This window comes from Xenopus laevis, chromosome 1L (assembly GCF_017654675.1).
Source record: "Xenopus laevis strain J_2021 chromosome 1L, Xenopus_laevis_v10.1, whole genome shotgun sequence".
In the NCBI taxonomy this organism is placed as follows: Eukaryota; Metazoa; Chordata; class Amphibia; order Anura; family Pipidae; genus Xenopus; species Xenopus laevis.
This window is the reverse complement of record NC_054371.1, coordinates 53,335,909-53,624,266: the sequence shown is the minus strand read 5'-3', so window position 1 is coordinate 53,624,266 and position 288,358 is coordinate 53,335,909. Positions and strand designations below refer to the sequence as shown.

At 38.0% G+C, this 288,358-nt stretch overlaps 4 protein-coding genes across 7 annotated transcripts; 2 read left to right on the top strand and 2 right to left on the bottom strand.

The window, feature by feature from the left end:
• Positions 1-61,342: 61,342 nt before the first annotated feature.
• Positions 61,343-107,555, top strand: anxa10.L (annexin A10 L homeolog). Its single transcript, XM_018268625.2, has 12 exons — positions 61,343-61,484; positions 73,066-73,147; positions 78,732-78,826; positions 80,824-80,937; positions 85,444-85,534; positions 87,821-87,900; positions 90,954-91,007; positions 92,252-92,345; positions 94,033-94,128; positions 96,045-96,103; positions 97,759-97,881; positions 107,339-107,555. Exons 1-12 carry the CDS (start codon positions 61,467-61,469, stop codon positions 107,405-107,407), a joined length of 975 nt encoding a protein of 324 aa, XP_018124114.2. The 5' UTR covers positions 61,343-61,466; the 3' UTR covers positions 107,408-107,555.
• A 9,829-nt stretch (positions 107,556-117,384) lies between these two features.
• On the top strand, positions 117,385-160,537 carry LOC108699095. 4 transcript variants are annotated; one of them, XM_041589248.1, is made up of 11 exons: positions 118,351-118,490; positions 120,731-120,817; positions 123,401-123,416; positions 125,349-125,582; positions 126,435-126,457; positions 128,391-128,533; positions 131,657-131,760; positions 133,030-133,137; positions 135,259-135,985; positions 136,216-136,392; positions 138,100-138,204. In XM_041589248.1, the coding sequence occupies exons 2-10, from the start codon at positions 120,771-120,773 to the stop codon at positions 136,362-136,364; spliced, it is 1,551 nt and encodes a 516-aa protein (XP_041445182.1). In that variant the 5' UTR covers positions 118,351-118,490; positions 120,731-120,770; the 3' UTR covers positions 136,365-136,392; positions 138,100-138,204. The 4 variants fall into 4 exon arrangements, with proteins under 4 accessions (XP_041445177.1, XP_018086453.1, XP_018086446.1 ...); XM_041589243.1 differs by lacking the exons at positions 123,401-123,416; positions 138,100-138,204 and adding an exon at positions 160,429-160,537 and having other exon boundaries at positions 117,385-118,490; XM_018230964.2 differs by lacking the exons at positions 123,401-123,416; positions 138,100-138,204 and adding an exon at positions 136,906-138,093 and having other exon boundaries at positions 117,385-118,490.
• LOC108719603 (probable ATP-dependent RNA helicase DDX60) lies at positions 139,953-206,674 on the bottom strand. Its single transcript, XM_041589235.1, is given in 40 exon segments — positions 139,953-141,732; positions 143,874-143,936; positions 144,966-145,117; positions 147,928-148,070; positions 150,001-150,148; positions 151,452-151,573; positions 153,567-153,708; positions 155,886-155,990; positions 157,576-157,776; positions 159,337-159,441; positions 160,379-160,531; positions 162,053-162,182; positions 162,653-162,805; positions 164,190-164,314; positions 165,221-165,349; positions 166,849-166,953; positions 167,822-167,931; positions 168,018-168,145; positions 169,612-169,727; positions 171,423-171,518; positions 172,716-172,835; positions 175,907-176,056; positions 177,254-177,409; positions 178,407-178,570; positions 181,179-181,431; positions 181,933-182,102; positions 183,192-183,307; positions 185,207-185,309; positions 186,744-186,834; positions 186,836-186,897; positions 190,571-190,712; positions 192,089-192,244; positions 192,763-192,912; positions 196,772-196,867; positions 197,007-197,345; positions 197,926-198,115; positions 199,760-199,850; positions 200,546-200,626; positions 202,404-202,507; positions 206,322-206,674. Coding segments are annotated over 39 exon segments (5,277 nt in total). The 5' UTR covers positions 202,498-202,507; positions 206,322-206,674; the 3' UTR covers positions 139,953-141,605.
• An 11,846-nt stretch (positions 206,675-218,520) lies between these two features.
• On the bottom strand, positions 218,521-287,649 carry LOC108719602 (probable ATP-dependent RNA helicase DDX60). Its single transcript, XM_041589231.1, has 38 exons — positions 287,556-287,649; positions 286,061-286,158; positions 285,511-285,601; positions 283,926-284,115; positions 283,082-283,417; positions 282,880-282,975; positions 278,905-279,057; positions 277,740-277,895; positions 275,731-275,881; positions 274,033-274,185; positions 272,442-272,544; positions 269,699-269,808; positions 267,509-267,678; positions 263,173-263,425; positions 261,198-261,355; positions 259,583-259,738; positions 258,333-258,482; positions 255,878-255,997; positions 252,625-252,720; positions 251,841-251,956; positions 249,113-249,240; positions 248,919-249,028; positions 248,559-248,663; positions 247,304-247,432; positions 246,319-246,443; positions 244,567-244,737; positions 244,322-244,451; positions 240,036-240,188; positions 235,813-235,917; positions 234,682-234,882; positions 232,626-232,730; positions 228,774-228,915; positions 228,195-228,316; positions 224,678-224,825; positions 223,839-223,981; positions 222,259-222,410; positions 221,727-221,789; positions 218,521-218,787 (listed from the first exon to the last, which is right to left on the bottom strand). Exons 2-38 carry the CDS (start codon positions 286,146-286,148, stop codon positions 218,685-218,687), a joined length of 5,181 nt encoding a protein of 1,726 aa, XP_041445165.1. The 5' UTR covers positions 286,149-286,158; positions 287,556-287,649; the 3' UTR covers positions 218,521-218,684.
• Positions 287,650-288,358: the final 709 nt, after the last annotated feature.

Below are 288,358 nucleotides of genomic sequence, written 5' to 3'. Positions count from 1 at the left end.
TGCAAGATGCGGTCAGAGATACCCAGGGCAATTGCACTTGAGGCCTCAGTATTTTTGAACCAAAAGTAGTTGTTGACTTCCACCTACATGAGTCCCTGAGATATTTAGTTGCATTTTGGTTATGCCATGTCTGGAGAATAAACAAAGCTACAAATAGCATTTTTCTGTCCTGTTCAGTCCTGAAATATTATGTTTTGTCCTGAAATATTGCCCTTCTTGTGAAACACAAACTGATCACTTTATTAACATTCAGGCAGAGAATCTGCTCCTAATAAAACACATGTATGAGTTTGTATGTGGTATAACTGTAAGCTCTACAGGGCAGTGACTAACAAAATCGACATTCTCTGTTCATTTCAAACATCTTTGTGTGAGTGACACCATGCTAGAATGCTGACTTTGATATCTGTATATGGCTTATGTATATGCATTATCCCTCTAGAATTTCAGAAACCATAAAAAAGTCAAACTGAAATGTGTCTCAGACTGTTGCTACAGGAATGGCATCTAATATGCAGAAACTGATTAACTAGAATTCTCTAAAATACAGGAATGCCATTTTCTCTTATTCCTTTTCTATGTAACATTTTAACATCAAGGGGCACATTTACTAAGGGTCGAATATCGAGGGTTAATAACCCTCTCCAATTCAACCCTCGTGGTAAAATCCTACGAATTCTAATATCGATCGTTCGATCGATGAAATCCTACGATTTAAATCCATCGATCGAAGGATTTTCCTTCGATCAAAAAAACCTTAGAAAAGTAATGGGGAAGGTCCCCACAGGCTAACATTGTACATTGGTAGGTTTAAACTACCAAAGTATGCAGTCAAAGTTTTTTTTAAAGAGACAGTACTTCGACTATCGAATGGTCTAATAGTTAAACGATTTTTAGTTCAAATCGTTCAAATCGAAATCGAAGTTGTAGTCAAAGGTCGTAGTAGCCTATTCGATGGTTGAAGTACCCAAAAAAAACGTAGAAATTCAAAGTTTTTTTTACATCGAATCCTTCACTCGAGCTTAGTAAATGTGCCCCCAAGTGTCATTTACAATAGCAAGATGCACAAGTGCTAAAGCGCTAAGGGGCACAAGTGCAGACTTCTTATTTAGGGCCAGATTTAAGGATTCTGTACCCCTAGGCCCCAGATCCTGCTCACCACATACCCCCCACCCACAGCCACCGATCACCTTCCTGCTTCTTGCAGATTCCCCAAGTTGTTGCTGCTTCTTCTCTTGTGGTGTAATTACTTCAACTAGGGACTGGCCAGGTAGGAGAATCAAGCTGCTTTCAAAATCTCCTGCCCAGTTCCCAGTGGAGATATGGCCAGCAAACAGCATAGCATCCCCAGATTTTTGCCATATTAAGCCTGGGGCTCTGTGGCTTACCGTTAGTGCTTATTTAAGTACTTGCGCCCCATAGTAAGTTGGGCTCTTCTTATGTTGGGCACGTTGGTGGACCTATGTTCTTCCCTCTTGGATCAAGGAGCAGGTCTCTGCATAGAGGCCTGCAGCTACTAACATACATCACCATTAAGGTGCAGATTTATCAGGGGTCGAAGTGAAAATTCGAATTTTCACTTTTTTTATGGCCAAAACTGTGAAATTCGAGTAGGGAATTGTTAAATTCGATTCAAGTTTTTTTAAAAATTCAAATTCGATTTTCAAGATTTATCATACCCTGGACCTTAAACCTGTAGAATAGCAGTTTTAGCCTATGGAAGACGTCCTGGCATCAATTTGGAGTTGTTTGCAGCCTTCCTGACATTCGAATTCGATTCAAATTTTCAGGTTGATCCTATTCATCGATCAAACGATTTTCCTTCAACCAGAAATTTGTTAGAAAGCCTATGGGGACCTTCCCCATAGGCTAACATTGAGGTTCGGTAGGTTTTACTTGGTGAAGTAGGGGGTCGAAGTTTTTTTTAAAGAGAGAGTACTTTGACTATCGAATGGTCGAATAGTCGAACGATTTTTAGTTCGAATCATTCCATTCGAAGTCGAAGTCGTAGTCGAAAGTCGAAGTAGCCAATTCGATGGTCGAAGTAGCCAAAAAAATCATTCGAAATTCGAAGTTTTTTTTATTCTATTCCTTCACTCGAACTAAGTAAATGTGCCCCTATATATCTATAAAAGTATAAGAAAATAATAGTAATGGCTACATAATAATCAACTACAATATAAAAGTATGGGACCTGTTATCCAGAAAGCTCTGGACCTGGGGTTTTCCGGACAACGGATCTTTTCTTTATTTTGATCTTCGTACCTTAAGTACTAGAAAATCATGTAAATATTAGGTAAACCAAAGAGGCTGGTTTTGCTTTCTATAAGGGTTAATTATATCTTAGTTTGGATCAAGTACAAGATAGTGTTTTATTATTACAGAGAAAAAAGAAATAATTTTTACAAAATCTGATTATTTGGATAAAATGGAGTCTATGGGAGACAGCCTTTCTGTAATTTGGAGTTTTACGGATAACGGGTTTCCTGATAACGAATCACATACCTGTAGTTCGTTTTTTTAATCACAATACAAATTCCCCTTTAAAGACTCGTTTGGGAGGACTACTGAATATTCCGAATGAACTTTACCTTTGGAAACTGTATTTAGTGCGCTAATTGAAGCATAAAAACTGCACTTCGTTATCTCATGCTTCTCGGGGAATTCCATTTAGTCTTTAATATTGTGGAAATTTCTGAGACGTTGAAAGTGCTGCACCTCAAGGTCACTAGGAATAGTTCTTTATTTGACTTGAAAGTGTTGCTTCTCTGTTCACAGATTTTAATTTGAACATTTGTTAACCTTGCGACCCCAACGGCTCCTGGGCTTGAAAGTGCTATACTGTATTCTGTGTATATAAACTTTCTTTGATAGCATACAAGCCTTGCTATGTACTATGTTTGTCTGCAGTGCAATGAAAGAAACCTCGTCTAACCCCAAGAGAGAGAAAATTGGATTTGACAATTTGTGGCTGAATGCTGAAAGTTAAATACACATAAAAAAAAAGAAAGTACAGGTTTGATTTATATTCTGAATTTACTTTAGCTTTAGGTATACAAGTGTAAAGCTACGGGTAAATGCTGTGCTGTACTCAGTTACCTTCCAACACTGTACTTTTACCTTTACTTCATTCAATCCAGCTGAGGGACGACTCCCAGCAACTCCCAGTACAGCAGACACCACATGGGATTCAGGACCTTGCTGTATTAGTGGAAGAAAGGGCTACATAGCTGACCTATCAGTTATAAAGGAATAGGGTGCCAGTGGTTCATAAATAGTAAGGTATTGTTAATTTCCTTGCAATACATACCAGTTTCTTTGGAGGATGAATAAAGATGATACAATACAGTTGATCAGCAAGTAGCTCACAGATGGCTTTTCTAACATTGCTTGCTCAGTTAAGTTTCATTAATATTTGCTCAAAAATCTCCAATCTTCAAATATAAGCTCCTACTAATGGAACTTCTGTGAGATGTACCTCTATGCCTAAGTCTGTAGACTTGAGTCTCTGCCAGGTGCCACCCAGTACTTACTTATCCTTTTAATCTCCTTGTTGGTACATCAGGCTGCTCACTAGCTACCCTAATCCTAACCCTCACTCCTAGATCAAGTTATAACAAAGTGTTTACTGAGGCCTACCTCCAACTAAGGCTATGAGTAAATCCAACAGGTAGGATCCAAAGAGACAGAGCACATGAAGCCTGACACCTTCTGGCCAACTATAAAACTGCCAGGCAAATACTTTGATCTCCACTGCAAAACAGAACCAGCTCTTAGCTGGCTTAACCTTTATTGTAACAATCTCGTTATTAGGAACCTTGTGTAATGAACGGTACCTTTCAATGCCCTATGGGTTCCAGGGTTCACCAACGCCCTTTTGGGGCCCCGGACTTTCTGTTGCGGAAGCCAAGGAAGTGTGTAGCAAGAACGTAAACGAGGTACCGGCAGGGATAAAGAGAAAGCGTAGTCGGAGTCAGGCGAAGAGTTCAAGGCATACATAAGCAAAGAAAATATCTATTTATATGTATTCAATTTCTATATTGTACCTATTTAAAACCACTGTGTTGTATCTGCTGTTCCAAAGCAGTCCTTTTATCATCATAAAATGGTAGATTTGTTCTCAAAAATTGTGGATATGAATAGCTTCCAATACAGCAGAAAGAGAAAAATTTTAATTATCTGAAAATTCTACTGTTATGACAAGGGCAATGCAAAGCCATATGCTATTTGCTAACATGTTTCCTATGCATGTGTTACATAGGAGCAGAAATCATTACAGAAGTAAACCTGACACGTAATGGCATACGGGTTTACATTGTGTCACAATGGCAGCAGTGAAACTGCTTCAGTAATTGCCAAGATTGTAATGTTTGCGCTTTCTTCTGAAATTTCTTATTTCCTTTATTCCAATTAAAAACAATGTTTGCCTTGCAATGAAAAATACAACTCAGTTTCATGGCTATGGCAAAAAAAAAATCATTCCTAGAAACATCTAAATGATTATATATATAAAGAGGTGACAATTGGGGGCCGATTCACCAAGGGTCGAATATCGAGGGTTAATTTACCCTTTAGTCGAAGGATTTTAGCGCAAATAGTTTGATCGAATGATCGAAGGATTATTATTTCGATCGAACAATAAAATCCTTCGAATTGAACGATTCGAAGGATTTTAATCCAACGATCTAAGGAATATCCTTCGATCAAAAAAACTTAGGAAAGACTATGGGGACCTTCCCCATAGGCTAACATTGAGTTCGGTAGCTTGTAGATGGCGAACTAGGGGGTCGAAGTTTTTTCTTAAAGTGACAGTACTTCGACTATCGAATGGTCGAATAGTCGAACGATTCCGATCCTTCGATTCGAAGTCGTAGTCGAAGGTCGAAGTAGCCCATTCGATGGTCGAAGTAGCCCAAATAACACTTCGAAATTCGACGTTTTTTTTACTTCGAATCCTTCACTCGAAGTTAGTGAATCGGCCCCTTAATATCCTTGTCTTACTAACTACTGGAATATTCAGTTCCTGTCTGTACTGTGCTATACATATGGCCTGTAGTGATGGATGAATTTATTTGCCAGCTGTGAATTTGTGGCGAATTTATGTGTTTTGTCACTGGCAAAGAAATTCGGGAATTTGCCGCGATAATTAAATGGACGCCCATTGATTGAATGCTTGTGTAATTGTCGCCAGAGTCAGAATTATCTCCAGCATCAAAATTCGTGTTTCGCAAATTTTTTGCCGTTTCACGAATTTCGTGGGAAATTTGCGAATTTTTCGGCGAAGCGAAACGGGACAAATTCACCCATCACTATGGAGAGTTACGTAAAGCGAAGGATGTTTGTGCTGCTATCTGAAACTAAACAAATTAAATTCCCGTAGTTAAGATGGCAGACTGTGTAGTATGAGGTTCTGAGCAGAGAAACTGATGACCTTCATGCTGCTATAAACCATTGTGAAGGCTTTGGCTTTATATTGGCCCTGACCATTCTGTCTCTGTGGAATGTATTTTAAGAAGAAACACAGATTTGTGCATTGTTATATGGTGACTGGTACACAGTAACAACCACTGTTGTATTTACTGTAATCATTTTAATCAGTGCCTCTAGTAAGGTTCACTTACATCCCTGCCTAGATACTGTATTAAGGGTCATTTATGACACAAGGAGGAGCAAGTGCGAGAGGTATAAGGTAGTGCAGATTAATGGAAGCTGGACTCAATTTAAAGTGATTCTTAAGGCTGATTGTAGTCTTATTTTTTGCACTTTGCACACTTGTAAGGTGTTGAAATGCAAATTGTTCACTTAATGGTTAATGTGTAATTGGGTTGGCCACCAGAGGGAGATAGAGAGTAATAGTAGTTTCATAAGAGTGAGGGAAAGACAGGAAAGTTATAAAAAGAGAGGCCCCCGCGAAAGAGCAAAGATGCATCATGGGAAGAAGGACAAGCAGGAAAGGACTGACACAGTAGTGTCATCTCCAGGGAGAAATACTGAATTGCACTAGTTCGAGGCCTAATCTGTGTCATAGCACACTATAGGAGTGTAAGATGAGACAGGGTAATTAGCATGGACAGCTATAGCCCCAACCAGGAATGAGTGGGAATAGCGAGGGCACAAAAGTATAGGTAGGGCCAGAAGGGAGAACCAGTGAAGGGTGTAAGACTCCCACTGGAACCACCTAGTGAAGGCATTGTCAAGGCAAGGCTTTGGAGCTAGGGGAGAAGGGACAACTGGACTCCCTGGTGAGACACTGCAGGCTGAGGTGTGACTGGGAAGGGACACTGGAGAACTAAGAAGTTCACCTGAAGGATGCATGATTTGTATATCCCCCTGATCAAGTTTAATTACCAAAGTACTGTGAGGGGAAGTAATGGGAGACCTGAGCCCTGTGAAAGTGTTCCGGCTTGTGACTGGCCTAAGTGTGTCATAGTTAATAAAACAAATTTGGTTCAACTGCAACTCCCCGCATCTCGTCTTTCTAGTGTAAGCTCCCTTCCTGATGAAAAGCTTACACATGGCATGGGGCAATGTAAATGAGCTCCATAGAAATCCATTTTCCAATGGGTTGCAGGGTAACATCAGAAGAAGCATTCCTTATCTCTTATTTGTGGGCGTTTCTTCCAAGGACTCAATTTAAATTGGAGCAGATAAGATACGAAAACAAGTGCAAAGTGCAACTTTATGGTTTTTTATGCATCACCTCCCATAATTCCAGTGTAATTGCGACTTCAAGGTGGTGGTACATCTGATCTGTGTGACTGATGTGTTAAAATATGCAAAACAACATCAATGCCATGTGATTGCACTGACATTTTGCATTTAAAGTTGAGATGACATCACTTTCAGTGCTTAGTGTAAAAATGACACGTGCACTCGATTTTGTAGGTAAAGTAAGCTCTGTCTATTGACACAGGCCGCTATGGAAACTCTCAGTAGCTCCAGGGTCTTCCTATGGCAATAGAGAACAGGAAGAGAGATGGAGAAGTGCAACAAAACTGGAGTGCAAGATAAGATAAGATTCTTTATTTGTCACATGCATAGTTATACAGGTACAACATGCAGTGAAATGCATCCTGATCCTCTTTCCTAGACTGTGCAAAATTTAACATACTTGTTAAATACTACAACTAAGTACAAAGGATTATCAAAAAAATGAGAATTCTAAGAACATTTTTAAAAAGTATAGCCGCAGAGCAGATGTAGTGCAAGATGAACCATGTTATTTTCATAAGTGACAGTGAGTGAAGATTGTATAAATATGTAAAATATAAAAAACAGCACAGCCGTGCAGTACAGTACACAAAATAACCATATTACACGAGGTGACGTGAAATAAATGTAAATGGACTGTACTATGAGAAAATAAAGAAAAGAAACAGTACACAGTATTAAATTGCATAGTATGTGAATTGCATAGTACTATATTGTGGTGACGTAGTGTGTCACATACTGTAGGTCAAGTAGGTGCAAGTAAGAAAAAGAAAGGTGGGGGATTATGGGTAAGGTGGCATGAACCATGTTATTTATAAGTGACAGTGAGTGAAGATTGTATAAAAAATATAGAAATATAAGAAACAGCATAGCAATATATGACAATATAAAAAAACAGCAATATAAAACGGTATTGTGGTGACGTAGTGTGTCAAGTAGATGAAATATGTGCAAGTGAGAAAAAGAAGAGGGAGGTATGGGAGATTATGGGTAAGGTGGCATGTCCTGGTTCAGCAGTCTAATGGCCTGGGATAGAAACTCCTTTTAAGTCTCCCAAGATACTGCAAAACCTTTTCCCTGATTTAAGTAGGTAAAACAGTTCATTATTGAGATGTGATGGGTCCTTAAGAATCCTAAGGGCTTTGGTCCTGCATCTCATGGTGTAAATGTTCAGCAAAAATGAAAAAGTTGACCTGCAGCAGCGTTCTACTGCATGTATCACTCTCTGAAGGGCTTTAAGGTCCGGGACACAGCTGTTTCCAAACCAGGATGTAATGTTCTGTGCATTTAATGAATATAAACACCGTAATAAATGTTGTAAATCAGCAATCCGGAAGGCAAAGAAAGGAAACGAAGAGTTAATTGCTATGGAGGTGAAAACTATATACTATATTAATAGTAAAAAGATGCAGGTTGAGAGTGTTGCTCCATTAAATAATGGTACCAGTATGGTTGTAACAGATACAGAAAAGGCAAATGTGTTAAATCAGTTCTTGTCTTCAGTGTATACAATAGAGGAGTCTGAGTTCCCAGGCTCACTTTATAGCTGCACTAATGGCTCAGCTCAATCGAGTCAGTGGCTGACTCAGGATATGATTCATAAAGCTTTAATAAAAATTTATGTAAACAAGACTCCAGGGCCCGATGGCATACACCCCCGGGTTCTAAGAGAGCTTAGTTCAGTTTTAGACCAGCCCCTATTTCTGATTTTCTCAGATTCACTTTCATCTGGTATGGTGCCTATGGATTGGAGAAAAGATGATGTTATTCCAATATTTAAAAAGGGATTACGATCTCAGCCTGGCAATTATAGGCCAGTAAGCTTGACATCTGTAGTGGGCAAATTATTTGAAGGCTTGTTAAGGGATCACATTCAAAAGTTTGTCCTAGTGAATGGCATTATGAGCAGCAATCAGCATGGTTTTATGAAGGATAGGTCATGTCAGACATATTTGATTGCTTTTTATGATGAGGTAAGTAAGATGCTGGACAGTGGGGGGGGCAGTAGATGTGATGTGATCTATTTGGATTTTGGCAAAGCGTTTGATACTGTGCCCCACAAACGACTGCTTTCTAAACTAAGGTCTGTTGGGCTTAATGAAGTCATTTGCACATGGATAGGAAACTGGCTACAGGATCGGGTACAGAGGGTGGTTGTTAATGGTACATTCTCTACTTGGAGTAAGGTTCTTAGTGGGGTCCCCCATGGCTCGGTATTAGGTCCAATTTTATTTAACTTGTTCATTAATGACTTAGGGGAGGGTGTTGTAAGTATTGTATCCGTGTTTGCAGATGACACAAAACTATCCAGCCCAATTAATTCCATCCAGGATGTGGCATCCTTGCAACACGATCTTGACAAACTGGCAATCTGGGCAGCTAAGTGGCAAATGAGATTCAATGTTGATAAATGTAAAGTCATGCACCTGGGATGTAAAAATATCCAAGCCACTTATACCCTTAATGGGACTGCACTAGGCAAATCCATTATGGAAAAGGAACTTGGAGTCCTTGTAGATGATAAACATGGCTGTAGCAGGCAATGCCAGTCAGCAGCATCAAGGGTAAATAAGGTCTTGAGCTGTATTAAAAGGGGCAGAGAGTCACGGGAGGAGGGGATCATTCTTCCACTGTATAGAGCACTTGTAAGGCCCCATCTAGAATATGCCGTTCAGTTTTGGTCTCCCTCACTCAAACAGGACATTATTGTATTAGAGAGGGTACAGAGAAGGGCAACTAAGCTGGTGAGGTGTGGAAAATCTTAGCTATGAGGAAAGACTGGCCAAATTGGGGATGTTCACGCTGGAGAAGAGGCGCTTAAGGGGTGATATGATAACTATGTATAAATATATAAGGGGATCATATAATAATCTCTCTAATGCTTTATTTACCAGTAGGTCTTTCCAGCTGACACAAGGTCACCCATTCCGATTAGAAGAAAAGAAGTTCCGCCTAAATATATGGAAGGGGTTTTTTACAGTGAGAGCTGTGAAGATGTGGAATTCTCTCCCTGAATCAGTTGTACTGGCTGATACATTAGATAGCTTTAAGAAGGGGTTGGATGGCTTTTTAGCAAGTGAGGGAATACAGGATTATGGGAGATAGCTCATAGAACAAGTTGATCCAGGGACTAGTCCGATTGCCATTTTGGAGTCAGGAAGGAATTTTTTCCCCCTCTGAGGCAAATTGGAGAGGCTTCAGATGGGTTTTTCTTTTTTGCCTTCCTCTGGATCAACTGGCAGTTAGGCTGATATAAAAAAAAAAAAAGGTTAAACTTGATTGGTTCAACCTTACCTACTATGTTACTATATACTTACTGGTACACTTTTAGAAAAAAAGAAAAGGCTGTGGCCATGGGATAAGTAGAGAGCATGGACAGTGTGGAAGAACACTGCAGAGTCAAAGGGAGTTTGGTGAAAAATATTGTTGCTGTCATTGGATGATGTAGATCTGAAAGTCTATGTAATGTAATTTATTATTATAAAAAGTTAGATTTTGGGTTTTCCCATACTCATTATTTACATTTATAGTGCAAATGTTACCTTTTCTACCCCAGGTCAAAATTTAGTTGCTACAAAGGGTGTTTTAATATAATTTGATGACAGCTCAAGAAATGGTTCAAGAAGGGAAACCGCTGGAATTTTATTTTACTGGCTTTAATAAAGCTAAGTTATTATATTTACTAAATTCTACATTCCAATGCCGGTATGTTTAAGCCTGCATAATCTGCAAGGAAGAAGAAATTGTTTCTAAAACATTTTGTTAGACAAAGAAATGTATTTTTCAAATAGAGATTCCGCAATCTTTTACAAGAATTCCATTTTGACATGCAGCAAATCCATTTAGCCATTTGTGTAAGGCATGAACATTTCAACCGCAGCTTCTATGTAAGGACTTATGTCATTTTACGGCCGTTTGCTCCAAGACTGTAATTTTCATAATGAACCATCGGCTGAGTGCGCGGGGCAGCTGATATGATACATTGTAACATGAATCCAGTTTCCACATTTGAATTTCAGGGATTTTTACACCTCACTTAACAGTTTCCATTTTGAATAGAAAGGCAAAAGCAAGTTGTTAATTGTCTTTTTTCTATTTTTTTTTTTAAAAAAAACATACATTTACACCTGACAGCATAATAAACAGCTTCAGGGACTTGTGCTAGATGCGCAATCATTTTTGCTTATGTTTATGTCTGTGATTTCTTTTAAAGGTCAGGTCTCAATTGCTCTTATCCTTTTTTACAGCTGCCTCCTAATATATCATATTGCTACTCTATTTTTAGAGATGGTTGTTTTCCAGCTATGTCAGCAATTCTTTTAATTCATTCGTTTTTATAATTGTATACCTATGCTTCAGATATCATAGCAGCAGAGGCAGCAGCATGTTCATCCTTCCATACCTTCTACTGGCAAATCGAGACTTGCAGAACAGGAACATTAACCCAGGCAAAGCAGTCACATTACGGCAGTGATTCCAAAATGTGGTGGTGGGGGGGGGTCGGGTGCACATGGCAGGGGCTCAACCTGAAGGCCAGTAAGGGTAAGAAGTAGGCAGTAGAGTCTACACCTGAAATGATCTTGGTCAGTTAGATTGAGATCTGGGGTAAACACGTATTTGCTGTCCTAGATATTCTTGGAACTATCTTGAAACGCAAAGTTTTGAGCACTTGTGTTTACCATAACAACCGCTAATTGGCAGCATGCAGAAAAGGGAAAAATGCCTCAGGCGGGAAGTGACGTCACAAAGAGACCACAGGAAGAGCCATGAGGGGAGTATACATGCCGGCAGGGTCCCTACATAGAAGCCAAAATAGCCTGTGAAATATCTATCTATCTATCTATCTATCTATCTATATATCTATATATATATATATATATATATATATATATATATATATATATATATATATATATCTGTGTGTGACTGGCCTTCAACCAAATGTGAGTGCAAACTTGTTTTTAAATATATTTTTTTAATAAATGGTGTTACACTATTCTGGATTTGTATTTCTCTATGGGAACATGAGAAGCTGACTTGCAAGGAGTGAGAGATCTACTAATACTACAGGCAATATACCATATTTCCACTTTGTAAGTAGGCAATTTGGCCAAACAGTGGTGGTAACAGATTGGAAAAATCATGCATGTCACCACTAAGAGTGAAGGGTTTGAAGTACACCTCAAGAAAAGAACTCGGACACTGGGTGCTGTTGTAATATCTAAATATATTGCACTATTTTTTGTTTTGTTTTTGTTGCCATAGGCGCTGATTTACAAACAGATTTTGGAAACTTTTTAAATACAGCTGAGAGACTGTGGAAAGATCGTCAAGAGAAAGTTAGTCTAAAAGACTGATTTTTTTCCTAAAGGTTTTTCATTTCTGTTTATTCTTGGAACTATGTCTACATATCCTGTGCTTCAGTAACGGAACTAGGTGGGGGCGGGCCCTGGTGCGGGCCATGCAACCGCCCCCCCCTCGTCCGTGCGCATTTTCTTTGTGGCTGCAGCTGACTCCAGCCGGCTGCAGCTTGCGCGATCTGCTGGGGGGTCTCTGCGGGGGTGTGGCCCTGGCCCAGTTGCACCCCCTGCTCCCCCAGTAGTTACGCCACTGCTGTGCTTCCAATGGAAGTCATGACAATAAATGGTGTTACACTATTCTGGATTTGTATTTAACTGACCAAGATCATTTCAGCTGTATCCCCCTACAGTAACTTGAACTGAAAAAAAAAAACATTGGTTTTTGGAGACTAGATACTCAAAATTTATCAAAATTCTAATTTGTGTACTTTAGAAGGTTTTTTCAACCACGAATAAACTCGCATTTTCAAAAAGCACCAATGTATAAAAAATTTATAAAAAAATCTATATCTATAAATAAGATCAATAAAAAATCTATAAATATATAAAACACAAACAAGTAAAAATGCGGAACAAATCCAAATATGAAATCCTTGTATTCTTAAGAAATTTTCATGCATTTACAAGGGAAAAAAACCCTTTGAAAACCCATAAAAGCTTAAAGCAAAGAAAGATTTTTGCAAAGGTCAAATCATATTGACTTCTACATGACCTCACCAGCTTTTAGATGGAGAAGTTTTATATTAGAGTTTTTCATGGTTCTTAAACGTAATAAATATAAAAGTTTTGATGGTTTAGAGAAATTACTTAAATATACAATTTTTTAGAATTAAAAAAATTGATTTGAGGAAATAAAAAAAACACAAACATTATAAACTATACCAAAGGAATAACGCCCCTGTTCTGATCATTGTATAGCCAATAAATGCGGTTACCCATACTCACTTGAATTGACACAGGCTGTATATACTGTCTCACTTTCTGCAGACAGCAACGAAAGTCCGTGTTGCTAATTTTATTCTTAAAGGGATTATATACCCAAATATACTGTAGAACTGAACGCAAGATGCAGTTCTTAGCAACTGCCCAATATAAATTAATTACAAATGTTCAATAACTGCTACTGCAAGCAGTATTTGCACAATTCTGTGATTCTTGTCCTTCAGGGTAGAACTACACAAGCGATTTTACATGCGATAGCATCTGTTCCAACGTGATGTGATAAATCGCAGGTGTCACGTCGGATGCGATCAATCTAAGGTAAGTAATAGGAATGGCATGCATCCAAGACACAACTGTCGGATGCGAAGGCTGCATGTTGCATCTTCATCCGACAGTCGTGTCTTATTGGGTTTTTTAATGTTTACAGGATTTTCTAGTAGACATAAGGTATGAAGTTCCAAATTAAGGAAAGATCTGTCATCCAGAAAACCCCAGGTCCCAAGCATTCTGGATAACAGATCCCATACCTGTATAAAGTTTACCATTCTCCAAATAGCATGAGTAGCCTGTTTTGCCTGAATGATGTCCCCTTGTTCCAGTTGATCAATTGACTGCACTTAACAGAGACTTTGCAAGGGGAGCAATCTATATTAGACTTTTCATATAATATTAGTTGTTTTTACTGGGGATGGACCTTAGTTAGATAATTTGGGGAGAAGTAAACTTCTGGCAGTGTCAGAAACCCTTGGATGCTATGTGTGGAGAAAGGGATTTTATTGCATCTAGTATATCTTGAGGGGTAAATAATTTATCTTTGTTATGAGAATATGACAGAGATGAGAGCTGAGTAATGTTTCTTCAAACACTATAAAGATGGATCCATTGTTTTCTAACATCTGCTGTATATTATAGTAAGCATGGTGTTTATATTTAAAATACTTAAAGCCTCTCTTTTCTGAGGGCATCAAAGTGACGACTCATAGAAATGCAATATGATTAGGAAACGAGACAAAATACTTCAGCCTGGAATCTTAAAATTCAGCGTGCGGATAAATAGTAAGTCCATGCTCTGCAGGCTATACATGTCCTAATAAATACTTTGTAAATTTTACCATTACCTTGCTACTGCATTTATTAATTGCAGATCTTTTCACCTATTTTGAGTTTTTCCAATTTTTGGCAACCATTGGACTGGGGTTTTTGTGAGGAGAACACATGGTGACATATCTTATATGGTAATCAGTACATGTATACTTACTTCATAGAAGCAGATGTACATGCCATTTTTGTTTGTTTATTTTCCTATTAAAAGTCTCAATTCTAGTAATAATGATGCATGGTTCACGCAAAAAGAAATTCAAAAGAGACTAGTACATGTAAACATGGTTTTATGTATAATAGATCTTGCCAGACTAATTGAATTGCCTTTTATGAGGAGATGAGCAGGGTCCTCGATTCTGGGATGGCAGTGGATGTGATTTACTTAGACTTTGCTAAAGCATTTGATACAGAACCACACAGAAGGTTACTGGTAGTGATGGGCGAATTTATTCACCAGTCGTGAATTCACAGCGAATGTGCCTGTTTCACCAACGGTGAATAAATTTGCAAATTTGCGTCGAAAAAATTTAGATGCCAGCAACGATAAACGGTGAAATGGATAAACGTTGAATTTTTCGTCAGTTTCGCGAATTTCACGGAATATACGTGAAATTCCGAAATGGAACAAATTCTCCCATCACTAGTTACTCGTTAAATTAAGGAGTGTTGGCCTGGAACATAGTATTTGTACCTGGATAGAGAACTGGCTAAAAGATAGATAATAAAGAGTGGTGATAAATGGAACAGCAGTGTAATTCTGTGGCTACTAAAGTAAATAAAGTACTTTTTTGCATAACAAAGGGCATTAACTCAAGGAATGAAAACATAATTTTGCCTCTTTATAAGTCCCTGGTAAGGCCTCACCTTGAGTATGCAGTGCAGTAAGAACTTAAGAAGATATAAATGAGCTGGAGAGAGTGCAGAGACGCGCAACTAAACTGGTTAGAGGGCTGGAAAACTTAAATTATGAGGGTAGACTGTCAAGATTGGGGTTGTTTTCTCTGGGAAAAAAGGTGCTTGCGAGGGGACATGATTACACTTTACAAGTACCTTAGAGGACATTATAGACAAATAGCAGGGGACCTTTTTACCCCTTTTTACACCGTACCAGAGGCCACCCCTTTAGACTAGAAGAAAAGCACTTTTATTTGATGCAAAGTAGGTGGTTCTTCACAGTGAGGACAGTGAGGTTGTGGAATGCACTCAGTGTAGGACTGGGGTGCCAGGGGCCCACCAGAAAACCATAGACTGGGGCCCACCATAAAACTTTAGACCATGGGCCCACTTTCCAAACTATTATTCCTCTCGTCATTTAACCTCTTTAGTCTCCTAGTTTATTTTTATATCTCCTTACTATACTCTAGTCTTTCAACATTAAGCCTATTTTTGGTTAGAAGCAAGAGGGCCCACTGACACCTGGGCCCACCGGGAGTTTTCCTGGTTTCCCGCTGGGCCAGTCCGACACTGAATGCACTGCCGGGTATACATATTGTATAGTTAATGTGAGAGCATGGAGGGGTTAGTGTGAGTGTGTGTATATCTATATATGAACTGGGTTTCATTTGGAGAGGTTGAACTTGAAGGACTTTGGTCTTTTTTCAACCCAACTTAACTTAATGTAACTAACATGAGAGTTTGCATGAAATGAGGTGCCTCAGAACATTATTGAGTCCTTTATTATTGTAGACTGAAGAGGAAAGAATTTGTGCAACTGAATGTTATATGGCAATGGTATCACCTAATATAATATGAGTGTGTGTGTTCTGGGCTTTTGTGTTCTTGCCCCAGGTATAAATGTCCATTGCAAAACAAGTTCCATATGTTCTTCACTTGGTGACTGCATTGTATGTACCCAGCATAATGGAATGGTTCGGTAAAGGCTCACGGCTACTGTATGAGAGGGACTCGTGAAGTACATACAGCCCACAATCATATGCTTTTTTTTTAATAGTTTAATGCTGTGTTAAATTATATAAACACGGTGAACAGAACTCAGTGATATATGTCCTACCTAAATATATTTATAGGGACCCACCAATAAAATTGCGTGATTTGCATATTATACTTGCAGAATAAACATTATAATTCATCTGACTCGGCTTATTTACTCTGTGGGTTAGTTATGGTTCGGCTGCTATTAAACATTCCACAGAAGATATATTGTGGACAACCGAATAACTGTCTCTTTCTCACACATTTAATGCCCGTGGCATATTCACTATGAAAAATTAATGAAGCGCTGAAAAAAGACAATTCACCAGTGAGTTTATTTTTCTTTTCATACATAGCATCATTTGTATAAAGGTAAAACAAACTTGCTTGCCCGCGAGACATGTATTAGTGACAATCTCGTTTTTTTACTTCATTGCCTTTCACTTTTCTTCATTTACTCACGTCTCACTCATTTATTTGAATAATTAATCCTTCATGCTCTGCATTTAAAGTGGTTTTAAATGTGTCCTCAGTGACTTCTAGCCATACACCAATACTGTAGATGTGTGTAACAGTCACATATAGAACTTGCTCCTTAGTCATTATATTATTAAAAAAGTCAGACCAACTCCGAATTGCAGATTGGACCTTATTTATCATAGAAAAAGATCGCTAAAATCAGTTTGGGCCAAAAATCAGATTTTACCGCTAAAAGTCTGATTTGCCACAAAAAGTTTGATTCTCTCACCAATATATGACTTTTGGCGCCAAAATTCTAAAAAAAATTTTTGGCTAAAACTCAGCGAGGGCCATGATATTGAAAGAAGACCTTTACCATTGACTTTACAGGACCCCGACAGCTTGGAGATGGCGGATTTTCGGATTCTGACTTTTTTCAGCCACGGGGTAAAATAAATTCCGAAAAGATTTTTTTTTTGTGATTTTTGTATTCGGAGTTTGACGAATAACCCCGTATGTCAAGGGGTTTGTTTTGACTTTGACTCCATGGGGGTTATATACTAAACTCCGAATGCAAAAATCCTGAAAAATTTCTGATTTTTTTTTTAGTATAAAATTGGAATAAAATGAATTTTTCATAATTTATTAAACCCCGAGGATGGAAAAGTCCGAATCAGAAAATCCGGCATCTCATACCTGTCGAGGTTGCATATAAGTCAATGGGAGAAGTCCCAATGATTTTTTGATGTGCGCTGGGTTTAGTGCAATACCTCAAAGATTTCAGAGTTTTTGGGAAAAAGCATACTAAATCTGAGTTTAGGGTGAAAAATCTGAAAAAAAAATCTTGAAATCTTGAGATTTTGTACCGCAAAGCAAATTTTTGGGAAAATCTAATAATAAATACACCGAAAACCCCCCGGAGTTTGTGACTGTAAATGTTGAGATAAATTCGGACTGATAAATATCCCCCTAACTCTTTCTCACACCCAATTATCCTTTGACTAAAAAATTACTTTAAACAGTCAAGCTTCTTGTATGAGTAAACATTCATTTAAAGGTCCTATTCACCTTTAAATTAATTGTCAGCATGCTGTAAAGAGTCAATATGTGAGACAATATACAATTGGTCTTCATTTTTTTATTAATTGTGTTTTTTTAATTATCTAGCTTTTTCTTCAACTGCTCTCCAATTTGGAATTTTAGCAGCTATCTGGTTGCTATACTTTACTATACTCTTCAGTATATTTATTCCAGTTTGAGAAATTATTTATGCTTAACACAAACACGTCTAAGTACATTGATAAGGGCTTCTCTGTAATCTAATGCAGGGCACACTGGCCCATTGTTATATCATTTAATGACTGATTACATTTGATTAGGTTGGGCTCTGTAAAGAAAACACCTTCCTCATAAAGGCTTATCCAACTGTCACGGTGACTAGAAGTTGATTTTAAAAAGTGATATATTACATTACATGCCAAGGTGCCCCTTTCTTTTGCTTTTGTAAACTGCACTGTTGTTTCTGTCAGGAATTAATCATTTCTTGTCAAAATATGCATAATGCATGATTTTCTTTGTAATCCAGTGCTCAGTATTGAATAATTTACCCTTTTGCATTTTATTTTCTCTGTATCCCTTCCAGGCTGCAAAACCAAAACTGGAGCTACGTGCATCTTGTGGGTTTATCTGGTTTTATTGTATTACAGAAGTTTTTCACACTATTTGAGCACAGTTCCCTAGAGTATCATTGGGGTTATGACATACCTCTGTGAGTACCCACCTACACCAGAAGCAGTCATGGGCGTCTGCAGAAAATTTTCCAAGGGGAGGGGGCAAGGAACAAAACATATAACATAAATTACTTGTACCCATATTTTGGTTTCCACACAAACCTAATGTGGTGTTTATACAAATGGCCTGTAGATGTCACTGTGCTCAAGACTTATACTGTGCATACTTTCTATACAGCTTGTGGTGTTAGAGTTGCTTACTGTTGTGTAATGGCTGCATGAGCCTGCTAATATACTCTACTCATCCTCGGCTACCAAAACATAACACCTAACAACCAACTTTTCTATAAATCTATAAAGTAGTAAGTGTTACACATGTATAGCTTTGCCATTCTATTAGTGACACAAACTCCTTGTTTACCAGGAGAGCACTTGGTATTTTCTACTTTCTTAGCACAATTACTAGCCAGAAGTTTGTAGAATGTTATTCCCTCTAGAGTTCTAGTTACAGCTGAATACATACAGTGAAGCCTCATTTGAATTTTTTTCCATATGTTATATAATTTTTTGTGGTCCCATCAATATATAATGCATTGCCATTTCTCTGACTTTACACCATTTTTCTGGTCCCCGGAAAATGTAAAATGGAGGTTCTACTGTGCATAATGTAGAGTAACAACAGCAGGAGAAGGTTCTGCACAACAAAATGTCACTAGTATAGAATCTATATTTATGCATTTCAGTCTAGGTGAAAGCTGCTTTGTTCCCAGAGTGGCAGAATAGACACCCAAAAAGAAACAACAAGGTGGAAACAAGACAGGAGCAGGAGAGGGGCAAAATATATATTATAATATTATAGTTATTTATATCTATATCAGATATGTTTTGTGATGAAAAGTCACGTGTTTCCCTCCCTGCTCCTAATTTACATATGCAAATTAGGATTTGGATTCAGTTCGGTCAGACACAAGGATTAGACCGAATCCGAATCCTGCTGAAAAGGGCCAAATCCTGGTCGAAGTGGAATTTTTAAAGAGACAGTACATGATAACTTTTGATATTCGAATTTTTAAATTTTTTACAAATTCAAATCGAATTTGGACTATTCCCTAGTCAAAGTACACAAAAATAGCTCGAAATTCAAATTTTTTCAATTCGAAAATTCACCTCAACCTTTGATAAATTTGCCCCTTACAGTTCATTCTACAAACAGACACACACGCACATACACTATAAGCTTAACACAACAGATTCACACTCCTCTGCCCTGGGGAAGAAGCTGCTTCATCAGCAAATTATTCTCTCCTCTGATTCTCTCATTCCTCACACAGTTTAGGAGCAGGAAGTGATGGTCTCTCTATTATGAAGTAGAAGTCCAGGTGCTCCCCTCCCTTGCCCATGGAAGCAGTGTCTGTAAATTGTTAAAGTGGCATCCACTTGTATTGGCCTAAAAAGGACCAAGTTATGGATGGTGTGTGAATGCTGCTGTTATGGAAGTTATTAAAATCATGCCCCTTTTCTAATTTTCATACTACCACAAAGGGTGCATTCCTATTAGGAGATACTGAACTATATTATTTGTTTATTTATTTTATTATTTTTATTCCTGTCTATTTACTCCTGTGCTTGGAGCATTGGCCCTTGAGCTGCCTTTCTACAGTAATTGGTTAGGTTTTATTTCATCTCTGCAACTGGTTGACTTATCAGCAACTGTTTTTTTAGGGTGGTAATTATTGCAAAAACATCTGTAATATTAGTAGCCCCAAATAATTCAGCTCAAGAAAGAAAGCAAAAAAAAAAGAAGAAAATATCTGCAGTAAGCAAAAGCCAATATCTGTACTGACATATTGTCCAAAAGCTTTTAAATAAATACACACGTACGAAGTATATTCAGGGTCTCAAGTGTGGCGACAGATAAAGTACAGCAACTCAACAGGTTATATAATGTAATATTAAGTAAGCTCTAGGGAAAAATGTAAATAATCTAATAATCTCCAAGTCTAGCAAAGGTTTCCAGCAGATATGGAACAAAAAGGCAACTGCAGGAGAAAAAGAGACATGGATCAAATACAGGTCAGGCTTTGGGCAGAAAATAATTCAGCAGCCATGTCTAAATAGGAAACAGAATGTGCTGCAACTGACTTATGCAGGCAATGAGACAAGGCTATGGAGAGGCAGACCTTTTGGGAAAACTATCACGATACTGACAGTCACGTTACTGACACAGGTATCCACAAATCATCATTACCAGAAGTAATTCCTTGCCAAAAGTGACTTCATTTTGTTTTCCTAAAGACATTTTAGAGGCAAATACCTAAATGCCTAGATAGCAGCAAATCTGGTTTTAAAGTTTATTGCACATCAACACCAATACTGTGTACTTAAATGCTCTATCGCCTGCCTCCTTTCTGTTATCCAGAGATATGGCTTCCGCCGATGAATACAAACATGGACTTAATTTGTTTTACCCTGGGCTCTGTGTACTTTGGACTGTTAAAAATTGAAATATTATGTACTTTTTGAATATCTATATATATTTGCTGGTACACCTTTTGCATTGATTGTGCCATTGTTTATTGAAGAATTCAATAAAAATGTTTGCAAAAAAATTGTGATTGCACTCAGGCTCTGCATCATATTATGTACAGCTATTAGTGATGAGCGAATAAATTTGCCAGGCGATTTTGCGGGGAATTTACGCCAAAGTGTATATTTTGGACGCACGTCGGAAAAAATGCTTGTGTCAAAACCGGCGCACATCAACATTATTCAGATGCCCATGGACTTAATGGCAGTGTCAAAATTGATGCGGGCGTCAGAATTAACACGCGTTAAAATTGCCGTGGGCGGCAAAATTCATGTTTCACAAATTTTTCCTGGGAAATTCACGAATTGTTCAGCAAAGCGAAATGGGACAAATTCGCCCATCACTAACAGCTATGCTTAAAGAGTCTTTACATCATATGCTTTTATAAAAATAGACTGAATTACACATGTGCACCGTTATAGTAAAACAAACTATACAGCACTAAAATGCATTGGACTTGCAGTAGCATTAAAACATATAAGCTCAGGAGAAAAGGTGAGGCTGAAAGCTAAGTCCTATGACAAGGGAGAGATTACATTTAAAAGGCAATTTATCATAAATAGCTCCACTCAAACCGTACTTGCTTTCAAGGTTAAAAATCACTTGTTTCCTTTCCAGGAGTGAGAATGCTGGGTCATGAAGTGGCATTGAACTTCCATACTTCTCCTGCTGCATACCAATAATGTAGCTGAAGGAACGCTGAGATTCTCTGAAACAAAATCCATAATTCTTTGTACTCAGAATTATGGATTTTGAAGAGGATTGTGCAGCTCTATATTTTCAGAGTAAAGACATCTATAATTAAATGGGTTTCATGATCTAATTTACCTTAATGCACACAGTAAAGAAACATGTAAAACCCACAGACTCTGCTGTCTGACTATGATTGTAGAAAACCCGCTCTATACTTTTATTCATTATTTATGTTCCTGGATCTCAAGAACAAAAGCAGCTAAAGAAGAACTTTTTAAAAATAGAAACATGGAAGGGTTATGTAGTGGAGATTAATCTGGTAGTACTGTATACGCAAACTGGTTGAGACTACAGTCCTACTGAGCTGAGATGGGGGGTAATACTTCCAATAATTTATTGTTAAACGTCCAAAATTCTGTCGAAAATAGGGTGTTTCTTTAATGATATGAGATTCTTTTTGTTGCAGCAAATCAGTTCACTCATTATTAGTGAGTAGTACAACTGGATTACCTACAGTGTATGTAGAAAAGTTGATAGTTGATAGACTGAAACGTGTGTTTTTGATCTTTTAATGCAGTTTAATAGTGAACATTTATATTAACATACAGGAAACTGAGGGTAGAATTGAAATGGTGCACACTGTATAACAATGTTAGAGCATACATTATTATTATTATTATTATTATAAGGTTTATTTGCAAAATGCCAACATATTCCACATATCTGTACAATAAAAGGTTGTATAAATTAAACATACAAATGACATAAAAATGCTCACTGATGCGGGAGGTAAAGAGGGCCCAGCTCAATAGAGCATATCTAAAAGATATACATATACAAGTATGGATTATCCAGAATGCTCAGGACCTAGGGTTTTCCGGATAAGGCATCTTTCAGTGATTTGGATCTCCAAAATTATGTAAACATTAAATAAACACAATAAGGTTGTTTTGACCCCCAAATAAGAATTAAGTATATCTCAATTGGGATAAAGTACAAAGTACTGATTTATTATTTCAAAGAAAAAGGAAATGTGCTTTAAAATGTTGAATAATTTGATTAAAATGTAATGTATGGGAGATGATCTTCCTGTAATTATGAGCTTTCTGAATAATAGGTTTGCAGATAATGGATCATTTACATGTACTTATGCTGGAAAATAACTCTGGGCTTATACTTACACTCACTAAGGGCAGAGACGCAATTCGGGGGGATTAGTCGCCCGGCAACAAATCTCCCTGAACTGCCTCCCCTGCCTTCCCGCCAGCTCGAATGAAAATCGCCGGTGTGATAGCACTCAGAAAATGAAGCGTTCTGAGTGCCATCCCACCAGCAATTCAGCAGTTCGGAAGATTAGTCGTCCCGAAAAAGAGGAGATTTGTTGCCAGACGACTAATCTCCCCGAATTGCAGCGTGTGTCTCTGCCGTTAACCTGTGTGTTAATTGGACCATGACACTAAGTCCAATTACTTAATATCTGTGGCCTCTCCCAAAAGTAAAAATACTTGCAGACAACAAAATATTAAGACACATGAGGTGCCAAGATCCCAGACCAGGCAGATGTACAGCAACGATAACTACATTATTAAGTCTCCTTTATACTGGGAGGCTAACATTTGAAATACAGTTTCTTAGTAACAAAGTTGAATTTACGTTTGCCTATTGTTGCCTATTAATGTGAAAAAATAAATAAACCCGGCTTTGGTGGAATTCAGGTGCTTTTGTGCTTTGCTATTTCTTTATTTGCCAGGTCCATAGTATTTCAGAATCTTTCCAGTGGACACAACACAACATTTCTAATCTGAAGTTCTCACAAATGATGTCACAAGCAATGAGATTGAAGGGAATGCCCATTGAAGGAAAGTTCGTTATCATGTGTTCATGATTGTATTTCACAGCTTCAAGACCTTTCTGTCTCAAGTTACTGGCTATCACAACAGGGGTTTTACTCTACTCTCTCTAGACCCTCTTCATCTCTTTCCTTGCTTTACTCAATCTTTACTTATATATTTCTTCATTCTGATTCAGCCCCACTTTCCTATTCTCCTTTTCCACTTTTATCATTTTTTCATAATTTTCTTTCCTTCTCTCCATATTCAGATTTGTTTACATTTTGTTCCCTCTCATTCCCCGCTGACTCTCCATCTCTCTTTCTCATTCATACCCATTATCTACATGTTTCCGTACTTTCCCTGTGTCTCAGTTACGTTTGGCATATTAATATTTTGTTCAGCAGCTCTCCAGTCTGGAATTTTAGCAGCGTTTTGCAATTAATATTTTGTTCAGCAGCTCTCCAGTCTAGAATTTCAGCAGCTATCTGATTGCTATGGTCCAACTTACCCTAGGAGAATATCATTAGAAGAAGGTCTGAATAGAGAGAGAAGCAATTGAAAAGTATTAACATTGATAAGCACTGATTATTGTAACTATTATTAACGTTATTTTAGAGCACCAACATATTCCGCAGCACTGTACAATAAATGGGTTAATACAAAGAACTTACAGAATTACATACAGAGTGACCAGTAACCAATACAAAATACAAAAGGTGAAGAGGGCCCGCCCAAAAGAGCTTACAAGGAAAAGGAAAAGAGGATGGGCAAGATCAGATATATGCAATGTGAGAGCTATAGCATAGGGTATTGCACCTAGTAGCACAGTGTAGTTATGCTAAACTGAATGAGGGTAAACTTCTCTAAATAGATGTGTTTTAATAAATCCCCCCATGGAGACCAACTAAAAAGTTACTAAAAATACGGGATCCTATAATATACTGAAAGTGAACTTAAAAGTAAACCACCCCTATAACTAATGTATTCTCGTTGTCTGCTGTTCCACCCTAAAGCAGAGGATGCCCGGGGTAATTACTGATTGATAACTCATATTCCTTAGCTGTCAGTAGACAGGGGAAAGCCATGAACTGATGCCAACCCCCAACCAATAGCTGCTAAGAAAATAGCTATAGATAATTGGAAAAATAAAGCATTACAACTCTCACAAAGGTCAGAATGTTCTGGAGTCTGTTTAATGATTATTGACTGACTGCGTGCTGTCGAAGATCTTACTAACCAAGTACAATTTGCCCATATTAATCTGCTTGCAATGCTGATTATTAATCTTATCAGACATAAATGCACAGCTGAACAAGGCTTATTAGCAAACAGCCCTTCACCATATGGACACCCAACATATTTTTTATCCCATGCACAGCAAAGCATTTCCCTAAAATTAGATCTACTAAAGGGGTTGTTCACCTTAAATTAACTTTTAGTATGATGTAGAGAGTGATATTCTGAGACAATTTGCAATTGGTTTTAATTTTTTGTTATTATTTGTGGTTTTTGTGTTATTTAGCTTTTTATTCAGCAGCTCTCCAGTTTACAGTTTCAGCAATCTGGTTGCTAGGGTCTAAAGAACCCTAGCAACCATGCACTGATTTAATTAATAGACTGGAATATGAATAGAAGAGGATTATGGAAAGCATTTATTTAAGGCTAATAAACTTTTTTCTTTTGCAAAATGTATCATTTTGCAAATAATGATTTGTTTGACTTGGTGTCTGTTTTAACTTTAAAAAAATAAATTAGTTTAGATGTCCTGCCTTATGGTTCCCAGGAGCAGCTGAATAAATCAGACCACTGGTTGAGCTCTCCAGTTTGCAATTTCAGCAATCTGGTTGCTAGGGTCTAAATTATCATAGCAACCATGCACTGATTTAATTAATAGCCTGTAATATGAATAGGAGAGGGCCTGAATAGAAAGTTGAGTAATAACATGTAGCAATAACAATAAGTGTGTAGCTTTAGAGGTCATTTGTTTTTATATGGGGCCAGTGACCCTCATTTGAAAGCTAGAAAGAGTCAGAAGCAGAAGGAAAATCATTCAAACAACTATAAAAAAATTAATAAAGACCATTTGAAATGTTGCTTAGATTGGCCTTTCTAAAACATACTAAAAGTTAACTTAAAGGTGAACCACCACTTTAATGTGCTGTTTGAGAATAGGAAATCGGCTAACTGGTCATGTGACTTCTTGGATAATGTAATAAATTTCAAACAGTTTGTTTCAAGTCTAAAGCTCCCCATAGACGTGACGATTCTTCTTGCTGAACGACCGTTTTTAGGGAAGCCCGACCAATCCTTCGAAATTATCGTGCGGTTAGTGGTATTCAAACGATCGTACATCTTACGATTTTTCGGCCGACATCTGTCGGGAAATTGATTGGCCAGGTCAAAAAATCTTTGTCGGTCCCAGTACAATCTATCTATGTTTGCAGGGCCAAGCAGGCAGCTCCCCTTTGTTTTCCTGGTAAATTGGTCTTTTAAGTTGATGGTAAATTCGTACGATCGTTCTGAGAAGATCGTCGGCTCACGATCAGGATCTGATCTTTTAAAAATCTCAACATCTACGGCCAGCTTAATTCTACAATTTGCTTTCAAACAGGTAACTAATTAATGCTACGTGGCTAGTGGTTGCTTTTGGTTACTGAACCTGCTGCAATTTGCCATTTTTAATTCGTTACCCAAAGCATTTATTTATGGCTAATAAACTTTTTTCTTTTGCAAAATGTATCATTTTGCAAATAATGATTTGTTTGACTCGGTGTCCATTTGTTTTAACTTTAAAAAAAATGTCCTGCCTTATGTTTCCCAGGAGCAGCTGAATAAGTCAGACCGCTGGTTGTCTAAACCGTAACAATACGGGAATACAGGAAAATTAAACTAATTCATATTGAAGTCCTACATTTTAGAAAAACAGTTCAAATATAAAGTAAACCTATTGGGAAGAAAATCCTAATTTCACCATCTGTAGTGTACGTCTGTCCCTGTGATTTAGGGAACTAGTTTCAATGCTACAGCTCCCTAACCCTATTCTACCCAATACTGCTAATTTGTGTTTAGTAAGATTTATTTATAGCACTATACAGAGACTATACTTCATTCATATCAGTCCCTGGGCCAGTGCAGTTTATAATTTAAGGTCCCTAAACACACACACACACACACACTATGGTTAGTTTTCATCAGGGGCCCAGTGCATGGAGTTCTGCGCTGATCATGTTCTTTATCTCCATATAATATACTTACTGTTTGGGAGACCAGATTCATGTATTCATCAATAGGCCATTTGCTTGTTAAAAAGTGTATGGTCCTCTACCAACATCTGTTCATTGCCATAAATATATATATATATATATATATATATATATATATATATATATATATATATATATATATATAATATATTTCCTGGCATACTAACCACAATTGTTGGGCATATTTGGCCCCAGACCCATGTTACAGATGTTCCCTGTGTGTAATGCCCTGTGCTATATTCCAAAGGCTTAAAGCCAATGCTCTGTTACCTACTATTCCATTTTTATTGAAAAAACAAAAAAGTAAAAAAAATCATCTACCAAGGGCACTAATTATTGCTCAATTTACAATAAACAATGTCTGGATCAGAAGCAAGTTTAGTACGCAAAGCAGAGAATTATGTGCAGTATTCTATAAATGAGCCTAAGTACAGTAAAGTAATTCTGTGTTAGCATTAGTTGGAATATGAATAGCTTACAAAATGTTCCTTAAAGAGTTTTAATAGCAATACAATAAAAATGTTACTGTTTCTTGTAGGGAGAGTAATGACAATCTTGTTATACATTTTCAAATGTCACTTTGTATGTTTTCCTATGTTTTTATGAATGGCATCAATGTGCTCCCAATTGAGCTTACATTTTAGTGTTTTGCACTTAGATTTTGAATATGCACATATCTAAATATGATAAAATCAGAAACCACAATAAACTATCAAAGTGTCGAGGCCCTTATTTTTCTTTTCAGTCCACAGAAAATCTCACTATGGTAGATCAAAATTAAGGGGCAATGTAATAAAAGTTTGCACCAGGTGCAATAACTGATAGCAACCAATCCTATGTTTGCTTTTGAAACTGATTAGCAGTAAGTGCTACCTGCTTACTGATTGCTATGAGCTGGTGCTTTGTGAGATCTGAGTACATTGTTTTTATGAATATGTCTTGGAAGGGCCTACAAATTACTGTAAAATTAATCTGATGATATATAATCATTAAAACATGCCTTTGCAGTTACTTTCATATTTTATTTGTATGCCAAATTTAAGGCAGGTTCTCGTTGGTACAGGTATAGAATCATTGAAATGCTATATGAAGAATTATAGGAAAACATATTGCATAGTCAGTTTCAAGAGAATAATGCTATATTTTTTGATGATGCCTGCTTCTCTATAATAACAAAACAGTATCTTGTACTTAAAGGTAACTAAACTGAATGGATCCATATTAGTGGCAAAATGATCCTGTTGAGTTTAATTAATGTTTAATTTTTTTAAAAGGCTTGGAAAAGATTTAAAAGGCTACAGAGTAGTGATGGGTAAATTTATTCGCCAGGTGCGAATTTTTTAGCGTTTACATCCCACAAATAAATTCACAAATTTGTTGTAATTGTTGCCAGCGTCAAAAAACATTGACGCCGGTGACAATTAAACGCATGGCATTGACTTTAATGCATGTCGGAATTGTTGCTGGCGCCGATTGTGGCGTCTGCAAATTGACGCTGGCACCAAAATTTGCGTTTCACGGAATTGTCTCTGTTTCGCGATTTTCACTGGAAATTTTTTGGCGTATTGCAACGGGACAAATTCTCCCATCACTACTACAAAGAGATCCCTTATCTGGAAAACCCCAGGTCCGGAGCATTCCAGATTGCCTGTATGTATTAGTATTAGTATGGTAGGTGGAAGGCAATAATTTAAAATAATATTTGGTTTCTAATAAACCAGAAAGTAAATCGATAGTTGATAGTGATAAGATTAGTAGAATTACATGTAAAGCCTAAGCAGAATCACTTCAGTAACAGTTGAATGGGGCTGGACAGAAATGGGATAAATTGGGGATGGCATCCTATGCTAATTCCATAGCCTTCAGTAAAACTCATTCTACAATATGGACCCCATCCCTAGTTGGCCATAGTCATGACCATTTTCCTTTAACCCTTTCTTATCTCCATGGTACTCGTAAATAATATAGTGAATAAAGTACCCCCTCTTGTAAAATATAAGGATATTATAAGTTACCGAGGAGTTTCATGACCATATAAAAACACGAGGCCGAAGGCCGAGTGTTTTTATACAGGTCATGGAACGTCGAGGTAACTTCTAATATCCTCATATTTTACAACTGGGGGTACTTTATTTATTATAATACACACATTTTAGTGTCATGTGACAGAAATGACATCACTACTCACCGTTTATAACTGATGACATCACTACTCACCGTTTATAAGGATATAATTTACAGGATATTCATGTCTTTTGTGTATTATATAATAATTATTGAAGACAATTCATACTGTATCTCCCTACAGAGAGAAGAAAACAAGTACATAAGAATACTTGGAAATACTTGCAGTCCCACTGATGTATGTAGAATATATGGCTAAAAATGACTAGTCTCTTTATTGTTGCATCCAGGTACCTATAGCTTTTTGTAGAATCTAACACCTATAACATTTATCTGCCTAGGAAACCCAGTCTGTGGACAAAAAAACTTGATTATCTTACCCCAAAGCTGCTAAAATCCGAATCCAAATATACTCCGTCACAAACCTGTTGAGGTCATGTACAGTAGAAGTCAATGCCAGATGTCCCGAAAGTTGTTTCTTGACATTTTGATCTGCGCTAGATAATCAGATAAAGTCTGGGTTTTTCCTCTGATAATCCGAAAAAGTAGGGTTTTCACAGCGACTATTCGATAAAGTCGAGTTTTCGAAGTGTCGATCATACGATCTGCATTGATGCTTAATTTTGTCGCAACATTTTTTCGCTCCAACTTTTTTGAGAAAAATTATTGATAAATAAGTTCAATTCATGGAAGGGAGTTTGGTCGACTGTTTTAATTTAAAAAATGAGATCAATTTGAGTTTTTTGTAAATAACCCCCTAAATGTCAGATCCAAAAATGGAGACTGTGGAGGAGAACATCTGTAATAATGAGCTCACCAGAGGGCAGTCTCCCAAAATATCAGGAATATAATATTTTCTACATTCTGCAGGCACTGAGTGTGGATAGAGACTACAGTTGTATATGAAAACAAAAGTGAATCATAGAAATCATATTTGTTTTACAGGTAGAAAATAACCCAGGCTCGGGATCTTAGTTATTCTTTATCCCCAATATCAGTGAGATGTAGATTTTTTCTCCTAGCTTCTAGTGTTCTAGAATAACCTTCCCTACAGTACATTGCTTTTGTATGAGCTTGATTGTGTCTCATTCTAGTGGGTTTTTGTGTCAATACTGAAACATGGAAGGAAAAGCATTAAATTACCATAAAATTATACAAATTTGAATAAGAAGAATGAACATATGCCTGCTTTTTGGCACAGTGACAGCTAAGTCTTAACAAATTCTGCATTGTATTCAGTGTAGCAATGAGATTATGGTTGTGCTTTTAAATTGCTGTTTTTAAAGCCTACGTTAAATAATATAATCATGTTCCCGTCCATCATTACTAATGTGAAGAAAAAAATAAAAATATGAAAATAAGATTACATGTAACCATAGAGTAAAATCTGTAGGGAATATGTGTTGGCAATAAAGGAAAGTCCACAGAATATACTACAAATCTGTAGTTGCACAGCTGGATTTTTTTTATATTTTTCACTATATAAAAATTACATATTTTTGAATTCTTTAGTGAGAAATAATTTAGTGACTGTATGTGTCTGCCATAATAATAATTATATATAGAAAGATTAATTTCCAGTGAGTATAAATAGCTTTAGCTATGTGCAATAGAGTTTTTAATAGAAAGTGCACTGAAACTATAATGAGCCACTACTACCAAAATTAGTAATACCTAAGGGCATAAAGAATTCATAGAGACTACTTCCGAGATTTTTTTTAAGACATTATTATCTTAAAGGGTAATGTAAAAAAGAGTTGCAAAAGTTGCATTACCACATTAGACAGATCCATACCTAGATGCATACCACGATAAAGAGACTAGTCACTTTTAGCCATATATTCTACATACATCAGTGGGACTGCAAGATATTTTCCAAATATTATTGTCTCCAGCACTATGTCCTTGTTTTCTTCTCTCTGTAGGGAGCAAACACCATATTAAATGCATATTTACTATGACTGGTACTTAGCACATCCTTAGACCATTATTAAACATGTTAAAACAAACTCAAAATAATAGGTATAGATAGGATATTGGTGAATCCTGGTTAATATGACTAAACCCAATGTGCCAATATTTGCATAATTGTAATAATTGTTTAATATTAAAGGGAATGTAGAGCAAACCACACAGTGAAAGCACCGGGATTTCACATTTTGACGCACTGTGTCCAGACACTATTTTTAGTGCTAAATCCTGCCTCTAGATGGTGATAGAGATGGTGATAGAGTGCATTTTTTTAATACATTGCTTCTGATGGACTTGGTCATTGCACTCTAACATCATCTAGAGCAGTGATCCCCAACCAGTAGCTCGTGAGCAACATACGAACCCCTTAGATGTTGCTCCCAGTGACCTCAAAGCAGGTGAATATTTTTGAATTCCAGGCTAGGAGGCAAGTTTTGGTTGTATAAAAACCAGGTGTACTGCCAAATAAAGCCTCCTATTGTCTGCCCGCATAGGGACCACTAAATAGCCAATTACAGCCCTTATTTGCATGCTTGTGTTGCTCCGCAACTCTTTTTATTTTTGAATGTGGCTCACGGGTAAAAAAGGTTGATCTAGAGGCGGGATTTAGCAGTAAAAAATTACATGGTGCAAAAAAAAAAAGTGAAATCCCGATGACTTCATCTGTATGATTGTTTAATTATAGCACTAGCAAACATGCCAGTTAGCCTTACTGCATCAGTGGCACTTGGCTTTATTTTCCCTAGGAGCATGTTTGCACATCAGTGCTTCAGTCTTAAAAAAACAATGACCCAGCAAAGAGCTTTAAGTATACCCTAAACTAGTGATTCCCAACCAGTAGCTCATGAGCAACATGTTGCTCCCCAACCCCTTGGATGTTGCTCTCAGTGGCCTCAAAGCAGGTGCTTATTTTTGAATTCAAGGCTTGGAGGCAAGTTTTGGCTGCATAAAAACCAGGTGTCCAACCAAACAGAGGCTCCTGTAAGCTGCCAGTCCACATAGGGGCTACTAATAGTCAATCACAACCCTTATTTGGCACTACCCAGGAACATTTTTCATGCTTGTGTTGCTCCCCAACTAATTTTACATCTGAATGTTGCTCACGGGTGGAAAAAGGTTGGGGACCCCTGTATTTTGAAAAAGAAGCAAAACAGAAGAGCAATGCGTATAGTGCTAAAGCAGATGGGTGTTTCTGAGGCAGCCTATTGGATGCTGCCCCTTGCTCCTACATGCTGAGTTGTTTTTTTAGCCTCTCTGCACTAGATTTTTATTTAAATATCAGAATTTCAACTCTATGTTATGAGGAACAGCATTTTGCCGCTCCTGGTAACCTGGTATTATCAACTTGCCTCATGGCAGCTGTGCCCCTGCATTCCTGGCTTTATTTCTTTTAAAGAACAGCCTTGTAATTAACAAGAATACTCCACTTTACTGTATAAACTCATAGTACAGTATCTGCTTGCTTGAAAGAGGAATAGTCAAACACTTACACTACAGGAAGAAATAGGTGAAGTTACTGCATTCAGTAAACTATCATTGAAGCATTGTGGGAGGAAGGTTGAACCATGGTCACCATAAGGAACGAAATTTGTGAAACACTACAATAACATAATAAACACTGTTTTTCCAACTACCAACCATTGTAGCAACCACCTGTACAACCTGATGGCCGTCCTAGATTCATTTCTGAAAGAAGCACCATCTTTATATATGAAAACCCTTCAAGCTGTAGCGTTTAAATCTTTCAATAATATGTTTTCAAGGATTTTCATTGTTATTGCAATTTATTGCTGCGCTTACTCACAGAAATGTTTTTTTTTCCTGTTTCATCAGTCACAGAATAGGTGATTTAGAAATCTATAAACAGTAAGGGGTCTAGGGTAGACTGAGACAATAAGCACATTTGTGTGTGGGGCGAATGTTTAGGTAGTATACACAGCACATTATATACAAATATTTCAGAAGGAATCCTGTTAATGCAAGCTGGAGTCAACACATTTAGTTTGTGGCCTCTGGCTTCCTACTGCCAAGAAGAATGTGATTATGCTTATGAACACTTCTACTGTTGGGAAGAAAAAAATACGGATGATGGATGAATTACTCCAGCTATGAGCTAAGGAAATCTCTCTGTGCTCGCATTCTGAAAAGTAGCAAATAAAATTTAACCACAAGATTTGGTCTAAAATAAAACATATGCTGCAGACCTATAAACGTTCGCCTAAGAAGTCCATGGCATGAGCATTTCTGAGACATTACAGAGGCGGTTATTGCCTTAAACGTTTGTTTTTAGGACTAACGCCAGGTTCCTAAAAATTATGGTTCGTGAATACGAGAATGTATTTCAAGATATGCATATTTATACAGAAAAACTGCCATCAGAGCTTAAGACACATTTGCTGATAGCAAGAAGCATGTCACCAGCACTTAATGTCCATGGCATGGAGTGGCTATATACTGTGTAACATTAAGTAAATAAGCAGGTCATGCGGTTATGATTATGCACTCAGAAAGGGACTAGGTTGTTTTTGTGCTTATAGGAATTTGGGTTATAGTCTGCTTTAGGTTTCATTAGATTTTCATCATTTCACAATGTACAGTAGATATGTACCAAATTAATGGATTTACTAATATTACAGCCCCCAACATGTAATAGGCATTTGGCTTTAATAGCCTAGTTGCTATACCCAAGCTATTTTTGTGCACATTCTGCAATATCTAGAGAACAACACGATCTACTGGAAACAGTGGCTATTGGAAATGAATGGATCTGAGTAGAAGACATTACAGAAGTCTAATGATACTGTTCCACCACTTAATTCTAAGCTGATGGCAGATTATATTGCAATGCGAAAATGTCTCTGTGTGGACAAATGTTCTTTGCACGAATTTAATATAACGTACCGAAAACTGTTTAGCGACCACTTCAGACAGAGAATTGGTAGAAGTGGAAGTGAATCTTATAGTTTGTGCGAGTGCGCAGTGTTTGTAATAAAGCTTCTTACTGAAAAAGGTGTTTGTTCCAAAAATGATGCCACCTTCAAGCTTACCTCAAAAGTGCACAATGTGCAATTGAGATTGGCTATAAAAAAGATTGACTAAAAGTCTAATGAAGAATATTACATTGTGAAATGGGAAATGCTATTCTTATTTGTGCAATTGTTTTTTTCTCTTTGCAGCTTTTGTTACATACATTGGTTGTGTATGTACCATTATACAGAGACTTAAAGTTTTGTTGAAAGTACCTCCTGGAAAATCCATTTAAATGAACAAAAAAACATATTGGAAGCACCTCTATTTTAAAGACACAGTACTTCTAGACTCTTCACTCTTTAGTGTGTAGCAAACTGGTCCCTTATACATTACATACGTTTTAGGGAATGTGGCAGAGAAAATGATGCAGATATTGAACTAGACGAAAGACTGTTTATCTATGTATTTATGTATATGCGGTTTTGGTTGCTAGGTTACCTTGATTTTGGAGAGCTTGTGCTTAAAGCATTAGCTTTTTTGTTTCTTTCTATTGTTTCAGGGCACATTTTCTATATATAGATACTGTATCACAAACTGGTGTTTTACCTTCAACAGAAAAACTGGCAATGCACGTATTTTATTCATGTGTTTTTTGGATGTATTGTTCAAGGGGTGGTTCACCTTTAAGTCAGCTTTTAATAAGTTACATGCTCTCGCGCCTGACCTGGTGCGACAGAGAGAGAAGAGACGAAGGGGAGAGAGGTAGGGGTGAGCGATGGAGAGGAGTGAGGGAACAGCAACAGAGGGGAGGGAGGGGTGAGTGATGGTGGTGAGAGGAGGGAACCGCGATGGAGGGGAAGGTGACAGGAGGGAGAGAAGAGCCATGGAGGGGTGGGTGACAGAGGGAAGGAAGGGGAGTAAGACTGAGGGATGCGAAAATGGCCTAGGGGAAGGCAGAAGACAATTTTAGAGGTAACTGCCCAGCTCCCCCCTATTATTCCACCCTAGGCAGCTGCTTCTTCTGCCTACCCCTAGTTCCGGCCCTGGAGGACTCTGTCTCAGCATACTGACATTTCCCACACTTGTATTTGCTACCGCCTATTATCCCCAGGATAAATCTCTAGGGATAGGGTTTGGGACAGAATGAATCTTCCCCACTGGGAGTCAAGGAAATTAGGCTACAGTAGGATAGAAGGAATGCATTCACTACTGGGGGGCTTATAAAAGAACAGAAAAATACACACTGTACATAAGGAGACAACTTATCATACTGCGTAAAACAATTAATGCCAGAAAAATTTTGTAAAAAGTTGTGTAAAATGAATGACAAATTTATCAAGTTGTGTGTTTTTTTTTATGCTGCCCAGGGGCTGTGTTTGACACTTTTATTTTACACCACTTTAGACCTTGCGTAGTGGGTAATCCATTAAAGTCAAAGGGAAAAATTCAATTAGCAAGTAAGTTCTATTGGAAAAAAATATGGGAAACAAATGATGAACGCTGGATTTTCCCATAGCATTTTGAAACAGCTGCTTCTGTTTACACCTTATTTTTACACAGAGGTATTCTATCCCTGAAAATCAATACACAGTATAAGAAATATGCTATTTTTTATAAGGCATGTCTGGTGATGTGTTTGGTCGTCCTTTTTTTCCACAGTTTGAAAATAGGCCCGAACATGTACTATTTTGAGTTATTAAATGCTCTTAGAACTTTTGTGAGTGTTTGTACATGATTTGATAACAGTTTTTTTATACCATTCTGTCTTACCAACAGACATTTATGGGCAGGTTTATCAAAGGTTGAATTTAGAATTTAAGTGAATTTTCTTTTACTCTAATAAATTCTAATATACGCACAATTCGAATGGGAGGTTATTTAAGAAAACATTTTCTATTCGACCCTTAATAAATCTGCCCCTTAATAAAGGCCAGGATTAGAGTATACATTTTTAGAGCTGCATTTTGTTCTGATTGTTGTGATGGGACAATCTCACCTGTTTCGCAAAACTGTGAAATTCACTTAAAAGTTTGGGTGACAGAATGTTTGTTTGGCGCGCAACAATTTTTTTCACCTGTTAGTGTATGGGTGTCATATTCATGGCAAAATTACTACTACTACTGATTTCCATTCTAGAAATAGTGCTCTGCAATTAATAACTATATAGAGGAAATTACCGGCTCAGTCCCCAAAGTAAATGTAAATAAATCAATTAATAAATGAATTAAATTAACTTAACGGCTCACCCAGCACAGAGCCAGACCCAGGTGTAAAAACCCTGGGTCTCTCGTTTGTAGGGTGTAGCTTCAACCAGTATACGGCATAAACAGTTCAGATCTCAGCAATCTTGTGTGTATAGAAACTCACCGAAGATGTTTGGTGGCCCGGGTGCAGCGCCCCGAACCCGTAGCTGGGGGAGTAACTCAATGTAGACAGCGAAGAAGGCATGCCTATGAATAAGTATCCTCGGATACGAAACGTGTAAGGTTCTATTGTTTTAGCTGTTTGAATAAAGGCTTTTAATTACAATTACTGGCCCTTGGAGTGCGTGCTTCTTCGCTGTCTAAATTAATAACTATAACCTATGTCTTTGAGAGGCTCATGTCTTAATGAATTGCCACTAATAATCTTAACAATGCAATATAAATGATCAAGATTTCATTGAAAAGTCATCTCATCAAAACACATTTAGCATCTGCAGATCAAGAACAACATGGGATTGAGGTGTCAGGCGTTGCTGGGGGACCTTTGGGTTTCTGGATCTGCACCTTAACCATTGGGCCAGATGAACACCCTTCATTGTCTATTACCTGGCCTTTGCAGCCTTAGCCCAGCAGCAACCTGATTGGTTTGCAGTCAGCCAATCAGGGCTGACTCTGCCCTGTTTAAGGCAAGCCCTCCAAACACTCCTTGCCTGAGCATTGAGTTCCCAAACTAGCAGTGTGGCATTGTCCCTAACTAAGGGTTCCAGCTCTAGCCTACTTTCCTTACCTCAAACCTTTCCTCTTTACCTTACCTTATTCTGTTCCTGCCATGTCTTTCCCTCCCGGTTCTGCTCCAATCCTAATTTTAACCTTGCCTTAACCTATATCTGCCTTGACCTTGACCTGACCTTGCCTGTTCCTGTTACCTGTCCTGTTCTGACTTGTACCTGTATACTGTCTTATATCTTGCTCTGCATCTTGCTCTGCCATTTCCTCCCTCACTGGCTATCCAGTCTCCTCTCTGGGTATCCCGTCCTTTGCTGCTTTCCAGATCCTTCTGCTCCAGTCCTTTTGCTAAAGTCCTTCAGCTCCCCTATCCCCAGTCTAATCTGATTCTATGCCCGCACCGTCCTGTTTTAATTCTATGTCTGCACCGTCCTGTCTCTCCCCATATGTTCCTGTTCTATACCTGCTCCATCCTGCTCCTACCCAGTCTGCTCCTGTCCTGACTCATTGCCCTCTTCATCCTGTCTAGTCTAGTCCAGTCCTGATCTTTGCCCTCTCCATCCTGTTCTGCTCTGCACCTGATCCAGTCTGACTCATCGCCCTCGTCACCCTGTTCCTGTCCTTTTCCTGTCTGTGTCCCGTGGGTTCAGATAGTTCTTGCCTAAAGGACTCGCCTTCTTCCTGCTGCCTCCACAGCACCCCCTACCTAATTCTTGACACCAGGATTATCAGACTTGGTCAATAATGCTCGCTCAGGTTTGTGTGCTTTGGATAAAATATTAGCACGTTACCTGCATTATATTTACCTGCTTGGCAGACCCCCAGCTCTTGCCCTAGTCCAGTACAGCAGACTAAGGGTGATGGCACGTGGTAAGATTGGTCACCTGCAGGTGACAAATCTCCCTAAAATTACTTGCCATAGTATAACATTAAGGGGCACATTTACTAAGGGTCGAATTTCGAAGTGGTAAAACTTCAAAATTTGAATTTTAGTCAAAGATATTTTTCAATCGAAAATGGCCGTTTTTGATCGAAGTAAAAATCGTTTCGATCGATCGATTAAAACGATTTTACAAAAACATACTTAGACTACTCAAAACTTAGCCAAAAACTCAGAAAGGTTATAGGAGGCCCCCCATAGGCTTAACAGCAATTTGGCAGGTTTAAGGTGGCAAAGTCGAGTTTTTTAAAGGAGAAGGAAAGCTACGGATGCATTTTATTGCCAATAGATTAGCTGCAATAGTGCAATCTAGAATGCTATATTTATTCTGTAGAATGTTTTACCATACCTGAGTAAAAAGCTCTAGAAACTCTCTGTTTGTTTAGGATAGGAGCTGCAGTATTAACATGGTGTGACATCACTTCCTGCCTGAGTCTCTCCCTGCTCTGGGCTCAGATTACAGTAGAGAAGGGGGGGGTGGGGAAGAGGAGCAAACTGAGCATGCTCTTGCCCAGGGCAATGAGGTTTAAGCTGAAGGCAGGAAGTCTGATACAGAAGCCCATGTGTACACAATAGAAGGAAAGAAATGCAGTGTTTCTTTTGACAGGGGACTCAGAGCAGCACTACTTTGGGGGTTTACTGGTATATTTAGATGGACCTTTCTGATAAGGCTTACTTAGTTTTAACCTTTCCTTCTCCTTTAAAGAGACAGTACTTCGATTTTCGAAGTCGAAGTTATTTCAATACGAATCGAATTTTTGCCTATTGGATGGTCGAAGTACCCAAAAATTACTTCGAAATTCAAAGTCTTTGAATTCGAAAATTCACTTCGACCCTTAGTAAATGGGCCCCTAAGAGTGTTGCAAGTAAAACCTATTACTCCCAGCAATGTGGTAAAACCATAATACTTTCTTGACAGATTGCCAGCTGGCAATTTATCTACACATAATACCTACTGACCATAATAATGTATTTTATATCTTTACCTCATTGATACTTGCATGAAAACTGTCCCCTTCTCTTTATGTAATCATTCGTCTGCTAAAACTACAAGAGCGCCTAAACTGTTGTGTGGTTTCTTCAATCGAATACCTTGGTTTCCTGCCGATCAGTTTTTTTTCCTCAACAAAAAAAGCTTGCCAGGTTTTATGTGCCAAGCTTTTTATTTATTTGCAAAACCCGCTCAAAAAAAAAAATCAACAGAAAGCCATTCGAATGAAAAAACCACACAAAAGTTTAGGAACTCTTGAATTTTGAAAACAAAATATAACTGGGCCTAATACTCAGATGTCTGTGCTTGTAAGTACTACAAGGTAGAATAATATAATAATATCATTAAGCTCCTGCATTTGGATGTGCTCAAACTTCTAATTTATGAAAAGAGCTAGAAAATACAAAGTAGAAATAGGTCAGAAGTCTGTCATTTATTGGATTTGCTTTGGTCAGCCTTATATACTGATATTTATACAAGTAAATTAAAAGAAACCTTCCATGATACATCTGTTCCCTTTGCTTCTTTCAAAGGTAAATAAAACATCAATAAAACATGAAAATAAGGAAGTTAGAAATCTGTCAAAAATCTGTTCAAGTAAAGTTGTGCAGTGCTTAGTGGCTAGTTAATTCCCACTGCTTTCTTGATATTCTGATATTCTTTATGTTCCTGTAAAATTAATATAGAAGTGAAAAATATTCATAGAATTAAAATTCTAACACTGCAGATTTGTTACCGAGTATGATAATATTAACAGAGCCGTAGCAAAAAGTGCACATAATTCAACTAAAACTTACATTAGCCTATTGCTGGTCACCAACTTGTGGGCACGGTCAACATATTTACGCACGTGAGAACCATTAACTGTTAGACCTAAGAATTAAAATGTGGGCGTTGTGATGTAGACAATACATTCAGCAAATTTGATTTAAATTGGAAATTTAAAAATAAAAACACAGTTTTTTAAAAAAATGAAGAACTACTTCTTAACTCAATGTGGAAATATAATAAACATCATTTTAAAATAATAGGCCCATGAGATAAAAAATGAAGCAAACCATTATTTTTTTTATTAGTATGGAGCTATTTTTACCTTATACTGGCAACTGATAGGTACGCAGTAGTCATAAAAATATTTACAAATTTGTTCTATAAATCCCCCACTTTTTTCCAACTAAAAATATTGATATATTCCTTTGTAAATGTATACTGCCTGTGTTATTCTGACCATCAAACACATATTTGAAAGAACTCTGACACCTTGCTGATTTTTGGAGCATGCAGTAATTTCCGTTCCCTTTATACTTCAATTCCTATTTTCTATTATTAAAGTGCATTGCTACATCCTTTGAAAAAAATGGTGAAGTATGATCGATGGATTGCAGTTTTCTTTAAAATAGCAGTGGGTATTTTCATAATTAATGGCTTGGATTGTCTTATAGCTTCTTGCATCTGCACTTTATAGAGATATTGAATGTATTGTAGGTATAGATTGCACAGGCACCAAGTTGGCTTTCAGGTTTTTTGGATGACTACAAAACTACAAATACATCAATTATACAAATGCAAATACAGTGTAATTTGTATACCCCTACTTGCATCTTATATGAAGTTTCTGCCCAACTTGGGGACCTTTTTCAGATAATATGCAAAAGTAAAAGCATTCATTCACTGAAGTGTGATGATCCTTTATTCGTACATGATTCACCTCCAATCATTGAACATCAGAAGTGCGGGCGCTCCGAACAATCATATATATATATATATATATATATATATATATATATCTCAAATCCTATATATATATCCTATATAATACATCAAAATTAGCCGGCACTCGCGTCAAAAAAATATAATTGCCTGGGTGCAGTCATAAAATGTAGAATAATCGAACAACAATGCCCGCACTCTCATGTCTTAAAAAGTGAAAAGGTGTCAAGGCCACTCAGCAGCGAGTTGTCTCCCGGCGGCGGAAGATCCAAGATAGCGGCGCCCATTCAGGCCACGTGGGCGCTGGGACACTGGCGCAACCACGTCGGCGCGGATGCCAACGCAGACGCAGGCATAATGATGCCGATGCAATGACGTCACTGGTTGGCGCCAAAATTCATAATAAAAGGGCGCCCTGGACGCTGCCCGCTGCCCAATTATAGGTATTCTTGCCTGCATTGTACCTGGTAGTTTCCTGTGACGATTTCCTGTTTTGATTCTTGATCTTGATCCCTGATTGTTCTGGACTTTGACCCTTCACTACCTGCCTGAAGAACTTTGCCTGTGACCTGACCCTTCTCTTGTTTAACCCTTCGGATACCTCGATCTTGAACTCTGTTTCCTGGCTTCCTCCTTGGTCCAGACTACTCCCTTTGGGAGCTGCTAGGCCCCCTGACAAAAGGTTGTTTATTGAAAAGAACTGACGTTTCAGCTAGCACTCTAGCCTTTATCAGAGTGTGTAAATATGAGTGTGTGTGTGATATCATTCAGTAAATATACCCGTATGCCCTATGGCATAGCAGTAGGACAATGGAAGAATCCAAGCATTTTGCCCCCATGGCTATGTGCAAGGGTTGAAAATTCTTCCTAGTTGTTTTTTGTCTCATTTATATTTTTTATTAATCAATTGGAATGCAAAACATTACATAGTCTAGTCATTTTAATTCTAGATAATGAAATAAAAACATTTATGGGAGGACTTTTAAAGCCCTGCAGTAATATCATCTGATCATCTGCTTGAACTTTGCTTATATACATAATATATACACATAATACAAAACTGAGAACAATTGTATTGAGGCTGGTAATGCACAAATACAATTAACTCTTACTTTAACTAATTAACTAATAACTTAATACTGGACATATAATAGTAATATGTATTGTCTCCCCGTTTTTTACATAAAAAAGAAAAATCTAGACAAAAAAAAGTTTATTTGCATAAATCCATTTGGTTTGTCAGATTCCTTGCTTTATAATTAATTGAACGATTATATTAAGCCCAAATAACCATTAAAGAACATTTCACAAAGAAAGTTCTCAGCCCAAATAGAAAGCTCATAAAGTATTTTAATGGCCTCTGTGGAATTCATTGTTATGTATAAATATAAAGATAGACTCATCTGTGGAAGGTTGATAAATTGATTTAAAAAAAACCTCAAACATTAGTTTGTACTTAAATAGCTATTGAAATGCTTGCAGTATCCTTGCTGTTAATTCTGGGTATAACCATGTAATTTTTACCTGTTTAATCACAGAATGGAACTGATATTGTTTTAGTTTAGTTTAGTGAACATAAGGTTTGGTGCACATCAAACTAGTTTATTGCAAGTTTATTATATTTGTTGCACTTATCACTAGGTAACACTTGCACAGACCCACACACATTACACCTATTACACTCCACATTTATCTTTTCTTTTTTCATCTCCCTCTAAATCTATACTCACACCTGTACTTATACTTATACTCACACACATACACACACAAGTGTGCACTTATATAAACAACTTTACTTTTCCTTCATCCTAGTCTCTTCACATTCACATTTTTTTTAAAAGGGCGTTGGTCTGGGCAGTCTCCCCTTTAAAAGCCGCATATGCAGGTGGCGGGGGAGGATCTAGTCCAGATTGAAACCAAGGTTTTAAATTTTGATCGCAGGTAAACAGGTTAGGGACCGCCGTATGGGGTTTACCTTGACGTGGTATGGCGGCTTACCAATTTTATGATCATAACTTTGTAACAAAAAACCCTGTTTTTCTTTTTTTAGACAGGGGATTATTGTATTTATATATTTTTTTATATGGCCTTAGGAGTGCACCCACAACCCCCCTCTTGTACCTGGAGTTTCTTGTTAACTGTATATTGTCTGGAAAAAAGGGAGATACTTTTCAGGGTATATTTAGAGACTACCTCCATGCAACACTTAAAGGGGTGGTTTACCTTTAAGTAAATTTTTAGTATGCAATAGAATGGTTTTCATTCGCCTGGTCTGAGGTAGTGAAGGCAAGTCTGGCGCAAGAGGTAAAATTCAGTAAAATGCGCAAGTTAGTGAATTAGCGTAGTTACGTCTCTTCGCCATAGCGCAACTTCGCCTGGCGTAAGGGTGAGAAGTAGCGCTAGAGTAGGTCCTCTTCACTAGCGAATTTACGCCAGCACCCATTAGTAAATCCGCAAAGTAACGAAATGACGTCACGCTGGTGAATTTGCGCTAGCGTTAGCCGCTTCGCTCTTTAGTCCCCATAGTATACTCAACTAAGATATAAATCTTACCACAACCTTAGTTGTTCTCTAGGGCAGATTCATCTATATCTGTGGAGGGAAACAGATGTAAGGTTAATAGCTAGGTATTCCTTTTACAAAAAACATTTGCTACTCCAGGCATCATTTAGACCATATGGGGCTAGACAATGTAACCGTTTTATCCACCTGGCTTCCTTTTGTAACAGTAGCTTAGTTATGTTACCACATCGTGACATTTTAATGACAGTTTCTAAGACCAACCACCTTAGTGAGTATCAGTAGGAGTTTGTTCTTTAAAGTTCCATATGTTACCTTTATGTTCCTTTATTCTACTTTTAACTGACCTCACAGTCTGCCCTACATATAGGGGCTGATTCACTAAGCTCGAGTGAAGGATTCGAATGAAAAATACTTCGAATTTCGAAGTATTTTTTGGGTACTTCGACCATCGAATTGGTTAAATTCGTTCGAATTCGAACGAAATCGAACGAATCGAACGAAAAATCGTTCGACTATTCGACCATTCGATAGTCGAAGTACTTCCCCTTTAAAAAAAACTTCGACCCCCTACTTCGGCAGCTAAAAGCTACCGAAGTCAATGTTAGCCTATGGGGAAGGTCCCCATAGGCTTGCCTGTGATTTTTTGATCGAAGGATTTTCCTTCGATCGTTGGATTAAAATCCTTCGAATCGTTCGATTCGAAGGATTTAATCGTTCGATCGAACGGAAAATCCTTCGATCGATCGATCGCAGGATTAGCGCTAAATCCTTCGACTTCGATATTCGAAGTCGAAGGATTTCAATCCGAGGGTCGAATTTCGAAGTATTTTTAACTTCGAAATTCGACCCTTAGTGAATCGGCCCCATACCTTTCCACAAGGGAATTTAAACATACCTGTATATATTACACATTTTGTGTCACAGGTAGAAAAATGCTTCAGTTTAATTGGATACCCCTTAGTTGGGTGGTTAACCGTGTCACCTTTAATCACACTGGAACAACATACACAATTTAAACAGGGAGCAGTGCCATGTTTTGGAGTGCCAAGGAACATCTGTGTACATGTTTTTGGTTTAAATTTACTTGGGCATAGTACTCCCCCGTTTGTAACTGAATATGGGTTTGTCAATGTACAGATGCCCATTATCATCTTGCATTATGGGCCAGTACCGTTTCATTACATTTTTCATTTCCCTACTAACAGTACAGTATTTACTTACAAATATCAGTTTTTTTGTTTCCTTCATACTCTTATGTCTGTTAATTAACAGATCTGTTCTGGGCATTGCTTTTACTTATGCCCAGGTATGCTGTAAATTCTGTAACTCATAGCCCTTTTCTCTAAATCTTTGTAGCAGGTCACCACTTGCCTTCCCAAATGTCATTTGATATTAGTCTATGTGCTCTCATAAACTGTCCCTTAGGGATCGCCCTGATTACTCTTGGGTTATGGAAGCTAGCAGCATTGAGTAGGTTATTCCTATGGGTGGACTTTCTATACAGGCTGGTTTCTACTTTTCCACCAACAATGTGAAGGGCTACATCCAAAAAGTTAATCTTACTATCCTCACTTCTCTTGTGTCAGCTTTTCCCCAAATCTTAACACTAATGAGAGAAAAGCTAATGCTGAACTGCCCTGCATTATTGCAAGTCCTCAATCCTGTTTAATTCTTCATCCCTTATTTGTTTATTTAATATGTAATCCTTTTTGCTTGAATATTATAATGCCCTGCATAGCGTATTGGTACTAAATAAATAAATGCTTATGATAATGGTTTTAATGCTTTTGATTTCCAAGATAAATTCTGTTCTGTATTTCTGAGTTCCACTAGTATACACATTCTATATGTATGTGTGAATTCATCTTATTTAAAAGTTAGCCACTGGGTGTCAATAAGTTTCCAGATACAGGAATATTCCTATTGGTTAGAAAAGTGAGCAAAAGATACACAGTGTACTATAGGTTTTGAATTGTGGTTTATAGATTTTATGAACCTTGTGCAATAGTTGAAACAAAAAATTCAGTTTATAGAAAATCATTTTATCCTGACTCATTCGGTTTTTTTAACAAAACTCGTTCATCAATTTACTAATTGCCCATGCATACACTGCAGTAGGATTATTGTAGCTTTCAATAAAGTTATCATTGTTTAATTCATGTGTACTCTCAACAAAAAGATCTCTTCCATTATTATGATTGGTCTAACCACACCATCAGAGTATACCCCAATTACTGGGGTACTGGCTAAAAGCCATTTAATTCATTCAGAGTTGCAACTCTATAACGCTAAAATCTCTCTAGACCTTAGGAAATGTATAAGTACAGCTGAAGTTAAAACACCTACAAAATATAGAAATACTTTTATAACATTCAAGACTTTTGTAATATTCAATAGAATTTAATATTCTGGCTATAAAGGTAAATATCGGGCCCTTGACATCAGTTTTAATTAGGGCCAGTGGTATACACTTTCACACTGCTTATATTAATCATATGTATAAAATGAAAAGGTCTGAAAAAGAAAGTTTTAGAAGAGAACACGGAGTAAAATACAAGTTCTATATTTTATGGCCTTCAGGCAGAAATAGTTTTAATGCATCATCCGAAGGGAAAATGAAAAATGATGACAGGAAGGAAGGTAATAAATGACTCTGTAGCTTAATTGTATCTGCTAAAAAGTCTTGGTTATATGATACCTTTAAAGTTATTGTAAAATAAAGTATATGTAAAATGTTGTAACACTTTAGGTCATTTTATACTGTAAAGAAACGTGTTTACTATCATCGGAGATTTCACAGCCACCCATAAGTAATTTACCGGTTTGCGACAACTGCACATGTGCCGAAATGGACAGAAAAGGCGGAAGAAGACACAAAGATCCAGAAGATGGCTGCAGCGAACTGTCTATGTAGGGTAGGGGGTAGGGTATATTTAGTTACGGGTTGGATTCTCCTTTAAGGGCTTATTTACAATCTATAGATGAAAATAAACAGCAAATACATTGTACATATTTGTGCTCATTTTTATTAGTGCAGTGTGTCATTTGTACTGATACTTACTGGTGCAAAAGCATACTTCTGATAGAGAGTAGTATTTATGCTGACATCAGTGGCGGAACTACCGGGGGAGCAGGGGGTGCGAGCGGGCCAGGGCCCGCACCCCCTCAGGGCCCCCCGGCACGCCACTGAAATCCCCACTAAAATTCGGCCGTACGGAGGGGGTGGGGCCCGGTTGCGCGTCACGCACCAGGGCCCGTCCCCCTCTAGGAACACTACTGGCTGACATTCTGGGAATTTAGATGGTTACGCCCTTTTTAGAAAGGACAGAAAGCTTTTTTCTATAACTCTTTATTTATTGCAGTTTTACAGTTACAAAGACAAAATCAAACATAAAGGAAAAAAAATCAACAAAAAATAGGAAATAGGAAAATAAAGCAAAATTAAAGCTTATTTAGATCACAATCTGATAATGAGTATTTCCATTCCCATGGCCTATTGGACAGGAAGTTATCCCATAATGACCAAATGGTTGTATGAAGGCCGAGTTTGTCATCAAGAAGGGCAGAAAGTGCATTGACTGGATAAAGTTAAGCCTATTTATGACTAAAAGAATGGATAGTTAGAGAGGGGAAAGCCAATGTAAGGCTATAACCCAATGGATGGCTGCAAGTATTTGGGAAACCAGTTTACATAAATTTGGCACTATCTTAGGCTAAGGTAGAGACAATAAAGCTGATTCGATAGTGGGCTCAATGGTCACCCCTGTAATCTGAGAGGTCATTTGATAAATATCAGTCCAAAGGGTTGAAACAATGGGACAGTGCCACCAGGAATGCATACAGTCTCCTCCAGCCAGAGAGCTTTTAAAAAGGCAGAGCTTTCTATTTATGTAAATCCAGATTTAAAACTGTGCAATAAAGGAATTATCAAGTAGGACACTGGGGGTGTGTATGGAAGCCCTATGAATAATGAATAAACATTTCAGTTGGATTTAAGATTACAAAGAAAATTTGTATTGTGGCACGCTACCAGCAGCCCAGTGTAAATGCAGAGAAGGAAGCCCAGCTACTATAAGCAATGGAGGTGGCTTCACAAACAGGTAAGATTATTATTATGGGTGACTTCAATTCTCCAGACATTGAGAGATGCTCTTTAGGGTGTGATTATAACTAATGTAATACCAAATTGATCTCTGGTGTTTGTGTCAGTGAGCATTTAGGGAGCAGTGATCATAACATGGTCTATTTTGAGATTAAGTTAAAAAGTCAACTGTATAAGGAAATACAAACATTGGCAGTATAAGAAAAGAAAAAGGAATTTCTTTTAATTGCTGCTTAACAGATACAGTGTATATGTCAGTCAATTCTCTAGTAAGCACGGGAAGATGTTGCTACTCACAACCGTTATGGTTTGATATTTGTTAACATTCAGGTTGGAAAGAACATGCATTTACATATCAAATTATCAATAAAGATGTTTATCACAGCAGTAACACTAAAGAAACAGAAGAGACATTTTACAAACATCAAAATAGTTACGTGGAGCTTTCAGATAAGAAGATTTGATATAGAGATCATTTGTTTACTGTGTGTTTTAGAGGGTGAGCATCGGCAATTTAAATGGTTGAAATAATAATTCTGAAATTACTAAAAATATAATTCAGGGCAAGTTTCTCTATTACTTTTTGAATCCCTTCAAGAGGATGTTTATGGCTAAATTAATTTTTTTCTGGATCAGATCAACTTCACATATTAGTTTAAAACATGAGCAGTAAGTTTTTCACATTCATGAAATTTAAACGATTGTTTAAGCAATTCCCATTAAAGTGGTTCACCTGTATCAGGATATATGTGTTAGTTGAAATGTTAATTTTTTTGACTCAATGACTGACTTTCAGACTAATCTAAAGTTAAGTAGAGAACAGAAGAGTGAGATTAAGTAATTAAAACAATTTTGTTGAAATAGATTTTTCCACGTAAAAATAATTGTATCTCTATATAATATATTCCTTTTAACCTTGGATGTTGATCTTTCCATCCTCCTAAATTAGTATATTTCCTGCTTCCAGAGAGCCATTCTATTATATACTGTATCTCAGGTTAGATGCTAACTTGAATTTTCTAAAATCGCACAATAAACGAGGTAAGCTCCCTTACTGCACACAATTTTGTGTGTGCGGCTTTGTACTATCTTCTACACTGCTGTGAGGATCCTGCTGGTCATACGGGAGGCTAGTACCCCTAGTGCAGTAAGTGATTTAGGGGGTTATTTATCAAAAGTCGAGTGATAGAAGAAACTCGAATGGTATCCTTTTTAAGAAACAACTCAAAATGTCTCAAATTCTAATGAATATTACCGACTTGAAAACTCTAATTTAAAAGGAACTCGATTAGAGTTTTTTGTCTGAAAAAAACTTGAATGCCAAGAAGGCTATTTGCATCTTCAAATGGGTCACTGGACCTCTGCCATTGACGTCTACATGAACTTGGCAGGTTTTAGGTGGCCATAACACCAGAGGCAGTTATTGTGGGGCCCCATTGTGCTAAGATAGCAGGGTCTCCAACTAGGAGGTCCCAGTTATTAGCCCACTAGACACCAGGGCCTCCATGGTGGTTGGCTTGTTAACAATGGGCCCCCTTACTGCAGTGCCCCATGTATACATGCCAGGCTTCAGCAATGCCTTAAAAAAACCCACTCTGTAGTCTGTAGCAAACAGATTATACCTGTTCAACTAGCAGTATGTCTTGCAACATGCCCCTCTCTCTGGCATCTCCATCTAGCAACAGTCCATGAAATAAGCAACAGGCTGGGTGACATTCTTTTGCTTCATTTTGTCTCAAACAAAGTCAGGAGGGGATCATGATCATGGTTACTCTTATACTGACTTTGAGATTAAATTAAGCACCATAAATTTTTGTGCTTGCAATAAGTCTGAGGGGCAAATTTACGTATGGTCGAATATCAAGGGTTAATTTTTCTTCGACCTAAAAATTGTTCCAAAGCCTATGGGGACCTTCCCCATAGGCTAACATTGACTTTGGTAGGTTTTAGGTGGCGAACTAGGGGGTCGAAGTTTTAAAGAGACAGTACTTTGACTATCAAATGGTCGAATAGTCAACCGATTTTTCGTTCGAATCGAAGTCATAGTCGAAGTAGCCAATTCAATGGTCGAAGTAGCCAAAAAAAACCATTCGAAAATCAAAGTTTTTTTTATTCTATTCCTTCACTCGAACTAAGTAAATGGGCCCCTAAGTGTTTTGCAAAACTTTTACCTGGAAAGATTTAGAATGTGATGTCTTCTTGAAGGTCTTTGTTCTTTAACAAAGATTTAACTGGCATCTGGTCTTCAAGTTCCAACCTAGATTCCCCATGACAATGGTAATGACATTTTGTTATTATTTTGTTGTTTAATTTACAATAAAATAAAACTCTTTTTATTTAAAGGAGAAGAAAAGGCATGTTGTACTTGGGGGTGCCATAAATTAGGATTGATTGTATGTACTTACCTGAAACCCTGGGCCAGTGCTCCGATCAGCAGAAAACTGCACTGGCCCAGGGTTATTTACAGCGAGTACCACAGAGCGATGGATTGTCCTCTGGCTTCTTCTTTCTTCTTGGAGCTGCGCATTCATAGTAGAGTGAAAAGTAGAACGTTAACGAAAAAGCCAGTGATTTCATTCTATGGTGCATGCATTTGGCCCGGGAAATTTGAAGAAAGGAGAAGCAGGAAGACAATTGCTCAATGGTGCTCATTGGAAGGTCTGTGCAGTTTTCGGCTGATAGGAGCACCAGCCTGGAGTGTCAGGTAAACAGATACAATCACTTGGGGTGCCTAACTTTTGGCACCCCCAAGTAAAATGTCTTTCCTTCTCCTTTAAACCAAAAACATGAACAGCCACAATTTAAGCTTTGAGTTAAGTTCAAACTGCTCTATTACTGGAAAGTTCAACATTTTAAACACAGGTATGTGTTTTCTTCTCCCAACTCACTATATGTAGGAAAATAGATGTGGCACTGTATGCCTGAAATCTAACTACAATATGAATAATCTGTATGTTATCAGTATAGCATTTGTATATGCAAGAAAGCAATGTTATGTATGCTAGTAAAGCAGAATTTAGTGGAGCACAGAGAAACACATTACAGCTGTTGGGGTGCCATTGAGGTGAAGGGAGCTCCTTTGTGACATCATGTTTTTCCAGGATGATCCCATAAATCCCATTCCATATATAGAAATATAAGATCAACAAGGCTCATAAATATAATTCATTTACCCTTAATATTTGGAGGAAACAGGAGCCGTACTATATATAAAATATATGAAGAATGCACTCTAGGGTATGTTTTAAATCAATGTTCTGTACATTAAAGGAGAAGGAAAGCAACGGAGGCATTTTATTGCCAATAGATTAGCTGCAATAGTGCAAGCTAGAATGCTATATTTATTCTGTAGAATGTTTTACCATACCTGAGTAAAAAGCTCTAGAAACTCTCTGTTTGTTTAGACTAGGAGCTGCAGTATTAACATGGTGTGACATCACTTCCTGCCTGATTGTCTCCCTGCTCTGGGCTCAGATTACAGTAGAGAAGGGAGGGGTGGGGGGAGAGGAGCAAACTGAGCATGCTCTTGCCCAGGGCAATGAGGTTTAAACTGAAGGCAGGAAGTCTGATACAGAAGCTCATGAGTACACAATAGAAGGAAAGAAATGCAGTATTTCTTTTGACAGGGGACTCAGAGCAACATTACTTGGGGGTTTTACTGGTATATTTAGATGGACCTTTCTGATAAGGCTTACTTAGTTTTAACATTTTCCTTCTCCTTTAATGATGTAACTGGGCAATAAATTACCGTGTTCCTTATGACTGATGCATTTCTCTTTTCATCCCCTTTATGGCAAAAAGGCACTGCAAATCACTCCATTGTAAGTTTGTTAAATGTATTTACTGTACATAGTTTATAACTGAAAATAGACATGAGTCAAGGCCACAGAGAAAGTAAAAGGCAGTAAAAGCCATGGAAAATGATGCATCTTCTGGAAAAAGTGTCTAGTCCACTATATTTAACCATCAGAAGTGCCACTTTACAAGTGCACTTTTCATTCTGATATAAATGCAGAAAGATCCTTAACGAACTGTAATCAAAAGATACAGTAAGTGGTTGTTACTGCAAGGCATTTGTAGACTAGTATGACAGGCAAGAAAAGATTAGGGCAGTTTATGTCAGTTCTATCTCAACAAAAAGTTTTATCCAGGCCATGAGATAATGTAGCACAGTTACGTAAACAGTCTGTTCTATACACTGATATCAAGTGATCATAATGCATTGCAAATTATGATGAATTACTTTCTCTTTCCTATTGTCAGGTTTATACTTTAACCAATAAGGTGCCTGTCATTGCAGGACATGTACCATTCCCATTCCTTATCCACTTTCTATTGTCTCTCATATATAAGATATTATTCTTTTCTTTTTCCAGAAGATGCATCATTTTCCATGGCTTTTACTGCCTTTTACTTTCTCTGTGGCCTTGACTCATGTCTATTTTCAGTTATAAACTATGTACAGTAAATACATTTAACAAACTTACAATGGAGTGATTTGCAGTGCCTTTTTGCCATAAAGGGGATGAAAAGAGAAATGCATCAGTCATAAGGAACACGGTAATTTATTGCCCAGTTACATCATTAAAGGAGAAGGAAAGGTTAAAACTAAGTAAGCCTTATCAGAAAGGTCCATCTAAATATACCAGTAAAACCCCCAAGTAATGTTGCTCTGAGTCCCCTGTCAAAAGAAATACTGCATTTCTTTCCTTCTATTGTGTACTCATGAGCTTCTGTATCAGACTTCCTGCCTTCAGTTTAAACCTCATTGCCCTGGGCAAGAGCATGCTCAGTTTGCTCCTCTCCCCCCACCCCTCCCTTCTCTACTGTAATCTGAGCCCAGAGCAGGGAGACAATCAGGCAGGAAGTGATATCCACATTCTTAAAGATACACTTACAGTTTATATCGATAAAATGTTATTCTTATCCAGATTAGCTAATTATTTTGTAATTGAAGGGTTGTGTACAGTGCCTATTTGTTTAAAAACCCTGCTGTGAATAAAATACAGGCAGATACTGAAGTGTTGCTGTTTCTCTCATTCTAGAAAAGTATTGTCTCTTCTGCCATTTGATTGAATCCATCCTCATTTGTCTGCCTATTACAATATATATATATATATATATATATATATATATATATATATATATATATATATATATATATATATATATATATATATATATATATATATATATATATCCATCCCTTTAGATCTGCACAGGTCTTAAAATTAAACAACTTACTTTATTGTAAAGCAAAAACTAAAGTTTCAGCCCAATGCCAGGCCTTTTTCAAAGTGAAAGCTGCGGTTAGATAGAAATCATTTGAAGAGGTCGCACTCACAGGTCTTACAGTGAAAAAATGTTTTTATTTTTATTTTTATAAATGGTGTCTAACATTTCAGCTGCAACAACAGCTTTTATTGATAAAAGCTGTTGATGCAGCTGAAACGTTAGACATCCTTTATAATAAACATTTTTTATTTTCACCTTAAGACCTGTGAGTGCGACCTCTTCTAACGATTTCTGTATAGATACAGTATATACATACAAAATTGACAAATGACCCAGGTGCTACCTCTGAAAAGCTGTAGTAATAAATGTCTGATGTAAGCAGGTACACACTGGGAGCCTTTGAAAGTAATGTAATTTATTAATTCATTCTAAAAGAACAGGCCAAGGTTTCGGTCTACATCTAAGATAAAGGTCAGGTAAGTAAAAATGCAATCACTTGGGGGAGCCTACATTTTGGCACCCCCAAGTAAAAATGACTTTCCTTCTCCTTCAAACTATATGTGGGTATATGTATTTTGCTTCCTTCGTTGATAGTAGACTGAGAATGAGAATGAAGCGAGACTCTTCTAAAGACTGCACTTAGCACTCTTACACTGATTGCAGACTGATGGCTTTCAATTAAACTGAATACATTTGCAGTCATTGCCCATTATTTATCCAAGGATTTGGTAAGGTTGCATGGTAATTTCAACAAAATACAAACATGTACAGTAAAATAAACCACAGGGGCACAGAGATCATTACAGCAGAACTAAACTGCTTCAGCCACAATTGATTCTCATTAAGGCAAAAGGAAATTAAAGTAAGTAAAAGTGTCCCCTTAATTTGAAATGGGCTTTCAAAACAATCAGATCTGTTACAGAGCTTTATTTAAAATAAACGAGTAGGAACAGCCAGGAAGTGATTCATTCAAAAGTTATTAAGTTTTTGATAAATATCTCAGTCGCTGCACCAGTTTTATCCCATTTCCTAAGAGGCAATTACTTCATGCACTGAAACTAAACAGGGCTACTTGCTTGGAATTAGGCTCAAGGCAAAAGCATTTTTTTAGGTTATAGTACCTCTAGAATGGCACGACTATCTTCTCATCATCATCATCATGATATGGCCTCTCACCATCTCCGACCTTAGCTAAAGCACCAATGCCCTTATTTTCTCATTCCCACCTAAGAACAATATATATTGCACCAATCAGTGAGCACTTCCTGTCTTCTAACCTTGTCAATTTGCCACAGAATTAAACTTACATGTCATCTATGCTGCAGTAACCAGTCACCAGTAGTGATGGGCAAATCTGCCGAAAAATTCACGAAATGACGAGAAATTCGTGAAATGCATTGAAGTCAATGGGCGTCAAAATTATTTTGATGAGCGTCAAATTCTATTCGTGCAAATATTTTGTACAAATGCATGGGGTCTGAATAATATTTATGTGCATGCCAATTTTGAGACAATTTTTTTTGATGCTGCTAATTTTTCCTGCTGTTTCGCCAAAACATTCTCGGGTGGCAAATCCATGCCTGGCGAAAAAATTCAGCCCATCACTAGTCACCAGTTCTTTCTATACACAAAAATCTATGTTAATCTAAAACCTAGTTCTACACTTTAATTTAGTGGGCCAGTCAGTATTCACCAGCATTTCACAACTGCTGTGTCACACTTATGTATGCAGGTACTGCTGTCAGCCTGCCAAAGGCTATCATTTAAAGTGAAATGAGAAGTCAAAAACTGATTGCAGACTGATGGCTTTTAATTAAATTAAATAAATTCACAGTGGAAATTATTTATCCAAGGATCTGCTAAGGGTGCATGGAAGTTACAACATAATACAAACATGTAAATAAACCACAGTGCACAGAGATCATTACAGCAGAACTAAATGTTTATTCGCCAGAATGAATTCTCATTAAGACAAATGGAAAGTGAAGAAAAGTGTCAGGTACAAATTTGCGTGCCTCCAGTTTGGGGTGGAAAGATTTGCATTCTACAGAAAATAGTTAGCAGACTCATATCTCATGGTTAGGGTTGCCACCTTTTAATAAAATTTCCACCGGCCGGTGAAAGGGGCGGGCTGTGGCGTCCAAGGGGGCGGAGCCATGGTGCCAGTAGCCAGTAAAAAGGTGAGGTTTTGACCAGACTGGGGGCAGGCCACGGGCTTTTGTTAGGTGTATTACAAATTTACCGGCTACATTGCCAGTAAATTTGTAATACCGGCCCTGGCCTTGGCAGGTGTTTTACCGGGTAGGCCGGACGGGTGGCAACCCTACTCATGGCTCATGGAAAGTCCCTAGGGCGACCACATGCATGGCCCATGCTTGCATGTCATTAGTAAAGAACAAGAAGGTATTCCAGTAAGTAAAAAGTGCATTGGGAGCTTTGTACATAATGTGTGCCCTGGTACCAGATGCTGCACTGTGCTACATGAGCTCTATACAGTCTTAACAAGCTGCATTGAATTGACCAGAATAAGTCCAGAACAGGGTGTAGTGTTACCAACCCCAAAAAACTTTGAACTTGTATTGCTGCAAAAGGTATCTCTACAGACTAAGGAGATTGAATACTTAATAGAATGTTTTTCCATTTCTTTTTTATTTCCTTGCAATTTTTCCAACATAAAACAATGTCACATTAAAAAAAACAATTTTGCTTTTCAGTGCTTTCAAATAAAAAGGTAAACTTTCATTGTACATAAAATTATACATTTTCAGTTTAGGATCTGCTATTTAGTAAAATGAAAGAATCAGTCAAGGATCTGAATTATTTTGGTAAGGCAATGTGTATATCAATATGCAGGTACACGTACATAGATACAATTAAGGGTGAAAGTTCAAATTTGAAATTTTTTGGTCAAACATTTACATTTTGCACAACAAATCCTCAAGAAAGAGAAAGAGCAAAGTAGTCCACTTGGGCCTCAAGAGAATAGCAAGAGGCCTCATAGACCAAGAAAAACTGCCCTGCAAAGCCAACAATTCACTAAAATGCTGATGAATCTACCATATTCAATAGCTAGAGGGCATGTATTGGGATATCCCCATTATTGAAGTTAGTGTATATGGTGGAATGTAGTAGAATAGTTTTCGCTAATGGATGGTGCCCTTAAGTGAGTAAGGAGAAATTATGTACTAGACATATAGGGATAGGAAGCTGGGAATAGAAAGGAGATATAATGGTGGTACTACTCTGGAGGGGGATCTAACCGAACAGGTACCCCAAGCCCTAAGTGCTTAGCAAAAGAGAATATAAATACTCTTCAAGAGAACTCAAGTATTGCTTTGGCAACATAGGCTAAGGGGTTAGTTAACAACGTTCATATTTTTTCCCCTGAATAATGGGTTTAAGAAAAACACTAATATTTATGATTTAATAAGTGAAAAAAGCTGTATTCAATTAAATATATTGTTTTTGAGTTTTTTTTTCCATTCATTTGAACTTGTAAAGTCACTTAAATGATGAACAAAACACAAATAGGAGGTATTTGAGTTTTTTGCCACAATTTTATTCATTCAAGTTTTTTTATACTCTGATTTATTTTAAATAGGCAAACATTAAAGTATTTTTTATTCAAAGTAGAAAAAAAACTCAAAAATTACACAAATTCAAGCGGCCTCTAAGACACTATATTAAATAGTATCAACACTAAGGGGCAGATTTATCACAGGTTGAGGTGAATTTTCAAATGAAAAATAATCAAATTTCGATTTTTTTTTGTGTAATTCGACTAGGGAATAGTCCAAATTCTATTTTAATTAGAAAAAAATTAGAAAATTCGAATATCGAAATTTATCATGTACTGTCTCTTTAAAAATTCAAATTCGACCATTCGCCATCTAAAACCTGCCGAATTGCTGTTTTAGCCTATGGGGGACCTCCTAAAACCTATCTGGAGTCAAATTGGTGGACTTTGAAAAATCTAAGTTTTTGCTGGGAAAAACTATGAATCAAATGCAATATCAGACCTATTCAATTGAAAACGGACCTATTCGACCAAAAAAACACTTTGACTTAATTTTGATTGATCGTTTTGAATTTGAATTTCAAAGTTTTTTCAATTAAAAATTCTGTTCTATACAGTAAGCACCCCATCATCATCATCAACATGTCCAACAATCAATTTGGCTTTTGCCCCCTTCCACAACTCCTGCTACAAAATTATCTCCAACCAAGATCATGATCATAATCATTTAGGATAACAGACAAAAAGCTGTCATTATTCTCAGCGATACTAAAAAAACGCACCTAGAGCACAATTTTTTTTTAATTACTAATCGGCCACACCTCAAAAATGGCACCATTCCCAGGAACACAGCTCATGAAATTACAGATAAAAACAGGGAAGGTCAGACAAGAGAAGAAAAGAAAAAAAAAAAAAAAAAACACTGGGACTCATTCATCTATTCTACAAATTTAACATGCTACAGAATCTATAGTAATGTGTCTTAACTCAACTGTGCAACTTCTTACATTGCTACTACAGGAAATGTCAATAAGAATTTCGGCTTTCTGTATTCTTCTGTATTTTCCTAATGTTTGACAGCTGGGCATTTATTTGTTTTACTTGTATTCTTAAATAAATATCTTCGGTAAGCTGCTGTTCTTTTGGTGCTGCTGGGAAGGGTGCAGGGTGCACCTACCTTATAGCTCTTATATTATTTTTGTATAATTTCATACATGTTAGTTTTGCTGGGAACAACATCTCATTCCAAGATTGGTTTACCCTGCTAGCCATGTGCCAGTTACCCCATTCATTCTATTTTCTATCATTTTAGACTACATAATAAACTCCTTTTTAATATATGCAAATGCTGTTATTACCAGGGGTAGTACAAACCAGTAAATGATTCCAGTAATTCACCACTGACCAGTAGATATTTGTTGATTAAGGTTTTGTGCTCGACAATACACCCACCATCTTAGCAATACAATGCAAGAGCTTGGCTTTTAGGAATATATTCCCTGATAACATACCAACTACACAGTACTTTTACTATATGTGTAGGGTCCTTCGTAGACCAGCAATACAGGGATATATGATTTGAGTAATTTCCAGAGATATAAAAATGCTAAATTACTGATTAATGACATAAAACATCATACAGGCCAGTGATAAAGGGCATTCAGCTTTGTGTCCCTTACTCAGATCTCAGATAGGAATACAGTAAGGCAGGACTTTCTTCACCTTTGTAAACATTACATCAGAGAGTTAAGCAATACAAAAATGCAATGCACTAGCTGAAATCAGCAACTCACCCCCACCACAAATCCCCCTGCACACCAGTGAATACCTTCTTCCATATTTGTTATTTCTTCATGCGGCGGGCGGGAGATCAGGAAGAATCAAGGCTCTGGCAGCAGTGAGCAGGTCTGGGCTGGCTGAGCCCACCAGGTTTTTTCCCGGCCCAGTGCGACCCTGGATGCCAATGAATAACTATGGGTTTTTTTACAGGATGTCCAGCCTCCTGTGAAAGACAGCTGAACACAGTATAGAATCTGGAAGGCAGAATTTTAAATTCCACAGTGTGAAGTTTGATACAGATGGAGAATAAACTCTAGACCAAAACTTGAATCTTTGTTTTATCTTAGCAAGCTTCTAATTGAGAAGATAAATCAGCGTGGGGCCTCAGTATCTCAATTTATCACTCCAACTGTTCTTTTATCATGCATCTGCCTTTTTCATGATGGACTATCATTTTGTGACCATCTCATAGATACCTTCAGCTTCACTGAACCCTGTAGATGATATTTATTTGGCCACTGACCACATTTTGTCTGTTGTCTTCACAGTCCATCCTCTGGAATTAGTCCTCTCTGTTTGCTTTCTGTTACAAAGAGGATTGTAGACCTAGGGTATCAAGTGAAGGCAGTAGAGATGGAGGTATAACTTAAAAATAAATGATTGCTTTGCAATTGGCAGTCTCAAAGTTCTTGTTCTGTGAAGGTAAGTTGTGACATGTGCAAGAAAAAATAGAGTGGGTAGCTATCACTGAGCTTGGACACCCACATCAAGTTGAGCTCTGAGATTGGCCTTTCCCTTTATGATTCAGAGATCTAAGGCAACACTGGCAATAAGCAGACAATACAAGTCAGCAATGTTCTTTACTTTTGCCTTCTCTTGTGGGCCTTTCTGTTTCTTCTTTGCTCATTGCTACTGTTACTCAACCCATTGTGGATAATATTTTGCTGGCTGCTTTCCCTGTCCTCAGCTGAAAAAGGTGGTAAGAGGGGTGGGGTGTCAAATTTGTGTGTAAAATGTATAATACAATCATATTCGCAACCATCTTTTATCCTGACTAATTGTATTTAGTAAAAAATAGGAAGTGTGAGAATCTATAACTATTGTGTATTATATTATGAGGCTGATTATCTGAACTGTGAAAGTATTGTTCAGTAAAACTATAATTATAATTAAAGATGATTAAATAAATGTGTATAAATCATATTTAATATGGCTCATAAAAACTGTAAAACTGTAAAAGTTCTTACTCAATTGCTTGGTGAGCGAAAGAGAACTCTCATGGGGAGTTCAAGAGCATTACAGTAGCCAAAGGGGAGAAATATAACACTAATAATCCAATTATTATTGATATGTTATGTTCTCCTAACAAAACAAAGAATAAAGTTCAAGGCAGCTTCAATTTTTTAATACCATCTAATTAATGATTAATTTCTGGTGCTCGGTATATTTTTTTACAGAAAAGGTTCAGGAAATATTTTCTGTTGCCTTTTTCCTTCAGCGAATATTATGTTATTCCTTTTGAATGTGTAAGTATATTGGCTGAATTTAAAAACACACATGGATTTCTGGTATTCAGGAACTAATTTAATATGAAAATTCTAGCTAATGTGTAAACCTTCAGTGTGAAGAGATTACAAGAGTCTGCAAGGTTGATGTATGAAACCCTGTTTTTTCTTTGCTAAAAAGTCCATAAATGCTTATATTTAGTGATGAGCAAATTTTTTCGCCAGCCATGGATTCTCAGTGAACTTCCACTTTTCTACATCTGCAAATTTTTCCCGAAAAAGTCACAGAGACAAAAATGTCGCCATAGGAAAAATGGTCATTTAATGCATTTGGACAAAAAAGTCACAGATACAAAAAAAAAGTTGCAACAAGAAAAAACAACCGTTGACTTTAATGCATTTGTAGTGAAAAAAATTGTCATGCACGTAAAAATTGTTGGACTTAAAAAAATTGCTATACACATAAAAAATAGTTGCGTGTAAAAAAAATTGACGCCGGTTTCACTATTTTTTTTGCAGATTCACTCATCACTACTTATGTTCACATTGCATGGGCTGTAGGTGGCTTTTTCATGGTAAGAGAATATTGAGTTAAGGATGTTGAGTCCAGCTCTATGGAGTGAATGGATTATTGTGGTCCTATGGACAGATACTCCAGTCTCTGCTGTGGAACTCTGCAACTCCTTCAGGGTTACCTTTGGTCTCTGTGCTGCCTCTCTCATTAATGCCCTCCTTGCCTGGTCTGTGAGTTTTGGTGGGCAGCCCTCTCTTGGCAGGTTTGTTAGCAGCAGTTAACTCTCTTACAGCCAAGACTGTAATTCCTACACTTCAAGGATTCAGCTTCTTCATAGGTCACATGCATGGCATTTTATGAAAGGGAGTGTTGACTGGTGGAGAGCTAACTGCCTCTTCACTTGGAGGCAGATTTATCAAGGGTCGAATTTCGAAGTAAAACATACTTCGATATTCGACCATCAAATTAAAATACTTCGAATATCGAATTCAAACTTTTTTCATTGAATTTGGGTATTCTGCGGTCGAATTAAAAACGTTCGATCGAACGATTAAATCCTTTGAATCAAATGATTCAAACTATTTTATCGTACGATCGAACAATTTTACTTTGACTTCAAAAAACTTAGAAAAATGCTGTTGAAGGTCTCTATAGGCTAACATAGCACTTCAGCAGATTTAATTTGGCGAAGTATTGAAGTCTAAGTTTTTTTTAATCAAATTCGAAGTAAATTCGAAGTCGTAGTATCCTATTCGATGGTCAAAGTTTCCAAAAAAATTACTTTGAATTTCGATTTTTTTTTTACTTAGAAAATTCCCTCGATTTCACTTCGACCCATGATAAATCCGCCCCTAAGTCAGTGGTACACTTATCAGAATGAGCAGGGGAGAGAATAATAAAGGGGCAGACACATTTGCATTGTAGTCAAAGTGATATATAAGTACATATATGCGGCACTGGGTGTGAATCATTTGTTCACAGCCACAGCATGTCACCACACCTGGAAATGTAGGTACAAGTTATGTATTTTTCTCTGAGTCAGTTAAAATCAAACGGCACACAGTTCTGCCCTTTAACCCATTTTAAGACCAGTCAGTTTAAAGAAATCATTCATCATTACTAATTAGTAATTATAATAGTCAAAAAATGGTTTGTTACTGTTCACCAGTGAAAATTGCGTAACTGCATAACCAACAAACGCTTATGTGTTGCCTACTGTATGTATATTCTGCAGCATTTCAGATGACTCTATAACAACCATTATCAGATAGGAATATTTAGTAATCCTATATACAAACAGGGGTTTCTTTATTTATAAGTGAGTGAAATTAGAGCATGTCACAGTCAAAGTGAAATGCCATCACTCACTATGGGATTTTGATCAAATGTTTTTTTTATTAAACTCTAACTTCCACCCATTGATAAATATGGCCTAAATGGAAGAATTTCACTATGATGAGGCTCTTTAATAAATGTTCCCTTAGATGTCAAGTTCAGTGGTGCTTTTGCTGATTTGATGAGAAAAATTGATGCTGAAAAACACTATATTACTTTTGTTTGGGTTATCATTTTGGGTTAATATCAAATCAAAAAAAAGCACTGATTATACCATGGATCTTTAAAAAAAAATGTAACCATAGAATTTTCTACCGAAAATGCCCAATCCTGTTGAGAAGAAGTATATAAAGAAACACTAAAATGGTTCCAAAATATTAATTATTAACTAAAGTCTTTTCACTGTATTCACATTATGATTGGCTGCTTCCATATCAGCAACTGGCCATGCACAGATTACGTTCTATTTGTCTTGCAAAATGAATTTACTTCTTTATACATGACTGATGGGTTAGCACACAAAGCTGGTACCAAGAAGTACATTTCTTTGTTTTAAACAAAGGGAATCTGATTAGGGTGGAGGATTCATTATCAGATTGGGTGGGGTTGGCACTCTTTCTTTGAAAGGCTCCACCAAGTGTTCTGGGATCGCATTTCTCATTGGCGTCCCCGTGTCACAGCGCTTGGCAAGCTACAAAACCAGCTTTATAATGTTCTGCCCTATCTATGTGAGTAGTTTTTTTTTAGTTATCATTATATTTTAGAAAGCTGTTTTTGGTATTTTTTAGTGATTAATAATTCAAAACACTTATATATTTAGGAAAGTACCTGCTTGAGGTTTTCTGAATACTTAACAGTAATTTCTTTAATATTAAAGGTCTGATTATGTTCTAGCAAATTGCTGCTGAGTTTTGCATACCGCTTCAAAAAGTTCATGATTGTTACCTCCGTGGATTATGTGTAAAGAACATGACTCCATCTTTGAGGGGATGTTAGGTTATTGTACAGTTATTAATAGCATTATCAATAATGGTTGCATATTTTAAAGGCCCTAGTATTAATGACTTTTACTAAAATACAAGGATCTAAACTATATGTTATTTACAATTTAGGCATTTGATATTGCTAACAAGTAAAGAGTTATGTTTATTTATTTGATCAAAAAGACTCTAATATGATTTGAAATATTAGTACACTAAGGGGGGTTATTTACTAAACTCTGAATACAAAAATCCCGAAAAATTTGTGATTTTCTTTTTATAAAATTGGACTTTTATATTAAGCCCTGAGGATGGAAAAATTCGAATCAGAAAATCCGGCATCTCAGACCTGTCGAGGTTGCATATACTGTAAGTCAATGGGAGAAATCCCAATAATTTTTTAATGTGCGCTGGGTTTCGTGCAATACCTCGAAGTTTTCAGAGTTTTCTGGCAAAAACCCGAGATCGTGAAAATCGAATGAAAAATCCAAAAAAATCAAAAGAATCAGATTTTTTCCCGCAAATCAAATTTGTGGGAAAATGAATAATAATAAATAAGCATAAAAAACCAGATTTTGTTCGGAGTTTGTAGCAGAAAATATTAACATAAATTCAGACTTTGATAATTAACCCCCTAAAGGTGTTTAATTATATAACCAATAAATAAATATCCATGCATGCTTTTCTATTTATATTTGCTAACAACAATGATTTTTAACCAAAAAATATAATGTGATAGAAAATCAAGTCTTATATTTCAAAGAAGCCATATGCAAAACTGAATGTATATGATAATCTGTAAGAGAAAAAAAAGAAATCAACTAGCTCCTCTATCAGGAATATATTTCTGATGTATACAAGTGCCTAGTATAATAATGCAGACGTGGCCAACTCCAGGCCTTTAATGCTCCAGGTTAACCAATGGCCTGCAAATTCAGGGTTGCCCCAGCACAATCTTCCATAAAAAAATGGGCTTTATTTGCTTTGTTTAAAAGACTAAGCAAGGGTGGGGCCTTATGCATTTCGGGCTCATCAGCTCTTGGTCATAGACATTGGATTTTGCAATCACTAACCTCTTTTATTAACCAGCAAAATCACTCCTTTAGAGAGCAATTCATGGGTTTATTCAGGTTGGTTTGAAACTAATTAAACTGTACATGTGTCCAGTTTAAGTTCCACTGCTACTCTGGGGTATATTGATCTGTATGACTGAAGGGGAGTGCTGGACACTTGAATATATATATACAGTATTTATTAATATGATCATGTGAATATGCCATAAAATACAAGGTAGTATATATCCTGTTCATGTACTTTACTATTTGCTTAATGTTACATAATACAATACACTATGTACTATCGTAAAGAGAAAATAAAGGACACACTTTTTTGTCCTTCTTTAAAAATAATACATTACATCCAATTGAACTGTTATATGCCATTCTTTTTGAAAATACCACTTTGATTTTATGGAATCGATAACTGTGCTCATTTCTAGAATGCTGGGGTAAGGAGTAGGAAATAAGAGGTATAAATAAACATGCTGTCTTAGGTTATTAAATTTCCCTCTAAAGGCTAACTTAAAGGTGAATTCCCCCTTAAAGGCAAAAGCCAAGTCCTTGCACAAATTCACATCCAAAGCACTTGCTAAAATGTACAACACTAACATAGTTGCCACAAGTAGGTGCCTTTTAGAACCTTTTAGAACCTCTGATTATTGGTATCCTGCCATAACGTGAGTTAGTATTTATAATATTTTAAATCATGGAATAGATGGTGAAATAAAAGGCTGCAGCCCTCTTGCCTTTACACGGGTCATATAAACACCAAGCTGACTTTAAAAATCCTTGTGTTTCGGGGCATAATACATTATAAAACAAATTGTTTTATGGTATTGGATACAGTTCTAGCCTCTACACCTTACTCTGTAAACAAAGGCCCTAGTGTATATGGCAATAGCTTATATGGCATACAAAATATTTGCTGTAGTAGTGGGAGACAATATTAAATCAAATCATAGGGATCATAAGAAATAGTAATAAAGTACTAACTAGAACATATATATGTAATAAGCTTTATATAAGAAAGAAATAAACAGCATCTAGTACATCAAAGCAAAACCTGCAGTGGGAGCACACAAGTCTGTCTTCTTAACTAGAACATCTTTTACTGTGCCTCTTAAAAGTAACCGTAGTAGTAATAGTTCACTTGTAAAGTAACATTACTATCTGAGACAATTGGTCTTTTGTTTAAAAATTTCAGATGGTATCAGTTGGGTCCAATTTATCCGATAGCCACCAGGTACTGGGATATGCATAGACGATGAATAAATATGTATAGAAAGATATAGAATGTAACAATAACATTTTAGCCTCGCAGAGTAATTGTTTCTAGCTGTCGGGGTCAGTGGAAACTGAAACTGAAAAGAAGCAGAAGAGAACAAACGAGCATTCGTCGGACATAAGGATATATTTGCACGTCTATGGCCAGCTTAAAGGGGAACTACTGTGAAAATTAAAATTTAATATAAGCTTCATCATACTGAAATGATTTTTTTGTAAATTTAATCAATTAAAAATTCTGAATTATTTCTGAAATATTCAACTTCACTATCCCTCTCTGAGCATCTCTTTCTCTTCATTCTGTCTTCATGCTGGAGTTGGAAGTCTGATTTTGAATGACAGTTAGATATAATGTATCTCCTTTTGCCTAGAAGATGTATTAGAGCTCACTCTATTAAAATCACCAGACATCATGTCTCTCTACATGCATTTATTTTGTTTGTTGTTATTTTGTTTGTACTTGAATCAGTTATTTGGGTCAGCTCTAATACATCTGCTAGGAAAAGATTATATATATATATATATATATATATATATATATATATATATATATATATATATATATATATATATATATATATATAAAATCTTACACCCCACATGAAGACAGAATGAAGAGAAACAGAAACTGAGAGAGGGATAGTGAAGATAAACGTAATTATTTCAGAAATGATACAGAATTTTTATTTGCTTATATTTAGACAGTTACCAATTTCAGTATGATAGTTTCCTTTTAAGTATGCCCAGGAGCAGTAAGCCATAGAAACCAACAAAATGTTTGTTTTAAACAGGTGACCAGCAAATGCTATATGCTTATTGGTTGCTATAGGTGATTAAACCAGTAGCAAACGTTGCCCCTTTTATTGCATTTCCCCGTAAAGGTTAACTTAAATGTGAACTCCTCTTTAAAGGAAAATACAAGTCCTTGCACAAATTCACATCCAAAGAGAATTTGGAAAACAGAGTTATCATCCCCAAAACACTATTGATGAGCAAATATTCCTATGTACTGCTACACAAAAATTCTTCCTTATAATCTCCCAAAGGGGTGATACACTTATTATTCTGTAAGCACCTTGTTTACTGAACACAGACATTAGCACTGGTCAACTCCTTGGCATCTTGTAGCTGTTATTGGCACTTGGTCTGGCTTATAATGCACCTTTCTTCAGCTCTGTATATCCTTTTAATACACAAGTGTCATGCATATTGGATAAAATATATTCTTATAAACAGTAATTTAGGGATGTCATCAGTTTTTTTTTTAACAGGTGTTCTTTTTATTGAATTTTCAAAAAAGGGGGGGGGATACAGAAAGGAAGGGAAGGGGGAACAGATACAAGAAAGCAAGAAAATAAAATAATAATACAGCAGCAGTCTTAACTTCACAGTCTGACAAAGCACAGCAATATAAGGACCACACAGTTATGGCAAAGTTAACATATGTGTCTCCATCCAGACACCCCATATCCTATCAAATTTGTCGGGTTGCCCTCTAGCCTCGTAGGTCAACTTTATTAGAGGCAGCATCTTATTAACATAAGCAAACCAGATCGCTTTCTTGGGAGGAGCAGGGGCCATCCAATGCAGTACAAGTACCTTTTTAGCATAAAATAGCAATGTCCTCACGAGAACCCTGGTATTATTGGCTGGTATTATATCGTCTAACAGACCCAGGAGGCAAATTTCCGGTGACTTTAGAGGGGGTAACTGCAGCGTATCAACAATATAGCCTACCACCTTAGCCCAGTATCTAGCTATTATAGGGCACGTCCAGATCATATGCCAGAGAGAGCCATCATTATCCCCACACCTTTTACACAATGGAAGGGGTATTTTCCCCATTCGATGAAGTCTATTCGGGGTCAAGTAAATCCGCATTAAGAATTTGTACTGAATAAGTCTGTCCCTGGTGCTTATTAGGAATTGGTAAAGCCTATCCGTTACTTCCTCCCAGTGCTCTTCAGTCAAACTGGGGATATCAGCCTGCCACTGACTGAAAAGGGAGAGGAACGGGGGGGACTTGGAGGATTGCAGACAGGCATAGAGCCTGGAAACCATTTTAACTGGGTCCTCCTTCCTCAGTTGAACCAGAAGGGGAGGATCCCCCAAGACCAATTCCCCAGACCCGAATTGTGCCCTAAACATATGCCTCAGCTGCAAATAACGGTACATAGGAAGGTCTGGAACGCCCATCTGATCCCTCAACGGAACCATATCCATGAACCTCCCATCACACACAATGTCCCCCAGGTATTTGACATTATGCTGGGCCCAGAACCACATGGCCTCTGATGGAAGGAAGTGCTGGAGGTGTGAATTCCTCCAGAGAGGCAGCCGTGGGGACAGGATAGGGGATGGCATTTTGAGTGTTCTCAGAGCAACCAACCAAGCCGCACGGGGGGCTACCATGCAAGGGGGCAGTGTAGGCAAGTCCCTCGGCTTCCTGAGGATGCAATTACGAAGGGCTTCTAGGGATCCCACTAGACGGGCCTGTAGAGGTACATTAGGATTACTCAAATCTTGCGTTAACCACCAGTTAATATAACTAAGTTGGCTAGCTATATAGTAGTCATGAAAACTAGGGAGATTCAATCCTCCATTCATAGACGTGGCCATCAGCTTGAGTGACGAAATTCTAGGAGCTTTGTTACACCAAAGAAAAGGGGTAATCAGAGCCTGTATGGCCTTACAGGTTTGTTTGGGTATAACCGTTGGGGAGTTATGAAATAGATATAAGTACTTGGGTAGATAGACCATCTTCACAATATTGATCCTGCCCCAGAGTGTTAAAGGGAGATTACCCCAAGCCTGTAATACCGTGGCCAGTTGATGATTAATGGGAGAAATGTTCAAGGGCACAAATTGTTTTGGATCCAGATGGATGGTGATCCCCAAATATTTAAATGAATCAACCCACTTAAGGCGGGAGTCAGCCGCTAGCTGGGGGTCTAAATCCGGGTCCAGTGGAAAGATCACAGACTTAGTCCAATTTATACGGAGGCCGGCATAGATTGTAAATCGGGCAAAGATGTTTAACACTTCCGTTAGAGAGGGACCAGGGTCCGCCAAATAAATTAATACATCGTCAGCATATAGTGAGATTCTTTCCTCTATTCGGCCATACTTAAGACCAGTGAGATTAGTGGAAATACGAAATTGAGTGGCCAGTGGCTCTATCGCCAAAGCAAATAGGAGGGGCGACAGGGGGCAGCCCTGTCGCGTCCCCCTGCCCAGAGGAAAGGACGGAGTGATAAAGCCATTCACTAAGACCTGAGCCGTGGGATGACTGTAAAGCAACTTGATCCACTCAATAAATTGTTTACCAAAACCAAAGGACTCCAACACTGCCCACAAGTATGGCCATTCAATAGAATCAAATGCCTTTTCGGAGTCTAAAGAAACTACCACCCTGGATCCCAGGTTGTCATGAGGGACCTGCAAATTATAATAAAGCCGTCTTAAATTAACATCTGTGGACCTCTTGGGCATAAAACCGGTCTGGTCAGGTTCAATTAACTGAGTAATAACCTGTTGCAATCTGACCGCCAGCACCTTTGCCAGGATTTTGGCATCTACATTTATTAAGGAGATGGGACGGTATGAACCGCATTGCTCCGGATCTTTCCCTTCCTTATGGATCAAAACAATAAGCGCATTAGCAAAGGAGGGCGGGAGTTTACTGGCTTGGTTGGCCTGATTCAGAATTTCACAGAGTGTGGCCGGTGTTTTCTCCCCCAAGGTACGGTACCACTCCAGGGGTAGCCCATCTGGACCCGGGGCCTTGGCAGGAGTCATAGAGGCTATAGCTTCACGGATTTCACCTGGTGTAATAGGACTGTCAAGTAAAGCTACATATGAAGGGTGTAAAGTAGGCAGGGGAATATCCAATAAAAAGTCTGTTAGCTGGGCCTCAGTGTAAGACACCTGGGAACAATAGAGATTGGTAAAGTACTCAGCAAATACGTCTGCTACTTCACGCGGATCCGTAATCGGATGCCCGGTAGCAGATATTACCCTATGAATGATTGTTTGCGGATTAGTAACTCTGGATAGATAGGCTAACAGTTTGCCTGACTTGTCACCTTGCTCAAACCCCCTCTGGGAGGCATATAGTAGCTTTTCCTGGGTAACAGCTGTCATTTTACATTGCAGTTTAGTGTGGGCCTGCATCAAGCCATTATGTAGGTCAGGGGAGGGGGCCTCAACATACGCCAATTCCGCCGCCTCCAACTCCCAAGATGCCTGCTGAACCTCCCGTTTGGCCTCAGTCCTCACTCTACTAATGGATTGAATCAGGGCACCCCTCGAGACCGCCTTAAACGCATCCCATAGCATAGAAGGGGAGGCTGAACCCTGATTTTCATCCCAATAAGTTTCTGCCGTCTCGCAAACTTTCTCCGCCACCTCTTTTTGTGTGAGCCACAAAGGGCTGAGCCTCCACCTTCTGGGATGTCATCAGTTTTTTAATAGCATCACATGACTAGTGAAGTTTGTGTACTACAGGTAAGGGACCTGATATCCAGAATAAGAGATCTGTCCATAATTTGGATCTCCATACCTTAAGTCTGCTAAAAACAATTAAAACATTAAACCCAATAATATTGTTTTGCCCTCAGTAAGGATTAATTATATTCAAGTTGGGCTCAAGTACAAGGTACTATTTAGTTAATACAGGGAAAAAGGAAATAATTTTTTAAATTTTGAATTAATTTAATTAAAATGCAGTCTATCTCTATAGGAGACGACCTATTCAAAGCTCTCTGGATAATGGGTTTCCAGATAATGGATCCTATAATGAATAATGTCCTCCAATGTAATGTACAGCAAAATTAGGGGGCAGATTTAACAGGGGTCGAATTTTGAGTTTATGGGAGTTTTTTTAAAACTCCCATAAACTCGAAATTCAAAAAAACTGACCAATCAAAATTTATTAAAAAAATCAAATTTTTTAAACTCGGGTGTATAGGATCTACCCGCAAACTTGAATCGAAGTCGATTTGAGGTTTTTTTTTTAGAAATTTGATTTGTAAAAGTCCACCAAACTACTCCAAATTGATTGTAGGAGGTCCCCCCATAAGCTAAAACACCGATTCAGCTTGTTTTAGATGGTGAATAGTCGAATTCGAATTCTTAAAGGGACAGTACATTATACATTTTGAAATTCGAATTTCGTTTTTTTTTTTAAAACCTCAAATCGAATTTGGACTATTCCCTAGTTGAATCATGCTAAAATAAACTCGAAATTTGAATTTGAAAATTCGACCCTTGATAAATATGCCCCTAGGAGTCATAGCCTTTATAAAAGCACTTGGCCTGCAGTCTTCTGGGGTTATGTAATAAAATACACTGTTTGTCCAGGAGCAGTAACCCATAGCAACCAATTAGCAGGTGGCATTTACTGGCCACCTGTTTAAATGCAAACATCTTATTTGTTGCTATGGGTTACAGCCCCTGTGCAAAATCATTGCCTTTTATTACATAACCCCATTGGACTTTTATATGACCATGGAACTCCTTGGTAGCTTAATTATATACAATATCCTTAAATTTACAATAGAGAGTACATTATTCCCCATATATCTGACAATCTTTGATATTACCTAGTAGTAAAGAGGTAAAGAGAATACTATATTTCACTGTATATTTGAAGCTTTTATATTGACTATATTCCATATAGCGGTCAATTCTGTAAGTGCTTTTATGCCCAAGTGGTGCAGTATGTTTTATTCTATAGCAAAAATCAAAGAGTACAGTGACACTATAAAGTAGCCACAATATAAACAGTACCAGTGTTCTTACAGGTTGTTTCATGTTATTTGTACAAAGAATATATTTTTTTAATACAACATTTCATACTGTCAAGCTATTTACAGTCGTTTGCATTTTATTCTCCTTTTTTTCTAGAATAAAAATGAAACATTATTTAGTTCAAACAAATGAAATCATCTTATTTAGAGTTTTGAACTATTTTAGGTCTGGAAAAGTGTGTTTTGAGGTGCAGTGTTTTACGATTTATTTTGAGTCTCTAGAACCCACTTCTATCTAATAGTACACGTGTCATCTGACCAGACAGGCTAAAAAATTGTGATTCTAGGAAATACTCAGAGAGCTGCTAATGCTGCTAGTATCCTACATTTCATGTTTATTATCATCACACTGCATCTGTTAGGCTCCAGTTTGCCTCTTGAAAATATTAAATATTTTCTTTAAATAGATGCACGTGGTGTTGAAATGACAGGCAAAATGCAGCCTTTGAGAAATTTCTCTCGATGGATTAATTCTGAAGTGCAAGTGAAATGTCCAATATTTTGCTAATACTGTCATCCATGAAATATAAATACAGGGAACCGTATATTTATTTATACATCAGTAAAGTTAAACTGAAATTAAGCCGAAGGGAAAATATTCAAGTCCTGCTGCAGTAACAAATCTGTTTTCACAGCTACAAACCGCTCTGCATCCAATCACAAAATCTTCTCCATGTTCCACCAAATATTTTAATCTGCTCTCAGACATACTGTGCATTTGGGTACAAAGTGCCTTACGTTGATCAACAAAGAGCTTCCCATTCTTGATTAATAGTTATCTTCTCCTCACACAGTGGCCTTTTAGCTCCACTGCATGTCCACAATTCTTTAGCTGAAGTAAACAAACATACTCAGTGTGAGGGCAGATACACACTGTCAGATTCGGGGAGATTAGTCACCTGGCGACAAATCTTCGGGCCCACTAATCTCCCCAAACTGCCTTCCCCTGCTAGAATGGCGGGTTGGCACTTCGTTTTCCGAAGTTGGCCGTGTGTCTCTGCCCTAAATTTCCAGACCCAAAATTGCAACACCCTGTTCTGACTATCTGGAACCTTCAGCAGAATTATAGAGCTTGGCACATGGCAGTTTTTGGGCATGACACTTTCCAACTCCATGAGGACATCATGAGAATAAAGAAGCACTCAAGCTAGTGTAGTCAATGAGGCATAGGGGCAGGCCGTGCAGTAGTCATAAGTAATAAAAGTTTTAGTCCAAGGATTAAGGGAAGATAGCAAGTGTTGCAACTAATAGGGATGAGTGAATCTGTCCCAAAAAATTGGCAGAACCGCGAAAAATTAGTGAAACGCATTGAAGTCATTGGGCGTTTTTACACACAACTTTTTTTTACGTGCGCAACAATTTTTCTTACTCAAAATGCATTAAAGTCAATGGGCATTTTTTTCTTATGGCGACTTTTTTGTCCTAATGCATTAAAGTCAATGAGGGGTTTTTCTCTGCAAATTTTCCCGCTGCCAATTTTCGCCGCAGTTAAGTGAAAAAATTCTCATATGGCCAAATTCGGAATTTCGCAGTGAATCCATGGCTGGCGAATAAATTCACTCATCACTAGCATCTAACTCAAGCATCATGGAATGTGGCAAAAGGCACAGATCCTGGCAAAAGACAATTAACAAAGCATCCAAGAATGGTAGAAAAAAGCTTCATGGATTCCTAGAACTAAACACTTGCATGGGCAATACCAAGCTTCAGAGAGTTGATGATGATCAAAGGACATGCTGGAAACAATGCATACAGAGGCACTAGTGCACCATGAAACCTGCATACCTGATCTGGAAAGGGGTGTTGGAAAACTGTGTTTGCCAATACCCCAGCCCAGGAGCACACTCTGGGAATCCAAAGGCCCAAGAAGAGGCTGTGTGAAAATGCTTGATAACAGGAGCAAATCTTTAGTGTCAACTCAGGATGTACCCTCAGGACCAACACTCTCCAGTCAATGAAATATTGAATGTTGCCTCCAGGTCTGCAAAAATCTATGTAGACTAAACTCTATTATAAATGTGCCCCAAAAAAATCTTTTCTTTCCAAATCCCCTTGTTTATTGAGGTATTTACAGAACATTTTTGTAGCCTGGAGTCTAACAGATAAATTAGTAGACGTTTCAGTCAGATGGTGATGTTGTGAGCAACACACATAATCAAATTCAAATCATATTATTTTTTATTACCTTTTATTTTACATTGATTCAGTGAAAGAAATGTCAGGTTGCAGATCCCTTTCCCCAAAGATAATTCCCAATCCCACCAGAAATGAGCAGAGGGAAGTTAAGTGCTTCCTGGATCATTTAACTCCATGTTGAGAGTAGGGAGACTCAAATAATCCAAAAAAGTGATTTGCATTCTAATACATCTGCTAGGAAAAATTAATATATATATCTTACACCCCACATGAAGACAGAATGAAGAGAAACAGAAACTGAGAGAGGGATAGTGAAGATAAACGTAATTATTTCAGAAATGATACAGAATTTTTATTTGCTTATATTTAGAAAGTATGATAGTTTCCTTTTAAGTATGCCCAAGAGCAGTAAGCCATAGAAACCAACAAAATGTTTGTTTTAAACAGGTGACCAGCAAATGCTATATGCTTATTGGTTGCTATAGGTGATTAAACCAGTAGCAAACTTTGCCCCTTTTATTACATTGAACATGAACGTGGAATGTGTGGGGAGAGGGACATGTTGACCAGTATCGCTTTAATCACACTAAATGTTTTTCTTTTGCCTACTGAACATTCTGTTGAATGTGGAGTGGGGTGGTAATGGTTTCGATCATATTATTTTTACTTATTTTATTTTAATTCAGTGGTAAAGATTTGCAACTGTTCCTCGGAGTTGATTTAGCAGCCCTGAGTTTTATTGTTCTATTTGTTTGTAGGGCTTTAGTTGCTAGTTAAAACACGTTTGGCAATGCCACTTTATTCTGGTCAGTTATAAACAGAAAACATATTCTAAAAATCTGTTAGAGCTATTTAAACTTTTAATGCTCATGGTTAGTTCTTTGATCTTGTAAACACTGGCATGGCATAGCAGACCAGAAACACTATGGTTTTATTTATGAAGGACACCTTCAAGGATGACAGATAATCTAAGATGAATCAAAGTATATAGGCAATAGTGAAATGGGCACATGCTTAAAATATTCATGATGTTTTCAACAGATTCAAGGAACAATAGTTCCAAATCCAAGCTGTGATCCTGTGATCGATGCCCAAATGATTGGAGGAGCTCTTCAAGGATTTGGTGTGTATCCTGTTATTTAATTCTTATATATAACTACTTAAATCATTTGTTTATTTTGATAAAATATTAATGGGAGAATGTAATAAAAGTCGATAAGGGAAAAAATATTCGAATGCGAAAAGTTATGCCTCTGTGCAAAAAAATTTGCCTTTGTGCAAATTTAATATAGCTTTTGTGAACCCAGAAACTGTTTAGCAAACACTTCCGACTGTGGAAGAAGGTTTGCAAATTTTATAGTTAGCGCCAGTGGGCAGTGAATGTAATAAAACTTCTTTCTGAAAAACTTACAGAAAGATTACAACACCTTCAAGAACTTCTTAAAAGTGGGCAATGCGTAATTAAAATTCACAATGTAATAACAGTTTAAGGAAGAGTATTACATTGCGAAATTAGACTTTTTATTCTCATTTGTGCTAATTGTTTTGCTCTTTCCGACTTTTATTACCCCAGTAAAGTACTGTGCTTTAAGCAATTTCGATGTGTATGTGTGACCATTGTGTGTGGCATTTGATGTGAATCAACTGCACTGACAATGTGGATGGCATCACTTTCTGCACTCAGCATTAAAATCATGTCTGCACACGATTCTTTTGGTGAAGTGTGCAGCGTCTATTGATGCAGGCCTTTTGTGGAAACTCTGGAGTTACAGCAGCCTTGGATTCAATAACATTTTATGTTGCTAACAGCTTGTGGCAATAACACTAATTAGTGCAACACAAAATAAATACCAAGCTATAGCTCTGAAAGATGAAAACATTGTAAACTGTTAAACATTTGTTCTAAATTAACAAATTCATTTAAACAGGAGCTCAGATATTAGTTAATTAAAACGTAACTGAATTAATTCATAAAAGTCATTAAATGTAACATATCCTAAGTAGAAAGGTTAAGGGGAGAAGCTCCCCTTTCTGAAAATAAAAATAAATTGCTATAATCTGTAAAATATAAAGCTGTAAATAAATTATGCACCAAATAAATAAATCAATTTGATAAATGAATGATCACCCCTCCAAAAATTAATTTGGTTTACATAACTTTATAGATGCAAATGTATTTCCTCTTGGTACACTAGACAAGAAGGTTTCAGGATGCCAAGTAGTTGGTTATATATTGTCATCAGCCAATGAGAATGGGCCCAGACACCGCAGCATTGTGTCTGCAGTATAATGGCCATCTACACAAAGGGACCAATTTATTAATGTTCATATATTTTTGGTTTCCCCGAATTGAACTTTTTAGTGCTAAAATGATGTATAAGAATAATTACTCTGAACCACAAAAAAAATATTAATTATTAAGGAGGTTATTTACTTAACTTTGAATCTATCTAATTTTAATTTAAAAAAAACTACGACCATCCCCGATTTGACCCTATTAATCAATAAAAAAACTTGAATTAATTGGATAGGGAAAAAACCTGATAAAATTGAGCGAAAACCCAAATCATCAAATTTTTTCTGACTTTTTTCCCGAATAGCTCGTTTTTTCGGGTTTTCGCCCGAAAACCCCAGATTTTTGGATTATCAGGCTAAACCCAGTGCAAACCATAATATCTTCAAATTGGGATAGGGACATCTCCCATTGAATTATACATTACCTTGACAGGTCTGAGATGGGGGATTTTCGGATTTTGGCTTTTTGCAGCATTGGGGTATCATAAATCCAGAAAAATTCTAGCTTTTTTCTTCCACTGAAAATTTTAGTTTTTGCCCTAAAAAGCCCAACCAGATAAATTTGAGTTTAGTAAATAACCCACTAGGTGTAGAAAAAATCTATTACAAAAGCTGTTGTTTACAAATGGTAAAATCTTTCTTTGCTTTGAGTTTTTAGAGGTTATCAGGGTTTTTTTTTTGATTTACAATCTCATGATAATTCTTACAAAAACAGGGCTTTCAGATTCTTATTTGGATTTGTTCTGCATTTTTATTAATTCATGCTTTTTATATTTGGATCTTTTAATAAATACGTAAAAATATGTTGGTTTTTAAAATGTGAGTTTAGTAGGTTTAGAGTTTGAAAAGCCTCTTATATTATACAAATACGAAATTTGATAAATAACCTCCCAAGCCACAAAACATGCAATAATGGAAAGCTGTTTTCCTTACACTTGTTTTGGATACAAGTGAATCGTTTTTATTTTAAATTTTAACCAATTTACACCTGGTGGAATAGTCAGAGAAGTGCATCCAGCCCCTGGCACCCACTCAGGCCCGGATTTGTGGAAAGGTCACCTAGGCCCGGGCCTAGGGCGGCAGGATTTTAGGGGGGCGGCATGCTGCCCAACCACACACACATTGGTTCAAAAACACTGGGGATGCGCTGGAGATACAATAATTTTTTAAATTTTCCATGCACCTGTAGGGACCCCTACTGGATAATCTGCCCTGCAGCTTTAAGGCCCCCACCTTTTTTCTTAGAGTGATCTGCCAGGAGAGAATGACACTCCCCTGCTACACTGCTATATAGTGTGTGTAGGGAGTGGCCACTTCCTCTTTGGCCTGTGGATGGTGATCCAGCTGGGTGTGCTCAGGGGAGCCTGGGCACAGCTAGGCCCAGAAAGGCCCATGTGCTTTGGAGAAGAAGTCGGGGACCAGGTAACCCCGTGAATGAGGAATAGTTACACTAGGGCAGACTTGTTATAGTCTCTCTAGGAGAGAAAGGCAGAGAGGTGAGAGAGAAAGAGCAGCTGAAGCTCCAACAAGGATTTGCAGTAAGGGAGTAGCTTCCCAGAGGCTTTATGTGTTGCCTCCAGTCAGGGACCTCAGTGAAGAGGGACTGTAGGGTAGAAGCTGCTTTCCTGACAACTTCCAGGAGGGAATGTGTGTAATACTGCAAATGCCTAATGGAGACCTTTCCTCTGTGAGAAATGCCTAATGCCTGCAGCTCTGTGTGAGAAATGTGCTATTGCCTCAGCTCCTGCGTGAGTACTAAACCTGTGGTCACTTGCCTCGTGCATAGTTAAATAAACCGTTTTCTGTTTTACTGCAAGAACCTCCTGGCGCCCATCTTTTGTTGTATGCACAGTAGCCTGGGGGGATGTAGTTGCACTACACCATAGAGGGAACACTTCCACATGGCGAAGGCCCTGACCCTGTTGTGTGAAGTCGCGTGTAACCCATGCTTCTACTGCTAGCTGGACAGTTTAACTATTTGTGTGCTATGCAGCCCAAATAGGTGTTACACACCAATCCCCATTGCTCCTGCTCCCCTGGAGGGGAAAGGGGCGACAAAAGGCAGTTGGCCTAGGGGCGCCCACTATGTAAATCTGGCCCTGCACCCACTAGCCTAAACTGAGATATAGGGTGTTCCAGAGAATGATTACTTGCCATCCTCCACCCTCTGAATATAGCACTGATAAGTGCAGCAAGGGCTGTACTCATAGAAAATCTCACAGAAACAGGGTGCCCAGGTTTTGCACTTTGCCTCTGGCTTAGTAAATGAGCCCCCTATATGACAATTCTAACACAGGATAACAAAAAGTAATGGTTTTTTTTGCTAAATATTTTTGCATCAAACATTCAAATGTATGTAAGGGTTTTCTTATCCTGTAAAATAAAGTTTTCACTTGCAAATACCTTTATTAATGTAGTTAAGCATATCTTTCACTAATGAGTTTCAAATTAGTTTTTTTTCCGTATTGTTTTGTTACTTGAGCTATGCTTACTTATAACTGCTCATTTAGGCACTTTTAACAATTATGCCACACAACACTCCATTTACCAAGGGTTTAATAAAGTTTAATTACCATGCACTGTATGCTGAAGGCAAAAATGATGCTCTTCAGAGAAACATTCTGTTTATAGTTTAAATGATGTGCCTGTGTTGCATATTAACCTGATTTGAATAAAAAAAAAATGAGTAGAATTTTGTTATAAATATACAGTAGAATTCTCATTAACAATTTATTGGTAGCAGAGCAGACAGGAGCCCTCATTATATTAAGGTTAAACATCATGATTTGTCTGGGACTTCAATGGGTAAACACACATGTGATGTGTACAATACTGATTAACGGCAGGTGGAATCTTATTCTGTTGGCCATGGCTTGGATAGTGCTCCTTAGTCAACTAAAGCAAAAGACCAGTTTTAGTTTACAGTAATATGGTCTATATGCCTAAACTGAAACATGTTTAAATATTTCCATATTTGATCCAGGTGAATGATATGCTACAGGCTATAAATGTACATTATGTTTTGGGTTTCTGTACCAGCCCAAGGAAACCACAGCCCTTTAGCAGTACAGATCTGTGTCTCCAAAGATGCCCCAGTAGCTCCCCATCTTATTTTCTGCTGATTCACTGCACATGCTCTGTGCTGCTGTCACTTACTAAGCTTAGGGACCCACTCACAATATACAGTACATATAGAATATAAATGTCACAATATAAGGCTGATTAGTAATTAATACAAATAATTACTAAATGGCAACTCAGAAACCAGTGCAATTAGCATCAGAATTTAATAATCAACCCTGTAGCATCAGCTTGTATTACAGGTCAACCTCGTTTTCTGCTTGATAATTTATAACGACCCCTAAGCTTAGCTTCTCAACAGCTGCTCAAAGTACACTGAGCATGTGAGTGTCACAGACACTTTTCAAGATGGTGACCCCCTGTGACAAGCTTTAAGTCCTGGATCATTGGTGTTACTGAGATGCTGAAACTTTAGGCTGGTACAACAAGTTCAGTATGTAAAATATGGCATTTTCAACCATATTAATTTGTAGGGTTTAGTTCTCCTTTAATACACAATAGGGTCAGAGAATCTGCATGTATAGCAGAGGAGAATTGTAACTAGTATCCTGCGGGTAGATTAAAGTGAAATCTGTTTCTTGTAAGTGGAGCATCTCAAAGAACATAAATAGAATACTGAATATCTAATTGTGATTTAAAAGGTCTTTATACATTTGTTCAAATATTCCCTATAAAATACAAAAATCACTGCACCTGCCAGTATTATTACAACTATAATGCAAAAAAGATGAAGGCAGCTAATATGATTGTCAAGTTCCCTTATTAATATATAGTCATTGGACTTAAAATGATAAGGACTCCCTTATGATGGAAAATCTGCTCATGAAATTCATATAAATATGTATATTCCTTTGATGTATGGCCTCCAACTTTCATGCTGCAATTGCAAAAGTATCTGCAGCTCCAAGCACTGTATGTTCTTTTAAATGCGTTGAGTATAGACCAAGAGAGCACATTTTCATTAGAATAACCTCATTCAAGGGCAGCGTGATCCAGAAACAGATAGATGTGGGTAACTATATGACTTAAAGCTATTTATCTCCATATTAAGGGGTTTTTGGGTATTTTTCTCATATTACCATTAATGCATTGCAGTGTCCTGAATGCAGACCATATATTCATAGCTGAACTACTTGCTGTCCATGTAGAATAAGGGATTTTGTAAAACTATTTTATTGAGGGAAAATTGTTGGATAATGAACATGTCTACAAGTTTAAATCTCATTTCACTTTTGTTTTATGTAATAAAAACTATTCCCCTCCAATATGCTCATCATCTGTGTAGGTTTGGTGACTGCTTCCAAAATATACTTAACCTTCTCTTGTTACAGAATGCGACAAGGATGTTCTGATTGATATTCTGACTCAACGCAGCAATGCACAAAGGATCATGATTGCAGAGGCCTATGGGAATTTGTATGGCGCGGTATGAAATTTCTAAAATGTGCTGCAGATTATCAATGATCATAGTCAATACGTGTGACATTGAGAGTCAGATTTATTAAGTGGTGCCATGTGGAGCATTAAGCAAAGCTGACTTTAAAAGACATATTATTTAAGAAATACATGTAGAGAAGTAAAGGGGTTGTACAAGTTTCTTCTTGCAAACTCCTTAGCACGTCCAAAACCAATCTCCCATCATTTGTCAGTACAAGTAGAAGTTACCAAAAAAAAACACCATGAACTTTACTCATATGTGTGCCTATGAATGCCTCAGATGGTGTCTGTACAGCGTATCATTTTATAATAAAATATTAATATATAAATAAATATAATAAAATATAAATAAAATGAAAAGAATCCCATGTCACGCTACATCATGTAGCCTACATGCAGGGGCATTGCAGGAGCACCTTGCCTCAGACGGCAGCTCACCAGAAGTTACCAGGGGTGACAAAAAGCTGCTCCTGGTAACTTAAAAAGCAGGATTTCTGTTTTTTATACCGGAAATTCGGCTTTTCTAGTGCATGAGCACAGTTTTGCTCTCTGCGCTATAAATGCGCCCTCCACCGGACCCCCGTCAGCTATTTTCAGTTAAGCGCGCCAGGGGGCGTCATCGTGAACACCGCCTCAGTCGGTGTTACCAGGGTCGGACTGGCCTGATCCTCTTCTGTGACGCGCCGCTCAGTGCGCAAGTGCAACAGGCGCCGCACAGCTCCATCTGCGCATGCATGCCGAGTGGCGCCGCTTGCGCATGTGCCTGGCGCCTGTTGCACTTGAGGATCGAGGGGGGCCCTGGTCCGACACTGGGTGTTACTGCCAGAAACGTGCCTGCGTATATGTGATCAAGTTTCATACAAAATTCGGTAAAAATATACAGCACTTACTACATAGATTTAGATACCAGTGTTGCTTTATATGCATACTCACACATTTGTTTCATTTACAACTAACATGGATGGAAATTTGCGCACACATTGACACTATTCATTAAAGGAATTGGAGCCCAAACACTCTCCTTGCACTTCGTAAGAGTTTCACCCAGTAAGCTCTGATAAATATTGTGCAAGTGCACCTACTGACTAATTACCACTACCCTAGACATCGAGGTCCCCACAGCAAGAAAACAGACAGATGAATATGCAAATGGGAAGCTAGAGAATGAGAGGGAGAGATAGATAATAGATAGATAGATAGATAGATAGATAGATAGATAGATAGATAGATAGATAGATAGATAGATAGATAGATAGATAGATAGATAGATAGATGTAGAGAGAGGGGGGGTGGATGGATGGATAGATAGATAGATAGATAGATAGATAGATAGATAGATAGATAGATAGATAGATAGATAGATAGATAGATAGATAGATAGATAGATAGAGATTTGCAGGCCAATCTACGAACATAGGATAAGTGTTAAAGTGCAGTTGGTAAAGGTCACCAATCAGAAATTCTAATTCAGTCTAATAAAATTTAGAGAATGAAAACTGATGCTTAAATGGTTGCTATTGACAACTGTACTTGTGCAAAAGTTTGCCCAGACAAAAAGAGCAATAAAGTGTGTTATACAGTTCTTGCCTAAAGTTCAGCTTATTATAAAGGTTGGGAAGAGATTTCAAACAGAATATTACAAGCACTGTATGTCCCAATAGGCTTGTCCATGTTTATACATTCGTACAGGGTTTATAGAACCTTATTTATCAAAGGGTGACTTCTACCTTTCACCCATTGATAAATACAATTCTAAAAATCCAGTAGAAATGAACAGAGCGTGGGTACGTTCTTATTTATTAAGCTCTAAACTTACATTTTAATAAATCTGCCTCTCAGTCAATCTGCAAGCTCTCACACTTCATCTATAATTAACATTGCAACACAATTAGCTAATTAAGAAAAAAATATAGCAAATTATGGTGATCTCTTTCAGACCTTCAATGCCTTCAAACAGACATTTTTTTCTGCTTTTTATCCAATAAGGATTTACTTGGAGTCCTAAAAGATAACCTTGATGGCCATTTCAAAGAAGTTATAACTGGCTTGATGTACCCTCCTCCATCCTATGACGCTCATGATCTTTGGCATGCTATGAAGGTAATTGTCATTCCACGTAGTGCAGAAACTATAACTAGCTAATTAGCTCATATGTCTTTGTCCTGCTCTAAAACTGGGACAAACCCCTAGTACAGCATTAATCAAAGGCCAAATACAAATAACCGAGCTGATGCATAGTAAGCATAAATTTATGATTTATAATCATACACATTAAAAGTTCTTTTAAATCCATGTATATATGTAACTTTTGTCTATTGTTTGAGTTTCTTGATTTCTGAATGATAAATTAAGTGATACTGCTGCTTGCATTACATGGTCTTCTTTAGCCATGCAGCTTTTAGACATGGGGAGGAGCATATAAACTATACTACGCAAGAGAATATGAGGTCCTACAAATGCTTGGGCTACATATATCTCTTTATAATTCTGGGCAGATTTTCCAGATGGTAGAATAACAAATCATAAGGTTAGTTGTCGGACACAAGATTGTGAAGTTCAAAATGGCAATTATATGTAAAGCTAACATTGAGGTCTGGGGTGTAACTACAGAGGAAGCAGACCCTGCGGCTGCAGGGGTGCCAGGAAATATAGAGGCCCTATGAGGCCCTAATTCATATACAATTTCAGTAAATATTGGTAAAAAAGTCAATCTCTAGACATTTTAGGGGCCTGAAAAATAATTTGCTGTTGGGCCCAGTAATTTCTAGTTACACCATTAATTGAGGTCCTTCATATGAAATTTAGATGTTATGCATTCAAATGGATTTGTGTCCACAGAGGCATTTTTGTGAAGGTTAAAGCATGCGCAGTGTTTCCATGTTCTCTAAAACAAAACAAGTCAGACCTATAATAAAACCACATGCGAATAGCTTCTTAATGGTTCTGATTTCATCAAAAACGAATGCAGAGAAAACCATTTCAAACCAAACAGAACCAAACTGAAAGCACAATCAACTGTTCTTACTTAAATAGTCAACACGAACTAACTCTAGCAGAAATTAGAGAAAAATAAAAATGGAAAAGCCACAGAAAAATAAAATAACAAGGCAAAGAATGTAATCCTGTGAATAATATAGCTATTCATTTTATTTTATGCACTGCATAAATCTGTCTCAGGGGGACCCTTGCACACAGCTTGGAATAGGGGTTTCTACACTGATTCACACACATAGGGAGTTAATGACTAAAACCCGTTTTGATCTAATTTTTTAATTAAAAAAACGCCCAACCACTATTTTACCTTTTTTATCAATAAAATAACTAGGAAAAGTTGCTAGACTCGTTAAAATCGAACAAAACCCCTAATCATACAATTTAATCAGACTTTTCTTCCGGATCGCTTGATTTTTTTCAGGTTATTGCCCGAAAAACACAGAATTTTTTGATTATTGGGCTACAGCCTAGTGCAGACCACGATGAAATATAGCTTAGGTGCTCCACCCCAGGTCTAAAAAGTGGCTAAAGAAGGATATTGTATGTAATGACTTGTTTACAAATTTCACTGAGATAAAGTAGTGCCTCATGTTCTTTTAAATACATGTATAAATGTAACTTATTTCTTTTGTTTGAGTTTCTTGATTTCTGAATGATAAATTAAGTGATACTGATGCTTGCATTACATGATCTTCTTTAGCCATGCAGCTTTTAGACATGGGGAGGAGCATATAAACTATACTACACAAGACAATATAAGGTCTTACAAATGCTTGGGCTACATATATCTCTTTATAATTCTCGGCAGGTTTTCCAGATGGTAGAATAATAAATCATAAGGTTAGTTGTCGGACACAAGATTGTGCAGTTCAAAATGGTAATTATATGTAAAGCTAACATTGAGGTTCTTCATATCAAATTTAGATGTTATGCATTCAATTGGATTTGTGTCTACAGAGGCATTTTTGTGAAGGTTAAAGCATGCGCAGTGTTTCCATGTTCTCTAGAACACAACAAATCGGACCTATAATAAAACCACATGTGAATTGCCTCTCAAAGGTTCTGATTTCATCCAGAATGAATGCAGAGAAAACCCACTTCAAACCAAAAATATCTGCTTGAACCAAATTGAAAGCCTCAATCAGCTGTTCTTACTTAAATAGTCAACACGAACTAATAGTGTTTACACTAGCAGAAATTAGAGAAAAATAAAACTGGAAAAGCCACAGAAAAATAAAAGGGCAAAGAATGGCTTCAAATGTAATCCTGTGAATAATATAGCTATTACTTTTATTTTATGTACTGCATATATCTATCTCAGGTGGACCCTTGCACACAGCTTGGAATAGGGGCTTCGGCACTGATTCCCAAACATAGGGGGTTATTGACTAAATTTTATAAATTTTTATAATAAAAAAAGATCCACCAAACACCCATCCACTGTTTTACCTTATTTATCAATACAATAGCTAGAAAAAATCGTATCGCGGAAAAGACTCGTTCAAATCGAGCAAAAACCCGAATCATACAATTTAATCAGACTTTTCTCCCGAAACGCTTGATTTTTAACAGGTTATTGCCAGAAAACGCAGAATTTGGCTAAACCCAGCACAGACCACAATACGGTACCTTCAAATTGGGATTGGGACATCTGCCATTGACTTATATTTTACCTTGATAGGTTGGAGAATCCAGATTTGGGCTTTTTTCAGCATCGGGGTATAATAAATCTCGAAAAATTTGCCCCAAAAAGCCAGACCAGACAAAATCAAGTTTTAGTAAATAACCCCTTATAGTTTCACGGATTCACAATAACTTGGATGTCAGTAGTTCTTAAAAGCCCGCAGATTAGTTTAATCACAGATGTTACACAATAAACAGCTTCCTAGATAGTAGAGAACAAGCAGAGTAGTACAGAAAGCAGCAATACCATACAGGTGCTCAAAGCAAAATCTCTCTGCCCTGAGACTCTGGAGCCTCAAGACCCCACACTAGTGATTCACAGCCAGGACAATCCAACTTTTATCATCTTTTATCAAAGATGTTGCTTCTGATTGCTTTAGAAGCAAAGCCTCCAAAGAGCCAGGTCGCGGCTTGGGATATACCTAATAAAAATACATGGAGTAAATCTACTTCACTACATTCCAAGTATAAAATAGCACTGACATTAATAAATGACAAAAGTAAAAATACAAAACCTCTGTATTTTACCCACCTTTAGTTTTACCTTTAGTTTTATAATAACACATGACATTTCAAGACAAAAACATAGAAAACGATAGTGTGGATTTCTGCAAGTTATATATATAGATTTGAAAGGTGATGACTTCCTTAAAAGGAGAACTATCTCGAAAATGGAAATTTAATATAAGCTTCAGCATACTGAAATAAAAACTTTCTGCATCATTATTTATCATAGCCATTGACAGTTAAATCCAATATATCCTATAAGGGGGCTTCCTTTCTTGGCAGATGTGTTAGAGCTCATTCAAATAAATGATTCCAGAAAAAAACAAAATCTAACATAATAACTGCCTTTTGCATCAATTCTGCATATAGAGAGACCGGATTTCTGGTGATTTTAATAGAGTGAGCTCTAATACATCTTCTAAGCTAAAGGAGCCCCCTATAAGATATATTCGATCTAACTGTCAATGATTATCTGACACCCAACCCCTGCGTGAAGAGAGAATGAAGAGAAGCAGATGCTGAGAGAGGGAAAGTGAAGATAAACTTGATTATTTCAGAAACAGTACAGAATTTAATTGATTGTATTAAGAAAGTTTCTTATTTCAGTATGCTGACGCTTATTTTACATTTTCATTTTCGTGATAGTTCCCCTTTAATGCTGGGATTACTCTTCACACAACTAACCCTTTGGATTTACTTTCTATTTTCCACTTTACTGATTTACACATTAATTATTTTAAGTCAATAATTTGTGGTGCAGTCAGTTTTCCTCTATATAAGTAATATGAAAAAGAGATGTAATTATAAGTGGAATATTTTAAAAATCTTGTAACTACATTCCTGGGATGAGCCTTCTTAATTATCTGAGTCAATGATCTCAGTTTCCCGACCAATTGAAGAGCAAATCAATTTATATATGCAGTATCTTTTTGGAATAAATTGCCTTAAAATGTCCTTTAATATATGTTTACTACAGTCTGAATTTATATATATATATATATATATATATATATATATATATATATATATATATATATATATATATATAAATGCAGACTGTAGTAAAACAATATTAAATGACATTTTAAGGCAAATTATTCAAAAAAAAAAAAAGATACTGCAGCATATTTAAGATGGGCAGCTGCTTCAGATGCAATACTCATCTGGCCCTAAACTATTTAGGTGATTTACCCTCTGCCAAAGCAAGCTGTAAGTAAAATTTAGAAATGTGGCTCTAGTAGGCATTTACTTTAGCTTCAGAAATTGTTAAAAGGACATATTATTCTCAGAGAATGTATAACTTGTATTAAACAGATTTAAAGGGTTATCACTGTTTCCCATTGTAAACTGTATGAACTATTACTTGTTAATACTGTAAGTAGATAAAATTATTTTACTATTTTTACTATTTATTCATTGCAGGGACCAGGAACAGACGAAAACTGCCTAATTGACATCTTAGCTTTGAGATCAAGCACTGAAATATTTCAAATTAAAGAAGCCTACGTACTACGTAACTAAGCTGTTATTACTACACAATTCCTTCTGTCCAATGTCTTTACTTCAATGGGTGATAATATACAGGTATGGGACCTGTTATCCAGAATGCTTGGGACCTGGGGGTTTCCAGATAATGGATCTTTCCTTAATTTGGATTTTCACGCCTTAAGTCTACTAGAAAATAATTTAAAAATGAAATAAACCCAATAGGTTGGTTTTTTGCTTCCAATAAGAATGAATTATATCTTAGTTGGGATCAAGTACAAGGTGCTGTTTTATTATTACAGAGAAAAGGGAAATCATTTTTAAAAATTTGGATTATTTGGATATAATGGAGTCTATGGAAACGCCTGAAAAATGGCCTCAGACAAAAAGAGAGTATTTATAAGATTCTTATGTTGTAGTATTATTCCCCAGAGAGGTTACATAAGGTCTTCCCAAATCACCCCCCTTTATGTTGGTGAAACGGTGAAATGATTGGGTCTCTACTACACATCTTTTAGGATTGCCCAGCATTGCAACCAATTTGGGCCGAAGTTAAAAGTATTACTGATCAAATGCTGGCACATCCTGTCCTCAGAGATATACCCACTTTTTTACTGGTTAAACCTATACAAGCTGTACACAAACAGAGCCAGGCACTGGTTAATCGGATCACAACAGCAACATGTATGACAATAGTATCCAATTGGAAACCCCTAAACATTCCTACTATACAAGAGATAATTAAAAGATTCAATGCCAATAGAGAATTTGAAGCAAATATAGCTTTTTTAGAGAACAAGGTACCACACCACTTAGATATATAGGGAATTTGGGAACTTAGGGGTTATGCTTCCTGATCTCCTGATGTATCCCTTCCTACCTGTACCTAGAACTCATCCTACACCAGACTTACTATCCATAGTGATACCAGAAATATCTCTCCGTACAGCCCCAATATTTCCTTTTTTTGTTTTTTACTATTGAGAACCATACAGAAATGCAGCCCAATAGATATTTCAGTTTATTTGTATGCCATTGTTTTCATAGGGGCAAATTCACTATGCGCTGAAGCGCCTAAAGCTAGCTTCAATTCGCTAGCGTTGGGCATTTTCGTTACTTCGCAAATTCACTAACGGACGCTGGTGTAACTTCGCTAGTGTAACTTCGCACCCTTACGCCTGGCGAATTTGCACAGCGGACGTAATTACTAAATTCACTAACGCGTGCATTGTTCTGAACGCTACCTTTTACGCTTGACTTCCTTCGCCACCTCAGACCAGGCGAAGCGCAATAGAGTAGATAGGGATTTCGTCTAAGTCCCAAAAAACGCTGGCGTTTTTTCTATATTATGGGTGATAGGCTGAAAAAGATCGAAATTTTTTTTGGGGCTCCCCTCCTTCCCCCCTACATTTCCTAACTCATGGCAACTTAACTATACAGTGGGCACATGTGTAGGGCAAAATAAAAATTTTATTTGATGTTTGAAGGTTTCCCAGGCATTTGTAGTGCTGCTACATATTCCTCCATTGAAATTTGGCGCCATAGGCAAATTAACCATCGCTAGCATAACTTCGCTTCACTTAGCGAATCAACGCTAGCGCAACTTCGCAAGCTTACGCTACCCCTGAGTGCAACTTCGGATTTTAGTGAATTTGCGAAGTGCTGGCGAAACTACGCCTGGCAAAGTGCGACGAAGTTACACCTGGTGCAACTACGAATCTTAGTGAATGCCCCACATAGGCTTGTTTTTTTATATAAAATTTTATAATATTTAGAAACAAATTGCTTTCTGTTATATTTGAGATACTGCGCAAGAACAGTATTTCCTTTCTTCACCTACTTTGTTACTATTCTTATTCTATTCCATATGTTGTATACCTCTATCTAATACTTGTAAAAATCCAATAAGACATAAAATTACCCAAGTGAGAGATAGCCTTTCCTTAATTCTGAGTTTTCTGGATAAAGGATCCCATACCTGTACTTCTATAGTCAAACACAATCGTAGGTTCTTCTTAAAATGTTATTATGAAAAATTGCCATGCAAGGTACACTCACATTTTTAATTTGACTTTGGGTAAAAGCTATTGAACGAAATGGTAAAATAGATTGTTCCTTCCATTCCCTAAATCAGTTGGGAAGAACAGCGGCCAACAATCCACTACAACACAAGGCTGTTGGCCGGTGGAAGCAGTAGCTGGAAACAATGTGTAGAACGTTTGGCATTTTTTTTTAAAATGTTAATAAATTATAGCCATTTACAAACATGCAAGTTAGAAACAAATTAATAAATAATATGCTGTTTTCCTTCTAGAATACAATAACAACCTTGATCAGGACATTTATTCAGAGACCTCGGGTCATTTCAGAGATGCCTTAATGAACCTGGTGCAGGTATAGTAAAGTGCTTTTCAAACATTAGCGCATGAAAGCAATGTCATTGTCCCCTGTGTATCCACTAATGAGAATAAAAGCATAACATAATGATTCATTGCTGTGATTCTCAAGGGCATAGCCAACACATATTGTTAATAACAATCATAGCTAAAAATAAACACCTATACATTAAGCATCATGGTTACTTGGTCTATAGGAAATGTCCTACAGTAAAAATGGAAATATTTATAATCACAAAGATCCTTATATTTTTCGTATGTACCATTTCCGGACCTCATTCCAGTGTTTGTACCAGTGTACTGTTATCTCAAGGAGACTCTTCTGTCTTTTTGCTTTGTTGATGCTAATCTCTGCCACTTGATGCTATTTCCTGCCTTGTTAAGGCACCACTACAGGTTTCCCCATAAATTCTATAACCTTTTACTTTAATGTGTGTTTCACCTACAAAAGCCACATTTGTTTTCAGATCGAGTCCTCCATAGTTTGGATGTAGATGCAAATGTACTGCTAAGCACCAGTTCCTGCTTGCAGCCAGCCATGATATCAATATGGTCTGATTTTGCTATTCTCATGGTCATAGCTGTGGGGGATTGCAGAAAACAGCAAAGCCAAAATACTTCAATGTCAGGGCAGACCAGGACAGATCAGGCATGTCAAGTTTGGAAGCACAATTTAATGCTTTCTTGCACACACTGTGACGTTCACCATAAAATACTGGGGCTCAACTTGTTCAAAAGCCTTGTCAAACCTAAATGTACTGCAGCACAAAAAAAGATGGAGGCATACAGATTCTCCATGGTGGGCCCCAAGAGCTACTCTGGTTTTACTTGCACTCAAGTAATAAAATGCGGAAGGCTCTGTTTGGGCCACCAAGAATAATGTATTTGGTCAGTGCTGCTCAGGTAACAAATGTGAATTGGCAGGAGCAGGTAAAACAGCAGTAGGTGAACAAACAGAATATAGCTCACAAAGAAACACACATGTGAAACTTAGAAGAAGTCAGAGACATCTATAACCAGGAAATGTATGATGTAATGGGCATATGCTTCACTTTTCTATCACACATTAACAGTGGCATAACTAGATGTTACTGGGCCCCACAGCAAATTAATTTTAGGGCCCCTCAAAATTCCAGAGGTTGTCCTGTTTACCAATATATATTGAAATTGCTCATTAATTAGTGCCTCATGGGGCCCCCTATAACTACTGCAACCAGAGGGTCTGCTTCATCTGTAGTTATGCCCCTGCACATTAACTATAAGGTATTGGCCATCTGAACTACTCTTTCTGGTTCACATATCAATCACTGGACTTTCCCTAAGAGGAGGGATGATCTGATAGTTGGCTGCTGTTGGTAAAGCCTGAGATAGGATGCATCTATATATTTAAGTGCACAATATATATAAGGGTCATTAGAAGAAGATAAAAGAAAATGTAAACCCAAACATGTACACTATGCAACTGGGCATCTTCTTTCTACTTTACTTTATCAAGCTACAGTATGTAGTTCATTAACCACAACCTGTTTAGCTCCACCTGAACCCAAATGCACAGTAGGATTGAATGTATCTCCCTTATCTCAACACAACAGGAATATAATCTGAATGTATTATAGTGTGGTTGGAGGTACAGGAGACCTGTCACGGAATGACAGCAATGCCAATATATTTGATAACCTCATTTCCACGATATGTTTGATGGCAAATCCATTCATAATGTCTGAATCAAAATGGATATAAAGCAGCAAAAACGTTTTTTATATATCATAGTAAATTGTTCAATTTCAGGGAACTGATGGTGTTTGCTTGCACAGTTACCCCCCAAAGTGGTGATTAAAGGGCTTGTAAAGTCTAAAATAGAATAAGGCTAGAAATGCACTAAATATAAACATGAACTTACTGCACCACAAGCCTAATCAAACAAATAATTTATGCTTTCAAAGTTGCCTACAGGGGGTCACCATCTTGTAACTTTGTTAAACATCTTTGCAAGACAAAGATTGTGCACATGCTTAGTGTGGTCTGGGCTGCTTAGGGATCGTCATAAACAAAGCTGCTTGAGTTCTGCATGGCTGGGAAGTAAGGCGGGGGCTCCCCCTGCTGTTCATAAGTATGCTTGTTTCCCTGCTCAGCAGTTAGGGACCATCTGACAATTCCTATCCACAGCAGTAAATGAAGGGAGAATTTCACCGCAAACAGTCAGGTTTCTTATAAAAACAATACACATTTTTTAATTAAAGTATGTATGCATGTATGTATATTTTTATTTGTATAGTATTCCTTGATGGCAAAGCACTGTACAGCAAAACAATAAATTAGTAGTAACAAACAAGGGGTCATTGGAATAAAAAGTAACAATAAGTGCAGTATTAGAAATACAATTCACATAAATATAAAAAATATAATTACAATACAGATTAAGTGCTCAGTGTCAAGGAAACAAACAGCTAGTGTATAGAGTATATTGGAGATAGGTTTCTTTTTCATTAAAGAAAGTAAAAATGGTATTTTATTTTTTTGCCTTTACATGCCCTTTAATGAAGTTTTGTCTAATTTTTATTGTTTGACCCCAAAGATGGTTTGATTAATGAAATTAAGAAAATGTGCCACTATTAATCCTTTATATACTGAGGCAATAAAAACACTGATACAGCCCAGTAAAAAACACAAGCTTATCAGAAAAGAAAGGGACAGAGCACTGTAATATAAGCAACATATAAACAAGAAAATTAAAAAAATAATCTGTTCCCTTTTACATATGATATGATATAACTGCATTTGGCAATACTAATGCATGCCCTATTTCAGAACAGTCCTCAATTTTTATAAACACAAATATACAGTAGCCATTAAATTAATGACTTTATTATAATCATTAATAACCATAAAAGCTTTTCCAAATGTGCTTTTCATACAAAAAAGTAGATAAAATTGAAGAAAAAGTATAATAATTATGTCCATAGTTAATCATGTTTTCTGCAAATTCTCATTCTCTTCATTTGTTATTATGTCTGAAAAATGAAATGTTAAGGCTTATTATTTCTCTTCCAGGGAGTGAGAGAAGAAGGCTATGCAGACCCTGCTCTGGCTGCTCAGGATGCAATGGTAAGCACTCTCCTACAGCAGATTTCAGTCCAATTGCATGGAAAAAGTGAAGGAAACTCTGCTGGGGAGAAATCATTGCAGAGACATGTACTGAAAACCAAGCAAACTTCAACTAATGAAAGGACATAAAACACGCAACATATTGAGATATCTAGTATTTAAAGAAATGAAAAACTGCATGGCATGGCATGTTGATTATACAGACATTCTGTATGATATGAATTTCCAATATATACATCTCCAATCAAGAATCTATTCCTTATTAATCTATCAAGAACTTCATTAAACTTGGTGGTGGGTCCGATCATGGTTCATTACCAATGGATGAAATCTGGATCAAACTATTCATTTTGCAAATTAAACTAAGTGGTATATATCCAATATAGTGTAATTTGCTTTTAATGTGGTCCGCAGTGCAGATAAATCAACCTTGCTCTTGTTTTGTAATGAGCAGCAATTGTAAATGAGTCAGGGTGTGTTAGCGGTTAGTTCAGTCTACAGCAGTGGTCCAAACCAGTGGCTCGTGAGCAACATGTTGCTTCCCATGGCCTCAAAGCAGTTGCTTATTTTTGAATTCCAGGCTTGGAGAAAAGTTTTGGTTGCATAAAAACTAGGTGAACTGCCAAACAGAGGCCCCTACATAGACTGCCAGTCTTAATGGAGGCTACTAAATGGTCAATCACAGCCCTTATTCGGTACCTCCAGGAACATTTTTCATGCTAGTGTTGCTCCCCAATTCCTTTTACATCTGATTGTTGCTCACAGGTAGTGATGAGCGAATTTCTCCCATTTCGCTTGTTTGAAAAATTTGTGAAACGACGAAAAATTTGCACAAGGCAAATTTATTCGCCCATCACTCCTCACAGATAAAAAAGGTTGGAGACCCCGGATCTACAATATGACTGTATACAGTACAGTAGCAAGATGTTTTGTACTACTATAAATACAGAGGAGAACATCAGCACCCCAGGCTATTTTAAACAGTGATAACAGCTTATTTTGATGCATATGGATGGTATAGTACAGACATTTATAAATATTTAGGCCAGACATAACTGACTATTTTCACTTTAGCAGGACTGTGTATACAAGTAGAGCATATGAGAGCATAAGCATACTTTAACATATTCCAAAAAAATGGAATTATAATTGTAAGGTAAGGGATTTAGACATTAAATCAAATAGAACAAATTGTGAAAATGGGCATTGCATGATAAAGATAATAGCACTGTTACATTTCCTAGGTTCTCTGGGAAGCTTGCCAAAGGAGAACGGGGGAGCACAAAAATATGCTGCAGATGATCTTGTGCAATAAAAGTCACCAACAATTGTGGTTGGGTAAGAATAAAATGTTTTTTGTGTGGACAGGCCAGGCACTGAAAACATACAAGTATTTTGTGGGTGGGAGTAAAAGACTTAATGGCTAGACCTTCCGTATCTCCCCTTAAAGGAAAACAATAATCCCCCTTAAACAAAGTAGGTCTATAAAAATATATTGCATAAAACAGCTCATATGTAAAACCCTGCTTCATGTAAAAAAAAAACCATTTACATAACAATATACTTTTTAGTAGTATGTTGCATTGGGTAATCATAAACAGAATTTTAAAAAATAAGTGCAGCCCCCTGGGATCATATGATTCACAGTGCACATAAACGTACCAAACAAACTATACTTGTTAGGTCACATGAGCCAATTAACAGAAAGAGTTATGTCTTTTGCTTCCACACTTCTTCCTGTTGCTCAAGTATTCATTTTTGGAGTATAGTTTTCCTTTAAGTTTGAATAATATATAGATGATACATGACTTAATGTGGTTACACTAGTGAGCCTTAGTCCGATTTGAAATAAAGGAGACTTGATTCCCTATCAATAGTTATACCTAATAAAGTGCTCTTAATTATTTTTATCTATTTGTATAAACACATGACATGACTGGGGGAATTTCTGGGGCACAAAAACAAGAAATATTTTAAGTCCTTAATATTAAGATATTGAGTTATTAAGATCATACATTTCCTAAATGCTGCCAAAGGCTATAATGTTCCATATTATGTTGCTGTGTCTGATCTTTATACCTTAATGTATAGAGACACCTTGTGGTAATCTTTATAAATGCATTTTTTAAACCTTACATTTTTATGCTTTTACATTTACACCATCATTTACTAAATTAAAAAAAAATCATTAAAACTAAAAAAGACACAAAGTAAAAAATAAAAGGGTATATATATTCCAGATCTGGAACATGTACTGTAGCTTGTGATTCATCCCGCTTTCATTTTATAAGTAGTATTTTTGTGTTATACCTGTATGGATTCTATTAGAGCCGAGCCAAGGAGTTTGACACACAGCTCCCACTATTTACTCCCACTCACCCCCTATCCATCATGGTATCACCACACCATTACCCCTGTCTGGAAAGGTTAGTGGTGGACACAGACCAGAAAAGACAAGGAGCTGGTTCAATGACGAGCTCCTCTAATAGCATGCTGCTGTGTATACTACAATATACACATTTTCTGTAATTGCACCTTCTCTGTGTTCTCCAAAATATTTGCACCCTAGGCCGTTGCCTATACTACCTACTCGGCGCTGAATCCTAGTGACACAAAACCAAGTTTTAGATGTAAAAGGATTTGGCAACATGAGTTTAAATCCTCAAAAACGAATTTCTTCTCTGCTTAGAACACCCATTTAAACTATTCTGTTTAAACTCAGCTCTAGACTAGACATTTGCTTTACATAATATTGTTATATACACCATATCACAGCTCTCTTGAATTACATTTTTGCATTAGATTGAAAAGTAGGTACCTTGATCGATAAATACAGCCCCCGGTATTCTTTTCCATATGCTAGAAACCCACAGCAAATCTATCTGCAACATAACTTTTTTATTTTGAAGATATAATACAGAATTAAACTGTATTGTGCTATTTAACATAATTCCAGTATTGCCAATGACACTCTTTATTTCTAATGGGGGTCTTACTCTAATATTCTGTGTTTCTTGTCTTGAAGTATTCCAGGAATTCCAAAATATTTCTGGACAGGACATTGCTGCAGCAATTAGTGAATGTTTTGATGGGTACTTCCAACAACTCCTTCTGGCAATTGGTAAGTGAGCATTTTGTGTTTACTTTTCTCTTGCGCAATGACACTCTATAAGCACTTCCAAATTAAAAATAAAAATGCTTTATTATTTGCAAATAGCAGCTATGCTGAAATTAAGTGATAATGCTGTTATATTAAGATTGCCGCATTTCTATGCCCAGATGAGATTTTCAGTTATGCTTTGCTCAGCGGGAGGGTTACACAACTTGTATGTACACTGCCTTCAAAAAATGTTAGCCTTCTTGTTCTCTTCATGTACTTTTCTCCAAAAGTAACCACAAAGATTGTCGGAAGAAAACCGATTGAGGCCTCATGTATAGTGGCTTCTCTTTTCCTGTAGTAAATATATGTAACTGCCACTTACTGAACTAGACTGCTCTCATACTGTGTATGTGTACTAGATTTGTAAAAAGACCGTCATTGCTTTGGAACAAAATGTAATTTACCCTCTGAATAACTGCCAATGGCCAATATATATTTTTAATTAGGATGATGGCACACAGTGTGCTTTCTCGGCAGGCAGAGAAGCACCCAAAAGCATCCCTGCCAGTTCCCATTTATCTAAATGGGAAACACTTGACAGCACCAGGACTGAAGCTTTAATGTCTTTACACTGGCAGAGAAAATACCATCAGCCTTATATTTTGAAAACATCCTATAGTCGTATAAAGCCATTGTGCACAGCAGCCGATTGTGTGATTGTTGCTGGTCTTCTTCATTTCTCCCTTTTATTATTTCAGTTGTTACCATGGAGAGAATTTCTTCCATTTTCATAGCTTCCTGTTTCAGTTTTCTGTTGAAAGATTCTATATATGTCTTGAACAATGGTGCTGGTCTAAATATTTTATATGGAAGGTGTACTAGAGATTTCTGTGCCATGCTCACTGACATGAATAGCTGGTAACACTATGTTGTTATAAAACTGCTTCTGCAGTTTTGAATTCCATGAATTATCTTATTTCCATAAGGTAAAGGTTTAAAGCTGCATAATAATAGGAAGCCAGGCAAATAGGCAAGATTGTGGTTGTGTTAATTACTGACTTCTTACTCCTGACCTCCTGAATTTGTCTACTACAGTTTTTGCAGCAGCAACAGATCTGAACTTTGAAATTCTAGTCCTAAAGTGACAGCCCCATTAGTCAAGTTTCCACTTAAATTTGCACATAACCACAGCTTTCGAGTAGGCATAATATATGGAAACTGGTGTTACCATTGTTCGCAACATTTTACGAAGTTATTAGATCTTTACTGCCTTGACTACCATAAACACGCACACGGATCTTGCCTTGACTATAGTCATCCACAGTACCAGCAGGTTTTTAATGTTTCCACTAGGTCTTGTATTTCATCTTTCAGATTCAGGGTTGTAACTACAGAGGATGCAGACCCTGTGGCTGTAAGGGGGCAGGAGGTATAGGGGGGCCCATGAGGAAAAAATAAAAAGCAATTTCAAAATAAACTTGGAAGCAGGAAAACCTCTGGATATGTTGGGGCTCTAAAATTATTTTGGTGTGGGACACAGTAACATCTACTTACACCACTGATCAAATGTATACATTGAAATAGCTAAACAGTAGCAGTTATTTATTTGCCTCTCTCTCTTTCTCTCTCTCCCATGAAGTACAGCACTTAAACGGTCTTTTGCAAACAAAAATAAGGTGTTGTTTTTTTCCAAATTTACTTACAAACCAGACGTATTTACTGATTATGACCATTCTAAAGGCAAAACAGCTCACAAGTTAGTGACTGAAACATGGGGTTTGTAAATGAAATGAAAAAAATTTATAGAGAGAGAGAGAGAGAGCGCTATGGCTATAGTTAACCATAGTCAAGGCCAGCACTGTGAGACCTAAGGTGTGGAAGGAATCGCAGGCTGCCATTTTGCATCTTTCTAAACATATCCTGTATTTTCGTTACAGTTTCTGCTGTGCGTGACAAACCGGCATATTTTGCATATAGACTTTACAATGCCATTCACGTAAGTACTGTTTGGTTGGCACACTGATTTTATTCAGCTTTTATTATCTGACCAACAGTAGATAGAGATTTGCAACACTTTGGTCCTCTATACTACCATTTGCATTGTAAAAATAGTGTGTTTCTGTGTTAAAATGCATTTAATGCTACTTTCTATATGTTTCCTATTTAAGAAAGGTATCTTGTAAATTGTTTTTCCCTGTATCCAATGTTTTTTTTTTAATTTTGTTCACAACTCTTATTTAAAATGTTCTTGCTTTTTAAAGGGAAACTATTGTGAAAATAAAATTTTATACAAGCTTCATCTAACTGAAATATTCTAAGTATAGTTAATTAAAGATTCTATCCCATTTCTGAAATAATCAAGTTAACCCTTACCATCCCCCTCAGCATCTCTTTCTCTTCTTCTGTTTTCATGCAGGAGTTGAGTGTCTGATTTTGATCACTCTTTTTTAAAATCCCCAGATAGCCTGTCTCTACATGCAGGATTTGTGCCACAGTCAGTTATTTTGTTAGGATTTGTTTGTGCTGGAATCAGTCATTTGAGTTAGATTTCATTCATCTGCTAGGGAAGGGATCCCCACTAAAATATGTATTAGAGCTAACTGATCTTGACATTTGACTCCTGCATGAGAAGAGAATGAAGAGACACCAATGCAGAGAGGAGGATAGTGAAAGGTTATTTGATTATTTCAGAAATGGTGCAGAATTTTAAATTGAATATATTTTGAAAGTTTACTATTTCAGTGTGATGAAGCGTATATAAAATGTTAATTTTTGTGATAGTCCCCTTGAATCAACTCCTAACATGCCTCAACTCTTTGTTAATGCAGTTTTACCTATGGTCTGGAGATGCCATTAACTATTATACATATTTGGAAGATTTCCTCCATTCTTTGATCTAAACCCAACAAATTAATTGATATAAACTTACTCAGAGTGGTCCCTTGAGCACATTTTACATATATTTTCTGTTTTCAGTAGTTTCTGAGCTTAGCAGTTTTAGACAGTCTTGATGGCTAGACAGGCATTCAGCTCAACGGCTCTCTTTGAAATCATAAGCAATTTTTGGATACAAATCTCCAAAAATATAAATTTTTAAGTGCAACCGTTTTCACAGAATTCCAGTGTAATTGCTATTGCATGGGGAGAACTGCCCATCACAAATGCACCCGATGGGCCAAAAGACATGCAAATCGACTGCAAGTTGCTAATAATGGGCATTAGTAATTCCATTGGCACAAGTCTGCTGTGCCTTTTTACACAACCCACTGTGGGAACCCTGGAATTACTTCCACAATCAGGATGAAGTTAGCTGCATGGTCTGCAGTAGCTATATTAAATAGGATAAACACAGGACAGTATGAACACAATGGGGCTTAATGAAACTTGTTGCATTTATTTTTAGCAAAACTGCATTTGCAATCGTATTTATAAATGGCCCTTATAGAGTCAGGGTGGAACCCTAACTGTATATGCACTTCCTGTGGTTATTTAACCCTAGAGTTGCTTATGATCTGACTTTCAAAGAGAACATTTGAGCGAAAAGCCTAGAATTAGCAGTTAGAAACTACTAAAGTCAATACTTTTCTATTGTATATTGTCTAATATGTACACAAAACTCAGATATTAAAAGTAGTTACTTCTTTCTAATAGGATTTTGGTTTTCACAATAAAACCATTATAAGGATACTTGTGTCAAGAAGTGAAATTGACCTGATGAACATAAGGCAGAAATATAAAGAAACATATGGAAAATCTCTCTTTCACGACATTAAGGTAATGCCCGTTATTTTAGATGTAAATAGAGAGTTTATGATATATTATATGTGCAACAAATAGGAAGTAAGCTGGCATTGTCACATGTGTACGTTAAAGTGCACCTTCACCCCCATATTGTTTCCTCCACTGGAGGTTCAAGGTAATAGATCCCACACTCCAGTTGGGGGAACAACAGTTTTTTTTAAAAATGGTGGTGTGGGTGGCCATATTGTGTGGTGCTCATGGTCATAATGAGCGATTCTCCCAGCATACTTGGTATGTGCCAGGAAACATCAAAGGAGCCTGGCACAAGCCTGGACCCACAAAGTAGTAAGGCAGGAGTCAGATTGTAAAAGGTTAAAATGTTTACATTTTATTCTCCAAGACCTGACATGTTTCGTGTCTACCAGGGACACTTAGTCAAAGGCTGAGGCTTGGTATGTGCATGTGCATCATGTCAAACGTTCTTTTAGCTCACACCTCTAGTTGGGGGAAAGAATATTGGGGTGACAGGTGGCCTCCTACCTACTTTATGCATACATATCCTAGGATTACCAGATAAAAATTCTGGGACACCTCTAATAAATGCATGCTGCAGGTTGCACTTATTGCATTTAAATGAAATTGCATTAAATTAAATCAATTAATTTTAGCTGGATTTTCCAATTCACTAACATATTCTGCTTCTGAGTGTGTTATGTGGACCCTTAATAGTACATTTTGTATTTTTTTTAACTATATCAAATTTATATATTGAAAGATATAATTTTTGGGCCCATGAGGGCCCCTTGCACCCTGAGTCTGAATAGCACAATCTTTGCAACCACTTTAGTTATGCTCTATGCGGGACAAAAAAGCATCTAAGTATCTCTGTGGTATCACTCTTGGGCTCAAAGCAGGGGATTAGGCAGTCGAGTCTTGAAGAATAAATGCTTAATTACCATTTTAAAAATTCCCAGAACTCCTTTCTGCAATCATACAGTCTTTGTCAATATGGCATGGACTTAGAGTACAAATAAAATGAAGAAGTGTTCTGTCCTCACAGTTAACTAGCCACAACAGCTTATTGGGCTATTAAGGTAAAACGATATTAAAAGTTTTTTTTCTGGCATGTGTGATATCACATTTATCATGTCTGTATTTTTTTATGTATGCAGTCAAATGCAAATGGCATTGTACCCTGAAATTTAAGACGTTTAAATAAAAGCATTCCCTAACCTTTCTTTCTAAAGCCCTACACAGTGTTTTATTGCCAATGCACAAAGCACCATATGTTCTATTTCAGGCATTTGCATGAAAATAGAGATTTATAGGTGTCTGTTTGCTTGTCATTGCATATTATAAAACAACTCAGTTGTAGCAAATTTAAGCCAGAAGGGGTAATAATCGTATACAGCCATTTTGCTGATTTGTAGCAGTACACATAATGCAAAATGTCAAATGCTATTAAAAACACCGATATCACTTTTTCCATCTGATTTAGTAAGCTTTCACTGCATATCAAGCAATCAGAATGTGTTCCGCGACTTCTTCTTCATAATAAATCATTTGAATGGATAATATAATCTGCGCAATATACAGAAGGCTACAAAAGCTAATTAAATTAGAGGTTTGCCAACCAAACTGTTCTGAAATGAATGTAGTTTTGAGCAAAGTAGAAACATTGATTCCGAATACAGTCCCATGCAAGTTTTTGCCCTCTTGGACTTTTTGTTCTTACAACCTGGAATTAAAATGGATTTCATTTGACATTTTACCAGTTAAATTACACAACAAATAAGGTGCAAACTATGATTGTATTGTGAAACAAAAGCTAATTAAAGAGCTTATAAAGCCTCAACAAACTTACAAACAAATGTTATTTGCTGATGATATATTGTTGACGGTGACGAAACTGCTTACATCCTTACCACACTTGTTTAATAACCTATTCCAATTCGGGCTTATATCTGGACTGAAGATAAATCCTATGAAATCTGAAGCCTTATCTCTGAATATTACCCAATCACAAAAAAAATTGATTCAACTCAATTTTGACCTACAATGGAGTGATAAGCAGTTAAACTATCTGGGGGTAAAAATAACTCCAACTTTTGAAGGTTTATACCGAGCCAATTATCCTCCACTTTGGACAGAAATTGAGAAGTCACTTAGGGCTTGGTCGAAGCTGCATATATCATGGCTTGGTAGGATAAATGCAATTAAGATGGTCCTGTTACCTAAAATATTGGGGGTTTTTTTGGGTCTTACCGATAGAAATTGCAAGGTCTCATCTCAACAAAATACAATCACAATTTATGAAATTTATTTGGGGGGGAAAAAAGTCGCGATTATCCCAAAAAACGGTTCTACTACCCAGAAACAAAGGCAGCCTAAATGTCCCCAACCTACTTTACTATTATCAGGCTGCTCAAAATATGCCACTAATTCACTTTTATAGACCCAGCCTCCCCTTATGGGCTCAAATTGAAGTAGCATGTCTGAAATCAATAAATCCTGCATTATTACTATGGATTCCTAAACAAGAAAGGCCTATTGCTTCCACTCCAGTGCTCAAAATGGCATTATCCATATGGGATCAAACCATACAAAAATCACCTTTGAAATCTCCTCATTGCCCAGCTATGCATCTGATTGGGAATCCTATTTTTAAACCAGGGCTATGAGATAGAGACTTTTGTTGGTGGAAATCACATAATATAATATATATGTTATCCAATTTCTTGGCTTGCAAGGCCTTAAGGACTGGTCTGTTATAGTTGCTCAAAATAATCCCCCAAAATCAGAATGTTTTCGATATATCCAAATACAACATTTTCTTACCAAAGTGATTAAAGGATGTACTAATATTCTGACCTCTTCTGTCTGGGAGCAAATGTGTGTTAAATTTCCTTGTAGTGTAGGAATAATATCCATTCTGTATAAAGAAATTTTAAATTCCTCGATTTCTTCCCTTCCAACTTACTCTAAACAATGGGAAAAAGAATAGGGCACTAGAATAAGTGAATCTACATGGCAACAAATTTGGACCAATACAAACTTCGAAAAGATCCTATGATGGTACTGCTTAATACAAATATTCCAATTCGAACAAGTATCATCGTAAACTCATACAATTTATCTTTACAGCAGCGAAACAGACTATTGCTGTCAGGGCTGCCATCAGAAATCACGGGGCCCCGTACAGCAAAATTTTCTGGGCCCCCGGTCCCCGCCCACCCCCAAGGCCCACCGCAGATCCCGCCCACACCACAGTAAAATGTCCACAAAGACACAACTGCTTAAAATGGTAAACCCCCCACTCACAAAAAAAAGCCATTGGTGGTCAGGGCCCCCTTATAATTTAAAAAACAAAAAAATTGGCGACAGGGGTCCCACATAAAAGTTTTTTAAAAAAACATTAGTGGTCAGGGCCCCCCATAAGTTAAAAAAAAACTACTGGCACCAGGGGCCCCATAAATGTTTTTTAAAAAAGCATTGGTGGTCAGCCCCCCCCCCGATTAAGTATAAAAAAAAACTATTGGCACCAGGGGCCCCATAAATGTTTTTTAAAAAAGCATTGGTGGTCAGGCCCCCCCTATAAGTTAAAAAAAAAACTATTGGCACCAGGGGCCCCATAAATGTTTTTTAAAAAAGCATTGGTGGTCAGGCCCCCCTATAAGTTAAAAAAAAAACTATTTGCACCAGGGGCCCCATAAATGTTTTATAAAAAAGCATTGGTGGTCAGGACCCCCCCATAAGTTAAAAAAAAAAACTATTGGCACCAGGGGCCCCGTAAATGTTTTTCTAAAAAAACATTGGTGGTCAGGGCCCCCCCATAAGTTAAAAAAAAACTATCAGTGCCAGAAAAAAAATCATTGTATAAGTGGGCATTGCACACACTGTATATAACAGGATCCAGGTTTCTACTGATACCAGCACTAGGCAAACTCTGTACACAGGGTCTGTGGTAGTTAAATATATCACACTACAAAGAGTCATAGTTAGGCAAATATTAAGCACAACATACACATAACTGCTTTGTCTCCCTCATGTTCTGTTTCTCTGCAAGCTCCAGGATGCTGCCACTCAACTCTCTCTGTGTCATAAAGAAAAGAGCCCAAAGAGGAACCGTGTGCTTACAGGGGCGGGACATAAGGAAGGGAGACGCTGTCATTGGCTGAAAAGCACTGGGGCAGGGCGAGATTGCAGAGTTAGGGATCGTCTGCAAATTTCATACTGCTGATGAAAACTTCAGTTGTGCATTGTGTCACAGCTTGAAATTGAGTTTACTGATAGTGGAACTTGCAGATAATCCCTAACTTTGCACTTCTCCTCCACATCCAATTTTCGGCGCGACTTCGGGTCTTCAGTACAGCCGGGCCCCCCTTTAGCCCCGGGCCCGGTACAGGTGTACCCCCTGTACCCCCCTGATAGCGGCCCTGATTGCTGTATCCTGGAAAAAGTACTCAATTCCCATAATTATGTTCCGGCTCAAAATGAACTGGATTATGACAAATGAGAGAATGTTGAGTATTACTGCAGATAAATATAATGTCTACACCAAAATCTGGATGCCTTGGATATTATATACCAGGTTATAATGAAAATATCTGGCAGGAGCTTTATGGTTTATTTTTATATGATTGAAAACCGTAACAAGGGATAAAGTTAGATAGTGTTGAAACCTACAAGATGGAACGTTGTGTGGTCATATGCACTGAACTAGAAAGAAATAGCCATGGATGGCACTGGGGAGGGTGTGGAATCCCTCTGGGTAGAGATTTCAACTGGGCAAAAGGTTGCAAAGTTATCATTGGTGTATGCTACAAACCACCTTGTATGAAACCCAACTACTTTTACAAATAGAAGCTTATGATAAAGAGCAGCTGTGCCCGAAACACATCAAGCCAGCAGCGTGTTTTAATATGGATTGAAAAAAGATCAGCAATTTTTAAACGTACAGTCCAGTGTCTGGTGTGCAGAATTTCACCGCTTTCCCCTTCATAGGTTTGCAAATATGCTGAATGACAACTTTCAGCTTGTTCAAGAACTTACTAGGAATAACTCCCTTTTGGATCTTGTAATAACTAATAATATCAAATTCATCTCTAGCATGTGTCTGGGTAAGCATTTAGGGAATAGTGATCATAACATGGTCTCCTTTGAGATTATGCTGCAGAGACAACTCTATAGGGGAGTAACTAAAAAACTAAATTTGCCAGTATAAGGGCATCTCTCCAACAAATTAACTAGGAAAGGCTTTTCACAGGGTTAAACAGAAAATGGGATGTATTTAAAATGCTGCTTAATAAATATACGTCAGTATATTCCCCTTGTAAGCAAGAAAAGTTGCCGCAAAACAAAACCTTTGTGGTTCAGTAGAAGTGTTGGCATTGAGGTGAGTAAGAAAAGATGTGCTTTTAAGGCATTCAAGTTAGCTGGGACAGCCGAAACGTTTACAAGGAACAGGTACAAGGAAGCCAATAAGCTATCAGACATGCTAAAATTGAGATGGAAAGGGTATTGCAGCAAGCAGTAACATTATTTTTTAAATATGTAATTATAATTTTTTTTAATTATTATATTAATTATTAAAATATTATTTAAATACGATAATAGTAAAAAAATTAAGCAGGAAGGTGTGGGGGTCAGTTGGTTGATGAGAACGGAGGAAAAGCAGAGATTCTGAACTGTTTATAATTCAAAAAGGGATCCCGTTCTCAGCCTTAAAAGTATAGGCTGGTTAGTCTGATATCAGTGGGAGGAAAGCTTTTTGAAGGGGTATTAAGGGATAAGATACTTGACTTCATTGCAAATAATAATACTATGAATTTGTGCCAGCAGATTGTTATGCGTAATAGATCTTGCCAGACTAAATTTTTAATTAATTTATGAGAAGGTGAGCAGAGACCTTGATTCTAGGATGGCAGTGGATGTAATCTACTTTGACTTTGTTAAAGCATTTTATTTTTGCAAATGATACTAAATTGTACAGAACTATAAGTTCCATGCGAGATGCTGCCACTTTGCAGAGTGATTTGACTAAATTGGAAAACTGGGCAGCAAACTGGAAAATGAGGTTCAGTGTTAATAAATGCAAGGTAATGGATGTTGGCAGAAATAATATAAATGATATAAATAATATAAATGCAATGCTGGTTTACCATTTTACCGCTGATGTCAGTGTTGTCTTTTAACTGTGGTATCGGGTGGGCTGGATCTGGAGCGGGGCTTGGGGTGGGTGGGCCCAGAAAGGGTGGGTGGGCCCAGAAAATTTTGTAAAAATGTTGTACGGGGCCCTGCGATTTCTAATGGCGGCCATGGTGATGCATCTGCTTGCACGGATGAACCTAACACACAATGTACACATTGCACGTTATTTCTCAAGTAGTGCAGCCTTACCAACAGACAAATCAATGGCTACAGAGATGACATGATGGGGCTCATTTATTAACGCAGCGCTAAAAAGAGCGCAGAGGCCTGATATTTGCCCAGCGCACACGTGTATTTAATAATGTAGCGCACGATACCTTTAGGGGCCGATTCACTAAGGGGCAGATTCATTAAGGGTCGAATTTCGAAGTTAAAAATACTTCGAAATTCGACCCTCGAATTGAAATCCTTCGACTTCGAATATCGAAGTCGAAGGATTTAGCGCTAATCCTGCGATCGATCGATCGAAGGATTTTTCGTACGATCGAACAATTAAATCCTTCGAATCGAACGATTCGAAGGATTTTAATCCAACGATCGAAGGAAAATCCTTCGATCAAAAAATCACAGGCAAGCCTATGGGGACCTTCCCCATAGGCTAAAATTGACTTCGGTAGGTTTTACCTGCCGAAGTAGAGGGTCGAAGTTTTTTTTAAAGGGGAAGTACTTCGACTATCGAATGGTCGAATAGTCGAACGATTTTTAGTTCGATTCGTTCGATTTCGTTCGAATTCGAACGAATTTAACCAATTCGATGGTCGAAGTACCAAAAAAATACTTCGAAATTCAAATTTTTTTCATTCGAATCCTTCACTCGAGCTTCATGAATCGGCCCCTAAGAGTCGAATAATTCCTTCGATCGAACAATAAATTCCTTCGAATCGAAAGATTCGAAGGATTTTAATCCAACGATCGAAGGAATATCCTTTGATCAAAAAAAGTTAGCCAAGCCTATGGGGACCTTCCCCATAGGCTAACATTGACTTCGGTAGCTTTTAGATGGCGAACTAGGGGGTCGAAGTTTTTTTTAAAGAGAGAGTACTTCGACTATCGAATGGTCGAATAGTCTAACGATTTTTAGTTCGAATCCTTCGATTCGAAGTCGTAGTCGAAGGTCGAAGTAGCCCATTCGATGGTCGAAGTAGCCCAAAAAAAACTTCGAAATTCAAAGTTTTTTACCTTCGAATCCTTCACTCGAAGTTAGTGAATCGGCCCCTAAAAGTGGGATCTGTGCACTAATGTAGACGCAGACAGGATGCGACGCGTGAAACTGCAAATCAGCTGTCACAATGCTTATAATAAATTATGTGCACAGAAAGATACCGCAAAGGTAAGGATTAGTTGTGCGGATGTATTAATGTGCTGCTTTAATTAGTTGCGTTACATATCGCGCATATTTACTGTGCCGTATCTGCGTTTGTGTCTGTGCTAATATTTGTTTGGTTGCAAAGGTGTTTAGCCTACCTGGTACTCTTAAAGGAACCTTGGTTAAAATAAACATGTTGGGGGAAGGCGTGGTTAATCTGCACTTTACAGGGGTTGTTCACCTTTGAGTTTACAAACATCCCATCCAAAAGCAGCCCCATTAAGTGTATTTGCCAGAACCCAGTTTAGCAGCATGGCCCTGCACACATATATAACATTCTCTTTCAAGCAACATGAAACAAAAAAATGCGAATATACTAACGCAGCTGGGCAGGAATGCGCATTTTGAAGAGTGTTACTATTACGCCACGAAGAGGCAGTCATAAAAATCTTGGTGCTTTTGCCCAGGTGCAGTTTTGTGCATATACAGATGCAAATCTGCGACGGCTGCAGTGCAAGCGCATTGTAGCCACGCCCCTCGCAAACACTGCATAGTTTGCGACATAAATGCCCAATCTTTTGCGCAAAACGCATAAACAAAACCATCGCAAAAGCTCTGTTATGTGCAATATCACGCAAATATATTAGCCCACTTAAGCACTGCGCTGCATTAATAAATGAGCCCCGATATCTTTTCCAGAAGGTTCTTTGATTCAGTAAGGGTTTGGGGGAAATATATTTCTGCAGGACACTTCTGGGTACAACATTACAGTGTGGTGATAGCAACAATAGTGGGGAATAAGGACTCTTCTCTTTTATTGCTCCATGGTTTAACCAAAGCTTTAACCAAACTTGCCAAATCAGAGGTCATCTGTCACAGATGCATTTCTTGCACAGTATTTACTTACATATTTACAATATGCATTTGAATTTTCAACCGGCTACCTGTATCTGTGTGAGTTTCCTCTATGTGGCCTCTAACAACCCTAATTCGTGTGCTGAGAAATGGTTATAAGAATGTAAGCTGCAGGGGGACAGTAACTAATATGAAGGCAAATTCTCTGTAAGATGATGTGTAATATGCCAGTGCTATATATAAAATAGGTAATACAATTTACTTCTGAATCATTATTCCAACTGAACTACTCAATGTGATTTCTTTTATCCCATATAATCTTAAATATAATTGATTTTCATTAATCTGAGTCAGAGATTTTACAGTAAGATCACAAAAAATGTTTCTAATGAAAGTCTACAGTATGTCAAAAATAATTGGCTAAAATAAAAGCTTTACAAAATTAGGCAGATCTTATTTTCCCATTAGAGGATAATAATCCCACTCCATGCTCCCACCCCATCAGTTATTACATTGCTGACTAAACATCAATTCTAGCAAAAGAGGCAAACACAGAGGGTTCACAGCAGAATTTTTACATTTTCCTATTGTGAGGAAATTGCTTTGTAATTATGAACTTGGTATATGAAAACCTTAACCAAAAACTGTACTTAAAGGTATTGATCACCTTTGAGTTAACTTTCAGTATGATGTAAAAGTGATATTCGGAGACTATTTGCAGTTGGTTTTCATTTTTTATTATTTGTGGTTTTTGGGTTATTTAGCTGTTTATTCAATAGCTCTCCAGTTTGCAATTTCAGCACTCTGGTTGCTAGGGTACAATTTACCCTAGCAACCATGCATTGATTTGAATAAGAGACTGGAATATGAATAGTAGAGGACCTGTATAGAAAGATGAGTAATAAAAAGTAGCATAACAATAAATGTGTAGCCTTACAGAGGATTTATTTTTAGATGGGGGTCAGTGACCCCCATTTGAACGTTGGAAAGAGTCAGAAGAAGAAGGCAAATAATTCAAAAACTATAAAAAAAAAAAAATAATAAAGACGAATTGAAAATTGGCCATTCTATAACATGCTAAAAGTTATTTTAATGCTTATATCTATTTTGTTTTTGCAGCATTTTGCATCAGGACACTATGAAAAAGCTTTACTGGCCATTTGTGCTGGTGACACGCAAGATTACTGATGGACAAGTGGAATCCCTAAGAAATACAAAAACACAAGAGAAATTACTAACTAAAGTGACAGTATATGGCTCAACTTTTTCCCATGTTCATGAACACTAATCATCATTGTTCTTTTCATTCATATTTAATAAACTGCTTTCAAAAATACATTGAACATGTTAATTAACAGCTTTAGTTCAACTTGTATTTGACTAGGAATTCTGCACTGATTGAAGGTGACTGGTTCATTTAAACCATATTGCATTAAAGTGTAACAAGAATGATTTGTTTTCAAAAAATATTTTTGTTATCCAGAATGCTTGGGACCTGGGGTTTTCCAAATAATGGATTTCTGTAATTTGGATCTCCATCTCTACTGAATTTTTTTTTAAACATTAAATAAAACCCAATTGCTTCCAATAAAGATTAATTATATATTAGCTGGGATAAAGTACAAGGTACTGTTTTATTATTAAAAAGGATATGAAAAATTCTTTTTTAAAAATTTGAATTATTATATAAAAATGGAGTCTATGGGAGACGGCCATCCCGTAATTCAGAGCTTTTTGGATAACAGCTTTCCGGATAACAGGTCCCATACCTGTACATTAAAATATCATGGCTCATATTTTCCCAATTGGCTGATGCACCTTTACCTCAGACTGCTGATGAAACCCTGAGGAGAAAATAAATCCAACCAAAATGTATAGAAAATTGCTACTGGATGCTTTCCCCTTTTAGGTATGGATTATAGTGGGAGACAAGCTGGTCTCGTCTCAAAGAGATTTTGCTTCTAAATATTGTGATTCCGTTACAGACTGATATTCATGGGGTCCACTAAATCAACAGGACAGGGACTGTCAGATTAAAGGATAAATAAAGCTTACCTAAAGAAATAGGCTAGAAATGTTGTACAATATGTTTTGTGCTTCTGTACCAGCCAAAGGCAACCACAGCCCTTTAACCGTAAAAATTTGTGTCTGCAAAGATGCCCTAGTAGCTCCCCATCTTCTTTTCTGCTGATTCACTGCACATGCTCTGTGCTGCTGTCACTTACTAAAGCCTTCAACTCAAACCTGTAGCTTCACCCATCCATCTGTGCCTATGTATACAGTGGGTAAAGACAGTGTTGGCTGAGGTTCCACATTATGTAATATTGGTGTGTAGGCAGCCATCTCAGGTCATTTTGTCTGGTCATGTGCTTTCAGAAAGAGCTGGCACTTTAGGATGGAACAGCTTTCTGGCAGGCTGTTGTTTCTCCTACTCAATGTAACTGAATGTGTCGCAATGGGACCTGGATTTTAGTATTGAGTGCTTTTCTTCTACCAGATCTACCAGGCAGCTGTTATCTTGTGTTAGGGAGCTGCTATCTGGTTACCGTCCCATTGTTCTGTTGTTAGGCTGCTTGGGGGGGGGGTGATATCTCTCCAACTTGTAGTACAGCAGTAAAGAGTAACTAAAGTTTATCAGAGCACAAGTCACATGACTGGTGGCAGCTGGGAAACTGACAATATGTCTAACCCCAGATTTCAAAATTAAATATAAAAAATCTGTTTGCTCTTTTGAGAAATGGATTTCAGTGCAGAAGTCTGCTGGAGCAGCACTAACTGATGCATTTTGGGGAGAAAAAAAAAACATTTTTCCCCATGACAGTATCCCTTTAATTAAATAAGAGGCTTTTGGCAAAGAGCTCAGAATACACATCAGCTGCACTTAGATATATTTGTAACAATTTAAGATAAGCAAAGACAAAGTTGTAACTATTTAAGATATGCAGGTCTCTTGGGAAAATTATACCCCCAAAATGAATACTTGAGCAACAGATCGTTTATATCAAATTAAGTGGCATATTAAAGAATCTTATAAAACTGCAATATTTATGTAAGTAAATATTGCCCTTTTACATCTCTTGCCTTGAACAATTTGTGATGGTCTGTGTGCTGCCACAGAGATCACCTGACCAGAAATATTGCAGCTCTAACTGTAACAGGAAGAAGTGTGGAAGCAAAAGACACAACTCTGTCTGTTAATTCGCTCATGTGACCTAACAATAAAGTAAAAGTTTGGTTTGTTTGTGTGCACCGCGAATCATCCGATCCCAGGAGGCTGTCCTTATTTTTTAAAATGGCAGTTTTCTATTTATAATTACCCAATGGCACATACTACTAAAAAAGTATATTATTATGAAAAAAAGTTTATTTACATCAAGCAGGGTTTTACACAAGAGCTGTTTAACCCTTTAAGTGCCACAGAACGTAGAATCTACGTTCTGTGGAAAAGTATCTTGAAATGCCACAGAACGTAGATTCTACGTTCTGCAGCATAAGCGTGCGGGGAGCTCAGGAGCGGCTTTAAATGCTGCTCGCTCCTTCCCCGCTCGCTCACAACCCCCTAGGCAACGAGCGGAGCGGGTGGGAAAGGGGCTCCTGAGGCGCGATCGTCCAGGGGCCCCCAAAAACGCAACAGACGCACGTGGCTGCGCGCTGCTGCTGCTGCCTGCACTTCCGGGTCCCTCCAGCGACGCCCACGCATCGGATCAACGGATCTGGCGACTCCCTCCTGCTTCTCCACTCCTCCTGCCATCATGGACACAGATCTGCAGCTACACACCCCAGGTTAGTGTAACACACACACAAAATACACTTACACACACTTTATACACTAATACATGCTTAGATTTACACTTACACACACTCACATACATTTTTTGGGGGATCAGGGGGGTCACACACACTTGGGGGGGGTACATACACTTGCACACACAAACACATGCACATAACATGCAATTTACCAATTGTACACATGCGCACACACATACACTGTTGTGTAGCTTTTTTTTTTTTTTTTTCATATTGCATTGTTGTGTTTTTGGCTCAAAAAAATGTTTTATTGCCTTTGCGAATAGCGTATTCGCTAACCGTACTGTGCAATACCTTTTGTATGTTATTTCGGTGATTATTTGGAAATTTTAGGGATTTTGGTGCATTGTTAGCCATTTTATTGCATTTTCAGCGCTGCATAACTGTTGCTTGCTTTATTCTGTCCGTAAAACCTATTTTGCCAAGCTATAATATTCAAACTGTAATTCTGATGTCTGATTACACTAGTCTGAAAAAAAAAGCATAGATTTTTGTGGTTTTATTGGATTTTAGTAATTTTATTTGAATTTCACACTTTCTGTATTATTTTGTTATGTCTTGTAAATTTTATCTACTATATATCCAATTGGGCGTCTCTGTGCGCCACATAGTTTGGTAAATCTGTGAATATTGGGCATGAAAGTGTTCAGTAGACACCTGTCGTTCATATTTAGGATGGTTTATGCGGATACTTTACGAAATGTGGGACATATAATGGGGTAAAATTCAAGCTTCGTGACGATTTTCAGAAATTTGATAAAAACCGTTACGTTCAGCAGTACTTTGCAGTTTGGCAGTTTGCAGTAGAAACACATATTTACCCATATTGGATTCGTCAGAATGTGTACTTTCTGAAAATATATGGTTTTCTGGGGTCTCTGTACTGTTAGGGGGGTCTAATGTCGCATAATACACACACCAGGTGCTTATATTGCAGCAGCCAGCGCGTCAGCTGTGAAAATGTATATACACTATTGTCATTTGGGGGTCTCTGTGCGCCACATAGTTTGGTATATCTATGCATATTGGGCATCAAAGTGTTCAGTAGACCCCTGGCGTTCATATTTAGGATGTTTTATGCTGATACGTTACGAAATGTGGGGCATATAATGGGGTAAAATTCAAGCTTTGTGACGATTTTCAGAAATTTGATAAAAACCGTTACTTTCAGCATTGCTTTGCAGTTTGGCAGTTTGCAGTAGGAACACATATTTACCCATATTGGATTCGTCAGAATGTGTACTTTCTGAAAATGTATGGTTTTCTGGGTCTCTGTACTGTTAGGGGGGTCTAATGTCGCATAATACACACACCAGGTGCTCATATTGCAGCAGCCAGCGCGTCAGCCGTGAAAATGTATATACACTATTGTCATTTGGGGGTCTCTGTGCGCCACATAGTTTGGTATATCTATGCATATTGGGCATCAAAGTGTTCAGTAGACCCCTGGCGTTCATATTTAGGATGTTTTATGCTGATACGTTACGAAATGTGGGGCATATAATGGGGTAAAATTCAAGCTTTGTGACGATTTTCAGAAATTTGATAAAAAACGCTACTTTCAGCATTGCTTTGCAGTTTGGCAGTTTGGAGTAGGAACACATATTTACCCATATTGGATTCGTCAGAATGTGTACTTTCTGAAAATATATGGTTTTCTGGGGTCTCTGTACTGTTAGGGGGGTCTAATGTCGCATAATACACACACCAGGTGCTCATATTGCAGCAGCCAGCGCGTCAGCTGTGAAAATGTATATACACTATTGTCATTTGGGGGTCTCTGTGCGCCACATAGTTTGGTATATCTATGCATATTGGGCATCAAAGTGTTCAGTAGACCCCTGGCGTTCATATTTAGGATGTTTTATGCTGATACGTTACGAAATGTGGGGCATATAATGGGGTAAAATTCAAGCTTTGTGACGATTTTCAGAAATTTGATAAAAACCGTTACTTTCAGCATTGCTTTGCAGTTTGGCAGTTTGCAGTAGGAACACATATTTACCCATATTGGATTCGTCAGAATGTGTACTTTCTGAAAATATATGGTTTTCTGGGGTCTCTGTACTGTTAGGGGGGTCTAATGTCGCATAATACACACACCAGGTGCTCATATTGCAGCAGCCAGCGCGTCAGCCGTGAAAATGTATTTACACTATTGTCATTTGGGGGTCTCTGTGCGCCACATAGTTTGGTATATCTATGCATATTGGGCATCAAAGTGTTCAGTAGACCCTTGGCGTTCATATTTAGGATGTTTTATGCTGGTACGTTACGAAATGTGGGGCATATAATGGGGTAAAATTCAAGCTTTGTGACGATTTTCAGAAATTTGATAAAAACCGCTACTTTCAGCATTGCTTTGCAGTTTGGCAGTTTGCAGTAGGAACACATATTTACCCATATTGGATTCATCAGAATGTGTACTTTCTGAAAATATATGGTTTTCTGGGGTCTCTGTACTGTTAGGGGGGTCTAATGTCGCATAATACACACACCAGGTGCTCATATTGCAGCAGCCAGCGCGTCAGCCGTGAAAATGTATATACACTATTGTCATTTGGGGGTCTCTGTGCGCCACATAGTTTGGTATATCTATGCATATTGGGCATCAAAGTGTTCAGTAGACCCCTGGCGTTCATATTTAGGATGTTTTATGCTGATACGTTACGAAATGTGGGGCATATAATGGGGTAAAATTCAAGCTTTGTGACGATTTTCAGAAATTTGATAAAAACAATTACTTTCAGCATTGCTTTGCAGTTTGGCAGTTTGCAGTAGGAACACATATTTACCCATATTGGATTTGTCAGAATGTGTACTTTCTGAAAATATATGGTTTTCTGGGGTCTCTGTACTGTTAGGGGGGGTCTAATGTCGCATATTACACACACCAGGTGCTTATATTGCAGCAGCCAGTGCGCGTCAGCCGTGAAAATGTATATACACTATTGTCATTTGGGGGTCTCTGTGCGCCACATAGTTTGGTATATCTATGCATATTGGGCATCAAAGTGTTCAGTAGACCCCTGGCGTTCATATTCAGGATGTTTTATGCTTATAAGTTACGAAATGTGGGGCATATAATGGGGTAAAATTCAAGCTTTGTGACGATTTTCAGAAATTTGATAAAAACCGTTATGTTCAGCATTGCTTTGCAGTTTGGCAGTTTGCAGTAGAAACACTTATTTACCCATATTGGATTCGTCAGAATGTGTACTTTCTGAAAATATATGGTTTTCTGGGGTCTCTGTACTGTTAGGTGGTCTAATGTCGCATAATACACACACCGGGTGGTTATATTGCAGCAGCCAGCGCGTCAGCCGTGAAAATGTCTATACATATTGTCATTTGGGGGTCTCTGTGCGCCACATAGTTTGGTATATCTATGCACATTGGGCATCAAACTGTTTAGTAGACCCATATGTTTATATTTAGGATGCTTTATGCTGGTAATGATACATGGACAATACGATGCTGGAAAGTTGAAGCTTTGAGGCAATTTCCAGATATTTCACCAAAACCGCCAAATTTGGCAAAGCTTTGCGACTCAGTAGTTTGGAGCAGAAAGCCATGGGTACCCATTTTAGATTCTGTAGAATGTGTACTTTCCAAAAATATATGGGGTTGGGGGGTAAAGATATATTTCTGTGTTTTTACCCCACAAAAATGCAGTCAATGTGTTGATTTTTCATTAGCTGAAGTTACCCACAGGACAATTTGTATGTGCTAACTTCATTTTGGGGCCTCTAAATGCCATATACTTTGGTAAACTTATGAACAATGGCCACCAAAATGTTCAGAGGAACCCTGGCAATCATATTTAGGGTGCTTTTTCTTAGTACGTAATGACACATGGGTGATATGGTGCTGGGAAGTTGAAGCTTTGAGGCAATTTTCAGATATTTCACCAAAACCGACAACTTCGGGAAAGCCTTGCAACTCAGTAGTTTGGAGCAATAAGGCATGGGTACCCATTTTAGATTCTGTAGAATGTGTACTTTCCAAAAATGTATGGGTTTGGGGGGTAAACATATATTTCTGTGTTTTTACCCCACAAAAATGCAGTCAATGTGTTGATTTTTCATTAGCTGAAGTTACCCACGGGACTGTTTGTATGCGCTAACTTCATTTTGGGGCCTCTAAATGCCAGATACTTTGGTAAACCTATGAACAATGGCCACCAAACTGTTCGGAGGAACCCTGGCAATCATATTTAGGGTGCTTTTTCTTGGTGCGTAACGATACATGGGTGATATGGTGCTGGGAAGTTGAAGCTTTGAGGCAATTTTCAGATATTTCACCAAAACCGACAATTGTGGGAAAGCCTTGCGACTCAGTAGTTTGGAGCAGAAAGGCATGGGTACCCATTTTAGATTCTGTAGAATGTGTACTTTCCAAAAATATATGGGTTTTGGGGGGTAAACATATATTTCTGTGTTTTTACCCCACAAAAATGCAGTCAATGTGTTGATTTTTCATTAGCTGAAGTTACCCACGGGACTGTTTGTATGCGCTAACTTCATTTTGGGGCCTCTAAATGCCAGATACTTTGGTAAACTTATGAACAATGGCCACCAAAATGTTCAGAGGAACCCTGGCAATCATATTTAGGGTGCTTTTTCTTAGTACGTAATGACAAATGGGTGATATGGTGCTGGGAAGTTGAAGCTTTGAGGCAATTTTCAGATATTTCACCAAAACCGACAACTTTGGGAAAGCCTTGCGACTCAGTAGTTTGGAGCAATAAGGCATGGGTACCCATTTTAGATTCTGTAGAATGTGTCCTTTCCAAAAATGTATGGGTTTGGGGGGTAACCATATATTTCTGTGTTTTTACCCCACAAAAATGCAGTCAATGTGTTGATCTTTCATTAGCTGAAGTTACCCACAGGACTATTTGTATGCACTAACTTCATTTTGGGGCCTCTAAATGCCAGATACTTTGGTAAACCTATGAACAATGGCCACCAAACTGTTCGGAGGAACCCTGGCAATCATATTTAGGGTGCTTTTTCTTGGTGCATAACGATACATGGGTGATATGGTGCTGAGAAGTTGAAGCTTTGAGACAATTTTCAGATATTTCACCAAAACCGACAATTGTGGGAAAGCCTTGCGACTCAGTAGTTTGGAGCAGAAAGGCATGGGTACCCATTTTAGATTCTGTAGAATGTGTACTTTCCAAAAATATATGGGTTTTGGGGGGTAAACATATATTTCTGTGTTTTTACCCCACAAAAATGCAGTCAATGTGTTGATTTTTCATTAGCTGAAGTTACCCATGGGACTGTTTGTATGCGCTAACTTCATTTTGGGGCCTCTAAATGCCAGATACTTTGGTAAACTTATGAACAATGGCCACCAAAATGTTCAGAGGAACCCTGGCAATCATATTTAGGGTGCTTTTTCTTAGTACGTAATGACACATGGGTGATATGGTGCTGGGAAGTTGAAGCTTTGAGGCAATTTTCAGATATTTCACCAAAACCGACAACTTTGGGAAAGCCTTGCGACTCAGTAGTTTGGAGCAGAAAGGCATGGGTACCCATTTTAGATTCAGTAGAATGTGTACTTTCCAAAAATATGTGGGTTTGGGGGGTAAACATATATTTCTGTGTTTTTACCCCACAAAAATGCAGTCAATGTGTTGATTTTTCATTAGATGAAGTTACCCACAGGACTATTTGTATGCGCTAACTTCATTTTGAGGCCTCTAAATGCCAGATACTTTGGTAAACCTATGAACAATGGCCACCAAACTGTTTGGAGGAACGCTGGCAATCATATTTAGGGTGCTTTTTCTTGGTGCGTAACGATACATGGGTGATATGGTGCTGGGAAGTTGAAGCTTTGAGGCAATTTTCAGATATTTCACCAAAACCGACAATTGTGGGAAAGCCTTGCGACTCAGTAGTTTGGAGCAGAAAGGCATGGGTACCCATTTTAGATTCGGTAGAATGTGTACTTTCCAAAAATATATGGGTTTTGGGGGGTAAACATATATTTCTGTGTTTTTACCCCACAAAAATGCAGTCAATGTGTTGATCTTTCATTAGCTGAAGTTACCCACGGGACTGTTTGTATGCGCTAACTTCATTTTGGGGCCTCTAAATGCCAGATACTTTGCTAAACTTATGAACAATGACCACCAAAATGTTCAGAGGAACCCTGGCAATCATATTTAGGGTGCTTTTTCTTAGTATGTAATGATACATGGGCGATATGGTGCTGGGAAGTTGAAGGTTTGAGGCAATTTTCAGATATTTCACCAAAACCGACAATTCTGGGAAAGCCTTGCGACTCAGTAGTTTGGAGCAGAAAGGCATGGGTACCCATTTTAGATTCAGTAGAATGTGTACTTTCCAAAAATATATGGGTTTGGGGGGTAAACATATATTTCTGTGTTTTTACCCCACAAAAAATGCAGTCAATGTGTTGATTTCTCAGTAGCTGAAGTAAAGTCCTGAACAATTTGGATGTGCTAACTTCATATTGGTGTCTCTAAATGCCAGATACTTTGGTAAACCTATGCATAATGGGTATCAAACTGTTCAGTGGACCCCTGGCAATCATATTTCAGGTGCTTTTTCTTGGTACCTAATATAGTTTGGGATATGCGGAGCAGCAAAATAAAACCTTTGAAATGATTTTTCAGAATTTTGAATTTTTTGTTGAAAAACCGCTATATTCAGACAAGGTTTTATGTTTGGTAGTTGGGAGTAGAGAGACATAGTTACCCATTTTGTAATCGGCAGAATGTGTACTTTTCAAAAATGTATGGTTTTCTGGGGTAAACCTACAGTTTCAGGATTTTTTGCCTTGGAATCTAAAGCATGCCGTTTTCTGCCTTAGTGCTTTCAAAATTCGGTAATATACTGCCGGGAGTTTTTGCTGTACAGAAATCCGAAATCTCCCTAAAACTATACATATCTGGTATTGGCACGTTCGAGAGACATAAGGCTTTCCAAATCAGTTGGATTTTCATCCGTAAAATTAAATATTTTTCTGGTATAAATTGATATACGATGAAAAATGGTAATTTTTCATTTTTTTTTGGTATTTAGCACTATAAATTTTTTTGCACAGGTGGAAATACATGAAAACTCAGGCAGATTTAGAAAGCTCAGTTTCTACCGAAAAAAACAATGTATAGTTTTCCTAGGTAAACTATAAGTTTCCCCTCAGAAAATGCCCCTAAAGTGAGAGAGCACAAAATGTTTCAAAAACGGCTGGCATTTCGCGTAACCAAAATGTGAAATTCTGCTGGCACTTAAAGGGTTAATGTGATATCTATTTATAGAGACCTACATTGTTTGGGGGTAAAGGGCAATTCACCTTCATTAGCAATTGACTGTAAAACCTCCAAAACACACTTTCCACAACCTGCCAAATTTTGTAAAACGGATGTGGCATGTAGGGGGTGTGGCCATACAATGGGCGTGGTCAAATAGCCAACGCTAAATGCAGCAGAGCTTTTTGTCTTTAAAACATTGTAAGATATGAAGAGTGCACCAGGAGCTACATTGGAATCTACATTGGAATTCGGGAGCCACGCGTAAAACACTGCAATTTCCATCAAAATGTACTTTGCACTGAGTTCATAATAATTTGAGAAGAAGCAGGTGATTGGCTGAGCGCCAAGTCCCTGTCGGTCTCAGTGAAATAGACGCGTGGTTCTGCTGTGTGAGAAGTTGGTGCAGCTCAGGGCCGGTATAGCGGCGCCTCAGCTAAAGTATTTCTGACACATTAACGCACAAATAAGAACGTATAAACACAAACACTGTCCCTTTAACACTTATCGAACGTTCAACGTGACAGCAGCAGCCAATCATTTGCGGGAACGTCACCATGAAATCCAGGAAGTTGTGATGCTGCGCACAGTGTTATTGGAAGCCTTGTATAAAACGCCATATAAGATATAAACATTGGCAGTCTGTGTGCGCACGGTTATTGTTTGTGCGCCGAGATGGAGGCGAGTCTGACGTGCGCTGTGTGTCTCAATGTATTCAGGGATCCCGTTACGTTGCCGCTGTGTTCGCACAACTTCTGTAATCTCTGCGTGTGGGAATGTGCTGCGTCGGAGCTGCGAACCGTGCAAGTCTCCCCGCTGACTGCCTCTGCCCTGCGCACGGTTCAGTGCCCGCTCTGCCGCAAGGTTAGTTCTCTCCCCGGCGGGTTATCGTCACTGCCCATTAACACTACTCTGGCCGAGGTGGTGCGGCTCATGGGGGCCACGAAGAAGAAGGAGGAGGAGTTTCATGGAGGGCTGGGAAGAGCTGACGGACTGGAAGAGCCTTTGTACAAGCGGAACTTTAGTCCCTGCGGGGAACACGCCGATCAGATGCTGGAGCTGTACTGTAAGAACTGTAGTGTCCCGTGCTGCGGCAAGTGTGTGTCTGACAAGCACCAGGGTCTCTTCCACAGCATCAACCTGCTGGAAATGGTCTATCAGCAGGAGAAGGTGAGGCTCGATAGTGTTTATATACACACACTGCTGTGTAACAATGGGACAGACAGTCACAGGAGAAAAGCCTCAGGCAGGGCTGTCAGGTTTACATTTCTAAACCAGCCAAAGACTATAAAAAAAAAAAAGTAGCCAAAAGCTATTTTAAAAGTAGCTCCAAGTTAGGCCAGACCAGTTCATTCACTGCCAATTCCATTCCCCGTACCTTATACAGTTACACATTCACACAGACTGCCAGTTGAAACCACAGGGCAGGAGGATTTCAGTGGCAGGCGCCCCTAGGCCACACGGTCCTAGTGCCCTCACCGCTCTAGCGAGAGCAGACGTACTAGAGAGCTGCACATCCCCAGTGCTCCTCAGCAAACGACTGGGAGACATGCCTCCCCTACCAACTTGCTGCCCTAGGCCGGGGCTTTTGTGGCCTCACCGCAAATCCGGGCCTGACCACATCAGGGGTTTCCCAGATGTAGTAGTGTTGGTGGACTTTCTCAGTCACATTCCTCCAGCAGCAACTAAATCCAGTAAAGTGAAATGGAAGCTGGGTGTGGGGCGGGCCCAGCCAGCATCACTCGAACTGTGATGTCACCTCAATTTGCAGTACAAAATTGGGCGGGTTTTAAAAGTCAAAATGCGTGGCAACTTCCAAATCTAGCCCAAATCCGTACCTTGGCGTGTTTGGACTTTAAAACACGACAGCCAATTTGGCTATAAACCTGACAGTCTGGCAACCCTGGGCTCAAGTTACACAGCAGATAACCTCTGTAGAACATAATGATGTTATCCACTATTTAAAGGAGAATTCAACCCAAAACTTAAAAACCCCTTCCTTACATAGACCCTCCTCCCCCCAACCTAAGTGTTATCCTGGGCAAATGGACCTAACGTTTTACTTACCCCTCGGTGCAGATGCAGGCTCTTCAGAAATCTTCGTAATGAGACCGTCACTTAGGCAATTTTTGTGAGTTGTGGCACATTCGCAGTTGTCGTGAAAAAGTCAATTGCTCCAACTCCGCATGTGCCGACATACCGACCTCATTCCTAAGATTTCAAAGCGGATGTCGCCCGTGAACTCCAAAGCCTGCATCTGCACAGAGAGGTAAGTAAGACATTGGGGACATTTGCCCAGGGTAACACTTAGACTGGAGAGAGGGGGGTAGGGTTGAATTTTTCTTTAACTTGTGCCATATAGCCTTTTCCAGTTTCTGTCATTGCTGCTCAGCAGCGTGTTTATATATAAAAAAAAATAGTAGTGTTTCTGAAGCAAACAGATCCGTTTTACCAGTGCAGGGCAACAATACATGATATTTTCATTACTTTAAAACACTTTTTCATTTTTCTTTGTTACTGTTCCTTTAAGTACTAAACACCGCCCCCTGAGACCATATGATTCTGATGCACACAAATAAAACCAAGGGAACACACACGTGCCAATTACTGAACAAAGTTCTGTCTTTTACTCCCACACTTCTTTCTGTTACAGTCAGATCTGCATTATTTCTGGTCAGGTGATCTGAGGCAGCCCAGAGAGTATCATGAAATGATGACGCAAGGTAGATGTGAAACTGAAATATTTACTGAGATCGATTTTGGTTTAGTAAGATTCTTTAATAGGTCACTTAAAGGGGTGGTTCACTTTCAAGTTAACTTTTAGTATGTTATAGAATGGCCGATTCTAAGCAACTTTTCAATTGACCTTCATTATTGATTATTTTTTTTTTTGTTTTTCAATTGCCTTCAGACTCTTTCCAGATTTCAAATGGGGGTCACTGGCCCCATCTAATACAAATGCTCAGTAAGGTTACACATATATTGTTATTGCTACTTTTTATTACTAATTTTTCTATTCAGGCCTCTTCCTTTCTTACTCCAGTCTTTTATTCAAATCAATGCATGGTTGCTAGGGTAACTTGGACCCTAGCAACCAGATGTGTAAATTAGACAGCTGCTGAATGAAAAGCTAAATAACTACAAATAATAAAAAAATGAACCTATTGCAAATATTCTCCAAATATCCCTCTCTACATCATACTAAGTGAACAACCCCTTTAAATGATGTTAGTTAAGTATTTATTTTGGGCGTATAGTTCTCCTTTTAAACAGCCCTCATTTTATATTTAAACAAAACGAACCTAAAAGACACATGACAGGCGCACCTCTGATCAAAAACACTCAAGGGAGCACCTCATTGTTATGAATTTCATGTAGATCTCAAGTGATGGGTTTTTCTTTCTTTCCAGCTAACCCTTTTTAGCAGTTTAAAGAAACTTCGTGAGGTTCATGAAAAACTCGTTAAAGAAGCCAGTGATGAAGAAAAAGACATTGAGGTGAGTTGGATAACCTACAGGTACTATGTTATTATTCCTTATTCAAGTAAATCTGCCATCTTTATGTGGTTTTTCATTTTCGCTGCACTGGCGTGACTAAGTTGAAGCCAAAGGCTGCTTCTCCCGACATCTGATGAGAGAACTAGGGATGCACCAAATCCACTATTTTGGATTCGGCCGAATCCTTCGTGGAAGATTTGGGCGAATACCGAAACAGAATTCTAATTGGCATATGCAAATTAGGGGTGGGAATGGGAAAACATTTTACTTTCTTGTTTTGTGACAAAAAGTCAATGCGATTTCCTTCCCCGCCCCTAATTTGCATATATAAATTATGATTTGGTTCGGCCGGGCAGAAGAATTCCTGCATCCATAGAGATAACTGTTGATTGGAAATGTCACTATATTACCTAGATGACAAAAAACTAATAGATGTGGATAGGATAATAGCAAAGTCTGTAACATGTAATGTAGGTCACAAAATATATGTCTAACAATCCTACACGCAATACGAACACCTCGGTGAGTGAAGCATGTATGACTTATACTAAAGGCTGGGCCCAGCAACTCTACAGTGGTTGTCTGCTGATGTGCAGCTATGGATTTGTTAAAGGGAAGGAAAGTCATTTTACACTTGGGGTGTCCCCAATTGATTTTATTTACATACCCGACACCCCGGGCTGGTGCTCCTATAAGGAGAAAACTGCACCAACCCGGGATTCTTCCAGAGAGCACCATAGAGTGATCTTCTTCTCTCTTCAAATTTACCAGGGCAGACACATGCGCAGTAGAACGAAATAGCTGTTTTTTTTTGTAAAAGTTCGACTTTTTGCTCTACTGCGCATGGGCAGCCGCGAACTGAAAGAAGAAGCCGGAAGACAATTGCTCTTTGGTGCTCTCTGAAGGAACCCCGGGTCGGTGCAGTTTTCTGCTGATAGGAGCACCAGCCCGAAGTGTCAGGTAAGTAAATACAATCACTTGGAGGTGCCTAATATTTGACACCTCAAAGTATAAAATTACTTTCCTTCTCCTTTAAAGGCTCAGTCTCATGCCAGCCCAGACCTGTTTTAAAGGAACAATAACACCAAAAAAAAATGTTTTTTTTTTTTTTTTTTTTAAAGTAATGAAAATATAAAAAACTATTGCCCTGCACTGGTAAAATCGATCTGTTTACACTACTTTAGTTCATAGTTCACTACAGCGCCTATCTGCTGTGCAACCCAAGCCTTTTCTCCTTTGAATGGCTGACCCCATTGCTACACAGCAGCTTGTTTATATAAACAATAGTAGTGTTTCTGAAGCAAGCTCAAGTATTACCAGTGTAGGAAACAGTACATTTTATTTTTATTACTGTAAAACATAATTTTTTTTATTTTACTGTTCCTTTAAATGGCAGTGTGCAAGATGTGCAAAACCCAGAAACATGCTTGAGTTCAGCCAGAAAATATTGGTTCAGTCTTTAAAGTGGACCTGTCATCCAGACACACAAAATCTGTATAATTAAAGACCTTTTCAAATTAAACATGAAATCCAATTTCTATTTTTTTAATTAAGCATTTTTTGGGTGACGGTCCCTTTAAAAGATGGGCAAGTTATACTTCCACTTATTGCGTTGTCTGTGATGTGGCACTTCTTGTGGTACCGTGCTTCTCTGTTAATTACTGGGAGTAAAGACACCTCTGCTTTGGGACAAACTTTCTGGACAAATTACATTTGTTTGATTTATTATCCGTGTGTAACTAGAAGTCAAGTACAAAAAAAAGTTTGGGGTTGGGATCACCCTGGAACTCATCCTAGTTGATGCTCAAGAAATAAGTGTCCAAATCCTCTCTTCTGACTAAACAAGCTGCACTAGTATCCCATTCTGTTCCTCCTGCCGCAGATCAGGCCGAATCCTTTCAACCCATCCAGCTGTTAAGTCTACAAGCTGTTGCATTACCGTTTATACCCATACAGTGTGCCCTGCTGAATTTGATGTGGGTGAGACTTTTCCTTTGTTTTTTGATCCCTTATGATGTCCAAGATTAGCAGTAAGAAAAACTGCTGTCCCCCCCATTTGTGTAGCTGTGTTGTCTGCTTACTGCATTTTGATTTTTAGGGGAAATTTACCTAGGGTCGAATGTCGAGGGTTAATTAACCCTCGATATTCGACTGAAGTAAAATCGAACGATTCAAAGGATTTTAATCCATTGATCGAAGGATATTCCTTCGATCAGAAAATTGTTAGGAAGCCTAACATTTGCCTCGGTAGGTTTTAGGTGGTGAACTAGGGGGCCGAAGAATTTTTTAAAGAGACAGTACTTCAACTATCGAATAGTCAAACGATTTTTAATTTGAATCGTTCGATTCAAAAGTCGTAGTCGAAGGTCGATGTAGCCCATTCGATGGTCAAAGTAGCCAAAAAACCATTCAAAATCCAAACTATTTTTCCTCTATTCCTTCACTCGAACTAAGTAAGTGTTGCAATATTTTTAGCCCGAGAGGGATAACGCAAATGGCTCTTCTTGTAATGAGTAGGGACTGTGGTTGCATTTAATACCTGAAAACACTTATTTATTTTCTTTTATTATGCATATCCATAAGAATGGAAGTCCAAAAGGTAAGTTTTTGGGGGGGGGGGGAGTGGCTAGATTTAATTTAAATGTATGAAGCAAGAAATAAATCTGAAATTCTTTTTTTACAATGACCCAACAGACACTTGCACATGGTAAAATAGTTCTTTCGGCAGTAGAACAATATTGTTCAGCAGTATTTTAGTGCACTGTATTCATGTATGGAGGAAGGGAACATTTGGAATCATTCCAGTCCCTACCCATAAACCATGAGTTAGTTCAAAATATCTGAATAGGATGCATATTGTGTTTCTTTACATTTCATCCAGGGTGGGATGCGCTGAGCAAAGCAGTTCAACAGACTTAGAAAAGACAAGCCTAATGTGGTAGGGAATAAATGAAAAATAAAATGTAACTTAATTAATTTTAATTGTCCCTACCCTTCTGGTTGAGATAGATTGGGGGTATTTACATTTATTAATGACGCACTCCACCTTATTTTTCAAAGCCCTATTATGAATAATCCCCGATCAGATTCAAGACCCTTTATGCAATGGGAATGGCCAATAAAGTGAAAATATGCCCCCTATTTTTTTTTTTTTTGCACAAGCTTATTCCTTTTGGCTGACATACCTGAATCCAATAATTAAAAGAGAAAACCATGGTAGCCTGACTGTGCCTTTAATTGGGTAGTTCACCTATAAAGGGATGCTGTCATGGGAAAACAATTTTTTTTTTTTCCAAAATGCATCAGTTAATAGTGCTGGACCTCTGCACTGTAATCTGATTTTCAAAAGAGCAAACAGATTTTTTTTTTTTTTTTTAATTTTGAAATCTGACATGGGGCTAGACATTGTCAATTTCCCAGCTGCCTCCAGTCATGTGACTTGTGTCACTCTTTACTGCTGTACTGCAAGTTGGAGTGAGGTCTCCCCCTCCCCCCCCCTCAGCAGAACAGTGGGAAGGTAAGCAGATAACAGCTGCCTGGTAGATATAAGAACAGCACTCTATAGTAAAAACTTAGGTCAAACTGCGACTCAGTTACATTTAGTAGGAGAAAAAATAGCCTGTCGGCCAGTGCTGCACTATGGAACTTTCTCTTTCTAAAATCACATGACCAGGCAAAATGACCTGAGATGGCGCCTACACACCAATATTACAACTAAAAAAAAATACACTTGCTGGTTCAGGAATAAAATTTTACACGATAGAGTGAATTATTTGCAGTGTAATTTTAGAAATAAAGGGATTCTATCATGATTTTTATGGTGTAGTTTTTAACTTGTAATATGTTCTATTGGCCAATTCTAAGCAACCATTCAATTGGTCTTCATTGTTTATTTTGTACAGTGAGTTTTTTTTTGTATTTATTTTTATTTTTTTAAAGCTATTTAGCAGCTTTCCAGGCTGCGAAGGTTCAAGTTACCCTAGCAACCATGTACTGATTTGAATAAGAGACTGAAATATGGATAGGAGAGAGTCTGATTAGAAAGATAATAAAAAAAAAAAGTAGCAATAGCAGTACATTTGTAGTTTTACAGAGCATTTGTTTTTTTAAATGGGTTCAGTGACCCCCATTTTAAACCTGGAAGACTCAGGGAAAAAAAGCAAATAAAAAAAAAAATACAAAATAAATGACAGGTTGAAAGGTTGCTTAGACTTGGCCACTCTATAACATATTAAAGGTTAACATAAAAAAAATTCAAAGGTGAACAACCCCTTTAAGTCCTGAGGCTGAGTTGTCTAAAACAATTTTTTTTTTTTAAAGTATTTTTTTTTTCTTTTGTTTGCATACAAGTGTCTTTCTTAATCAAAATAGGCTCTATATTCCATTCCTCTCCTAAAAAAGAATGCTAAAAAATGCCATTTAAATCTACCCCCCCCCCTTTTCATTCAGTTAGTCTTATGTAGAAAAGTTGCATACAGTATACATATCAGCTGCTAGAGAAGAACATGGGTTCTCTCTCTCTTGTTTTCAGGAAGCTCTTAAAAACCACATCAGCCTCCGAAAGTCTGCATTTGAAGAGGTTGAGAAGGCTCTGGCTCTAAAGAAGAAACAGCTCTTGGATCTAACTGTGCAACAACAGAACACCACATTGAAGGAGTATAGGGTGTGGAAACAAATGCAGACTCATCATAATAAAACCATTGAAAGCCTTCTTAAGGATTGCGAGAGCGTTGTTGATGAATTTGAACCCCAAAGTTTTCTTAAGGTATTATTCTTGCATTATTTGTTTATACATCCAGTTGTGTTATTCAAAAGGTGAGACCTGGCTACCTTGTGCCTAAAATACTTGCCATGCTAGTCCATCTCCTTTGCAGACTTTCTAAGCCAAAAAAAGTAGTTTAGGCAATTTAAACATATTACCTAAGGCAATTCTTCCTACAGAAGAGTTAGACCAATTTATAAACTGCTTAGGACAAGTACTGTATTTCACAAATGTCCCCTTTCTATCAGCACATTGATGTTTTCAGTAACTTCATTTATTTTCCACACTCCATAGATAAGGTGCAGCTCCATAGAATCTAGAGGACTCCTTTATATTTGCTAGACAGTATACTGGGCACAGAATTTTTGTTATACATAAATGCTTTTGCCCCCATTTGTAGTAGTGCCAAAAGCTCATTTAACAATACTCCCATTAGTTGCTCCTTGCCTTTCTAGTAGGTTATTCCTATAAGTGCGCAAAAGATGTGTGTTATAACCATTTAGCAGTAGTGTTGTAGTACTCAAGACTTGTTTTGTCAAGATTAGGCGGGTGTTTGACACAGATAACCAATAAAATATTCAGTTTCCAGTCAGAGGCAATGTATTGATGTATTCAAACTTGGCCCAGTCCATGCTGAAACTGTTAATCTATTAAGAAAATCCTAATAATGTTCCAAGCACATTAGGAAAGTGCACATAATAAACGTACTTGACGGCATTATGTACAATTTTCTGTCACCTGTTTGAGTTTGTTGTGCTTGCAACATTATAATTTTTTTTTTTTTTTTTTCCAATTTACCCATAATGTTTTAAGCGTGACCTGCTTTCATGATGTTTCTTTGCTTTTCATTTGCAGGTGGCATGTGATTTAAATAAAAGGTAAGGATAGATAGCATGCTTGGTTAGTTACATAACCTACTAAAATGTCCTTTACAAAAGTTTCAGTCTTGCTATAATGTTTAGAAAAAAAAAAAGAAATCCTTTTGAGTATTGTATTTGTCTCTAAGTGAAATCCCCCTAATTTGTAAACAATAAAAAAAAAATATTATGGTGCTGGTTCACTCTGGGCTTAAAAGAATCATTAACTTTAAAAATTGCCCCTTTTATTGAAGCTCTTTATAGATATGACATTGTCCCTATTTCAAATCAGGGGTGGCAGTGTGCTACCGGTCCCTGCCAGAAGCACAGTGGGGGGGAACAACCAATCACACAAGCAAAAACAGGCTTCAGTTCCATATCAGGTCCACCTAGCTTCTGATTGGTTCCTGTCCTACAGTGCTGGGCTGAGTGCCGGTTGTACCACTACACATCCAGACAATTCAGCCAGCAGGAAGTGGAAGAGACTTGTGGGACTAGTAGGGTTTAAGGGGAAATATTTAATAAATCAAACCATTTAGTATGAAAATTGAGTAAATAAGATATGCTGTGCGAAAGAAATTTTTTTTTAACATAGTTAGTTAGCCAAAAATGTAATCTATAAAGGCTGGAGTGACTGGATGTCTAACATAATAGCTAGAAACCAGCTTTCTTGGTTTCCACTGATTGGTTAACAGGCAGTAACCAATCAGTGACTTGATGGGGAGGACTAACTCCGAGTTAGAGAGCTGAAAAGCAGGAAGGCCTGTTCTGTTAGACATCCGCTCGCTGAATTGTTCCTTTGAGCACATTCCTGCTTTATTTAAAATAATATAATGCACTGACCCCTTTTTTTTCCTTTAAAAATGACCATAAATGCACAAATAATTTTTTTTATGATTACCTGCGCGTGTATAGGGCCCACTGCTCGTAACTGGGTGTTGGTTAGTTTAGGAATCTGGTAGCTTTGAGAATTTCATCTGTTGATGAAGTGTATTGGCCAGTGCATTACTCTGTAATAAACAGTAAAATGGGATCCTACAAAGTGCTGTGGTGTAGCCCGCTCGCACAACCCTGGCCTTCAGCAATTCAACGCCTGGTGCACGGTGTTGGAGGGATCGGCACCCCCCTCAGCAAATTGTCCAAGAAGACACTGGCACACAGAGGCTAGTAACAGCAGGGTTATACCCTTGCGTGTTTATTCTGCAAACGTGCAACGTTTCGTGGTCAGACCTTGCCTCTGTGTGCCAGTGTCTTCTTGGACAATCCTACAAAGTGCGTCTGTTATCTATGTAACCTGTGTTTTGAATGCCTGTCCCCATCAGCAGCTGGTTTATATAAAGTATTGTAATGGTTCTAAAGCAAATACACCAGTTGTACCAGTGCAGCGAGATGGTACATTATATTTTACTGTTACAGAGCAGCACGGCTCTTTAAATGAGCGATGTGAACAATAGAAGGGCAGCAATTATGTCTGTAGTCCCTGGTGGTCCAGTCAGTCAGAGAGAGTACCAATCCCATGTATAAGGAGATCGATAGATAGATATAAAGCAAAAAAAAGTGTGTAGTGTTTTTTTTTTTTTTTTTGCTTTATGCACATGCAGTGCTCTCGCCTCAATACACATTGTGGCTATTGGGGGTTCAACACACATTTAAATAAGGCATCCATTACCCAGCAGCCACCTGTTGCTTTTGTTTTTTTTTTTCTTTTGTTTAAGCAGTGGTTTTTACGTCATGAGCCTCTGTGACCTCCAATCTTTTTCTCTTTTTGCCTTGGATAATCACAATTAAATAAGTAGAAGGTACAGCTGGATATTATGAACTGGATATTATGAACTAGTTTTTATAGTCACTTTCTTGACTACTCTTCTTTTCAGTCAGATATGCCTTCTTAAGGAATCTCTGCTTGAAGAGGATACAAGCAAATCCTTGATCTGATGTCCTGCTTCTCTTACAGGATGAGCTCTAGCCTTGACATTATGGGATTTTCTACTGATTCCAGTATAAAGTTCAAGTGGGAACTAAGCCAAGTCAATTTTAAACCTGCACTGGATGCAATATCTGCACTGAATATTTCTGGAGGAAAGCCTAAGCCTAATGGTCAGAAGATTTGTTCACATTTTTCCTAAATTCAAAAATCTAACTTAAAGTTTTCTTACACTTTCTCATCTAGTGACATAACCTCTTATATGATTCCAGGTATTCTATTTCTCATTCGTATTAACAAAATGTGTGTATTTAAATGAATTAGGTGGTGTGTTGTGCCTTGACTCCACTGAAATAAAGAATAATTATTTGACAACATATTGGGGGGAATTCACAAAAGTGTCGGTAAAATAAGTCACCCAGAAGTGGCGGTCGACAAATTTGTAAAATGTCGTATGAACGGCAAATTCACAAAAGCAGATGTTACCATCTCTGAATGTCTCGTAAGTCTGTCAATTTTCTAAAATGTCGTATATCTTTTCATCGTACAAACGACATTTACCAAGACTTTTTAAAAGACAATTTGACTGACATTTTCGTTTTGGAGAGCCTAAAGTGTCTGAAAAATTGTCGGTAATATAAATGAGTTTACGAGTAATTCATAAAAATGTCGGGAAAAGTGGCGCCGAAAAAGCCACGCCCAATTTTAACGAAACTAATTCAAAAGTGTCGTACATGTCGGAAAATTGGCGGAGAAATGCTCTGTGAATTTGTCGGCTGTTGCTACAACACTTTCTACGACATTTTAAAGACATTTTTTCGTTCCCGACACTTTTGTGAATTCCCCCCATTGTCTTCCCTAAGAATATGTATTTCTGTTGCGTACTGGGGTCATAAAGTCGGCTAGTTACGACTCAAACCCTTCTGATAACGAACGTTTTCATGAAAGCCAGAGTTTTAACATAATCTTTCATCTTTTATACACCCACAATTTTGTATAAATTCCTAGGGGGTAATATAATGGGATAGGTGCAAAATTTGCTTTTTTTTTTTTTATTTACTCCCCAGTTGCTATGGCTAACCAGACCAGGGCAAACTTTTGTGCCTTTTACTATATTAACCTCCTAAATTTAGAAGCTTATTTTGTGTACTGTTCTACATTTAAGACAAGCATGTCTATTAATATCAAGCGTTTGGCCATATTTAAACTGCTAAGCATCCCACATCTGCAATAAAATTGCTGTTGGCCCAAGTGCAGTAGCTATAGGTGTTTAGAGTAGTAGCAAACTTTTCACCTTTTATTGCACTTTCCCAATATTGGTTTCTTTGAAGAGTTGTGTGAGTATAGCATGTGATCATGTAGGATCCAATTTCATATTGAAGTGTCCAAAATATGCAGTTAAAGTAAACTGTCAAGTCTGCCATGTGAGGGAAGCCTTTAAGGAACAGTAACCCCCCAAATTTTGTGTTTTGAAATAATACTGTTTCACTGCACTGGTAAAACTGCTGTTTGCTTCAGAAACACTACTATACATTTATATAAGCAAGCTGCTGTGTAGCCAGGGGGGGCAGCCATTCAAGCCACAGGTTACATAGACGATAACAGATAAAACACTATTGTATAGGACACGGTTTATCTGTTATTGCTATGTAACCTGTGCCTCTTCTCTTTTTTACAGCTTCAATGGCTGCCCCCATGGCTAAACAGCAGCTTGTTTTTATAAACTTTAGTTAATCTTTTTGAAGGAAATATACAGCTTTTACCAGTACAGAGTAACAGTACATTATGTTTGAATTTCTTTAAAATGCTTTAATTTTGTTGTGTTACTGTTCCTTTAAGTGTGGAGGAGAGACAAATTGCATGTTTTTTAGAATCCACTTCATCAGGTAGGCAGTACTAAATAATATATGGTACCTGATTTCAGTCGATTCTAAAAGGTGTTAACATTGTGACCTTTTTTCTGCATTTGTCCATAAGCCATGTGTAAAGTGTTTTACATGTGCCGATTTGATTTCACTTAGGGAAAGTTATTTCTGGCCAGTTTGTCTACTGTAGGAGCAACAAAACACTTTGTAGTTTCCCATCAACCGAAGGAAAGATAAAATTGATGGCCAGTGCAAAGGTGTTAGGCATCCCCAGTGACTCTATTTTCTTTTATTTGAGAAAACACCAGCTGTAAAAGACAACATGCCACCATCATATTCTTGTGTCCCAGGAATCCCTGCATTGATTTGGGCAAACACATCCACAGTACAGAATTTCTTCTGTGATTCCTATACTGTGCAGGGTCCCAGCTTCAAAAGGTGCAAAGGGAATTAATGTGACACTGGTACAAGATGGTGGTGCTGAGCTTACAGGAAAAGCATCCTAGGCTTGTGCATTTTTTTTTTATTTTTTTTTTAAAAAAAAAAAAAAAAAAAGAGAAGCACCAGCCTGTGCTAGCAGGTAATGGACTAGAATCATTGGCCAAAGGAAGCCTAGCACACCCCCCGATGTGTCCTAACTCCTAACAATTACAGCTTGCTCTACAGCTTCACATAGTGGAAGATAGACTGCAGGTATGCCAAACTTACGATTGCTTCCCATATTCCACTTCTAGAAGCTTCAGGCTCTCCTTTACAGCCTGGAAAATCATCCAGATGAATGTAGACCAGACTGGTCATTTTCACTAAACTAGCACAAAAAGAACGATTCTTTTATTTTGGAGCTGTATAACGCAGTAGGTCCCCTTTTTTTAAAGATTTTTAGGGAAAACATTCCCAATGTCTCCTTTCCAGCGGTAAACATTAGATTGTTTGTCGAACAGTTTAAAGGGATGATGTGTTCACATGCTTTGTGTGAAATCTCAAGTTTGAATGGAAGAAGTATTAATCATGTAGTACCTATTCTTATAATATTAACCCCCCCCCCGTCCCATGTGTTGAGTAAATAAGTCAATGTATCTGTTTATTCAGAGTCCTGTGGAAGATCTAGTAATTCCATTCAAATTTCATAGTATCCTAAGTAAAAAAGAAAAAAAATTTTATTTGGCAATAGTGACCCATTCAGCAGTCTGTAAGTAAGTGTTAATTTTTCCAGTGTGATGAGCATTTGGGGGCACCATCAAACTTGGGGAGACTTGTTTCTCGGGTGCATGTAAATGTTCAGCTCAGTATTTGCATCCTCCGATTATTATAATTTATAATGCAATCCTAGTGAGCCTGTCTCCTTGCACATGGTTGGTCTAAATCTGAAAAGGCATTGTACTGTGCACACATATATATTTTTATTTATTTAATTTTTTTTACTTTGTGTAGATTTCTTTACTAAAAGACCAGAAGATTCAGATGGAAACTTCTCATTTAAATCCATAACTAGATTGTGGAAGCACGGAGGAAAATCCTGCTCTGATAAGTATTCTGTAAGCTATTTAATGGACTACGTTTACTTTTATCATCTCTCATGCATAGCTCCTTTTTGCTGTTTTAAATATCATTTCTGCAAATTGAATTTAAACACTCTGTAGTATATAATAATTCTGGGATTTTAACTTTATTTTTTTATTTTTTTGCTACATTTTGTTAAAAGCAGTACCTTTGGTTTATTTGCTATTTTCTTCAATGCTGGTCCCGACTTTGATTTTCTTGTTTATAGAACATCCCTCGGCACTGAGGGGGAAACTTATTTGGGTTCAGATTATAACAGGAAGAAGGGTGGGAGTAAGTCTTGTATGAAAGCATGTAATTGTACAGTATGCAAAAGGCTTTGTTTTTCTTTAATTCTGCCAAAAGCATAACAGAGCTGCTGCATTGTGTGAGGAAATAGGAACACTTAACTGTTTCATTGCGCTTCCCAGTGCTAGAGCAATCCAAACAATTATCATAATTTTTTAAGCAAAGGTACTGCTTAATCCCACTTGATATTTATTCACAACTACATACAATATCATAGGGGTTATGGCATAGGAAGTGCATTGATTGCTAATACTCTCCCTGGATTGTCAGCACATCTGTCATCTCTCTGTAAAATGTATATACTCACTCATTGCACTTATGCTGATGGTCATTGGGTGCCACAAAGCAGCGATGCCTGAGGTTGTAGGTAACTGGGCTGACTCTCCGCTCAACACAAGCAGCGAATCTTCTCCTACACTTGAATCAACACCCTTCTACCTGCATCTGGAACAACTGCTTTGGTTCAGGCACAAGGAGAATATTTCAGTCTAGTGTGACCTTGAGAACAATCTTTTAAAATGGCTGTGTTAATGAATTGTACTTCTTGTAGTGTTTATATTTAAGGTTTCACCAAATCCAGGACTCGGTTTGTTGTTGGGCTAAAACATTGGGTTCAAATACTTAATGCTCAGTCAAATCCTATCTGAACACTAAATGACTTATGAATTTAAAGCACTGGGTAACCAAAAGTGCACCTGGTATCTTTACCTCTGCAATGCTCAGTCCTTGTGCCCCTGTGTGTTGCCACCTCTCATTTGTAAGAATGGCAGGCACTCTGGGAAAAGCTTCCTTTGGCAGCTGTAACTGCCAACAGTTCCCAGTATTACAATACAATATTATGTTTTCTGCACACTTGTATGCATATGTATTTACATTAAAAATAAATGTGTGTGTGTATATATTATATAAAGCTGTGGGGAGTAAACCATTTACTGAATAAATACTTTCCTTTACAGCTCGTTGAAGATGAAGAGCCAGTATTAATCAGTGGTCAAGTGCACAAAGCTGGTGTTCGGTATTTATCCATTTCTTTAATGCCCCAATTCAAGGCTTTGAGTTATGAGGTAACTGTTACATACACATTTTTTTTTCTTTTTAGTGGTTTTATATGATTTTGTGTAATATTGTTTCATCCCAGTGAATCTAACTTTCCTTGTCCTTTTTAGTTCTGGAAAAAAAAAACTTTGCCTTTTTGCAGTTTTAGAACACCTTCATAAAGGTGGGAGGTTTTTATTTTATTTTTATTTTTTTTTATTTTTTTTGGGCATGGTATTAGTAGTCTGACTACCAGAATAGGCAAGTTAATAAAATATGTAGGCTTAATAATTTCTTCTCTATATGTGACTTCATTAACCATAAATATATAGTGTGTGATTGTATATGCACACTATATATATACTGTTAATGATGTAACAAAGAACAAATGAATTAAAGGAGAACTGTCATGAACTATAAACCATACCATTTTTCTCACTGATATATATTCTACAATAAAATCTATACTCCACTGCGTCAAATTTGTGTTATAAACACACTTTCTTATCACTCATTTCTCACACAACAGCTCTCCAGATCAAGCATTTTCAGAAAATGAAAGTAGGAGTGTCCATTCAGTTCAGCAACATTCACTTGGGCCCCCCATGTTCCCCGAGTCCTATTTCCCCTCCCTCATCCTCTAGTTGCATCATATCTTTGCGCAATACTTCTCTGTTTATTAGGCAAGTATTATTGAAGATCTGCATTTGGGCTTCTGGTTTGGTTGACACAGAAAATAACTTTTCAAACTGATTGTAGAGGATCATTTCAGCAGTGCTGCTCCTTGTCAGAGAGGGGGGTGGACCATGTATTCACACCTATCCACCCCCCCCCCCAGTATTGTTCATGTCTATAATCCCCCCAGTATTTTTCACACCTGTAAAACACTGTACTGTTCACATCTCAGACCCAGACTGCATTGTTCACCTGATCAGCTGTATGGTTGATAATCTAGATATGTTTATAACACAACATTATGTCACATTGTTTCAGCTCCTCTCTGATCCCCATTATAAGCAATTGTGGAGGGGGAGGGTTAAAAATACTTATGAATGTCACATTTAAACTACAATCCCCATAATTCATTGCAAATGGCAGGCTTCTGATAGAGGGCATGTCTTTATGACATCAATTTTGTTGGGGTGGGGGGATCAGCATGATTGGCTCCTTCAGGGGGATGCAGATCTGAAGGTGTGCCGGGGGCAGATTTGTCAGGAAGGAGGAACATACTGGGAGCTGATTATGATGACACCTTGTCACAGACAATGCTGCTTTTCAGTTTGGTTGCATGGGATTAGCTAGGTTGAGGATGCAGATCTGAGAAGGCTATTGTTTCATTACGTTATAGGGTTAACTCTGGAAAAAAAACTTTCACTTCAGTGTGGGGGATCTCCGATTGGTTCCAGACATCACGTGTCTGAATCCGGGTTCCTGGCTTAGGAACTTTCATCTACATCACACTTGCGGATTTATTCAAACACGATTTCAAAATTAAAAAATATGTTACGTTATTGATTCCATTAAAATTTGTTAGCTTCGGTACAGTGCATGACTTTCACCACTGACGCGTTTCATGCCCTATGGCACTTCCTCAGAGTGTATACTTTTTATTGTTAACTTTACTTACTATGTAATACTTAGAGAACACTTTCTCATGACAGTTCTCCTTTAAGTCTACATATATTACTTTGAATTTCTCACTTGCCTATTCTGGTAGTCAGACCTCCAATATCATTTTAGGCATGGTAGATTTGGATTTCCTTAAATGGAATGTTTTGCCTCCAATAAGGATTAATTCGATCTTAGTTTGGATCAAATACAAGGTATGGTTTTATTATTTCATGGAGGAGAAAGGAAATATTTTTTTAGAAATTCGGCATTCGGTTAAAATGGAGTCTATGGGAGATGGCCTTCCTGTAATTCTGAGCTTTCTGGATAACTGATCCTATACCTGTGTAACAGTGACAATGATTTTATGGGCTACTAGCTTTCTACTTATTTGTTAAATGATGTCTGATTGCATTGCATATAAAGGTATGGCATCCCTTATCTGCAATCCCGTTACCCAGAAAGCTACAAATTACTGGAAGGCCATCTCCAATGATGTTCTCAGAATAACTTTTTTTTTTTTTCTTTGACTTTCATTTTAGGAACTTCGTTTAAAGTGCTACAATGACTCGACTACAATCAACTGTAAAAATGAGGTCATTTCCGTACCAGGAAAACAGACGCTGTTGATGTGTAAAGATTTTGATAAACTGCAAATACGAATGAACAGAATAAACAGACTGAAGGAGGCCAGACTTAAAAGACAAGATGGTTTTGATGAAAGTTCAAATTCCTTTATTTGTGCCAATAACCTGTCGAGGCCTGACCGTGAGAAAAGGCTTCAGCAGCAAGGCAATGGATTGCCACAGGAAGGAGAAAGTAAGGGTGCAAAAAGGGAAAATTCTCTGCATGGCCAATTAGGAGCCATGATATCCAAAGCATCACAACCTTTAAATTTGAAGCTTCCTGGTATTACACATAACACTGGCTCCAGATCAGAAGCAATAGCTGCTGCTTTTCCTTCCTCTACAGATGCTATTGGTATAGACGGCAGTGATGTAAGCAATCTCACTAACAGACCTGTGACAAATAACTTTGTCATTGGCAAAGCAGGAGCTACATCCAGTCCTAGAACTAACAGTAAGAATAAGCACCGAGCTAATTTCTGCAAATGGTTAAAAAGCTCAACTGTGTCTCAGGCACCCGCTCCATTTTTATCTGACGTCTCCTTTGCCGGCAGCCCATTCTCAGTGTCATCTAACTCTGAAAATGCGGGTTTTTCTTTAACCATTCCCATTGGTCACACCGTAAATACAGAGGTAAATGAAGGTGAGTACACTCTTTATTTTTCCTCTTTCACGTGGCATTGAAACTGCATTTTAAAAGAACAAAATAAATTTTAAAGACCACTTCTATACGTATGATTAAAGTACACTAAAGGGTTTTTCTCAGCCACAATTTGCTCAGAAATAAGTTGTGCATATGTTTTAAACTCTGTTCATAGAGTTAACTGGTCACTGCTTATCCATCACACATTTTACATTCTCCATTTTTTCCAGCCTCATGCCATTTGTCTGCAAATTCAACATCTGAAGAATTTTTTGATGCACATTCTAATTCAGATTCTGACAGAGAAGATATGGCTGAAGAGACCATTCCAGATAACTCCTGTCTAGAGGATGAATCTGTAACTCCACAGAGGATATGAATATTTACCAATTCAGCTGTTTAGCATGGTAAGTTGGACAACGTATAGTAAGGTGACCATTCGTCCCAGTTTCACTTGCTCTCGCCCCACAAAACCGTCCCCCTGGAATTGCAGGACATTGGGGGGGGGGGGGGAACTAGATATCTGATGTCAGTCCCACCCCCTTTCCTTGTCTTCAGCCTGCCTGCACAACCTCTTCACCTCTAGCCTACCGGTGTTTTTCCTTTGTAAAGCTTGGGAGCTGTTGCTGCTTTCTGTATTTTATTTTTTAAGTGAAGGACCCAACAGTACAGGCTTGCAGTTTTAAAGGCTTGAGCTGCAGCACAATGCAGGATGGTATATGCGAGTCTCAATGCCACAGATAGCCAGAACTAAAATGTTAGAATTTTGATATGTTAAATAAGAATTTGCCACGACATTTCTACTATTTGTTTCTGTGATGTAATGTGGTTGTGACCAAGGGGGAATGGTCAACAATGGGCATGGTTAAAGAAAATTTTCACTCCTGGGTTTCATTCTAAAAATCTGCTCTGTTTAACAGTATATCAAAGCTCCTGCAAGTAAGAAAAGTTAAAGCAGCACTCCTCCATTCAACATGAGTACAATGAAAAGGCCTTGTGCTGGATATAATTTTTGCCTATTGTTTTAATTCCAAAGCAGTCTATGGATTTTGATATTTCTTAAACTAAACTGGGCAAACAAGTAATCTGAAGCTATTCCATGTTTCTACCTTTCAAGGTAGCTAATCCTCCTACATAATGGATGCCTGATAAGGACAAAGGGTAGGGGGCTTAAACTGATGATCTCTGCCTTGAAAAACCAGCTATGGAGTAACTTCAATTTCCCTGTTTACTTCAAGGGGTTATAGCCGGCTTCCCAACCTTTTTTACCCATGAGCCACATTCAAATGTAAAAAAAGTTGGGGAGCAACACAAGCATGCGAAACATTTCTAAAGGTTGCCAAATATGGGCTTTGATTGGCTTTTTGCCATTCTTTATTTGGACGGGCAGCCTACAGGAGGCTCTGTTTGGCACCTGTTTTTTATGCACCTAAAACTTGCCTTCAAGTCAGGGATTTAGGAACAAGCAGCTTCATTGAGGCCACTGGGAGAAACATCCAATGGGTTGGAGAGCAACATGTTGCTCATAAGCCACTGGTTGGGGACCACTGGGTTGTAGTATGAACTAGCACATTTATTAAAGCTGGTTATCTGTGTCTGTTCTCTTAGGAGGTGTTTTAATAGCCACCATGCTGCTCTATGAAAAAGAGCATTATTGTTTGTCCAAATCCTGCCGTGCAAAGGAGGAAGGATTTGGGCAATTGCTCCCTAAATTGTGAAAGCTGAGCAAGGTTCATAAAGCAGCCATCATTCACTGCTCTGTGCCACTACATACACTTGTCCATCATTGAATGGTGAGGCAGCAGCAAAGGACAGTAATGGCAGCTTTATTACAATGTGTTACTTTGCTCTCAGAGTGCAAACTGCACGGACCAATAGGGAAAACAGAACTAGCAGTTCCCACATACAGTAACCCCTATATTACAACATCATAGCCTGTCCTGTCCATGAGAGTTTAGCTTCTGTTGCTACACATCATCTATTTGCCCAATGTTAACCCGCTCTGCCGAATGCCAGTTTAAATAGGAACATCATCCTTCTGGAATGGTTTTGGCCAACCCAATATTAATAATGTAATGAAGTACTTTCTCTCACCCGTCCTTTCTTTCTTACAGCATACAAAAGTAACTTGACTGGAAGAAAAGAAAAGCATAGTTTCATTGGATTGGGGGGAAGGGTGGGATTCAGTTTAACATCTGAATTAAAGTGTGTGTGATGTACTGGTCTTGTCTATTAATTACACTTCTGAATATTGTAGTCTCAAAAAAAAAAAAATACATCATATAAAACAGCACAAATGTAATACTTTTTTTTCCATAATGTGGTCTTATACCTCCACTTCTTCTTTATACATAGAGATAAAGCTTGCATTTTATTGACATTTGTATGTGATTGAGCACTTGGAACATCAAAAAAATGGTTGGTCAAGGTAAAATATTTACTGATCTATAAATGTTGGTTGTGTAAGAAAGCCACATTTTCCACAAGCTTCATCTGAATAAAAAATAAAATCTGATACTTGTTTATTTTGACATAAAAAAATGTGCATTATGCAGGAACAAAAAAAAAAATGTCCGTAGCTCTAATGTCCTGACAGGGTTTGGTTTAACTCAACATAATCCATAAATACTAAAGGGGAACTCTGGCATCTAAACCAAAATTTGATAAAGAGGCCAACATAACACAGAAACCCCTAATATACCCATCACAGTTACCTGTTCAAAGAATATGAATAAATGCCATTTTCTATGCTAACTGTTCCAAACCATTAAAAAAAAAATCATGAAAAGTCTGCATATTTTTTTTTAATTTATGTATATTGCAAAGTTGCTTGACATTGTTTAGTTTTGAAAAAGCTTAAGTTATGTTTGTGTGGAGTTCCTCTTTAAACACACCCACACACACCCCCACACAAAAAAAAAAGTGATGTAAGGTGTTATATATTAATGAGCTGGTGTGCAGAGCCAGAGCACTCCCCAACTACACACTCCAGCTCTTGTACCCGGCAAGGACAGTAGAAATGAGTAGCAGCTGGAGGGAGATGATTGCTGGATCTAGTTAGGAAGCAGTTGGTCAGGGGCCAACTCTTCTATATGGCTGCCCAAACAATTAAAGGAACAGTTTAGTGTAAAAATAAAGACTGGAAACAAAGGCAATGCAAAATAAAAATGTTTCTAATATAGATTAAAATGTGATCTGTAAAGGCTGGAGTGAGTGAATTGTCTAACATATTAGGCAGTAAACTGCTTCACAAGGCTGGTCACTCCAGCCTAAACTCCACAAGTGCTTTTGTCTGATCGACAAAACAAATCCGACAAGTTGGATACGGCCGGGTCAAAATATAAGGGGCCTGATACAAGAATCTGATGTGTAGTCTGGAAAGTTTTCCAACCAAAGAATCACAATGGTGGGATGGAAACGATGCATCTTCATCCAACAAGATTATATCTGATGCTGACTGACCAAACCAAAATTTATTTTCCCATTGAAATACATTGACTGCAGGATGTAGATGCATAAACAAACGACACCATCCGACATTATCTGATCCAACTCTACATTCTAAATAGAGGGGGGATCCGATTTCGTAGAATCCATCAAATCCTGTGGTGTTGCAGGGCAAGATCAGATAAAATCTTACCCTCAATATTGTCCATGTAATTTTACCTATACCCTTACTAAATTATCATCCAAAATTACACACTTGATGGGACCGTATTGTCACTGTAAAAAAAGCTTAAAGGGATCCTGTCACCCACTTCTGAAAGTGTGACACACAAATGTGTAACTTTGGATCAACCAAGAAACAAACTAGTATATTTCACACTTATATTTAATTGGCTTCTCATTATCTAGTGTTAGATTATTGGTTATATCTGCGCAAAAATATTGGAAATTCAAGAAGGCCCACAAATTTTCAAGCACCGCTGTATCTCAGAAAAAAAATTAAAAAAACGAGAAAACTTTATTGTACAGAAACAAGTTTTATTATATGCACAAAAACACAACTGATTGGAAAAGACTTATGACTCTTGCGCATGCCAGTACCAAATAGGTATCGATATAGGGAGATTCCCATCTTCTACAGATCAAACACCCCCACCATCAGCAATACTGAATTAACACATGCTTGTAAGCCAAAAAGTAAACCCTAGACAACTGTATATTTTACAAATTCTTATGAATCCAGATGTTTAAAAAATGCTTTATCTCCCTTCCTGGTAGTTGCAACCTTGCGACTATCTGTACACGTTTCTGTGCAGTACCAACTGGCACTACATCTGTCCCACTGTGTCCTAGGCAACAGAAACTGCAAGGAAGTCGGCTCTCACACGCCCTAAATTAAATAATGTCGCAGATACCTGGTGCGCTGAGGTAGAGATTCGCCACCTCACAAATGATACTCGTATAAGAAAATTCCAAAGGTACACAGGACTAATTGCAAGCAAGATTGCCTTGTGTGTTTAATGCGGAGTGCAACATTTGATAAAAGGGTGTGACCCTGAAACATTGCACTCCACTTTAAACACGCTCGCAATTAGTTCTGTGTCCCTTTGGAATTTTCTTCTAGGCAACAGAAAGGCCTGTATCCAGCACTACAGAATAGCAATGACAGCCATTGATTCCATGTTCTGCAGCAGAGGTCCAATGTGTATTTCATATTAGAGATGTGCTGGCCTAAGTAAAGAGGTAAGCGATTAGAGACGCTGGCATGTGCCTAACAAATTAGCGCCACCCCTAATGATTATCTTTCTTTGTCCTGAAAAACTAGGTTAGGGAAATGGGTGTGCTCAGCTTTTAGTCATGTAGGCTTAATACTGACCTGGTCATTATAATAAAAAGAATGAGGCCCAGTCTGTGGAAATAGGGATAATGTCTTTGAACATAAAAACTTCAATTGCAGCACAAAAATAGTTAATATGAAGCTGTACATAGACATTTTCACACAAATGCTCACTTTTTGTACCTACATCAAGTGCCTGCCCGGTTAGGGCATACTCCTTATACCAGAAACATGTTGGCATTGAGCAGGTGTTATACAATGTGTTTGGATGAGAAAACTCTTAATGTACCAGCAGCATTTTTGCCACCCCTGGTACCTAGTGGGGCGCTGCCGCCTGAGGCGAGAGCCTCAACTTGCCTCATTGGCAAAGTGCCCCGGCCAAGGATTTGTGGGGGTAGAGACCATCTACAGACGACCCATATTGTAAAATGCTGGGTAGTCTTCACAAGTAGTGATGGGCGCATCTGACCGGTTTTGCTTGGCTTTCACCCATTGAAGTCTATTGGCGTAATTTTTGAGGCGAAACATGGCAAAAACTTGCTCATCGCTATTCAGAAGCCATTAATAGTCACTGGGGGAAAGCAGGAAAAATACTGTATAGTGCATTTATGTATCATTGTTAGTCAATGCATTCATTCAGCTTCAGTAACAATTGTTTTGCCTAAACCTCTACATCTATAAACCATGTCTTAGAGACATAAAGAATGTACCAAGAAAATGTCGATTTTTGGCCTATCAAAATACATTATAATATAGCATTTGTAAAACCATCAATATTCCACTGTAAGGTAGACTGTACATATTGCTGTTTAGTTTGACTGAAGAAAATGGATGACTTCACGCGAACATGACTCTGTGGGTGGGATAAGCAGTGGCCAGTTTTTCTCTGTACATGTTATTGAGCTGCTCCAGAGCTAATACAACAGGATCATCCTCATCTTCACACATTTCCCTCAAAGACACACTGTCAAGAAAGGGTAGAGACTTGTTATATATGTTAGTCTGTACTGATTTAATGTAGGATGTTTTATTTATGTATCTACATGCCAGTAGCAAGACTCCGAGGCGCTTTATTATTCATACTCAAGCCAGAGGCTACTGGGAAAACTCACTTTTTGCTGGCTGGTTATGGCTGCTACTCGAAAGTCTATTTTTTTGTGTTGGATTAAAGATAAACCCCCTTCTTTGAAAGATGTAATTTCATATCTACATAAGCTATGTATGCAGGAGGTTATTAGATTTAGGATGGATGATTCTATTCAAAGAAATAAAGTTAAATACAGATGGTCCCTGTATATTTCATCTTTAGATATTTCTAAAAAAGATTTTATTCTTAAACTGATGGGACAAGATGATCGCTAATGAACGAATTTGGTAATTTTATATTTTCTTTTCACTCATATAACTATTCATTTGTCATTATTATATGAAAGTGTGTTAAAAATTATTTGTACTGATTTCCCATGTCTTAATTACTTAAAAAAAAAAGTACGGGTCTTTTTGTTTTTGTTTTGATTTGTTTTTGGTTATTTCATGGTTTAGTTCACATGAAAACATTTCTTGAACTTTACTCATATGAATTATTCTTTTATTCCATAATATGATTGTACATATATTTAATTCATTGTATTTTCATGAAAATTCAATAAAAAGAATTTTAAAAGAAAAGAAAAAGAAAGGGAGAACTCACAAAAGGGAATGTAAACTGTCTTCCTAACTCCAAAATCTCTGAAGACTGAGCTGGAATTTTGGTGGATTTGTGTTTGTGAATATGGTGTTTATTTACTCCTGTTTTAACAAACAAGGAATACTTTCTCCACTTTTGTGAATTTACCCCCTAAAGTTTTTCAAATACACAGGAGATTTTGTAGGGTGGTGTCTGGTCAACAGATGGCATTCTACAAGTCGGATGTACAGTAGGTGTACGGGTCAAGAAATAATGGGATTAATAGAAAAATCTGAAGTGCCAAACACATGGCAGCTCAAGGTATTGTCTGACCTGAAGCTGAGGAGTTGTTCACGTGTGATGCGGTTTTTAACAATTGTTCCCATATCTGAATATGCGACTAAACTGACCATATACAGGTATGGGATCCGATAACTGGAAACCTGTTATCTAGAAAGCTCCGAATTAGGGAAAGGCTGTCTCCCATACACTGCATTTTATCCAAATAATTCAGTATTTTAAAAATGATTTTCCTTTTCTCTGTAATTATAAAACAGTAGCTTACACTTGTTCCCAGCTAAGATATAGTTAATCCTTGTTGGAAGCAAAGCCAGCCTTTTGGGTTTATTTCATGTTCGCATGATTTTCTAGTAGAAGAGCCAAATTACAGAAAGATCTGTTATCTGGAAAAACATTCTGGATAACAGGTCCCATACCTGTACTTTCTACCTTATTAGTAACAAATAGGTGCAACTCAGCCATAAATAAATGCCAGTTTTTGTCTGCTTGTGACTGTTAGAAAAAAAAGAGACAACCTTTTCATATATAGAGTTAAAATTTCAGATTCTTTGTACTTTTCATGCTCTAAGCAGCTGTATATTTTATCTCTATTTTATCTAGAACAGGGATAATCAGCTTTAAAGCTGTAGCAGAACTATACTTCTCTGAAAGGTTGCTGTAGGTTAGCAACAGGCTAGTATCTCTTAAAACCATGCATTTAAAGGGGTGGTCCACCCTATTATTATGTTATAAAATGGCCAATTCTAAGCAACTTTTCAATTGGTTGTCATTATTTATTTTTTATAGTTATTTGCCTTTTTCTTCTGACTCTGCAGCTTTCAAATGGGCGTCACTGACTCCCTTCTAAAAAATAAATGCTCTGTAAGGCTACAAACGTATTGTTATTGTTACTTTTTATTACTGATCCTTCTATTCAGGCCCTCCTATAAAATAATAAAAAATAAAAACCAATTGCAAATTGTCTCAGAATATCACTCTCTACATCATACTAAAAGTTAACTCAAAGGTGAACAGCCCCTTTAAATACAGTCCACCAATGGAACAGTAAAAATGTTGTGATTTAGTGTTGTATGTCTTAATGAGATAATGGTAGTGTTCACTTATCTGTAAAATAACAAGGGCTTCAAAAAACATCTTACCTTATAGCTGCAATGCATAAAGAAAAATCTCGTAACTTGTAAAAAGCATCTCCTTTGTGAAACCTGAAATAGAAATGATTCAGAATGAAGCAGTAAATAAGTGTTCGCTCCAGTTGGACCTGAAGAAGGGCTTCCAGGCGCATCTAGAAATAAATTCAAATGAATCTCAAAGTGGTAGAAAACCCCCCTTTCTCAACATGTTTTGGTTGGTGATTCCTTCTTGAGAAATATGTATGGCTGTTGTTATTTCTTGCACTAAACAGGGCAAATACTGAAACCAAAAAGTCAAATTCTAACTTCCTGATTCTTATAAAAGTGGACAGGCAGTTTTGTACAAGCAGTTTACAGACAAACAGACAGACAGGTGCTTCTCTGCTCATTTCTATCACTTGTGTGACATTGAGCAAAAGAATTTAGCAGGGAATTGTCAGGTGACTGAATTCGTATGGATGGCACCAAATGGAAGGGGGTGTCCCCTTATTAATAAATTACAATTGTACAAAGAAGCCTCTGCATAATGAGCTGATCCTTATCTTAAAGCTTAACAAAGGCTGCCGCTGAGGAAAAGGAAGTGACCTGGCAATTTACTTTAATGATACTGGGACATTATGCAGTTGTTTTTTTACTTTCTGTGATTTTTAAGTTTATTAAACTTTTTCAAGCCGAACTGTTGTTTGAAAATTAACCATTTATCTGATTGCTAGGGTCCCATTTTACCTAGCAACCGAGCAGGAAGGCAAAACAGAAAATGATTGCAAATTGTTTCTGATACATCACTATCTACATGACAGTCAGGTTAAGTTTCAAGGACAAGGAAAGGCAGATGCACTGGGAAGGAGGTGCAAATATTATAGGGATTCCCCTGTGAATTCTAGTGCCGGATTACACTTGTACATGTGCAATAAAGTAAAGTTGGAGGTGCCTAAAATTTTGACCCCCCCCCCAATGAATTAGGCTTTCTTTGTCTTTTATGGCGAACAGCCTGTTAATGTTGAATCAGTTACCCTTTAGAGCAATTAAATATGATGATGGCGGAAATGTTACATCTAGCAGTCCGGGCACACTGCAGGATTAATAAAGAAACGTGCATACCCATTATCAACTTCCAGTGCGTCGATGGAGCCGTGCTTGAAGAAATCCAGTGCATAGGCGTTAAGTAGCTGTTTTCTCCCACAAGCATCTGTTTTCTCCAAATGCAGCACAGGAATGTGTTTTTGGCTCACTTGGACAGTTTGCAACAAAAGCTGTAGAGAAATTGACATTAAAGGCCGATTTATCAAGGGTCGAAGTGAAAATTTGAAATTCGAATTCAAGGTTTTTTTTAAGTGAAATTCGACTAGGGAATACTTAAGATTTGATTTGACTTTTTAAAAAAATTTGAATTTGATTTTCGAAATTTATCATGTACTGGCCCTTTAAGAATTCAAATTTGACTATTCGGCACTTTAAACCTGCCGAATTGCTGTTTTAGTCTATGAGGAACATCCTGGGATCAATTTGGAGTTGTTTGCAGCCTTCCTGAAAATCAACTATTTTTCTGAGAAAAAACTTGAATTGAATTTGATTTGAATTCGATTAGAGTTTGCGGGTCGATCCCATTCACCCAAGTTTGAAAATTTTGAATTTTTTTATAAATTGCAGTTGGTCGAATTTTGGTCGTATTTCGAGTTCATGGCAGTTTATGTGAGTTTAAACAGGTTTCGTAGTCAGCACCCGTAACCTCTAAATTGCTTTAACCCGGTGCACATCCAACGGTTTCCACTCTCCATCCGTTTAGACCAAATTTTCTATTATTGACAGCACCAATCATGAGTTTCTTTTCTTAAAATGCCTTTATTGAGACATGGGCTCTGACCCAAAATACTTGGCAACGTTTCAGACCGCCCTTGGTCTTTTATCAAGCTTGTGTTTTGGGTCAGAGTTTTGGTTGTACATTATACAGTATTTCCATGTGTCCAGTAGAATCCAATTCCTATTGACTTTGTTAACAATCTTTTACTGATCTTACAAAATTCGACAAAGGGCTGGATTCACAAAAGTGACACATTTGGTTTTAACAATGTATGTTTACTCCAGAACATCAACAAATTCACAATTGTCTTAACACTGTATTTTTTGTATTTATTTATGCTTCCCAATTTACTAACAATAGAATTTCTATTTTTTTCATGAATCTCTAAAAATGTGTGCTTTTCCTATTTTTCTTAAATGCTCTTAAGCTGGCCATGGATGTAAAGCTTTTTAAAAGATCAGATCGTCATCGAGAGACCACGATTATCTCGGAACGATCATACAAATTGTCCATCAACTAAAAAGACCATTTGCCAGGAAAACAAAGGGGAGCTGCCTGCTTGGTCCTGCAAACATAGATAGATTGCAATGGGACCGATAAAGATTTTTTGACCTGGCTGATCAATTTTCTGACAGATGTCGGCCAAAAAAATCGTAAGATGTACAATCGTTCGAATCCCACAAACTTCACGATAATTTTGAAGGATTGGTCGGACTTCGCAAGAAAAATCTTTGCATCTATGGGGAGCTTTAAAATTATTAAGGGGCAGATTTATCAAAGGTCAAAGTGAAAATTCGAATTTAAAAAATTTAAATTTCAAGCTAATTTTTGTATACTTCGACTAGGGAATAGTCCAAACTCGATTTCGAATTTGAAAAAAAATCAAAAATTCAAATTCCAAATTTATCATGTTCTTACATAGTAACATAGTTAAATCGGGTTCAAAAAAGACAAAGTCCATCAAGTTCAACCCCTCCAAATGGAAACCCAGCATCCATACACACACCCCTGATCTTCGACTATTCGCCATCTAAAACCTGACGAATTGCTGTTTTAGCCTATGGGGGATCTCCTAGAACCCATTTGGAGTCAATTGGCGGATTTTTTTTGGAAAAACTTCGAACCAAATTCGATCGAATTCGATATTACTTCGATCCGTACAATTCGAATTCGATCAACGGACCTATTCAATTGAAAACAGACCTATTCGCCAAAAAAACTTCGATTTCATTTCGGTTGGTCTTTTTGAATTCGAATTTCAAAGATTTTCAAAGTCAAATTCGACCCTTGATAAATCTGCCCCTAAGTGTAAAAAACACAACAAATACAAAATACCCAGGTAGCAGTTGTTGACGTCCTATAGAAATCAGTGGGAGCTGTGCCGATCCTATTGGACTATCTTTAATCAATTCAGACTTTGAGGTTTTCAGATTTTTAGAAGTTTTCAGATTTTTTTTTCTTTTTTTTAAAGGAATTGTCTGGCCTCAAAGCTATTTTCCAAATTGAAATCTTTGTGAATTTGACATATTAATGCTAACAGAATATTGTCAATAATGCCACAAGAATTTACACCAATTTCAGATTGTTGTAAATTTTATTCTTGATTTAACTGGATTGAATTGAAGTGGCATTTGCAGCAATATTTTAAAATAATTCTATCATGATTTGTGGTGTACTTTTTATTTTTAAACTACACTGTTTACATTACAAATAATTCTACCATATACAACTTTATTCCTGAATCAATAAATGTATTTTGTTTGTTGTAATATTAGTGTGTAGGCAGCCATCTCAGGTCATTTTGCCTGATCCTGTGCTTTAAAAAAAAGAGCCAGCACTTCATGATGGAAGTGCTTTCAGAAAAGCTATTGTTTCTCCTACTCAATGTAACTGAAGGTAGACACAGTGGGACTTGAATTTTTACTATTGAGTGGTATCCTCATATATACCACTAGGTGGGGAATGGGAACTTTTTTTAGCAATGCAGAGCTGTTATCCTGTTACATTTCCATTGTTATTGCCTGTGTATTGCCTTCTGTTTGAGGCTGCACATCATTATGATTATAATAATTTTGTAATGTTTAATGATTTGTGAATTCCATAGCCCAGTGGAACATGCAATCCAGTTTCTACCACAGGCTCACACAGACACACAGCAATTTGTGACAGATGCTAATAAACCCAGCAGTATTCATACGCCATGCTGATAGTATCCTGATCCTAATGACAATACGCAGCATTTCTTCTATTCCAGTGACTTACACTGTCCACATTTTCTGAAATAAGTAAGTCATAATCTGTATTTCCAGACAGACAGGCAAAAGGGGATATGGCACTTCTTCTTGTGGTGCAATTCATTAGATGGTTTACAAGTTCAGAATCCTTATATTCCTCCCAATAGAAGTCTGTATAGACACAGGACATTACAAAGACAAATCAGTTTAAGTCTCTATAAGTAACAAAATTAATATATCCACTAAATAGCAGAACATAATTGAGTTCTGTCCTTTGAAACCTCTATAGACATTGTATGTGGTTGGTTTATTAATTTATGTCAATATTTTCTTCTACAAACTCCGAATCTGCTCTGGTTTTTTACGCTTATTTATTATTACATTTTCCCCAAAAATTTGCTTTGCGGGAAAAAATTCTGATTTTCACTAGTTTTTCAGACTTTTTCATCAGATTTTCATGATTTTTTCGTCATTTTCACCCAAAAACTTTGGGGTATTGCCCGAAACCCAGCGCACATCATAAAATCATTGGGACTTCTCCTTATTGACTTATATGCAACCTCGACATGTCTGAGATGCCGATTTTCAGATTCAGACTTTTCCATCCTAGGGATTTAATAAATTCTGAAAAATTTGTGATTTTTTTAAAATTCTGATTTTATAAAAAATAAATCACGAATGTTTTGTGATTTTTGCATTCTGAGTTTAGTAAATAACTCCATAGAGCAGGAGGCCATTAACATTATCACAACAAAAATTTTTTCCATTAGCGACCTATATTACATTCCCCACGTTGATGGATTAACAAAGCTGTTATCTACAGGTGTTAAATAATGTCTGAATTAGGGAAAAAGCAAGTAATTTAATATAGCTTTTGCAAACCCGAAAAGTGTTTAGCAACCACTTCCGTCGGTGAAGGAACGATTGCGATTTTTATAGTTTGACCCAGTGCCCAGTGTATGTAATAAAACGTATTCTTACTGAAAAAGTTATATTTGTTAGAAAAGATTACGACACCTTGAAGCATGTCTTAAAAGAGTGCAATGCGCAATTAAAGTCGCAATGCAAAAACATCTTAAAGAAGATTACATTGCCAAATGTGAATTTTTATTCTTATTGTGCAAATTGTTTTTCTCTTTGCGGCTTTTACATTTCCCCCATAATACTTGAGTCAACTTAAACACTGCCGACTATTAATAATAATAATATTAATAGTCTGGCTCCACCGCTTTGATGACCTTCCGGACGCCACCCTCCTTCCCACTTTCAGTGCCTGTTTTGATCGCTATATTGCCGTACCGGACCGGCATGGAGGGCTGCATCAAGAACCGGAAGTCGATTCCCTCTCTTGGTTAGCGGTGATTTCATTTTTTGCGACTATTAATAATGTTTATAAAGAACCAACATATTTTGCAGCAGTGTATAACAGAAGGGTATATACATCAAACCCACAGATTACATGCAAATACTAATCAAACAATGAGGTGAAGAATGTCCTGTTCAGTCTAGTTTATATAGTGAATAAAGTAACCCCTCTTGTAAATTATAAGGATATTCGGCCGAGGTACAGGCCATGGAACTCCAAGGTAACTTCTAATATCCTCATATTTTGAAACTGGGGGTACATTATTTATTATAATACACAAGTTTCAGTGAGTAATGTGACAGAAACTCACCGTTTATAACTGATGACATCAGAACTCCGTTTATAAGGATATAATTTACAAGATATTCATGGCTTTTGTGTATTATAATATCACTTCTGTACTCACCCTTTTCTCCTTACATCTTGTCTAAATTGTCTAATTAACATTCATACAGGATTCTATTTTTGTTGTTCATGAGTGCAGTGTATTTTTTTACCTGTATGGCTAGTAATGATGGAGCTGCTTTCTCTCCTGCAACTGCTGCATAAGTACATTTTTAACTATTTACATGCCATAGATTCTAGAGCCAGTGTGCCAGTGGAGTAGATACTTGGTTACTATGATATACACATTTATGGTCCTCCTGCTTATTTGCCCATGGTAATAATGGTCAAGCTAAAGTTTGTAAGAACATAAGATATTTAGAAAACAGTGGCCTATTGTTTGAGCCTTACTTATCTGGGATAAAGGAAGCTTGTATTCAGGTTCATAATTTGCCAGATGGGAAACAGCAAGGAGATACTGGCCAAAGACTGATGATATTTTAGAATTGTAGACTTCAAGGGCTGCAGCAAAATCACCTGGTAGACTTTCCAGAAAGACCTGTAATATGCGGAACAGAAAGTCCTAAGAAATCTTTACAACCTACTTAACTTAGCCAGTATCTATGTACCGATTTAGCTCATTGGGGTTTATTTGTAAAGTTTGTGCAGCACAAAATAGTTTGGACAGTGAACACACAGTATTTGCCCTGTGCATGTATTTAGTTATGGAGCCGAGGTTGTCATTAAAGGAATTGTTCAGAATCAAAATAAAAACTGGGTAAATAGATAGGCTGTGCAAAATAAAACATATTTCTAATATAGTTAGTTAGCCAAAAATGTAATGTATAAAGGCTGGAGTGATTGGATGTCTAACATAATAGCCAGAACACCAATTGCAGCTCTCTTGGTTTCCACTGATTGGTTACCAGGCAGTAACCAATCAGTGACTTGAGGTGGGGACACGTGGGTCATAACTGTTTGCTTTTTATGCTGAGGATCAATTACAAACTCACTGAACAGTTATGTGCCATGTGGCCCCCCTTCAAGTTGCTGACTAACTTAGAGAGCTGAAAAGCAGGAAGGGGGGAAAGTGCAAACCACCCATATCCAAATAAATATGCGCTGCTTAAAGTTTGTAAATGACCCACTTATGTCCCACTTTGTGTGCATGCATGGCACATTAAAGAAATGCACTGAATATAATAGACCATTAGAAAAATTGCTAAAATTAGCATTTTATATGGAATTTCTAAAAAAAATAAACATATAACGGGGTAGTTCACCTTCATATGAAGTTTTAGCATGAAGGCCAGAAGTTAAATGTGCTGACAATTGCTTAGATAAAACTATTTATTGCATTCTTTTGTGGATAATCCCTTATAACAGGGGTCCCCAACCTTTTTTACTCGTGAGCCACATTTAATTGTAAAAAGAGCTGGGGAGCAACACAAGCATGAGAAAGTCCATGGGGATGTCAAATAAGGGCTGTGATTGGCTATTTGGTAGCCCCTATGTGAACTGGCAGCCTATAGGAGACTCTGTTTGGCAGTACACCTGGTTTTTATACAATTAAAACTTGTCTCCAAGCCTGGAATTCAAAAATAAGCTCCTGCTTTGAGGTCACTGGGAGCAACATCCAAGGGGTTGGAGAGCAACATGTTGCTCGCGAGCTACTGGTTGGGGACCACTGCCTTATAACATGTGTTTGAGTGATACTCATCTATGTGGGATGATCTGCATTAAGTCCCATTTACTACAAGTGGAAGCCAAACAGTTCTTTGATGACCATATCCATCATAAGAGTGCTCTGATTGGTGTAAAGTCTGTGATTGATGCATCAAATGCTTTGTTCTGTTTCTTACCTTTGACTGTTTGAATGTGCCCTTTAATTCCAGCATGGATGGTAAAAGGTAGCTTCTTCCAAACAGGTTTGCCAAAACCAGCACCAGGGTTTCCATCACAGATTGGGGAAACTTTTTTGAACCTGAATAAAATATTTGAGCAGGAAGAAGAATGATACTTTGGGATGATCGTCAAACTTCGTGTTTCCTGTTTTATATCACTTTTCTCCAACAGGCTAACAATTTGCTGTTTGTCCCTGGCAGATATTAGGGTTAGACATATTAAACTAGTGTAGTTTCATTTTAACTGAAATTTCCATACCCTTTTGTACTGCTTAACCTGTTTGTTTATGTTTTGGATTTTCATTAAGAAAGCCAAAATGCTCATGTCAGATGCTGTCTACCATTTTTAAATCTATTGCTGTAATTCTACTTCTGTAACAAGATATAGGACTTTTTTTTGTGAAAAGTCAAACTCAAAGCTTATGTCCCACAGCATGTTATCTCGCACATCATTAAGCATCTGACAAAATGGATGGCCGACGTCCACCGGATTTCCAAAGTATGTGGCATGTACAGTGCCTGAAGGTTAAAATAGCTCATTCAAATTGTGGTGGCTGCAAAGTCAACCTCTGAATGCATTTTATGATGGGGGAAAATCTGGAAAGCTAATTATTTTAGAAAGTACACACTCTCACCATTTCAAAAATTGCTAAAATTAGCATTTTTTATTGAAGTTCTACAAAAAAGAAAAGTATAACGGGGTGGTTCCCCTTTATATGAAATTTTATTATGTTTTAGAATCACTAATTCTTTTCAATTTGGCCTTCATTTCTTCTTTTTTATAGTTTTTGTATTATTTGCCTCATTTTTCTGACTCTTTCCAGCTTTCTAAAAAAACAAATGCTCTGTAAAGCTACACATCAAGGGGGTTATTCACTAAACTTCGAATGCAAAAATCACGGAAATTGTTTTTTTTTTTTTATAAAATCGGGCTTTTAAAAAAATCTAATTTATTAAACCCCGAGGATGGAAAAGTCTGAATCTGAAAATCCGGCATCTCAGACCTGTCGAGGTTGCATATAAATCAATGGGAGAAGTCCCAATGATTTTTGGATGTGCACTGGGTTTTTGGCGATATCCCGAAGTTTCGAGCAAAATTCTGAGTTTTCAGGTGAAAAATCCAAAAAAAATATTGAAAATCTGATAAAATAGTGAAAATGGGATATTTTCGGATTTTTTCCTGCAAACAAAATTTTCGGGAAAGTGTATTAATAAATAAGCCCAAAAAACCCGTGCTGATTTGGTCGGAGTTTTTTTCAGAAAATATTGAGATAAATTTGATAAATAACCCCCTTATTGTTATTGCTACATTTTATTACTCATCTTTCTATTCAGGCCTCTCCTATTCATAATCCAGTCTCTTATTCAAATCAATGCCTGGGTGTTGGGATAATTTGGATCTAGATTACTGAAATTGCAAACCAGAGAGCTGCTGAATAAAAATCTAAATACAGTAAGTAAAAAAAACACAAAAATAATTAAAACCAAATTCAAATTGTATCACTCTCTACATAACACTTAGGGGCAAATTCATCAAGGGTCGAATATCGAGGGTTAATTAACCCTCGATATTCGACTGGGAATGAAAATCCTTCAACTTCAAATATCGAAGTCGAAGGATTTTGCGCAAATAGTTCGATCGAACGACTAAACCCCTCGAATTGAACGATTCGAAGGATTTTAATCCAACGATCGAAGGATTATCCTTCGACCAAAAAAACTTAGCCAAGCCTATGGGGACCTTCCCATAGGCTAACATTGGGTTCGGTAGCTTTTAGGTGGCGAACTAGGGGGTCGAAGTTTTTTCTTAAAGAGATAGTACTTCGACTATCGAATGGTCGAATAGTAGAACGATTTTTAGTTCGAATCCTTCGATTCGAAGTCAAAGTCGTAGTCGAAGGTCGAAGTAGCCCATTCAATGGTCGAAGTAGCCAAAAAAACACTTCGAAATTCAAAGTATTTTTTCTTCTATTCCTTCACTCGAAGTTAATTGGCCCCTAAAGGTTAATAATAGTGGGATGCTCAGCATGCAGAGGTTTATACCATGAAACAGATTGTGTAGTGCCCATATACCTTTGTTTTTTGGCTTGCACAGCCGATGAAATAAACCATTTTCAAGAAAACTGACAAACACAAAATTTGAGGGTTCATGGTAATGTAAATGGGTAACCAGTCCAGTAAAGTCCAAAGGGTTGCAGTGTTGATCCAAACAGCCCTATAATCCAAAAATAAACAAGTTGACTGTATTTGCCAGCACAGTGAATGTTATGAATATGTGTTATAATCCTGAAACATGGTTGCAAGATGATAAATTAAAGTTGACCGGGAGGAGAACAGAGAGGTATAAACAAACATTTCAACAAAAAACAGTTTTTTTGGCAGAGGACCCCTTTATCTCATTTAAGGTAAATGGTTAGGAAAATACACAGGGACCCCACACTCGCCTAACCACACAATTCTGTAGCCGCTGCGGTTTCCTGGCCAGAGAAATGGTAGTACAGGTATCGGATCCATTACCCTGAAACCCATTATCCAGAAAACTCTGAATGGCTGTCTCCCATAGACTCAATTTTATCTACATAATCCAAATTTTTAAAAATGATTTCCTTTTTCTCTGTAGCAATTATATAGTCGTACTTGATCCCAACTAAGATATAATGAATTCTTACTGGAAGCAAAATTTTAATTTGGCTCTTAGGGGACGGATTTATCAAAGGTCGAGGTTAATTTTCAAATAAAAAAAATCGAATTTCTGGTGTACTTCAACTAGGGAATAGTCCAAATTTGATTCGAATTCGAAAAAAAATTGAATATTGCAATATCTAACTTTATCATGTACTTGGAGTTAATTGAAAATCAAAGTTTTTTTGGGGAAAAACTTTAAATCTAATTCGATCAAATGCAATATTCCTTTAATTCGAACGATTCGAGTATGGACCTATTCGATCAAAAACGGACCTTTAGAACCCAAAAAAACTTTGACTTAATTTCGGTTGGTCTTTTTGAATTCGAATTTCGAAGTTTTTTCAATTCGAAATGTGAACCTTGATAAATCTGCCCCTTAAAGTTACCAGAGGAATATTTTTCCCACCCCTGCTAACTGCCTGCTCGCTGCCACCTGAGGCAAGATTCTCACTTTGCCTCACGGCAGGAGCAACCCTAAGGGGCACATTTACTTAGCTCGACTGACGGATTAGAATAAAAAATACTTTTAATTTCAAAGTATTTTTACTTCGACCTCGAATCGAACGATTCGAACTAAAAATCATTTGATAGTCGAAGTACTGTCTCTTTAAAAAAAACTTCGACCCCCTACTTCGCCACCTAAAACCTACCGAGCGCCAATGTTAGCCTATGGGGAAGGTCCCCAAAGGCTTTCCTAGTTTTTTTTGATCGAAGGAAAATCGTTCAATCGATGGATTAAAATCCTTCGAATCGCTCGATTCGAAGGATTTAATCGTTCGATCAAACGATTTTTCCTTCGCTCGTTCGAAGGAAGGAAATGCGGTGAATCCTTTGACTTCGATATTCGAAGTCGAAGGATTTTACTTCGATGGTTGAATATCGAGGGTTAATTAACCCTCGACATTCGACCAATAGTAAATGTGCCCCTGAATGTATGTATGTAATTATACACTTTTAGAACCACATGCAGATTTACCAAGCGTTTTTGGTGCGGACCGCCATGTATATGCTAGTGTTATTGTGCCATTGCCTAAGCTTAAATCGCAAGTCGACTGCAGCGTGAACCGTGTCGAAAAGCTCGGTAAATCCACATGTGTGTCTTGCCCATATATTTCACGCTACCTCTTTTCAGTAGCAAAAATTTAGGCATGATCAATTTTTCTTGCAACAGACTAATGTGTATGAGGAAATATACTGAAAAAACTGTTGTACAGACAGTATATATATATATATATATATATATATATATATATATATGTATTTTAATTTGTTTCCCTTTAAAAAACTAAACATATTTTGCCTTATAAAAATCCTACAAGCAAATAGAGAGTTTCGGAATATGCCTCTTGTGGACTGTGAAGTTTTACTCTTGATGCATGTGCCTCAATGAAGTGATAACATCCAATTTGAATAAAATCACTAATTAAAGTTATTAATTAATTAGCTAATAATTAAGTTATTGGATTACACACTGTTTACAAGAATCGAATGGCACAAACACATTTTTGGTTCATGGTGGTAAAGCTATCAATATCAAAACCACTTACAAAATAAATTCACCCATCACATATTATGATACACAATAGTACAAAATTAATTCACCCATGGACTGTCATCATTTTATAAAATCTTTTGTATTACTTAAGAGTGTATTTGTCCATGTACAGTATAATCATAGAGCAGCCATCCTTTATACAGAATACATACCTCATGGATCAAGAAGTGTATGCAGAACAGGAAGTAGAGCTTTAACATTTTGGTTTCAGAAGGTTTTTTAAACGCCATCAGGGAGTGCTTCATTACTGACAATGCCTAAGTTAAATACATAACATAATATTTATCAGTTACGTTTGAATGTGAGCTGGAATACTAAAAAAAAATCTGTGTATTAACATGGGTGCTATTTGCTATTATCTACTATTTTAAGTATGTCCTGTTTATTTCATTGTGTTTTTTTAATTTTTGTTTAAGGTTTTGCTTTCTCGGGTGCTAAGTAGCAAAGTTTGGTTGGTGCTTGGTGGCAGAAGCTCCAGTACTAACTGCAGTTAGATTGACCTCCGTTGCACCTGAACTAATTGTATAAATAGAACCTCTCCTCTTTTCAGAGCATACGGTATCTGCTGTGTAACTAGCTCACTGAGCAAACAGTAGTTTGGACAGGTAGTACTGGAGGAGAAGAGCAGCAGGATGATGAGGCAGTCAGTTGGGTAACATTAAGAAAACCTAATGTGGGGAAACGGAAAAGGGAAGATGTTTGTGCCGCCCAAATTTTGTGCCAGATTGAGCAAGAAAGATGGTGGGGAAGAGACAAGTGGTGAGGGGGTGACCAGGACTAGGACCGTCACCTGGTTTGCTACAACCAAACAATTTGCTGTCTCTCTGGTGCCAGGGTTGGGCATGTGGTTGATCAGGTAGACATCCTGCAAGAGACTACCCATTCGTGCTTGTGCTTAATTGCGTTATAATACACTAGAGCCATGAATATCCTGTAAATTACAGTATATCCTTATAAACGGTGCTTAATTATGTCATCGGTTATAATCACAGCTTAATAAAGAACAGTAGGAGTAGCAAGGAATAGCCTTTGAGGCAGAATAACTGCTCAAAGTGAATTTTTATTGCTTGTCCAACATGTTTCGAGCTCCTGGCTCTTTGTCTTTGTTGTGTGGCAGAGGTATAAACAAGGAATTGGCCAATTAAGATATAAAAAGCCTTGAGTTCAAAGGTACCAGCCACACCTGGTTTTAGAATAAATAAAGTACCCTTGTTGCAAAATATGAGGAGTCACCTCGGCGTTCCATGACCTTGTGTTTTTATATGATCATGGAACTCCTCTGTATAATATCCTTATAGTTTACAAGAGGAGGTACTTTATTCACTAAATAATCAAGTTATTCTGTTTGACTACTACACTCCAAAAACATGCAGGCAGGTTAATTTGCTCATGATGAAACTAGTCTGTCTGTGGGGCTTTTAAACGCCAAAAATCAGAAAAAGTCACTGGAAATGTATTATGCAGCAAAACTACAATAATACCAAATCTGAAAATACTCCAGCTAAAACCTGTCTAAATCATGTAGAAGTCAATAAAAGGTGCCCCTTTAACAACTGGAAATCGTTCTTTGATTCATGCTTTTAGATGTTTTCGGCTACGACTTTTTTTCCATTTGTGCTTTTTCATTTCGGATCTTTTAATAAATGTCATTTGTGGTTTTAGAGAAAGTGAGTTTAGTCGTGGTTTCGAAAACCTCTAAAACCACTAGAAAAAAAAGACTGTTGATAAATAGGCCTCCATGTGTTTGTGGTAAGGACCTTAAATTGTAAGCTGCAATGCAACAGGGATTGTGTAGTGTAAAGCAGTGTCTGTCATCACTGTGAGAAAGAAAGAAAATAATACCTTAGCACTGGCATCTTCTTTATGTTCAGCCTTGGCAGCCAATAACATGAGTCGTAGTACCAAAGAGATGCTTAATGGGAACTGTCCCTTTAAATTAGGGACATCTGATTTAATAAGCCTCTTTACTTTAGGCAAAGGAATGGTGAAAAAGTATACATTTCCCAACAAATCCTGTCCTCGCCTTCCTGCACGTCCTGACATCTGATGTGACACAAAACACAAAAATTGCTACATTCAATATGGCTTTGTTTATATAAATAAAACTGTCCACCTCTGAAATATAAACAAGGTATTTTGACCAGCCATCACATTACATGATCAATTGTTTTTGCACAGTGTGAGTACTGGATTTGGGTCTTTTAAGTGTATGCAATGAAAGCTAGCTTTACGTAAAAAGCCATAATTATTCATTTTAAATTTACCAGGATATCTATTTTGGGGAATGCACTATTCCCATTTTGGGGTTCCTATGTGCCATTCTGTTATGGTAATCATAAGCCTATGTTGCAGTGATCTGTGGATTTCATATTTATGATCTTTTGTTGGTCCTGAAGAACATGTAGGAGATGATATGTGGTGCAATGGTTTTTTAAAAAAGATCTCATAAAAACCACAAAGATTGCCAAATATTTACTGTCATGGGAAAAAAAAAAATTTCAAAATGAATCAGTTAATAGTGCTGCTCCAGCAGAATTCTGCACTGAAATCCATTTCTCAAAAGAGCAAACAGTTTTTTTATATTCAGTTTTGAAATCTGACATGTGGCTAGACATTTTGTCAATTTCCCAGCTGCCCCTGGTCATGTGACTTGTGCCTGTGACTTGTGCCTGTGACTTGTGCCTGCACTTTAGGGGAGAAATGCTTTCTGGCAGGCTGCTGTTTTTCCTTGGGACATGGGTTTTTACTATTGAGTGTTGTTCTTAGATCTACCAGGCAGCTGTTATCTTGTGTTAGGGAGCTGCTATCTGGTTACCTTCCCATTGTTCTTTTGTTTGGCTGCTGGGGGGGGAGGGAGGGGGGTGATATCACTCCAACTTGCAGTACAGCAGTAAAGAGTGATTGAAGTTTATCAGAGCACAAGTCACATGACTGGGGGCAGCTGGGAAATTGACAATATGTCTAGCCCCATGTCAGATTTCAAAATTGAATATAAAAAAATCTGTTTGCTCTTTTGAGAAATGGATTTCAGTGCAGAATTCTGCTGGAGCAGAACTATTAATTGATTCATTCTGAAAAAAAAAAATTTTTCCCATGACAGTATCCCTTTAAAGTTTGCTAGTTTTGTGTACAAAGATTTCATGAGAACAGGGTGTAATAGGACGGCCCCAATAACTGTATTTTTCTGGCAATTGTCGTAAGCCAGTTGATTGATTTGACTCAGCATCCAACATCTGCCTTGATTATTGAACCCCTTATGGAATTTTTCGAACTAGCCTGATCTGCCTGTGGCCTGGCTGTGAAGGTTATAGAGGTCTCAAATATTACCTTTGTAATAATCTGGTTAAATCTCCCCACTTGGCCATGGTTTAAAATATGCCACAGCAAGGACAGTGGGGAGATTAAACCGGATTGTATATTGTATAAACCTTAGCTCTTGACTGTTTTGGTAATAATAGATTGATGTATTACAGGTTAAAATGTTTTTTAATAAAAACATTTTATGAGAATTCTTTGTGCGTGTGCAACATGTGTTTTTTTTAATTCTTTTTTAATCTCATGAATTTAATTACATAACCTTATTGGACTAATTGGAAATCATACCTGTCTGTAATTTAGTGCATCCAGATAAAGTGAATCTTGAACAAACACTACAGATTTACACGGCATGTTTATTCCCAAGGCAAGAGATCCAGTTGCAGTAACAACCTTTTAAAAAAAAAAAAAAAAACATACCTTTTAAATATGTGACCTGTACTTTTTGCCATAGTTTACCAAATGGAATGGCTATTGTAAGAAAGTAACAAATACTAAAGACCAGTAATGTTAAACATTATTTTAAAAGCATTTTACATGCAATTAAATACGTCCACTGAAAACACTGAGAAAGGGGCAACATCCAATTTAGTAAGTTCTGCGCTTTACTTCAAAATGTATATGTTCACATAGCAGACCTCGTTCATACAATAAAACCAGTTGAAACAAAGTACAATTTAAAGAATAAGGTTGAGGGGAAATAAAGAAATGCTCAGAGTCATGGGGTGATAAATGGAATAACTCCTTTCATATAGCAAGCAGAACTTTTCTTTTATCAGCAATATTAACAGCTGATTAATCACATTTGGATTACACTTAGCAGTGGCAGGTGTATGTCCCTTGAAGCATGGGTTCTTTCTTGTCAGTGCAGCAGGGAGGGTGATTAGAACGCTCTTGAGGAAGCTGACCCTGTCATCCGGGCCCTCCTTTTCCCCTGTAACCGTGGGGTCTGCTTCCTCTATAGTTATGCCACTGATGTTTAGTGTTGTGTTGCAATGGCAGACAGACCCGTGAGGATGAAAGGGAGACATGCAACATCCTTAAGAGCTGTACGGCTAATGGCACATGGGTGTTTTCATGGCCTCTGCTGCTACTGCTAATATTATGCTTGTCCAAGAAGTCAACCACTTAGAATCTGCCATCACACAACGAACAACCTCACTTTCCTCACCATGAAAAATGAATGTTATAGTCTCTAAAATGAACACATTCTAAATGATCAAACACCATTGGTCATGTTATAGATTGTAATAGCATAGAAAAACTATACAATGACAACTAAGCCATAGACTATGGAAATATTATAATATATAATAACAGATATACTTACACGTAGGTATCCCATTCTGAACAGCATCTCAACTTGCCTTCTTCCTTTAGCATCCAAAGATGCATGATGGTAGCCAACACCTCTTTTTGCCAGAAACATCAGATGCTTTGCGTCTCTCGACCGACTTGTTTGTCTGAACACCTCCAAGAGTAACTATCGTATACAGAATATGGAATTGCCATTCTTACAGCAGCACTGATCAAGAAAGAATACAAGAAATCTCCTACATCTACTTGCTGACACTTATCTGGGGATCACTGATTGGGGATCTCCTTCACTTGCTAACTGGCCTCCATCTGCCTGACGTCTTACCTCACATACTCCTGGAATGGCATGTACTACTTACACACAGTTTTGTTGATTCACTTGTTTTGTTCTTTTCTTGTACTCACAGATTATTAAAATGTATTTATAAAGCACATATCAGAAATACACTTGCACATATGTATAACATCAGACACCTACAGTATTTTTAATTATTATTTGTGTGCTTCTGAGGGTTTTTGCCAAATAAAACTGTCCCCGTTTGAAATATGAACCAGGTATTTTGACCAACCATCACATTGCATGATCACTTGTTTTTGCACAGTGTAAACACTGGATTGGGTCTTTTAAGTGTATGCAATGAAAGCTAGCTTTATATTAAAAGCCATAATTATTCATTTTAAATTTACCAGGATATCTATTTTGGAGAATGCACTATTCCCATTTTGGATGCCATTTTGTTATGGTAATCATAAGCCTAAGCCTATGTTGCACTGCTCTGTGGATTTCATATTTATGATCTTTTGTCATGGTCTTTAAGAACATGTAGGAGATGATATGTGGTGCAATGGTTTTTTATAAAAGATTGCCAAATATTTAAAGTTTGCTAGTTTTGTGTACAAAGATTTCACGCAACCCATTATCTAGAAAGGAAATCTCCCATAAAGTCCATTTAAATCAAATAATTGTCTTCGTGGACATAGTTTATTTGGGTTTTAAAAAAGAGACAAAAGTCCATCAAGTTCATCTAATCCAAGTGATATCCACTGCACACATATATACACATACCTATACAGACCTCTCTATATAACTATATAAATACCCAATACCTATACTGTACTAACTGGAGATAATCCGCTCACAATAGCCTTGGATACTACGGTATGCTATATAGACACACTTAATAGAACCTACCATCATCACAGAACACACCCCATCACTGCCCTCACCATGAAAACAACATTTTTACTGCTTCAGGTAAAGGTTCAGTTCCTCAGATCCCCAAATATGTCTTAATTAAGCATAAACCCAACATAACTACCATTACGTTTCTTTTTTTGCACTCTGTTTGTTGCATTGTATAATTTGCCACATGCCCCTGCACTCTGTAAAAAAATGTACGCCACAACTTACATTCAAATTGCCAAAATGAACAGCACTCTCCATCTAGGTTGGTGTATTTAACATATTGCTTGATACTACTAGATGGCGCTTGCTCTTATTTTGAGATTCTGGCGATGAAATGCAGCTTTGTGGATAAAAAATAGGACGACTTGCATCCACAATTTGCGCTTTGTGTTCGTAATAATCCCTATAACATGATTTTCAAAATGTGCACATGTATGTAGTGCAATGGCAAAGAACAAATCAGCTAAATAAACAGTATACATATTAATAAAAATAGCTCACCTCATTGTTCACCGCTGTGGTATCAGCATACGTACAATCTGGTGGGATTTCTTTGTCCTTCTTAAGCACCTGCTCTATATTCTCGTAATTGGCAACATTGGCCAAGAAAGCATCATTTACATCTGAGGATCTAAGAAACAGAAATACAAATTATTATATTTTAGTCCAAAATCTATTTGACAAAATGTCATTTACAAGAGAAAGACTAAACTATCAAATCCTAGTGAAGCAGTGGAAATTTATTTTTTTAGAAATTCTGAAACCAGTTCTAATGTTCACATATGTTAAAATGGTGGTAAAAGCAGATTTATGAAATCCTCACCCATTCATGTTCTGGCAAGTGATTGCAGAAACTGCAGAAAGTGATTTTCAGCTGTTTTTTGAGCTCCAAGTTTTTTTTTAATGAAAATTAATCTCCAAATTTTAGTGACTTTTTTTGTCAAAAAATATGTACTTTGGCATTTTCAATCTGCTGTTTTGAAAAGCTTGAAGGCTCCTTTCATTACTTACATAACATACATGCATGCAAAACTAGGAGAGTTATAAAACATTGACTTTTGCACATACATTAAATATGTTTTCGTAAAACAAATTACATACTTATTTTTTGCTATAGCTTTTTCCAGTCTTTTTGCTTTGGTGCCAAGCTTTTTGGTTTCTTTTTCAGTCAACAATTTTGTCTTATTGTCTTGTTTCCGTTTAAGAAATAAAGCTGCTTCCTCTGCAAGATGTTCCACGAGTCCAATGTTAAATCTAAAAGTAATAAAATTAATAAGTATAGTATTAAATATTTAAATCACTTTTAAATGTTAATTTCTTAACCCAAACCTTTTGATTTTGCTCATATTAACATAAATATTGCATGGACACTGCTGCAACTCCCATTTACTGCATGCTATCCAGCCTACTTTAGTAACTAGAGGCACCTCTCTACAAGACTGGGTCTTTTCCCCTCTTGTCTCTGCTCTTACTGTTATTCTGATAGCTGCTCCCATTCTTCTCACACTCTATTATGTTATTATGCCAGAGCCAAAATGACACTTCCCAGATATAATTTCAGAAGACAACAGCAAGCTCTTCAGCAGAGCTGCAGATGATATATAAGTCTCCACATTTGCTTCATGAATGAGGTTTCAAATACTCTGTTATATATAATAATTAGGATAGCTGTACCTCCACCTAAACTGTGATCTTTGTCCAGGAAGGATGCTGGTTCATGAGTACTGTAATGTTACCACCCAAAAAGATTTGGCTCTCCAGAGTAAATTTAAGGTGGGAAATTAGGGATGATTTCGATTTGCAAGACACAGTTGGTCCACCATCTCTAAAGCCCAGATATCTGAACAGGTGGCTCTGCCTGAGGGATGGCTTGTTACCTTATATTTCTGTGACAATCTATTAATTACAGTCTGAGATACTGAAATCCATTCAACTCCTTTGTTACCTGAGCTCAGTTGTTCCTACAGGGGCAGCTCATTTGTCTTTGTTCACTCGCTAGATCTCCCCGCTAATAATCCTGGCATTCAGCCTTTCCATACCCGTGACAGGTCTTGTGTTTCTAAATTCCTGCTCCTTGAACTAATGTGATCACAACCTGCCCTGATGTAATTCTGTTTTAGCCACAAGCTTTGCCTGATCTCTCATCCTCATCCACCTAACTTTGGACTAGCCTGCCCAGTGGGTGTGCATGTACCTACAATGGAACATCTGGAGAGTGCAGGGTAAGAAGACCTGTATTTAAATTTGAATATGGGTTTTCAATTCTTAAATTCTCTAGATGCCACCAAGGTATTCCACTCATATCTCCTTACAATAGGATTACCATTCCAGATAACTTGAAACTTTCAGGGACGTGTATTAAATGCGTGTAATTAAATTGCAATCAATGCAGCCATCCTAGCTGGATTTTCTAGGCATGTCCCTGGTTTTGTTAAATAATATCACCTTCAGGTGGCACACTGCATCAATAATTGCATGGTAAATGTTGAAGATACTATAGAGAAGACCAACACAACCAGGATTAGATTTGAAAATTAGTAGTAATTCTAAACAGTATAAAAACATTTTTTTTTTTTAAAGTGTCCAAAAAGAAATCCAAAACATGCAAACTACTTCAGAAAACATGCAAATTGCTTACATAAAAAAAAGTGCTGGAAGCTTTTGCTCTTCCTTCAGTTTTTCAATGAGCTTTGGGAAGTCAGAGATGCAATCCACATTACAAGAGGATTCTGGTGGCTGAAGACACTTAAGCACTTGAGAAATCTATTAGAAAATCAGCAGTGGTATCATTAAACCCCCAATGAACTCACTGACAAATGAATTACTGGAATTATTTTTACAGTATGAACTACTTATTATAAAGTAACATCAGATGTTTCTATTGGGATATACTGTACTTACAGAATTATATGAGTGTCTGCTACATGAACAGCAGTTGAATGACTAGTTATTGGGCCACACAGCATCAACATTGGGCCCCTAAAATTATGGAACAAGACCTTTTCCATGGACATATATTGCAGCTGCTTATCAGTCCCACGGGGCCCCCTATAGTTCCTGTTTCCTCTATAGTTACAACCCTGCTTTCAGTTATAGATTTTTGTGTTTGTATCATAGTAGCTGTGGTTGGAAAAATCAAACAGCCATCAAGGTCAATCTTTTTCCTTAGTCAATCCTACCTACCTGCTAGTTGGTCATTTGTGTTGCACATACAAAGGCATGGCCAAAAATTTTGGTTTTGCGTGCTTGTGTTTATGGGGGGAGGTAGAGATAAATAACTTTTAGGGGCCCCAAAGTTTCTGATGGTGGCCTTAAAGGCAGCCATAACAGGAACTATAGGGGGCCCCGTGGGACTGATAAGCAGCTGCAATATATGTCCATGGAAAAGGTCTTGTTCCATAATTTTAGGGGCCCAATGTTGATGCTGTGTGGCCCAATAACTAGTCATTCAACTGCTGTTCATGTAGCAGACACTCATATAATTCTGTAAGTACAGTATATCCCAATAGAAACATCTGATGTTACTTTATAATAAGTAGTTCATACTGTAAAAATAATTCCAGTAATTCATAATAAAAGGAGCCATTTATGTTAAAATTGCACTTGTGGACCTAAATGACCCCTAAAATCTTGAATTATTTAAATGAAGGATTAATGAAATGTAATTACCTTTTTCTGGTTTCCTTGTTTAATCCAGTTGATTAATTCTTTTTTTAGTTCATAGTCATATGCCACTGTTTCATTTTTTGTTATGTTGATTTTGTTTTTGAAATGTTTATATTCTTCAGGGTCCAATTCCTTAATAAAGAGTACATATGTAGTTCATTTTATAAGAATTTCTCAAATAATGTGTTTAGAGTTACAGCCACAAATTGAGCACTTAAAGGAGAACTAAACCCTAAAAAGTAATATGGCTAAAAATGCCATATTTTATTTACTGAACTTATTGCACCAGCCTAAAGTGTCAGCTTGTCAATATCAGCAATGACCCAGGACTTCAAATTTGTCACAGGGGGTCACCATCTTGGAAAGATTCTGTGACACTCGCAGCTTAGGGGTCGTCGCAAATTATCAAGCAGAAAATTAGGTTCACCTGTAATATTATTTGATGCTACAAGGCTGATTATTCAATTCTGATGCTAGTTGCACTGGTTTCTGTGCTGCCATGTAGCAATTATCAGTATTAATTACTAATCAGCCTTATATTGTGACGTTTATATTCTATATGTACTGTATATTGTGAGTGGGTCCCTAAGCTCAGTAAGTGACAGCAGCACAGAGCATGCGCAGTGAATCAGCAGAAAAGAAGATGGAGAGCTAATGTGGTAAATTTGGAGACACATATCTTCCCTGCTAAAGGGCTGTGGTTGCTTAGGGCTGGTATAGATGCCCATAACATAATGTACAACATTTCTAGCTACTTCTTTACTTAAGCTTTAGTTCTCCTTTAACATATTGTGATTTACAGTCTCTACAGTTTAAGCAGCCAAATAATTGCAATAATTAGTAAACATCATGAAAGATATGAAAGCTATTAGAAAATCTTCAGGATTGCAGGGGGAAAAAATGCAGCAAAATGCGGTCACTGGTTTATTAAAGTATTTAAAATAAGACTGTGAAATCTCAACTGTTTGACGAAATTTGAAAATAATTAATGCTAAAGAAACTCATCCCCCTGACTTCTATAATATCAGGTTTTCAGGTGGAGCTTTTTTTTTCAAGATCTTTTTTCACTTCAATAAATCTCGAAAATTGTAATTTTAAAAACTCAGTTTGAATATACTCAAGAAAATTTTTGATCTACAATTTTAATACATTTCCCTGTAGCCTACATTTCTTTCAAATGCTTGCACTATTAAAAAGAAAAAGCCATTGCAAGGGTTATGCCATCTGGTGCATGGTGTTGATATCACTGAGCTATCACAGCTCCATAATGGCAATGCACCAAGGGACCACAGCACCAATGTGCCAATACATTTTCTCATCATCCAATACAATGCTTACCTTCTGTTACCCTTCCTATACTTGCCTGTCTTACTGTTTCCCAGCTCAGCCACCTTCTAGATCCTTAAAGGACTCTGATCAGTGGCCACTGCCCTTATATGGTTTGAAACTTGTAAATATTATAAATTAATTTTTTTTAATGTGAATTTTTGAATTATTCTCCTAACCATCAATAAAACTAAGGATTTTGCAAAATACTTCATACTCAGAGTTTATATTTCCTGGAGTGTAAGTGTATGATATAACGAATGGCCACAAACATTTGATGCAATTTAGTGTTCTTCACTTCTTACCTGTCTTCTTGACCATTCAGGCCATACATTCACCATAGTGTCGTACAGTTGTAAACTTTCCCTCGGGGAGCAAGACAGATCATTTGGAATTCCATATTTCTCCATCTAAGTTGAATGGAGTAATGTTGTTACATATTACATGAATATTAGAAGAATGCACATAGCAAATCTTCTTATTAAAGGGATACTGTCATGGGAAAAAACATTTTTTTCAAAATGAATCAGTTAATAGTGCTACTCCAGCAGAATTCTGCACTGAAATCCATTTCTCAAAAGAATAAACAGATTTTTTTATATTCAATTTTAAAATCTGACATGGGGCTAGACATTTTGTCAATTTCCCAGCTGCCCCTGGTCACGTGACTTGTGCCTGCACTTTTGGAGAGAAATGCTTTCTGGCAGGCTGCAGTTTTTCCTTCTCAATGTAACTGAATGTGTCTCAGTGGGACATGGGTTTTTATTATTGAGTGCTGTTCTTAGATCTACCAGGCAGCTGTTATCTTGTGTTAGGGAGCTGCTATCTGGTTACCTTCCCTTTGTTCTTTTGTTTAGCTGCTGGGGGGGGGGTGATATCGCTCCAACTTGCAGTACAGCAGTAAAGAGTGACTGAAGTTTATCAGAGCACAAGTCACATGACTTGGGGCAGCTGGGAAATTGACAAAATGTCTAGCCCCATGTCAGATTTCAAAATTGAATAAAAAAAATCTGTTTGCTCTTTTGAGAAATGGATTTCAGTGCAGAATTCTACTGGAGCAGCACAATTAACTGATGTGTTTTGAAAGAAACATGTTTTCCCATCACAGTATCCCTTTAATGTACTTTTTTAATATACAAGCCCATAGGGAGATTTCAAGCATGTTACTCACAACAATTTTAAGCCCCAAACATGCAGCCAAAAACAGAGAAATTGCCCACCATTGCCATCTATGATAAAAGCTCAATTCAGTCATCGCCATTTTATTTATGCACTTACATGATCCATGGTTAAGGCAGCGCATGGGTGATAGTGCTCAAAAGATATGCTGGAGTCTTGCACAGAGCACACATACTTCTCCAGATCATTGTATCTCTTGTTATAGACCACTTTAGAAATACAAATAAGAGTTAAAAATTTAACTCATTCAAATGATATTGTCTTATATATGAAAATGATTTCTATTTTACTTTACCTAGACGCACTCTGTAAGACATTTTTTCTGTCTTCTTATGGGCTTTAACCTTCGCTCCTTTCTCTGCCCGTTTTACATCTAATAATTCGTCTCTTATCTGCCAATAATTTTTGACTGATTGCAGCCATCTGTAGAAAAAAAAAATTAAATTGTTTGTAGAATAACACAAATCTAAGACTGTCAGAGAAAAAATGAAAAGAAGCTCTTATTTACAAACTTTCTGTTAAAATCACATCGGCCCCTCTTGCGTACTGGCATCTATGTTTGAATGTCAGCATTTCCAAAGGGGAGTGTGGATGCCGGGAACTGTAATTTCAGGGCTAATGCAGGTGGCAAGCAAAATGTCCATCCTTATTCATGTCAGATCTCCACTATCATCCCATCCTCACACTTCCCAACTTCATGACCTACTTCATGATTTACTTTCTTCACTCTCAAGGTCCAATCGCCTCTTCACCATCATGTTTTCATCTACCAGCTACAGTTGCTTCCCACCACAAATTTATTTACCCATAAACTCCATTTTCATCACCTACATCACATTCATTTTCAATCATCACTTAAGCTACCACTGAGCACCAGCTGCTATGCCATCCCAAAATATACACAGACCCACTACTGCTGTTGTCCTGCCAATATTCACATCACAAACTGCTCAAGCTCCGCCAACTCTCGTTGTTGCACCTCTTGCTGTATTAGCAGTGTATGTGGCAATGCAGCTGCTCATCCTATCTATGCAGTTTCTGCTGTAGCATTTGATATAGGTACTACTTGTATATGATATTAAAAACAACAGTACCTAAATATATATACTATATATATATATTTTTCTCTGGCTGTTTAGTGCAGAGAAAGTCGGCACTTTTCAGTACAAACGCAGGACTGCGGGTTGAGCTGTCAAAAGTGGAACAGGGAGGTATTCGTCTCGGTCACTGACTGTGACCTTTCTCAAGATATTCTCTCTTCATTTCCTTCTGTGTGGGATAGATTTTTGAGGGCCTTGTTGCTGACTGTATGCACAGTTGTCACAGTAATTTCCATTGCATTTGGTATTGCAAATATACCGGCAAGCACATTACTGGTAAATTCATAATTCTGGCCCTGGTGTTAGGTTAATAGATCATACATCACTTGTAAGGAAAATGAGTGATTCACAGAGCAGAAGATAGAGAGAATAGAACAACACCTTAAAGATGGCGTCTAGAGCTTTTGGCAATTCAAGGAATGTGACACTGGTTAATGCTTGATTTTTACCATATATAGTATGCTAAGTGTAGTTTTTACCATATATAGTATGCTAGCTGCTAAAATGTATAAATCTTCTTATATCCTGTGTGGGGGAAACATATATAAAGCTTCATTTGGGGGGAGGCTCTTTGACTTCTGCCTGGACTTCAGAGTGCCTGGTTATGGTATGTTGGAATAGCTGCTGAGCCATTTGCGTGGAGGAGTCCCTCAGCGATTGTGCTAAGTATCAATAAATCTATTATGTTTGTTTTACCTTTGTGTGTGTCAGTTTAATCACTCTACAGACTGAACAAGAGCCCAATCTCAATACATCACTCTATATATGTTTGGAGAACATGCCACTTACTCAGTTAGGTGTTCTGGGTTACTTATCGTTGCAGACAAAGCAAGAAATGGACAACGAATCATCACTAGAAGATGTTCCCATACTTCTGCACCAATTTCTCCCCCAAGGCAATGAATCTTAGAAAAATAATTAATTGTATATAATAATTGTATATATTTGTTTTTGAATAAAGGTTTTTTTCATTATTATTTGCCTTCCTTTTCTGCCTCTTTCCAGCTTTTAAATGGCCACTGACCTCGCCAGCCAAAACCTTGCTCTGTGAGGCTACAGTTTTATTGTATTGTTTTTTTTTAGGCTAATGACACAAAGATTGTTTTCTTCATTGGCATAGACACAAAGTGTGTACCAAAAGTGGCACAGATTTATTTAGCACATAAATCTGCTCTGTGTGTACTAGGGATGCACCAAATCTACTATTCTGGATTCGGCCGAACCCCCGAATCCTTCATGGAAGATTTGGCCAAATACCGAACCAAATCCTAATTTGCATATGCAAATTAGGGGTGGGAAGGGGAAAACATTTTTTACTTCCTTGTTTTATGACAAAAAGTCATGCAATTTCCCTCCCCGTCCATAATTTGCATATGAATATGCAAATGCAAAGTAGGATTCGTTTCGGTCGGGCAGAAGGATTCGGCTGAATCCGAATCCTGCTGAAAAAGGCCAAATCCTGGTGTACTGACAGGCTGTTCCCTTTCCTGTCAATACACACACATACAGAAGGGGCCATGACAATGGTACCTTTAGCCTTATTACTTATGTTTTTATGCAAGCCCTCTCCTAATCATCTTACAGTTGCTCAAAGAAATGACTGCCTGCTTGCTAATGTAAACTGGACCCAAACAACCAGATAGCTACTGAAATCCCAAAGTGGAGAGCTGCTGAACAAAAATCTACCAATTAAAAAATGTATTTTTTCTTATAAAATTAAGATCAGTTGCAAATTGTGTCAAAATATCTCTGTCTAACTAAAGGTGAAATTCCCCTTTAAAGAAAAACACATGTAAAAAAAATCTTACTTCTATATATGTGATACGAGTCTGATGTACTTGATGATGAATGAGTGATAAGTAACAGAAAGATAAAATAACATCAGATAGTATAGATAGTAATGGCCTGTGCTGCAGTTACTGTTCATAAAGAATAAAGGTTATTAGAGTACAAACTTGTTGTTGAGCAGAGGGATGTATGATTCACTGACCCTGAAATACTATAATATTATGATTGGACACGGAGTGGCGGACATGCGCCACACCTCTTCAAAATAACATACTACGCATGTCTGACTCGTGATTTTTATATAACTATTGCGCATAACAGTAAGCTAGTAACTAGATAGCACAATATAATGAAGCTCGTGCATGATGCACGAGCCGATGTAATATGTTGTAACAACTGCGCATGAATATTTCATCACGTGTATTGAAACTAAGACAATAAAAGAAGGGTATTTCCAGGAGGAGAACGGGATAATTTGTTGGTAGACGTCTGATCAACGTCTCGTCGTGAGGTTCCCGGAATTCTCCTCCTGTGCAGAATCCCCAGCCGTGGAGTGATGCTAGAATATCCGGTGATGTATTGATGTTAACTCTTTTATTATAATATACTTAAACAGTTGTACTGTCTTAATACTATGTGTACTAATTAATTTAATAAACCACTCTTATTGATTTTGATGAAACGTTTTGCTTATAATTATTAAAGTAACATTGACCTATTCTGTGTGATAGTGTGGGTTGGGTTGTGATATATATTTTTATAAAGCAAAACAATATACTACTGTTCTACTATAGTAATACATACATACATACCTCATCAAATATTACATATTTAATCCTTTTAGCCCATTCTTGACGGTGTGGAGATAGGAGAAGAATCTCAAGACACTGAGGCACAGTTACTAATATCTATAAAAGCAAAAGCATATACAGTATTACTATTATAAATTGTATTTATGTAAAGATTAGAAAAACACAATTAATCAGGGGGCTCATACTCATTGGTTTTATAACTTAAAATAAGCACATTGTTTTTACGGTATTGTATATTCATTATGTTGTGGGTTTCATGTCTACAATGTGTTGATCTCAGTGAAATGAAAAATGATGATGCCGGAAATACCCATCTACTTTAGAATATGCCTTACAGCTTTGGTCTTGTATTGTATTAGAGAGGGTACAGAGAAGGGCAACTTAGCTGGTAAAAGGTGTAGAAAATACAGCTATGAGGAAAGACTGGCCAAATTGGGGATGTTCACGCTGGAGAAGAGGCGTTTAAGGGGTGATATGATAACTATGTATAAATATATGAGGATCATATAATAATCTCTCTAATGCTTTATTTACCAGTAGGTCTTTCCAGCTGACAGGGGCCACCCATTCTGATTAGAAGAAAGGAGATTCCAGCTAAATATTCGGAAGGGTTTTTTTACAGAGAGAGCTGGGAATATGTGGAATTCTCTTCCTGAATCAGTCATGCTGTCTGATGTTTAGATAGCTTTAAGAAAAGGTTGGATGGTGTTTTAGCAAGTGAGCGAATACAGGGTTATAATAGTTAGCTCATAGTACAAGTTGAGCCGATCTTAGAGTCAGGAAGGAATCCCCCCCCCCCCTCTGAGGCAAATTGGAGAGGCTTCATACAGGTTTTTTCGCCTTCCTCTGGATCAACTAGAAGTTAGGCCGATTAAAATAGAGTTAAAAGGTTGAACTTGATGGACGTGTATGGAAAAATGTCTGTGCTTTAGAATCCTCCCTCTCTAAGCACTCAAAAGGACCCTGATTAAATACAGATATGATTTTGATTCTACAGGCTGGAGCATCCCTTATGTCATTATATTTTGAGTGTGCGTGTGTATATAAGTTTCCACTATGGGCGAGTGAGTCAGTACTAAAGTGACTGTTAGGTTCAACATTTGGCATTTATTATCACAAACTTCCTGCAATGATGGTTGTATAGTAAAAAGGCAAAGTCTGTATTGGGTTCAGCGACCAATATGTGGTTAGTTTTTACTGATCTAGTGCAGTTATACATCTATAAGCAAACAGCTATTATCTAATCAGCATACTCTTCAAAAATGATATCTATAATATTAATGAAGAACGTACCTGGCTTTTTAATGTATCAGTACGGTAATCCCTTGTGAAAACACCGCACAAAGCAACTCCATTTGGCAAATTTTTGTTGAACTGACTGATTACAGTGGTTACCACCTGGTTTACAAGAGCCTGTTTAACAGAATAATATATGGTAAGAGCACAAATAACATTTTGACATACAGCACTGAATCATCTGGGGACATGGAGGCAGACAGAGCAATTTTTTATAATGGCAACATTAAAGACATTATAGTACGGTATTTTGCATTGCCAGCTGGTAGTCTGATTAAAGGGAACAAGAGGTGTATAAAACAAGTTTGTGCCTTGGTGCTAGACTGGATTATGTCAGTGGGTGAAGGTTATTACCTTCACCCACTGACATGATACAGTCTAATGCCACAAACTTGTTTTATACACCTCTTGTTCCCTTTAATCAGGCTTTCCCTTTAATAGGCTTTGCTGCCTTACGTTTCAACTTCCTGCTTCTAAGCCTGGGAGTGGTCCCTGCGTCCTGGAGAGGGACCTCCGTTCTGCTTGTCAATAAGAGTGATGGTTGCTTCCTGGGGCAAATTTTAGTAGCTTTAGAGGTTTTTGAAACCATGACTAAACTCACTTTCTCCTACACCTCAAATATCATGAAATTTATTAGAAGATCCCAATAAAAGAAGTACGAACAGAAAAAAACGCTGAGCGATCCAAAAACAATCCAATTACCTCTAAAACTAAAAAAAAATCCAAAAACCTCTAGAAGTCCGTATTTATGTCTAAGTGGAGCTCCATTTGAAGATATTTTTAAAAGGTAATACAATTGCCAGGGTATTTTTGACAAAGAAACCATATTTTACAATATGTCCCCATTAATTGTTGTGCATGAAATGGCCTTCATGCTGGGCGGGAACCAGGGGTAGGCAGAGTAGGCACGTGCCTAGGACACAATGCTGGGGGGGGGGCAACAGGCACGTACCTTCTATGTCGCCTACCCCATGTCCGGTCCCCTCTCTCCCCATTTTTTCTCTGTCGAGCAGAGCTTCCGCGCATGCACACTTTGGTTCGTGCATGTGTGCATATCGCGTATTCGCACGCAATCGTCAATGCACGCCCAGTCAGTGCCAGGACCAGCCAGGTTGCCTAGGGCGCCAGGACCGGCCAGGTTGCCTTGGGCGCCTGGCTGGCCTGGCCTGGCTCTGCCTTCATGACTCTGGTCATCATACATTTGTGCAAAATTTATTAGATTTCTGCACAAAATATCTTACTATACTTAATATACTGATATGGATGCAGACGGTGGATCTCTTTCTGTCTGAAGGAATTTTCTGTCTGACGGAACACACTCATTACACCCCAACTCTATATATTTAGTGGCCAGCACAAATTTCCCCTTTCCTGTTAGTGTATGGGAACAGTGCAGCAACTTGTTGTAGCTCCCATAATATCTAACTTCTATCAGGTGATCCTTGTGTTGTCCAATAAAAAGGGCAACCATTTGGGAGTTTTAACCTTGGAAAAGCAAGTTGAAGGTAAAATTCTGGTAAATATCTTAAAAAAATACTAGAATTCTTAATGGATCTGGTTAAAGTCAGTGTAGGACGTTTTAAAACATTTTTACGGTTTTGGAATTATTTACTGTATTTTTTTCTGTTCATCGGCTCTCCAGGTTGAAGGGTACAGTTTACTCAAGCAACCAGGCAGGGTTGTCAGTGAGGGACTGGCATATGAATATGAGAGGGGATGAATAGAATGATAAGTAATAAGAAGTAATAATAACGATACATTTATAGAGAACAATGATAGTTTTGGCTCTCAGGGTCAGTGACAACCATTTAAAAGCTACAAGGTATAAATGCACAATGTGATCAAGTTCTTTTAATATGATTTCATTAAATGTCATGTAAGATTATTTTTATGATTAACCAGACTGCAGAGAAAATAAAATAAATCCAATTGTTTCCCAGCAGTCTGCAATCAAGTTTTGTCCACTGCTTCTCTCCCAACCGAATCTAATATATTTAAAGTAGTGAATAATGAAGAGCAATTTTTTTCAGCAGGCATGTATTTGTGGCAAAATTCAGCATTTTGCTATCTGCAAATCTTTTCATGCAATTCACTGCTACAAAAAAGTCGCCAAGGCAAAAAGTCGCAGCAAGGAAAAAACCTCAACTGACTTTAATGCATTTTGAATGAGAAATAACTTGAGAAAAAATGCCCATTCACTTTAATGCATTTTGAGTGAGAACTTAGAAAAAAACATCCATTGACTTTAATGCATTTGGACAAAAAGTTGCCAAGACAAAAAACACCCATTGACTTTAATTCGTTTGAAAAGAGTAAAAAAATTGTATGCATAAATAATTGTTGCGCATAAAAATAATGTTGCAATTGTTTTGGCAGACCAAAAGGAAACCCATTAGTCCAGAGTCACTAGTAGTGAAGGTTATGGATACAGACACACAAACACGTATAGTGTGCTGCAAGGTTTATTCACACAACATGTTCTGTGCGTAGGTATCTCCCATGCCAACCCTTAAAGGAGAAGGAAAGCCCCAGGGCGCAAAACCCCTCCCCCCCTCCCGTGTATTCTCCCTCCTCCTCCCCCCTGGCCTACCCCTCCCGCTGGGCAAATGCCCCTAACTTGTTACTCACCCCTCTGCGCAGGTCCTGTCCACGGAGTTCACAGTCGCCATCTTCTCCCACGCGCGTCTTCTTCCTTCTCTGACCGGCGTCTTCTGGCGCATGCGCAGTAGGAACAGGTACCGGTACAGCTCTATTGCGCATGCGCCGAATGTCACGAAGTTTTCCGATTTCACTTCGTGACATACGGCGCATGCGCAATAGAGCTGTACCGGTACCTGTTCCTACTGCGCATGCGCCAGAAGACGCCGGTCAGAGAAGGAAGAAGACGCGCGTGGGAGAAGATGGCGACTGTGAACTCCGTGGACAGGACCTGAGCAGAGGGGTGAGTAACAAGTTAGGGGCATTTGCCCAGCGGGAGGGGTAGGCCAGGGGGGAGGAGGGAGGGGGGGCAATACACGGGAGGGAGGGAGGGGTTTTGCGCCCTGGGGCTTTCCTTCTCCTTTAACTTACATATCATTCAGACCAGCAAAATAAGGCAGAGCCAGATTGTGCAAGGTGCTAAGAATCCCTGTGTTTACAGGCTTCCCTGTGATTTAATAAAATTACCTTTAAGATAAAAGTGATTTTACCTTTGTTGGTGAAACATACACAACCACACCTTCATTGTCTTGACTCAGAACTTTCTCCATGCAGTAGTACGAAGCATAAGTCTTTCCTGACGATGTAGGGGCAACTATCACCGCAGACTCATTATTGTCAACAACATCAAGAAGTTTACGCTGTTGGCACATAAAAAAGAGTTATTTTTTCATGAAGAGTCGATATATATTTAACATCGGTAAAAATAACAGGTGCTATTTTAGTTATACTAATAGCAGACATTAAAGGGGATCTAAACCTAAAAATGTTCTTGTCTAAACAAGCTTATGCATTTTTTTTTTTTGGAATGTTTAGTCATAGAGATCATTTACTCTTCTGGCAGTGAAGGAAAATGAATAGGACTTGGTCATTTAGGGGCAAATTCACTAAGATGCGAAGTTGCGCCAGGCGCAACTTTGCCGCAATTCGCCGCACTTCGCCAGGCGTAGTTTCGCCAGGGCTCCGCAAATTCACTAAAATCTGAAGTTGCGCACAGGGGTAGCGTAAGGTTGCGAAGTTGCGCTAGCGTTGATTCGCTATATAAAGCAAAGTTGCGCTAGCGAAGGCTAATTTGCATACGGCACGAAATTCAAATTTCAATGGAGGAACACGTATCTGCACTACAAATGCCTAGAAAACCTTCAAATCAGCAAATATTGCCCTACACATGTGCCCACTGTCTAGGTAAGTTGCCATGAGTCAGGAAATGTAGGGGGGAAGAAGGGGAGCCCCAAAAAATTTTCGATCTTTTTCAGCCTATCAGCCATCATGTAGAAAACACGCCAGCGTTTTTTTTGGGACTTAGAAAAAAAATTGACTTTTTTTTAAACAATCCCTATCTACTCTATTGCGCTTCGCCAGGTCTGAGGTGGCGAAGGAAGTCTAGCGTAAAAGGTAGCGTTCAGTACACTGCGCAAGTTAGTGAATTTGCGTAGTTTCGTCGCTAGCGAAAATTCGCCTGGCGTAAGGTTGCGAAGTAACACTAGCGAAACTACGCCAGCGTTCGTTAGTGAATTTGCGCAGTAGCGAAAATGCCAAACGCTAGCGAATTAACGCTAGCGTTCGGCGCTTCGCGGCTTAGTGACTTTGCCCCATAGAGTATAGGATATTTATCAAGAGGCATTTCTTATACACTTATTAATCCAATAAATAAGAAAAATAAATTGCATTATCCTAATCTGACACATCTAGTCAGGACTCCATATCGTCCCAGAAACAGTCATTTCACTGAACCTCAAAGCCATGATCTGATCTTGTGTCAAAGAAATAGAAAATCAGCAAAACGGATATATTCAAGAGCAGCTGTTTACACAGGAGATAAAAATGTATCCCTGTACCTGCCATGTGTCTGGTATAAAGTGTTGTACTCTTGGATCAGGATCTGTCCTCTCATCTCTTAACATGTATGGACCCATGAACTGCAACTGGAAACGAGCTGCTCCAACTCCAACCGAGCACTCAGCCTTCTTCTTGTCCTCTTGAGTATTGGTTACCTGCAATTTTGTTTTTTAATGTGCATGGAGTATTCATTTCTGGTTTATTCAATTGAATATCTTATGGGTATCCTATCTCCAGACACACAAACTTTACTGTACAACAGACACTGACAAGAAACTACTACAGGCACAGCATAGAGTCCTTAATATATCTACCAGTGGTAAATACACAGATATATACTACAGGATCTATTATCCAGAATGCTTGGGGCCAGGGGTTTTCTGGATAAGGGATCTTTCCATAATTGGAATATCCATATATTGAGTTCTAAAAACAATTTAAACAATAATCCATGACCTCAATCATATCTGTTGATTTAATATTAAACTACAGCAAAGCCTGTCTTAGGGCTCTTACACACGGCTGTTTTTTTCTGCGCTCCCCTGCATTGTGCTTTCTTCCGTTCAGACGCAGGGGAGCGCAAGAGTAGACACACTCAATTATTGTGAAGGGGGCTGTCCTCACACAGACGCATTTAAGCGGCAAACACAGGTGAGAAGCAGCATGTTGCATTTCACCTGCGTTCGGCGCATACATGCGTCTGTGTGAGTACAGCCCCCATCACAAAAATTTAGTGCGTCTACACATGCGCTCCCCTGCGTCTGAATGGAAGAAAACACAATGCAGGGGAGCGCAGAAAAAAGCGGCCATTTGTAAGAGCCCTTACAAATACAGCATATAAGCTCACTTCTTTTAAAGGGGATGTTCACCTTTAAATTTACTATTAGTATGACGTAGAGAGTGAGGGGTCGGGGGCGCATCGGTAGTGCAGAGAGTGCAATTGTGCTCTCTCGCACTAGAAAAAAACAAATTTTAATAAAATTTTAAAAAATAGAACCAGGAGTGGTTTTATATTTGCTGCCCCTGGTAAGCTTTTTCAGCTCATTGACATTGGTCTGATGTGAATGATGAAAATCTCTGTAAAAGCTGCAGAATGAATATGTTGGCACTATATGAGTAAAGCATAATAATGACAATAATAATGTCACTGACCATAGAGCATGGCAATGTACATGCCAAATTCTCAAATCCCAGATAACTGAGACATTTAGCGATCATTTGTTGATCCTCTTTTGTCATCACGTCCTTGTATTTGTTCTGAAGTGTTTGTATCTTCTTCATGATTTCCACGGCGATATTTAAATCTTTCTTCTTTTCTGAAATTAAAAATGAATACATGGTATCAGGAAATGAAGTCTCATTAAACAAAACAAGTGGCAAGGTGATAAGTGCAAAAAAAATGGCACAAAATGCAAATACCGCCTGATAACATCCATGCCTCGTGTAAAGGCCATCAATGGCATCTGCCTAAAATATTAAGCAAATATAGTTCATTTTCCCTGACAAGTGAAAACGAATTTACACCTGCAGTGACAAATCGATGCAGTTGTGTTTTTTGACATCATTGATTAAAAGTACTTGCAGCAATACAGGCTCCCTACACTGGCACACATTTGTGCCAAGCTCCATTGCACCTACCCAGTCTGTTGTAGTGAATCATGTGCACCTGTTGAGGCAGGGTTACCCAGGACTGCAGACTGCTTCAATAGGTGCAACAGACTAGCTCCTAAATAATCGCACACAGACTTTATTTTAATGCTAGGTGCTGGAAAAGATGCCATCATAATTCAATTTTGAGCACAATTGTGCCCGATTCATATTAATATATCCAAGAGTAATGCAACATTTTAAAGTGGTTGTTCACCTTTGAGTTAACTTTTAGTATGATGTAGAGAGTCATATTCTGAAATAATATACAATTGGTTTTTGTGGTTTTCGAGTTATTTAGCCTTTCATGCAACAGCTCTCCAGATCTATTTAAGCAATCCGGTTGCTAGGATCCAAATTACCCTAGCAACCATTCACTTATTTGAATACGAGCCTGGGATATGAATAGGGGAGGACCTGCATAAAAAAGAGCAATAAGAGAACATTTGTAGCTTTACAGAGCATTTGTTTTTAGATGGGGTCAGTGACCCCCCCCCATTTGAAAACTGGAGAGAATCAGAAGAAAATGGCAAATAATTTGGAAACTATAAAAAAAAAATAATGAAGACCAACTGAAAAATTGCTTACAATTGACCATTCTGTAACATACTAAGGGGCACATTTACTAAGCTTGAGTGAAGGATTCGAATGGAAAAAACGTAGCATTTCGTAGTATTTTTTGGCTACTTCGACCATCAAATTGGCTACTTCGACCTTCGACTACGATTTCAAATCGAACGATTCGAACTAAAAATCGTTCGACTATTCGATAGTCGAAGTACTGTATCTTTAAAAAAAACTTCGACTACCTACTTCGCCAACTAAAACCTACCGAATTGCATTGCAGCCTATGGGGACGGTTTTTTTTATCGAATAAAAATCGTTCGATCTAACTATTTTTACTTCGATCGATCAATCGCAGGAATGCAATCGTAGTCAAAGTATTTGCGGAAAATCCTTCGACTTCGAAGTAGAAGGATTTTACTTCGACGGTCGAATATCGAGGGTTAATTATCCCTCGATATTCGACTCTTCGTAAATGTGCCCCTTAAAGTTAACTGAATGGTGAACCACCCCTTTAACTCAAAGTGGAACAACCCCTTTAAATTGGGGAGATACAGACTTATCTGGTTTTGTACACTGGGAGAAAGTGGAACTATCTCTTTTGTTTTATTTAACATTACATATTACACATATTAAACCGTCTTTACACACACAGTTGTTTATACAATATTACTCTCCACAATTTCTGATGCTGAGGAGCACATTTAATTAAAGGTTGAGTTGTGTTTTCCACAAAAAATTTGAGTTTTCAAGTTGATTTTTCAGTCAAAATTAATTTTTTCGGGGTTTTAAAAAACAATTTCAGTTTTTGGGGTTTTTGTAAAAAAACGTGAATTTTTGAGATTTATTATACCCCGATCCTGAAAATAGCTCGAATCCGAAAAATACACCATCTAAAACCTGTCTAAGTCATGTAGCAGTCAATGGCAGAGATCCCTTCAACCATTTGAAGATGTTTCTAGCCTTCATGAGGTTTTGCTTGAAAACTTGAATTATTCGAGCGATTTGAGATTTTAACCCCGTACTCTCTGATTCGTGTTTTTTCTATTCAAGTTTTTTCTTAAATCAGAAACCATTCTAGTTGTGAGTTCATTCGAGGTTGAGGTTTTAAAAAGCTCACATAACTCAAAACCCTTGATAAATAACCCCCTAAAATTATTATTATGATTTGTCACTGTTAGGGGGTTATTTATCGAGTATTAGAGTTATGTGAGCTTTTTAAAACTTTGAATGAACTCAAATGAGCTCACAACTCGAATGGTTTCTTATTTAAGAAAAAACTCGAATGGAAAAAAACACGAATCAGCAAGTTTGGGTTTAATAATCCGAATGAATCAAATTTTCCGCAATAAAAACCTCAAATTGCTCAAATGATTCAAGTTTTCGAGCAAAACCCTCCGATAAAAACTTGAAGGCTACATACATTTTCATATGGTTCAAGGGACCTCTGCCATTGACCTACATGACCTAGACAGGTATTAGATTAGAATTTTTGGATTCAAGATATTTCCAGGGTCGGGGTATAATAAATCTTGACAAATTCTATTTTTTTTTTTTTTTTTACAAAAACCCAAAAAATTCAAGTTTTTTTTAAAAAACTATTTTTGACTGAAACAGCACCTTAAAAACTCAAAAACTCATGGAAAACACAATTCGATCCTTAATAAATCTGCCCCTTAATGTTATAATACACTAGGAAAAAGTAATACATACTGTGCATGCTGCAGTGCTCAACCCAGACCTCAAGAGAAATTCTTAATCCCAATCGTTCTGCAAGAAGCTTCACTGAGCTGGTTTGGGTACTTATGATGAAATATTCCAGTTTTTTTAAGCCAGGAAAAAAATTTGCTCCCATTTCTTTTTCAATGGAAGAAGCCATAGATTTCCACTGTTCAACTTCCTTAATTTCTTCTTTGGCATTCATTCTTTTCTGATTTTCTTCTATGATTTGATCTTTTTTGGACTTCTATGGGCACAAAATTGAGGGCAAAGGAAAGAAAATACAAAATGGTATTATACACAAAAACTTTTTTAGGTATTTGCATACCTCATCTTACATACTGAGTACTACTAGGTGTATAGATATCCTAAATCAGTAGTTAAGGGACCTGGAGTTGCTCTGGGAGATGGTTTACAAGTATTCTACAGTTAGATTGAATTGTTGTGTGTGTGGAGATAGTGGTATTTGTTCTGCATAGAGGACCCAGAGTAAAAATATTGATGTTAAAAGCCCAGGGGCTTTTCTAAGCACGTTTGCAATTTACAAAGTGATTTAGCTTTTCAATAAGTTATTTAGCTAATATAATCATTGTTTTTAACAACCAACCTGGTGGCCAGTTCCATTAACTGTACTTGAAGGTATAATCTGTGAGATATTTCACAATGAAACCAGAGACCTGTTCTGATGTTGCTCTGCTCAGGAAGGAGATCAGACACCTCAGATAACCACTCACTAATAAGTCCTTACCTGTGATTCCTTTTTCTTCACAACAACCTTTTCTTTCTCCCCCTTTTTCTCAGATTCTTTGTTCTGTAGTACAATTGTCTTGGATGATGAGGAGACTAAAGATTGCCCACTAAAACGCTGAAAGGTCTGTAGCTTTTGATAAGCTCTGAGAGCGCGTTCATCTTTCAGTGCTGTTGGAAGTCAAAAACAATATTTATCCACTTTTATACTGGGATAGGTTTATTTTATGCTCATCATGGGCCTCTGTACTTTCTTCAGTACTTGAAACTCCAGCTCAGATTTATACAAAAATTAGTTTGGCAGATGAAACTATATTGTGTTTGTGCACCCACGTCAATTTGGTCATATTGTTCTTGTGATTTTCAATAGCTAATCACTCAAAATGGAAAAAAGTAACCTTCATCTTTTTTATATTGTTTATTATTTATTCTTTTAGATGAGGACATCTATTTTAGAAGGGGTAACTGGGGTTATAGTAGTACAAGGAACTTTGTTGAACATACTCTTTGTTTATTGTTTTAATAAAAGGGGTGGATCACCTTTAAGTTTCCAGTTTGTCTCTATTGACACTAAGGATCATTTAATAGCTCCTTTCAAACTTTCTTTTTGGTCTAGGGGGCTTGTGTGTCCCACTAGAAAAGGTGGCTGACCTTTCACTCCCAACATTATTGTAGAGATTGTAGTGTTTCTTTCAGCAAAAGCCATGGCAGTGCAATCATCTGATGCTACTGGACATGCCCTATCTCCTACATTCCTTATTTACACAGTAATAAAAGTATCGCAGATGAGGAAAATCTTGCCATGCCATGCCTCTTCCTGCAAGAGCCAGCTGTGACATCGCTAGACCTAAGGACTCAGTAAGCACTCTCTTTAAATAACTTTTAGTTTCAAAATGTTATTGTTGGGCTTTGTTTCCCATAAAGCTTTCCCCTTACTTCTCTGCCGAGTTCAGCATACAGTGTTACAAGCTTCTGCTGAGCTCTCTCACTACAGCTCGTAGCTTCCCACTAACCTAATCCTGAATGATCCGATCCCTATCTTGCACACATTCGCCTGGGGTCCTACCACAAACACTAACTCCTTGTCAGGGCCACAGGCTGCCCCTACTGACTAGTACAGCTACTTCTCACATATGAGGTGAACCTGGTACTGATCTCATAATTTGTCCTAGCATGGTGCAGCCTCCCATCTGGTCTGGCTCTACAGTCTTCCCTACACCTACACTCCCACCCCAGACTCTTTGATAAAAGTGTCTGTACCTTCATCACCTCCCTTCGTTCTGTCATAGTCATCACTTAGCGGACGTCTAGAATGCCAATGTGTAAGTTCATCAAAATATTTCCCTCTGGGTACTGGGGTTTCTCTTTGTTCAGTACTAAAAAACATAAAATTAAACATCATCAGTGCAAGTGGAGCACTATGACATATATATGCTGATTTCATATTTTATTCGATTGCCCACTTTTCCGTCCTTCGTTGTGTGAGTATCATTTGCACCCTATTCTTTTGCCACAGCTGTGCTGCAGCAATTAAAGGAGGCCACTCTGGAAACGTTGGAGCTACTGCATGGTTCAAGGGTTCGGTAGATCTTAAAGGAGAACCAACCCCTTAATAATAAAAACCCCTAACTCTATACCCTACATAGACCACCCTCCCTGCTCCCCCCAGCCTAAGTAACCCTAACTGTTTAATTACCCCTCGTTGCAGATTCAGCACAGCAGAGTTCACAGTTGCCATTTTCTTCTCTTTGGTCTTCTTCGTGAAGTAAACGCCGTATCGGCGCATGCGCAGTTGGAGCAGTCTTCTGGTTTTTGACAACTGCGCATGTTCCGAAAGTGACCGAAATTGCTGAAGCTCCAGAAGAAGAACCAAAGATTACAGAAGAGCCGGAACTCTGCTGTACTGAATCTGCAATGAGGGGTAAGTTAACAGTTAGGGTTAATTACCAAAGGTAACACCTAGCCTGGGAGGGAACAGGGGGGGGGATCTATGTATGGTTGGGGGGGTAGGGGGTTTTATTATTAAAGAAGGAAAGGTGAAGGAAAGGCTAAAATTAATAAGCTTTATTAGAAAGGTCTATATAAACACCACATTTCTTTCCTTCTATTGTGTACACATTGGCTTCCGTATCAGACTGCCTTCTTTCAGCTTAAACCTCCAGGGCAGGGCCTTGAGCATGCTCAGTTTGCTCCTCTCCCCCTCCCTGCTGTAATCTGAGCCCAGAGCTATGAGCAAGCTGGGAGAAACTCAGGCAGGAAGTGATGTCACACCAAGCCAATATGACAGTTGCTATCCTAAACAAACACAAAACACTGTTTACTCAAGTATGGTAAAGCATTCTGCAAAATAAATATATCATTATAGCTTGCACTACTGTGGCTAATCTACTGGCAATAAACTGCCTCAGTAGCTTTCCTTCTCCTTTATGGGTTTAGTTCTCCTTTAAGTCCCCCCTGTGTCAACTGGCACAACTGTACCAAACCTCCTAACATTTGAAAAAAAGGAAAGAGGGGGCAAAAACATCTGGTGCATATAACGTGGTGAAAATCTTTGACCATGCCAATTTTGTGGCCACACCCCTTAAATTCCAAATCCATTTTACAAAATTTGGCAGGTTATGGAAAGTTTGACCACATTTCTGGGGGTTTTTATGTGGGACTGTCCCATGAAAAACTGGAGAATTGGGAGGTATGCTGCACTCAATTTGAAACAGGAGGAGGGAAGGACTGACCCCCCCCCTTTGCAACTATATGAAAGTGCAAAATATCTTTAACTAATGGGATTTTTGCACAACTTACTGCAGTAAAACCTGTGCAAACACAACAGCACTTATAACTGACCCCTTACATATTTTTCTATGAAAATATGACGAATAAACTTTATGAATGTGTTTACATTTCCAGTTCAAAGTTTTTTTTTCACATTCTCCTACATCCATATAAAGTAGAACTCTTATACAACAGAATCCCCATTTTATGTTTTTCAGGGGACCAGAAAAAAATTGTGTAAAATCAGGGAAAAAGTAACATCAGGGAAATGCATTATGCATTCTGTATTGGTGGGACCACAAAAATAATGTAAAATGAGGGAAAACTAAGTAAACTTCTAAAGGAACGTAAAATTGAGGTTTCACTGAATAAATAATCAGTTCCTACTCCAATGGAAACTGGTGAGTGTTTAGTATAGAAGTTTCTACTGATGCTTAATAAATACAGTGCTAAATTCTAACATGAACTTAAACACTCAGTTTGTATTTCCAGAGAGATTCAAATACCTGCTTAAAAATGGTAATTCATCCAGAAGGTCCCCAACATATTCTTCAACAATGTCAGAGTTTGCTCGTAGAAGACCTATAGTTGGCATGTTCTCATCTCTCACTTATTAAAACAGGGGAAAATGTTGAATGGAATTAAAAGTTGAAATGTATTTTCTTGCAGTCTGCTCATGCAAATCCGATAAAAGACATGTTTATCCCCAAAATTACCCTATGCATTGAAAAGAGTGCCTTAAAGGGAATATAACCAACAAATATAGATATATACAAGCTCTGTGCCAATATTTGTGCATTGAACCTTCCATGTGGACAGTCGGGTTATAGAATTCCCTGCTGAGTAGTAATGAAGGATTCATTGCTGGGATTAAAAATAGTTTAGAAGCCTTTCTAGCCAGAAAGCACATATGCTTTTTAAGGCATCACATCGGCCTTTTTGGGTTAGGGAGTTGTCGTTTTAACAGCAAGCTCTGGAAATGACTCAAACTCTTCCTTGACCATTTTGAGCACAATTGCATCTGATTTATTTGAATGATGGCAGAATATTGGGGAAATAGCTGCATTACAGGTTAAAAAAAACATAGCAAATTGCATCCAAAAAAATACTTTGCACATGGCATTTGTGTTTGTAAATGAGCCCTGGTGTGTCAAGTTGACTTGTATGTACCAGAACTGAAATTTTTCAAAAATACTCTAGTGTTGCAGGTGCCTTAGAGGTGTATTATACATTTTTTTTATTTAAATATAGGCTCCAGCATAAATCTTAACACACTAACAGACCATGGTGCTATTCTATTGAAGCCCATGACATGATACTGTGAGTCAAATGGCTATTATCAAGGTTTGCAACAGCAGTAACATTTTACAAACAGCAGACCCCCGCATAAATTATCTAGGAGAGCTTTAAATTAAATAAATTTGATTGAAAATGTTTCTAAAGGAATAAAATGCAATTTATGAGAGAATATTATAACTTACTGAGGACAATTAACTATCCTTTTATGTATATTTGTGATAGGGAGCTAATATATCACTTTCTTCACAGCAGGCAGTTAGAATGCCATATTTTGCCATTGAGACCCCATACAATTCTAACAGCTGGAGCCCCTTGACTTGACTGATGGCTGCTGTGCTATACTACATAAGAATGTATACCCTCTAAAATTTACACACTTTTTAAGGGCCTCATATATTAATGCTCCAAACGCAAGTGTGTCTAAATTCTGAGGATGGGTGTGGGGAGGGGTGTGTGTGTGCGAGAGGGGACCCCTACATGCCTTCCACTCTTATTACTTGTGTTCACTTTCAGGTCCCCAACTGCCCCAACGTCAGTAAACGAGGCCTTAAATCTCTTCAGTCTAGCATTTGTTGTTATTCCTATGCCAACAGTGGGGCTCATCTATAAACCATAGTTGCCATGTACTTGTTTATATTTATAAAGCTGGGCAACATTGGTGAATTTAATTTGAAAAAATAATTTATTTGTGTTGTGGGAATAAAACTCAAATATCTGCTGAAGACAATTATTTGCTTTAATTACCTATTATGGAGGAAGCCTTTGGAAGGAAAGAACGTGATGTTGTCCTGATATCATAGGATTGTATTTGTTCACCATGTGGATTTACTTTCAAAAATGGAGTTCCAGAGAAATGAATACTTATCTTCTATTGTCTTCCCAAATATCCACTTGAAGCCTTGAAGTAAATATTAAATGGATATAAAGCATGAAAGTGAATTTCTAATAATAATTATTGCAATAATTGCAATTGATATTTCATTTTTTATTTAATATTTCTTAAGACAGGAAGTTATAGATATATTCTTATTAACAAGACTTCAACCCACCCAGGTCCTAAAGAGCATCTGAATATAATGTAAATGATTGCTTAACAAAACATGGAAATACAACACCCAACATTAGCAGTTTCTGTCAAAGCCTATGAGCCTATGAGTACGTGCCTCAGCAGGCAAGAAATGCCCTTATCCTTAATGTCCAAATAGATGTTTTCTTACTTTTACTAATCCAGTATACATTTTTTTTAAGAATCTGAGCTTTGCAGTATATTCATGTGCACCTGGACTGGGGTGAATTGTGAGTTCTTCCTTTTATTTATATAACCCTTGTTACTATATTATTATATATTTTTTGGCAGTGCATATATAATGTTTTTGGCCCTCTGCACCATTCTTTCTAATTATTCTAATAAGATGTCAACCCACCTAGGTCTTAGGGCAGAGGCACACTGCTATTTCGGGAGATTAGTCGCCAATTGACAAATCGCTTCTTCTTCGGGTGACTAATCTCCCTGAACTGTCTTCCCGCCGGTGATTTACTTTTTAAGGTAAATCGCCGGCGGGATGGTAATCGGATCATGAGGCAACTTTGGGCAACTTCAGGAAACAAAGCGGTTTGAGTGCCACCCCCCCGGCAATTTACTTTCTAGCTGGCGGGAAGGCAGTTCATGGAGATTAGTCGCCCGAAGAAGAAGAGATTTGTTGCTGGGCGACTAATCTTCTGAAATAGCAGTGTGTGTCTTTGCCCTTAAAGAGCACCTGAATATAAAGTCAATTATTACTTAGCAAAATTCCCACATGGAAATACAACACACAACATCAGCAGTTTCTGTCAAAGACAATTGTAGGTGTCACAAACACAAAGCAACTTCAGAAAAACAAAGCACTGCATATGTTTTCCTGCTGGTGATTTGCATTATTGTCAGTGGGGAAGCATACGGAGGAGATTAGTTGCCTGCAGAGGAGGAGATTTATCGGGGCGATGGATATGAGAAGGCATAGGCAGATTTTAAAGAAGCCTTGGGGAGGCCTCTGCAAATCAACCAGACAAAAAAGTTGGCAACTTTCCAGAAGAGAGGGGTTCCATTTGCAGCCCTTGGAGTCTGAGGTAACTCACATTATGCAGGGAGGCGGGACCAGCAACAGGAGGGCGAGGGCAGTAAATGGAACATTTTCTAATTGGATCAGTGATGTTAGTGGAGTGCTGCAGGGGTCTGTCTTGGTCTTTGCTTTTTAAAGGGGACCCATAACCCAAAAAAAAAATTCCTAATCCTATTTTATCAAGTTGGTCAAGGAAAATGAAATGTAATTACACTATATTATCTGAATTTTGTTTCCTTCAGTCTGGGATTTCCTGATTATAGCAAGCAGGCAGGAGTCATTTTGTGGACACTGTTATTAAGGCAAGCCTTGTATCATCTCAGAATCTTGTTTGTGCACCAGAATGTTGGACGTGATGTCCATCCCCATGCCCTGGTTACACAATTAAATGGTGAAGAGAACGGGGGAATGTGGGGAAAGCAATTTCTAGGAAGTGCTGAATGGAAAGTGAAAGTAACTGCCTGCCCCGCCTCTATGCCTAAGGCTTAGAGGAGGGGCAGGCAATATTTGATTGACAGCTGAGATTTTTAAATGACTTTACAACAGCTATGAATGCTTTAATAGAAAATAAAATTTGGATTTCATGTTTAATTTGAAAAGGACTTTTATTATACATTTTTTTTTTTGATGACAGGTCCACTTTAAAGAAATTGTTCAGTATAAAAACTGGGTAAATAGATAGATTTGCTGTGCAAAAGAAAAAAGTTTTCAATATAGTTAGTTAGCCAAAAATGTAATGTAGAAAGGCTGGAGTGACTGGATGTGTAACATAATAGCCAGAAACCAACTACCTGCTTTGAAGCTCTCTTGGTTTCCACTGATTGGTTACCAGGCAGTAACAAATCAGTGACTTGAGGGGAAGGGGGAACATGGGTCATAATTGTTTGCTTTTGAATCTGAGCTGAATGCTGAGGATCAATTGCAAACTCACTGAACAGTTATGTCCCATGTCGTCCCCCCCTTAAAGTCGCTGACAAACTCAGAGTTAGAGATATGAAAAGCAGGAAGTAGTGTTCTGGCTGTTATGTTAAACATCCTCTCACTCCAGCCTTTATACATTACATTTTTGCCTAACTAACTAAATTAGAAACATTTTTTATTTTGCACAGTTTTTATTTTTATACTGAACTGTTCCTTTAACTTGTTTATTAATGAGCTGGAGGTGGGCATTTAAAGTACTGTTTCTATGATGATACTAAATTGTGCAGAACTATAGGTTCCATGCAGGATGCTGCCACTTTGCAGAGTGATTTGTCTAAATTGGAAAACTGGGCAGCAAACTGGAAAATGAGTTTCAATGTTGATAAATGCAGGTTATGCACTTTGGGAAAAATAATATAAATGCAAGTTATACACTAAATGGCAATGTGTTGGGAGTTTCCTTAAATGAGAAGGATCTAGGGGTCTTTGTAGATAACACGAGTGCAGAGACGTGCAACTACACTGGGTAAAGGGATGGAGTAGTTAAACTAATAGGATAGACTGTCACGGCTGGAGTTGTTTTCATTGAAAAAAAAGGTGTTTGTGAGGGGACATAATTACTCTTTGCAAGTACATTAGAGGGCATTATAGACAAATAGCAGGGACCATTTCTGCCAAGTGAATTGCCTGAAATTCTGTAAAAAAAATGACCCTATAATGTGTTACAAAACAAACCGTGAGAAACTTTAGCCTCTCCAAACCAAAATTTCCATCTCTGCCAGTTGAAAAGGGCCTGACTAAGAAATGTAATAACAAAATTGTAGCCTGACAGAGAGATAGATTTTTGGCTGCCAGTGACCCCCATTTTAAAGCTGGAATGAGGAAGAAAAGGAGGCTAAATAATCTAAATACAAAAAAGTCCATTTGAAAAGATGCTAAGAATTGGCCATTCTATACCATATTTAATTTTATCACAAAGATGAACTATTTCTTTAACTCAGCAAATTGTGACAAAATCTACTGCCAAAAGTAGGTTCTGGACAATTTAAAAATAGGTTTTGTGGAAGTATGAATGCTGCACAATAAGCAGGGAATAGCACACATATGACTTATCACATAATTGAATGTTCTGCTCAAAATCAGCCTCAGGTACTGAGAAAGTTCACACCTGATAAGAGAGGGGAGCAATGAGGCAGATAATGCTGTCCAAGCCACCCGGGGTCTACTCTTCTGGAGCTTTATACAACCAGTGTCAGCCTGGCCCACCGGGATACCAGGAAAACTCCCGGTAGGCCAAAGTGTCAGTGGGCCCTCATGCTGCTAAACTTTTGGCCTATTTCATGGCCATTCCCTATTATATGAGAACAAAGAGGCTAAATAGATGGAATAATAGATTATAGTATGTAAAGAAAACAAACTAGGAGAATAGAGGTTGATTGAGGAGATGAAGAATATTAGTACTGAGAGTGGGCCCCTGGTCTAAGGTTTTATGGTGTCCCAGTCCAACACTGTATACAACTTTATAGACGATGGAGGGTAACATTGTCATACCTTTACTTTTCTCTTTTTCATAGAAATATGCAATGTTTTTTAACAGCAAACCATCACTCAAGTCAGGGATGTGTGTCCAATTTATATTCCAGTCTGAGGTGTTGGAAAACGTCTTCAGAATAATGTGCTCACATATATTTCGCTTAAAAATACAATAAAAATATAAGTATTAAAAAATTAAATATGTGTATTGGTTCAAACTGTAATATGTATTACATCTGCTATTCAGTCATATTTTGTCTCCTGCTGTACCTTGAGGAATTTACTATTTTTCCCTTGCAGGTAGCCTCAAGCATTTATACTAATGACCTAGTTCTCCTTTAAGTTAACTTTTCAGTATGTTATAGAAGGTCACTTCTAAGCTACTTTTCAATTGGTCTTCATTATTTATTTTCTATAGTTTTTTTTTAATTATTGGCATTTTCTTCTGACTTTTTCTAAAAATCAAACGCTTTATAAGTCTACAAACTTATTATAATTGCTAAATTTTATTTTAAATTTTTTATTCATGTTCATTACTTTTCCTATACCAGTCTTTTATTCAAATCAGTGCATGGTTGCTAAATTAATTTGGACCTTAGCAACCAGATTGCTGAAACTGAAAACTGGAGAGATGCTGAATAAAAAGCTAAATCACTCAAAAACCACAAATAATAAAAAATGAAAATCAATTGCAAATTGTCTCAGATTACCACTATCTACATTATACTAAGAGTTAACTGAAAGTTAAAATTCGTATTGTATAAAGCATAGCCTTTAATATAAAATGTTTAAAATATAAAGAGGCTCACGTCAATAAAAGGCTAGGGAAATGTTTGATGTGTTTCAGACTAACCATAGGCATCTGCCCCAAACCCTGAAACAAGCTTAATACACAATACAGCTCACAGGTTAGGAATATGCAATGAAATTACAGGTATGGGACCTGTTATCCAGATTGCTCATGACCACGGGTTTTCTGGATAAGGGATCTTTCCATTCCGTTAGTTGGGATCAAGAAAAAAAGTACTGTTTTACTATTACAGAGAAAAAAGAAATAAGTTTTACAAATTTGAATTATGTGTTTAAAATGGAGTCTATGGGAGATGACCGTCCTATAATTCGGAGCTTTCTGGATAAGGGATGCTATACCTGTACAGACTTACAAAGTAGAATGCAATACAGGTCACATGTTAAGAATATCCAATAAAATTCTGTTTACATTCTATTTCCTTTTCAACCTTTCTTGTGGCATTGTCACTCACATCTAATTTATGTGTTTTTTCATTACATTTGTTTTCTCCCAAATAAAGTTCTGTTTGCATTGCTCTTTAGTGTAATATGTTACACTATTACTGCTACTGTCCTGTCTATGTACTAGGAGTGAAAACCTCTTACTCTGTAATTCACAATTACAATAACCTCAAACAAATGTATTTTATGAAAAAAATTCATACTGCCATTGCTTACATCAGTAATAAATATTCAGACTGGAAAAAAGCAATTACCATAGATACACAACTCATAATAAAAACTTACCAAATCTAAACATGCTAATACAGGGGTGTTCCAATCTGCACTGATATTCCTAGATTTCATTCTCTGGGAAAGAGGCAAAACCTGTGATATGGCCACACTCAGACAGTACATTCTGCATAGGTCAGCCACTTCTTCCAATGTCAGGTCACTGTTATCCTTCAGAAAAAGAAAAGGGGAATATTTTATTATACTCCATGTTTTAGCAGTTGGGACCCATGATACTAGGGAAATATAGGCATACATTTCTTTCTGGTTATTTCGTGCCTAGGCTTGTGTTTTTATCGGTAGCACATTCAATCTTTTTCTCCGTTTTCTGTTAAAGGAAATGTAACCCTCAAAACAAATGAATGTAAAATGTTTCTCTGTTGGACTTATTTTGTTATTATGAATTCTTGAGTTTTTGGGATTTCTAACACTGTAAAAATTAGAGATCATGCCAGATTAGATTTGTTTTTGGAGTCTATGGGAGCCATTTTCTCTGTGAAACTTGGTGAAAATTGTTCCTGTCATTTAGGTATGCTAGGGGCTATTGGCTATATATGATATTGAGGGCAGAAGGTTATGTGAGGAGCACAGAAGGCCCAATAGGGGCCCCTGAGTGGGGTGACAAACTGAGTTCAAACGCTAAAATACAAAAACGTATTTTTCAGAATAAACCAGATAAAAAAGGGTACCTGTGAGGCTTTAAACATTTGATGTTTTGTGCTTTTACTTTTTTGGCCATAAATTGTCAGGACTGCAGAGCAGGACAGAATGCAGGTCATGCTTCTTATGTCTAAAGTCTCGTTCTCTTTCTCAACAAGAAATTTTATAGTTTGTTTGATCTGCAAGACAAAATACATTGCAAGTATTAGATTATTGCAGAGTAGAGCTAACAGGATAGCAGTACTTTTATTAGTATTATATCTCAGCTAAATCTGTTAACTGGTCAAAAATACTTTGAACAAACATCTAAAGCAATAATAAGTCCCAGTCAACATACAGTAAGTCATATAGTCATATAAGTAAGAGGGCTGCAGTGACTCTGTTATTGCTTTTGATCATAATGGTGGGATTGGCTTAGAGCAAAAGCATAAAGGAAGGATATCTAGCAAAATAACTAGTAACTGTCAGGTGCTTATTTTCAAAGCTTTGCTCACTTGGAGGCAAATTCACTAACATTCGTAGTTTCGCCAGGCGCAACTTCGCCGCGCTTCGCCGCACTTCGCCGGGCGTAGTTTCGCCAGCGCTCTGCAAATTCACTAAAATCCGAAGTTGCGCTCAGGGGTAGCGTAAGGTTGTGAAGTTGCGCTAGCGTTGATTCGCTATGTAAAGCGAAGTTACGCTAGCGAAGGCTAATTTGCATACGTCGCGAAATTCATATTTCAATGGAGGAATACGTATCAGCACTACAAATGCCTAGAAAACCTTCAAATCAGCAAATAAAAATTTATTTTGCCCTACACATGTGCCCACTGTCTAGGTAAGTTGCCATGAGTCAGGAAATGTAGGGGGGAAGGAGGGGAGCCCCAAAAAAATTTTAGATCTTTTTCAGCCTATCACCCATAATGTAGAAAACACGCCAGCGTTTTTTGGGACTTAAAAAAATTTTGACTTTTTTTTAAACAATCCCTATCTACTCTATTGCGCTTCGCCAGGTCTGAGGTGGCGAAGGAAGTCTAGCGTAAAAGGTAGCATTCAATACACTGCGCAAGTTAGTGAATTTGCGTAGTTACGTCGCTAGCGAAAATTCGCTAGGCGTAAGGGTGCGAAGTAACACTAGCGAAACTACGCCAGCGTTCGTTAGTGAATTTGCGCAGTAACGAAAATGCCAAACGCTAGCGAATTAACGCTAGCGTTCGGCGCTTCGGCGCTTAGTGAATTTGCCCCATATTGGTATCTTGAACTGCTACCTTGTTTTATTCATCAAAATGAATTTAATTTGGCTTACTGTGGAATTTCAAATAGCCCCCAGAAGTTCTACAAGCCACTAACATTTATGATAAATAATACCGAATATATAACGAAAGTGCTTTTTACAGGGCCCCCAGAAACATTTTTTTCAGACATTACTTTTTGTGTCAAAGTAGAGCCTGGCTAACTACTAGCTGATCCAGAAGGCAACAACATTATTCCTGACTCCAAAAGGTAGCCATTTCTTGAATGATTTACTAAGATTATATTTCAACCTTATATTTTCCAAACATGTTAAAAAAAAACATTCCAAACATGTTAAAAAAGACTTTCATGAACTTCTCTAACATATCGGTCATTACAATCACTTTAGGGACAGAACTTCCTATCAGGGATAGAACCTCTTATCTTCTGATCTGAATGGATACCCTTGTGTCTACTGAAAGACTCTACTGGTGAATAACGCAAATACTCAAATAAAGCAAAAAAGACTTCACCGTGACGGTAGCTTTTGAAATGCAAGAGTGAGTTTATTGGTGACTTCATCGTGAAGTCTTTTTTTCTTTTTGCTGAGTGGACAGATGAAAGCTGGCCATAGACATAACAATTTTGATTTTGCCCGAAAAAGATCTTTCCAAAAATGATCGTTCATTTCAGCACACATGTGTAGAGCTGAATCATCTAGGTATACAGGTAAAAACAATTGAATTCTTCCTGTACCTGACGATTCAGTACTAACAATGGCCAATGTTCAGGTGCCTTCAAAGGTGCCTGATATCCAAGTCTTCTGCCGATATCGGTTGGCTTGTCTCCCACCATACACGCACCGAATATCGCACAATATTGTACAATATTATCGGTGCATCTATGGCCAGACCAGAGAATTTGAGCAACACTGGTTGTAGAGTACGCACACGGTAGGACAATAATTGACTTGGTGAATAAAGCATCAAAGAGGTTGTATATTTATACAGAGTGACCATATCTCTGCCTCTTCTCAAATGTAAGAGGGGACTCCTTTAACCATCTGCATAATTTGAAAACTTTTTCCCATCAAGGATAGAATTACTTGCAAATTATATGCCAATATACAATCAAATGCACATGTGGTCGATATTATTTTTCATTATTTTTAGATTTTCATCATGGCGTTTGTTGCTGTCTCTGCTGTTTTTCTATGTTCTGCCTCATTTTCGTATTATAATCATTTTAATACACCAGGAGCCTAGTAGCAACTGATGCAACTAATTTATGGACAAATAGATGGGGCCATAAATCCTATATTTCAAAGCAGGAAAAATTTTAGCTTTTTTTTTTAAAGCCTGTAAATGGACACAACATGAAATTATGCAAGCATAGGTATTCATTTGTGCTAAGCATAATTTTTCTGTGATGTAAGTAAAGCATTATATTTGCTTTAATGTGACTTTTGCTGTGAGTGCTTTCATTTTGCTTTATTATATTGTAGCGCTATAATAAACTTTCTGGAAGTCTGTTTTAAGTACTTTCTGTATGGATTAACACCACCAATAAAACTCTTTTCTCAGGGGGTAAGCCTTCGCAGTGGGGTGGAGGCAGGGTGTAGTGCAACTGTAACTGTGTGCAATGCGCCAGTAGTTTTATTTTGCTTAACCAAAACCAGAGTTCACAATGGAGCATGGAACATAGAGTAACACATAGATCAATCAATATAACAAGGTATACTCACTGTATCAAACATAAAATGACTCTCTGCAAAGTAAAGAGTACACGTAGAGAGCTAGGCAGCTTGTCAGAAGGTATTTCCCCAATCTTCAGGATTACCTTAGGTGGAACTCAGAAGACTACATACTTCCCTGAGCCTAACACTAAGGCCCTACTATGGGGTCAGTAATACCTGGGATCTTAATCCCTCTAATATCCTCGTCGGAGCTTTGAGCTGCTCAACTACATACCCTATCTATCACTCCTAGAGTGATCTATTAAAGGGTATAACTATCACTTTACTATACGCAGACTGTGTTCCACCACCCCTAACCTCTGTGGCCTAACAGAGGAAAGGTTCAGCAGCAATGGCCCTGACCTCATGTTTTCAAGCCTTTTATGTTATGCCACAGTGCCATCTAGCATCCACTGTGAGAACTGCAGGGATTACATAAACACAAGGCCCCCATAAGGACCCACTTAGGCGTGAATATCACTAAGAATATGCCTGTCAACAAAGAGTAAGGGTGTCTACATTTTCACATCCCTACAATATTCTATCTTGTGCTACAAAGGAGAGGTGAGTGCTGGTAACAAGCACTGTTTATATATAACAAAACAATTTATGTGTCTGGGTGCATGGTCTGCAGACAATCCACACCACTAAAGAAGGATCCACTCTCACGGGTCTTTGAAGAAATACAAAAAATATTCATTACAAACACATAACTGACTTTTCAGTCCTACCTCAATGCCTTTCTCAAAAGTGAGAAAGACCTTGGGGTAGAAATAAATATTTTTTATATTTCTTCAAAGATCTACAAGTGTGGATCCTTCTTGAATGGTGTGTATTGTCTGCAAACCTTGCACCCAGGCACATAAACTGATTTGTCGTGAGTGCCGGCATTTCACAGTATATATAATAAATAAAATCTATATTATGCTCCATTGTTCTCCTTCCCTCTCCACCATGCCAGTGTTGACTCCCTGCATCCTAGGAATAATATACTGTATATATGATCTAATTATTTGCATTTATTGTTTCGTTTAGTAATGTATAATATTGATGCACTGCTTATTTTCCAGTCTTCATATAAGTAATTATACCTTTTCTATGGTGTCACTGGAATTGAACTTCTGTACATGCTCTCCATACAACTTTGCACATGGACCAATAAGCTCTTGAAGAACTTGCTTTTGGTTCTAGGTAAAAAAAAAAAAAGTAAGAATGGATTAGAGACCAATCTCTCACATTAAATTACTCTGATGAATTTAAACATACTGTATGTGAAGTAGAAGGTGGTAGTGTATTTTATCTTATTTCATGTTAGAAGCAGCTTACCTTTAAAGGATATAATTTACGATGGTGGGAAGCACTGATATGGTATCCATATATTCGGAGCTGATCAAACTCTTGTCCTGAAGTGAGTACGAGGTCTACTTTACTTTTCAGGGCACTTAGCATAAGCATACTGAAGAAATATGTTTGGGAAAGAGTTATGCCTTCGTCACAAACCATTAGAAAATAGGGATGGTGATCAGTCAAAAATGTGTTCCACTGAGCAGACAAAAAGTTGGAAATGGTGTATACGGCTGTGTCTGTATTATGTTCCAAGTGTAGTTTCAGCTGGGTCCGTAGAGAGATGAGGTCAGCTCTGCTATGGTAGAAATATGCCATATCCTGCAATACATTTTTTATGTGTCATAAAGATTTTCTTAAAAAAAAATTGTAATTGTTGACAGGGTCTTAGACTCTTAGAAGACAGAGACAATAATGACTGTACTGTATATTTTAAGAAATAAGTCAGTACAAAATCAGCAGTTTTTGGGAAACTTCCATCCAGCATATAATATGTGGCAAACTTTTTTTTACATTTCACAATAAAAAGAGAAAGACAGACGAAAAATGCATGTAGTTATATATAAGGAGTGACAACATATTGTCCAAAAATATCATGTTTACAACATACTAAAAGTGAATTTTAATGTGAACTGCCCATTTAACTGATGTTTGCAATGCAGTGTTTACTTCCACAATCCCAAAATAACTGCAGCTGTGAAGGGGGGGACTACAATTTGCACTTGTGTTTCATGATGGATTGGATCATAATTGCATAATTTGTGCCATTTGGCATCAAAATAAAATTTGCACTTGGTTCTTTAGACTCAAGTATGCTACACCTATTGACGCTGGTTGCCAATTTCGAGGGGATTTGCACATCTTGCAGGACAGATGCACCTGTGCCGAGGGAGCAACATACCTCAAAAAACACAACAGCATATTTTGCTCCTCGGTTGGTCAGTTTAAGCAAGTACGACTCTACCAAGTAGAAGAAATGCAGATGCTGTCCTGCCTTCAGTGACTGATCCAAAACACAAGTTAGCAGTAAGGAATCTCCATCAATCAAGAAGAATTCAGATTCCACATAATCATTGAGCAGACTGGCAAAGCTACAACAAAATATAAAATGTATTCTTCTGGTTATACATTTACTTTCATTCATAAAAATGGCAATGGTTAACGTTAACGTTTTAGTGTGAGCTGGCTGATGGGAAGTTTGCATTTACAGGGATCACACACTCATCCCTAAGAAGCTCAGGAACCAATTTCTATTCACCAAACATCAGTTCACTACCTACAATGGACTGTCCATCTATCTGTCCAATCAGATTTTGGAGATTAAAGTGATACTGACACTAAAAAAACTACTTATTAAAATATGAATGTACATTAAACGTTACCTATAGGTCATGTTAAATGTTTTTTGCTGAGAAGTTTGTTTGTAAATTATTGTTAATTGAAGTTCCTAAACCTGACTGTTTTGCCCTGACTGTCCCATATCAGCCTGTCAGTTAGAGTTTCTAATGCTAAGGGACTCCTGCTGCACAAATATGGCAGCCCCCTCATACAGGAACATGGGGCATCAGACATGTAATGTAACAGCATTGTGCAAATACTTTATGACAAAGTTATAAGTTGCTTTCAAAGGCAATATTATGATAGCTGTAAAAGAGTTTAATTTCTGGTGTCAGTATCTCTTTAAATGCAATACAATTGCTAATTGCTCAAATAAGGCTGCAAACAGGGACTTACTCAGGGACCTAGGCTCTGAAATGGAGCGAACTGTCCAGAATTTCCAGGTATGCTTAGGGGACACAGTGCTGTCCTACGCTGGGCGTTGCTGGTATATAGGTGTGCTACACTTCCCTGTATTTCTCCATCATCTGAACACATGTAGTAAATCTATGAATTGCACCTCTGCAACATCTTGCATTAATCTTCAAACTATGCATCTGTGTGATCCCTTAGATTTTAAAGATAAACATACAGAAATTCAGAAAGAATATGGAGTCACATAAGATAGATAGATAGATAGATAGATAGATAGATGATAGTAGATATGCTAAAATCTTGAACCCCCAATTATAAAGCAGGTATTAGTTGCATGTGTTGCTTTAAATTCCAATTTCATAAAATAAGTAATTACTGTATGTTTAATATTATTATCATTATGATTATTATTATTATTAACATGTATTTTTAGAGCGCCAACACCAATTACGTTGCAGCACAGGTGCTATCTGGACCCACGGGTCAGGAGTGGGTGAGTGCTCGCGGTTTATGTTTTCTATATCTCAGTGGAGTGTTGTTGCCTAAAACCAGATTGTAGGAGGTCCAGCAGATTATTGTCAGAGAGGCATATTGTTAGTCGGTTGTAAACTAGGCTCTCAAAACGTTTAGTTATCAAGATTAGAGGGATCAAGAGAGGGTTTTTTCAGTATGGGTAACAAGAGCATGTTTTAGTTGAGAAGGAAAAATTCCAGTTGTGAGCAAGAGATTAAATAGATAAATTGAGGCTTTAATCAGATAAGGATTGGCATTGCGGAGAAGTTTGAAAGGAATGGGATCAAGTGAGCAGGTCGTAAGGTGAGAGAAAGCAAAAAGTTCTGAGACTTCCTCATCAGTCACAAAGAAGAAGGAGCACAGTAGAGACTAGGGGTGTAAAGGAAGGGTGGTGAATGTCTAGGGGTGTTTATAAGTGCTTGTTAGCCATAATTAGCACTGCGTGTTTTAAAGAAATATAAAATACTCACACAGCTCTTGAGAATTTCTGCACTAAAAATGTGTGCATGCCATGGATGATTTCAGCATTTTTCATCTGGGATTCACTTTCAGTATTTGGTCCTTTAAAGCAGAAATTAATACATGAGCCACAGGTATACTGTATATAAACAATTCTTATTGTCTCATTTGCCAATTATTTCACATGTAAAAAATGTACCAATATATTTGTATTTCAGTTTTTTTTTCTGTTGCCAATTTTTTTTTAATCTTGTGGGCGTATTGTGGGCTTTCTTTTTTTCTTTTTGTCAGCGTGTAAGAGGATGGATTTTCTTACAACATATCTATTGGTTGCTTGTGTTAAGCATGGCTTTACAAAGTAGCTCCTTCCAGGTATAAGCTTCTCTTTTGAGATCGTAATATTGGTACAGGGATTTCATATAAAATAAGGTGAAAGGACTGGAAAGGGTAGATTGAGGGTCCTTTGTTCTGTGGCTGAAGCCCAACTCTCCAACCTTTGTCTGGACAGGATAGAAGCATTTTGATTTGCTTTCCCAGGACTGTGTTGCACCTTATTGATCTGGGGTTTGTATATTTCATGGTGTGGAGTCATTCAAATACATCGCCATACAAACCTTACAAAAATGTGATCTAATGGCAAGGGCACACAAAGTGTTGGCTCCTCTGCGGTGTGCCCTTGTCCTGAGGTTTTATCTCTGCTCTTAAAATCAGAAAGAGTGGATCGTGTCAAAGACAATACCATTTACCTCTTATCTTATATTTGTGATCCCGGACTGGTAATCCAGAAGTGATATTACCTTCAGTATTATTTTTAGAAAGCCTGTCCCTGTTCTTCTTTCGTCTCTGTTTTTTCAGGGATTGTGTCTGGACAGAAATATCTGGTGAGAAAATGGACAGTTTATCTGGACTCAAGTTTTATAGAGGCAGGTGTTGTTAATAGGGAAGAATAGAAAGGCAAATCCCTTTCCAGTAACACAGGTATGGGAAGCCAAGAAAATTGTATATAATTGTTCACTAACCTTTAATGTTAGGGCTGTGTGTTATTTATTTTTATCTCCATGAATATACTCAATATTTAGGGGCAGATTTATCAAGGGTCGAAGTGATCATTCGAATTCGATTCGAGTTTGCGGGTTGATCCTATTCACCCGAGGTTCAAAAATTCGATGTTTGTAATAAATTGCAATTGGTCGAATTTTGAGTCATGGGAGTTTTAACTAACTCCCATGAACTCAAAATTCGACCCTTGATAAATCATACCCTAATAGTTTAGGAATAGTTCATTCAAAATGAAAGTGGTCTCAGAACCTGAATCAACTATTCCGGCTGTTGTTTCTCCTACTTAGGGCAGAGACAAACGCTGAGATTCAGGGAGATTAGTCGCCCGGCAACAAATCTCCTCTTCTTCGGGCAACTAATCTCCCCGAAATGCCTCCCCTGCCTTCCCACTGGGTAGAATGTAAATTGCCGGCGGGATGGCACTTCGAACGGTTAGTTTTCTGCAGTCGCCAGAAGTTTCTTCATGAGGCAACTTCAGGCGACTTCGGAAAACGAAACGTTCCGAGTGCTATCCCGCCGACAATTTTCATTCTAGCCAGCGAGAAGGCAGGGGAAGCAGTTCAGGGAGATTAGTCGCCGAGATTAGTCGGCCAGGGAGGTGTTATCCTAATACTTTGCCATTGTTTTGTTGACTGCTGGGGGAAGAGGAAGGGGTTGATATCACTCCAACAGTGCAGCAGTGAAGAGTGACTGAAGTCTCATTACTGAAGGCACCCGAGAAACTAACAACATGTCTAGCCCCATGTCAATTTTCAAAATTAAAAAATATGTTTGCTCTTTTGAGCAAACAGAATTTTCAAATAGATTTGAGTACACATTCTGAAAAAAAAATGGTTTACCATGACAGATTTCCTTTAAAAAAGAAAAATACAGCAGGATAAGCAAAAAACACAAGGGGTTTGACACTCGTTGTCAGTTCGCAATGTGTATAGAGTTAGAGGTTCCTGTGTATTGAGTTTACACTTCACTCTTTCTATCTCTCTCTGAGACTGACCAGCTAGGGTTTTAAAGCCTCCTGATTAGTCAGTTGAGGTTAATCAGACTCGGTTTTTCAGTCTGTAGCTCCTTCACCTGCTACAACACTAAAGTAAAATATTAAAGTATTTTATTTCTGTGTTTATTCTTGTTTTTTTGTTAGTGATCGCTATTATAAACAGCTGTTTGCATCTAACCTAATATTTCTTATACCCTTTTTTTTACAGATTATGTCTCAGAGGTAGTATATGGAGGCCTGTGGAATGGCCATTTTTAAAAAACTGACTTTGCAAATGGACCATATATATCGGCATACAATGCCTTGGTGTAGGATGACTTGGAAAGGAGCGCAGCTGTCAGTCAGAATAAATGGCACACTAGAGAGGTGGCTGGTCATGCAGAAAAACAAAAATAAATAAATGAGTGCAGACATGATCTGAAGTTGGAAGAGAGTACAGTCTTAACTGGTCTGTAATAGATGGAGTTTAAGAAGTTAAGAAGCTCTAGAAGATGTGCAAGTAAAACCAGTTTTAGAAGCACCTAAGCAAGTAATATTTAGAAACATTACTGCCTCGAATTTGAGAAAATGTTTTTATTTTGCATTGGTGATCCCACTTGTACCTGTCTTGTTGCTTAATTCGGAACTTTCAGGGGCAGGTTCTTTTTGGGAGTCCAGTAAGTTCTCTCCTGAATCCTGAGATCCTTGTGTAGCCATTGCTTGGAAGCTGCAATTGAAAAAGAGTATTATAACCTCTCCACTTTATTTAAATCAAGCTGACTGTTGCTGGCTATGTCAGAGATAATGATGTGAGCTTTAGTGACTGCCTACAGTATGACTTTTGGCTCTTGGCCTGTGAGATAACAGGCTGCAAGGATGTTAAAATTCCCACACACATTTCAGATGCTATTTTCATCTAAGAAATTTGTGAATTATTGATCTCCAGAAAGACCAGGCTTCAAATTTACATAGTTACATAGTTAAATCGGGTTGAAAAAAGACAAAGTCCATCAAGTTCAACCCCTCCAAATGAAACCCAACATCCATAAATGTAAACGCTTTGTATATTATATCTTGTAGAAAATAAAATTAATGTTTATAAAATATTCTTCTTACTTGTGTAACTTCTATGGTCAAAAAATACCACTAAACATTTAGGGGCAGATTTATTAAGGGTCGAAGTGAAAATTTGAATTTTTTTATGGCCAAAACTGTCAAATTCGACTAGGGAATTGTTAAAATTCGATTCAAGTTTTTTTAAAAACTTTAATTAGATTTTTGAAATTTATCATACACTGGCCCTTTAAGAATTCAAATTTGCCACCTTAAACCTGACGACTTGCTGTTTTAGCCTATAGGGGACACCCTGGGATCAATTTGAAGTTGTTTGCTGCCTTCCTGACATTCAAGTTTTTTCATAGTTAAAAACTTGAATCGAATTCGATTCGGATTCAAATTTGATTCAATTTCGATTTGAATTCGATTCAAGTATGCAAGTTTTCTAATAATTAATAAATAAATTTAATAAATTGCAGTTGGTCGAATTTCGAGTACACGGGAGTTTTAAATAACTCCCATGAACTGAAAATTCAACCCTTGATATATCTGCCCCTAAATGCCTGGAAATAAAGCTACAGAAATCACGTACAGAATCTTTATCTAGTCAAATATATGAATGACAGCCAACTAAAAATAACGTTTATGGGGCACATTTACTAAGCTCAATGAAGGATTCGAATATAAAATACTTCGAATTTCAAGCATTTTTTTGGGTACTTCGACCATCGAATAGGCTACTTCGACCTTTGACTACGACTTCGACTTTGAATCGAACGATTCGAACTAAAAATCGTTCGACTATTCGACCATTTTAAACCTACCGAGCACCAATGTTAGCCTATGGGGACCTTCTCCATAAGCTTTCTAAGCTTTATTTGATCGAAGAAAAATCCTTAGATCGATGGTTTAAAATTCTTAGAATCGTTTGATTCGAAGGATTTAATCGTTCCATTGAACGATTTGTCCTTCGATCGAAGTATTTGCAGTAAATCCTTCGACTTCGATATTCAAAATCGAAGGATTTTACTTCGATGGTCGAATATCGAGGGCTAATTCGACCCTTAGTAAATGTGCCTCTATGTGTATGAATATATGGATATTATGTATAATATATATATATATATATATATATATATATATATATATATATATTTATATATATTTATATATAAAGTTGATGGGTTTCACAGGGTTGAATTGGGATGGTGCGACACCTGGAAAAAAATATGGTGGGCCCCGACTATCCAGGACCCCCACTTCCTGACAGATACTGCAGGTGTTCCCAACCCCCAGGGCAAGGAAAAGGTAAAATTTGCGTGGGCAGGCAGGTGCCCAGTGAGGGGGTCATGTTTGTCTGGAGCTCACGTCTGGGGTGGGGAGGATCGTGACTAGAGTGGCAGGCTGTGGGGTGGGGGGATTTTAACTGGGATGATGGGCACACAGGGTGGGACCCCTGAAGTGGCAGCAGTACTGTAACTATCACTGCAGGACATGCAGCTGGGCCACCCACCTCCCTCCAGAAATCTTTGGTCTGGATTTGGACATGCGTGAGTCTCGGGCAGCCCTCGAGAGGGTGTAGGCCTGGGTTCACCTCCCCACACCTCCGGTAGTTCAGCCACTGGGTGGCAGCCGTGTTGAGTCCCGTACACCCCAGTCCAACATTAGTGTCTGAGCTGTGTTTCAGTATCTTAGAATGTGTTTGAGTGTGTAAGTGTCTTAGAATAAGGGGGTTATTTCTCAAAGTCCAAATTTATCTCAACATGTTCTGCCAAAAACTCTGATTACATCTGCACGGGTTTTTTCCACTTATTTATTATTAGATTTTCCCCGAAAATGTGGTTTGCGGGAAAAAATGTAAATTTCACGATTTTTCGGATTTTACACCTGAAAACTCAGATTTTGTATATTTTTTTTCCCGAAAACTCCGAAAAATCATTGGGATTCTCCCATTGACTTGCGGTATATGCAACCTCAACAGGTCTGAGATGCATGATTTTCTGATTAGGACTTTTCCATCCTCGGGGTATAATAAATTCTGAAGAATTTATTATTTTTTAAAAGAGTGTGTGAGTGTGTGTGTGTGTGTGTGTGTGTGTATTTTCTGTGGGATACACTTCCCACACCGACCTCTATGCCTAAGTCATTCCATATGTTTTCTACAGCCTAGTTACATTCCAGAACGATTGGTATATAAGCAGATGTACAGTATGAGTGGCCAAGTCAGGAGTGCATAAATAGAACACTGTTTAACCCATTCATGCCTAGTTTATAACCATTATTTCTATAAATAATGAAAATTCTACTACTTCATGCAATTTACAGTACTGTTAGTTTGAGTGTTAACATTATTTTTTATCATGTGACTATATAAACTTGTAATTTTTACCACTGAGGACACAGAACACATCTTTGACCTGATCTTACACATATATACAGGGAAAAAATTGAGAAGGACTATTGTCCTGGGCCAGTTAAATCGTCAGCCGTGTAGCGCAGTTACATAAATTGTTATAAATAAGCTTATATTAAGACTTTCCCAAATTATCTACAGGTAACTTCTATAAAAACGTGCGTGACTTGCCTAGAAACGTACATACAGTATATATATATCCTTTTTATTGTGAAAAAATCTAAATTTCTGTCACATATTCAGACCTTTATTTAAAGGTTGTTTAAAGGGTAAGGCATTTTTTAGTAGCAGTATGCACAAAATGTCTCTGTCTTAAATATATTGATAATGGGTTGAGTGCAGAGGACCTTTTGTAGTTGACTTTATCATAAAGGACTGAATATGTGACATAAATGTTAACAGTAAAAAGGATGTTTTTATTTTTTAAGCAAGTCCTGTGACTGCTGAGTCATTGCTGTGGATGTACTTGAAGAACTACCACTTGGCACCACGGCGGTTGGTGGATTTATTTGTGTGTGCTCTTCAATACTATGGTATATCCCTTTTACTCAAGTTATTTTATTAATAAATAAGGCAAAATTGGACATGGGCGTTTGGTCAAGCTTTTTTTATTTTAATTATGAGATAAATTCGGATTTTAGTAAATAACCCCTGAAATATTACCCAGTATCATATTTAAAAAACACAACTAGATTTTTCTTTAATGATAAAATGACGATTAAAAAAAAAGCAATTGATTCAACGAGCTGCCATTCCTGATATTATTTTAGAAATGGATTATATTCTCTTTATCGCATGCGACGATCCATTATTATATCCCATACTCCTTTTGAATATATATATATATATATATGAAGTGTATGATGAACAAGTCTAGAGACAGGTACTCGCAGAGTTAAACTGCAAAATGATTTATTCGCATGACATGTTTTAGGCTTAGCCCACAAATGGCAAAAGGGATTTAGCAGTATAAGTCTGTGAGTAGCTGCCTCTTTACAATTAAAGCATACAATACAGAACTAGCAAGACAATGGTAACTGTTACGTGTTATAACACATAGAGATGTACTTACTTCCTAGAAGAAATTGACAGGAAACCGTACAGTATTCAGGCTGGCGAAAGGAATAACAGGCTGCCAGTTTCTCCAGGCTTTTTTCCTTCCTCTTCGAGTCTCTCACTCCCTCCCCTATTCCTCCATTTTATCAAGCTGCTCAGTTTCGTTTCTCTGACAGAACCCATCCTGCAGTAGTTTCGTTTTCATTGCAAACGATTTGTGAAACAGATGAAGTATGAAGCGCTTGCAGGACAACGAAACAATGTTGTATTGATCAAGGGAGGCAATCTGCACACATATTGAGTGATTGGGCCTGTTCACCATGCTGTGTATAAAGTAGAGAGAAACATTACCGTTGATGTTGCCCATAGCAAGCAATCAGCAATTAGATTTCAACAGAAAACAAAAGCAAAGATCTGATTGGTTGCTATGAGCAACAACATTCCACATTTTACACTAAACGTCCCTTTACAAGCAAGACTAAAGTAAGAGCTGTAAGACAAAAAAAAGAAACGATTCAATATCATTTATAGGAATTTTGTTTAAAGGAACAGTAACACCAGAAAGTGTCTTTATTCAGAAAGGGCATTCTTGCCAGTGTCACCAAATCTGGGATGATGGAAGTTGATTGATATGAGTATTAAGATCAATGGAAAAATAGAAGATTGTGGTGGCAGCGATGGAAATGACAGACCCACAGATCTTGGGTGGCTAACACTGGTATTCCAAGTGGCCCTGCGTTCCTTCTTTACATCAGGAAAGATAAACAATGTGAAGGGCATTTCAGGGAAATTCTCCATCTGCTACTAAAATCATGCCTAGATCTCTGCTCAGGCCTAGGGAAACAATGGACAGAGCCAAACTCTTGTAGGGGTCTACTTAAAATTAGGATCTTACTAAACATGCTGGGGGCTATTTACTAAAACATGAATTTATCAATTTTTTAAATAAAAAAACCCAATACCAAACTCCCATACCCGATTTTACCTAATTTATTATTAAAAAATGCCACATAAATATTTGACAATTAAACTGTTCAGTAGACCCCTGGCATTTATATTGATGGTGTTTTATCTAGGGACATGGGGGCAGATTTACTAAGGGTCGAAGTGAATTTTTTCGAAGTTGGGTATTTCGACCATCAAATAGGCCTAAATTCGACTTTGATTCAAAGTGAAAATGCTTTGACTATTCAACCATTCGATAATCGAAGTACTGTCTCTTTAAAAAACTTCAACTTTGACACTTCGCCACCTTAAACCTGCTGAATTGCTATGTTAGCCTATGGGGACCTCCTAGAACATATAGCCAACATTTGGCTAAGTTTTTGGAAGTCGAAGTATAATTGTACGATCATATGATTAAATCGTTTGAATCGTTTGATTCGAAGAACGATCGTAGTACGATCGTAGGATGTTAAAAATCCTTCGAATTTGACCTGAATATCGAAGTATGCAATTCGATGGACGAATTTCAACGTTTTTTCCACTTCGACCCTTGATAAATCTGCCCCTTATTGTGGAAAAAAAGATGCTGCAAAGTGGAAATTTTGAGGCGATTTTCAGAAATATCCTAAAAACTGGCAAATTTAGGAATGTTTTGCAGTGTGTTAGTTTGGTGTAGAAATAGTTTGGATTCAGAAGAAAGAGAGCCCTGGAGACAAGCACAGCATAGGTGGAAGGGCGGCATGACCAGGCCAGAATACTTAGCAGGGATTGGATAGGCAGCATAGGCTGGGTAAAGGAGGGGGGGTTACTGTGGGCAGAGGTGGTTGGCGCCAAAGTTTTCCAGTCAGTGGCCATCTTACAGACGAGAAACTGGTTGGAGTGAAAATGGAGCAGAGTATTGAGGCAATGCTAGCGCAGCTACGATCGCAGGCGGCTTTGAGAGGAGCGGGATGGCTGCAGCAGTTGATGCCTGAGGCATCTGTGGAGATAGAAGGGCCAGAAAGCAGAGGAGCAGCGCCGACTGAAGCGAAGAGGGCACGGCGGTCCAGGCCTCCTGTTAGGCTCAGCCCATCGCCGACACGCAGAGGCACCAGACGGACGGTGAGCAGCAGCCCGCAACCAGCACAGCAGCGGTGCCGGACGGAGACAACGGACACGGCGAGAGGTGAGCGGTCAGGGAGTAACGCCGCAGGGACAAGCAGAGAAGGTGGCAGCGGTGCTGAAGGGGGTATGGCCGTTCAGGGCGGCGCAGTTCAAAGGCCCGACAAGCCGCGCGCCGGGGGGAAGAGATACCCCGCGGGGAGGCAGGACCATACACAGGTGACAGGTGCCGGCAGGGGGTCGCGAGGAAGGACCCGCCAGGCGATAGTGAGGCAGCCAGAGGAAGCAGTATGGTCCCCGCCACCAACAGAACAGGGGGAGCGTCGACGGAGCCCACAGCGCAGTGGCGCTGACACAGCGCGGCAAGCGCCGCAGGCTGCAGTGGACAAACAAGCTTTGAGGGGGCACAGACAAGCAGGAGAGAGGGAGCAGCAAAGAGATGACAGGCAGTCAGGCCTGAGGAGCGGCAGGGAAAGGTCCTTGTCAGGCACGGGAGCCACACAGTTTCCAGGTGAGGAGATGAGAGACAATGACGTGCAGCCTAGCACTTCCACAGCCAGCATGACTGAGAGAGAAGAGGACCAGCACAGCACAGCTAACACAGGTAGCACTAGCCACACAACACAAATGATTACCTCACAGAATACACAAATGCAAAGGGGGCAGTCGAGAAGGGAGATAGAAATCCCAGATGGGGGACATGGGGTTTTTGCTGGACAAGAAGGGAATTCCCAGGTGTCAGCGGGTTCCATGGAGACATTTTTAAGTGGTTTGCGCACATTGCTGATGCAGATGGGGGGTGCTCCGGAAAAAGATAGACAAGCGGGAACATCAAGTGTGAGCAGACAAGCAGTGGTAAACATAGATGAGGGTTCAAAAGGGTCTGGGGGAACCACAACAACCAATACGGAAAAAGCTATAGAGAATACAAGTAGTAAACCCACACCAATATCGGATGCTGCGAAGGGGCATACCTATGTGTGTTATGAAGGGCCGCTAGGGGCGCATCTTAAGCAGGAGGTGAGAGAAAGAATTTGGAAACGAGAATATGTTGATATTTTCACGTTACTACCTCTGGAGAGGTTTAATGTAGAGAAGTGGGAAAAAGGGAAGGAGTACAGAAAGGAAGAAGATGAGGACAGAAGGCGTTTCCGGTTGATCCCTAGAACATTTGGGAACTGGTTACAGGCATTCGCAATTTTGGCCAGTGTGACAGGCGAGAAACATCCAGGGCAATGTTCGGGGTTATTTTGTTATTTGGATGGCATCTGGGAGGCACACAGGGTGTACGGAGGCATGGCATGGCTAAGATACGACGAACATTTTAGGCAAAAGATGGCAGTCAGAGAGGATTTGCAGTGGGATCATAGAGACATTGGGCTGTGGATGAGACTCATGAATAACAAAGGTTATCAAGGTTATTCGGTTGCGACTAATGCACAGCCCTTTCAAGGGGGCTCCAGCGGGGGGACAGCCAGCTCGTCGGGAGCCCACAAAAAAGGAGTTTGCTGGCTGTTCAATGATAGCTACTGCAAGTGGGGTAACACATGTCGATTTAAGCATGAGTGCTCATCATGTGCAGGATCACACCCCTTTTCTAGATGCTTTAAAAGAAACAAGGCAGGGTCACCTAGAGCAAAAGATAGTTATACAAAAAGGGGAGACACCAGTGAAATTAAGGGAGATGCTTCCTTTTCTAAATGAGTACCCGGATAGGGAAAAGGCAAAACTACTGATTGGAGGTTTTAAAGATGGTTTCCGTATTCCAGGGAGGGAGGTGATAATGGCAGGCAGTCTTAAAAACCTAAAATCAGTAAATGAAAACGTACAGTTGGTGAAGGAAAAGTTGGAGAAGGAGGTTAAATTGGGTCGCATGGCTGGGCCGTTTAAGGAAACACCATTGCATAACATAAAGGTGTCGCCTCTGGGTTTGATTCCAAAAAAGGAGCAAGGAAAATACAGATTGATTCACCACCTGTCCTATCCAAAAGGGGGCTCAGTAAATGATGACATTGATAAAGAGCTAACGAGAGTATCATATACATCATTTGATGAAGCCATACGGCTGGTCAGAGAGGCAGGCAGGGGCGCCTTCATGGCCAAGACAGACATAGAAGCAGCTTTTAGGCTTTTGCCAGTGCACCCAGACTCTCTGTACCTGCTGGGCTGCCATTTTGAAGGTGAATTTTATATTGATCGATGTCTGCCAATGGGGTGTTCGATCTCATGCGCGCTGTTTGAGGCGTTCAGCACATTTCTGGAGTGGGCGGTGAAGCGTAGGGCTGGCCTGAATTCTATAATTCATTATCTGGATGACTTTCTGTGTGTGGGCCCCGCCAATTCCACGGTATGTGCTGTTTTGCTGCAAACGATACAAGACGTGGCGATCCAATTTGGCATCCCGCTAGCGCCAGAAAAAACTGAGGGCCCAACAACTTGTATAAAGTTTCTAGGTATTGAAATTGATACAAAGGAGGGCGTGTGCAGGCTACCAAGCGATAAGATTCAAGGGTTAAGAGCAGACATTCACAACGCATTAGCAGCAAAAAAGGTCACATTAAGGCAATTGCAGTCACTGATGGGTAAGCTAAATTTCGCTTGCAGGGTAATGCCGATGGGCAGGGTGTTCGCAAGACAGTTGGCAATGGCCACTGCAGGAGTGAAATTACCACATCACTTTATTCGCTTGAACAAAAGGCATAAGGCGGACCTAAGGGTCTGGGAGCAGTTTTTAGAGAACTATAATTGCAAGTCCTATTGGGTAGGGGAGACAGAATCTAATATAGATCTGCACTTATTCACGGATGCAGCAGGGGCTCTGGGGTTTGGAGCATACTTGGAAGGCAGCTGGTGTGCAGAACAATGGCCGGAGGATTGGGTAAAAAGGGGCCTTACGGGTAATCTTACACTGTTGGAGCTATTCCCCATACGGGTGGCCATCGAGATTTGGGCGGAACGTTTTGCCAACAAATCGGTCTTGTTTCACACAGACAATATGTCAGTGGTGATGGCTTTAAACAACCTCACTTCATCATCACTACCAGTCATAGCGGTGCTAAGGTCATTGGTGTTAAGCTGTTTACGTTTGAACACTGTGTTTCGGGCAAAACATTTGCCTGGAGTTGTCAATGACATTGCTGACGCTCTATCTCGCTTCCAGTGGGACAGGTTCAGGCAGCTGGCACCAGGAGCGGACATGGACGGAATTCGCTGCCCAGCATATCTCTGGAAAATCGTTTGCGAGGTATGCTAAAATGGCTGGAAAAATCAGTAGCACCAGCAACATGGTTAAGTTACAAAAGACTTTGGGAAGAATGGTTTAGTTGGGAAAGGGAGAATGGGGGAGCACAGAATGACACTGATAGGCTGAATATTTTACTAGGGCATTTAACCCAGTATTTTGAAGAGGCAATATCGATCAGTCAGCTAAATAAGAAGATGGCGGCATTGGCATTTTTATTTAAATTAATGGGGTGGAGAGACGTGACAAAAGAATTTCTGGTGAAACAAATGTTGAAAGGTTTTAAAAAAGGGAAACAGGCGATAGACAAGAGACGACCTGTCACATTACAGATTCTGAAGGAATTAATGGGTGTATTACCGAGGATGCTGCGTTCCCAATACGAAGTGGCGTTATTTAGATTGGCTTTTTCATGGGCATTCTTTGGCGCTTTTCGTATTTCGGAACTAGTGAGCAAAAATAGGAGAGGATCAGGCGGAATACAATGGGAAGACATTCAACTAACAGAAGAGAGCCTTCATATAATAGTCAGACATTCAAAAACAGATCAAAAAGGGGCAGGTTTAGAAATAGTTCTACATGGAGTCGAAGGTTGTGATACTTGCCCAATTACAAATTTCAAGACATTTCGGGCAATTAGGCCAATGGCTCAGGGTCCTTGCTTGATACATGAGGATGGAGCATGCTTGTCAATCTTCCAATTTATTGCCATATTCAAAAAAGCGATAAAAGTGTTAGGTTTGACTTTTTCAGAGTATGGCAGCCACTCTTTTCGTATAGGAGCGGCGACTGAGGCAGCAAGGTGGGGCCTAGGGGAAGATTCAATTAGAAGAATCGGGCGATGGGAGTCATCTAGGTTCAAATCATATGTAAGACCTCTTAGGAGGGAAGATGGTCAAAATCAATAAGAGAACAAGGCCACACTGAGAATCAAAAAGTTAGACTGTGCTTATGTTTTACAGGTTCAGGACCGTGTGTGGCTTGGATCGTGGGCCACTCCTACATACGGCGGGCTGAGATGAGGGCCAGGGTCCGGGAAGCCAGTGGGCAGTTAGGATTCCCGAGAAATCAGTTACAGTTAACATGGTTGGGGGTGTCAGGTTTGAAATGGGAAAGTATAGTACCCATGCTAGTAGAGAATGCGAAGATACAAGGGCCGCCGAATGTTGTGATCCTGCATGCGGGGGGCAATGATCTAGGAAAATACCCAATGAGGCAGTTGATAAAAGATATACGGAGGGATTGCTTAAGATTATGGTCCCTCTTCCAAAGTTTGTTGATCATATGGTCTGATATAATCCCAAGAAGGGTTTGGAAAGGGGTTAGGTCAGAGATGGCCATTAATAAAGCAAGGATCAAGGTCAACAAAGCGGTAGGAAAATTTGTACAGAGCAATGGAGGGGCAGTAATCCGCCATATAGAGCTAGAAAGTCAAGAGGCATATTTCGCAGAAGATGGGGTGCACTTGAATGACATAGGTCATGATTTTTTCAACATGGGCATTCAAGAAAGTTTGGAGTTTGCTCTCAAAGTATGGGGTCATATGTGTGTTTGAAGGAGTCCAAACACACATATTATGGCGGGTCATTGTCAGTCTGCTAGGGTGAGATTCATGGTATGGGACGATATAAAAAAGGTATGGTTAACCCCTGAGGTGGGTAACCATGGTAACAACTCAAAAGAGTTAACAATCTTGGAAGGGGATAAGTTAGCTACTTGGAAAAGTACATCAGATTGGTGATAACTGGACGGTGGTCTGCAGGTCTGCTGAGCTAGGAATTGCGGCTAGCCGACAAGGCATGGAGGAACGGCAGACTGACAGGGGGGCCCAGGGTTTGCAGTTAATGATATATACTGTTATGTGATGTTATGTTATGGAAATGGTTTTTGTTAAAGTCATGTAATGGATACTATGTTTTAATTGACAGATATTTGTTATGTATGCAAAATGTTGGGATGTAATTAAATAAAAGCTGTGGCCAATACCATTCCAAAATATGGATAGTGTCACGCGTGGTTAATGGGGGGGAAAGCAAAGTTAGGCTGTGCCTGGGTCAAGAGAGCCCTGGAGACAAGCACAGCATAGGTGGAAGGGCGGCATGACCAGGCCAGAATACTTAGCAGGGATTGGATAGGCAGCATAGGCTGGGTAAAGGAGGGGGGGTTACTGTGGGCAGAGGTGGTTGGCGCCAAAGTTTTCCAGTCAGTGGCCATCTTACAGACGAGAAACTGGTTCCCACCCACCCTCCCTAAATAAGGAAGTAATAGAAGAAAGGGATTGAGGCTATATCAAGTCACAGCTGTAATGGCGGGTCATTGTCAGTCTGCTAGGGTGAGATTCATGGTATGGGACGATATAAAAAAGGTATGGTTAACCCCTGAGGTGGGTAACCATGGTAACAACTCAAAAGAGTTAACAATCTTGGAAGGGGATAAGTTAGCTACTTGGAAAAGTACATCAGATTGGTGATAACTGGACGGTGGTCTGCAGGTCTGCTGAGCTAGGAATTGCGGCTAGCCGACAAGGCATGGAGGAACGGCAGACTGACAGGGGGGCCCAGGGTTTGCAGTTAATGATATATACTGTTATGTGATGTTATGTTATGGAAATGGTTTTTGTTAAAGTCATGTAATGGATACTATGTTTTAATTGACAGATATTTGTTATGTATGCAAAATGTTGGGATGTAATTAAATAAAAGCTGTGGCCAATACCATTCCAAAATATGGATAGTGTCACGCGTGGTTAATGGGGGGGAAAGCAAAGTTAGGCTGTGCCTGGGTCATGTGTATGTTCCAAAAATATATGGCATTCTGGGGTAAACTTACTTTTTTGTGGCTTTACCCCACATAAAATGCAGTAAATAAGCTGATTAGCTGAAAAGATAGATCATAGGGGGTGTCTTCATTTTGAGGTGCAACACCCCACATACACTGATAAACCTATTCACCTGGGTCATCAAACTGTTCAGTAGACCCCTGGCCTTCATATTTAAGATGTTGGTACCAAATTACATAGGAGATCAGATGGCAAGGGGGAAGTTTTGAAGTAATATTTCAACACTAATTTTAGGAAAGCTTTACAGTTGGTTAGTTTGGAGTAGAAATACTTGAAAGTTTTTATTGAAGAAGTTGACAAAATCAGCTTACCAACCAACGTTCAGAAATGTTCCTTTACAGATACACAGGTATTCAATATTCCCCACAGACACCGGACTTGTGAACCCAGCCTCTTGGCCTTTTCTTGCACCACCTACCGGTCAGGCAGTCCGCCGTACGTCCTACGAGCCCTCCACCTCACCCCGGTAGGAATTTATGTGTGCCACCTCCCTCCTTCAGCCAGCGGGCCACACATTTTCGAACAACAACATTTTCAATCACCTTACACACTTACTGGTAGTAGAAATGTTGGCCTTGAAATCTAAAGAGCGCAGATTTCTGGAAGGACGTTTAGGAAATGTGGTAGTGTGTCACTGGGAGTTTTTGACCTATGTAAGTCAGAAATCTCCATAACACAATAAATACTAAGATAACAAAAAGCAGTTCATCTATAGGTTCCTGGAAGGAGTGATTTATAGAGGAAGTAATTAACTACTATGTTGATATTGTGTATAATCCATTCACAATACTACTTTCTTACGTGTCAGATGTGAATCCTGGTTAGAGAGTTATTGTGAGATTGAGTACAGAGATCATTAAAAAGTTACAGGTCAAAGGTTTTTCATAACTAGTTCCATGCCATTTTTGACTATAAACTTTTATAGTCTACTACCGTCAATGTGGATATGGTCTTAATAGTTCTTGTAGTAACATGGGTGTGGTTTAAAAAACGGAACTGGTCGACACTGGCTTCAATTATCAGCCCTCAGTACCACAGAAGTTGGACAACACTAGTCTATTGAATGAGCTAATATGCCTTTTGCAAAAATGTTTTTCTCTCCATTTAAAACCAGGCAGATTTATCAAAATGAAAGTTTAGATTTTAATAAATAAAAACTCCCCCACATTCGATTCATCCCTATGGGATTTTTAGAACCGGATTTATCAAATGCTGAGTTCTGACTTTCCCCCATTGATAAATACAATTATAAAAATCCCATCGGGCGAGTTTTTAATTATTTATTAAGCTTTAGGGTCAGGACACACACAGGAAGATTCGGGGAGATTAGTTGCCCGTCGACAAATCTATTCTTCGGGGCCACTAATCTCCCCAAACTGCCTCCCTGCCTTCCTGCCAGCTAAAATGTAAATTGCCGGTAGGATGGCACTCAACGAATTAGTTTTCCGAAGTCGCCCATAGTTTCCTCGCCGAGTGCCATCCCGCCAGGGAATTCCATTTTAGCCAACGGGAAGGCAGGGGAGGCAGTTTGGGTAGATTCATCGGGCGACTAATCTCCATGAATCTGCCTGTGTGCCCTGACCCTTAAGGGGTTATTTACTAAGCTCCGAATACCCGAAATTCCCCGAAATCCGAAAAAATTTTGATTTTTTTTTATAAATTCGGGCTTTTAAATATATCACAAATTTTGAAAATCGTGAAAATCGGAGCTTTTCCCGCAAAGCAAATTTTCGGGGAAAATGTAATAATAAATAAGCGTTAAAAACCCGAGCGGGTTAGATTGGAGTTTGTAGCAGCCGATATTGAGATAAATTCGGACCTTGATAAATAACCCCCTTAAACTCACATTTTGATAAATCTGCGCGTTAATCTTCATTCCTCACAGTTCATGATCAAAATCAGTTATTTGCCGTACTTGAGATACTTGGCATAAGTTGTCCAGCTAAATGTGAAAAAAATCCTTGCATCGTGCTACGCTTTTCTAATATAAAATTCAGGGCACTCACATATTTGATGTTTGTAACTGTGCTGCGGTGGCTACTTTGTGCGTTCCACCTCACAACAACACAGTTAACTGATCCTTAAATTTTTTTATGGGGCCTGTACTGCACACAGAAACCTTGAACACACATAATACTGGGCAAGCTCAATGTTAATTGCATTTTATTGGTGTTTACATGCATTCTTGTCGTCTCCTGCTAAGTGATCATGGGTGGGGGAGGTGCATATAAAAAATGGAAGTTTTACCTGTATAGTAATGCAGATCACGATCATATCATTTAAAATATATTCTTTATTATCCACAATATCAACATTACAAATTGTATCATTATGGTTCCAGTACAATATAATATCTAAAATATACAACATAAATAAATTTACACGTGTTTAAAACAAGCATTTGTCTAATTATGGCATAGGATTTTAAATTCAATTATAAAGTAAGGGAACGGGGTGAGGAGTATTAAACACATTTTGCTACATGTTAACTTACTCTTTGTAGCCAGTGCTACAGTATAAAACATTTGATCCATTCCATTTTACTAAACGTTTTCTAGATTACACTTACTGCAAATCCAGGTAGGACCCCATACCTAGTTTTGCTTCTGGAAGTGCTATCCCACTTTAACAGTTGCTTATACCTGCATTTATCAGAAGGGTTTGTTGACTCTCCATTGAATTACAATATGGTTTCCAATCAACATTATTTATTAATAGTTTTTTTGTTTTTTTTTTCAGATTAATTGCTTCCAATATACTTCACAAAAATAATTGTATATAGGTATGGGACCTGGGGTTATCTGGATAAGGGATCTTTCAGTAATTTGGATCTTCATACCTTAAAGGGATCCTGTCATCGGAAAACAAGTTTTTTCAAAAGGCATCAGTTAATAGTGCTACTCCAGCAGAATTCTGCACTGAAATCCATTTCTCAAAAGAGGTCATGTGACTTGTGCCTACACTTTAGGAGAGAAATGCTTTCTGGCAGGCTGCTGTTTTTCCTTCTCAATGTAACTGAATGTGTCTCAGTGAGACATGGGTTTTTACTATTGAGTGCTGTTCTTAGATCTACCAGGCAGCTGTTATCTTGTTTTAGGGAGCTGCTATCTGGTTACCTTCCCATTGTCCTTTTGTTTGGCTGCTGGGGGGAAAAAGGGAGGGGGTGATATCACTCCAACTTGCAGTACAGCAGTAAAGAGTGATTGAAGTTTATCAGAGCACAAGTCACATGACTTGGGGCAGCTGGGAAATTGACAATATGTCTAGCCCCATGTCAGATTTCAAAATTGAATATAAAAAAATCTGTTTGCTCTTTTGAGAAATGGATTTCAGTGCAGAATTCTGCTGGAGCAGCACTATTAACTGATTCATTTTGAGAAAAAAAATGCCCATGACAGTATCCCTTTAAGTCTACTAGAAAATTATGTAAACATTAAATAAACCCAATGGGCTGGTTTTGCTTCTGATACTTATTTTAGGTCAAAACTCTCAAATTTGAATTGTGAATTATCCAAACTCCATTCGAGTTTTAATTCGAATTTCGAGATTTATCATACATTCCTGGTGCCAGTATCACTTTAAAATTAAAGACCACCAAAAAACAAAAGTTACATTATGTGGTACATAAACTATCTTTCACTCACAGCACAGAGGTAGTTAATATCCCACAAACAAAAATCAATTTTTCCATGAAATAGGAATGAAGAACCTGAGAGACCGATTTGGTTATAAATAAACATGTACTGTATATAAAATGCATGTCTTCATTTATCTTCATTTACGGTATTTATCTTCGACAACTATAACATTACATTTACATCTAAAAATCATATCGTTCAGACACAATGAATGGTATAAAGAAAATGTACATTTTTAGCATTTATTTATCAGAGTACAATACTGAAACGTAAAAAAGGTTGTACAGATATGGGACCTGGTGTCCAGATTGCTCTGGACCTGGGGCTTTTCGGTTACCAGATCTTTCCATGATTTGGATCTTCTTAAGTCTACTAGAAAATAATATAAACATTAAATAAACCCAATAAGCTGGTTTTGCTTCCAATAAGAATTGATTTTATCTTAGTTTGGATCAAGTACAAGCTACTGTTTTATCATTACAGAGAAAAAGGAACTTTATAAAAATTTGGATTATTTGAATAATCGTAGCCTATCGGAGACGACCTTGCTGTAATTCTGAGCTTTCTAGATAACAGAGGTTTACAGATAATGGATCCCATACCTGTGCATAGACTTTAGTAAGTATAGTTTAGTTTCTTATTGAACATCGTATTCAGCTGCTCAAAAGCTAACACAACAGGATCATCCTCATCTTCACACATTTCTTTCAGAGAGATGCTGTCAAGGTTTGAGGTACAATGTTAGTCAGAATGAATACAGCAATCATTTTGATAAATTCTAGAACATTCTTAATTCTCTATTCAGAGAATCATTATTATTTAGTAGGGACACAATACCAAATCCTCCAGTAAATATTCAGTCTAATACCAAAGTAAATCTGATCCCTAATTTGCATATTCAAATTAGATTTTTTTTTTTTAATTACATACATTTTAAATTAATTGATTCTATTATTTAGAGACTGCATCCAAAACCACAGGGGTCAATTTATTGAAGGTAGAGATCGTGAGACAGATCTTTGCAAATCAAGATTTGGGGTGAACTTATTGTGTTTTTTTTACCAGTGTATTCTTGCTTATACCTGTACATCTCAACCTTCGTCTATGAAAGGTTTTCATTAATCCAGGTCATGGTATATCTAGTAGAAGTAAATCTAAAAACAACTGGACTTGCTGAGTAATCATTGAAGACGTTTCACTACTCATCCGAGCAGCTTCTTCAGTTCAACTGACTGGTACGGGAAATAAATTAATAGGTCTTTGAATAGTTAAACTGCACCATTGTGATTGGATTATTGGAAGAGTTTATATACCAAAGATTTCCTACACCAGTCAGTTGAACTGAAGAAGTATTCAGAATTTCCAAATTTTGCCACCAGCGAATAAATTTGTGAAACCCCAGCGAAAATTCGGCGGCGTCAAAATTTTGGACGTCCATTGACTTTAACGCTGGCGTCAAAATTGATGCGAGCGACTTTTCGGCCCTGTGTCCAAAATCCACTCATTTTTCTGCGAAGCCAAACGGGAGAAATTCGTCCATCATTAGTCTTCAATGATTAATTAACAAGGCCAGTTGCTCTAAGTTTACTTCTACTAGATATCTCAACCTTCATACTCACATCAGAAAACTGATGTGCGAAATAAGAAATGAATGATATATTGAAAATAGACACATGAGAACATTCAAGAAAAACGGGAACATTTCGCTTGATAAATATGCCTTTTATTGTTGTGTGACTTTAGGGGGCAGATTTATCAAAATGTGATAAATGTCAGAATGAAAAAAATGCACTCACTTTCTATTCACAAGTTTTAGAATTATATTTATAAAATGGTGAACTATAACTTTCTCCCATTGATAAATACATTTCTAAAAATCCCATTGTAATGAATAGAAAATCAGTATTGATGGGCGAATTTATTCGCCAGGTGCGAATTCGCGGCATCCGTTTTTTTGGACGCCAGCGAAATTTTGCCAAAAATGGATGAGAGCATCCGAAAAAAAGTACGCTGGTGTTCTATAACCAGACACCGGCGCCGTTTCACGAATTTTTCGCTGTATCGCGAATTTCGCAAATTTTTCTGCAAAGCAAGAAACGGCCCAAATTCGCCCATCACTAAAAATCAGTGCATTTTTCTGTCGCGAGCTGTAATCTAACATTTTCATAAATCTGCCTCTAAAAGTCTGGACAATTGAAGCTGATGGATTTGTGTTCTCAGGTAATGCAGTTTTGTTAAAAATTCTCAAATCCAAATATGCAAATTAGGGTTTGGATTCCTTCAGTGTAGAGGACACAAAATGCTTGGCAGACATTTGCCTTTGCATAAATGCCAGTTTTGTCTGTGTACTAAAAGGAAAGATATACCCATCCCTCATGTAAAATTATTATTGAAATAATGCAAAATACAGAACCTGGCTTATAACATCTAATTTCTGGTAGAGACCTCCCCTTATTATCTCCTGACAATATGTAGTTGTAGCTATGCACATCTATTCTAGAGCTGTGTTCTGTTTGTATGGGCAAACTGTATCCCGTTACAGCAGGTAGGAGATCATGGTGATAGTGCTATTAATAATAATAACAATAATAATAATTTCCTGAGATAGTGTTTAATCATTTGCACAAGATTTGCACAGTTAAGGGGTTACTTATTAATATCCGAATGTTAAAATCTCCAAAAATTTGAGTTATTTTCACTAGAAAAATTTTTAGAAGAAAAATAAATTTTTTGAGATTTATTATACCCTGATGCTGCAAAAAGCCTGAATCCAAAAACCCACCATGTCAGACCTGTTGTGGTCATGTATAAGTTAATGGGAGAGGCACCTATCTCAATTTGAAGTTTTCGTGATCTGTGCTGGGTTTAGCCCAAAAAACTTACTTTTTCGGGGGTTTTCAGGCAAAAGCTCTATATTATTGAGTTTTTTCTGCGATTCGATTAAAGGACATGTAAAGCCTAAATTTTTCTACCACGTATATAAATTGGGCATATCTTCCCCACCCGAGCCACATCATTTGTACTGCATATACCCCCTCCATTTGCCAGCGCCATCACATTTTCCTAAAACAAATAGCAGCTTTCACCCGGCGGCCATTTTCCCTCTTACACATCATCAGTAACATTGACATCTGCAAACAGGACATGCTGTAAGGTTCATGCAATGCAGGTTTACACAGGCCAACATACTTTGATAAAAAGTTCTGATGGGGTTGAGCATTGTTATGGTTAAGCTGAGCTCAGGAGAAGTGGTTAGGAGAAAAAAGGAACCAGCAATTCTATTGCTTCATTGGCCATTAGACTGGAGGTTATGTTTATTGATCTGAACTGAGAAGAATGGAGCATGCTCATGAGCCAAAAGCCAAAATAAATTGAGGGAGGGGGAAGAGTGGGTTAGAGGGATGCTGTAGCCTTACTGGTAACCTTTTAACAACCAGAGTGGCAGTTATCTAAAGATTACAAAGATGCTGTTCACTGATTACATTTTTGGGGGGGTTTACATGTCCTTTAAATCATTTTTTTAAATTATTAAATAAGCTAATATCAGGCATGGGAGTTTGGTCATAGTTTTTTTGAATAAAATATTTATGATTTTAGTAAATAATCCCCTTAATCAATGTCGTTTTTATGTTTAATGTTTGAATATGAATATTTTACCTTATAGCGGCAATGCATAAAGAAAAATCTTTTAAAATGTAAAAGGCAGCTCCTCTGTTAATCCTGTAACAGAAACAATTCAGAGTTAAAAAGTAGAACATTCTTTTAAAGAGAGTGAGCGATCAGGATAATACAAATGGAACAGTGGTTTCAGACTTCTTCAATTTAAGCCCCACTTTGAGGGGTGAGTGGAATAAGGCTAAGGCCACACAGGGTCAGATATAGGCCCTCCACTCCTATCTGAGGTCTTTGGTGTCTCCACCCGGAGCCAATGCATTGGGTGCAGACACATGAAACAGATCTCAGCACCGAAAGCCATAAGTATGCATTTCACTGCTGAAACTCACTTTGTGTATAGAGTGCTGGGTGGCTAATAGGACTGTAATGAGAGGTGGCTCATGCTACAACAAAAATGTATATGATTATATAATATAATGGGGACAACCATCATTTATAGCGGATCAAGAGAAACATATATTTGAAGAGATATATTTATGATGTTACTCATCCTTTAATAAAGAAACTGATATACCTGTTATCTTCTTGTAGTGCATCAAAGGAGCCGTGCTTAAAGAAATCCAGTGCATAGGCGTTAAGTGACAGTTTTCTACCACAAGCATCTGTTTTCTCTAAATGCAGCACAGGAATGTGTTTTTGGCTCACTTGAACAGTTTGCAATAAGAGCTGTAAAGAAATTGACATTACTTACACAACGCTGAGGGCCTATTTAAGATTTCAGCACAAGCAATCTTGGTTTCAGGACGAAAACCCTTGGTAATTTCCGTAAATTTTAAAAAGAAAAACTTTAGCAGCTTTTAGGTACAATCTTAAATAGGGCCCTAAATGTTTAATATTAATTACATGATATTTTGTATACATTATATATTAAGAGGGCAAATATGATTTATTTATACTGGGCAAATTTGCACCTGGGCAGTAACCTGCAGCAGAAGCTTGATTTCATTGTTATACCTTCAGCTGGCTGGAAAAATCTATTTATTGTTTGTATGCTATGCAAATTGGCTAAGTGTTTTTAACTGAATCCCAGTATTTAGATTAGTTGTTGCCAGGCCCGGATTTGTGGAAAGGCCACCTAGGCCCGGGCCTAGGGCGGCAGGATTTTAGGGGGGCCCAAACACACCCACATTTGTTCAAAAACACCGGGGATGCACTGGAGATACAATAGTTTTTTAAATTTCCCATGTGCCAATGCCCATTGATGATGAAAATTTGCACAAATAAATGGGGGGGGGGGCAGGGGCAACGAACGGCAGTGGGCCTAGGGGCACCCACTATGTAAATCCGGCCCTGGTTATTGCATTGCTATTATTTCCTGGGGATATGCATTCTATTTCTGTATGGCTGGTAGATCAAATTCCCATAAATGTTAGCATTTTTTTCTGTCTCTAAAACTTGTGGTGAAAACGTTGTAGATACATGAAATGCATGTCTTATTCCGTGTGCTTCCTTTTGACTTTTCAGAGGCTGCAATGTACTTCCATACACACACATAATAGGAACTGCTTTAAGGCAGGCCCAGGGCAAAGATCTCACTTGAGGGCCACCTTCCCAGTTCCAAAAACCTATGCTGATAAAAGCCATCATCTATAGTATACTGTATAATCTCTCTTAACATGTAATTTTAAAATATGCTATTGGATATTTTTCTCTCAATAAGAGTCATGAAGTTATTGTATTGAGGGCCTTCCTGTCCTAGTAAGTCCTGGACCACACAAGTGCAAAGTCAATATTCTAAGTCTTAGCCATGCAGTTAACTAAAAAAAGAATTGTAGTGTCTACATTAGCTCTTGAAATGCAATCCAAGCTGCATCATTCTGTGTCTGGTGCATGGCCCGGGCACAGGGCAGTTAGTTGCTATGGGCAGCATGACTCCCCTATATTCTAGTGGGGACCACAGGGGAACACAGTTAATGAAACATTAGTATTAAAAAGGAGAGGGCTGAACTGAGAAATGGGCAGCTGTCATCCCATGCCCACCCAGAACTCAGTGTTGCTTCCATCTTTCAAATCCTAGTGGAAGAGTGGGTTGCAAGCTGGGCAGAGTGCTCAAACAATTTTTTTTTTGCATTTCTCTTATTTTCAGTGACTTACACTGTTCACATTTTCTGCAAAAAGTAAGTCATGATCCGTATTTCCAGACAGACAGGCAAAAGGGGATATGGCACTTCTTCTTGTGGTGCAATTCATTAGATGGTTTACAAGTTCAGAATCCTTATATTCTTCCCCAGAGAAGTCTGCATACACACAGGACATTACAAAAAGAAATAACCCAGTTTAAGTCACTATAAACATAAAAACAAAAATACATTTATATCTACTAAATCAGGGAACTCATTTGAGTGGTGTCCTCTGAAACATTAGTTGACACTATGGGGCCAATTTAATATTCCAAACAAAATCACAATCTCAAGTTTTTGAGACAAAATTTTGATCAGTGTGCCTCTTGCAAGAGTGTTGATCCTTTTTGTAACATGCAACATACTATAAGCAACTGTCCACAGTTTTATTGAGCAAGGCGCATGTTAACATTCTAAACAGTCAATGTCACATGCAGATACATGGCTCTAAAAGGGAACTAATAGGAAAACAAATGTATATATACAGATATACCCGGAGCAAGACAGAGACAATGCAAGTATGATGTGGCTCTAACTTCTATTTATTCACTAAAATTGAATAGAATAAGATTAACCTATTGACTATGTAGCCCTGGCTATAGGCATAAAAGAAGAGATTCATTTGGCATTGATAACTGCATGCATCATTTTGATTTGACTGACCTCTAGAGCTTCATAAAATAAATTCAATGAATGACTCTCTGGGCTTCTTTAACTAGAGCCACTTATGAATATACACATAATAAAATAGCGTGTTCACATTTACAAATTCCAGATTTCATATTCATATTATGCATTTGGAGGTTCCCTTACTGATTTGGGATAAAGGAAGCTTGTATTCTTGTTCATAATTTGCCAGATGAGAAACAGCAAGAAGATACTGCCCAAAGACTGTTGATATTTTAGAATTGTAGTCTTGAAGAGCTGCAGCAAAATCATCTGGTAGACTTTCCAGAAAGACCTGTTACAACCACAAATAATAGATTTTAGTTTTAGAACTCTTATTAATATACAGAAAAGAATGTCTTATTTAATCTATATAACGTTCAAATTAATCCAGTTTATTCAGTAAAATATATAACCTACAGATCCCCACAATGTTTTCCTTGCAATGGTATGAATATACTCACATGTTCATTCCCTATGATATTGTGACACCTCTAAGCAAGGATCTATATTGCATGTCTGGCATGCCTAGCATTTGCATGGGTGAGCATTTAGGGAATAGTGATCACAACATAGTCTCCTTTGGGATTATGCTGCAGAAGCAATTCTATAAGGGAGTAACTAAAACACAAAATTTTAGATGTGCAAACTTTGACAGTATAAGGGCATCTCTGCAACATAATAAGTGGGAAATGCTTTTCACAGGGTTAAACATGGAACAAAAATTGGATGTATGTACTGTATGCTGCTTAATAAATATACATCAGTATATTCCCCTTCTAAGCAAGGTATGTTGTTGCAAAACAAACCTTTGGGGGTAAATTTATCAAAGAGTGAAGTTCTGCAGCTCTCAGTTCATTTCTATGGGATTTTGAAAGGCGTATTTATCAATGGGTGAAAGTGAAAGTTCACCCTTTGATAAATACGCCTATACAAATCCCATAGAAATGAATGGAGAGTGGCGGAATTTCACTCTAGTAGCGGAACTTCAATATTAACTTCACTCTTTGATAAATATACCCCTTGGGGTTTAATAGAAGCGTTGGTGTTGAGGTGGGTAAGAAAAGATGTGCTTTTAAGGCTTTCAAGTTAGCTGGGACAGCCAAAATGTTTATAAAGTACAAAGAGGCCAATAAATCATGCAAAAAAAAAAAAAGCTAAAATCAATATGGAAAAGGGTATTGCAGTAAGCAGTAAAAAGAATCCAAAATTATTTTTTTAAATATGTAAATAGTAAAAAAATAAAGCAGGAAGGGGTGGGACCCTTAATATCAGAGGGGGGGCAGCTGGCTAATGCAAACAGAAAAAAAGCAAAGATTCTGAACTGTTGTTTTTTGTCTGTCTGCACAAATGAGGAAACCGTCAATAGTCCCAATTCTAGTAATGCAACTAATGATTCATGGTTCACACATGAAGAAATTCAAAAGGAACTAGAACAAGGACCGGATAGAATTCATCCCAGGGTACTTTGCGAGCTTAGCTCTGTGGTTGCCAAACCTATTTACTTTATTTTTCAGGATTCATTGAGATCTGACATAGTGCAGAGAGACTGGCGAATTGCTAATGTGGTGCCGCTATTCAAAAAGGGATCCTGTTCTCAAAACTATAGGCCAGCAGGTCTGACATCAGTGGTTGGAAAGCTTTTCGAAGGGTTAATAAAGGCTAAGATACTGGACTTCATAGCAAATCATAATACTATGAGTTTGTGCCAGCATGGTTTTATGTGTAACAGATCTTTCCAGATTTATTATAATTATTTTTCATAAGAAGGTGAGCAGGGGATGGCAGTGTATGTGATTTACTAAGACTTTTGCTAAAGAATTTGCAGTGCCACACAGATGGTTACTGGTTAAATTAAGGGATGTTGGCCTGGAACATAGGGCTCTGTAGTTGGTCCTTTTAAACTTGTTTATTAATGACCAGAAGGAGGTCATTAAAAGTATGGTTTCTATTTTTGCTGACAATGCAAAATTGTGCAGAACTATAGGTCCCATGCAGGATGCTGCAACTTTGCAGAGTGATCAGACTATATTGAAAAACGGGGCAGCAAACTGGAAAATAAGGTTCAATGTTGATAAATACAAGGTTATGCACTTTGGCAAAAATAATATAAATGCAAGTTATGCGCTATGAGGGTTATTTACTAAAGTGGGTTTAGGGTTTTTTTGTAAATAACAAGTTGTCCAATTCCAGGCAGTGTCATTCTGTGGCCAATAAAGCAAATAAAGTTCTGTCTTGCATAAAAAGAGCATAAACTCAAGGGATGAAAACATAATTTTGCCTCTTTATAGGTCCCTGGTAAGGCCTCATCTGGAGTATGCAGTGCAGTTTTGGACTCCAGTTCTTAAGAGGGATATAAATGAGCTGGAGAGAGTGCAGAGACGTGCAACTAAATTGGTTAGAGGGATGGAAGACTTAAATTATGAGGGTAGACTGTCAAGGTCGGGGTTATTTTCTTTGAAAAAAAAAAAGCGTGTACGAGGGGACATGATTACACCTCTATTATCAATAGAGGACATTATAGACAAATAGCAGGGGACCTTTTTACCCATAAAGTGGATCACCGCACTAGAGGCCACCCCTTCAGACTAGAGGAAAATAACTTTTATTTGAAGCAACGTAGGGGGTTCTTCACAGTCAGGACAGTGAGGTTGTGGAATGCACTGCCGGGTGATGTTGTGATGGCTGATTCAGTTAATGCCTTTAAGAATGGCTTGGATGATTTCTTGGACAAGCATAATATCCAAGGATATTGTGATACTAAAAGCTAGTTAGTGTATGAGTATATATAGTTTATATGAGTGTATGGAGGGGGTCAATGTGTGTATGTATGGGTTTTCATTTGAAGGGGTTGAACTTGATGGACTTGATGGATCTTTTTTCAACCTGATTTAACAATGTAACTATGTAACACGCAGTTGAAATATCTCATTTAAAGGGCATGTAAAGTTTAAAATAGAATAAGGTTAGAAATGCTGTATTTTGTATACTAAATATAAACATGAACTTACTGCACCACACGCCTAATCAAACAAATAATTTATGCTTTCAAAGTTGGCTGCAGGGGGTCACCATCTTGTCACTTTGTTAAACATCTTTGCAAGACTAAGACTGTGCACATGCTCAGTGTGGTCTGGGCTGCTTAGGGATCGTCATAAAAAAGCTGCTTGAGTTCTGCATAGCTGGGAAGTAAGGCGGGGGCTCCCCCTGCTGTTCATAAGTATGATTGTTTCCCTGCTCAGCAGTTAGGGACCATCTGACAATTCCTATCCACAGCAGTAAATGAAGGGAGAAATTCACTGCATACAGTCAGGTTTCTTATAAAAACGGTACACATTTTTTAATTAAAGTATATTGGAGATAGGTTTCTTTTTCATTATTTTTTTTTTCCTTTACATGCCCTTTAAAAAGAAAAATGTTTGATTGTTTGGTTTGTTTATTCTTTAAGGGACTGGATACAGCATGACTGAACTTTTAGTTCAAGAAACATCAGCATCCTGCATGTCTTATTTGTTTGGAACATACTTAACGCAAATGATGACAACTGCATGGTATTTGTAGCAGCGGTCATTACCAGCAGATCAATTTCTGTTGACATGAATGCGATTTAAGTCTCAAATCAAGTCTGTCATTTATCAATCAAATACTATATCCCATTTCCCACCTTTGACTGTTTAAATGTGCCCTTTAATTTTCGAATAGAAGGAGTAAGGTATCTTCTTCCAAACAGGTTTGCCAAAACCAGCATCAGGGTTTCCATCACAGATTGTGGAAAAATATTTGAACCTGAATAAAACAAAAGAGCAGTTAAATAATTACTTTGAGATATTTGGTTTGAATTACTGTACTCCTCCTGCCTAACATGTTGGCCTGATGCAACCAAATGATGATGAATCAATCTATCTAAATATTTTTGCAGTCTGTCTGACGTCATTCTGATTGGCTGACCAGAAAATTCTTTATTGCAATCTTTACCATTCCAAAAAACCAGAAGGAGCATTGCTTAAAAGCCTTGGGGTATGATATGATATCAATAAGCCATGGCTAGATTAAGTGGTCATTAGTGGCTATTTTTACTAATGACTAATATATTTGCTTTCCAAGGACAACTGCCTAGGTTTTCTTATAGGCTGTACAAAAAACTATATAAAGAAACCTGTAGTAAATATGATTTTGAGGTAATAACTGATGCTATACTTTCCTTAATAATGTTCAGTAATAAGCATAATAAACGATATAGTACCTTTAGATTCTACTTGGCACAGCCGGTGAAATAAACCCTTTTCAAGGAAACTGACAAAAACAAAATTTGACGGTTCATGGTAATTTAAATGGGTGACCAGTCCAGTCCAGTCTAAAGGATTGCAGGTTTGATCCAAATAGCCCTAAAATCCAAAAAGAAAAATAAGAGTTTACTATTCTTGCCAGCTTAGCAAGTTTTGTAACTTTAATATGAATATTATGCATAAAGAATGTTTTAATTATTCCAAAGGAAATAAATTCTCACTGACAAACATATTCAGTCACAGATAATTCTTGATTTGCCAGCATTCAGACACCTATGCTGTCTGGACTGAATTTAGGCCCAGTGCCATTATAAATATAGGCACTCAAGGGTCTATGGGTTATGTGACATGCCACTCACCTGCACATGCACTTTTTGGGGTGATTAGCATGTGGTATGCAGGATTTTGAGCTTAGAGACAGGGACACTATGGCTTTGGACAAAACACAGGTTTATTAAGCACTGGGCATTCCCAATAAAAGGCAACAGGCAACAGAAAACAGTTCAGCAACTTCAATGCAAAATATTCAGGTACACTCAGGGTACAGTTCAGCATTTTCAATGCAAAACATTCAGGGTTTTCCCACCTCTGGACTCTCACCATTCAGGGAAACTCTCACCCTCTGGAACTTCAGGGCTTCTCACTTCCCCTCCTGGGACTCACACTCACTAGCCTCTGGCAGTCCCTTCTCCCCTCCAGGGATTTAGGTTCACCAGCCTCTGCAACACTCTTGCTGACAGCAAGACTCCTTCTGCTAGGCACTGTCTCTCCCAGCAGCACCATACTTTCCTCCACTCTAGGACTTGTCCGGCGAGTGCTGAGGTGTGGTAACACAGCCCTTTTTACATTCCTTCACTTGAGAGAACTGGAGCAGTATGCAAAAGAACAGTCATCCAAACTGTCAGTAGAAAGATGTAGAAATTCATGCTAAAGGAAGCACTTAATTATTTCAGATATGAAAGCAAATGTTAAAGGGGCATACTGAATGTGACAGAACCTGGGTTTTTGGATGGTTAATTAGCCAGCCGTGAGAGCCAAGAGTCTGTAAAAACTCAAAGTGTGTCCTTGGTGGTTGCCAAAATGATGAGATCAGCCAGTCAAGCTGTAACATGTATGTCATGTGTTCTTAATACTGCCAGTAGGGTATTTAGGTATTTAGTGAAAATGTGGGGTGCTGATGTTAGGCCGAATGGCACAGCTTGGAATTGAAAATTACCTCACTATTTGGCACATCTGAAGTAGCGTTGATGAGTTTTGTGTATTGGTATATGTAAGTAAGTGTCCTTGATGTCTATCTTGGACATTAATGCATTTTGTTTTAAGGATGTAATGATCAATGGAAGTAATTCCATTTTGAACCATTGATATATCACAAACTGGTTGAGAGAGTGTAAGTTGAGGACCAGCTGGTACCCGCCATCTTTCTTTGTTACTAAGAAGAGATTTGATTAAAAGCCAAGAAAACTTTTGCTTGGGAAGAGTAATTTTGACTTTCTTTTGAAGTAAGTCTTGAATTATGTGGAATAGAGCCTCTTTCTTCTCTGGCTGAGAGGGAAGAGTCGAGAAGATGAATCTGTTTTGTGGAGGTTTTGCTTGGAAGGGTATTTTGTATTTGGGTCCTCAACATCGTTACCCAGGGGTACAAAATACCCTTCCAAGCAAAACCTTAAAGGGATTCTTGCTATATGTCTCCAGAGTTTTGTAATCAATTTCCCACCTGATACGTGTCTCTGGGAAGGAGGGAATAGTCAGGAATCCTGATTTTTGCCACTCCCACTTTCCGGGGAAACTTTAGTAGCACTTGTTTTGTTGCCCCTGTCTTTGTGGCCGGGTTGATCTTGTTGATGCTTATTACTAGATTGCCACGATCTGTGATAGTAATTTCTGCGATGGAACTCACGTCGAGGGTGTCTGCCTTAAGGAAGGCACCCTTACCCTGTGACGTCTGATATGATCTGTTTTAGCTCCGAGCCAAATGCTGTTACATCCACAGGGCTCTGCATGTCACCACTGAAGCTGCCGATGCTCTGGCAGCGAGTATTGTTATGTCTAGTGACCCTTCTCCTAGGAATGTGAGAGCTGTCTTAATTCTTGACATGTTCTCCTTAAATGTTTGCAGGCCTGCAGGTGGTGAGCACAATAGTTTTGGCTACAGTAGCTGCTGTGGGTCTAAAGACGTCTGCTGAGCTTTGAAAATCTTTCTTGAGAGCAGAATCCATCTTTTTGTCCATTGGTTCCTTAAGTGAGCCTTGGCCAGTAGCATAGTATTATGGGACAGCCTCGCTATGGGAGGATCCACCTTGGGGATTTTGTTCCAGATTTTAACTTCATCTTGAACTGAATAAGTATTGAAAAACGTTTGTGGTATATTTCCTTTCTTGTCAGGCTGTGTCCATTCTGAATCGACCATCCTACTAGTGGATTTGCACACTGGGAATGATCTGGGGTGCTTTGTGCAATTGCCTAAGACCCTGTCAGCTTTTGACAAGGGAACCTGTTTTTCTTTTATCGCTACTGTTGCAAAAATGGATCTGAAAAGGCCTTTAATTTCTTCTGGTTGTCTGGAGGTGTCATCTGATGATGTTGATCGTGAGCCAGACAAGGACCCTTCTTCTGAAGAAGAATATCAGCCTGATTCCTCTGGAGAATTAGGGAAGACATTATGCATTTCATCCTCCGAGGTAGGTGAGGGGGATTGCTTGGTTTTCTTTTACCCCAGCTGTTGGACTGACTATCAGGCTGTTTTACTACTGTTCAGTCAAGTGAGGTCATAAAGTGAGGGAATTCAGAGGTTGTTGTTGTGAGGGACAGATCCACTGTAAAACCATCAAGATTAGTATTATTGCAGGAGAAGGAGAAAAAGCTGCCTCTGAGGCAGGACAAACTAAAAAACGGAGGAGGAGGTGGAGATGACAGGGAGGAGGAGACTCAAAAGTATCAATTTGTGTGTCCTGCCTCCGGAGAGGAGCAATTTAACCCCAGTCCTCCTGTACTGACAGGTAGGGCCATATGTAGAAAAATACATATACCATTTGTTTTTAAGTTATATCAGTGGAAATGTGAGTACAGTAAAATGTTTAAAGGGGAACTATCGTGAAAATTAAAATTTGATATAAGCTTCAACAAACTGAAATAAGAAGTTTTGTATATAGAATTAATTTTAAATCCTGAACCGTTTCTGAAATATTCAAGATACCCTTCACTATCCTCCTCTCAGCATCTGCCTCTCTTTATTTTCGCTTGATGCAGGAGTTGGTAGTCTGATTTTGAAAGACAGTTAAATCTAATGTATATTTTAGGGGACTCCTTTTGCCTAGAAGATGTATTAGAGCTCACTAAAAAATCACTAGAAATCCTGTCTCTCTACATGTAGAATTTGTGCCAAAGGCATTTATTTTGCTAGATTTTATTTGTACTGGGATCACTACTTTGGGTTAGCTCAAATGCATCTGCTAGGAAAGGAAGCCCCCCATAAGATATATTGGATCTAACTGTCAATAATATCTGACACCCAACTCCTGCATGAAGACAGAATGAAGAGAAACAGACGCTGAAAAAGACGCTGAGAGGGGGATAGGGATTAGTTATTATTTCAGAAACGATTGATTGTATTAAGTGTATTAATGTTACTTATTTTAGTATGATGAAGCTTATATTACATTTTCAGGATATTTCCCCTTTAAGATGATTTGATTCTACACTGCCAACAATATTAATTGAATAACACAAACACATATTTGGCTAATATTTATGTTATAACGAATGATAACACAATGAACTGATTTTCAGCATATTTTCAGAATTCATACCTCATGGATTAAGAAGTGTATGCAGAACAGGAAGTAGAGCTTTAACATTTTGGTTTCAGAAGGTCTCTTAAATGCCATCAGGGAGTGCTTCATTACTGACAATGCCTAAGTTAAATACATAAACAGAGGTTTATTAGGTGTGTATGTGTGTGTGTGTGTATATATATATATATATATATATATATATATATATATATATATATATATATATATATATATATATATATATATTTGTTGTTGTTTGTTCTTTTCTCCAAATGCAGAGTTGGGTCGAAATGTCTTGTTTGCTGGAAAGCTTGAAAGTATATAAGTCGAAATCATATTATGGTATCCATTCTCAGGCTGAAATAGCCCCACATGTCATTCCCAGTTTTTGTAATACTCTAAGTGATGTGCACGTTTTTATAAGTAACTATATTTCTGTGTTATTGTGGGAGTCATAGGAATGTTTTAGTGCAAAGTTTAACCTATGCACATTTATTATGGGCATGGAAAACAAAAGTCTGATGTTAATAATCTAAAACTGCAAATATTTCAGAAGCAAAAGTGCAAGAGTGTACAGAGAAGCACTTTGAGTAAGTTTACTTGTAGTAATTTTTTTGGATTAGATCCCCTTTAAAAGCATGATAGTTATCACTGCTACCCTGCAGAGCTGGGGTAGTGGGTTCGATTCCTAATCTACAGTGATTACACTCCAGAAGCATACAAGATGATTAATGTAAAACTAAAGCTTAAAGGGATCCTGTCATCGGAAAACATGTTTTTTTCAAAACGCATCAGTTAATAGTGCTACTCCAGCAGAATTCTGCACTGAAATCCATTTCTCAAAAGAGCAAACATTTTTTTATATTCAATTTTGAAATCTGACATGGGGCTAGACATTTTGTCAATTTCCCAGCTGCCCCCGGTCATGTGACTTGTGCCTGCACTTTAGGAGAGAAATGCTTTCTGGCAGGCTGCTGTTTTTCCTTCTCAATGTGACTGAATGTGTCTCAGTGGGACATGGGTTTTTACTATTGAGTGTTGTTCTTAGATCTACCAGGCAGCTGTTATCTTGTGTTAGTGAGCTGCTATCTGGTTACCTTCCCATTGTTCTTTTGTTTGGCTGCTGGGGGGGAAAAGGGAGGGGGTGATATCACTCCAACTTGCAGTACAGCAGTAAAGAGTGATTGAAGTTTATCAGAGCACAAGTCACATGACTTGGGGCAGCTGGGAAATTGACAATATGTCTAGCCCCATGTCGGATTTCAAAATTGAATATAAAAAAATTTGTTTGCTCTTTTGAGAAATGGATTTCAGTGCAGATTTCTGCTGGGGCAGCACTATTAACTGATTCATTTTGAAAAAAAACATTTCCCATGAAAGTATCCCTTTAAGTAAGCTACAAATGTTGTACATTATGTTTTGGGCTTCTGTACCAGCCCAAGGCAACCACAGGCCTTTAGCAGGGAAGATCTGTGCCTCCAAAGATGCCCCAGTAGCTACCTGTCTTCTGTTCTGCTGATTCACTGCACAAGCTCTGTGCTGCTTTCACTTACTGAGCTTAGGGACCTACACACAAGATACTGATAAGGCTGATAAGGCAATAATTCAGATTATCAGAACATGTCAATTCAGAAACCAGCACAATTAGCATCAGAATTTACTAATCAGCCCTGCAGCATCAGCTTATATGACAGACCTTATATGGCAACCCTCATTTTCTGTTTCATATTTTGTAATGACCCCTAAGCATCTTAACAGCTGCTCAAAGCACACTGAGCATGTGAGTGCTATAGATCACTCTTAACAAAATCAAAATTTTGAAGGCCTGTATCATTACTACTATAGAGATGCTGAACCTTTAAGCTGGTTAAATACGTTTAGCATAACAAATATGGAATTTCTAGCCATATTAATAGCCATAATATTTTTGAACGTTTAGTTCCCCATTAATTAGCTCTTGATGAAATTAACCATAGTGTCTCTGTGTGTGTGCATTGTAGTAGTAAGCTGCATTAAAACTATAGAAATTAAAACTGCATAAAACTATAGAAATAAAGGATAATAATAATACCTTAACTCTAGCATCTTCTTTATCATCAGCCTTGGCAGCCAACAGCATCAGTCGTAGCACCAAAGAGATGCTTAATGGGAATTGTCCCTTCAAATGAGGGACATTTGATTTCATAAGTCGCTTTACTTTAGGCAAGGGAACAGTAAAAAAGTATACATTTCCCAGCACATCCTGGCCTCGCCTTCCTGCGCGTCCTGACATCTGAGGTTAATTAAGAAACACAATTACTAAAAAATATAGTGGTTCTCCTGGTCACAAGTTGATTTGCCCAATCATGTCCACAAAACTGACCCAGGGCTGTATTCATAAAACAATATTGCTCATTTAACTTTTCTACAACTTTCCAAAGACAGCAGATGAATTACAATGCAAAATAATCCTCCAATGGGAAGCCCACCTGATTTGTGTTAATCTGGCTCCATGTTTTCTGTTGATGTAATTGGACCCGGAAGCAATAAACACATTATACCAGCACTTATCAAGTGTCCTTTACCCCCATGAGTGCAGTGTAATATAAGTCAAAATGACATAATATTGATAATAATTTATCTATGTAAGGTAACAGCAAGATGACTGACATAGTGCTGATAATTAGCAGGAGCAGTGCACCTTCTTGTTCATCATGAGTTAAAAAAATAGATAGTAGAAGATTTAGACTTAAAGAAACCTTTTAAAATAACCTTTATGTATTATTATTTGATAAGACTATGAAGGAAAGGGAAATGCTATATCAGCCTTAGACCTCTATGGAGGCCTATTGGGTGAAAGCCAATAGGATTCAAGACACACCAACTTCTTCAGTAAAAACAATAACAGATTGCACTTAGGGCCTGTAGTATACTAAAAAGACCAAAGTTTCACTGGGAGTCGTGAACTCAAACCTTTGCATAAGAATGGCCGGCCAAATGGACTGATTTGGCACATATTCATCTTTAATCATTTGGGTCCACTAAGCTACTGTGGAGAAACACTGGTGCCAAGCTTAAGAGAACTGAAACACTTAACTTATTTTTTTCCATTCCTTTCTTTACAGGGGTTATATTACATAAGCACTTATTCACTCAAAGAGACATTTGCAATTTTGTTCCAATAATTACTTTTATTCCTGAATAGACTAATAGTAGATGATACCTGTCTGTAATTTAGTGCATCCAGGTAAACAGAGTCATGGACAAACACAACAGATTTACACGGCATGTTGATTCCCAAGGCAAGAGTTCCTGTTGCAGTAACAACCTTTAAAAAAAGACAGATGGAAAATTGTTCTGTATAATATAAAAATTGTTAAAATATCCTCCAATCCTACACAATGAGGTATCCTCCTTCTTTACCACTACAGACACACAGAGATCGGCAGGGAGGGGTAAAAATAGCAGAGTCAAGCGCCTGCATATGATTGTAACTAACTAGATTACTTTGCAGAGCAATGAGAATGACCTGGACAAGCACAGTAGTATTTAATGCACTCCCCTCAATCCCCACTACCAATCTCTGCATCTGTGCTAAACCCAGAATTGTATAAATGCTTATTTTTAATATACTGTACAATGGAGGCATTTTTTTTAAACTACAGTACTACAATAGGAATACTCCTTTTTGCAAAGTCCTTTTTCAACAATTTATTTTATGTGTGGTGTCAGCAACAAACATAGTAAAATAACAACACTGTAAAATATAAAAAATGTTTTTGCAATCCAAGTATTCAGGTTCTTATCCTGTAGCCTACTTTAACCAAGGTTACTCCCATCATCTAAACATACATGTTCACACCTGTTCACTACACAAATACCAAAAGTAGAGGGGGGAAAAAGCAAGGTAATAGCAAAGGTTGAAGGCGAAAAACAAAGAAAATAGCGAAATTAAAGAGCAGAGCAATAAAGTAGCCAAAATGGAGAGTACTATAGAGTAGGGGAGAAAATAAATCTGAATACTTGAGAAAAAATACATTTTTAGATTATATGGGAGTAGTGATTAAAGAATCTGTCCTGAAACAGAAAGAGGGACAGAAAATAAAAGAAAATTAAAGAACAGATAAAAATGAAAAAGATACATATGAAAAGTATAAAACAAATAGTAAGGCCAACTCTGATATGAAGGAGATGGTGATAATAATAAAGATGATGATAATGATGAAACTTTCAGGCCTTATGAATTAAGACTAAGGGGGTTATTTACTAAACTGGCGAAAAACCCCGAAAAATTCGTTTTTTTTCTTATAAAATCCATTTTTTTGGGGATTTATTATACCCGAGGATGGAAAAAGTCAGAATCCGAAAATCCGGGATCTCCGAGGTTGCATATAAGTCAGTGGTAGAAGTCCCAAAGATTTTTTGATCTCCGCTGGAGTTCGGGCAAAAATCAGAAAAAACAGAAGGTGCACTGGGACCAACAGGGAAAAAACAGTGGTACTTAGGGATTAAAAAGCTACACCAAGGGCTCCCCTTTGGCTGATAAAAATAAGGGATAGTGCATGACTCCAGGAAGCTTGAGGCCACCTTAGAAAGGTAACTGGTAGGAGTGAGTGGGTGAGATAGTGGTAGGATAGATTTGGTTGGAGCTCACTGCAGATGGTGAGAGGTAATGATAGGGTAGAGAAGAGCAGCTGAGGCTCCAAAGAGGAGGAATTGAGAGATCCAGTGTACTTGCCCAGTTAGGTATGAGTACAGGGGTTATAAGGGCTAGGGTGAGTAGGGCCCAGTGTACCTGGAACATAAGGCGGACAACTCTGCTGAAAGTCCGGGCCTGAGAAGTAAGCAGGAGGCTGGGGCCAAGTGATCTGGGAAAACCCTAACTGTAAAGAGTGTGTGATGAGGAAAATACATGTTAAATAATTGTGCTGAATCACAGATGGAAAATAAATCTGTTCTTGATTTCATCACATGTGTGTTTTGTACCTCCAGTTTATGTGGTGCTACAGTGTGGCAAAGGATTCCCAAAGAAAAGGTACTCAAATAAGTATCCAAAAGGAAGCACAAGGCAACATGTTATTTGCTGGACTTATTTTTGCCTTTTGTTTTAAAAGGAAAAATATAGGTGCTATGTAAGAAAACTGTCAACAGAATACTAATTAGCAAAAGTAAGAAAATTGCATTGCAAACTTCGTTTGTATGTTAAGTTAATTTAGGAAAAGCTTGAAACTGTGCAGAAAGTAAAAATTATTCATTCCTGATAAAAAAATCTTAAATGGTACAGTATATGGGGCTATTGACATGGAAAACAAATTAGTCCATAAATCAAATTATGTGGAATAAAGTGGAATTACACAGGGAATACGTATTGAACACATCAAGAAAAGGTAGTACAAAAAGGAATGGAAAGCCAAGAAACCTGCTGAAATCTGTCTTGCAATACCTTTGCAACGTTATTGTTGCAAACATACTGATGCCATTGGTTACGGACATATTTCTAATGTTCCAGTGAGCACCATTGAGCCCTAATCCTGAAGTGGAACATCATTTCATCCTAAACCAGCCATGACCAGGTGCTCCTCTCAAGATTTCTGACAGAGGAGTCAAATGAATAATCAGAAGAGTAGTCCAGGAGCCAAGGATCACTTGATGAGAACTTCAGAAAATAATTGAATTGAATTAGCAGGTAAAGTTGTTTCAAAGAAACCAATAAGTAATGCACTCAACTGACATGTCTTCTATGCACACTCACCACGCAAGACTCCACTGCTGAAGAAAAAGCATGTTGAAGCTTGTTTAAACTTTGCTGCACAACTTTTGGAAATTCTGGGAGAATATAGTCTGGTCAGATGAGACCAAAATTGAACTCTTTGAATGTCATTGCACACATGATGTTTGGAGAAATGGCACTGCACATAACCCCAAAAACACCATACCAACAGTGAAGTTTGGAGGTGTGAACATCATGGTGTGGAGCTGTTTTTCAGCATATGGTTCTGGCAGACTTCATATAATTTAAGGAAGGGTTAATGGAGAACTGTACTTGGACATTCTTGATAAGAATCTGCTGCCATCTACCAGGATGCTGAAGATGAAACGAGGGTGGACATTTCAGCAAGACAATGATCCCAAACAAACAAGCCAAGGAAACACTCAATTGGTTTCAGAGAAAGAACAGAGAAAGAACATAAAGCTGCTAAAATGGCCCAGTCAATCACCCAACTTGAATCCAATTGAAAATCTATAGAAAGAACTGAAAATCAGAGTTTAAAGCAGAGGCCCCCTGGAACCTTCAAGATTTTATGACATTTTGTGTGGAAGAATGGGCCAAAATTGCACCTGAGCAATGCATACAACTAGTTTCTCCATAATTATAACTGGGGAGGGGGTGCCTAAAATTTGCAAGAATTATCGTTTAATATTTGTGCTGTTATCTTTGCTCTTCAGATCAAAGCAGTTTGGACAGGAAAAAGCTGAATTCCTTAATATCATTCCTTGTAAAACTAGAATTTTTTAAAACATGGGCTGTAGAGCTGATTAGTTCAGTTTCAAATAATTTTTTTTATATTTTTTTATAAAATCAGTTATATCTGCAGAATAGAAAAAGAAAAGTTGTTGCATTGCAATGTGTATTATTATTATTATCATAATAAGTAATCTAACAGCGTATACTAAGGGCTAATGAAAAATATAAACTCCAAAGGCTGTGAAGAGACGTCAGTTTCCACATTGTGTACAGGTAGAGTGAATCATGTATGCCATAGAATGAAGTCATACCAGGGGAGGCTAGGAAGGTAAGAAGTTGAAACACAAGTGATCACTAATTATCATTTCTCAGTCATAGGGACTGAGGTCAGTAGGCTGAAGGGTCATGTCCAGAACCCTCTCTATGGTGGGGGTAATAATCATTCATATCCTCCTTCCTACCTATGTTCCTATGCTCTTATCAAAAAAGTGTGATGGATCAGTGGTGGATGAGTCCAGTATAAATAGGCAAGAAGTACATTTGTTTGAAATTCAAACCACTTTGAATCCTGCAACAATTATATCGCAGGCCATTGCCAAGGGGGTAGTGCCAAAAAATTAGGTACCTTACTATGTGCTTGACAGTTAGAGCATTTTCATGCAAGCCCATAGTAAGGGTTACTTATTCTATATGAAATAAATAGGGACAAATTACATATATCTGCACTAATTCATATCAGTAATGTAATAAGACTGAAATATTTATCACAGTTAAGCTTATATAATGTCTTGAAATTGCAAAAATGAATGTTATAGTCTTAGAAATACAAACATTTTAAGTTATCAAACACCAGTGCTATGATTATGCTATGGATTGTTAAATCATATAAATAATATGCACAATAATATAAATAATAATCTACAGACTGTGAACTTTATTATCTGGTTGCCTTCAGCCACATAGGCAATGAATATACTCACACGCAGGTATCCCATCCTGAAGAGCATTTCAACTTGACCTCTTCCTTTAGCATCTAAAGAGGAATGATGGTAGCCTATACCCCTTAGTGCCAGAGTCTTCAACTCCTCTGCAGATCTTGACCCACTGGTTCGTTCAAATATGTCTGTGAGTACCTATTACATATTAAAATGTAGAACTTATATATTAAGAGAAAACGTAGCTGGCCACAACCATTAATATTTGATTTTGGCATCGATTTACCAAGATGTGCAAATCTCTATGCCTCTGGTATATTTTGCATTACCTGTTAAGGGGAAAAAAAGGTGGCAAACGAAACCTTTTTTTTTTTTTGCACCCAACAACAATCCTAAGAAACCAAGAACTAAGAGTCAAATGTAAACAACACAACATTCTCATTGGTGGATCCTCTTGCACCAATTGCTGGCCCTGGAGTGCATTGTTGCTTTAAAAATTCATCCATATGATTGTTGGACTACAATATATGTCACTTATATTGATCCTTATACTTTTCCTCGAGGTCTGTTTTTTAATCCAATAAACTGTTCTAGTTTTCATGTTCTAAGTTCAGACTTCGTGTTTCCTACTTATTACCTCTGCTGTACATTATTTATGAATGCTTTTCTCTCAAGTACATCCTAGGTTCCTATTCTAAAAAAAGTATTGACTCAGTTTCAGCTTCTTAAAAACATTCCAGCTGTTGATAATGATGTCTGTGTACCACCAAATACCATATCAATAACAAGAATCATCAAACAGCATGAAAGCAGTAGTTTAAACCGCAATGTGGGTTTATTTAAAGCAGTGGTAGCACACTACATGTTTTGGGCTATGCCAAAGGCTAAAGGTGGCCATGGACATGCAGATTTACCTTCATATTGGTGCCATCTCCTGACCTGCCACTAACCATTCAGATCAAATAAAATAGTAAAAGAACAGATCAGACAAAGTTCTGCCCGACAGCAATCGTACGAAAATTGTATCCGACAAAAGCTGGTGACAGTCTCCCACTGATATTGTCAGATCGGCAATACATGCAGAGATATTATCGGTAGCCATAAGAAATGTTCTAACCCAGTGGCGGAACTACCGGGGGAGCAGGGGGTGCGAGCGGGCCAGGGCCCGCACCCCCTCAGGGCCCCCTGCAGTCCGCGCAGTCCGTGCGCCTCTGTTGTGGCGCATATTCCAGGCCAGTTTCCGGGTGTACGGAGGGGGGCGGGGGCCCGGCTGCGCATCCTGCGCCAGGGCCCGACCACCTCTAGTTACGCTTCTGTTCTAACCTGTCCGATCAACTGAATGACCGATCGCCATCTCACGAAAAATGTCTGGACACTCCACACACGGCCCGTAAATCATACGAAACTGAGATTTGTACAATCAAATCTTTGTGTCTATGGCCAGCTTTAGTGTGCTATCACTACTTTAAATGAACTCACATTGCAGTTTAAACTACTGCTTGCATGCTGTTTGTTGTTTCTAGGTTCTTACTAATTAGAATGAATCCATCGCACTGCCAATAGCTGTGTCTCCTGAACAATGCTTCTATCCCCTTTGAATATAGATGTACCGCACATCCAAAATCAATATTAGACCGGAAAAGAGGAGAGCACTCAAATGCAGGTTTACTGCTGTGAATTAGTGTTTATTGCCGACTGACAAACACAACATGTTTCGGGCCCTCAGTGCCCTTTCTCAAGTGTCAACTCTAGGTTCTTATTCTGATGTGGTTCAATAGAAGTGTTGGTGTTGAGGTGGGTAAGAAAATACATGCTTTTAAGGCTCTCAAGTTAGCTGGGACAGCCTAAAAGTTTATCAAGTACAAGGAGGCCAATAAATCATACACAAAAGACAAGCTAAAATCAATATGGAAAAGGATATTGCAGCGAGCAGTAAAAATAATCCAAAATAATTTTTTTAAATATGTAAATAGTAAAAAAATTAAGCAGGAAGGGATGGAACCCTTAATGTCAGAGGGGGGTCAGCTGGTTAATGAGAACAGAAAAAATGCAGAGATTCTGAACTGTTATTTTTCATCTGTCTACTACACAAATGAGGACAAAGGGGAATGTCCCTGAAACGTTGCACCATGCATTAAATAAAATTGCAAGGGCTTGCCCTGCTGAATGCATATCTTGTGTGCCGGTGATATTCTTCTTACACAAATGAGGAACCAGTTAATGAAGGTTTCCTTCTTACTAGTCCTAATTCTAGTAATACAACTAATGATGCATACAGTAGTAGACATGAGGAAATTCAAAAGAGACTAGAACATGTTAAGATAAACAAAGGTCCGGGACCAGATGGTATTCATCCCAGGGTACTTAACGAGCTTAGCTCTATGGTTGTCAAATCTCTTTACTTTTTTTTCAGGATTCATTGAGGTCTGGCATGGTGCCAAGAGACTGGCAAATTGTTAATGTGATGCTGCTATTCAAAAAGAGATCCCGTTCTCAGCTTCAACTATAGGCAGGTTAGTCTGACAACAGTGGTAGGAAAGATTTTTGAAGGGATAAGATACTGGACTTCATTGCAAATCATGCTACAACGAGTTTGTGCCAGCATGGTTTTGTGTGTATTAGATCTTGCCAGACTAACTTAATTTCTTTTTATGAGAAGGTGAGAAGGGACCTCGATTCTGGGAAGGCAGTGGATGTGATCTACTTAGACTTTGCTAAAGCATTTTATACAGTTCCACACAGAAGGTTACTGGTTAAATTACGGAATGCTAGCCTGGAACATAGTATTTGTACCTGGATAGAGAACTGACTAGAAGATAGACTACAAAGAGTGGTGGTAAATGGAATCTAATTGGACCAGTGTTGTTAGTGGAGTACTGCGGGGGTCTGTACTTGGTCCTTTGATTTTCATCTTGTTTATTAATGACACTGAGGAAGGCATTGTACTATTTCTATTTTTGCTTATTATGACAAAATTGTGCAGAACTATTTGTTCTATGCCTCATGCTGCTACTTTGCAAAGTGATTTGACTAAATTGAAAAACTGGGTAGCAAACTGGAAAATGTGGTTTAATGTTGATAAATGCAACATTTGACAAAAATAATATAAATGCAAGTATATACTAAATGGCAGCGTGTTGGGAGTTTCATTAACTGAGAAGGATCTAGGGGTTTTTGTAGATAACACGTTGTCTAATTCTGGGCAGTGTCATTTTGTGGCTACTAAAGAAAATAAAGTTCTGTCTTGCATAAAAAAAGGCATAACCTCAAGGGTTGAAAACATAATTTTGCCTCTTTATAGGTCCCTGATAAGGCCTCAGGTTGTTTTCTCTGGAAAAAAAGGTGCTTGCGAGGGGACATGATTACACTTAACAAGTACATTAGAGGACATTATAGACAAATAGCAGGGGACCTTTTTACCCATAAAGTGGATCACCACAACAGAGGCCACCCCTTCAGACTAGAAGAAAATAACTTTTATTTGAAGCAACGTAGGTGGTTCTTCACATTGAGGGCAGTGAACTTGTGGAATGCACTGCTATATGATGCTGTGATGGCTGATTCTGTTAATGCTTTTACGAGTGGCTTGGATAGTTTCTTGGACAAGCATAATATCCAAGGCTATTGTGATACTAAAATCTATCATTAGTATTCATATGTGTATATATATATATATATAATGTATGTGAGGCTATGGAGGGGTGTGTGTGTGTGTATGGATGCTGGGTTTCATGTGGTCTTAATCTTTGGTCTTTGTTCAACACGATTTAACCTGTAACTATGTAACTATGATATTCCTATGTTTTGCCCCATCCCCCCAGCTACTGCATGCTTTTTCCATTTGTTTTTTTTTTTGTTTGTCTTTATTGACAGGTAACTCTTTTGCACTCATTTATGATCACAACGTAAAGCACTAGGGTGTAAAGGATTATGCCAGACAAAATGCAATTCAATGAACTGTATTTGTGTATACTTGCAATGTGTGCTCACGTGCTGTTGTAATTGTAATTCCAGGGTTCTCTTTGGCCTATAGGTACTATTTGTACCTGCTGAATCAATCCCACACGCTCCGGCTTGCCCCCATGATGACAATTCAACTTACCCCTGAGTTACCAAACGATTCAGGGTTAAGTTACATTCTGTGCAAATTATGGCACAATACAATTACACTGGTATGCTGAATAAAAATGTGGCTATGTGTGTAAACTGTGCCAACTAATAATAATGACCACAAAAGTGTGGTTTTCAAAATACATAGGTAAAGGACAAAGAACAAAATAGTTAAAGCTCAAAAGAACATTAACATTAGTATAAATCAATTACAGAATTACCTCACTGTTCAGGGCTTTGCTATCAGCGTAAGTACAATCTGGTGGGATTTCATCATCCTTCCTAAGCAATTGCTTTATACTGTCATAATTGGCAGTGTTGTTTAAAAAATCATCATTTTCATAAGAGGATCTAAGAAATAAAATAATACGAATTATTTTGCTAAATTAATTATTGCATGCGCAACATATAGGTGCAGTTTCTCTTTAATTAATAAAAATATTTTGTCATAAAACGGATTACATACTTATTACTTATTTTAGACTTATTTTTCACTATTTCTTTTTCCAATCTTTTGGCTTTTTTGTTAAATTTTTCAGCCTCTTTCTCAGTCAGTAGCTTTGGCTTTTCTTCCTGTTTCAGTTCCAAAAACATGGCTGCTTCCAATGCAAGATGTTTCACAAGTCCAATGTCAAATCTAAGAAAAAGTAAATAATTATATACACACATACAAAATGAGAACAAAAAATTAAATAACTTGCCACTTAAGTCTGTTAGCAATAGATTTTAATCCTTAATGCAAAGCCTTGATGCAGCTTGCATTTTATAAAATATTATACAGGGACTGATATCTGATTGACAGCTCCCAATATATTAAAGCCTGCTTCAGCAACCAGATTGATCAGGAAAGGTTTACCCCAGGGGTAGGCAACCCCCGGCTCCGGAGCCTCATGCGGCTCTTCATCCTGCTTGCTGCGGCTCGGTCTTGCGGCTTTGCCACATCGTCCATACAGCCCTCACACCTGCTGGCGGCTTCTTGACTGTGCGACCACGGTAAGCTAATGCTGGTAAGCCGCCAGCAGGTGTGAGGGCTGTATAGACGTCCCAGGAGTGACAGGCAAGTCCGAGACGCAGCAATATGATTCACCATGGTCCTAACCACCGTCACACACTCAAGACAAGAGAGGGAAGATCAGCATGGAGCTTCAGAAACAGAAGTCACATTAAACAGAAGACCAAACCGTAAATGTACAGCTAGTGCAAGTGTTGTGCATTCACCTGTTTCTCTCTCGTTATCATTTGTCTTCCGCTTACACATTCAAGATTATTTTTCTATGGCATTCCTTCCATTTTCTCTTCTAATTATCTCTTTATTTATGTTTCAGGTTTGTGGCCTGTATGTCTTGTGTACACTACTTTGCTTTACCTCTTCTGATAACCCTAGGAACATGCACACTCTTTCCATTACATTCTCCAAACCTGCACTCTTTTATAGTTGGCTTCCTGCATCCTGAATGAGAACAAATCTAGCAGAATAACATTGCTTATTTATTCATGAAAACACAACATAAAAATCAAGTGGGAAAAGGGAAGAAAATAGAAGGTCCCTGGTAGTTTGGTTGTATGATTGGTGTAACTCATTTGTATTCATCTCTTGAACAATCAAGCTGGCTTCCCCTACTGTTTTATAACTGAATGAGCAAAATATTAGAATCTATTAAAATTTTGAATCTATTAATAAATGGGTATGGGTGGGTTTAAAAAAATATAAAAAAAAAAACAATAAAAGGGTACTCTGCATTCTATAATGAAAAATAATTAGTGATAAAAGAAAGTCTCTCATTAAATGATAAGGAAAGGTAAAATCACTGGGTGTGTGCCATGATGTTATGCATACCTGCTATCACAGGTTGGTGTTCTTTTTCTTCATAAAATGCACCTTTCGGGGTACCTCTTGTTGAGAACTGTGCTGCTACCTTGTTTCATTGTTCCATTTTTGAGTTCATACACATTACCAAATTTCTGTAACTTTGCATGCATCCAGCAACAAAAAGTGCAGTGGATGCCTGGAAGACTGGAAACACATAGTGGTCCGGCACTCAGCAAACAGTACTGTAGGCTGATGCATTTTTAAAGAAGAGGAGACCCAGCCCAGGGTAGGAAGTAAGCAACTAGAATCACTGGGTGTGCCATACCCTTCCACTGATTTTACCTTTCCTTTTCTTCTAAATTCTAATTCTACAGAAGAAAACAATCCAAAACATGAAGTTACACTCACTCAAAAAAAAGTGCTGGCAGCTTTTGCTCTTCTTTCAGTTTTTCAACAAGCATTGGAAAGTGGTAAGTGCCTTTCACATTAGTATAACATTTTGGTGGCTGGAGACTCTGAAGCACTTGGGAAGTCTAGTAGAAATATGAATGTATTGGTATAATTAAGATGTTATTTATATTTAAAATGTATCGCAAGAGCTGCTTACATTGGATTCCATAGATACACACAGACATATACTATACAAAAAAAATTTTTTATGGTGTTCCTGGTCCTCAAGGGTAAGAGTTTTAAGTAGCCCCAAAAATGCAGTGGCTTGATATGTACACCTTGCAAGATCTTTCACAATTTTAGTTCAAGTCTGTGGTTACACCCATTAGTTCTCCTTCACTTAAACCCAGGGCAATAATAAATGAGCTATGTTTTGTTTGTTCTTTAATGTAAGCAAATATATTTGATCTTAATCTGGGCATAACGAAATATATTTGCTATGTTCCGGAACATTTACTTTTTTCTGTGGTTGCATAGACCTGGCACCATCATACAAAAAAGTAGGGATGCACCGAATCCAGGATTCGGTTTGGGGTTCGGCCAGGATTCGGCCTTTTTAAGCAGGATTCAGATTCGGCCGAATCCTTCTACTAGGCCAAACCGAATCCTAATTTGCATATGTAAATTAGGAGCAGAGAAGGAAATCATGCAATTAAAAAAAAAATTCCCCTTCCCACCCCTAATTTGCATATGCAAATTAGGGTTCGGATTCGGTTCAGTATTCACCCGAATCTTTCACAAAGGATTCGGGGGTTCGGCCGAATCCAAAAAAGTGGATTTGGTGCATCCCTACAAAAAAGTGAAAAATGTGAACTTGTTTACTATATTCAAAAACATAGTAGGTGCAGGAATTCAAATCTTTTGTAATGCTTTAATTCATCACATTCCCTATAAAATATGTGGGCAGTTTAAATTAAGTTGCTTGATCATTATATGTAATTACCTTGTCCCCGTTTCCTTGCTTAATCCATTCAAGTAATTCTTTCTTTAATTCCTCCTCATATACTTTTGTATCGTTTTTTGTTATGATGACTTTGTCCTTGAAATGTGTGTATTCTTCCGGATCCAGTTCCTTATAAAGAGTTCATATGTAATATGTTTTAAAACAGGTCTTAAAATAATTCCAGCTGCAAGCTAAGAACATATCATATTAAAGTTGTTTACAGTTTAAGGGACAAGGCAGCCTAAAAACCAACCTCATCCCATTTGAATGACCAGGGATACATACTGTAATACATAATGCACTTACTGATTTCCACCCAACAGACTGACAATGACTCTAGAATTGGATGCTGTATTATAAAGTATAAGGTACGGGTTGACATCATCCCCGGCACTTATTTTGATGCCCCTCCCTCTTTACATATCATCATTACAGTGTATTAAAGAGATCACATTTCCGGAGTCTCCATATAGCTGTAAAATAACTTCCAAATATCATTTTTCCATAACCTTACATTTTTCAGAATTATGTGTGTGTGGTCCACTGATCTCCATATACATCTCATAAAAAAGGTATAGGGGGAGCTTTGACTGTGAGTGCCATATATTAGTCCTATGAATTAAAGTGATACCAACAAGTGAAAATGACCAGGCACCATTTATAAAGCATCTGCTCAGCACTAAAAAATCCCAGATATAACTATTTTGAACATAATAGTCTTTATACAGCTAAATTTACATGTCCTGACCTGATACATGTAAAGCTCATTTTAGAAATATGGTGACCCACACAACTATGCAAGAGAAATTGGTAATTAAAATTGTTCTAGATGACACTGGTGAAAATTGTATTTAAAAACAGAGGTCCACTATACTATACTTGATTTCTGAAACTTGCGAATGTTACATTTAGGAACCAAATCCACAATTTATGATTCAGTAGAATCCCAAATGCTTTGTGAAAGTTTCGCCCAAATACCGAACTGAATCTAAACCCTAATGTCCTGTATTGGGTGCATCCCTAGTTAAATGAAATGTTTTTTAATCACTGTTCTGGAAAAATGATGATTGATTGAAGCAAGGCATGTCACGGTATACTCAATATAAATGAGCGGGCAAAAAGGAAACATAAGTGCTTGATTAGGGTCTATATGATTAGAGTTTATATTTAATATCTTTGAGTGCACATAGCAAATGGCTATTACAGCTGTAGTAAACCTAAAATGGAATTCACTGTACTACATCTCTAGTCTTACCTGTCTTCTTGACCATTCAGGCCACATATTCACCATAGTGTCATACAGTTGTAAACTTTCCCTTGGAGAGCAGGACAAGTCATTTGGAATTCCATATTTCTCCATCTAATTTGGTTTGGATAAAGTTGTCACATATTAAATAAATATTACAACCATGGATGTTTTAAAAAGTATTAATTTTTGAATCTGTGTGGAGAAATTAGTCAACTCTATAAATATACATTTTAACCTGAGAGGGCAATGGAGTTATTTTAGGTGTGTAGCCCACGTAAATGTTAGTAGCCAAAACCCCCAGGCCTAAAGAACCCTGTATTGCCAGGAAACCCTTGAAAAGTATCACGTGTTTTAATATGCACTTACATGATCCATGGTTAAGGCAGCACATGGGTGATAGTGCGCAAAAGATACACCAGAATCCTGCACAGAGCACAAATATTTTTCCAGATCATTGTATCTCTTGTCATAAAGCACTAAACAATAAGGAGAAATAACAGTTAGATTCATTAAAACAATATTGCTCGGTTTATGGAAATTATTGGTTGTCAGTACTTTACCCAGATGAACTCTGTAAGACATTTTTTCTGTCTTCTTATAAGCTTTCGCCTTTCCTCCTTTCTCAGTGTGTGTCTTCTCTAACAACTTATCTCTTCTTTCCCAGTAATGTTTTACCGATTGCAGCCATCTTTAACATAGAAAATAACAAACGTACTTAATAGAATAATGTGGGTAGAAGAGGGAGTTATGTGAAATCTCTTCTGCACCACAGCTGTTGAATAGTAGAACATTGTAACATTGCGACCATAACCCTTAGATGGGCCTCACCAGAAAAATCTACTACTACACTGGTGTCCCTACTCTGGTGGATATCAACTGGGCTAAACGAACCCACTAGTTCTCCTTGAAGGAGCACAGCATTTTCTATGTCACTAGCCCTGACTCTTACTCCCCTGGAAGTACTGTAACAGGAGATAGTCTATATCTAACTGATCCTCACTCATGGCGTCCTTGCAGAACCGACTTTTCTAAGGCTTGGGATAATTAATGGGGACAACATGATACTGGGGCCAACTGCTCCTTCTGAGGTTCCCCAGTATATCCAGCTCTAGTACTGGTTGGAATGCAAAGAGAGGTGTCCCTGTAAATATATAATAAAGAAATTGTCAGACTACCCCTGGGCTAATTAGGGAAACTTCATATGGCATAGTTGACAGAACTGGCACTTAGGGGGAGTTGACCCCTTGAGTCCTCATTTAATAAGAAATGTTTATTGAACATTAGCAAATTAAAAGAATTCTGTTGCAACACTTTTCTGAAAGAACTGTGAAAGGATTACTTGCCTTAACACAAAAATACCTGAGGACCTACTCAGGACCTGTTTATCATAGGGTTGCAACAAATCCAGGATTCAGTTGAGGATTCAGTTCAGGATTCAGTCAAGATATAGATTCGGCCGAATCCACGTGCCTGGCTGAAGCGAATCCGAATCCAACATGACTTTTCATCACACAAATGAGGAAGTCAAAAAAAAAACAGCATGTGGTTCTCTTTCCCCCTAGTTTCCCTAATTTACATAAGCAAATTAGGGTTCGGATTCCATATGCAAATTAGGTTTTGGATAGGCTGAATCTTTTACAAAGGACTAAAATGAATTAAATAATGGATTCATTCATCGCTTATTCATCATCACTGACTTTCTCACCATTGCACCCTTAAATTAATTACACACATTCATTCATTAAAAAATGTCAGTGGCATTAATTAAAAGTCTTTGCCTGTTCCTTTTTGCACTCCACATTCTGAAGATTCAAACAATGCAGCAGAAGTAAGCTGCAAAAACTGTAAAAAAATGAAGACCAATTTGAAAGTTACTAAGAAAAATACAGTCTAAAACATACTTAAAGTTACCTTAATGGCAAACTACCCCTTTAAATGTTGAAATGTATTCAGTGTTTTAGTTTGTTTGGTATGTTCATATCCTAATTGCCTTTATAAAATAAGATGTTCAATTAGAATCTTTCTTGTAACACACAGAGAAGCTTATTTACAAACATACTGTAGGTGCTAAATTGCCGAAGTACAGTTGCCAAGAGCATGCAATCAGCAGTTAGGTTTAAACAGGTTATTATAAGGTAGAAAAAAAATAAAGGATAATTTGTGTAGAAAAGGAATAAACAGCTTCAAAGCAGTAGTTTCAAACTGCATGTATTCTTTTATTTAGCAGTGTAAACACTACGGGGCCAATTCACCAAGCTCGAGTGAAGGATTTGAAGTAAAAAAACTTTGAATTTCGAAGGTTTTTTTGGGCTACTTTGACCATCGAATGGGCTACTTCGACCTTCGACTACGACTTTGACTTTGAATCAAAGGATTCAAACTAAAAATCGTTCGACTATTCGACCATTCGATAGTCGAAGTACTGTCTCTTTAAGAAAAAACTTCGACCCCCTAGTTCGCCACCTAAAAGCTACCGAACCCAATGTTAGCCTATGGTGAAGGTCCCCATAGGCTTCCCTAAGTTTTTTTGCTCGAAGGATAATCCTTCGATCGTTGGATTAAACTCCTTCGAATCGTTCGATTCGAAGGATTTAATCGTTCGATCGAACGATTATTCCTTCAATCGTTCAATAAAAAGTATTTTGCGCAAAATCCTTCGACTTCGATATTCGAAGTTGAAGGATTTTAATTCCCAGACGAATATCGAGAGTTAATTAACCCTCGATATTCGGCCCTTGATGAATTTGCCCCTACATGTTTTGGGTACATTGTATCAGGGATAGGCTGAGATGGAAATTTCCCTGTTATGGATTTAAAAGACTTGGCTATAACACATACAACAATAGATAATCACACAGACACACTGGATTGGATTATGAATGGACTAAAGATCCATGATTTTGTATTTTTGTAGATTTTTTGTAACTTTACTATACAAGACATGACTGTCACTTTAAGAGGTGAATGGGGGAGGTTCCTGGTTTAGATGAGGGTATTTAATCCCATAATACCCTGCACTCTGCACACTTGACCTGAAACATGTATTGTTTACACTGCTAAATAAAAGAATACCTGCAGTCTGAAACTACTGCTTTGAAGCTGTTTATTCTTTTTCTACACAAATTATCCTGATTACTGTGGTTGCAGTTTTGTATATCATACAAGGCTGTAAAATATAGGTCAGTTGTTTAGCTGTTTGGTTGATGGTGTTTGGAGGTTGCTCGATACGTTTTCCTGACAACAGATCCTATATTAAATCTATATTCTTTTGTAGCAAATGCCACTTACTCAGTTAGGTGTTCTGGGTTACTTATCGTTGCAGACAAAGCAAGAAATGGACAACGAATCATCACTAGAAGATGTTCCCATACTTCTGCACCAATTTCTCCCCCCAGGCAATGAATCTTAAGAAAAGAAATATATCATACATTTTATTTGAAGTTCAATAAAAATGTAATATAAACAGACGTATTCCATAGAAACATACAAATGCTGTAAATGGAAACTGTAACTGACATAAAACTGCACCCAAACTGTAGTAGATTCTTAATAATTCTTTTGCAATGAGGTTTTATTATTTTTTTATATTACATATGATTTATACTGAATATTCTAATTGACACTTATGCAAACAAATGCTGTAAGCAGTTACCCTAACCAGGCAGAAACCCCTTATTCAGAAAGATCTGATTTACGTGAAGTCCCATAGACTCCATTTTATTCAACTATTCCAAATTTTTAAAAATTATTCCCTTTTTCTCTGTAATACTAAATCATTACCTTGTACTTGATCCGAACTAAGATATAATTAATCCTTATTGAAGGCAAACCAGCCTAGCGGGTGTATTTAATGTTTATAGGATTTTCTAGTAGATTTAAGGTATGAACATCCAAATTACAGAGAGATTCCTTATCCAGAAAACCCTAGGTCCTGAGCATTCTGTATAACAGGTCCCATACCTGTACACACTTTGTGAAAAGTTTAAATCAGGGTTTCTATAGCAGTAACCTGAGTAACATCAGATTATTCAGTCTCAGTAATAAACAACAAGTATTAATGAACAATACATACCTCATCAAATATGATATATTTAATCTTTTTAGCCCATTCCTGACGATGTGGAGACAGGAGAAGAATCTCAAGACACTGAGGCACTGTTACCAATATCTGTAACAGCAATAACTATATAAGTAATTAGGTAAATTTTAATTTGAACTTTAATTTCAACTTGAACAATAAACATTCAGAATCTGCGACTTGGCGCAAAGGAGATGCGAGTACTTGGCTGGCAAGGTTGTGCTTAGGATAAATGATTTCAACTTTAGATTTAAAAAAAAAAAGAAAAAGAAGAAGTGAAATCAAAACACTGTTAGTCCATAAACACTCACTTCAAAGCAAACTAGTTCAGTGTGGTGCCTATATAGTATAATTGGCAAAACTGCTTTATGTAAAACTTAACTTTTAATAAAATTAGGCTAAATAGAGGAGCGCCCACAAAAGACAACCCCACTGCTAGTAGCCCATAAGGCCGCAGTGCAGGAACAACGTCCTTAAAAAACATTCATTTAAAAACCAGCAAATGGTGGAAATGGTGGTATCTTAATCAGCCAACAAAAATACTTCGCCGGTAGTAGTATAAACCATTGGTTACAGTGCAAACACTACCCGCTCCCACCCTTCCATTTGTGCCACAAGTTTGTCAGCATAAACCTGCCTGTCTACGTAGGGACAAAGTGGGAGCTAAGCTGCCACCGTCCACCTATGCCGCCAAACGCGTTTCGCTGACTACTTCAGCTTCCTCAGGGGCATAAGTGGTGGGCGCTCATCTTTTCAAAGTTTAAAGCATTCGCGCCGCGTGTTCACGCTAGTCGCGCGAGATTACGCTGGGCGCGATTTCCGGGTATTGAGCATGACATCATCAAATAAGGTCGTAGAGACGTTGGTGCGTCTTTTCGCTGGCTTATTTTCGCACAGTCATATTGCGCCTGCGCGCCTGACAAATATGCAGGCGTTTTTTAAAAAAGAGGAACAGCTATGTATTTAACCCCCTATGAAACCAACAAAGGGTACCTAGGTTCAAAACTAGTTAAAGGTAAAGTAACATACAAAAACCAGAAAAAATAGAAACATTACAAAATTAGAAAACGGTCACACAATTGCGGGAAAGAGGGGAAAACTACCAAGCGAACTTTGCTTGAAATACTTAAAGAAAGGGTTTAAAAGTGAAACCCTCATTGAGACCAGCGGGGGACCGACTGTTAAGCCAGTAGATCCACTTGGCTTCACATTGTAATAATTTGGTGTCAATATCACCCACTCTCGTAGTGGGTTGAAAATGCTCAACAGCAAAAAACTTCATAGTGTTGACATTTCCACCATGAAGTTCATTGACGTGAATGGCTACAGACGTATTACGTTTGTTTCTAACGTCCCCCACATGTTCTAAAATACGTCTCCTAAATTGTCGTAGAGTTTTACCCACATAAAGTTTGTTGCAAATACACCTCATAATATATACTACTCTAGGGGTCTTACAATTCATGAAGTGCCTTAATTTGAATTCCTCTATGTCAGAGCGGCCTCTAACACTGGTGGTTTTTTCAATTAATGGACAAGCTACACAGTTGCCACATTTGTAGCAACTCTTGGTCAACTCAGAGAGCCATGTGGATTTGGTTGTAGTAGTAAAATGACTATGCGTGAGGCAGTCACTAAGATTTTTTCTTCTCCTGAATGTAATTACAGGACGTGCACCTATGTTTTTTAAGGACATTGTTCCTGCACTGCGGCCTTCTGGGCTACTAGCAGTGGGTTTGTCTTTTGTGGGCGCTCCTCTATTTAGCCTAATTTTATTAAAAGTTAAGTTTTATATAAGGCAGTTTTGCCAATTATACTATATAGGCACCACACTGAACTAGTTTGCTTTGAAGTGAGTGTTTATGGACTAACAGTGTTTTGATTTCACTTCTTCTTTTTCTTTTTTTGTGATTAGTAGTTTAATCTACACAAACTTGCAGTGTGATTGCCTTAGTAGCACTGTGTTCACTGCTCCTCATTTCATTTCCTGTGAACTTTAGGTTTAACCCTCTACTTATGTTGTGTTTAGATAACTCAAAGTAATTTTTAATATTTAAAAATATTAAGAGGTGCAGGTAGTGCTATGACAGATTGTGTGTATAAACTTTTTTAAGATGTGAGATAATAATAATAGAGGACCTCAGGCTGAGTCTCTTTAAAGGGATACTGTCATGGGAAAAAACATGTTTTTTTTTTTTCAAATGCACCAGTTAATAGTGCTGCTCCAGCAGAATTCTGCACTGAAATCCATTTTTCAAAAGAGTAAACAAATTTTATTATATTTAATTTTGAAATCTGACATGGGGCTAGACATATTGTTAGTTTCCCAGCTGCCCCCAGTCAAGTGACTTCTGCTCTGATAAACTTCAGTCACTCTTTACTGCTGTACTGCAAGTTGGAGTGATATCGACCCTCTCCCTTCTCCTACCCCCCCCCAGCAGCCCATCAGCAGAACAATGAGAAGGTAAACAGATAACAGCTCCCTGGTAGATCTAGGAACAGCACTCAATAGTAAAAAAATCCATGTCCCACTGCGACACATTCAGTTACATTGAGTAGGAGAAACCATAGCTTGTCAGAAAGCAGTTCCGTAGTGCAGCACTGGCTCTTTCTGAAAGCACATGACCAGGCAAAATGACCTGAGATGGCTGCCTACACACCCATATTACAACAACAAAAATATACTTTTTGTTTCAGGAATTAAATTTTACATGGTACAGCCAGAAATCCAGAACTGAAAAAAAATAATAAGACTACTAATACTAGTAAGTTATTTTTGGCCTAAGACACAATGAAGGTTGTGTTTTAATGAGGTAAAGATTGCCTTGGGACCAGCAACCAAAAAGCAGTTAGTTGTTTCTAATCTAGTGCAGTAAGGGTAGGACTACACGGACGTTTTTGGTGCGATGTGACTCGCTGCGACAAAACGCCTGCATCTGACAGTCGCGTACCATTGGATCAACGTTGCGACTTCATCCGTCATTTCTATCAATCACCTAATTTCCGTCACATGCGTTTTGTCGGATCGCGTCGGACCCTTAGACAACTAAAACCAATCAGCTAATTGTTTGCAAATTGCAAAAGAGTAGGCAAATAAATGAACCAATTTAACATGAACCACTTTTATAATTTCATTTCCACGCTGAAATAGACCTGACGCAACAATGTGATTAAATTAATTTCTAAACTTTAATCAGCATGCTGTTAAAAAGAAAAAGGATAATCTGGATAAAATAAGAGCACATACCTGGCAATTTAGTGCATCAGTACGGTAATCCCTTGTGAATACTCCACACAGAGCAACTCCATTGGGCAAAGTTTTGTTAAACTGATTCATTACAGTGGTTACCACCTGGTTTACAAGAGCCTACGTAACAGAATAAAACATGGTAACAATACAAATATTAATCTTTATAATAATATAGGCAGTGACCAGATACCAAGAACAAAATAGAAGCCAGATTCTTGTAAATCTCCTGGTGCAGGACCAAAAAAGGAAAAAGAAATACATGACAAAAGGTTATAACACAGAACTAGCTGCTTATAATAAATTTATTTTGGCAACATTTTTTAACTGCTCTATGTCAAGTGTGTAATCATCTAATTCTACTTTATGGCCTTTATCTTGTACAAAAATTACATGTTTAATGGCCTTTAGTAGACTTAAGGTACAAGGATCCAAATTACAGAAAGAATTTATCTGGAAACCCCCATGTCCCAACCACAGAAATGATCCTATACCTGTAGCTATTTTTGATTCATCTCTATATTGTAAGTGTTAATGAGTTTTTACTTTCTGTATCTTTAGCATTTGTTTGGAATCTCTAGCAAACATGTTTTTTTCTTGTGTAAAGCTAAAATACATGAGTGGCACTGTTACTTCAATATGTGCTCTGTATGAGACCTATTATTCTCAGGGGGTGAGCCCTCACAACAGTGTGGAGGCAGGGTGTTGGGTAACTACAACTGTATGCAGTACACAATATTTTGGCCCCAGTGGCTATTATAAATTAACCACAGAATTTATTTATTAAAGAAGACAATCCACATAGGAGTTTATCAATACAAAGCAGGAACAAACATTAGTGGATAGGCATATACTCACAGTCAGTATTAATCCCCACAGGGTAAGAGAGAGAAAGAAAGAATACATATTGTAGACAGAGGCACTCTCAGCTTTCAGACTTTACCCTAAGCGGAGTTCCTGTGTATCTCCCTAAACCCTGGTTCAACACATAGTCCCTACTTCTGGGCAATTAGTACCCAGGATCCTATTCCCACTCAACACTCTTCGGTAGAGCCTGTGCTGCTCAGATAAATAGCCTTAACTGTCTATCACTCCTAGAATGATCTATGAAAGTGAGTAACCTATTCTTGCTACTGTATTTCTGACCTTATGTTATACTACACCCTTCCTGCCTTCTCAGATAATGGGACTGGCAAAAATGGCTCCTGAGCATGTGTGCTCAGCTTATATATTATTACACTTCCACCTAGTGTTTAAACTAAGAAAAGCTCAGGAAAAGCTGAAACACAGCACAGTGGAGCTTGAAAGTCCTTGTTGGCACTTTAAGAAACAGTAAGATCAAAAAATGAAAGTGTTTTAAAGTAATAAAAATACATACCTCTCAGAAAGAGGGACTAAAAGATGTGGAGTGTGGCGACATTTTTTTGCCCACGCCAATTTTTGTGGTCACACCCTCTAATTACCATATAGTTAGATGGGCAAAAATGTAATGTAAAAGGGCTGGAGTGACTGGATGTCTAACATAATAGCCAGAATCCAACTTCCTGCTTTTCAGCTCTCTGAGTTACAGGGGGGGGGGGGCACATGGGACATAACTGTTCAGTGAGTTTGCAATTGATCCTCAGCATTCAGCTCAGATATAAAAGCAACTGTTATGGCACATGTGGCCCTCCCTCAAGTCTCTGGTTACTGCTCGGTCACCAGGGTAGCCAGTCAGTGGAAACCAAGAGAGCTGAAAAGCAGGAAGTAGTGTTCTGGCTATTATGTTAGACATCCAGTCACTCCAGTCTTTATACATTACATTTTTGCCTAACTATATAAGAGCCATTTTTTATTTTGCACAGCCTATCCATTTACCCAATTTTTATTTTTATACCGATCAATTTCTTTAAAAACTTTCATTTTTTGGTGTTACTGTCCCTCTAAGGATGTGCACCACTTTGTTTGTTGTTCATTTGATATAGGGAAGTATCCCTAAACATGTTGTGATCTTCATGATAAAGATGTTTGCAGGCTAATACTGCATTATCTAAACAATTCTACATTTTGTATGAGCACACTGACGGGGAGTGCAGAAGTACTGTGACAAATTCACATAGCATCTCTCTGGTGTGATTTCAAAACTGAATTTAATCCAGTGTGCAGTGGCTACTTTTGTATGGATAGCTTTATTAATAGACTGATTCATTTAATTAGGTGTCCTGAACACAACTTTTGGTGGTGACATTTTGTATTGCCCAACATTAAAGAATCCATAATTTGTCTGTTAAATAATATTTTAATATACAATGATCTTACTGGGATGCAAGAGCATTTCAGGGTAATAGTTCATATTGGTGCAACCCTCTCAGGGCTTCAGATTGCCTGAATATTAATTATACGTAACATAAGCAAAAGTCAAGCAAATAATTTTAATAATAAACAAAGAGCAAATAATCTAAAAAAGTGATTTTACCTTTGTTGGTGAAACATACACAATCACGCCTTCATTGTCTTGACTCAGTACTTTCTCCATGCAGTAGTACGAAGCATAAGTCTTTCCTGAAGATGTAGGGGCAACTATCACCGCAGACTCATTATTGTCAACAACATCAAGAAGCTTTCGCTGTTAGTAAATAGAGCCATTTAAAATGCTGTCAGTATTTTACTAGACATTGTCAATGTAAAAAAATAGCTTGTATATCTTTGCCAGTAAAAAAAATAACAGACTACCCTTTAAATATATACATTAAACCACTTTATTGATTCTGGTTGTATGTGGCAGACAATAGATGTCGCACCCCCGCCTCTATTCAAACTTGGTTTTTCAGTTTTTACATATATGGCTTCTTTAACGCCTTTTTTGAATCAGTCGCTCTCCCCGGTCTAGAATATGGACATGGTAGTCTGGGGGTGTCAGAAAAACATAGAAGGATTTTTAATAAACACCACATCCCTATCTGCTTTAAGCCCAGCAACACACTGAGGCAGCAACTAGTTCACCCAAAAGACCCAACCGCATAGCACAATCCCAAAGCACAAGAAGCACAAAGCACATTGTGTATGCAGTGCAGTGAGGAGTGCTCTGAAACTAAACAACTGTTACACCAGCGTATGATGCAGCACAGAAGCTCCTCTGGTCAGGAATCAGCCGTGTACCTCCATCTAAAAGAAAAAGAACACACACATTTGAAGACTGCCAAGTCCAGATTCTAGAACCAGAGATGTAAAAACTGAAAAATAATATTTATGAAAAACTGAAGAACCATATATATAAAATCTGAATAACCAAGTTTGAATAGAGGCGGGGGGTGAGACATCTATTGCCTGCCACATACAATGCTGTTTTGGCAGCTCTCCCTGGAAGGTTTAATAACACCTCAAAGCTCCAATCTTGCTAATACAATCAACACCTTACTTCATGACATCCTTGCGGATTATGATAAACACATTTTGCTGATTGGAGCAACATTCCAGAGGATATATTCCCAAAGAAAGATCCTATTTACAAGTTATTCTGAATTGAGAAAGCCAGTTGGATGACTGGTGAAACGTCTTCAAGGAAAAAACAGCAAGTCCAGTTGATTTGACTTATTTCTACAGATAGACCATGACCTGGATGAATGAGAATCTTCCCAAACATAAATAGGTAGTGCTATTATTACTGATATGTACAGGCAATCAGAGCAAACACATTTTCATGTATGCAAACAAATATCCCTTTACCTGCCACGTGTCTGGTATAAAGTGTTGTACTCTTGGATCAGGATCTGTCCTCTCATCTCTTAACAAGTATGGACCCATGAACTGCAACTGGAAGCGAGATGCTCCAAGTCCAACCGAGCACTCAGCCTTCTTCTTGTCCTCTCGAGCACTGGTTACCTGCAATTATATTCCTCATTTAAATTCTCAATATTCACTGAGTATTTCTTTTAAGTTCTTCCATTGAGGTAAGAGTTATGTCACTGTGAGCTACTTCAGTCTTTATTATAAAACTTGCATTAGGTATTGTGCCATGCTTACTAATAAGACATTATTTACTTTAAGGCACTTAAAGGCACATCTCTACCATGTGAGAGAAAAAAATGGATATCAACAGGCTTTGGCTTGGCAATGTATGATAAGACAGGAATAGGGTGTTGTATATTTTTATGCATTGAATTGATCTTACATTTATTTAACAAGACATACAGTAAGTGCAGAACATATTAAAACATCAAAGCAACTTATGTGCATTTACATAAGCAGGAATAACTGTTAGACTGTATTTCCTCACATCTGTTCTATATTATTAATATAATGTTTTAGCTGACACAAGCAATGCCATTATGCACTCTTATATATGACTTCAAATGGTGACAAAATATATTCTATGCTTACATTAACTATATGTAAATATATATATATATATATATATATATATATACATATATATATATATATATATATATATATATATATATATATATATATATACACACACGCCATAGTAATGGAGGGCAGGGATGGGTGAATTTTTCGCCTTGTTTTGCCTCAACAATTTTTTTTTAGCTCATAGACTTTAATGGGCGTCGGCGACGAATTTTTGGCGAAAAGAAACGTGTCAAATTTGCCCATCCCTAATGGAGGGCGCACACAACAAATCCACCAACTGCCTGGGTAGTTCAGCAAGAACATCCACAACAATGACTCAGCCCTCACAGGACTTGCTTAAAAAATAAATAATCCTTTTTATTGTGCACAATCAATTTTTCACATATTATCTTGATAAAGTTCTGAATATGTGACCAAAACATTAATTTTGCACATTTTTCATTTATTTAAGCAAGTCCTGAGTGTTGAGTCATTGCTATGGAAATATATATATATATATATATATATATATATATATATATAGTGGATAATGTACCCCCTACTGTTATTTATAAAGATATTATGTCACAGAGGAGTTATGTGACCAAAAGCTTTTACACAGGTCACATAACTCCGAGGTGACTTCTAATATCTTTATAAATTTCATTAGGGGGTACATTATGCATTATAATCTACATTTTGTGTGAAATGTTGGGAGGGGGTTGGAGTGGTCGGCGTCCAATTCTGGTCACCAGCGTCCAAATCGGGCGCGCCAGTGTTCAATTTGAACACGGCGGCAACAAATTCGGACGCGCAGCGTCAAATTCAGCGCCCGGGGGCCCCTGTTATGAATCATTTATAAGGATATAATTTACAGTCTGATCCCATAGGGAAATGACCAGACTGTAGATTATATATATAGTATATAGCAGCTAAGCTCATTTTACAAATGTCTGCACTGTAGAAAAGGGATGAAAAGGTCACATACCTTAGAGCAAGGCAATGCCAAGTTCTCAAATCCCAGATAACTGAGACATTTAGCTACTACTTGTTCATCCTCTTTAGTCAACATGTCCTGGTATTTATTATGAATTGTCTGTATTTTCTTCATGATTTCCACAGCAATATTTAAATCTTTCTCCTTTTCTGAGAAGAAAAATAAAAGTTTTTTATTCTGCATTAAGCATCTTTCAAGTTCATATCGACATAAATTAAATTGTAGCTGATCAGCACCTGCAACAATTCTGCTTCAGTTCGCCTAGTGTATAATCACCAGCCCGAATATTTCTTGAACAAATGCAAATCTTTGAGACAAATCATTATAGACGACAATTACTTACTGCATTTGCAGTGCATAATTTTTACCCACAATACAGCATGTTCCCATAATTCCAGCAGCAGAACAATCGCCAAGGGGAGTTGCATCTGTTGCAACTCTTTCTAGGTTTGATTGGCTTCACTTGTGAGGCTGATTATTTAGGTGCAACTTTACTTAAAGATTTATCACAACTTGACCATAGAAACAGTCCTAATTCGAATATTTGCCACCTAAAACCTGCTGAGTTCATGTAAAAGTCAATGACAAAGGTCCTTTGAGCCATTTGGAGATGTTGATAGCCTTCCTGACATTCTATTTATTTTGGGAGAAATACTCAATTGGTACGAATCTAATACAAATGGAATATGATTCGAATTTTCGTGTCTGAAACCATTCGATCGAGTATTAGCCATTCAATTTTTTTCTTAAATAACTCCCAGTCGATTTGTGAGTATATTCTAATTAAAAAAAATTCACATGAATTCAAAAGTCGACCTTTGATAAATGGGCCCCAAGGGTCAAATTTCAAAGTGTATAAAACTTCGAAATTCGACCATCGAACTGCATTACTTCGATATTCGAAGTCAAAGTTTTTTAAATCTAATTTGACCATATTTGGTCGAAGTAAAATCGATCGATCGTACAATGAAATCTTTCTGATCGAACAATTCGCACAATTTAATCGATCGAAAGATTTTACTTTGACTTCTAAAAACTTAGCCAAATATCGGCTATAGGTTCTAGGAGGTCTTCATAGGCTAATATAGCAATTCGACAGGTTTAAGGTGGCAAAGTGTCGAACCTTTTTAAAGAGACAGTACTTCGATTTTCGAAGTTGAACTTTTTTACTTCGAATCAAAGTCGAATTTAGGCCTATTCTATGGTCGATGTACCCAAAAAAATTTTGAAATTCAAAGTTTTAATATTCGAAAATTCACTTCGACCGTTAGTAAATGAGCCCCTAAATGTTAATATAAAGGTGAACAACCCCTTTAATCATATATTTCAAATTTTTAAAAATAATTACATTTTACCCTGTAATAATAAAACAGTACCTTGTACTTGATCTCAACTAAGATATAAGTAATCCTTATTGGAAGGAAAACAATTGTATTGGGTTTATTTAAGGTTTAATTTATTTTTTAGTAGACTAACTTTCATATGTAATATAAGTTACTAAGCTGCCCAGGAGCAGTAGCTCATGGCAACGATTAAGATGTTTGCATTTAAACAGGTGACTAAATCTCTACCTGTGGATTGGTTGGATTGCTATGGCCCATGGGCAAAGTTAGTGCCTTTTATTACATAACGCCATTAAAGAAGTTGTTCTTTGAGTTCACTTTTAGTATACTCTATTTAAAGGACTAAATGTCTCGGGCAAGTTTCATATGAACCTACATTCATTTTACATATGATATTTATTATTACAATGTGGTTTTTATATTGTACTCTAGGACACTGATGAGGTTGACTTATGAACAACCTAGGAGGTTGTGACTGATCCATATATATTAGGTTCTTCATATTGTTTATATTCTTTTGCTCCCATGTTGTGGTATGGTGGAATAGGAGGTGAAGACCTAATTGATGTTTCTGTAATTTGTCATTTTTAGGATACACTAAAAAAGAATACTGTAGTACTTACTATGTGTGTAGCAGTGTTCAACCCAGACCTCAAAGGAAATTCTTAATCCTGATAGTTCTGCAAGAAGCTTCACTGATTTGCTTTGGGTATTCTCAATGAAATCTTCCAGGTTTTTTAAGCCAGGAAAAATGTTTGCTTTTATTTGCTTTTCAATTGAAGATGAAATCGATTTCCACTGTTCAACTTCTTTATTTTCTTCTTTGGAATTCATTCTCTTCTGATTTTCTTCAATGATTAGATCTTTTTTGGACTTCTACAAACACAAAAGTGGCTAAGAATAATTATTCTAAAAGTGGAAACAGCAACATTTCTTGCTTGTACTTTGTCACTAGCTCCCCTTAGAATATATTCCGCTATGTCTGACAACTGAAGTCTAATAGCACCGCAAGAAAATGTTTTAATTGTAGGTGCTCACAAAGAATATTACCTGGAAATATTGATAGCTAACCAAATAAAATAAGAATAGGAGGGCGGTCCATGGCAGTTTCGTAAAAAGAGAAAACAGGCTGGTGCAGTTTCATACACGCCTGTTTCTTAGTAAAGCTCAGTGAACAGAATATTAGGGAATATTAGGGAAATAAGTCTTCATCTTCTATATAAGACTTTCAAGTAGTCTGCTGTATCTGCAGAGCATGGAACTCATGAACATTATTGTATTTACATAGATTTATTTGAGAGGCCTTGATGACCATGCAGTGTTTAAAAATATTAGCGACAAAAGGTGTCCATTATGAGATTGCAAGTGCAAAAAACAAGTGCAATGCGTCATGTTTTTGTACTTTGCACCCTGCCTTGTATGGGAAGGTAGGTTGATGATCAATAGCATGAGTTCAATTTTAAAGAAACAAGCTGAAGTACCATAGAACCCATATTACTTTTGTAAGGGACCAGGATAAAATAGTGTATAATCTTAGAAAACGTAAAATCTGAGAAATATGTTAAAACATCTTAAATGCTTACTCAAAGGATATAAGCACAGGGGTCTGTTCTAATCTGATGTACAATATTTACTGTGCTAATGACAAGAGCTAAGCATTACACTATGGGGGGGAACAGGTCTTTCTGAATACCACACGCACAACATAAAGCAATAAGTGATTGTTGCATGAATGTATGATGATTTTTCAGTAGCAGTATGCACAAAATGTCTCTGTCTTAAATATATTGATAATGGGTTGAGTGCAGAGGAATCTTGTATTTTTCCATATGTATTCTGTGGTCACACCCTCATTGCACCCCCGCCTAATGATTTTAAAAATTAGTGGTGAGCACAACTTTCCCTTGTATGAATGTATGATGTAAAGACTAACTGGGCTTCACTATTTACAGACAGAACCATACAAGGTATGCATCCGGTTAGTATTTTAAATTATTATTATTTTGAGATAACTTTTAGTATGATGTACAGAGTGATATTCTTAGACAATTTAAATTGGTTTTCATTTTTTATTAATTGTTAGTTTTTGAGTTATTTAGCTTTCTATTCTGCAGCTCTCCAGTTGAAAGCTGGAAAGAGTCAGAAGAAGGCAAATAGTAAAAAAAAAACTATAAAAAATAAATAATCAAGACCATTTTAAAAATTGCTTAGAATTAGCCATTCTATAACATACTTAAAGTTAACTTGAAGGTGAACCTCCCCTTTAAAACTCTTCATTGCAATAATAATAATGTTCAGAGAAGACAAACAGAATCATATTTGGCAACATCAGAACAGCATTTGGGTGTAAAACCACAAGAAAACAATGCAAAATTCAGGAAAACGTAAAATTAGGCTTAAAAGGTACAGCACATTGAACAGCACAAAATAGCATGTGAAAGCAGTCACGGTAAAGAAGGTATAGGATTTCTTATCTGGAAACCCAATTTCCGGAAAACTCTGAATTATGTGCAGCCCATTTCCAACACAGTTCATTACATTTTATATCATAATAGAAAACAAAAACATTTCCCATAGTATCTCTCTTTCGGGGGAATGTAATAAAAATCGCTAATGGAAAAACTATTCGCAATGCGAAAAGTTATGCCTTTGCGCGAACAAATTTTGCTTTGTGCGAATTTAATATAGCTTTTGCGAGCCCGGAAACTGTTTAGCGACCACTTCCGACAGTGAAAGACCGTTTGCGAATTTTATAGTTTGTGCCAATGCGCAGTCAATGTAATAAAACTTCTTACTGAAAAAGTCGTTATGTTTGCTCCAAAAGATTACGACACCTTCAAGCACTTTTTATGAGTGCGCAATTAAAATTCGCAATGCAATAACAGTTTAAGGAACAATATTACATTGCGAGATGTGGATTTTTAGTCTTATTGTTGCGAATTGTTTTGCTCTTTGCGACTTTTATTACATTCCCCAGTTTAACTTTAATGCAATACTGACAGAATATGGCTTATACCCGGGATATAAATTAAAGGCATACCTTCCCTACAAATGGAGAGACCATTCTCTGAAATGTTTAAGGATTCATTTAACCAAAACATATGGTACTTTATACTGCCACAATTATCTCTCATTTATACAGAAAATCAAGGTTCTCCTCCACAAATGGAAGTCTCACAGGGAGAATCTTGTGGCTAGGGAAAATGACAGTAATAAAGATAGCCACCCCCCAAAAAACTACTGTACCTTTTCGAGACTCCCTGTACCTGTACAGATATTCTTAAAGACCTGCAAACATCTATGGATCCCCAGAACTGTCATGATATCCAGCAAGAGACAAGGAGGTTTAGCCCAGGGCCGGAACTAGGAGTAGGCAGAATTGGCACCTGCCTAGGGTGAAACGATGGGGGTGGCGTACTGGGCAATTACCTTTTAAATAGTCGTCTGCCTACCCCTAGTCCAGGCTCTCTTGCTCCCCGGTCATGTCAGCTCACTTGCCGACCCCCCCATGTGCGCAAAGTCATAGTGCATGCAGGTACACGCACACAGGGGGAGGGTAGGTGTCCGGCCTGGTTGCCTAGGGTTTCCGATCCGCTTGGCCCGCCTCAGGTTTAGCCTCCTCAAACATACAAAGCTACTATTAAGCTACCTATTTACATCAGATTTTCATCATGTGGCCCTGCCCAACCAAATCAACTGGCTCCTCTCACTTGATTTGAACACATCTGTAAAATTGGCCTCAAACAGAGGGCTCTAATTTCCACAATGCATTGGCTTTTAACAGACATACCCTCTGACCCTTTCCTAAACATAGATAGTTAGTATAGGTATATATAATTTGTGTGAAAGTAGGGAGGGGTGTGTGTATGGATGCTGGGTTTTCATTTGGAGGGGTTGGACTTGATGGACTTTGTCTTTTTTCAACCCGATTTAACTTTGTAACTATATGTTAAAATGAGAGGAAGCCCTCTCCCAAGAATTGCCAATGGAAATTTTGGAACATGCCATTAATGTCTGATATGTAAAACAATAGGAAAGCCTCTGCAAAATAATATATTTTTGGTATTACACGCTGACCAAACAACATAGAATTTTTACCAATCCTTCCCAGCTTTGCTGGAGAAATTGTGGGATAATAGGTACACTACTGCATATAACGTGGTACTGCCCAGTTCTATCTCTATTCTATCTCCATTCTGGAGACCCATAGAATGTCTACCATAGTTGGTTAACCATTATATACTAATAACACTGCAGAGCAGAGACTCCTTGAAGATATATACTGACTGCATGCAGATTAGGGCTTACCCATTACTGACCCTCTCCCGCCAACATTATCAGATGTACTTAGAATGGCAGATATGAGGGAAATGTAACATATATATTATATGTTACATTTCCCTCATACAATAACATGCCCCATACAATATGGGGCATGTTACCCCAATGTAATAAGGTATGGGCCTGTTGGAATCTTTTCACAACTACAGATGCATATAAATAATTAGCTGCATAACACCCAGATACTTATAAACATGATGCATAGATCAGGATGTAATACATATTGGATGGAAAATACCCTCCCCCCCTAGAAACGTCGATCCTTTTATTTTGGGTTATTTGGTTTATTATGTTCACTTACCTCTGTAAATGTAAATTCTGAACTGATTTTCTTGATTTCACATTGTCATTAAGTTAGAATTATCAAGGAAATTAAAATTGTATTATCCATTATTTTGAAAGAAAGCTCTAATACAATATCTAGACAAAGGGAGCAGACACTAGTCATGTATTAGACCTATCTACCGAAATATGGCTTAGACTTCTTCATGAAGAGAGAAAGAGTGGTTAGAGGAAATACTAAAAAGTAACTTGATTTTTTTTCAGAAATGGTATTTTTCATATAAAATAAATCCAGTTTTATATTTTAGACACTATAACAGTTTAAAAGAACATTACCTGTGTTTGTTTTTTCTTCACAACAACCTTTTGTTTCTCCCCCTTTTTCTCAGATTCTTTGTTCTGTACTACAATTGTCTTGGATGAAGAGGAGACTAAAGATTGGCCACTAAAATGTTGAAAGGTCTGTAGCTTTTGATAAAGTCTGAGAGAACGTTTATCTTTCAATGCTGTTGGAGATCAAAAACAGTATTTACCCACTTTAATGCTTGCATACGTTTATTTTATGCTAATCATGGCATGGGCCTCTGTACTTTCTTTAGTATTGAAACTGGATAACAGGTCTCATACCTATACTTATATCTCTTTGTCCAGAGACCCTTAAATAAATATTTCCTTGTCTGTGAAGGGGACTGATAAATGTATTCCCTATTTATATTGTATTCCCCTAAAGTTTGGCCACAGAGGGTCCCCTTAGTTATACAGGAGCTAGGCTCCTCTTCCTGGTTAAAGCTTGACCCTTAGCTCTCCCGTGTTTGGCCACGGGTATGGGACCTGTTCTCCAGAAAGCTCAGGACCTGGGTTTTTCCGGATAACAGCTTTCCGTAATTTGGATCTTCATACCTTATGTCTACTAAAAAATCATATAAACAAACCCAATAGGCTGGTTTTTCTTCCAATAAGGATTAATTATATCTTAGTTTGGATCAAGTACAAGGTACTGTTTTATTATTACAGAGAAAAAGGAAATCATTTTTAAAAATTTGGATTATTTGGATAAAATGCAGTCTATGGGAGACAGGCTTTCCATAATTTGTAGCTTTCTGTATAACAGGTTTCCGGATAATGGATCCCATACCTGTAATATATAAACCAAGCACACATGCTCCGGGTCCATTTTGTCAGTCCCCTTACCTGAGCATACAGGAAGTGGAACCTAGACAAGGTCAGGTTAGGATAGGCTACTCACTTTCATAAATCACTCTAGGAATAATAGACGGTTAGGCTACTTAGCCAAGCAGCACGGGCTCCACCAAGGAGTAATGAGTGGAACTAAGATCCTGGGTACTAGGAGTAGGGCTAAGTGGCAGAGCAGGGTCCAGAGAGGTGCCATTTGGAGCTCCACTTAGGGAAAAGTCTGAAAATGTCTGGAGTACTTCTATGTATGCTGTATATTCTCTCTCTTGCCCCAAGGGGAATTATACTGACCATTGGTGCTGTGAGTATATGCCTATCCACTGTTGTTCTATGTTCCTGCTTATCTCTAATTGAACTTCCTTGTTGAATATGCTCTTTAATAAATAAGTTCTGTGGTTAAGCCCAATTATTGTCTATTGTATACAGTTACAGTTGCCTCCTTCTATGAGGGCTCATCCGAAGAATAAGAGGTCTCATCCGGAGCAAATATTGGGGTAAAGCTCATAGTTAGAGCAACGGTGCCACTCACTGTACTATAGCCTTACAACTACAACAGTCATTTTAGATGAGAAAAGTTGTAATCCTATAGGTGGGACCCCAGTTTATCTGGAGTACTTTCCAGAACTGAAACTATTGAAGTCTGAATAACTTTTCTATTATCTATCTTCCACTGGTGGAAAAAACACATTATTTGAAATAAGTTTTGACACTTTAAACCCTTTAAAGGAACAATAACTCCAGAAAAAATAAAGAGCTTTAATGTAATTAAAATATAATGTAGTCAGGGCCAGATTTCCTCTGCGGGCGCCCTTAGGCCGCACTGTCCTAGTGCCCGCCCGCACTTCCCCCACCCCACTGAGCACACTTGCACATGCGCCGGAAAACTGGGGGAGCTGTGTGTCCCCAGTGCTGCTCAGAAAGTCGCCCCTGATATTTTGCCGCCCTAGGTCCGGGCCTTTGTGGCCTTGCCACAAATCCGAGCCTGAATGTAGTTTTGCCCTGCACTGGTAAAGCGTATCTGTTTTCTTCAGAAAAATAGTTATAGCTGCAGTGTAGCCATGGAAGCAATTAAAATAGGGCTAAATGGCACAGGTTAAATAGTGGACTACAAATAATCTCTGTAAAACACAATTATATTCTACAGGGCTTGTCTGCAGTGTAACCTGAGCTTCTTCTCTTTTGATTGGCAGCTCTCATGGCTACACAGCATCTTATTTTTATACCACTGTATAAGTAGTGTTTCTGAAGCAAGATGCTTCAGAATACATATGTTAATATATTAAGTATGTGTTAAGTGATGTGTTAGGCTAGTGTTGCAGGAGTTGTTTGTACCTTTATCACCTCCCTTTGTTCTGTCATAGTCATCACTCAGTGGACGTCCAGAATGCCAGTGTAAAAGTTCATCGAAATATTTCCCATGAGGGATTGATTTTTGATCAGTACTAAGCGAAAAAAAATAGAAAGCTATTAACCAAAACTGTACATTAGAATAATATTACAGGACATGGGGGTTTTACATTTTTTATAGAGCTACAGGCAGTAGTGCAACTAGAGGGGGGCGGGCCCTGGCGCTCGACGTGTAGCCGGGCCCCCGCCCCCCTCCATATAGCCGCAATTAGTAAAGAACTCAGTGGCGCGTGATCTACCGGGGGGCCCTGAGGGGGTGCGGGCCCTGGCCCAATCGCACCCCCTGCTCCCCCGGTAGTTACGCCACTGGCTACAGGCAGTCAGGTGTTTCTGGATGTAGATGTTCCCAAACTGACTGAGCAAACTTTGTACTACAATACTGAAAGTGCAATGATTTTTATTTGAATAAATGATCAGCATATTTTCACACGATGGGAGTGTGCCCCTTTTCTCTTCCTTGTTTCTAGATATTTCCTGTGCATGGGACCAGCAATCAAGGAGGCAGTCTTGTGCAGTACATTTTAGGACATTTTTTTTTATTTTAATATGGACTCTGCAGGTATGTTTTTTAATAACCCAGCACTATTACATGTTTAGATAATTTGTTTTATTTTTTTGGAGCTTTTTTTGTGAGCAGACCCATTTTTTTAGCTTTTTGTGGTGCTCACTACACCCTAAAGCTTCATCAAGTGCAGTCCACTACAGAACAAAAAACAAAAAAGGCACACGTAGTCCTCTTGGTGAGAGAGTCCTACACAATTATAAGGGTAATATTGTTTGTTTTACTATGTACTCCGGATAAAGGACTGTTCTCCAAAAGCTTGTGTTGTTTTCTTTAAACTGTGTGGGGCTCTGTCGGGTCCACCAAAAGGAAGCTGTTTGCTTCCATCCTTTTTACGCTGTATTTAGCACCTGCATCCTGCTCCCTTTGGCACTCCGTACCTTACTTATCTGAATGGTGCTCAATGAAATAGGGGATGACTATTGACCCCATCTGCCTGTCATCAATATAGCATGGCTGAGCACAGACAGTGCTGTACTTTAAGGTCTTTGTGCCCATCAGGCCCGGATTTGTGGTGAGGCCACAAAGGCCCGGGCCTAGGGCAGCATGCTGCCCAGCCACTCTATGGGGAGCACTGGGCACAAGCAGATTCCCAGTGCTCGTGCACTCCAGTGCTTGTGCCTCCAAGGGGTAGTGCAGGCGGGAGCTAGGACCACACGGCCCACGGGTGCCGGCCCAGGGAATCCGGCGCTGTTGCCCATTGCAAATATCCAAATTTGTGGGCAGGCCACCCACTGGCCACATCTGAACTGGGGACTGGGCAGGAGAATTTTACAGTTGTTTGAATCTTCACCAGTTCAGTCTCCAGTCCTGGCAATCAGAAGGAAGGAACCAGCAGCAGCGGGGCTAACAGCAGCCATGGGGTGCTTACCCCCCCAAATGTTTTAAACAAGCCCTGAAGTATTGGTGGGGTTTCCCATAGTTATGAGTTTATTATAAAACATATGTCTAAATTTTTTAACCAATTTTGTGTGTTCACTATACATTCACTGTTTATAAACAGGTGGATGGGTTAGGATCTGCCTTAACCTTCCTCAGGTTAATAAATATTGGTTCCAGAGCCCAGACAAGGGGCCCAACCCCAGCAACTCCCAGTAGGCACAATATGATTAGACTCTATCTTCAGGTGGGGCCCATGCTTATGGGATGGAGGAAGAGATACCACTCTGGTATAAGCACACAGCAATCACTCTTGATTAAATAACTTTGGGCGCCAGTGGTTAATTAAAACAGCCAAACAATTTATTGAACTGGTGGTACACTTCTCAATGGTCAATTACTTCACATATTCAAGGTGTATGCTCAGATGGTACACTCCATAAACAAGTAGTGGCAGCAGGTCATTTACACAAATATAGTACTCACAGATCCTCTCTCTGATCCTTGTTAGTCAACTTTCCTTAGCCTAACCACTTGAGCCCCTAACCTGGCAGCCTTGTCATCACAGGGTACTAACCCTTCACTAAACTCCTCGTTGGAGCCTTAGCTGCTCACTAACTAACTGCTCACTAACTGAACCTATCTGTCACTCCCATAGTGACCTATTACAATCTCTGACCTGACACTGGCTTGCTCCTATACTGACGTCTACCTCCACCTCAGGCCCTAACAGCAATACTCCACCTCCCCAGTGAGTGGGTGCACCAGAAAGAGGCAGAAAACACGGGGACATCCCTTTAAAACCTGTGGGAACTACTCCCCCTCCCTCCTGAGAAAAATGACCCAGCCTAGCTAACTAACTAAATCCCTGGGGCATAGAAAAACCTTTACACTCCTACACTTTCATAGAGAAATACAAAAAATGTGACATCCTTTTCTATGAAAATATTGATGAAGTTTGTTCTTCAATAGTGAAGGGTGAATCTAACCCATTTTGCTTTGCCATAAATTTGCAAAACAGCAACAACTGAGGCCATGGTGGTGCAAACAGCTGCGTTAGTAAATTAGCCCTATAAAGTTTGCAGCAGGTTTAGTAACAGAGCAACCATTAATTTATTTGATACCATAGTTGCTGATTAGTTGCTGTGGGTTACTTGACACACTGCAAACTTCGACAATTTGATTTCATTACCCCCTCAGTCAATATTTATAGAAAGATTCATATACCTGCTTAATAACGGGAGTTCATCCAGCATGTCCCCAACATACTCCTCAACAATGTCACATTTTGCTTGTAGGAGACCTATAGTAGGTATGTTCTCCTCTATCACTGTTAAAAAAATAAGAAAAAACATTGAATGTAAGCAAATTTACGTTTTTTTCTGTAGTTTAGAAGCCAATAAAGCATATGCAGTCTGCTTTAATGTGACACAACGTGCAATATTACATACATACTGTACATAAAGAACTTCCCATATGGTTGGTTGCATTATAGAATTCCCCACTGAATTACACCAATATAATGTAAAAGTTATAAAGTTAAAGGGAAATATACTAATAAACAATTATTTTTCCTTAGGCTGATTGCATGAGGCTCATCCTATTGACTTATATAGGAAGGGATCACTACTCACACTGTGCAAATAGTTTTTGATGGAGCTACTTCTGAATGCACAACCACATCATCACTGTAAGACGTTAAAGCACTCAGCAGAAGTTCTTACAATTTATATGCTTTTAGTCTTAAAATACTCCAGTGTCCCATGTGCCATCAAACTTAGAGGTTGTAAACCATATACAGTATACTGTAGCTATATTTTCCCAAATGTTTCCATTTGTTAAGATTGTTTCATTAAGTTACAGCAAAAATGCAGGAAAGAATGTTAAGAAGGGGGAGACTTCTAGCAGTAGGTTATTTACTGTATAGTAGTTTTCTTCTTTTTCAAGCTAACCTTTTTATTATTGCTAATATCTGGGTTATTTTTATTCACAAATTATTACAAGATACATTTTCTTTTTTAACAAGATCAAGATATATCCATGTATAGATAAAATGACGACAAATGTAAATAATATACATAAAAATACCCAGAACAAAGGAAAATAATTAATCCCTTTTGGTCTATTTTCTTTTATGTTGTGCAATTTCATTTTTCATTTAAAGGACAACTAAAGCTTAACTAAAGAAGTAGCTAGAAATGTTGTACATCTGTACATCTGCCCAAGGCAACCACAACCCTTTAGCAGTACAGATCTGTGTCTCCAAAGATGCCCCAGTAGCTCCCCATCTTCTTTTCTGCTGATTCACTGCACATGCTCTGTGCGGCTGTCACTTACTGAGCTTAGGGACCCACTCATAATATACAATATGCAGAGAATATAAATGTCACAATATAAGGCTGATTAGTAAATAATACAGGTAATTACTACATGGCAGCACAGAAACCAGTGCAACTAGCATCAGAATTTAATAATCAGTCCTGTAACATCAGCTTATATTACAAGTCAAACTTATTTTCTGCTTGATAATTAGTGACGACCCCTAAGCTTAGCTTCTCAACAGCTGCTCAGAGCCCACTGATCATGTGAGTGTCACAGACACTTTCCAAGATGGTGACCCCCTGTGACAAGTTTGAAGTCCTGAATCATTGCTGCTATTGAGAAGCTGGTGCAATAAGGTCATTATAAAAAATATGGCATTTTTGACACATTAATTTTTAGGCTTTAGTTCTCTTTTAATTTAATTAGGTATTTGTAATTTAAATATTCAAATAACAAATGTCTGCTGATTAATAGACAATTTTCTAATTTTATTTACCTATTATTGAGGAAGCTTCTGAAAGGAAAGGACGTGCTGTTGTTCTGACTTCATAGGATTGTATTTGTTCACTATGTGAATTTATTTCCAAGATGGAGTTCCAGAGAAAGGAATACTTCTCCTGTATTGTCTTCCCAAATATCGACTTTGGGCCTAAAAGTAAATCATTAATAGTAATCAGCAAATGGAAGTTCTGTAATTGAAATGTTCATGTTATTGACAATTTTTTCACACTAGGAGTTTAGATATTGTCGGGACATGTCTTCTGTGTTAAAGCTGGTAGTGGTGTAGGTGCACTAGGATTACATAAACTCTTTGGGGACATCAGTGCCAAACTTGGATATTTAAACCTCTATTGATACCAATGCCTGGCACCTAAGCCTATTTTGTGACCTGCAGCCTGTGTTTTTTTCCCTGCCATGATTTGTGACTGGTATTTGTCTTGAACTTTGTTTCATTCTTTTGTTACCACTCTGTCTGCCTGTTCCTAGTTCCAGCTTTGCCTGTCCTGCCTGCTCTCTGTTCCAGCCTTGCCAGCCATTTGGTTCCTTTTCCAGTCTTGCCTGTTACCCATCGCAGCTTTGTTTGTTCTGTCGGACCTACCCAATATCAGCATGACTTGCCAGATCCACCTTTTCCCATTATCAGCCTTACCTGTCTGTCCAATAGGTTCAGTCCTTACCTGAGTACAAAGGGGAACAAGCAAGGCAGGCAAGATTGTTTCATTAAGTTACAGCAAAAATGCAGGAAAGAATGTTAAGAAGGGGGAGACTTCTAGCAGTAGGTTATTTACTGTATAGTAGTTTTCTTTTTTTTCAAGCTAACCTTTTTATTATTGCTAATATCTGGGTTATTTTTATTCACAAATTATTAGAAGATACATTTTCTTTTTTAACAAGATCAAGATATATCCATGTATAGATAAAATGACGACAAATGTAAATAATATACATAAAAATACCCAGAACAAAGGAAAATAATTAATCCCTTTTGGTCTATTTTCTTTTATGTTGTGCAATTTCATTTTTCATTTAAAGGACAACTAAAGCTTAACTAAAGAAGTAGCTAGAAATGTTGTACAAAAATGGGAGTGGTCAAAACAACTCTGCCACGCTCCGTGCAGCAAATCTTTTTGTCCCTCTTTCCAAAATGTTGGGAGGTATGGTTATGGATTGGAGCATTCAGGAGTAGGCTCTTGAGAGCTTAGTGGGAGCTGTAGGCAGACAACTTGGAAGAAGCTTCTGCATTGTGCGGTGGACACTACAGAAAAGTATTGGGAAAAGCTTTATTGGGAACGGAGGCCCCCTCAACAGCTAATGGCACTCTGCTAGGGCACTTCAAAACTACATGGCATTGAAGGCTTCTTGAGAGGGAATGCTGTGTGTATGTATGGAAAAGGATCCTCTGGAGAAGTGTTGATACTGATAAACTGATACTTTCTGAAAATGTCAGGTCTCCAGTACACCACTCTGTAACTTGCCATCCCTGTGAGAAGTTGCTTGATAAAATCTTTGGTGAGATATCTACTTCTTACAGCAAAGCCCTAACCGATCTCCTTTACTGTGATGGGAATCTATCCATTATTGGGAGCCCCATTACAAACTTCTGCAGGATGTTCCCTCACCAATCAAAATCACAATCACTACTGGACATTTACAGAGCCTGGGTAGAGGTAGTAGGAGGTTAACATTTTTATACCTGAATTGTTTTCTTTTTCAAAGTAGTATGCAATATTTTTTAACAGCAAGCCATCTGTTAAGTCAGCAATATGTGTCCAATTTATCTTCCAGTCTGAGACTTTTGGAAACATCTTCACATGGACCAGACCAATGTGCTCACATATACTTCTCTTTAAAACACAATAAAAAATATAAAGAGTTCAGTATGAAATACATTGAGATTCAAGTCTTTCATTCATATTATTATAACATTATTCTCTCCTGCTATAATTCCTATGAGAAGCTTACTATTTTTTTCCTTGCAGGCATGTTTCCTCAGTAGATGGGATCCATCATCCTGAACACCGTTATCCAGAAAGCTTTGAATTACAGAAAGGCCATCTCTCATAGACTCCATTTTACTCAAATACTTTTTTGAAAATGAATGTCTTTCTCTCTATATTAATGACATAGTGCCTTGTACTTGATCCCAGCTGAGATATGATTAATCGTTATAGGAGGCAGAACAATTCTATTGGGTTTATTAATGTTTAAATCATTTTTCAGCAGATTTAAAGTACTGCTATCCACTGGCCCCCCACATGAAAGTCTGCCTGCCGTGTCTGCTTACCTTGTGTAAGATTTAAAAGGTATCAATACAGAGATTAACTGGCCCCTGCATTGTTACACCTCAAATTCAGATTATAAACCCCTGTTCACACCTGCAACACTTCTATTGTTCACACCCCTAAAACCCTGTACAGTTACACCTCAGACCCAGACTAAAACCAATGGAAGGGCACCAGCACTGTGTCACTGTGTGTAGTACATTTTAGAGTGGTCCTGATAGGTTTCCCTGTCTCCTGCTCTAATCTGCCTGTCCTATGCTCCCTGTGTGTGCCATATTCTGTTTTCCCTATGCTCCCTGTGTGTGCCATACTCTGCCTCCCCCCTGTTTCCTGTGTTTGTCATACTGTACCTGCCCTATGCTCCCTGTGTGTGCCATACTTTGCCTGCCCTATGCTCCCTGTGTGTTTCATACTCTGCCTGCCCTATGCCCCCTGTGTGTGCCAAACTCTGCCTGCCCTATGCTCCCTGTGTGCCATACTTTTCCTGCCCTCAACACTGGCTTCCATTATCAGCCCTCCACCACGGAGACCAGAAAAAGTCTGGCCCTCAATACCACAGACGTTGGACAGCACTAATTTAAGGTATGAAATTACAGAAAGACCTCTTAAACAAAAACCCCAAGTCCCGAGCATTCTGGATAATAGGTCCCAAGCCTGTATTACCTTTCGCACTGTATACATTTATCTAAATTGATAGGCATAGTAAATCTGTTTCCTTTTGTGACACTTGGAAAGTTCTATTCTAACCGAAAAAAACATGTAACAGCATTAGAAAAGCAACCAGATCATAGTCTAGTCCACCTCCAACATTAACTCAATCAAAGTCAGTCATCTTTATCATAGGCGAATCAACAAAACTGATCTTCACCTCTTAAAATATTGTATAAAGCATAGCCTTTTTATCAAGTATGTAAAAATATAAATCATTGGAAGAGCTAGGGAAACACCTGACACGTTTCAGACCAATTTAGCCCTGAATAATTAGCCCCAAAACAAGCTTAATTAATTCAAAATTCACGTTTGGAAATATACAATGAAATGACAGGCTTGGGGAGAACACAATACAGGTTACAGAGCATCCAATGAATCTGATTACATCCCATTTCCTATTTAACCCTAAAGCCCTTGTCACTCACGCTTGTATATTCCTTGTGGATCACTGTGTACTCAGTTACTCTCAACTAATGCTCTTTTTTATGTTGATTTAGATGTTCTTTTCTGTAAAGTATTAGTATTAATGTACTGTCTCTGAACTAGGACTAAAGAATCCCCACTCTGTATGTAACCTGCCTTGTTGCAGCAGCCTGCGTGACAATTGGATCCCCGTATCCCGTTGCTTACATCAGCAGCAAATATTCAGATTGAAAATAAAATCAATGTCAAGTACACACAATAAATATTTATAAAAAAAATCACTTACCAAATCTAAACATGCTAATACAGGGGTGTTCCAATCTGCACTGATATTCCTAGATTTCATTCTCTGGGAAAGAGGCAAAACCTGTGATATGGCCACACTCAGACAGTACATTCTGCATAGGTCAGCCACTTCTTCCAATGTCAGGTCACTGTTATCCTTCAGAAAAGGAAAGGGAACACATTTTACACTGTACGTTTGTCCCCTATGGTTATATGGGAATGTAGGTATGACTTTCTGGCCCATGTTGTGCCCATGCAAATTTTTTATAGACACATTTTTGCAATGGACACTACTAGCCAGCTATTTTGTTTTTTTTTTTATAAGAAACATGCCTGTGTTGTATTAACATTATATGAGTTGATTTCACTGTATTAAGGTGGCCATACACTATAAGATCCGCTCATTTGGCGATGTCGCCACTAACGGCAGGCTATATCGGGGCGATTCGGGGGTAATCTGAACGTTCGGCCCTATGGCCGAACAATCGGATTATGCCGAGCACAATGGGCTCTGACAGGTCGGTCGGGAGAAAAATTAAACCTTCCCGATCTATAGCCAGATATCGATCGGAAAGACCCGTCGGAAGTCTCCATACATGGGCAGATTAGCTGTCAAAATTGGTCTGAACGACTGATATCGTCAGCATTATCTGCCCGTGTATGGCCAACTTAACTCATACTGTTACTAGGTCTACTGTACTGAGTCAAATTGTACATTGTAGTCAATGAATAGACCTACTTTTGGTTTGTTCTAACAAACAAAAACACTGTTGTGATTTCTAAAGTTTTGCAATAAATAATTTTTTCACAGGTAGGACTGGCCTTCATTATCCTCCATTACAAAACCTTGAGTAGTTTTTTTGGGCTATTTATCAGCTAATCATTTTGATGCCTACAAAACACACATTTGAAAGTTTTTTGTATTTTTTTTAAATTGACCTGATCTCTTTTTGTCAGTAACTGGTTTTAACTATAAAATCAGTTCTAACAATAAAGAAGTGCATTTAGCTGCTCCGTATGCTGCCTTTCCTTATACTACCTAAAAGGAACTACACAGGGACAGGTGTGTGACACAGAACCTGAACATCGTATGTGGCTCTGACAGGTAATAATGAAAACACAAAAACATGCTTTACAGTATAAAACAGATAAACTAAAAAGTGTACCTCTGAATCCTGAAAATCTCCTTGTGTTGTGTTGCTTTTTGCATTTTCCCCATACTCTGACAGAACTGCATTGCAGGACACAATGCACATTATGGTTCTTATGTCCGTAACTTCACATCCTTTGTTAAAAAGGAACGTTATACTCTTTTTGATCTGCAATGCAACATGTGTCACAGGTATTAATTATTGAGAGTCAGCAACTATAAGATTAATCTCTGCAGTACTTATCTTGTTACAGTTATGCCCAGTTGAATCTGGTATCTGGTCGAGAATATTTTAAAACTGGATAATGCTCTTTGGCAAAATCTGTCATAACATCACCATAAATCATAGTTTAGTAGCACAGGTATAGCACAGGTGAGAAGACTGCAGTAATTATTTGATCAGATATGATCACATACTGTATCATTTGCTACAGTGGGACTGCGGTTGGAGTTAAACCAATTATACACATTCAGATCAACACCGTGTTCAGTCCTACTTTTCACCAAGTAATTTTTGTTGGCTCAATGAAGCCATCCATTACTTAGATTTGAGTTTGAGTATACAGGATAGAAATGCAACACAAGGCTGTTTCTCCACCTTCATTTTGGGACCCCAAAATGAAAAGAGCACATACGAATTGTCAGGGCTGCGACTTCAGCTACCGCAATCAGCATATTATTAGATTTTTATGTAGGGTGAAACTACACAAAACATTAAGTTCACCCCTAAAAACCATATGGGTCATTTGCACTTGTATCCAGGACATAAGTAACTGACCCATCATCTATTTAGGGAGAATACACATTTTTCCAAATCCAAAATGGGTAAATGTTTTTCTACTCCAAACATTCTAACTGCAATGATTTCCTAAAGTTGGTGCTTTTTTATGAAATATAAATATGTAATGTACAATGTGTTTTGCTCTTGTTTCTTACCCTCTGTCATGTTGTTACTGACTCAATTCACAGATTTAAGTATACAAACAGGCTAAATTGTGGGATATCCAACCACTCATCAAGCAAGAGGCCCACATGAATAATAGTGAATTTATTAGATCAGCCTGAATAATTGTATGAGAAAGCTGTGCATATGTGGCCAGCATTATTCTCAAGATGGCCATAGACGTGCAGATTTTCTTCTCTTCTACGACGAATGCTTATTTGATGTAATCTACCAACCTACAATTAACCATTCAGATTAAATAAAGTAGGAAAAGAAAAACATAGACAAAGTTCTGGCCATTAATTCAATTCAAAGCAATCGTATGAAGGTTATGTCCGACAAATACTAGTGATAGTCACCCATGGATATAGTCAGATAGGCGATACATGCAAAAATACTATTGTTAGAGAACAGAAATCTTCTACCCTGTCTGATTAACTAACTGACCAATCGCCATGGTATGAAAAATGTTGGGACGATCCACTCACTGTCCAAAAATCATAAAAACTCTTGTTTCTTCCAAAATATTTCAATACAACATTCTGCCATAAGGTATGCATAGCAGCACAGGGTGGGTGGTACTGATATATAGAAGTCTGCAATTCTTTAAATGGAGGCCCATGAGACCTATTGTTCTTGTCCCCTTGGCTCAAGACAGGTATGAGAGGGGAGCAGATTTAATCTTATAAGGTAAGGTGGGGAGGAGAGGGGTCAGATAACCTTTTTGTTTTTGTATTTTCAGTGCTACGTTTGAACTGCTGCCTTCCTGGCCCAGTGCTTAAGGAAAATCAGACAGGAATCAAGATCTTGGCTTCAAATCTTAGTTACAATTGAACTGTGAATAAGATGGTAAGAAGGCAGCCCAGGTGTGCAGTGAATCCTCTCAGGAGATACAAGGATGTGCCATCATCAATACACACTTGTAACACTTAGGGTTGCCACCTTTTCTGGAAAAAAATACCGGCCTTCCTATATGTAGGGACCCGTAGGGTTAATTCCCCTACGTTTTTGAGCCTCATGGCTGTAAAACCCCTGCGTAGATTTAGCTACAGGGTTTCCCAGGGGCTGGACAAAGGGCCAGAGCCCTTGTGCTGGTGCAGCATGGCAGATACTGGAGTATGCCACAAGGTGTCGCTGCTGCACCACTATTGCACTACTATTGCATACAGCATTTTTGCCCTACTGTTTTAGTTAAGCTTTAGTTCTTCTTTAAAGGGGGACCCAAGTATTTGAGTTATTGCAGCTGGATTAAAAAAGTTTTTTGTCATTAACATTCATGTTTTGTTACAAACTGTATGCAGGGAAGGTAAAAGATATATGGATTATTGGGTGATTGCCCAAGAATTGTATGGGCAGGATAGAGAGCACCTCTCAGACATTGGTTTGGATATTTTCACTGCAAATCTACAGTATGGCATTGAAAAAGTTGGGTAATGGTTTGGCAGTAGGGTAAAAAAGAGTGTGAGGCTGCACCGTAGTCTGGTTTATTGGCGGAATGCGGCAGGACAGAGAAAGCACCAGAGGGTAGGGGCTATGCCCAGGCTAGCAGGCTGTGATTGTAATGGTTAGGCTTGTGCAAAAACCTGGGTATGGACCATCATGGGGTGCGCTGAGAAGAGAGAAACCAGGGAGAGCAGGGCTAAGGGCTCTGGGCTCCTCCTAGGTGGATGCTCTTAAAAAATTACAAGTGATTCATTGGTTAGATGGAAATATTTGTGTTGCAGTGACAACAGATAGCGGCATAGAACATTTAGGGCTCATGTCTGTTCAATGACATAAAATTACAGTAGTATAATAATCCAGTGATGTAACTACCATACAACAGACCTGGACTCTCCAGGCTCAGGGCAGAGAGAGGCTCAGCAGTTGTGGGATCCAGTGGTGTAGCAGTTGTGGGATCCAGTGGTGTAACCTTAATATAGCAGACCCTGTGGTTACGGGGGATAGGAAGGGCAGACCGTGGGGTCTACTGAAGTGAAATCCCTCTGCACATTGTTCAAGTAATCAAGCATGGGGGCAGAGCTGAGGCTTTCCAATGAGGACTGGATGGGTGGTGAGGCCAGTGTGTGTGCTGAAGGCTTCTGATAAGGGCCGGAGGGAAGGAGAGGTCGGCAGGCATGCATGTGTGTGGCTAAGCCAGGCCCTGTGAAGATTTTTTTTTTGCAGGGGGGCCCGGTTAGCCACTGGGGGGTCTGCTGTATTATCTGCCAATAAACAGTTTAGTTGGTGCAAGCAGGAAGGCAGAGGTAGCAACCTGGATAGCTTCAACTCTGTTTCTATATTAGCCATGCTTTCTTCATCTCCAGTCATGCCTAGGGGTGCCACCTTTTTTGGAAAAAAATACCGGCCTTCCTATATATTTATCTTTTTTCCCTATTAATAACATTGGGATCAGCCATAATTTTTACCAGCCAGGCCAGTAAAATACCAGCCATGTGGCAACCCTAGTCATGCCCTGTTCCACCCATGCCCCTTCACCACCACCAGCCACAGAGCCAGCCCACTTACAGCGTGCAGGGGGGGTGGAGGCCAGGTGTACTGGGGGCCTGGAAATATTTTTGGTAGGAAGGGCTGACTCCCAAATGAAATACTACTGTAATAATCCTTATATAATTGAGTTTAGAATAAATTAAAGTAATTTTTGTTAATTTCAGTCATATAAATTATATTGTACTTTAGTGTCTTGTCTATTCAGGTCTGGATTTGTGGAAAGGCAACCAAGGCCCAGGCCTAGGGAGGCAGGATTTTAGGGTGCGGAATTCTGACCAACCACGCCCACATTGGTTCGGAAACACTGGAGATGTGCAGGAGATAAAATAATTTTTTAAATTTCCTGTGCGCCAATACACATTGCTCTGGTCCCAATGATGAAAATTTGCACAAATACAGGGGAGGAAACAGGGGTGACGAACCGCAGTGGGCCTAGGGGCACCTGCTATGTAAATCCGGCCCTGTGTCTATTTCCACCTCTGGGGTAATACTGTATATATATACTGTATACAGGCATGTATGGACACTATGCAGGCTTTGAAAAAAAAGTAACTATACCTCTTTTTTGGTGTTACTGGAATTCAACTTCTGCACACGCTCCCCATACAACTTTGCACATGGATCAACAAGAGCTAGTAGAATGTTCGTTTGATTCTAGTTTAAAAAAAGGTAAGATATTATAAGCACTTAATCTATTATGACGATAGTTCTACTATACCGTAGCTTACTTTTTATTTGTTCGTATTGATTCACAGCTTACTTTTATTGCCCATACTTTATGGCGGGAAGCACTGATATGGTATCCATATATTCGGAGCTGATCAAACTCTTGTCCTGAAGTGAGCACGAGGTCTACTTTTCTTCTCAGGGCACTTAGCATAAGCATACTGAAGAAATATGTTTGGGAAAGAGTTATGCCTTCGTCACAAACCATTAGAAAATAGGGATGGTGATCAGTCAAAAATGTGTTCCACTGAGCAGACAAAAAGTTGGAAAAAGTGTATATGACTGTGTCTGTATTATGTTCCAAGTGTAGTTTCATTTGGGTCCGTAGAGAGAGAAGGTCAGCTCTGCTATGGTAGAAAAACTTCATATCCTGCAGATAAATTACATGCAGTACAGTTTTTATTTGGTAAAGTAACAATAAAAATTAGAGACCATTGGGGGGGGGGTTATTTATCATGCTGTGTAGAAACATTACCGGTGATGCTACCCAATGTAAAAAAAAAGTATGGTGTTCTGGGTGGACACACACAGTACAATGTAATACATTTTCAGGCCATCTTTGACTGAATTTATGATATATTGAGTCAGATTCAATTTGATAAGAAAAGGTTATCTCTTAATTCGTTTGCAGATTTTCCCATAGAAGCAGATGCAGTTCAATGAGTAAAACCTATCCCACCTATCACATGAAATCTCTATTAAAATCTATGGGAAAAAGTGGAACGAGAAACGTTTTAACTCCTTAAGGTGAATTTCACCCATAAGTTTTCATGTGATAAACCATGAAATAACATTTTGTTACTGATTTGAATCTGGCCCATTGTGTCATGTATAGTTATATCTACAGTCTTAATTCACAGCTGAAAAGAGCAACATACCTCAAAAAACACAACAGCATATTTTGCTCCTCGGTTGGTCAGTTTAAGCAAGTACGACTCTACCAAGTAGAAGAAATGCAGATGCTGTCCTAATATCAATGACTGATCCAAAACACAAGTTAGCAGTAAGGAATCTCCATCAATCAAGAAGAATTCAGATTCCACATAATCATTGAGCAGACTGGCATGGCTGTAAAAAAAAATTAAAAATATATGTTTTGCCAGCTACAAAAAGCTACAGCTAGAAAGCCCATTATCCAGAAAGGTCCACATTATGGGAAGGCCTTCTCCCATAGACTCAATTTTAATCAAATAATTCAATTTTCTATGTAATAATAAAACTAAAATGTACTGCAGGAAAACAATCTTATAAGGTTCAAATAAAGTTTAAATGAGTTTTTCTAGGCTTAAAGTTAAATAGGCCAAATGTTTACCAGCATGAGGGCCCCCTGACACCTGGGCCCACCGAGAGTTTTCCTGGTATCCCTGTGGGCCAGTTCGACACTGGCTGGAGGTCACCCTTAAGTCAATCCCAGCTCAGGGTGTGTGATTGGGTAGTTTGAAATATTACCAGGGCAATGACATAGACTAGGTTTAAAAGGGGCTGCAAGGAATTTCCCGCTTCCACTCCATTTTAGGCAGCACAGTGAAACACCCTCCCATCCTCCTCAAGGATACATAGCACCAGCATGGCGGGAGTTGCAGGGTTAATGACTGTCTGGAAGGCCTGGCGCCTCAAGGGTATCTAAGAGCCACAGGAATGGAAGTCGGTTGGGTAGGAGGTAGGTTCCGGGTAGTATGGTAGCTGGCAGTGCTAGTTGCATTGTGAGGGCACAGGGTTGTTACAATAGATGGCTGTTCAGGAGTTAATTGTTTGTTATACAAACATTCATGTTGTGTTGTACTATGTTTAAGTTATGATATTGGTGTTTATGATTTTTTTTGAGCTTACATCGCTAATGCAGCAAGTGCAGTTGCACACCCTTTACTAGAAGATACTGAAATTCCAGTTTTCAAGATTTGCAACGTGCCTCATGGCAGCAACCTCCCTGCCTGAAACAGATCGACATGAGACAAATAGTAATCTTATGCTGCATGAAATGTTGGGACCACTGAGTCATAAATTCCTGGGGTTGTGGCCTATGCTGAAATGGCCATGGTTTTTAACTAAGTATAGTCACATTTTATTTTAAGAAAGACATACAGAAGGAATATGGAGTCTCTTAAAGGGCATGTAAATGCAAAAAAAATAAAATCCAATTTTATCGAAAAGGCGTCCGGCGTCTCTTTTTTGACGCCGGCATCCGTTTTTTTGATGCCGACGCCCGTTTTTTAAAAGACGGCGACGCCCGTTTTTGACGCCGACGCCTGTTTTTTACAGACAATTTTTTTTTTTACGCCGGTGAACTTTCGCCAGTGAAATTCGCCACGAATTCGCGCCTGGCCAATAAATTCGCCCATCACTATTCTTTAATGAAAAAGAATCCTATCTCCAATATACTTTAATTAAAAAATATGAATCATTTTTATAAGAAACCTGACTTATGCAGGTAATCACTGATACAAGGTAGATAGATATACTCACATAGCTCTTGAAAGTGTGCCCATTACAAATATGTACATGTCATGGAGGAATTCAGCACTTTTCACCTGGGATTCGGTATTATTCTGTGCTTCTACAAATCAGAATTATATATATGTTACTGTTATAATTTTACATTCCTTACTATCCCAGTTGCCAGTTATTTAATAGCAGGGCTAAGCCTTTCCCTTTGTTATCAGTTTGAAAGAGGGTGGTTTTCCCACAGCTGCCCACTCATTTCAGTAGCCTTAGAGAGTTGGTTGTGTTAAGCACGTGGGTCAAATGATAGATTGGTAAGAAAATTCTGTTAGTACAGGGGTGTCGGGTGGTTTCCCATAATAATATAAAAAGTAGGAAATTAGTATTAGCGCTATGTTTTAGTTTGGGCTTATGCTAATACAAAATATGGCAATTGAATTTTCTCCATTGTGTATTTTTTTTTATATTTTAGTTATTCTTTGCTTAGGTTACCTTACATGTAACATCTTACATTACATGTAAAATCATATTATTGCCTGGCATATTTTGTGTTTAGTGTTCATCTCAGAAGTACCTGGGTCACGTGATTTAGAAGTTTCAGGATCCAGTTCTTGTTGGGAGCCCAGTGACTTCTCACCAAAATTAGATCCTTGTGTAGCCATCGCTTGCAATCTACAATTGAAAATGCATATTAAACTTTGCCCCTATTATAACATTTCTGGAATGGGTCACGCATATATTCAGGAAAGTCAAGGAAAATTAAAGAACAAACATTCCTCATATCCAGAATATTATTTAAAAATGCATGTATATAATTTATAGGTACAGAGGTCACACAATATTGGGCCTCCAAAACAATAAAATACTTGCCCAACTTGGTGCGAGGTTCATAGACATGATAACCCTCAGAGATAAAATTGCGTTGCCCAGTTTGCCGATGTACAGATACCTACAGCTGCACCATATATTTATTACAGTTTGGGGCGGCAGATATTTCAATGGATGAACCCCTGATTCTGAAACAGCTTAGGAAAGAAGATACCTCCAAAATCAGCCTTATATGCCTTATTATGTCAACTGGCCCAAACCCTTTCCACAGCCTTAACAACATGGAAAAGAAATATTCCTGACTTGAATAATGAAAAATGGGAAGAAGTCCCGGATAATCCTTATAAATTTCTGATTAGCGCCTGAGACAAACTAATTCAACATAAATTCATATTGAGAACTTATCTCACCCTCAATAGACTTTACCGCATGGGGAAACTCCACTCCCCAATATGAAAAAGATGCAGAAAACAAGATGAGTCATACTGGCACATGGTGTGGACATGCCCTATTACCCATTGATACTGGAAATAGGTTATATAAGAGGTTATATATCATATATGGTGGATACGCTGGACTTCCCCCAATCCTCTACCCTGAAGTATGTTTACTGGGCTTAGTAGATGCCATTTTAACCACAAACAGGGTACTGGTCAGATCACTCCTCTATTATGCCAAAAAAATAACAATTATGAGGTGGATTGTCCCTGTTCCACCTAGAAAAGGTGAATGGGTAGACTATGTGAATCGGATACTCTCACTAATAAAATTAACGTATGATGCCCGGGGCCGGACAAATTTGGTAATATATGGAATCCCTGGTTAGATGTACATCTGCTTAAATTACCCTGATACAGTAACTATAATGTTGATACTGCCGATGGAATATGAATTTGGATGTGTTATCTGAATACCACTGTACCCCTTTCCCTCACCCCTTCCTCTTCTCTTCTGTACCCCTTCCACGTTAACTGAAAATAATAAAAATGTTTACTATAACAAAAATGCATGTATATAAATAATTGTTTATACAGTATAATGTAGTATTCAATAAATGATTAATGAATTATTATAGAGACAGAATACTTTCACTATATCCCACATGACTGTGTGATAACCATTAAAATATGCCATATGTCTTTTAAATATGCATATGACAGTCCAAGGGAAATGAATAAAGTATACAAGATACTGATACAGATATGGAAAAAGAATAGTAACTATGTGAGTGATGTACTTACTCTCTAAAAGAAATTGGCAGGTAGCAGAGTACTCAGACTGAAGAAAGAGTGACTGACTGTCAGTTGCTCCAAGTAGTTGTGGTTCTCCTCCCAGTCTCAGGTCCCCTCCCACATCCCTTGAGCTGACCAGTTTCATTTCTCTGTCTGAAGTTACTTACTGTACTTTCGTTTTCTTTGCTATGGAGCTGGGAAACAAAAGGAGTAGCAAGTACACATCCAGAAGTCTGAATGTATATTGTGAGATGTATTTAACAAACATACATTTAAAAATAAAAATGAAATAGCTGTCAGAGCAAAAATTAAATTCACATTAATATATAATTCAACATTCAAAAGAGATGGGATTGATGAAAGCACATTCCCTGGTCCCCTGTTTCACTAATAATTTAGTATCTAAGCAAGTGCTTTTACTTTCAAAAACAGTAGTTTTTAGTTACAAAATTATGATCTTAAAATTGCCAAACCACCATACCATGTTATGGTAAACCTCACATGGTGGTCCTAATGGTTTACCGCTGGTTATTTTCCATAGGCTGGCACCTCTCTGCATGGCATGGTTTTTTGGGATAGGTGTCTCCTGACCTGGGCATTGAAGATTGCCATTATCACAACATCCTCCCCCGCTTGCTGCAGAAATACACAAAAAGGAGGGTTGTGGGAGCAGTCCAACGCTAAGAAAATTATACAATGGAAATGCAACTATTCTGGCCAAATTAGCTACAGGTATACAAAAGAGAGGGGATTGATCAATACACAATACCTGGATTAAGCCTGTGAAAAAAGTGTTTTGACCATGGCAACCT

Coding starts and splice junctions, on each gene's coding strand:
- anxa10.L (XM_018268625.2), top strand. Junction 92,346..94,032: donor TCACCAACAATTGTGGTTGG/GTAAGAATAAAA, acceptor CTTGTCTTGAAG/TATTCCAGGAATTCCAAAAT. Junction 94,129..96,044: donor ACAACTCCTTCTGGCAATTG/GTAAGTGAGCAT, acceptor TTTTCGTTACAG/TTTCTGCTGTGCGTGACAAA.
- LOC108699095 (XM_041589243.1), top strand. CDS start 117,996: ATGGAGGCGAGTCTGACGTGCGCTGTGTGTCTCAATGTATTCAGGGAT. Junction 118,491..120,730: donor TGGTCTATCAGCAGGAGAAG/GTGAGGCTCGAT, acceptor CTTTCTTTCCAG/CTAACCCTTTTTAGCAGTTT. Junction 120,818..125,348: donor ATGAAGAAAAAGACATTGAG/GTGAGTTGGATA, acceptor TCTTGTTTTCAG/GAAGCTCTTAAAAACCACAT.
- LOC108719602 (XM_041589231.1), bottom strand. CDS start 286,148: ATGGCTACACAAGGATCTAATTTTGGTGAGAAGTCACTGGGCTCCCAA. Junction 252,721..255,877: donor CTGATGCACTAAATTGCCAG/GTATGTGCTCTT, acceptor TTGCTGTTACAG/ATATTGGTAACAGTGCCTCA. Junction 235,918..240,035: donor TCAGGATGGGATACCTGCGT/GTGAGTATATTC, acceptor CTTTTTTTAAAG/GTTGTTACTGCAACAGGAAC.